Below are 279,830 nucleotides of genomic sequence, written 5' to 3' on the forward strand. Positions count from 1 at the left end.
CAGGAAGATCCCACACACCGCGGAGCAACTAAGCCCGTGTGCCACAACTACTGAGCCTGTGCTCTAGAGTCCGCGAGCCACAACTACTGAAGCCCGCGAGCCACAACTACTGAAGCCCGCGCGCCTAGAGCCCGTGCTCCGCAACAAGAGAAGCCACTGCAATGAGGAGCCTGTGCACAGCAATGAAGAGTGGCCCCACTTGCTGCAACTAGAGAAAGCCTGCATGCAGCAATGAAGACCCATTGCAGCCAAAAATAAATAAATTTAAAAAAAAAAGTCAATGTACCAATATTTTCTCCTTGACCATTTTTGTCATTTTTAGAAACACTCAGGTTTGTGTGACTATACGAGGTTGCACGTTTTCTTCCAGCACTCTTAAACTCCATGATTTAAATTTCAAAACTTGGATCTACTTTTAGATCTTGCATCTGGTGTAAGGACAAAACAAGCAATCTTTTACTTTTTCAGATTGTTACCCAGTTTTCTCCACAGTTTATTGAATAGTTATTTCCCCACTGATGTGAAAGGTACCTGGCCCCAGTCCAAACACACACAGGACACAAAGCACAGTCCTGTGCTTTGTGTCCTGTGGTGGTCCCAACTTCTCTTTTCCATTTTTAGCTTCTTTTTATATATATGAACTGTAGAGGCAATAAGAGAACAGAAGGGGGAAAATTTTTATCGGGACTGCAGATTTATAGACATCTTTATGATGTTATCTTTCTAGCCAAGAATAAGATAGTCTTACCATTATTAATTTGAATGCTTGGGAATTTAGTTTTTTTCAACATAGGAATGCATACTATTCCTTATTTTTGAAGGCAGTACCAGAAAAGGAACTAACTGCCGCAGGACTTGAGAATCAGGCAGGATGGATCAATCTCACCTGGTCCAGTGCTTTCAGTTCACAAACAAATTTAGGCGCAGAGAAGTGAGATGGCCCAGGTCACACAGTGACTGGGGAGTCAGGATGGGAGGGGATCCCTAGGTCCCATGCCTTCCCGAACCATCCCCTGAGGCTGCAGGCTGGTGAGGTACCCAAGCCATGGGGTTCCAAGCAGCTCCCCAGTTCCCTGCCCCCACGTGTCCCCGTCACACAAAGTCAGCGACCCACAATGAAGAGAAAAGGTATTTAATTATTTCTCCATCTAAACTCTTAAAGCGCTCAAAGTGTTTTCACAAGTGCAAGGGGAGGGACTGCTCTCAGCCAGCATTTTACCAGTGATTCCGACATTCGCAAAGAAACTCCAAATCACCGTGCTTTATACTTATTTTAATTTCTGCACTGGAAAAGAAAAGGAAAGTGTAAATGAGGACAGGTTAGTTTACAGTGACTCCATCTTTGCCTTTAAATTAATCTTTGCTCTTGGGAACAGAGGGGGACAGAAAGACAGGAAAACATCAAAGCACGAGAGTGAACCGGTGACCAGGATGCCTCCCCGTCCTGCTAACTAGGGATCTAAAAGCCTGGAGGCAGCGCCGTAAACACTGAGAGACATCAGTTAAGATACATAAAAAAAATAAAATAAAAAATCCCCACGATTCCATTCTCAAAATCAAGCACAGAAACTGACAGTGAAACACGGGTTCCATGTGCGCCCATTGGCCCAGAACGAGCGCCACCTGCTCTACAGCATCCGCCCTGCCAGCCAGGAAGGACCCGCAGGTGGGGAGTGGGAGGGGATGCAACCTCCCGGAGCCACAGGCGGGTCTGTGTGCTTTGGAGGCTCTGCCTCTGGAATGTTCTGCGCGGGCAGGCGGTGGGTTTGAGTCACGCGCCACACGTGGTTGAAGTGCTCACTTTATTTTCCATGTGCAAACTGTCACCGTCTAAAGCTTTCAGAAGGACTTGTACAGACAGGATCACCCTGCGAGCAGGCGGGCAGGCAGGCGGGGAGGAGGCAGGGTCCTCCCCGTGGGGCGGGGCCGAGGGCGGGCACGAGGTGAGGCCTCTCCCCCAGGGGCGGGGCGGGGTGGGGGGGAGACAGAGGGCGGGACACAGAGAGAAGTGACTGTGGAGCTGCGTTCAACCCAAGTCCCTGATTCGGTCGGTCCGAGGAGGGCTCCTCAGTAGGCGATTGTCCACTCTTTGACAGAGGCGTCATGGGAGGTCGTGACCAGCGTGTGCTCGTCCAGCCAGGCCAGGCTGCTCACGTGGTGGAGCCGGTGTGCATCTGGGGAGAAAGAACACGCTTTTTGAGCCAAACCCAGGAGCTCTGCTCCCACAGGTACCTCAGACCAGAAGATGGGAAGCCCGGGCCGAGATCACCCACAGGCCCACCGAGAAACCCAACAGGATCCTGGTCAACCAGACCCCTTTCCTCTTCTCAGTGGGGAGCGTCTGGGTAATGGGAGGGGAAGCAGGTATTCTCAGCCCCCCACCACTGACACTCCCTGATCAGCAGAGATCCTGGCTGCAGCTCCCAGGCGCCAGCACAGTCCTGACAACCACAAACGGCCCTTGGAGGCAAAACTGCCCCTCCCCCCAGGGGGGTGAACAAGTCTTTCTATGCATAAAGCAACAATATACAGACAATACACAAACAGCGCACAGTATATCTGTGGTGTTAAAATGGGGAGATGAGGAATAAAACGTTGAGAAACACAAGGCTGGGGTACCCGTGCACACAACAGCCTGACCTCAGGCCAATGCACGTCCAGTGACCTGTGACCCCACGGCCCAGACAAGGACTGGACTTTCCACCCTCTACCCTGCGAGCTCTTGCTGCCTCTTGAACTTGCTCGAGTCTTACTACAAAACTGCTGCTTTCTGTGGAGACCAGGATGGCCCATCTGAGTCTGCTCTGTCCCCGCCTCCATCCTGGACCAACCGCCTACCCACCCACTTGGGGTCAGCTTGCTGGTCCCCTCCCTCTCCCTGCTGGGCATGGTAAAAAGCTCTGCGGGGTTGACACAGAACAATTTTTGAGTAGGAAAGGATCCCACTTACATTCAAGACAAAAGGCTGCCTGCCAGGTAAAGAATGGATGGAAAGGGACCAGAGCCCATGTGAGGTGGTGACACGGGAACAGGAGATCTGAGATCCACCCTGGATGGGTAGGGTCCCCCCAGGGCCACGAGCCACATGTGACTACAGTGCCAATGAACTGAGCTACTGCCACATGTGGAAATATGTTGGGTTAAATAAAATTTACTATTAATAATTTCACCTGTTTCTGTTTTAAATGTGGCTGCTAGGAAAATGTCAAGTCCACGTGTGGTTCTTGTTATACTTCTATTGGACACGACTGTCCTAGAGTGAGAACCCAGTTATGAGTTTATATTGAAGGGGGGGTGGGGTGGGTGGGAGAAAGCAGGTATTACAGTCTGAATGTCTGTATCTCCCCAGAATTCCTAAATTAGAAATCTAACGTCCAAGGTGGTGGTGTAGGAGGTGGGGCCTTTGGGAGGAGCCTAGGTCACAAGTGGGATGAGCGCTCTTATACAAGAGGCCCCTTCCACCACGTGAGGACACTTGATGAGAAGTCTGTGACCTGGAAGAGGACCCTTTCCCGGCCGAGCTGACACCCAATCCTCGACTTCAGCCTCCGCAACTCTGAGCAGTAGACTTCTGTGCTTTAGGGGCTGCCTAGTCTGGGGTATTTTGTGACAGAGGCCCGAACAGACTAAGACAAAGGAGATGCCAGGAAAACCCTTTTACTCAGTGTGTGTCCCAGGTACTGAGACCACCTGCTTTCACGCTGGGCACATGGGCGTCCTCTGCCCAGACCACCAGAGCTGATGTTTGCTGGAGCGCCAGGCCTCCATGAGGCCACCTCCCTGAAGCACACAAGGGACCCTCGAGCCCTGGGGACACCTCTCCAGAGCTGCCTGGGGAGCCGAGGAGGGTGCGTGAATCACCTTGGATCTTGACCCTGGTCTCAGGGTCACTCAGGGTCCACACATACACCATCATGTCCATGCCGCCCGAGGCGAAGTGCTCGTTGTCTGGAGACCAGGCCAGGCAGACGATCTTTGCGTGGTGTCCATAGAAAACGTTGTTCTCCTGGATGCAGATTAAAAATAGGTGGCAGGTCAGGGTTCAGGCCAGAGTGAGTGGGCATCAATGTCACCTAACCTTCACGAGGGCCAGTGCTCATGAAACGCTTTCTCTATGCCTGGCTTCTGAAACTCTCACCAACTCACTGACTCTTTGTAACTACCCCAGGGTGCCCACTGCTTAAAGGCACAGAAAGGGGCGGCCCAAGATCAAACAGTAGCCACCGTGCCCCCCAGGACCCGGGACTCCAGGGCTGCCCTCATAGCATCTGTCACATGGGCCAGATGTGCCCGTTCGCCTGCACAGAGCTCTCAGCCTAGGGAGGGGACAGAGAGAAGTGCAAGAATGGGAGGCGCGCGAGGGTCTTGCCTGGCGTGGACAGAGCTCTGTGCGTGTGCGGATGGAGGAGGGGGCTGCCCAGACACGCGCCCTCACCCTGGAGCCTGCGTGGGGTGGGTGTGGCCTGCAGGCAGGCAGACGTGTCTACAGGAGCATGTGTCTACCACACGTCCCAGCCTCGAGCCACTGTCTTACCTGGGGGGGGGGGGGGCGACATGACCAAAAATAACGCTTTCTACTAAAGCTTTAGGAACGCTTTTACTTCAGAGCATTCCGTCTTGCTCTTAATCCCTATATGAACCATGATTTTCTTCTTCAAGGCTGCCTCTGCCACCTTTTGTTGGTTCTACTCTGCAGATGAGTTAGCATGCTGTGAACGAGGCTCGCTTTACGCAAATGAAATCGCTTCAAGTGTGATAAGTGCAGAACCTGATAAATGTGACACTGAGGTGGAAGGGAGCCTCCTGGGACGGGAAATGTTCTTTATGTTGATGGAGGTGTGGGCGTACGTGCAGGTGCAGGCATACGCACAGCGCTGGTGTATACTTAACGTTCCCACTCATCCTTCATTATATGTAAATTTTACAGCCGAAGATAAAACTACTAAACTCTAGTTAATAATACGTAGACTGATATACTATACAGATGCCTGTAATTTACTTTAAATGCACTAAAAAATTAGATTACTAGATGGATAACGTGACATAGTAAAATGGTAATGGTAGAATCTAGGTGGTAAATTCTTTTGACTCTGCTGTAGGTTTCAAAACTGTCCTCAGTGTTGGAGGTTGGGGGGAGGGGCCAGGCTGACTCCACGGGAGGGACTGGAGGACCCTCCATCTGCCCCGTGCCCTGTGGTCCAGTCACACCCAGCGGGTGACCGAATCCCTCCAGAGTGCAGTCTTGTTTGTGAAATGGGACTAACACTGCCCAGCAGGGTTGGCTGGTGACCCATGGGCACTCTCACACCTCACATGACAGTGCCCTTGGCTGTCCTGCTCAGAGCAGGATGAGCTTCCAGGGCCTTGGCAACCGGGTCCCCTCTCTCACCCATCCACCGCTAGGGAACCCCCCCGCCCCCGAGTGCAAGGCCACATCCGGACGACCAGCGCTTACACTTTATAAGACTTTAAGCAGCAATGAGATTCAAAGAAAAAAAAAAAAATCTGACCTAAGCCTTTTGACGGAGGAGAAAAATAAGGTTCCAGAAGTCACTGAACCAGGCCACCCAGGTGAACCAACCAGCCCGATTTCACAGCAGCCTTGCTGCCGCCCAGGCCCCTAACTTTTTGGTAGCTGTTCTGTCTCGGTCCCACAAACTGCTGGACAGCAGGGAAAGTCTCCTTTTCCCACGTCATTCACGCTCTAGGAGCAACGAAGCCCCGTGTCCTGTGCACCCGCCCGGTCGGTGACGACAGGGGAGAGAGGCCACGGCCCCCTCCAGCCGTCTGCGCTGCCCAGCATGGAGACAGGGAGGGGGCCTGCCCACTCACCGAGTAGCCGTCAGCGATGCTGAAGACCGTGACCACTTTGCTGGCGTCGCACACGGCAAGGAAGGCGCCGTCGTGGGAATACGCCAGGTCCGTCACAGGGCCCTTGGCCTCCAGGAGCTTGCCCTCGTCCTTCAGCGTGGTGCCCAGGATGGAGTATAGGCGGACGTTCCCATCCTGTGGGAGGACAGAGGGGCAGTGGGTCACTCCCCTGACACGTGGGTGCGTGCACGCATGCACACACACACACACACACACACACACACTCCCCCGACGCCCTTCTTTTTGGAGGGAGGCGCCAGGGCATCAGTAAGAAGCAGCGCCTTTCCTCCTAACCGCTGCCCTGGCTCGGCCACCTGCCCATGTGCTGGCTCCTGTGCCAGGAGAGCTGCTCCTTTGTCCCCCTGGCACCAGAGGGCAACTCCTACAACCCTGCAGCAGCTCTCGTGGTTGCACAAGCACAGTGGGCAGAGTTACATTAAAATAAGTTTAATTATTACACATTAAAATTACATTAAAACGCAGAACCCCCCAATTGTGATTCTGCGTGTTTGGGGGCTCACGAGTCTGCCTTTTCCACAAAAACTCCAGTAAGTTCCAGCGCAGGCGTCCACAGGCCAAGCTCTGAGAAGCACCTGTACACGAGTTAGCTCTCCAACAAGGGCCCCTCATCTGCCCTGACTGTCCTCGGCTGGAGCCATCTGCCCTGTGCCCTGTACCCCACACCCGGCAGGTGCCCTCAGGCACCAGGCTCCTCTCCCTGCTCTGTCGAGCCCAGCTCCTAGCAAACTCCCCATCCTCGTAGGGTCCAGGCACCTCTCCTCAGGGGCCAGGAATGAGGGGAAAGAGCAGGGGACAGAGGAGCCGCCAGGAGGCGGGCAACAGGAAGTCACACTCAAGGGGAACTGAAACCCTCAGGCTGGCACTCCACTTCACGGGGGTGAAGAATCTCCTGTCGCCTCCCCGAGCCCAGCGAGCCCGGCTCGGGACGCAACTCCTTTTCCACGTGCTGCATCCACGAGCTCCCCAGGCCGAGGCATCCCTGCCCTGCGCCCGCACCCCAGCAGAGCCCGCCTCACTGCCCGGGACCCTTGGTCTCCCGGGAGGCTGCTGTGTCACCAGGGGCTGGCAGCCTGGGGGGAGGGTGGCCTCGCAGGGCAGCCCAGGGAGGCTCTCACTTGGGCGGCAGGAGGCACCCCAGCTGGTTCCCGCCGCCATCCCTCCTGCCCTGAGCTAGCCCGGCAACCACACAGCTCACAGCGCCCCCAGCCCGGCCACACACCCCAGGGCGGAGGGCGTGGGGACAGGGCCTTACCGCACCCCCGATGGCCACCGTCTCACCACCCGGGTGCACAGCCACCACCTCGGGCTCATAGCCGGGGCTGTCGATGCTGAAGCACTTCCTCTGATCCTTCAGCAGGACGATCTGGGAAACACACAGGCAGCCGTTAGAAAGAGGCCCCGGGACACACGGCCCAGGCCCGGGCTGGGCTCCATCTTCAACCTTTTGGGGGCCAGGCCGGGGCTCCAGCCACACTAAGTGGGACCGGCCCCGGCCCTGTGGTGTTTCTCCCTCATCTGTCAATATGAATGGTGCTGTTATCGCCACCCGCACGGGCTTCGTCGAAAGCCATCTGACGCCTGAACTTTAGTTCCTCCAACTCTACATCGAGTGCAATAAACGATCTTTGCTGAGCCGAATTCTCACAGGTTCAAGAGGACGCAGCCCTCGGAAGTGGCGAAGCTATAAGCTGGCACTGGAAATGAACAGGACAGGCTAGACTTCCAAGTTCTGGCTTCTCAGGTCCAAAAAACACCCTTTGTGACCCTGACCCGTGGTGTGTGAAAAAACTGATGATGTCAGTGCGTGAGTCCCCGCAGCCTGGGGACACAGGGCTGGCGCCCCACCGGCTGGGAGGGAACTGGAACCCCAGGTGCTGACTACAGCAGGTAGGCAACAGCGCTGCGAGGCTCTCCGCTAGCCCTCAGCCCAGGCAGGGAAGGGAGGACAGGACAGACGGCTCACGATGAAGTGGCCTGGAGGCACCCAGTGCACCGCCCCCTCGCCCCATCCCAGCCAGCACCTGCCTTGGCTCCCTCCTACTTGACAGGGCAGCACACGGTCCGCGGACGGGGCTGAGCGCCCGGGTGTGCAGGCCCCACTGAGGCGCCCTGGTGGCCCGGCTCAGCCCCCTGCTGCTGGGGGTTGGCGGGGTGGCGGGGATGGGATGGGTCACACACACCGGCTCATGAACTGATCTGAGCCTTGGCCTCCCAGGGATAAGAACCCAGCAGTGCCTAGACGTCATGGAGACGGAATTCAGGGCTCAGAATAAACACCGTGCCTAGCAAAGGCAAACAAAAACAGCAGCTACAGCCCACCGTGTGGGAGCCACGTGCCTTGCTAAGCGCGGTGTGTCCCTGGGATGGCAGGGTCACCTCCCGGTGTATAGGAGCAAATGAGATGCAAGCCCCGCAGCTCTCAGGGCCATGGGGTCCCGAAGCCCCGCCCTGGCAGCCACAGTGTGCCTTCCGCTCTCTGGCGCACAGCCCAAGGCCGCCTGGCACGGTGACCCTCCACCGTCCTCACCCCCTCTACGCCCCTCGCTACCCCCTCCTGGTTCTAATTCACTGGACTGTCCCCAACAGGGTAGCCTCTCTGTGACAGCTCTGGCTTCACCCCATCGCATCCCTGCTCAAGCCACCAGCTGTCCCAAGGGCAAGCAGGCCCCTCCCCGCCCTCGGGGTGCGTTGTGGGCTGTGCTGTCGGGTAGGGGAGGCAAAGAAGCACCAGGTGGATGGGCAGCAGCACCCTCCCTAAAATTTGATACAGAAAACGCACCTTGAGAAACATTCACCTGCATCATCTGCCCGACTCCGGGAGCGCACTTACCCACCTACACCTGACAGGGAAAGGCTGAGGGCACTGGCCCAAATCTGCCTCAGAGGCAACACTTGAACGTGGCTGTCCCCTGACCTAAAATCGCGGGCCCCTCCAGGACATTCTGCGGACCCTATGGCCAGCCACGGGGAGTTCGGGTCAGGATGCCCTAGGGAACCAGGGCAGAGAGAGCACATCACAGGACAGTCGTCACACCGGATCCCGTGGGCCCTGGACTCCTTGGAACCTGGGGGTTGGACCCTGCACTCGCCAGCCCGTCCCAAGCAGAGCCCCAGGCGGCTCTTCCCTGAACTTCCCCACGTGAGCCCAGCGTGAGCCTCAGAGGACACAGCCTGTCCTGACCGCAGCTCCAGACAGGAATCTGAGGCCAGTGGGGGAGGCCGAGCCAGGCCCGCAGAGCCCAAGGTCTCACCTCTCACCTACAGGCCAGGTGCTCAGACACGAGGCTGGGGGAGCCCCCTCCACGGAGCGGCAGCCTTCCCGCCCGTCTTTCTAGAAGGTCCTCGTCCAGTCTTTCCCCCACTTGCTAAGGCGCTCACAGCCCTCGATTCCTCTTGCGCCCCTGCTGACTACCCAGGCTGTCTGCAATAACTGCTCGATAGGAGGTTCGTGTTGTCTAGGACACACAGGAATCCACTCTCCCCAAAGCACTGAAGCTCCCAGAACGGAGGAGGGGTGGTGGATCTGAATGACAGCTTTTGGCGGTGGGTTTGTCACTTGTGCCAGTGGGCAGGGGCTCCGTCACACCTGCCTCCTCTGATCTGCACGCTGGGATGCCCAGCCCGCTGACAGATGGCGTCTGCTGCAGAGCAGGATCCTGGATAAAGTGGGTCAGGCTTGGGTCTCAGTCAAGGGTGCTTCATTCCAGAAATTCCAGGAGACGGCGTGTAGAGACCTTACCGCCTTGAATGAGAACCCAGGCTGCGGGGCTGAACGCCAGACCCCACTGTGCTGAGGAGCCGCCCTCCATGCCACCCCCCATCACGTGGCCTCAGGGAGTCATGGTCACTATCAGCCTCTTTGCTCATGGAGATGGTACAAGGAGCCCGACACATACTTCCTCATAATCCTCCCTGTGAGCTGCGAGGGATGAGAAAACTAAACCTCAGAGAGGGTGAGGAAAATGCCTGAAGCCACACCACCCCAATGCTGCAGGGCTGGGATTCGAATGTGAATGGACAGAGCTGCCTGGGCCGTGCCTCTCATGGGCCTCACGGGTGAGGGATGTGCAGGGCGTGTGACCCTCGAGTGCAGGCTCTCACCAGGCTGCCCAGGTTCAAATCCCAGCTTGGCCTTTTGCCAGACGCAGACTTTGGGCAACTTACTCTCTGTGCCTCAGTTTTCTCACCTGTAAGGTGGGGATGATGCCATGCCTGATAGGACTCCCGAGGATTCAGTGAGCACGTGGGAAGCCCTCAGCACACGCAAACGGGGCTCAGTAGAAACGGGGTTGAACGCGTGTGAGAGGGGATGTGGGGACCAGACACTGCGCAGCGTCACTCTAAACCAAACCCGGGTGGGAGCCGTACCTGACCGATGCACACGACCACAGTGTAGCCCCCGGGGCCGACAGCCACGCACTTCGGCTGGATGTCCAGTTTCACGACTCCCTGTCCGCTGTGGAGAGGAGGAAGTCGTTATTTCAGTCTCCAGGGGCACAGGGCGGGTGTAAATACACTCACTGCAGGACCACAGCACTCGGGTGACTCAAGGAAATTCCACCTTGATCTCTACTGCACGAGCCTTTGCTAAAACACAGGAGGGGGTAAGGGAAGACTCAGCCTCTGGGAGAGAGATGAGGAGTCATGATGGGGGCTGGGACAAGGGGAAGGGGGTGGCGAGAGGAAGTGAAGGGATCACTTCCTGTTCCTACGCATCTGTGCCAAGTGCCGCCCCCATAGCTGCCCTGTCCTGGCTTCTGCCCACATCCACCAGTTAGAGACCCCGGCATTCCCCGGGTACAGACAAAACTGAGCTCTGACCCCACCCGCCCACAGTCATAACCAGTCTCCTCTGCAGGGCAATTAAAATAAAAAAAAACCTGGTACTTTTAATGGGTGAAAATTGTGTTACCTTTACTTTTGATTAAAACTATGAAAACACAAACTAGAAAAAGTTGCACACGCAAAAAACTTCTTGAAAACGGTAAATTGAGAAAAATTCCACGTAACTGGCAAGTGTGGCGTCCCCAAGGCTCAGTGAATGGGCCCCTGTGACCGGGTGAACGGGCCGTGGCTCTGCCCCGGGTCCTCTCATCAGCCGAGGCTCAGGGCAGCAGCCCGGCCCCGCGGAGGGCTTCACCAGGGACGTGCTCGGGAGGGGTGCGGACTGGCCCCGGGCAGCTCTCACCTGTAGTCCCGCAGCGTGAGGTTGGTGTACCGCACCGTGTCGTCCATGCTGCAGCTCACCAGCTGCCCGCACTCGTCCACGGTCATCCTGGACACCTGGTTCGTGTGGCCCTTCCCGGCAAAGGAGTCGTTCTCCCCCGTCTCTGAATCCCAGTAATGTGGAGCAGGGGTTAAGGAAGAGCCTGACGTCCAGGACGTGGCGCGTGCCCCCCGGGGCGGCTGCAGCCAGGCCCTCATCCCGGGCCTGAGGGGACTCCTTGTGCACGTCCAACTCCGAATTTCAGAGAGCAGACGTTCTGGGCAGAGGGCCCGTAGGCCATTTACAACCCCACACGCCCAGTAAGACACAGTCCGCCCGTCTTCAGAACAGGAACCCGGCAGATCACGGGACTGCGCGGCCCTGTAACAATGGGACGGCACAGCGCCTGCCTCCGAGAGCGGGCTCAGAAGGAAGCTACCTTTCCCTGGGACCCTGCGTAACTGGGCCAAAACACAGCCCCCCTCCCCTGGCTCTTTCTAGCCTGCTGTCCAGCCCACGGCCCTCAGCAGGAGGCTGGCTGTGCCCCGTGGCTCAGCCGATGGCCACCTAGGTGCCACCAGGTAAATGGCCCTGGGGCTGACCCACCTGGGCGGGGCCAGCGTGTGGACTCGCAGCTCGAGGGACTCAGGTGTGAGGTGTTTGAAGTTACGAGATTCTCTTTTTACATCAACAAATGAGTCTCGTTTGCACCGAAGACTGTTCCCTCAGGAAGCTGCGTGTATATTCCACGCCTGACATGGTCTTGTGAAGGGAGCGCCAGCCATCGATACCGCCGGAGGTTAAGGTCACGGTGCGTGGACATCGGGGCTGGGCATGAGTGGGGAGGAAGGAGCGGTTCCAGGAGGGGGGACGCTGGGCAAGACCCTCCGCTGTACCATCTCCTTACGTATGACGGGGTGGAGGGTGACTTCTCTGCCCTCCTCCCTCGGGGCTGAGGGAGACCTTCCCAGGGAGGGAACCCTACAGACCAGGCGGGTCTGCGGAGGTGGGAGAAGCAGGGGGTCTGGAACAGCCCCTCCAGGGGGCAGGGCAGCCGCGGACCAGGAGCCAGGCTGCACGAGGGCAGGCCTCGCTCGCGGCCACGACACACGCACTGGGGCGGGCCCCTCAGACGACGCCTCCCACGCTCGCCATCCTGGGAGGAGGAGGTTGGAAGGGCTGCCGGGAACGTCTCAGAGGGACTGCAAAGCCCCTCGCCGGGGAGCGGGGGTTCGGTTCCCGCCCAGCTCAGCCGTCGCCGAGCGGTGCAACGTTGGGGAAGGCACTTGAGGCATCCGAGCCACACTCTCCCCATTTTTAAAATAAGGGTGCTCTCCCCAGCGGCTCTGCGCCCGTTGGGATTCTAACACACGGTGCTTCTACGGCTGCTCGTGAGAGGGATGAGCCGGCACCAGGTCACAAACGGGGAGAAGCAGCTCAAGTTCAGGGAGGTTCAGCAACCATTCAAGGCCGCACAACGTGACCCATCAGGTCAAGGCCGCGGCCTGGAGCTGGAGGCCCCGAGTACGGACACGGCACCTCCCGGCAGCCAAGACGGGTCAGAGGAGCCCTGCGGCTGCCAGCCGGCTGGCCTCGCCTCTGGCACCGTGGGAACAGGAAACTCCCGACTCTCCTGCCAGGGGCCCCAGAGCCAGCGCTGTGACTCAAAGGATATTAATGTGTCCGTCGTGGCTCCCAGAGTAGATGTAAGACTTGCCGCCGTTTTTATGCACCGCCAGGCACTGGATAGATTTGCTGTGGCCCTGTGGAGGGACAGGCGGGGGGTGCTCAGGACTTGCCATCCTGCCTGGGCTTGTCAAATGCTCTCTGCCAGCTAAGCCCCTGCGAGGGGAGGCAGAGCCCTCAACGCCGCAGCCCCGGTGGGCCCGAAACAGCCCCAAGCCGAGCGACCACCTGACAAACCCTTCAAACCCTCGACATCCGGGCCTCCCCACCGAGGCACTTAACCCGACCTGGGTGGAGGACGGGGGTCTAGTGGAAGCCCAAACAGTGCACCTGGTCTGTGCAGACGGACCCAGCTACCCTCCCTCCCCACACAAGGAGGAAACGGCCACAGAGGGTGAGCCCCTACCCGGGGGGAAAGCACAGTACCGGGAGTAGTCTTGGGAGGGACCAGCACTTGCACAAGCAGGCAGGGGGACCCCCAGGCCACTCGGAGGCCCAGGGGGTCCCGGGTGCTGCTAACGGTTCATCCTCTACCCAGAAGCACAGCTTGCGGCTCCGGCTCCAGCCCCTGGCTCATGAGGTTTCTTCTTTCCCAGCTCTCCCCTTCCCCCCCAGGCTGTCCCAGGGCTGGGACCCCACAATTTCCCCGACCGGCAACATGGTGGGCCCAGATCACTCATCTACAACCAGTTGTCTGCTTCAAGAAAGGCACTTAACCTCCCCTGTAACTGCTCCTTGGATGGAAACAACCCGGAGGTTTGGTCTAATCATAGTTCTTTCCCCTCACCAGAGGCAAGCGGGTCCCTCTGAGCTTTGCTGACTGCTGCCACGGTGTGGTGTGTATCTTCAGAGAAAGGTACACACAGTTCTCAGAGACGGGAGAACCAGTGAACAGGCCCCTAGTCCTTTCCACAGGGTAGCAACCCACTGGCCCTGCTACTTAAAAGCATGGTCCTCAGACCAGTGCTGGCCTCACCGGGAGTGTCGCCCCACGCAGCCTGGAGACTGAGAACCTGCGCTCAACAAGACGCCTGGCGACTTGTGCACGCCCCCCACCTAGGGCAGCAGCCTCGCCGGGAACCTGTGAGAAATGGAGCTCTCCCGCGTCCCACAGATGAACCCTCGGAGCGCCGGGGTGCCGCCCACCTACCGTGTTCTAACAAGCTGACTGGCTCAGGTGACTGATGCACCTTCAAGCTTGAGCCGCAGGGTCACCTGGGTGCGTCTTAAAAGTACCGGCACCTAAGAGCCATCCCTACGGTCTTGATCTCTGACCGCACCCACTGGGCCCGTACAGAGGCATGAAGCCCTTTTTGGTGATCTGAACGTGCGCCGGGGCTGAGAACTGCTATTCTAACTAGGTTCTTCTAACTCCAGCTTGTTCTTGGGCTCACTCACAGCCCGACATTAGCACCAAACACTGCTCGGGACTCACATACGTGCGGCAGGAGGGCTGGGATGGTTTCTCTGACAACTGTAAATGCCCACGAGGTTCCTGAGCTGACCTGGGGCGGGGGACAGGAGCCTGGCTGGTAGCGCCTGAGTGACATCAGCGGGAGAAGTCAGGCCCAGGTCTCCATCACTCCCAGGGCGCCAGCAGACATTGGGCGATGCCTGGGACAGCCACCCGAGCCCAGCCTCAGGGTGGCTCACGGGAAGCTGCTCTTCTGGGCAGAGAAAGTAGGTGGACAGGAACGCCTGACTCTCTCCAGCAATTTCTCCCCATCGCATGGAGGCCCAGAGAAGTGACTGTGTCGGGGACCCCTCCCAGCTCCTCTGGGCTCTGTGCCAGGATGTACACACCTTCACTTTACACTCATCACACTGGGCTGGAAGCCTGTGGAGCAAGTGGCCCCAGCGGCCCCATCCTCAGGGCCAAGTCAGATAAACCTCTGTGGAAGCAGAGGGTGCAGGGCCAGCACTGAGGGCCGAAGCAGCTGTTGTTCTGGATCAGCCCTTCCCGTCAGCAACGCCCCACCTGAATGGGATGCAGCAGGCACCGAGCCCACCTGGGCCTCGCGAGCTAGTCACACAGGGTTAAGGGGGCAGACGGCCAGGCTCGGCCCCTTCCTTTGGGCAAGGTCATCTGTACACCGAGTCCACGAGGGCCGCGACCTCAGAGACTGTGGGATGGGATGTACAAAGCACTGCAGGGCCGGGCAGCTGGCCCTCACTGGGCCCGAGGGGAACAGCCCCAGGCTGGCCAACACCAACCCCACAGGGCCCAGCCGTCTCCCAGAGCCTGTCTGCACAGCCCTGAAGCAGCTGAGCGAGCAGGGTGTGAGGAAGCACTGGGGTTTGGCCCCAGGAGGCTCAGCTGCCAGGACGGGGTGCAGCGTGGAGCTGGGCTATGGAAACCCCTCCCTTGAGGGCACAGCTCATCCAGGGTGACAGAGCAGGTGAGGCCGACCCCGAGTTCCCACCGCAGCCCACCCTCCAGCAGAAGCAGGTCTGCAATGGGCAGTGCCCAAGCAGGGCCCCAGGACACAAGAGCTTCTAGTCTGGCTGCGATTTCCTGAGGCCAAACATTCCAGGGCTGACGGAGGGGCAAGGAACAGTCCCCACTGGAGGGGACACTCAGGGCAGACCCTGGTGATCAGCCAACCCTGAGTGATCCGTCCTGGGTGACGAGGACAGGAGGCAGGAACGGGGTCCTCCCAGCCTTCAATCACTCCCTGCTGCCCAAACCTCGGGCTTCTGCACCTCGGGCTCCACCGACTTGTCCAAGTCCATTTCCTCCCACTCCCCACCACTCCCTCATGCCTGCCCTGCTCCAACCACAGACGACAAGTGCCTGCCCACGCTCATTCCCACGTTCAAACCCCGCACACTGTCAAGGCCCAGCTCCAAGGCCTGTTGGCCACCCACGTCTGCGGTGATGCCCCACGACGTGCCCCGTCTTGGGTTTCAGCATCTTCCTGGTCCTGCCTCACGAGCGGACTCAGCCAGTGGCCTCCTAACCGGGGGAGGCTGATCCCTTCGAGACAAACAACCCTGACAGCAGGGGCGCAGGCTGCTGCCCTGAACCCCAGGCCCCGAGCATCCAGCTTTACAGTAGCTCAAGGGGAACGCGGCATCTGGCCTCCCACCTCTGCTAAACTCATCCCCAAAACAACCAGCATCCTGCCATTCTACTGGGCCTCACCTCACCGCAGTTTCCCTACCTCTGGCCGGACGCCCACCTCCCCTCCAGCCAGCCCCTGCACACACAGCAGCTCCACAGCCCGGCCGTACCTTGATGACCCGCAGAGGTTTGCTGGGGTTGTTTTTGTCCAGGTAATTGATGTAGCCGGATAGGGAGATGCTGAGGAGGTGGTCCTTCTGCCACAAGCAGCCCAGCTGCTGGTCCAGAACGTTGGAGCCCATGGTAAACGTGTTGACAACAGAGTTCACATTGATGTCCCAAATTTTAGAGGTTTTGTCTCCGGAAGCAGAAAGCAACTGGGTGCTATCGGGACTCCAGCTGATCTGCTCAAACAAACGGTGGTCATGGGTCAAGCATTCGAGGGGGAAGAGACTCAGACAGGAGCTTGTCCACAGCCCCCATTTCTGAGCAGGGAGGACGGCCCAGAAGGTGGTGGGACACACCAGGGCAAGGACAGGACGAGCATCCTGGCCACTGGCCTCTCCAGGCCACGTCACCGTGTCCCATGTGACCCTGAAGGTCTCTGCCACTGCCCCTACTTCTAACCCCTCATCTCAAGCTTCCAACTTTAACACGTGTGTACAGATGACGATAAACACAGACACGGCCCGACCACAACCACAGACCAAGTTGTGAACGCGGACCCATACTTACAGCATAAATGCCGCCGTCGTGAGCCTTGCTTCCTCCCAGTGCACACACTTTCTCTCCCGTCTTCCCATCATAGATGTAGATCTTGCAGGAAACACAAATAGATGAGGATCACGCGTGCGTGCGTGAAGGCCCAGCAGTTAGCACGCTAAATGAGCTCCGGCTACTCCTCCCTGCTCCACCGTCAAGAGGGTGGCATCCACCGCGATGAAGAGTGCCCCCCGCTTGCCGCAACTAGAGAAAGCCCTCGCACGAAACGAAGACCCAACACAGCCAAAAATAAATAAATAAAAAATCCTTCCCTCTACTTTAAAAAAAAAAAAAAAGAGGGTGGCATCAAGACAGTGGCTCTTACAAAAAAGAATCTAAAAAATAGATGAGCTTTGAGCTCCTTTAAAAGGAGACAGATGGAGAGACGGGTCTACGATGCTTTGAGGACAGAGCCCCTTAACTGAGCTGCATCCCAGGAGGGGGAAGGAGGGAGCTGTATGTACATCGAGACCAGCTTTACTAAGTCTGCCTGTTCTGAACCATCGCAGAGGACCGAGAGACGAACCCCTCCCTCCAGGACCCCCAGCCCTCACCTGACCGTCGGCCCCGGCTGTGGCAAATCTGTTCCCATCAGGAGAGAACCGCACACAGTTGACGAAGCGGCTGTGGTCCTGCAGGAAGTGGGACAGTTATCCGGTGACAGGCAGTTCAGGAAAGCTCTCTACGCACCCCGCGGTCCACAACCACCACGCGTGTGGATGCCGGTCCACGGAAGACTTTAGAGCTCAGCGTGAGTCCCAGCCCGCCCACCGTGGCCGGGTGCATCTCTGCCTGAAAGGCCTCCCTCCGCTGTGACGTGCTCCCTGAGCTCCGCAGACAGAAACGCCCCCCACCCGCCCTCCAGCCCTGGAAGGGGCTCAGGCCGGAACCCTTCTGCTTATGAGGCTGGGACCGTGAGGCCTCATCCCCGAGCCCCCAGGGTCTGGCCTGAGCCCGGCACACGGCAGGTGCTCAGTGGGCATTTGCTGAACGAACTGAGGTTTTAAAGAAATTAAACAGTGGTGATGACCTTTGTGGGAACAAGAGTCTGAGTGACTGAGGAGATGTGATCTCCAGGGGCGATTCCGTTACCTGAATAGATAAATGAACTCATTCTTTCCTCAGTCAAGAAGGGTCTGCATCAGAGAATGATCCTCTGAAAACCCCACCAGCCACCCACGCAAAGCCCGGCTGCTCTCCCACCCCACCTGCAAGCACGCAAGAAGCGTTAGCTATCAACTCTCCTAAAGGTACGCGGGGTTAACTGCCCCTGCAGCCATGGACGCCCAACCTGCAGGGAAAGCAGTTCAACTCAAGGTGCATCACCTGCACCCACCAAGGTAAACCACCAACAATTTTAAAACAGGAGCTGCTGGGGTGGTAGGAACTGCATGTGTTTGACTGTGTAACGTTATGGGTTGACTTGTGTCCTGAAAAGGTAGGTTGACATCCCAGTACCCGTCAATGTGACCTTATTTGAAACAGGGTCTTTATAGGTGTACTCAAGGTGAGATGAGGGCCTTAGCGTGAGCCCTGATCCAACACCACTGGTGTCCCTATGGGAAGAGGGAGATTTGGACTCGGTGCAGACACAGGGAGACCACGTGAAGATGGAGGCAGAGCCTGGGTCATCCCCCCACAGCCAAGGCCTGTTTTGCCTTCTTGGTTTCTTGGGTAAACCTATCCTGCTCCTATGGCCGAGCTTTCCTGCTCTAAGGCTTGTGTTCTGAGCTGGAGGATGGCCATTTCCCAGGAGGCACGCAACGCATCAAAAGGAATGATCTTTCCAAACTGGGATCTCTCAGGCCCTCTGACTGTTCTTCCCCCATGACTGTCACTCACCCATCATCCTACCACCTCGAGGGGCCCTGGGGAGCCTCGGGCACTTTTCCTTCCACAGGAGACAGCCCCGGCCTGGAGAGGCTGGGTTCTGAGAGCCCAGGTCTACAGTTTCTCGTCCAGAGCTCTCTACTCGAGCGAGCTGGCTCTGGGCCCTGGACAGGAGGCAGGCAGGCTGGGCGGGGAGCCACCCAGGTCAGATCCTTAACTCCTCAGGCCCACTGCCACCGTTCTGCCATCCCCACAGCTGCGAGGGAGCCAGCTGCACAGCGAGGGCCCGGGGCCCTCTGTCCCTGGGGTGGTTCGGAGCTAGTGGTGGGAGAGCTTCTCAATCCCCCCAGAACCACCCTGTGGGAAGGGGAGGACGGGCAGGCAGACACAGCTCCTCCTGGAGGACGTCAAAGGAAAAGCTCTTAAGTGACAAAACCTCCCACGCAACTGCGCCAACGTCTGGTCCTCTCGTCCTGACCTCCACTGGCTGACCCGGCCCTGTTGCTCCGGGGGAGGAGGCTGGGGCCGGCTCCCTGGGATGGACTGAGCCCCGGCCAGACCCCCCGAGAACCGGGATGCCGAGAGCTCCCCTGGGTACAGCAGACCACGGGGCCGAAGGGGGGCTGCGGTGGGGGGCGTGAGGAACACGCTGTGAACCACAGGGACCCTCGGCTACCCTGCAGTTCCGACTCGCCAAACTCCAGGTACAGTGGTTCCCTGAGAGAACAGGACCGGCCCCCCTACACACCCAGCTCAGGGGTCAGGGTGCCCCAGCGGGGCAGCACAGACATCAGGCCAGAGCCACCCGGCTTACGCCACTGCCCCCCCTTCCCTGCGCGCCTGCCCCCCTCTGCGCCCCTGATGCTACAGGGGACCTCACACGTGTGGACTTGTGTCTGTCGTCCGTCTCGCCACCGGGTGCAGGGTGCCCTTCCCCAGGCCCAGAACAACACGGGCCCCCGGGGTTCAGACTGGACAGGGCAGACGCCCACCCTGGGGACCGGGCGCTGCGGCTTTAGAAAGTTCTCCCTGTCAGGTTTTCTTGCAACTTGAGCCAAGAGCCCGAATGAGCAGGAGACTGATGTCTGCTCCTGAAACAGCCCATTTAAAGGGAGGAACAGCGAGCAGCCCATTAATCAAAAAAATGAGGGCTAAAAATAGCCCGGTCCACAGGGAGGGGAGGCCGGAGGACAGGAAGGAACGGGCTTGGGGAAATATCATGGGGGGGTTCAGACGACTGGGCTGGGCTCCTGGCCCCCGTCCCTGCTAACCGTCCTGCAGGCGCAGCGCCACTCCACGCGGCCACCTCCTGGGGTGGGGCTGTCCCGCCCAACCTCAGTCACAGCCAAGCGGAGCTCTGGCGGGAACCTCCCCACCATAATCACCCCCCAACCCTGTTATCACCTGTCCCCCCACCATTACCTCCCCCACCCTGTCATTACCCCTCCCCCTCACCACTGAGAAACCGGAGATGGGAGCAATTAGCAATCATTAGGTAATGCACCCAAGTCCACGTCACTGACAGGGACGCAGCACCACTGGGCGCCACGGCCTGACCAGCCCGTCAGCTCAGGTGTCCCTGGGAGCCCTCCCGGCTCCACCAGCCTCAGCTGTGCCCTGCAGCAGGACTCCTACCCTCACGCTGAAATGCCCTGTGCCCACCTGCCGCGCTCCCTCGACACAGGCTTGTGGAGGGACAAGCAGTTCAGACGCCCGTGCCCACCACCCGCTGCCTTACCGAGAGCAGCATGTGCCTCCACGGTCCGCACTCCAAAAGTGGGCGTCCACCCTGATCTGAACGCTGCCTCGCCCTCCTTCAGGCCACCGCGCCCTCCCAAACCGGGCTCCCTGTTCACTCTGTGAGGTCCTCCCCTAAAGTGCTGGGAAGGGCAGCACCGCATCCCTCGCCCTGCCTTTCCCGTCACCCAGCACAGATCTGCCTGCCCAGTTACCGCTTTCCCCTGGAGAAAGAGGACCCGATGAAGGGATGAAAGGCTCCTTCTAATCCTCTTTGGGCCACTGACCATCCACGGAGCTTTGCCGGGTCACTCCCTGCCATCGGCTCAGGAGTTCACCGGGAAGGAGACGACCCTGCTGACCTCCCGGCACAACCACCACAGACGCACACACAGCTTTTTGAAAAGCCGGCACGGGGGCCGGGTGAGGGGGGTGTGTTTGTGTGTGTGTTGGGGCCAGTGTAAGGTGGGCACCTGATACACACCTCAACTCAAACTTCTGTTTTCTGCCCTGTTGTAAGGACACAGGAAACAGGAAAAAAACAACCAGAAAACCTTGCATTTTAGAGTTCAAATTTTACTTGTCTAGGAAGGTGATACTTGTAATAACAGCAGAGACAGAGATTCCTAGAAGGAAGTGTAACTCCCCATTAGGTGACGTGTGAGACACACAGGTGACAGGTTGCGCAGCCCACCTGGACGGAGGAGGGAAGGCCAGGCGTCCCCTTCGCCGCCAGGTGCGGCTGGGTGACCTGCTCTCAGAGGCTTGGGCAGATGCGGCAGGTAGTTTCCAGTCCAGATCACATGGTCACAGACTGACAAGCAGGCCCAGGGCAAATAAGGGTCCTGACACTTGTTGCTCTGAGCAATCATTTCACCAGACACACACTATCCCATGTACTGTGGACACAGCCCTCAGAGGCGCCCGCTCCAGGAGTGTCTGCGGTCACCTGGGCAGCCAACCTGCTCACCTGACAGAGGAAGACGCAGAGGCTGGAGAGGCAGAAACTCGCCCAAGGCCATAGCGGGCCAGGTGCACAGACACACAGGTGAGCTAGAGACGCTTAGTGGGGCCTGTTACCACACATCCAGACGTGTCTATCAAAGGAATGCACTCAGCAGGAAGAAGGCTCCACGGGAGAGGCAAGGTCCACCTGCCCACTTCTTTTCAGGCCACCCTTAGGGCCTCAAAGGGGAACCTAAATCCCCATGCACAGGACACCAGAGGTGGACACCGTGCTGTCCATGGCCTCTGTCCCACAGCCGGTCCCCTGTGACCCTGGAGTCACTGCCCCAGGTGGGCTGGGGCAATTCCAGGGGAAAGCATCTTCCACCTGGTGTTCCTACAGCCTCTCAGCCCATTTCAGGTTCAGGTAAACAAGGACAGAAGACCAGGCGGGAACCAGGGCAGTCCAGCTAAAGTTGGGCCATGAATCAGTTTTGTCTACACTCTCACTCTGTCAACATGAGAAGCTGGTTTAAGCTAACGAACTCATGAACAAGAAGGAAAAGCAACTGGACCCCTGCACTCAGGCCAGCAGGGTGGACGGGTGGCCTGACTCGCTCCACATGGCTGCCCCATGTGTCTGCAATACTGCTTTCCTTCCATGCGGGGCTGAGCCTCCTTGGAGTTGTTCTGGCCTGTACTGAAATTTGGAACACCACTTATTCCTTTTTGAGGCAGCAATTTGAACTCGACCCCTCTGTGCTCCTCACATAACCACCCCTTACCCCATGGTCCTGAACAAGGTCAAGAGGAAGGTAGCAGGAGCTGGAATGGGACGGAAGGGCAGCCCCCATGCTACAGCTTTACTCTGCGGCCGTGAGGGCCTAGGGCGGGTACATGGAAAAGTCACAGGCTGATCTCAAGTTGTCAGCGCCTTACAGGGCTTTTCAGGTGGGTGTGGGGGACCCGAGTGTCCTCTGTCCTTCCTGCTTGAGCCAACTGAGCCTGTTAGTCTTTTCCAGCAGAAAGAAACCCAACAATTCCTCACAGACACTGAGACATCCACCAGCATCTCTCCTGTCGTCCCCACAGCTCTGCGGGGCCAGTGGAGGAGGGCCATCTTCACCCCGTTTCCCGGGGGGCCGGAGGCACAGCCAGCTGGAGGGCCGCAGAGCCACCACCTGCAGCACTGGGCTGCCACCCCATGTCCCCCATTCTTGGTCCACAGCCCCTTCTGATCTCTCGCTAGGTCCTTACACAGGAAGACCTGGGGACGAGCTGTATGCCCACCCTGGAGACAGGTGCCTGCCAGGGCCACAGGGTGAGGGCAGCGCTCTCAAGTTAGAAAGGAAAACGGAAAGAGGAAGAACCTTTGGCCAAGTCCCCAAGTGAGCACACGGGGAAGCCTGGCAGGGTGGTGAGGGGCACAGATTCGGGCCAACTCTGGACTCGAATCATGGCTCCACTCACCCGCCACCGAACCACTCTGTGCAGGGTTTAACCCACATCTGCAAAGAAGAAACGAATCCTTCTGGGGGGGTGGGGACAGGGAAAGGAGCCCTGCCCATCCACAGCCCAGATTATGGCCACGTGAAGCCAAACAGAACACGTGTGGCGGGCGTGGGGAGCAGGGCTACTTCACGGCTACAAGCTGGGACGGCCTCTCGCTGCCAAGGAAACCTCCCTTCCCTCCTCCCCGGGGCGCCGTGCAGGAAGCCCAGTTACTTGACTCAGCCTGACTCAGCGGTGTCCCAGGGAACTTTATCCCACTTAAGACACACCGACCTTGAACCATGGCCTCCAACACAGTGCCACCACCTCCCCATGAGCAGCAGCCCCGGAGCCAGCCTCTGGGAGATGCGGGGTGTCGGGAGGGACTCCAGGCTGCCCACCCTGCAGGGCCCAGAAGCCAGCCAGGCCCCACTCGGTGGCCCCAGGATGAATCCAACCCCATTTCACTACAAATAGGTAACCTGGAGAGCCCCTCTGCACCCGAGCCGAGACCCACCTGTGTCTGGACATGCTGCCCATGGCCCGAGTCTTGTCCCCAGGGACCCCCTGGGGACCCGCAGAGGACTGTCACCGCCTTCCCGGCCATGCCCTGCCTGCTCTTTGTGCTTCACTGCATTGTCATCAAAGTTAACAGGACTCCTCAGCCAGCCAGTAACATTCGAGACACGTCCCCAGACCTCGGCCAACCCCAGCTCAGCCGCCTCCAGAGGAAAGAGCTGGCCGTAAAGCACCGCGCATCCTCCGCGCTGCAGCTCAGCGCGGTCACTTCCACTTCCAACACCGGTGCTGGCTCCCTTTCCAGTGTTTTCACAAGACAAACTGGGAGGGCAGGTTCAGAACCACGGCTGCCCCGAGACCGGCCTGAGGGCCATCCCCTGCCAGGCGCCCTTCCTCGGTGCTCCAGCCTCAGACCCCAGGGCAGGAAACAAGCATCGTGGGCTGCTCTGGGCCTGCGGGCCCTATGCACAGATCAAATCCATGGTTAAAATGCTCTCACGTCCATGTCTCCATGCCCATCTTGCAGATGGGAAAGGTGAGGCTTCGAGGGCCTCAGTCAGGGAGCACGTGCAGAGCTGGGACTGAGGCCCCGCAGCCATTTATACCCAAAACCTGTGTCACTCCACTGGGGCGTTTAGAGCACACATCCACAGGCAAAGCACCTAACTCTGCTCACCCTGTGTCACTTTACAGGTGTGACCCTGCCCTCATCATCTCTCCTGGGGAGGTGCAGGAGGGAACAAAACCAGACATCCCTGGAAGCCCACCTCCTCTGCCACTCTGGTGGCTCAGTGGATCTCAAGCTGGTACAACTAGAGGGCAGGCTGCTGCTGGGCCTGGGCTCCCCTTTCTAACAAGGCACCTCTGGCAGGATGCTCGCCTGGTCTCACAGCATCAGTTGTGCCTACTCCCACCCAGAAATACACACATCATCCCAGGGCGACCCCCGCCCAATCCTGGCATTAATGCTGTGCGCCCGTGACCTTCTGCCATCAGCATCTAACAGGTCTAGACTCCACTAGCTTCACATACCATACAAACCATGAAGTTCACCGAGAAACCACCCTCCGGAGAAGCCCACTCACGCCAATTGTGAACTTGAACTTGAATGGTGGCCCCTCAAAGAATGCGGCGCAGTTGTCGTCGCTGCCGGTCACCAGGCGGTATGGCCGGCTCTGCTTGATGTCCACGCTGTTGATGACTTTGTTGTGTCCCGTGATCTCGCCCACAGAAGAGCCGCTGTCCCACAGGAAGACGGCTCCGAACCTTTACCCAGGAGAGAAAAGTCAGTCCTGGGAAGGTCACCACGGGCAGTTGTGTTCCCAGCAGTCAGAGGGCAGTGGTGCTGGCAGGGCGGCCCTGCTCACAACTGTGCTTCATACACTCTCCCCAAAACAGCCAACACTGACGGCACCCAGGATCTGTCTGAAGGATAGGAGAACAAGCAGGAGCAGTCCCAAGGGCCTCCGGGAAGGGACTGCATGTCCGTGTCTTATGGCCCAGACCCAAGGAGCCTCCCACATGAAGGTGCCTTAAAAGCACCTGCCAGGGAACAGCTCGAGGCTTCATCAGTTTCACAGCAGTTTTAATAAGGGGTGGGGGGGGGCGGCAGAGTGGATGGGGGTGGTTTGGGGTTGGGCTGCGGACCAGGAAACACATCGGTTACCATCCCCTGCTAGAAAGGAGATGCTGCCTTGCTGTCAGCCAGGAGTCAACAGTCAACGAAAATGTATTGTTCGGGTTACCATTTGTGACTGAATGAAAAAGGAATTAAGACCAACAGGAATGACTTGAAGAAAAGCTATGGAAGAATGAACACCTATCAGAACACACATTAAGAGGGGCCTCTAAGTAAGGGAAACAAAGATATGTGTCTGCCAAGTACAACTGATTGAGGGCGGCAGAGGTGCCGGGAAGGGAACCCTGACTGCACTCGGAATAAGACACCTGGGTTGCAGTACTGACCCTGCTGGTCACTGGCCCCGTGAGTGCAGCAGCCCCCCGGGGCCGCCCACCCAGCGTCCTGTCGCCCCCTCCTCCCTCCTCAGTAAGGTGGCCATGGGGTGTGCCCAACTAGGGAACACATCCGGCCTCACTCTCGGCAGGTGTGGTCGTGGCGTTGCTGCTGGGAGGGACCCCAATAACACTCTTAGGAGCTGCATCGCTTTCACCTGCTCCCTTTCCTGCTTCCTGCTGCCTGGAATGTGGGCAGGACAGCTGGGGTTCTGGGAGGTGAAGGGCCAAGGACATCAGATCAGAGAAGGTGCCTGGGCCCGGAGACAAACCCTGGGGGTTCCCCGTGGTTACGTGTGGTTTTCCGTTGTGTGTTGCCGAAGCCCACCCTGAAGGAAGCCCAGCACCCACAGGACTCAACGCACACCAGTCCAAGCTGCACCGACGTCACTGCACCCCTCCCATCGGGGGCGTGCGGGAAAGAAAGCAAAGCAAGGGACACAGGCAGGAGGGGCCGAGGCCAGACTCACTTCTCCCTTCCTTCCCCGACCACTGCGATCCTCTTACTGTCTTCCGTCCAAGCAATGTCCTTGACCTTCCCAGCGAAAGGCTGGTACTCATACTTCAGGAGGTGCTCCTTCTGCGTGGTGTCCCAGATCCTCAGCTTCCCAGATACATCTGCGGACGCAACGGGGCGGCGAGAGCCACGTTCACCACGGTGCCGGGGCCACGTGGGCACAAGGCATGGCCACCCAGCACCGCCCAGGGTTTTGGAGCTGGCCGGGCGTAGCTGGGAGAAGGCGTGGGTGTTCCTCAGATAAACAACACCCAGCCACCGTCAATCAGAGCCTGCTGCCTCCATGAGGACCGACAGGGAGTCTCCGCATTTCTCCAGGCACCACAGGGATCTCAAGCCCTGCATGGGTGTCAGGAAGCCCAGGGACGCACAGTGGCAACCCCCTTTCCTTGGAGGGTTATCTAACTGGCATACGGGCCCTGGGCAACTTCCTTAACACTCAGGAGCTAAAGATCTTCATCTGTAAAACACGACAGTACTAGTGACACTGCATCTCCCGTGCAGGGAGGAGCTAAAGATCTTCATTTGTAAAACACGACAGTACTAGTGACACTGCATCTCCCGTGCAGGGGCTGCAGTCGCCAGTACAAACGAGGGCACTGCTGTGTGTGCAGCTGGGCAGCCTGGGGCATGCTGGGTCCCGCACGGGGGCCCCACCTGGGTCTGCAGGCCCCATTCCCCTCCCATCTCCTTCCCCGCCTCAGGCAATCGGCAGCCCCTACTCGGTACAGCAAGGCACCATCCCGCCACTCGTGGCTGAGCCATGAGTGAGGCCCTCTTGTGAGACACGCAGGTGGGTGCTGGAAGGAGTCTCGCTACAGGCAGAACTTGACGCCAGGCCTGTTCTCACTGCAGCATTTGCAGCGGATCGGTGATAAAGTAACACCCCCTTCTCTCCCCACCGCCATCCCATCACCAAGTTCCCAGCACCAACCCCGACACATCCCCTTCCCAACTGAGCACTGACTTCCCAAATAAGAAGGAAAAGTGGAGCATTTTAAACTAACTCTTGAGGCTAAGACCTCAGCCCCGCGTAGGTCTGGGCCAATTTCCCCCAGCATGTAAGCTCGAGTTGTATCCAGGACCCTTGGCCACTTCAGCACTGAACGCAAGGTCTACAGACTGTTCCAGTGGGAACAGCTTTCAACTTCTGTTCGGGTCCAGTCGAGGGTGGGCGTCGGCTGCAGACATGGCCCCTGCCCCACGCGGCTCTGTAGGCCTAAAACACCACCTACAACCACACCCACAACAGGGGGGATAACGTGCCGCCAGAGGGCTGCTGTGATGATAAAATGAGTCAACACATATAAAGTCTTAGACTAGCCCCTAGGACACCGCAGACACTTGTAACGAGTTAGAGTTAGTTCTAACTGTCAGTGAATTAACTAAGGCTCTGCAGAAGCCACTGGAGACCCCTCCCCGTGGGCAAACACGCGGGGCTCACATCCACTGTGGCACAGACGAGAGACGCTAGCCTCCCTGTGAACAGCACTAATGAGGGGGTCCCGGGGGCCCTGGTCTCTGGACGAGGTCCAGCCAGACTGCCTGGCACGCTGCCTGAGGCGAGCTCCAAGGCTGACCCGAGCCAGTTAAGCCTCTTGGCTGAACAAATGGGCCCACGGGGAAAGAAAAGGAAGGGGCAGAGGCCGGAGCCAGAAAAGGAGCACTGTGCGTGTGTACAGGAAGGGAACACACACTCACGCGTGTGCTCACATTCATGCACACGCCAGGCTGTATGGTCCCCGTGCTCAGGTCAGCCCAGGGCGCTACACGGAGTCATGGAGGACACAGCGTCTGCAGGCACAAGGCCGAGCCCGTTCCCCTCCCCGCCCCTGGACAGCAGGGAGCCACTCTCCCCACCCCTTGAACGCAACGGGCAACCCGCTTGTACCTCCCTCAGCTCAGCCCCGCTCCAGGCCAGGCATCCTAATCAGTCTCCCACTGTCTCCCTGCCCAGACCATCAGCCTCTTCTGATGGGCCCAACTCATGCATTTGATTCTTTTCGGAAGCAGCTGGGGCCGCAAACAGACAGTGGGGTGTGGAGACCAGGCGCTCAGGCCCCATCCGATGAGGGCGGCCCTGACCAGGTGCACCTGGGTACCAGGCCCTGTGCCAGGTGCTGGGGGCGCAGCACAGACCAGGCATCTGCTGGCAGACAACACACACACACACACACACACACACACACACGTCCACGCACTTACAGGACAATGGAGAAAAGCACCGCAGTGCAAGGGGACAGACGGTGACAGTGGGGAAGGGGCTCCCTCCCTCCAACAAGGCCTCCTTGCACCACTGGGAACAGGTCTCCTCCAGGACAATAAGCTGCATCCAATGACCGTTCGTAGTGAGCCTGCCCCCCACCCTGCCTTGGTGTGGAAAGCATACCAGCATTGCTGGGGCAGCAGCGGCGGGGGCGGCCTCTGCTCACACCCGCTCTGGCTCTGCAGCCTGGTCTCTCCTCCCACGTGCCTCACCTGAGCAACCCTCACATCCTGCTCAGGGCACAGAGAACCCTATCCAGGAGAGCCTCTACTCCGCAGCCTGGGAAGATCCCCTAGAAAGGGAAATCGGGCCCACGAATGGCTCCGCCCTGAGAACCACCACACAGGACCCAGGGGCCCCCGGGGCACAGACCGCCGTCTCATTCAGAGCTGGGGGTCCAGGCCCTGGCGTGGGCTCCTCCCACGGGCCTTCCAGAAGGTTCGATCATTTTGCAGAACGTGGACCAGCCAGACTTACAGGGATCTAAAGACTCGCAGATCTGAGGCTGGAAACCGGTCTGGGAGTGACTGCAGGGTTCCCGAGGTACCAGGACCCCTGCCCTCAGGGACCCCAGCCCCACCCCGGGCACACCGGGTGCCAGGTAACCCACTTAGCCAGAGGGCACAGCACCTTCTCAGCTCCAAACCCTGCACACCACACTGTTTTTATTTTTAGCCCAGAGCCCTAATCTCTGCAGTAAATGTTTTGTGGCCTTTGTTCCATTCAAAGGGCCAGCTCGCTAGAAACATAAAATACACCGCCCACGCCTGCCTGCAGCCCAACCTCCCTCGCTTCCCCCACCAAGTCAGGGAGCTTGTACGAGAGGAAAACGTCAGATGGAGGCTTTACTTCCATGGACTGTCCTTTGCAACGGTCTCTGCGCCAGCATTTGAAGACCGTGATTCCTGTCTGGTTAAACTACCTGCCTGGGGACCGGAGGGCAGGCCTGGGCTCGTGAGTGATTCAGCAGCTGGGCCACGGCTCAAAGAGCAGCCAGGGAAGCTGTGCCAACCACACTTCTCTCCTGAGAAGACACAGTTTTAAAAGTCACCAGGCCCCAATCATGGCGCTTTAAATGAAGGGGAGTTTTGCTGGCAGGCAGGGCTGGGGGGCGGGGAAATCACAGGGCTAGAGTAAATCGTAGGATATAAATTAGAGCAAGTTTTACAGATGGAGTCAGAGTAGGTGTAAACATAAAAATCATTAAGTGACCACTTTGTGCCAGCTCCTGGCCGAACCTTTCACACACAACCCCAGGCGGCCAGCATTAGCCGTCAGCCAGCACGCCTGTCACCCTGGTGTGTCCGGGCATTCAGTGACAGACACCACGGTCCCCTGTGGTGCCCACCAGTGCCAGGGCTGCCCCAGGCATTGTACATGCATTGCTGCACTGGGTCCTCCCCAAACCGATCTGGTGGGAACTAACAGTCCCAGTTTACAGAAGAGAAAATTAAGGCCCAGGAAGGTAAGTTATTTAAGGAAAGCTGCACAGCTAGGAAGGGGCGACCCCTTCAGGGACAGGTCTGCACTGCCTGCCATGCAGGGAGTGAGGCACTGTAGACAAATGGCCCTCCCCCTCCCCCCGTTAGTTCTTTCAGCAATTTGCTCATTTCTGTCACTCTCCAGGGAGGCTGACGAGGCCCACATCAGCTCATCCACCTGGCTCTTCATGGGGCCTGAGACCAGGCTGGACACAGGCAAGGCAGCCAACATCTGCTGAGTGCATGAATGAACGAATGAACGAATGGGAGACTCGCGGTCTAACACACTCTAACTTGTGTGCCTCCCTTTCTCATCTGTAATAGTAAAAGACCAACCTCAAAAGAATTGGGTGAATAGAGCATCCTACAATGTGATGAGCTCATGTCCCTCCTCTTGCCCAGCCTCCCACTGAGCCACACAAAAGCCCGGCTGGATGGAGCCAAGGCCCTGACCACCAATGGAACAAGTGCTTGCCTGAGGCTGGCGGTGTGCTCGGTACAGGAAACGGAACAGCAAAAGGTGACACGAGACAAAGCTACAAGTCAGAAACACACACACACACACACACACACACACACACACACACACAAACAAAATGGGCTCCAATACATCACGGTACAGCTGCCCACAGAGGCCTCCAGCCAACCTCACATGAGCATCTCCCCTGACCTCTGAGTTGGAACCAGCTGGAACACGGCCAGCTAGAGTTCTGGAAAGGGGCTTTTTGCTGGCTTACACTTTCCTTGTCAGCCCCAACTGAAACTCATCACGTTCGCCCCACCTGCCATCCCCACGCTCCTTGAGGGTCTTCCCTCTTCCTCCCTGCCTCCTCCACCTCCCACCCTCCCAAGCCAGGCGCCCAGCTTGGCCCCAGGACTGGGGGCGGGGGGGGCACACCACATGGACCAAGGAGCCACGCGTGAGGACAGACAGGTACCTCCAGAGGCGATGTAGAATCCGCTGGGCGCGTACTTGGCCACCACCACCTGGTGGGCGTGCTCTGTGTAGATGTCAGCAATGGCCGGGTTCTGCAGGGAGGAGACCAGAATGAACACAGGGAACCAAGAAGCAGGCAAACTGCTTTCCGCTCTCCGGATTAATGGATTTGGGTGGGAAAATGACATACACACCCCGCCCTCACACACACAAATACTGAAGTCAAAACCTCCATAAAATAATCCCAGAGGTATACTTACCTGCCTGGTTGATAGAATTCTAGGTAGTTTTTAACTCTTGTATAAAATTCGAGGTGCTTTTCTTTCCTTTGTCTGCTTTTCCTTACTTGCCAGAGTACAAGCAAATATGTATTTGTGAAATATATACAGGAAATACAAGTTTCGTTAGAAACTTAGAAAAAATTAGAAAAAAATCTCTGACTCTCATTTTCTCCCACTTTGCGGAGCTGCCGGCTGCTGCTGCATTCTCTGAGTCCAGTTCCCCCAAAGCGGGTCTCCCCTGTTCAGAACCAACTCTATCACAGGCTTCCAGGCAGTGTCTGACCCGATCCAGAGTCTTTGGCCTGGAGGTGTGGCAACAGAGGGGGGCAGGCAGCCAGGAGCCTCTCCTCGTCCAAATCCCTCGTTTGGGAAACTGCCTTTTGTGGCACAAATCCAAGGCTGGCTGGACTCTGCAGCAAGAACAGGGCCAGCATCTGGGACCAGGAGCATCTTTGCTACTCAGCAGTTAGGTTTCAACATAGAATGTACTCTAAGTAGATCAGGCACTCCCTCCACCCCTGCACACACAACCAAGGGTTCTCAGCAAACCTGGAGCACGTGCTGAGATGCTCTCCATCTGTCTGCACAGCCGAGCCTTCTCCCAGGAGGGAAGAAAGACGGAGCCATCTAATCCCTGATACCCGTTCACAGCTTTCCGCGAGCCAAATGCCCGTGGAAAAGAGGCAGCTTCCCACAGGCTGTGGACACATCGGGTCCCAGGGAGGCTGCTGCAGGTACACCTAACCTGACCCCCAGCTGACCCCACCTCTTACGACCACCCCGTTGTCTCCCCCCTCCTGCCCTCCTTATGCCCCTCGACAAGGTCAGAGGCCTGGACTCTTCTCAGCCTCCCGGCCACGGGATCCCCCCCATCCCACCAGAGTAAGCCCGGAGAAGCGCCCCCTAAGTTCTAGCCCCGGCAACCACACTCCTGCCTTTCCTGTAAGCCCACTGTCTCCGTAAATGCCGTGCCCTCGCCAGCAACACCTCTCTCTGCCTGCTAACACCCACTTATCAGGCCTAAGTGAGGAGAAGTCTGCGCGAAGCCTCCTGTGCTTCTCTCTCCTGTGCTTCCAAAGCAGTTCACACGTCCCCAAGGCAGTTATGACACATACAAGTCCCTGGCCTTCTTGCCCCTCTCCTCCAGCTTTTCTTTGACCTGCTTCATGTGCATTTATCTCTTTAGCCATCACAGCAGTTGGCAAATAACAGATGCTCAATAAGTGTTTTTTTGGGGGAAAAAAGTTTACATAGTCCTTTTCCCCCTAGGACTTAACACTTAGCATCATAAGATATAGTATGTATGTGGTTCATAAATTAATCCATTGCAGAATAAACATTTGTTTAATGAAATTAGAAATATATCAGGCATCCAAAGATATTCTGAATGGCAAACAGGCACATGAAAAAGCGCTCAATGTCGTCAGCCTTTTGGGAAATGCAAGTCAGAACTACAATGAGAAACCATGACATACTCACTAAAGTCAATAAATTAAGACTGATGTCACCAATGTTGGCAAGTATGGGTGGGGTACAGTCTGGAATGCTTATCTATTGCTGGTGGGAATGGAAAATAATACAGCCAGAAAATAGTTCAGCGTGTTATTTATAAACATACACTTATTCAAAAACGCAGCAATCGCACTCCTAGGTATTTGTCCAAGAGAAAAGTGCATGTCCACAAAAAGACACACATGGTTGAAGGTTCGTGACAGCCCCCAAGTGGAAACAACCCAAACATCCACCCACAGGTGCCTGGAGAAGCAAACCGCACCGTTCATCCAGCAGAATACGACTTGGTCAACGGAGAGCAACAAACTGCTAAATCCCCTCAACCACAGGAAGGAGCCTCGAAAGCCTACACTCAGTGACAAAGCCAGACGCAAAAGAGAACACACTGCACGGTTCCTTTCTGATCAAAGTCTAGGAAAGGCAAGCCCACTGTGACAGGAAGCAGGTCGGGGCTGCCAGGGCCTGGGGGGAGGGTGGAGAGGCCGACAGAGTGCGAGGGGCAAGAGGGCACTTTTGGGAGTAACTGGAATGTTCTGTAGCATGATCAAGGCGGTGGTGATGGGACAGTATCAATTTGTCAAAACTCAAGTTGTGCACTTAAAACGGATGGATTTTATTGTACCTAAATTACACCTCAATAAAATGATGACCCCCCAAGATCCATTAAACGTCCGTCTAACCCAACCTGTCCCTGCCCAGGTTAGTCCTTTGTACCCGAACATTCTAACGGAGACAACTTCCCTCACAGAGACGCTGGCAAAAGCGGTCTGTGGCCAGGCGGCCACAAAGGCTCTTGTTCAGTTGTCCATTTCGAGGCTGACCGAGGACTCTCACACCCACACGTGGGCACTACGGATGGGAAAGCCATCCCTCCGAGGGCAATGCCCACGCTGGATGTACAGCCTGGCACTGCCCTTAGAGGGTGAGTGGGTGGCTGGTGGAAGATATGTAAGCAGCCGCTCTGGGAGGAAGTTCTGCCCCTAAAAATCCTCCCCCTAAATGGTCAGGGTGAGTGAAACCCCAGGGTCCTCCCTAGCAGGCTCGGCCTCCTAGCAGGCTCTGGGCTGGATGAGACGGCACCTCGTCCGTATTCCCAATACAACTGGGCCAAGTTCTCCAGGCTGAACGTAAAGAACATAATACATCCAATCAGCAGCAACCCCTCCCTGCTGCTCCGCACACAGGGAGGCCGGCTACTTGAGCCAAAGATGATGCCTCCCTGTGCCCAACGTGTCCAGGCTCATCGCAGACCAGCAGGGTCAGGGCTCAGACACTCAGAGCGGGCAGCAGTTCTTCCCCTCCCCCCTCCGCGGTCTCCAGGGAGAACAGGATTTGGGATGTGCAGTTTATCTGGGGAAGCACTCTGGAACGGGGAATGAGACAGGAAGGGGAGGAAGCCAACTCCAGGAGCCGCAGGGAGACCTTCAGAGCGGGGCTGGGTTTTCTGCCCTGCCAGAGGGTGCGAGGCTGGGGTGTCCCTCCCCTGGGACTTCCTTCCTGCCCTGCCCCCATCAGGGGACAAGGGACTTCAGGCAGAAACCAGGAGGAAGCCCTGGCATTTGAGGCCCGTGGGTGCCTAGCAGATGTGGGCGGAGGCAGGCAGAGCCCGTGAAAACCTCCTGTCATCTTACCGAGACCCCAGGCTCATCCCAGCCCTGTCCCTCACCCTCTACCCTGGGACTGTCCCTGCCCTGCCCCCCACCTGTGACCCCACCCCGCAGGCCTGCCCCAGCCCTGTCCCATCTTCTGCAGCACCTCTCAACCCCACCTGTCTTTCCACCCCAGCCAGACTCCATCCAGTTCTTCCTGCCCCTCCTGGGACCGGGACAGTATCCTGACAATGTCGTTCCAACTGACCCCTCTGCCTTCCATTGATCCGCCAGGCTCCACGTCCCAACTCCGATCGCATCATTGCAGAGGGCTGGTTCAGGGCCCAGCAGTGCAGGTGCCGTGGAGGAGGAGGCCACTCCCACCTCCCACCTGTGCCCCCGCCCAGCAGCAAGCTAAGCAATCTCCCCCCGCCACCTTTCCACCACACGGGGCGGGGGGGGGGGGGGGAATCACTAAAAGAGCCCCTCAAGGCTCTCACATTCCTTTGTCCTGAGGCTCAGGTGCTGAGGTCAGAGGTCATCACCGCACCTTACAGGTAAGGTTAAGGGGTGGCTCCGGCCACAGGGCATGGCGGCTTGCCACGGCACACCTGGCCCCCTGTGAACCCAATGGACATGTCAGAGATCGGGAAGGCCGCCCGACCACTGAAGCTGCGGGACACAGCGCTGCGGAGGCCTCCGCGCTCTTCTAGAGCAGCTGACGGTCCCTGGCGGCCTCCAGAGAAGGACCCAGGCCTCCTCCAAACCAGGCAAAGTGAGCACGACCTTCAGGAGGATTGTTTCCAGAGCACTGGCTTTCTAAACACACCCAGTTCCTAACAGCAGGCGCTGGTAGTGGAACCTGTGCAGCAAACACAACTTGCAGGGCCCTCTGCTCACCTGCGACGAGGGCTCAACTCGAATGACTACAGAGCGACCCGGCTGCCAGGCAGCTCCGCAGACCTCTGCGCTTCCAGACCTGCAGGTCTGAACCCAGAGGCTCAGCCTGATCACAGCGCCTCAGAGGGTGGTGAGAACACACCAAGTACTGTACATTCACTCCTCCAAAGAACTCCCCACGCCTGCACCTCCTCTGGGCTGGCCCAGGGTCCAGCAGTGAACCAGTGACTTCATACACACAGCGATTGGCCTGCCCTGCTCAACCTTCAAGGCTCCCTCTCACCCAGAGGAACGCAGCCATACGTTTGGACCTACGGTCCAAAGTCCATTTCCCATTCCGCCCTCGTCCCTCCTCTATCAGATCGCTAGCTGTGACACTCTTCCCTTTATCTGCCTCAGTCTGGAATATCTTCCCTACTTCCCGGTCCCAGATAACCTTCTCCTAATTATCTTTTAACCTCAGGTAAAGGTTACCTCCTCCAAGAAGCCTTCTCTGATGCTCCAAGCTGGAAATATTTCTCCCAGCCCAGAAAGCCCACACTACCTTCCCTAACCTCCCTCCCCACTGCCCTTATTACTTTCTACCTTGGACTACATGTCATTCTTATACCCACAAAGCTTCCCACAGAGGGCAGGGCCCAGGTCTGATTCACCACTTCTTCCAACCTCCATGCACTTGTATTCCCTGTCTAGACTCCCCCCATCTCTGCTGTCTCAATGCCCTTCCTGGAGAACACTTACCCTCCAAAACCCAACTCAAAAGTACCCGTTCTCCAGAAGCCTTCCCTGCAGCTCTGTGGCACAGCTGGTCCTTCCCTCTTGTTCCCAAAGCACTCAGGACACACTTCTTTAGAAGTGTGAATGTTACACTTAGAATGTTACCTACTGGGGTTCTTCCATCACCCCTGCTGACACTTTGGGCTGCAGGACAGCCCTGTGCATTGTGGGATGTTTGGCAACACCCCGGCCTCTACCCACTAGATACCAGTAGCACAAAAATGTCTTCAGACATTGCCAAGCATCCCTCAGCAGGGTGGGAGCGGGGGCGGAACCGCTTCACTGAGAACCACTGATTTAACCTTGGACACTGTGGCTGCGGGCAGGGCTCGGCAAGATGGAATGTGTGTGGGTAACACCAAGACCGAGGTCGGATGAACCAGCTGATGATGCCTTCATCTTTGAGCAGCCTCCTAATCGGTCTCCCTCCCACCTCACATCTTAGATACAGAACCAGTTCTCTACTGACTTGACCGCACTGCTTATCTGCTGACGCTTTTCATGGTCCTGGTGGCCTCCGGTCCAGGCCGGGCTGTCTCAGAGCCGTCCGGCCCCCAGCACCGGAGCCCCGCACCCTCTCCTGCCTGCCTGTCGCTCCCCCCCACCCCAGTGCTCCAGCCACAAAACTCCACAACCTGTGTGGGGCCCTCTCGCCACCCCCTCTCCACTGACTGGTCCCTTCCCGGGCCCCCAGCTGCTCAGAAGTCCTCATGGCACGTCTCCTCCTCTCAGTATCAGTCCTGTCTGAGTGTTGGTTTCCCTGGGAGACTGCAAGCTCTGTGAGGACAGGCGTTTGTTTGCTGGGCTGTCTCCAGAACTAGGCATGGGCTTCACTACAAAGCAGGTGCTTATAAATACTTGTAACAGGATTAACTCGGGCTCAAGTAAAGGAGGTGGAGGGGGAAGGGTGGAGGGGAGAGAAATGGAAGTGCCCACCCGGAGCCAGCTGAGACTTGGGGGGCCGCACCACGACTGGCAATGGGCGGGGGAGGGGGTGACACTGATGTCACATCCAAAGCACCTGAGGGTCACTGGCCTGGGAGCCAGTGAGGCACGTCCCCACCACTCGGGCTCCACTCGGCTCCGGGGCCTTCTCGGAGCCCCAGCTTCCTCAGTGCTCTCCTTGCCCTGGACCCCACACGTGTGCTGCCTGCTGGCTTTCCGTCCAGGCGGTAATCAAACACGCCACTTCCTCCTGTCACCCGGGGGCCCGTTTCACTCCCACCCAAGGCAGCGAGCTCCGTGCAGGCAGGGCTTCTGTGTCTGCGCTCCCCGCAGGGCCGGCGGCCAGCCCGGGCACACGGCAGGGACTTGGAGGCACGTGCAATGGGACAGAAGGGACGAGGTCAGTCCTTCTCCAGCCATCTGTCCCTTCACGTAGACTCCTCCCCCACCTGAAGGGGACGCACAAGTGGCCCTTCTGCGCATGACTGGCAGCAGATCATTTTGCGTGAAACTCAGCACTCAAGTTCAACATCCCCAATCTGGTCTATACTCTGTTCAAGGAGATGAGTCCACTGATCCTGTGCCTGGAAGCAAAGCAACGTCAAACTGCTACAAACATTGCACTCCCTGGAGTTTAACTTTATATAAACCATTTTTTCCAAATATACATATATACACACACACATATGTGTATGTATACACATATATATGTGTGTGTGTGTGTGTATGTGTATATATATATATATATATATATATATATATATATATATATAAAATATATATATTAGTTCTGGAATTTAGGGACTGGATATTTTAAAAAGCAAGCCCCAAACTTGCCCTTGTAGCAAATCTGCTGGCTGCTTCTGACAGTGGAGGGGTCTCTGCCGGGAGGCTCACGTGCCAAAGCTGTTTTACAGGGAAGTGATCCTGGGCAGTTCAGAATATGAAGAGGCTCCTTCATAGCCACTGGGAGGAACCTTTCCAGACTACATAGCGGGCAGTGGGCAGGGGTGATGCGGGTTAGTGTTAAGAGTGTATCAGGTTCCCTCCTTCTGGAATACTCCTTTCTGAATGGCCACATCACTGCATGCTTTTAACTGTGGAGAATTTCCTCTCCAAGGTGTGGCAGTCGGATGTGTTGAAAGAAAACAGATAAGAAACACTCTTTTCTACCAGCTTAAGAAGTGCCAGTTATGCTGGGTTCACAAAACAACTTTTAAGGCAACAAAGTGAATGACAGCCGTGGCTCCAAGTGGAAAGTCAGCAAGGGTCTGATACCTGCTTGGTGTTAATAAAGGCGGATGCCACACAATTTAGGTCCAGCAGCCTGAACCAGGCTAAGCCTTTCTTACTTCCATGCAGTAAAACCTTCAGTGGCTGCCTATTATCTCCACGACGCAGCCTGGCTTTCAAGGCCTTTCAATCAACAAATGACTTACAGAGCACCTAGTTCATGCCAGGTACTGTGCTAGGCCAGGACATAGCAGGTTAGGGTGGCTGCTCGCTGGCTGGCTCCCCACGCACCATTAGCACCAAAGGGCAGAGAAGGCCAGGATGGGAGCGCTATTTAGGAGGGGCCCCTGCCACATGGCAACATCTAAACAGAAACATAAAGCAAGACAGGGAGTGAGCCATGCAGCTATTTGAGGAAAGAATATCCAGACAAAGGGCACAGCGATGCCCGTGTCCTGAGACCCACATGGAGCGTGCTCCAGGGAGAGCACAGAAGCCGGGGTGTCTGGAGCCAGTGGGAGAAGGTGAGCAGTGAGGTGAGATCAAAGGTGCAAGGCTGGACAGCAAGGCCCTATCAGCCTTGGTGGGTCGGGGAGACCAAAGGAGCAACTTGATCTCATATTTTAATATAACTGGCCCAGCCGTGGTGCTGAGAGCAGACTAGAGGAGGGTCAGGGTGGAAGACCAGGTTGGCCTTTTGTTTTTGCAATCCAGGCGAGAGAGCATGGTAGCTTGGATGAGTAGTTCTGTCAGATTCTGAAGTCTTTGAAGGTAGGGTCAATAGGATTCACTGAAGAACTAAATATGGCATTGACGGGAGAACCAAGGAGAAGTCCAAGGTTGGGGCCTGACCAGCTGGGGAGTGGCATCGCTGTTCTGGGGACAGACACATGGGAAACCCAAATATGGTTTGGGCACATTAAGTATAAGCTGCCAATCAGACATCTGTTGGACATTCCACGATCTGGTCCCCTCCTCCCTTTCATGTCTCTTCTCTACTCTGAGCCTGTATTCCAACCAGATCACCTTCCTTCCTATTTCCTGAATGTTCATTAGATTCATGTCTTTTTCCCAGGGGTACTCTGCCCTAATTAAAAATGTACCCACCTTTACTCAAGTACCAATGGTCCACCCCCATTGAACAAAAGCCTAAATGCCTGATGTATGTCCAGAACAGAGAGGAAGGAACACATCAGCATCCCAATGCTGTCCTGGCCCTGTAGAAACTTACAAATAGATGGGAAAGGAAAGCAGATGCGCCCTCAAAAGAGAATGGTAAACTCTGGAGTACTGATAAGAATAAAAAGCTCAGAAGAACAAGCAGAATGGGTTCCACAAGTCAGGGAATGCCTCCTGCAAAGAGGGTGCTTGTCTGTGGCTGTAAACAGCTTCTCCATTGGAAGCAGCTCCCGTAACTGGCTACCTTCACCTCGCTGAGCCTGACCCCAGTTCTGAGCAATGGGTCTACTGCGGGGGGGGGGGGGGGGCGGCGGGGTTTAAAGGAGATACTGAAGGTTAAGAACCTTTCATGGTACCAGACACACAGTAGGTCTTCATGTGAGGTCTCCCATCTGGAAGTGAGTGTAGCCTGCCATGATGTCTGTGTGCCTTGTTAGGGACAAACCCAAGCATTCATTCCACTGTACTGTATCCCTGAGAATGCTTTCGCCCATTTTATTTGACAAACTACAAGTGAGTATCTATCTACTAAGGGCCATCTCAACTTTTATTTTCTCAATATCTCAGGACCTCTCTGGAGACCTCCAGATCTTTATGATCTAAGTCCTTGGTGATGTTTCCCCCAGTTCTGAGCAAGGCGGGATCCACTTTCTAGGAATCTGTATCTAGAAAAGGAGCTGTTAGCACCTTCAAGGCACATTCACACCCACCCACCCCCCTCCAGTGAGGTGCCCAGCCATCCTGCGCAGGGGAGAAACTGCCAAATGGAGCTCTGTCTTCCAGCAGACTGCTTGGCTTGACCAGAGAGACGGGGGCGGAGCCAGAAGCACCTCATTCCACACAGGGGCCTCTCCTCTCACAGACAAGGAAACCAAGGCTCACAGAGCCCCTTCATTCCCTCAGCCAGCCCTGAGGTTCCTGAGAACACGGGCATCTCAAAAGCGACAGTTCCAACCCCCCAAGGGTAATCATGCACAACACATGTGAATTTAAGTTGACATCCCTTGGGGGCATCACCAATCAAAATCACCCACCTACAAACTGTGCACAAGGTCCCACCCCAAGCTCAGAAGAAACCCCCCATACACCCCCAAATGGTCATGTTGGTACCTCTGGCTTCCATACCCCACCCTACCACTCAGCTGAGGCAGGCAGAAGAAAGATTTCAGCATGGCGTCCTAGCAGCCGGGAGACTGACCAGCAGACTGGGTCATTTCAATAATTACAGAGAAGCAATGGAAAATTTCCAGGATTTCCCAAGGAGTGGGCTCTAGAAGCATTCTCAGCCTGGGTACAGGATGTCTATGCAGATGCTTCATGGGAAAACACTGGTTCCTGATTTTGCACTGGGGCTCAGATTTGTAGGTGGAAGATCAGGCTGAAATGCAGAGGCCTGGCTGTGAGTCCGGGCTCTGCCACACTGGGGGACCCTGGATGTGAAATGATTAAACACAAGTGCCATTTACCCAGTGCTGGGTGTCTGCCAGGCATGCTGGGCTGGAGGGATGTAGCGTCTCACTCAGGGGGCCCAGGCAGCCGAGGGACGTGGAGGGGAGCCTCATCTCATCATCTCCATTTTACAGACGAGAAAACTGGGACTCAGAGAGGCCAAGTCACCAACCACTCCAAGGTCAAGGTCCGATCCCTCAAACCCAGAGCCCTTTTTCTCTTGAACTGAACTAATCTGAGCCTCAGCTTCCCCACGAAGAAAGAGAATTGGGCCTGTATAAATTTGAAGCTGTCTTCCTGGGCTTCCGAGTTGTCTTCCCAAAGCTAAGGGGGCGTGGCGTCCTCTCCCTAGGCCGCTGGGCGGCTGGTGAGGTGGTGGAAGGGGAAGAATTAACCCAAGAGCTGCGCTCAGGGAAGGAACTAGCGCCTGGTGGGGGGAAGGGTGTAGGTACTCACGTCGATGTTCCTTAGGATGACGCACTTTCCATTGGTGTAAAGAAAATTGTTGCCCCTGGGGTCGCCGCCGATGATTTTGGAGACACCCCTCTCCACTTGGGGGAGGCTAGCGAACACCTTCTCTGCAGAGACACAAACGCAGCAGGGCACATGAGGGGCAGCCCCTGCCTCGGCCCCCCGCCGGGCTGAGGACAGCGAGCAGGGGAGGGGAGGGGAGGGGGAAAAGGAGAGGGGCCCTGGGCCGGTCTCAGCCGGTCACCTGTTGCCTCCACCCGGAGGGGCGGTCGCCACTTTGAAGGAGCGCAGGGGACTGCGCGACTTCCTGGTTCGCGCTCCCCACCAGGCCCTTCAGGGATGCGGGGGCTCCGCGGGGCTCCGACCGCATCGCCAACTTTGGGGGACCCCCTGGCCGGGGATCGCCGCCCGGCGCCCCCGACGGCGGCGGGGCGCTCACCGGCTTGCGCCCGCACCCCTCCCCCGCGCCCCGGGGACCCCTCCAGGCCGCCCGCTCCTCGCGCCCCGCCGATGGCCGAGGGGGCCAGGCAGGGCCGGAGCCCATCCCGGGGGCACCGGGCCGCGGCACTTACTGATCTCGTATGGCATCCTTGCCCACTTGTTACCGCGCAGCGCTTGCCGAGAGCCTCCGGGGCCGCGCGCGCCGAGAATCAGACGGGGCCGAGGCCGAGCCGGGGACAGGGGCCGAAAGGCGGCGCCGGGCGTGCGGTGCGCGGAGGGGGCGGTCCGAGGCCGGGTCTCCGAGGCCGGCTCGCGCCCTGCCCTGCGCGCTGCCGCTGAGGACGCGCCGAACCCGGAAGCGCGGCCCCGCGCGCGGCTCGCCCCCAGCTTTGACCATATATAGTCAAGCGCTCAGCTCGGAGGCTGCGGCCCCGGCGAGCCTGCGCGGACCTGGCCGCGCCCCTCCCCCCGCGCGGGCCCCGCCCAGGGCACCCCGCCTCCGGAAGTGACATCACGCGCGGCCCCGTGAAAAGGCGGGGCCAGCCGCGCCGGGGGTCAGAATGCTGTTGGGAACTGGTGGGCGAGGCTTCCGCAGGTTAGGGTCGCCGGGGGAAGGGTGGGCGGAAGGTTGGGGTACTCGAGGTTGCTTCCTGCTGAAGTTTTGCGGGCGCTGAAAGCAGCGGAGCGCTCCGGGGAAGCCTTTTTCCTGCCTGTGTTTGCGTAGCGGGCGTTCCCGAGTCGCCAGCCTTCCGGCCGGGTGGGCGCCTGCTGTTTGCAGAAGCTGTGAGGCGCCAGCTTGGGTTTTGCAAACATAGGAGAGTGCTTTTTCTTGCTTTCTTTTTAAAGCGAGACTAACTGGGAGTCGCCCTTCCTCGAAAAAAGCAGCTGGCAGGAGGAACTTTAGGGATGTACCTTGCAGGGCCGAGCTCTCTCAAAACTTCCTTTTAGAAAGCTAGGAGCCATAGAGCAAAGGGGATGTAGGTTCGAAGAAAACTAGGGCTTATTTTCTAACTAAGACAGCAGAAGGGAAAGGGAGCTTCCACTTGTAAGATCGAGGCGGCGGCTCGTTGCGAGGGGAGAAGGGTTCTGAGGTGTTATTGATACTTTGAACCTCACCTTTCAGCGGGGGCTGGGGGCTACTGTCTTTCCATCGGAATTGGGGGGGAGGAGGGAGAATGTGAGAATATGTTAAAGGACCTGAAGCCCAAACTAGAAAACCTCGGGGTGATCCTTGACTTTCTCTAATCCACTGGAAAATCCTGTTCGCTCTGTTTTCAAACTGCATCCAGGTTCATTTTTTGCGTCCTCCACTTAATAGGCCTGCAGAGCCCTGAAATCGTACCTGGGTTAACGCAGGTGTTTCCTATCTGGTCTCTTGGCTTTTGCTCCCCGACCTTCACCTTAGTCTGCTCTCCCGACTGCAGCCTGTTGGTTTCAAAATTGAAGAGCAAAGCTGTTCCTCAGCTTAAAACTTGTAGGCGCTTGGAATCTCAAAGTTAAAGCCAAAGGGATTAACATGGCCTACTGGGCCCTGTGTGATGGGTTCCATCTTACTCTCCTTTGCCTTCAGCTCTGCTCCCCCTTGCTTGCTTTCTGCAGCACGCCAGCTTCCTTGGTACCCCAGGAATGCCCCAGGCTTGCTCTTGCACCTGTGGGGTCCCCCCTCACCTCTGTTCGCTACCTGGAATTACTCTGAAAAGTACTTAAATGCTCTGCTCGCGTCACTTTTTTCAGTGAAAGTCCCCTACCCTGACCACCTTATTTTGAACTGCAACCTTCCAGCCCTTGCAAGTGCATTCCTGATACTCTGTTCCCTATTCTTGTTGGGAGTGTGTCCCTGGCACAGGGTAGATGGGAAGGTAGTTTTGTGAATTGAAGGACCCTAGAAATGTTGTGTCTTTGTACATAAGGGTGAGATTTCTAAAGCAGAAATGAAAAACAAGTGTTCTACAGGTGGGGGCTGTAATTAATCTGAGAAACCAGGATTTAATTATTACCCTTATTGGGACTGGGTTAAGAGCAGGTGTGATAACTTAAGTTCATCCCTAGGGCATCTATGTAATGCAAGGACTGACTTGAAAGTAAAACTGAGGCCTCAGCCTCAAGCCCTTCTGCGTGTGGGTAAAGCCTCATTGGACTAGGTGAAAATGGCACTATAAAGCAAACTTACTTAGAATTAAGTTCCAAACCCCTGGCAGGATGCTAGGCTCTATGGCTCTTTTAGCTTACAAGTAAATTAGGTTGGTCTGGGGGCTTGAGAAAAGTTTGGGTGTGGTGGGGATGCTGGCCTTTATAAAACATAAGTCGCAGACAGTGTGACTTGGCAGGGAGTTGCGGCAGTTGGAAGGAAGAGGGATGCGGGGTGGTCTTCTCTGGGGTGATCCTGGTCTGGTGGTTTCAGCTGTAAGGGCTCAGTGATACTTGAGCTGTGGCTAGCTGTGTTTCCAGCTCTCCTCGGTTTCTCCTACTCCTCACCCACGCCTTTAATACAACCACCTAACAATGTGCGCTTGGCCTCCAGTGGGGACCCTGGAACGACTGTACTCCGGTGACTCACTGCTGTGTCAGTCCAGACACTTTTGAGACCCTCACTTCTGAAACTGCCTTCTGGCACCTCAGGAATGTCCCAGAGAAGCCGCCTAGGACCAAACCAAAGCGAATAAGACCAGACTTATTTGGGGGTCCCCTTCCTGCAGTGACCAGTGACCCCATCTCTCTAGCTGCACTGGTCAGAAACCTCACCCACCCATTCTCACCCTCACATTCAGTCCTTCACCAAATCTGATCTAGCCTGGCTCTCAAGCTGCTCTTTCACCGAGTCTTTCAGCTCTGCCACTGGCACAGCGCCTGCCTTGGGGCTACTGCACCTGTTTCCGGGCCTTTCCTGACACCCCAGTTTAAGGCCAGAGTCCATTCTACTGAATTCGTAAACTGTATGTAAGCAGCATTTAACATTTGTTGCTGTGCCTGCTGGATTAATCCAGCTTGCTTACCCCTGCCCCCACTGTAAACACCATGAGAACAGGGACCATGTTTTTCCAATACTTAGTGAAGGGCCTACCAGACAAGCTAAAGGAAGCTGCTGATTCTCATCCTGCAGAGAATGAGCTACACGAGCATCACCTGACCTTGCACTGAATTCCAAAGCATGTCAACTAGTGTCTCTTAAAAACATGCACTTTGGGGCAACTCCTTAAGTCTTTCTCCAGGAAAACTCCTAGGCTGGCTTCAGGGAAACTGGTTGCAGTTACCTGAACTGGGTAACTCGGAGGAAACCCTTAGTCTGGCTCTAGATGTGTGTATGAAGAGGCTTTACCTTTGCCCCCTTTGGTTCTGCCAACTGCTTTGCAGTGAAAACGAGGGCTCAGGATGTGCGGCCCTCCAGGAATGTGCCTCAGCCCGTGCTGCCTCCTCCATAAATCGGGAGTCCATACAGGGAGTCTAGAGAGAGCTTTAGGGAGAAACAAAGGAGCACCTGGACAGGTGTGCTGGACTTCTGCCTGCTCACTTTCAACGCTCGCGTTCTCACGTCAGGCTCTGAGGAAAGGGATCTCCTTCCTGTTCGAGTGCGCTGGGCTCCTGCAAACGGGCTCCATGCCAAGTGCTGGAATGAGGAACAGGGAGCCAGGGTGAGCACTGCTCCCTCCAGGAGCTCAGGGCTGGACTGGCCCACCTCTTGGAAGGGGACGTCGGGATGTGCTGTGCACTAGGGTAACCTCCCCATTACTAGCCCTGCTCCTCTAGGAATCTTACTTTTTCCTGGGTCCTTCTCTGTAACGTGTAAACAAGCTCAGGTAAGCCACACTCAAGAAGCATCTCTAGCAAGTGTCCCTGGAAGCAATCACCTCTGTCTCTCCTACCTTAAGCCAGTCTTACTGCCATCACCTTCAATCTGCTTCACGAGCAGACCCTCACTTCCAAACTCCCCGATAATTGAGCCCAGGTTGGATCAAGGGTCCCTCTGTTGCTGAACCAGTTTCATTCGCCTGATGAGTACAGCAAGCCAAATGCTGAGACGCTGAGGTCTGTAGCTGAGAAAAGGCTTATTTAGGAGGCCCCAAAGTGAGAGAAGACGGGAGAACGAACCTCAAATCTGGCTCCCTGAAGGTGAGGGGCTTGGCATACTTATGGGTGAAGAGTATAGGGTGGATGGAGACGCAGGGGAAGGTGATTGGAGGCAGGAAAAGAGGTAATCGCTCTGCACATTGTATCTGAGTTGCATGGTTCACGGGGCTCGTGTTCAGAAAATGGCAATGTTAACACGACCTGAGGGTGGTTTTGGCCCTGTAACGGCAAAAGGTCATCCATCAAACACTCACGCAGGCCCAATTGAATGGTCAGTGGTCTTGACTGGTTTGAGCTGGGCCAGAACTAGCTCCAAGTTCCTGAAAAACACTATTACTGACCCATGTATCAGGTGTTATCTATATGCCGCGGTTAAAGGAATCTCTTGATAAGTCTAGGCTCAGGTGAAGCTTGGAGGGGATGCAATTTGCAAGAACAATTACAGCAAGCTTGATGAGTAAAGGCAAGTTACAACTTATTCAAGCAAGTTACAGTTTAATGGCTCTAGTCTTCAGTTTCACAACCATAGTCCAATTAGCTATGAACTGGGGTGGTGAAGTTGCACGGGGCAAACTTAGCTACATGGTACCCATCTTGTGTCCTGGAAACCTGGGGCGGGGCATGGGGCTGCCCTCCTAGAAGGGAGAACTATTGAGGGCCATCACAGCAAAAGCTCTGCTTTTGTCCTCCACACCTTTGTCAGAGGATTAATAACACAAAGCTCTGACCCACCTATATAAACCTATGTTAACCTCTGTAAGTTCTTCCAAGGCAAGAACAAGAAGTGAATTCTTACCTCCAACCCTGTGTGTAAGCTTGTTACTGGGTCCCTCCTTGGACTGCTCAATTGAAAACAAGAAACAGTATTTCACAGGCTGGCAGGGCTCTGGGCTTTGCAAACAGGTGAGTATCTAACACCTCTAACTAGTTCTGTAAGAGTTTGCAATTCCTTGCGAGCCATGGAACCTTGCATATAAAAGACTTTCCCCTTTGAGGTTATGTCCAGTGGATGTACTTCTAAGAACTTAGTAACACTGCATAGCTTCGGCCTAGATTTAATAAACATAGCTCAGGGGATATATCCTCTTTACTCAAGTTACTGACCTATCCTCATTTCTTTAAGCCATCACCTCATAGACAACAACCTCCATTATCTGATCCTTCTAAGATCCGGGAGAGGAGCACACATACCTGGTTTCAGAGACTTGGGCCTAAGTACTTCACCCACTCCTCCCCGCAGGGCAGCAGTCACTCCATTCCCCTGCTCCCCTTTGCTTTTTGCACAAAGAACTCCCATGAGTCATACAACTAACACAGCCCCACTTGCCTTTCCGCTGCTGCCTGAGACTCAGCATGGTGGGTGAAGTGCCCTGAGGACAGGTGATGGAGTCCTGTCCTCACTCCAGCCTCCCTGGTTCCCTTTCTGGAACAACAGACTTCTGCCCTTACACTCACTTTCTGTGAGTCAGGTACTGGTTTTTTTGCATGCTCTTGGGTCAGGTTATGACTTGGCCCAAGTTCAAAAGCAAGGGGCACAACCAGGATTCAAACTTGGGTCTGCCTTCTCCAGAGCCCAAGCTGTTGTCCTAAGCACATGAGAAAGGGCTGAACTGGACAGACCAACACTTGTCAGCCTTAGTTGTGTTCTTGAATAGGTAACTTACTCGATCGCGTTCCAGGAAATGGTAGAATCCAGTAGCTCTTTCAGGCAAGTTCAAGGATGATGTCAATTACCCTTCATTTGAAAAGGTTTGCCCTTTTTGGGCAAATATTCAGAATCAAAGTGCTTCTGCCTATCAGTCCTGATGCCAGAAGATGACCTAACAGTCTCTGGCTGGCTGTGTGGTCGGTTGTGATGCTGGCCTCTGGGCACTGTTCTGTCCGGGTGGCACCCAGGAAGCAGGCACTTGGCTGCAGGATCTCTTGGCGTCCTGTGTTACTGTGGAGTGTCTGGTCTGAGAGTCATGCTGGTGCCCTTGGTGATGACATGGAGCCTTGGGTCAAGGAGGCTTTGCTTTCTGCAGAAAGCTTCCCAGGTGTGTCCTTGCACTCTAGTCTGGTCAGCACTTGGGTCATTCTCCCTGGCCACTGCAGGCGTGGAAAAATTCTCAGTCTCCATAACTGAGTGCACGGTGTCTTCAAGTCCCAATTCTGCAGAAGTGGCTCCAACCCCTGCCCCAAATAACTGAGGATCTCGGACTGCTGAAGCATTCTAGAAATTCATCCTGGCTTCTGCCAACACCTACTCCAGGCCAGTGCCTCTGACTCCTTGGGGCATCACTGTTGGCCATCTCCAAACCCGCTTCACATATATTGGTCGTTTCTCTAGTCCGCCTCTAAGATGTGAGGAGGCTGACCTCAGCCTGGCTGGCGTGGCCATGAAGTACTTCCGCTTCCAAGGGCAGAGGAAGGGTGGTGTCTGCGGCCCAAGACAGCTCTGCCTCGATGCCCCCAGCTTGAGTCTGGGCTTGGAGAAGGCCCACGCTCCTTGTCCCTGTTTGGGTGGGCTCCAGTCTCTACTGATGGCATTGTTGGGACTGGATAGTAAGGGCCTCTGTATGCAGACAACATGAACTTTAAAGTTTAAGTTGGTAGATCCAAAGGGAGATTGCAGAGAGTGAGGCTGGTGTCAGAGTCTCAGCTTATTTATCTCCAAAGTTAGTGCATTAGGCAGCACCACTAATGTACATCTGGGAGTTGTTGGCATCTGGTTTTAATTTCAAGAGGCTTGCAGTCTCCTCTGGCATGTCCGTACCATTGAAGCCCTGTGAATCTTTGGGCTGTAGTTGTCGTTTCTCAGGAGGTTGGTGCATCTGTGTCCCCTTGAAATTCCCAAGACTGGAGGATGCTGTGGTGTTGGCCACAGTTGGAGGCTTTAGACATGCTGGGGAGGATGACCGTGGGTCCTGGGGAGGCTTGCTCCTGCAGGATCGAGACTATGTAGGTCAGGCAGCATGACTTCTGCAAGTCAGCCACGCACCTGGTGTCTGCCTGGTGTGCTGTGGGTGTTGAAGTGATTCTCAATTACTGCACCCCTAGAAACCAACGGGAAAAGGTCGTTTAATTCCAGGAGTGGTGGAATCAAGAGAAATGTTCCCAGGAACACCACTGTGAACGTCTAAAACTTGGAAATTGTAAGTGCTTAATCCCAGGCAGAGTAAGTGTGGAGTCAGCCATTGGATGGATGTCAGTTTACTGTGTCAAGATAGTTCAGGATTGGTTCACAGGAAGTTTATTTCAACCCTCCCTTGGGTTCCCCACCCCCAACCACTCCACTATCTAGTGTCAAAATATTGAGTATCACCCTTGATCGTAGGTGGAATTAAGAAAACACACTTAAAGGATGTTTCAAAAAAATTTTGGCCTGTGTCAACTCATGGGATCATGTTTGTTAGTTGAAATATCCATTGCATTAATGATGGGCGTTGAAAAGTTAGACACAAATAGAAAACCTAGTGTGCACTAGGCCCTAGAATACTTTCTATCCCTTTGTAAAACTTGAGCTCCTCATGGGGAAGAAGCATAACCTTGCTCAGATACAGTTGTTAGAAATACATAACTTGGAAGAATAGCATCTTGGGTGTCATCTCTGTAGCTGGAGGTGCTACAGAGACATGCGGCATGAGGTTCCTCACTTTCCTAAGGTGTTGGAATATCTTCTGAGAGAAGTGACCTTAATTGAAACTTACAGTGTGTGGGGTGTGTGATGGGGACAGGGAGTACATAAAGACGTGAAGGCAATGGGATTTCAGGTTGAGGAAAGGAGCCCAGTGATGGCCAATTTCTGGCTTGGGCAATTGGGTGGTATGTGATCTAGTCACTTAAAAGATAGGCCACCAAGCAGATGATCTGACAACATACTTTGCAGTTGTAAGCTTGGGCTTCCAGGGGCCCTGCCATGTGAGGAGTAGAACAGCTTGGGGGTAGTCTGGTATCTTTTGGTAGTGCTTAAAACTAACTTCTAAAACACACTGCGTGTTAAACGTATAGTGACATTCTTAGAGTTGCGGTTGGACCGTAATTTTCCTGGAGTAGATGACGTCATGCAGCTAAATCTCCCATGACTGTTGAAAGATTTAGTTCCTCAGGTCCATGGAAGAGTCCCAGCTATGGAAGTGGGGGAGATGTACGTGTGGGTCCATGGTCATAACACTAATAGATGAAGACTTTTCAGGGTAAGAGCATTGCTGGGCAGTGGTCTTTGGCTGTGTCATGATAACTACCAGCAGCTAGAAGAACCAGTTCTCCTTGAGTGCCCTGAGGTGAGCCCTGGGACATGGTTCTGAGAAGAAATGTGTACCTTCTGTCTTGCATTGTCCCCACTTGATACAAACATCTAAATTTAGAAGGCACAGCTGTCTAACATCTCAACCTGGACAGAAAGAACTGTCTTTTACCTTAGAGGATGTAGAGTCCCAAAATTATTTCCCATAAAGCTACATCTGATTAGGTAGCAAATCAACCAATTCCTTCTATGGCTGACTCGTTAATGATGATGAGCTAAGTTATGCTCAGTGTAAAGGGAATTGGCTGAGTTAATAGTGCTGGGATAGCGCATAAGACTTTCAGTGTCGATAAGTGAGCTCCAGACTAAGGGAGAGTGGGTATCTTGGCTGTAAAAATACTTTCATTCCCATGGCAAATTAGATCACTAACATGACAGCAAGTAAGACATTTAAATGAGATAGCAATTCTTGATAATCAGCAGCTGTGCACACAACTCAGTTTAGGTAGGTTTGGTTTTGTTTATGTTCAATTCCAGGTTAGCTCAAAGGAATCAAGGTACCCAAGCTTGAATCTGGCCCTGTGGACAGGAAGCTAGACTGTTTCAGATGATCCTTTATTGGATGGAGCGTACAAATGAGTCTCGGCCTCACGGATGTACTGTGACACAGGATATTTCTAGCTTCTTGCCTGCCTTGCCTTGCCAACTGTCTATTCAACTTCTATAAGTGGTAGAATAGTATTTTGAGACTTCGAGCAGATAGTAGATAACGGTGCATTGTAAACTGTAGAATTACTCTCCAGGCATGTGGCAAAATCAACACTGACTATGCATCTATTAAGTTTTTACTATGTTCCAGACACTGTGCTGTGTGCCCAAGATAAATCAGCTAAATGGCTGATTCTGCTAGGCTGTGTAAGGACTGCTACGGTCTGGTGTTGGAGACAAACTGCACTGGCAAGGGTTTTATCCTGCAAATGAGACTGGATTACTCGTGGGGAGATAACAGGAAGGTAGTCTGTAACCAATGGAAGAGTCTGAATTCAGATGAGGGAGGGCAGCTCCCTACCTCATATGACCTGTGAAGACCTCTTAGGGGAAATGGCTTTGGAACACAGCATCACTTTAGGAGTTACAGTATGCAAATTGAGGCAAACCTTTTGAAGCTTTTTGGCAGGGAAACCTCACCAGACTCCTGCCTGAGTGCCTGTCACGGTCTTCCAGGCCCTGGCTTCTGGCTCTAGCTTTCTTGGTGCTGGATCCGTGACTGCACTGAGTCCTGCAGTACACTTCTCCTCCTGTAAACTCACCCAACCCAGGCTTCCTGTATGTGGGGTGGAGCTTTGGTGCCCAAATCCAACCTTCATTTCCTTGCCCTTGAGGTTTCTAGAAGGCAGTGCCCTGAAAGAACTAATGACACATAGATGAGCCCCTTTTGTAATGGTAAAGCTCTGTGGGGAGAACTTGACTCAGACTCTGGGCTGGTATGGCATTAACTTCTCACCAAGTGCCTTGTTTTAATGATCCAGTTGAAGCTGGAGGCCAGTCTATAAGAATGAGCTTCCTGGTGTGGCTGTGAGGAGCTGCTGGTTTTCGTTGCTCTGGATGCTCCTCGGTGTAGACGGGGGCTGCGTATGCCGGAGGACGGCTCTGTGCCTGTGTTGGCTGGAGTTTAGCAGCTCTTATGGCTGTGACTGGCTTTAACCTGCATGGGTGTGTGGACTCAGAACAGCTGGAGTATCAAATGTGGCCTTGACTAGTGTCCTGAGGTGCTAGGCTCCATCTGGGTTTAAAACAGAAAAGGAGTTTAATCTGACTCACTTGAGGCACACTTGTCTGCAACCTCAGTCTAAGCAGAGCTCAGGATATGAGCAGATTTTCCTGGTCGGGGTCTAAAGAGGCTTGAAAGCAGGTAGTGACAGGAGGACACAGCACCAGAGCTTGTGACCCAGAAGGGAGCCCAGCTGGCTGTCATGTACTGAATGAGTCTCCGTGATGCCTTTGGTTGGCCCCCTCTTGCTGGGCCCGTGCTCAGTAGGAAAACTCAGACTTATTAAGATGGTGTGGGATGGAAGGAGTGTGGCATAGTGAGCTCTACAGAGCCCTCCAGAGGGTGATCCTAGTGAAAGAGACTCCTGAGCTTAGAATTCATCTGGAAAAACCTGCTCAGGGATGCATCGCTGGCTAACTTTCAGAGCCTGCTCTCTGCGAGCCAGAACAGATGAGCAGATCGGGAGCATAGAGGCTCCACCCTTAAGTCTTGGCCTCCCTGGCCCAGGATTTGACTGTCCCCTGTCCTGAGTAGCTGGGGAGCTGACTCAGTTGTCTCAGGACCCCGCTGAAGCAAACTGTCAATCTCAGAGTAGCAGGTGTTTGTACCCTACATGTGCTAAGCTTCTTCAGACCCTGCCTGTCATGCAGGGGTTGCTAGGCTGGTGATAAGAACCAAAATGCTATGGGGGCCTGGCTGTGGAATTCAAAGAAAACAGAGCCTTGCTGGATCTTTTGTTAGCATACAGATGCCTGAGCTGGGGGATGGAGTCTTGGTCTGGGTATATGATTTCCCCTCCAGTTTCAATCCTATTTGGACGAAGACCCTATGAATTCACGCAGTAACTCGGATTCAGTGGTTCCTTATCCCATAGGAGATGGAGTAACTGTCATTGGAGAAATTCCCTGAAAGTCATCCATGTGAACAGCCTTAAGTGAGCACTCGTCCCAAAACACACCCCAGAAAACACCAGGACTACAGGGAATGTGGGGCTAGTGGTCCCACGGGAGTGACTCTCCAAATGCAGTAAATGTGGGAGCACCTTGGATGCTTATCCTTTAGGATACATGTGATTATCCACCTTGGAGAATAACCCTGTTGGTTCCTATCTTGCTACATCTTTTGGGGAAAAATTGGCTCACACTGGAGAAAAATCTCATCCACTCACTAAACATAATGAGTCCTCTCCTTTCATATGTGTCCAAAGCCTCACTGGAGGGCAAAGGGAATCAATGTGGAGGTACCTTCAGCCTTTCAGGTAGTGTGAATCTCGCTGCACAAACCTCACTGGGGTTTAACGTTTCGCTCTTGTTTGCTGTAGATAAGTTGGTCTGATTCAGCATGGAGATTTTTTTGCAAGACAATGATGAAAATCCTATTAAATTTTAATGGTCAGAAATGTCGATCCTCCACAACCCCAGGCATGGCCCATTTAGGTGGGCCACGAATCCTAACATTCAGGTCACAGCATCTATTCTTCAGTGGGTTATACTGAAGACATTGAGTTTAAGATAGAAAATAAAGATGGGTCCTATGTGAATTGGTCTGAGGTCTTCGTGGCCAGGAATCTGACTTTTGTGGGGACAGCACCTTGTGCTGGTGGCGCCTCGATGGGACTGCCTCATCCTGGTCTTTGCTGAAGTTGCACTTCTGTGTCTTGGTCAGTTCTCTGCCGGCCATCTGTCATGTTAATGCTCTAGTGCTGCTGCTGAAAAACCCTCCCTTCTGGGTGGAGATGGCCTGGGAGGGCTATGGAGACAGACACACGGCTGGCCTGGAAACTGGCAGATGCTGCTCCAACTTTCCTGTTGAATCATGATGTCTTGTTAGCTGGTCTGTTGGTGTCCTCTTTCCAAATATGACTTGATGTTGGCTACTGAATTGCACGCGCAATAAATTACGGGTAGGTGAGATAGTGAGAAAGGAGGCTGGCTGTGGGGATCTGGATGCTACCAGGTTGTGATGGGCTCAGATGAAGTTAAATCCAAAAGAACTATAAGAACAAATGCCTCCTTTTAAAAATCCTCCGTTGTGAGGGTAAAGCTGCAGAGGTTGGCTTTACCTCTTGTGGTCCCACATCATGGGGCCTCCCCCAGATGAGGTGGGCCCCCAGTCCCTGCCACTGGCAGTGCCTGAATCTGGACAATGGTGCGATGGGGTGGGGGGTGGGATCAGAGACCCAATCCTGAGAGAGTTGGGTCAACTGGCTAAGATGGGCAGCTGCTCCTCCCAGTAAGTCCCTTTGCAAGTGGCTTCCTCCAGATCCTGGACCCTGGAATCTGAGGGTCCAGGTAGGCCCTGGGCCAAGTCCTCCCTATGGGAATGACAACTCTGAGCTAAAACCAAGCTACGGCTTCACAGGCCCCACCCAGAAAACACGTCTGGAACTGCCAAGCAACATAATCTGATTTTAAAACCTTGACCACCTTGAAGAAGCAGAGAATGTCCTGACTTTTGAGGCAGGTGGGCACAGGGGCCCTGAAGGTGGTACAAACAGCTGGGAAAGGACACCACAGTGAGGGAGCTGTGAGCCCGTGCTGGGGTTTGCATGGCGGGTGGGTGTAGTTGAAGATTCGATAAACGGATGCTGAGTTTCCTTGGCTGTAATGGAATTGCCGTGTTTCCCCTTAAACAGAAGGAAGGGGATGTAGGTGAACATTGTAGGATGCTGCTGACTTCATGGTAACTGGCTGAAATGGGGGAGAAGACCTAGGAATGGCCTCTCCAGCCCTTCATTTTCTCATGTGCGTATGTTTGGGAACCTTATCCCAGGACAAAACGTCCAAGGTTCAGACTCCTGGAAAGAGGACGAGCTGTGTCCTCTGCTGGGTGCTCAGCACCCCCAATGGCACTCAGCTCAGCCTCTGAACACGCCAAGCAGGGCGGCCACACCTGCCGCCTGCAAGGTTCTGATGGCTGCACCCTGGGGCCCAGGACAGGCTACAGTCCGAATGGGCTTCCTGGACTGCCTAGAAAAAAAGATCGGGGGCAGGAAATTCAAGAGTTTTTTGGTAAAGTCTGATGCCCTGGCGCATGGCAGTCCAGACTTATGGGGGGCTTTGGGTATCTGCTTAGGGTGGTGGTGCTGGGGATGATTATGGCAGGTGGTTTGGGGGGCAGTCGCTCCAGTGGACGTGGAGTTCTTCCCACACATGTCTTCACGAGTGAGAGGCACCTTGGAGCTTGAGGTCAGAGCAAGACAAAGGACTTCCTAAACTGAAGAATCTCTTTTTAAACCTAGGAATTTTGCCCTGTGAGGACGTTGGGGGCCTCAAAATGGACATTCCTCGTGGTCCAGGCTGGGTTGGCCTCTTCCCGTGAGATGTGTGAGAAGCAGTTCGCTGTGCTGGGAGAGCTTCTGGGGCAGATGCGTGTGGGAGGTCTGGCTTCTCCTACCCACCGCAAAAGGCTACAAACACCAGGAGGCAGAGAACGCCTGCCTTGGGAGAGGGGACTTGGTGACAGGAGTCAAGGCCATAATCTGGAAGTCTGATAACATCACTGAATGCCTCTGCCTCTTAGTTGCCATTTGCATGGTACTTAATGATATATCTTAGTTTTAGTCTTTCAGAATTATTTCTACTTTCTTTTGCCAGACTTGTGTACTGAGCAAACCTGGAGGAGTGCTGAGGGTGGTATCCTGGAGCCGTGATGGGGAGAGAGGCTGGCAGACAGTGTGGACTGCAGCCAGGATCCAGGGGAGTGCTCCTGTAGGGGTCCCAGTGGAAGTGGGACCCTCCCTGCCTGGAGTCGGTGCCCCACTGTGCTCGGATGCCATGATGGTGAACTTGCAGGACTTGCTGCTGCTTGTCACCTGATGTCAAAGTTGTAGCTTCTCAGCTATAGTCTCTGCCAGACTGGAAGCTCCCTGAAGGCAGGGGTGATGTGCTGATAACAGCGGTGTTTCTGGTGCTCAGCATGAAGTTTCCTTGGAGCCTCCCAGGGGTGTTGAGTGCTTGGGTGTTGCCTCTTATGTGATCCGGCTCAGTTGTTCCGTAGGTTCTGTTGCTTCAGGATCACACTGGGCCTCATCTGCTGTCTCTCTTGTGAGCTCACTAAGGACAGGGAAGCAGGCTTTCCTTAGCTCCTTCCTCTCCCACCAAAAGTTGGGTGCAGCCTAACCCGAGGTGTTCAGGCAGGACTGAGCCCGTGCTGCCGCATGAGGAGCTGGGGGGTGGTTTCACTAAGTCCCTGGTCGGACAGGACTCACTGGCCCCACGGGGGCAGGTACCAGAAACGCCTGCCTCCTGTCTGTGTGGGGCGTGTTTCTCAAGGGTCCTGTTCCCTCAGCTTTCGCATGTCCAGGTGTTTTTGCGGCAGATGTTGCCCCTTTAAGTGGAGGTGGAGGAAAGGTTGTCTGGGTTACTGAGAATAAGGGGAAGAGTCTTCAAATGTGGACTCGGGCCTGATGCATGGGTGTTACCGAACTGGGATCCTTAGCCCAAAGCCCCGCAAGCCAAACGCTGAGATGCAGAGACTTTTAGCAGAGGAAGAGTTTGTCCATGAGGAAGCCCAGCAAGGAGACAGGATGAATCTCTAATCCACCTCCCCAATGGGGAGAGGCTCAGGGTACTTATGGGACAAAGAAGCAGGGTGGCCTGGGGAGCGTGGGGAATGGTGATTGGAAATAAGGAAAAGGTGAGGTAATCATTGTCCTGCGCAGGTGCAGCTAAGCTACAGGCTTCTTCATAGGATGCATGTTTGGAAAATGGCAGTAGGATCTGAGGGAGTGTTTGGCCCTTTGATGTCAAAAGACCATCCTTCGGACACTCGCACATGCCCATTTGGAGGGTCGATGTTCCTAACCAGTCTTAACTGCTGGGGCTGGAACTAGACAACAGCTGACTCCAAGTTCTTGGAAAACAACTTGGGCACTAACATCTTGAATCCTATGTCAGATACTATCTATAGGGGTGGTGAAGGGGTCTTCTAACTTTAGACTGCGTGATGCTCGGAGGATATGCACGTTTTGGTAAACAAAGTGAGTTGACCAGTGAGGGCAGCTTACAGATGATGAAGCACGTTACAGTTCAATGGCTCTAGCTGATGGCTACCCTCGGTTTTACACGGAGATGCCTTCTGAATTGTCACCAGATGGCACTTTCTAGGTGTCTGGGTCCTGGCTGCCTCCTCATGGGCTCCTGGGTTCATGTCCTCATGGTGAGATGTGTGGCTTCAAGGCATGCGAAACAGCCACACAGCTGGGGAAACTCCTCAGGGCGCTCTGGTACAAGTGGAATAAGGCCACATAGTGTCCTTGTGTCTGCTTCACTTAGAATCTTTGAGGTTTATCCACATTTGTTACATGTGTCAACGTTACCCCTTTTTAATGGCTGAAAGAGACCTGGCATACATGTATCACCCTTCGTTTCTATTCATCTGTTAAGGACACTTGGAGTTTCCTTTTGATTCTTTGATTCTTCACTCTGGTCTCTTCCTCGCAGTTAAAGGGCACTGGCCCCATCATGGGGCTCTACCTTTGTGACCCCACTTTAGGGGGGCATCACACTGAGGGTTAGGAGTTCAACATATGAACTTTAGGGGGCATAGAAACATTGTCTATAACAGCTGAGCTTTTAGCTATCTCATCCTGAAGTAGGTGAGCTGTTTTCTTCCCCAAAACATCTTTTGTGATAAAATACCTACAACATAAAATTTGCCACTTGAACTATACTAAGCGTACAGTATACAATCATTACAATCATTATGCAATCAGTGACAATCATTAGTAATTGTTGTACAATATTGTTAGGGTAATTTGAAAACTTGTTCAGCACTCTATGAAAACTCTGCAACTATTAAGCAATGACTCCCATTCCCCCGGTCTCCAGCCCTTGGCAACCTCTGATCTATTAATTAACTTGCTTATTCTCTATTTCATGTCATTTGATCGCAAAGCATTTGTCCTTTTGTCTGGCTTATTTATTCAAAATAACTTCAAATTTCATCCACGTTGTACAATATGTCAGAAATTCAATCCTTTCTTGGGTCTGAATAACAATCCATTGCCTGGATATACCAAGTTTTATTTCTCTTCACTTGTTGATGGATAATGGAGTTTCCACATCTTGGCTCTTGTGAATGTTGCAGTCAATACTGGTGTACAGGTAACTGCTGAAATCCATGTTTTCAGTTCTTTTGAGTGTTTAACAGGAATGACTAGGTCAAATGGTAATTCTGTGCTTAGCATTTTGAAGAACTGTCAAACAATGAACTGGTTCTGGAGGTGCTTCTATGTAGAAGACATAAGGTCCTAAGGTCCTTTTGGAATAAGACCCCCCACAGGTGACAAAATCAACTCCTTGTAGTTTCATACTTGAAACTGAACATCTAGGAAGGTCATATCTGCTACATTAACCTCTGGAAGAGGAAGCCCAGCCATCCATTCAGGGGGTCAAGATTCTTTCTTCAAGGACACTTGTGGATCATTGGTGGTTAAGAGTCAACAGAACTGAAAGCTCAGTCCTTTTCTCAATGAATTCTTATATGAAGATCTTCCCTGTTAAGTAGTTTCAGATTTTGAAGCCATTGACTCCTTATCCAATGGCAGAAAATAGAAACCACGTTGCAGCTCTTCAATAGCATCTTGTTTCTGCCTCACGAGATTTCCTGCTGTACTCTGCAACACTTAGGAACATGCCTGACTTCCCTTAGGCAGCCAGTGAGCCTTGAGTGGTTCACCATGATGCTTATCCTTTGATTTTGGGGGATGTTTCTAGGCCTTGTCCTCGATACCTGGGGGTAGAGGGTCTGTCTAGTGATGAGTAAAAATAGAAATATTAGTTTTAATCCCATCTTTCAGAATCAAGACTGGAGAGCTTTTATCACGCTTTTAGAAGTTCTTTGGACTGACTGGCCGTTAAAAGTTTACATCCTTACAGGAATCCTGGAAGAGGGCCAGTTCTATGCATTATAGGCATACCTGGAGATACTGCAGGTTCAGTTCCAGACCACCACAAAAAAGCGAATGTCAGTGTCACACGTTTTTTGGTTTCCCAATGCAGATAAAAGTTGTTTAGACTACACTGTAGTCTATTAAGCGTGCAATAGCGTGTACATTAAATTCCTTATTGCTAAAAATTGCTAACCACCACCTGGACCTTCAGTGAGTAATAACCTTCTTGCTGGTGGGGAGTCTCACCTCAATGTTGATGGCCATTGACTTATCAGGGTGGTGATTGCTGAAAGTTGGGGGGTAGCTGTGGCGATGTCTTAATAAGACGACAACGAAGCCTGCCACGTTGACTCTCTTTCACGATTTCTCTGTGGCATGAAATGCTGTTTGGCATTTTACCCGTAGAACTTTCAGAACTTGAGTCAATCCTCTGAAACTCTGCTGCTGCTGCTTTTATTGACTAAGTTGCTGTTACATTCTAAATCTTTTGCCATTTCAACAGTCTTCACAGCATTTTCACCAGGTAGATCCTTTCTCTTCTCTAAGAAGCAACTCCTCATCCGTTAAAGTGTTACAGACCGCAGCAATTTGGTCACATCTTCAGGCTCCACCTCACTCTAGTTCTCTTGCTAGTTCTATCACCTCCATAGTTACTTCCTCTGCTGAAGTCTTGAACCCCTCAGTCATCCATGAGTGTTGGAATCGACTTCTTCCAAATTCCTTTGAATGTTTATTTGACCTCTTCCCACGAATGACAAATGTTCTTCATGGCATCTAGAATGGCGAATCCTTTCCAGAAAGTTCATGTAGTTTGCCCAGATTCAGAGGAATCACTCCTCATGGCAGCTATAGCCTTATGAAATGTTTTTAAAATAATGAGACTTGAAAGTCAAAATGACTTCTTGATCCATGGCTGCAGAATGGATGTTGTTAGCAGGCATGAAAACGACATAAATCTCTTACATCTCCATCAGAGCTCTTGAGTGACCAGGTGTATTATCAATGGGCAATAATATTTTGAAAGGAATCTTTTTCTGAGCAGTAGGTCTCAACAGTTAAAATATTCAGGAAACCATGTTAACAAAATATGCTGTCATTCGGGCTTTGTGCCATTTACAGAGCACAGGCAGTGTCCATTTAGCATAATTAAGGGCCTAGGAATTTTGAAATCATAAATGAACATTGGCTTCAACTTATTCCCCAGCTGCATGAGTGCCGAACAAGAGTCAGCTTTTCTTAAAGCTTTGAAGCCAGACGTTGACTTCTCTTCAGCTATGAGATTCTCTAATATGAGGCTGTTTTTTCTACATTAAAAAAATCTGTTTAGTGTAGCCACCTTCATTAGTGATCTTAGCTAGATCTTTTGGATAACTTGCTGCAGCTTCTACATCATCAGTTGTTACTTCCTATTGCACTTCTAAGTTAGGGAAGATGGCCTCTTTCCTTAAACCTCCTGAACCAACCTCTGCCTGTTGGTTCAAACTTTTGCAGCTTCCTCACCTCCCTGACTTCATATTGAAGAGAGTTAGGGCCTTGCTCTGGATTAGGCTCTGGCTTAAGGGAATGTTGTGGCTGGTTTGCTCTTCTATCCAGAGCAGTAAAACTTTCTCCATGTCAGCAATAAGGCTGTTGAACTTTCTTCGTGCGTTTGCATTCACTGGAGAAGCACTTTCAATTTCCTTCAAAAACTTTTCCTTTGCATTCACAACTTGGCTAACTGTTTGGCACGAGAGACCTAGCTTTTGGCCTCTCGCAGCTTTTGACCTGCCTTCCTCACTAAGCTTAATCATTCTAGCTTTCGATTTCAGGTGAGACATGCGACTCTTCCTTTCATTTAACCCTACAATGGCCTCTAAGAGTTTATTCATTGGCCTAATTTCAATGCTGTTGTATCTCAGGAAATTCAGAGGCACAAAGAGAGGGGGAGATACAGTGGAATGGCCAGTTGTGGTAGAGCCGTCAGAACACAGTTATATGGGTGCAGTTCATGGTGCCCCCAAACAATTATAATAGCAACATCAAAGATCACTGATCAGAGATCACCATACCAAATACAATAATGAAGTTTGAAAGATTGTGAGAATCACATTGTGACAGACACGCAGTGAACACATGTTGTTGGAAAAATGGTGCTGATACTTGCTCGACGCAGGGTTGCCACAAACCTGCAATTTGTTTAAAAACAAAAAGGGAAATGCAATGAAGTGAAGCACATAGATGAGGTATACCTGTGATGCTATCCTGGTGTGTGGTTTCCTGCCCTCCACCACCTACCTGCCCTGGAGTGACTGAGTCTGGGGGTCCTGGATGGCCTTCTGTGGCTGGACCTGTCTTTCCTGGTGAGAGAAGTACCCAGAAAGGGCTGTGGGGGCCATGGAGGCATTTTTGATAACTTGGTACAACCGTCTGGGGCACCTGCTGGTAAGGAGAGGTTGGATGTCCCAAGCCCTTTCTTTGAAGGTCAGCCTCAAGTACAAGCTGTGTGTTCACCTGAAGGGGGCTAGTGTGCCCACCCGAGTGGCCGTGCAGAATGGGGAGGATGTGCACTGCCCGACGGCTTGCCCTCTCCACCCCAGCACTAAACATGGGGCATCCTTATAACCCCAGGGCTTGTGCCCCTCAGAGCCCAGAGAATCTCCAAGGAGTTACCATCCCTGCTAAGTCTGAGTTCACTCCCTAGAATAATTCCTGCTTCTGAGACGTAGTCTGTGGGCCTGCAGAGAAGGGGGTGCCGGTCCTTGTGCTGAAGGGCTCTGGCCAGAGGGAGCTGTTGGCCGAGAGACTGAAGAGAGGATTGAGCCCCTTGCTCTCACAGAGGGGAGGAGGCTGTCAGAGTGGCCAGAACTTGTCACATGTGTCCCCTACTGGTCTCCATTTGGTAGCCAAGTGCCGGCACTGCTGGGGGCTGGCCCATGAAGCAGCTTTGGGGAGATGTAGGTGGGTAGGGCTATAAAAGCAACCTGCAGGTTAACCAAGTTCTTCAGGGTCATCTGTGATATGTGGCCTGACTTTCTGAGCTTCCAATAGTGTAAATTGGTTTTTTTAAGTGAAAATGTTTATATATAGAGACGCACTCCATAGACAGCATGTGGGTCATTTCAGAAGGCGAGAGCGACCCCAATAGTGTAAATTGTGACTGAAGAGTAAACATTTACATGAAGCCCTTTGACTGTATATAACAAGATATACCTGTATATAACAAGAGCTTTATGTTAAGGATCATGATTTTTGTCTGTGAAACTTTGAAATGTATCACTTGTGCCAGATGGCAGTGAGTGGATTTGACAAAATCACCACCTTAACTGGCTCGTTAGGCAATTCACTTTTGCTGTTCTTGTACTGTGGGTATATTATAGTTTCAAAATATACACTGAAGCCATCCTTGGAAAATACTTGTCAGCTTTGTCAACTTGGGCAGGGTTATGGGCTTTCAAACTAGACTGTCCTCGTCCATGACTTGGAATGGAAAGTATAAATGCTGCTGTGCCCCATATTTCTGACCCTTTATTCTTCAAACATTACTGCTAAGGAAAGGAATGAACCATAGAAATTACTTTATTCCCTCTGGTTATTGCATGACAAAGTGAATTTTTAAAATAAATTTATTTATTTAATTTACTTTTGGCTGCATTGGGTCTTCGTTGCTGCATGTGGGCTTTCCCTAGTTGTGGCGAGTGGGGGCTACTCTTCGTTGCGGTGTGCGGGCTTCTCATTGCAGTGGCTTCTCTTGTTGCGGAGCACGGGCTCTAGGCGTGCGGGCTTCAGTAGTTGTGGCGTGGGGCTTCAGTAGTTGTGGCTCGTGGGCTCTAGAGCGCAAGCTCAGTAGTTGTGGCGCACAGGCTTAGTTGCTCCGTGGCATGTGGGCTATTCCCGGACCAGGGCTCGAACCCGTGTCCCCTGCATTGGCAGGCGGATTCTTAACCACTGCGCCACCAGGGAAGCCCGACAAAGTGAATTTTAAGATCTCTTATTAGGAACATACTTAGACATACACATACATAGTGAGCATAGCATAATATGTACGCAGAACCATCTCCTTGACTCCGTGCAATTTGTTCTTGATTAAATGCTCTCCAAGCCTCACCTGAGGCAGTTAAGATAGTCGGGTGTATTAGAGGTGGTCATGGGATGCTGGCTGTGACAAGCAGGTGATGCATGTCACTCATCGGTCTGATAAACAGCATAGAAACCACCTAAGCAGGGACGTTAACGTCAGGCACTGGTCACCAGGATCACTCCACCTGCAGGTTGGATCTGGGAGAGGACTTCTCCCAAGTCCTGCTTAGCTTGATGTGACTGGGTGCCTTCATGTTAAAGAGAATGCATTTCCAGCTTCTCCAGAGATGGGCTTGTCTCATCTTAGCACGTCTTGCTGCCTGTGAACAGCATCTCTGGCTCATCCAGCTGCTTCAAGTTGGACGTGGTTGGGAGCTCCTTAGGGGTCTGTGTTCTGGTGATCTCTGGCCAGGAGTTCATGTAGTGAGCCTAGCCAGGGCTAGCCCAGCCCTGAGCCTGATGCAGGGCCAGCAGAGAAGATGCAGCTGGAGAAAAGACGTGCCCAGGCCTACCCTGGTGCTGAGTAGGTTTTAGGGGTGTTCCAAGATTTCGGTTGTCTAGGTCAAGGTCTGATGTTCGTAGGGAGCATAGCATCTCCCAGGGTGGGCTTGGGAGACCAGAATGTCAAGCTTCCACAGGCTTCTGCTCTCCATGTCTGCTGTTGTGATGCCCTCGGGCCACCAGGTGGTGCCAAAGGACTCCCCTCAGCCAGCAGCCAGGCGGGAAACTCTGGGGACTCAAGAATGGGTTTTGAGGACATCAGTGGGGAATCTTTCCTCTGCCTAACCATCTTTGCTCTTGCCCTATTTTCCTTCTAGGTATCTTGATCCTGTGTGACTTGCCTCCCCCTATACCAAGCTCACCTACCTTTTGAAACGTAATTGATTCCATTCCTGCTGGACAGCCTGGGATCTGGCTCGCCCAGGGTGCTGCACTAAGCAGGTAAGCTAATTTCTTCAGAATCCTGTAGATTGTGAACACCATGTGATGTTACTCATGTGGCCTCAGGCATAAGTTTTCATCTGTAATGAGAAATTCTTATCTAAAATATTAATATAAAGCCTGAAACTTCCCTTTGAACCATGATTTTTAAAATTGAACTTGACGAAGGCACCAGAAATTGTTAAAGGATATAAGAAGCAGTTGGACTTTTTCTACAAATTCAAAAAGCCTAACATGACAAATCACAGTAATCTGAGGTAGCAGTTACCGTGTTTTACTTTGAATCTAAATCTTTGATTTTTGAGTATTCAAGGTACAGGGGTAAACCATAAAATTCTAACTTCATGACTCAAATATAGATATCCACCAACTATTTGTAGTGATTCTAGCAAAGTCTAAAGCGTTTATTGAAACATACTTTACATATATCGCACGTTGGTAACATACCCAGTGGTCTACAACTACATTTCAATCGCTAGGCTTTCAGGAAAATCTAAATCTATCCAGACTTCCTCTACTGTTGAGAGAAATTTCTTAACCTTATGGTTTAACTTGCCAGTAAAGTGCTTCCTCTAGAAAGAGGATTTCTGTTGACACTAGAACCAGGAGTGAGAGCCCAGCCCCAGGCTCCCAGGTCGAGATGCCATAGGCCAGGCCTGGCTAGAAATCAGACAGACAAAGAGCCTTCAGAACTATTCCAATAATCTGGCAAACAACTTCGATGTCTGTGTTTCATTAACAGCCTAAGGGCACTCCAAGTATATTACCAGCAGAGGTAAGGACAGAATAATTTGTCTTGACCTACTAAAGGGACATACAAGGGCAAGCAGAAAAAAGGGTTCAAACAGGATCTTTACAAAATGTTAAACTATTCCTGTGGCTAATGCTCCTTAGCTCTAAAAATGTTAGCTTTCTCCCCCTTTCACACTTGGCTTAGCTGCTGCTCTGATCTGCAAACATAGAATTTTTTCTTTTGAACATTGATTGTCTTTTTTTCGTGCACTGATTGGGAGATTGTCTGAGATGTTAACTTTGAGAGGGGAGCCTCCCGGATCAGACTCAGGGAGGAACAGGAAGGGCTTGGGGACAGGCACACACACACCTCTGCTCAGTGCCAGGGAGGGTGAGGCTGCATTCTCCATCAGTGCGATCTCCACCCTTGTTCAGTGGCCACCTTCACTGAGAGCCAGACTTCTTCCAGAGAAGCAGAGATGTGAATCTGGAAACAGTACTGGGGAGAGTGTAGCTGAAGCACTGCAGCCTTTTGGGATGGGGTGGAGGCAAGGGAAGATTGAAAAGCTAGAGACCTGCTGAGTCTAAAGGGATGAAAATGCTGGGAAGCCCAAGATTAAAGTGCCAGGAGATTGGCTTCCTGGTGAGAACTCTCCTCCTGGCTTGCAGATGACTCTCTTGTTTCATAAGGTAGAATGCAAAGGAACTCTAGTCTCCTCCCTCTTAGAAGGACACTAATCCCATCATGGGGGCCCCACCCATATCACCTCATCTAAACCTAATTACCTCCCAAGGCCCCACCTCCTAATGTCTTCACACTGGAATTAGTGTGACTTGCCTTCACACTGGAATTAGTGCTTCAATATGTGAATTGGGGTGGGGGGTGGGCACAAACCTTCATTCCTAACAGAGTGTCACTGAATTTTGGGCTCAATCTGACTGTAATCTCACGAACATCAGACTTTTTAGTTTGCCTTTCTCAGAGAGCAGACACTGAGACAAGGATACTGGTGGTAGGTGATCCCAGGAAGCATAAGTGAAAGTGAGGAAAGCAGTACTGGGGAAGGAGAATGTCAAAGGTTGTGTTAAAGTGGGTTTACTACTATGGGCATCTGGGGTTCAGTCCCTCTGGGGAGCCTCTGATATACGGTACTGTGTAATGCTCATCTGATAACAACCCCATGTGATGGGGTGGTTGACAGTCACTCAGTGACTATGTCTCCTTCATTAGCTGGGGAGTGGGCACCCTCAAGAACATTAACTCCCTTGTAGTTTCCACTTTGTGGCAGAGCGAGCTCCCGTGGTACTAAAGAAAGTAGTCAGGCAAACACATGCAGGCATTGAGGTGGGGAAGCCATGGATGTGCCGGAGAGGTCTCCCGAAGCTGCTGGTGAACTTGGGTGGCCTGAGGGAAAGCATCACATTCCTGATTCTTCCTACCCTTTGGACCATGTTGAGTAGACTGCCGCTGATGCTTTACAGTGGTTGTACTGTTATCCTCTGGGAAGCATATGCCAACAGAATTAGGACTGCTGAAGATTTACTGTGAAATCTTCCCCCTGTGAAAAAGGGGAAGAGGCAGGATTATGCAGAGGGGGCTGTCAGACCATAATATGTCCCTGACATTTTCTGCCAGTCCCATAGGGAGCTCTGGAGCAGAGGACCAGTTTGAGGAATCCCACACTGGATGGAAATGGCTATGCTCCCTCCGTTGCTGGCTTGGAGCCACTCCAAGAATGTGGGCTAACAGCTGGAGGCTACTGGGTAACCATGCTCCTCACAGATGGACAGCAAGCTCTTTCGAGAAGAGAGCTGTGTGGTATACCTCTATGTCTACCTGTGATGGGCAGCTATGAGCACCCAGATCTTCAATCACTGCTGCAGGTTGTCTATAAGGACCATCATTATAAGATGTAATATTTATCTCCTTCTACTCTCAACCCTAGATACCAACACTTCCATTGGTTTAAGTTGCTTATTTTGGTGAGTGCCCAAGACCTTCACTTCTAAGAGGTCTGAACCCCTGGTGACCTTATCAGGCCATGTTTGCTGCAATTGCTTATTTATGCTTAACACTGGGTGTGGAAGAACCAAGCAACATTCCAGTGAATCATTTTTCCCTTTCCTCTCATGTAGCAGAAAATCTTGATAGTCTACTGGCAAAAGAGCACTGTTTGTGTCCCTTGGTATAAGCATCTAGATCTAGGACCTCTAGACCTGCTGAATTTAACTTGTAGGAATGGAAAGCACAGATTTCCCAATTGGGTCACTGGGTGTTAAGACAAGGGAGAAACTTAATTCCACTCCTTGGTTCCCAGACCTATATTCTAGTTCTTGGAGACACAGCAGCATTTAATGGCCACTAGTTTGCTAGCAAAGTACACCAACACCATTGTGATGAGCATGATGCTTTCAAGTTGCAGTTCCCGTCTTGAACTGTTAGCAAACTCAGGTGGACTGTGAAAGCAGGAATCACCAGTATGATTCCTTATACCCATTGGACCACGTTGAGTCTACTGCTACTGATATTTCATGGTGGTTGTGCGGTTGAGTTTCCTGGAAAGGATACTCTGAGATGCTGACTTAGGAATGCAAGGGTTTGGAGTATATAATGTTGATCAGAGGCGCAAAGGAAGGTCTAGGCAGAAGTCAGACTGGGATGGAAGATGAACCAAGAACCAGGTGGAGAGTGCCATGGCAGGCATCTTCTGTTAGTCATCCCACACCAGACTGATACGGCTGGGACTTTTACTCCTGGCTCACTTGGCCCTTGGATGTGGGCTGCCCTTGGGGGACTGAGAGCTAGCTGGAGGCTCTTGCTGGCTGTGCTCCCTACCAAGCAGCACGTCCTTCCCTAAATGGAGATCTGTGTGGTGGGTTTCTTACAGAACACCCCATCTCTGCAGTTCATCATCAATCTGGTTCTTTACCTGGACATGTAAGAGGGCATTTCAATGACATGCTGGTCTGGCAGCTTCTTGTTAATATATGATAAAATCAAGGTTTCTGTGATCATGTGTCTCTGTAAGATGGATCGCTTGTTCCAGGTGACTTAATATGGGCTTTTCTGCAGTAAGTTAAGTATTCTGGAAGCCCCTAATGGTGCTAACACAGGCACTGTGCATGGAAGTGCCACAGCATGGAAGGTAAATTCAAATCCAGAATAATTATCACAGAAGGATGGATACTTCTCTCAGGAGGGGAGAGGTCAAATGTAATCACCTTGCCAACAAGAGCCTGGGTGGCACCATATGGAAGTTTAACATCTGTTTCTGTTGTTGACACGCCCGCTTTAAAACAATGGTAGTAGCTAGATTGGCTTTGAGAGGGAACCAGGATGTTGGACCCATGAAGTGGGTAGACTTTTTTGCAAGCAACTAGGGGGCTGAGCACAGAAACCGGCTGACTTCTGGACAAGTCATCCTGTCCACTTACTGAGCACATCTTCTGTGATGAATGATCTGGTAGGCACTGCCTTTTGATTAAAAAAAAACAACAAACAACTTAGGCCTTGTGCCTATTCCCGTAGATCCTTCTACATGCCTCTTCCCCAGACCTCCTTGTCTCTAATCTTCTAATCTCGCTGCTTCCAGGACACTGAGCAGCCAGCCAACCCATTTGCTAATGCATAGGATTCTGAATACCCACTTTAGACCCCCTCATTTCATAAGAAATGATCAAGTGTACTGATTGAACTTATGCCCACTGGGAGGATTCTCCCTCAAAGTTCTTTAGGGTATCCTCTAAGGAGTCATGAGATTGCAGCCATCAATGAACAATTCATTGTTACATATTGAATGAATCTGTCTACGAACCAGGGCTTTACTTTTCTCTCCTTGTCACAGGGATTTCTTCATGGGGCCACAGGTGTGAGCTGAGAGGTATAAGTGCAACAGAGATAGGGGATGATGGGGGTGTGGAGTCATTTGTTCTCGTAACTTAAATGTGACCTTTGATTTGCTTGGGACTTTCCACAAATACACTATTACCTGTGTAACACTGGTGCCCATTGGACCTTATGCTTCTAAGTCTTACAGTGTCCAGCTCATCATGGGAAGTTCTAAACCCACACTTGATGTTTCATGGCTAGGAATTCAGTCTCTATTAAGTCTCAGTGTTGTACTTGGAGCCGATTTCCAAGTTAAGTTTTCTATGGGCAAATGTATGAACTTACTCTGCAATCTTAGGGGTCTGCTGTTACCTCTCACATTCTGGCCATAGGTGTGTTCCAGAGTACTTGATACTTCTGATTTTCAGGTCTAACAATATAACACCAACAATAAGGTGGACCAGAAAGACCTTTTGTGGAAAGTCAATATAATCAAGATTCCTGTTGAGTTCTGCAGGAACTTGCATCTATTCCTACCATGGGTGTGGCTAACACTGAGATCTGTCAGGTTGTATTTTGAATGGCCAGACCACAGGTACTCAAAGCTGGCAGGCTTTGGAGCCCACTGAAAAATGGTTAGGGGCAGTATTCCCAAGTGTGACATATGCTGTCTCTACAATCCAAAGAGGCCTACCAATTTTGAAGTTACACTTCCTTCATGGTAGGAGATAAAAGGTACAGTAAATTGTCCTTTAATTTGGAAGTAGGAAGCGATGTCCTGCATGCTCTAGACACTTAAAAGCATCAGTGATGTGGCAGGCCCTGAATCTTTATAAGTTTACCTACCACATTCTGGCACATAGGTCTTCAAGTCTAACAAAACAATGCCAGTAATAAACTAGACCAGCAGGATCTTCTGTGGAACGCCAATATAGGTTCCAGTCTTTTTCATTGATGGTCTTCTTGCAGATGTCATTTTGGTGTGCTCGTGAGAAGAGGTGAGCTCAGGGTCTTCCTACTCGCCCATCTTGGCCGCTCTCGCCAACATAATCTGGAATGCCAATATAATCAAGATTTCTGTAGTTTTTATTGTAGAGAGTAGGAAAGTTGACATATCTCTAGGATGAGGCTATGAATGTATACTGCTGACTTTCCCATGAGAAAGCAAATTGATACTGTCTTCATTGAGGATTGAATAATGTATTCACTAGATCAGGAGATGCATGCTAAATGCCAGAAGTAGTGCTTTTTATTAATAAAGATCATACCTCCATGACAGCTGTGATAGTTCACTGTCATCTGTCTTGGGACTCCGAATGTCTCATTGAAACAAGGAATCACAAAGACCTCTGATCAAATGCAGGGTGACTTCTATTCTTACCTGTCAAGGGAGTAGAAACACAAAAGAAGTCTTCTGGTTGGTCATCTTGAACCAGTGGTCAAAGTTCTTCTGTGCTGGGAAGCCTTTCTGGTCTCATTACTGAAGTTCTCCAAAGCACCACTCTGTTCCATATTCCAGAACCTTTCTGATTATCTTCCAAACATAAGTCCTGGAGGACCAGTTCCAGTTCTTTTGAGGCAGGACACTAATTGTCACGGACGTGTTCTTAATCTAGAAATCCAGGTTTCTTTAGGAGAACTGGGGTTCCAGCCCAAGACGCTGGATGGATAGAAATGCAAAAAAGTGACCTGCTCACTGGGCCTTAACAATTGCCCCAGGTATGGGAGATCATAGTAAAAGGGATGCCCTAGGGACCACCATAGGGTGGGGTTGTCAGCAAGAGCTGCCTGACTCCTGTGGCGTCTTTAGGTGGTAATCAGCCCTACATCCAACCCCCTCTCAAGTTGTGAGAAAATTAACTTCAGAGAAGCAGATACTTCTGCCAGTGGGTACTCTAGGTGCAAACTGCCTTACTGTCAAGCCAGTGCGGGGGTGGGTGGAGTAGGGCCTGGACAGGAAAAGGTCCTAAGGCCTAGGTTCAGTGAGCTGCTCACTACGTATCAAGGTGTAATCACCTACTTTTCCAAGCCAAGAAGCTGTGCCTGACTCGAGGTCTTTACTCCTTGCTTGAATTTTTCTTTCTTTTTCTTTAACCATAAATGAAGTCGTTGCCAATGAAACCATTGACTATAGCTCTATTCACACATTTGTCCTCAGACTGTAGCAGATAGAATAAAGGTCACGTTCACAAAGATCTATCCTCTGTCTGGGGAGGTTTAGAATACAAGACACATTTTCTTTACATCAAAAGAACATCAGCCTTCACCCTTTTTGGAGACCTGATGTGGTGGTGAGGTTATTTGAAGAGTGACGATCAGTTTGCCATGAGGAGGGACCTGGAGTTGACACTATCCCTGGGTGGCGTGAATGGCTCCAGGCTGTGCTTTTCTGGATCTGCCTCTGGTTAGATTCTTGTGTTGTAATGCTCACTGACTATTTCTAATCCATTGGAAACTTGGAAACCTGGATGGTATCAGTATGGTTCACAAGTCAGATGTGGTGGCTCCATCTTCATAAGCTACTGGGTATCTCTTCAGTTTACCTGAGCATTAGTGTTGTCTGACATTTGGGTGAAGGGAGCTATGACGCCAGTAGAAAGACTCCTTTAGAGGAAAGGAGGGAAGGAAGGATTCTTTCATGGAAGGATTGCAGACTTATCTCTTCAGGAAAAGAGAGAATTTCTCTGCCTGCTTCATTTTTAACCATGAAGTACAGGTCCTGGCTGGGCTGGATGAGGAAAAGGGCTTGTGTTTGGGACAGCTGGTCATCAGCAATTCCTATACTTGGAGACATGGTATTACCTTTGAGTTGAACAAATGTCCTGGAATTTCCTAGACCAAGCCCAGGGCCCAGCGTGAGGTGGGTGTGTCTGGGCAAAGGATTGTAACCCTGAGTGCTGGCAGATCTGGGGTGCTGGGAGCTGGGCTTGAAAAGTCTGCTCAAGGGAGTTGAAACTTCAGACTCTCTGCAGAGCTGGGGGTGGAGGGGAGGAGATACCTTGGCTGGCCTCTATTTTGACAACAGGCCAGGCTATGCGTAAACAGATGTATCATTGGATAAAATGTCCCATGACCAAAATGAGTGTTGGCAAATACGTGATAATAATTGTTCTAATGAAGTTTGAGTATTAAGTACAGCCCAGTGGGCTTTTTTGGGGGTCTTAGAATGGCTTAAAGGGAGTGGCAACCGTTTTTGTTCTGTTCTCTAAATTTTATTTGTAGAGAATTGAAGATTAGAGGTTGTCACCTCTTGGGTGTCTTTGGCTATGGCTTCAATCTTAGAGAATCCTCGTGTTCAGTGTCTTTCTCCTTGAAAAGGCTAGGCCTCCTGTTTATGGGATGGCATCCAGGTAGCTCATCCCCAAGGAATGAGAATCTAGATAAGAAGTCTACACTGGGAAACACGTGGCTCTGTAAACCTTGCTTGAGTGATTGTGGTAATGAAGCACAAGGCCTGTCACTCCTATAGGCAGTTAGCCTGTTACTGACAACCAGGGGGTACTTCTGAGCCTGTGTGACACTTGCAGGGAACTAGTACACTTCAGGTGTCTTTAGTTTTCTTTATTCCTTCATGATCTGTCTCTTGATACAGGAAAATGTTGTACAAATTTCTCCATTAAAAACTGGCACCAAATCTTGCCACATTTGATGTCCTTCAGAGACTAAAATTCTCAATTTGGTTCCTGCTCAGTGACTGAGCTGCATCTAGAATCCAGCCCCTCTGAGCTGCAGCGCAATTAATATGGTAGCAGTGCCCTGGAGATGACACCCGATTACCAGGCAGCTGGGTACTGAAATCTGTTTGAAGTGTCTCTAAATGAAGCCTATGGGCTTCTGGAATTTTCTTGCTGGGGCAAGCATTGAAGCAGCTGTGAAGATAGTACCTGAGTTTCTCCATCTTCCTCTGTGCCTAAGTGGCCTAAAGATGACTTCATTCCATGTCAACGTCTTACCTTCCTAGACCATCACCTTGAATAATACAGTCTGTTATTTGTCAACTAAAAATTCTACTCCTTCCCTTTGGTTCAAGAAGCTTTCCAAATCATCTGTGAGGTCGCCTGCTATCATGAGGCTTAAAGACAATCATGTAGCCTCCAATAAGTTTTTAGGGGATAATGACATGCATAAATGTAAATAGCCCAGGGTGGAGCCTTTGAATGCTTGGAACTTGGTTAGCTGGGACCATTTTGTAGCCAGAGGTACATCTCATTCCAAACTGAATTCAAACATACATCCTTTACATAAAGCACTGCAACAGAGTCACGTGTCAGACTGTGTTTTCAGGATGGGATTTGCATTGTGAAAGCTGACATACGGCCTGGCAAATGTGAGGGAGATGGCTGGACTCAGCCTCTGCACTCACATCAAGCAGACCTTTGACGGCTGACCCTTTGTCTTATGAAATGACATCATTTCCTTCACTTGGGTGGATTCACACTGCCAGAAAAGTTCTGGGTTGTTATTTGGTTCCTAATTGACTTGTGTTCAGTGCAGACTTAAGGTGGAGGAAGGCATCCCTGTCCATGACTGAGATGAAGTACATTCCTTGGGCAGGTATCTGGACTGCCCTATGGAAGTGAAACATTCCTCACCCCAGTCCTATTGCTGAAAACCTTGTTTCCTGCCCACGTTGAAGAGCCTGAGAGGACCTCTCTGGGTTATGGGAAGAATGCCCATTTGTGCATCTGTTAGGTGCCTATGTTAATGAGTTATCCTCTTGTATTGATGCGTTTAACATTATGTAATGCCCTTCTTTGTCTTTTGTTATATACTTTAAAAGTCTATTTTGTCTGAGTATCGCTACCTCTGCTTTCTTGTCATTTCCATTTGCAGGAAATCTTTTTCCATCCCCTCACTTTCAATCTGTCTTTAGCTCTGAAGTGAGTCTCTTGTAAGCAGCATGTAGATGGGTCTTGTTTTTTATCCAAGCAGCCACCCTCTGCCTTTTGATTGGAGCATTTAGTCCATCGACATTTAAAGTGATTATTGATAGGTCTATACTTATTGCCATTCATACACAAAATATAATGGAGTGGCACATGCCATAATGACTGGAGTTTGTACAAGGAGACACTTGTGAGGTCTTGGATCACAGGATTTTGAACATTTCCCCTGCAATTTCTGAGCAGGGAGGTGCTTCGGAACTCTGTGGCTCCTCTCTCCTTTAAGTGCTCTAGGAAGTAACTTGGTGAAGGACCATAGCAAATTTATGGCTTGAAGGATCTTGAGAGATCCATTCCCAGTTGGTAATGCACATGCACTGGAGCTTTTATCATTCTAAAGAGCTTACTAGAGAACAGGAGAGGGATACTTCAGTCCTATAGGCTTTAGTGGTGGTTGCCAGCTGCCTTATTGTCTTCCTCAAAGGACCAAAGAAAGTTCTGGACCATCCTCTCCCCATCACTAGTATGATCCAGTAAATGATGGCTCTCTGCCTCCCTCCTTCATTTCTCCTCTACCTGTCAGAGTTGGAGAAGGAGAATGTCATGTCTACAGAGAACTTTTTCCCCAATTCCCCAAGCCTTCCTGGGTCCTCAGGAAAAACTACTTATCAACCTAGGCTAACAATGAATATCAAAGAACTGTCAAGTTTTGGAACATGCTTTAGACTTAGTGGACAGATTAAAAGAGCACCAATCCTGCAATATGAAAAGAGGCACACAGTGAGATTGGGTGTCTGCTAGGGAGGCTGTGGGTGGTCCTCAATTTTCTCAATTTGGTTTGTATATTATAAGCCAAGCAGAATCTTTAGTTCCAAATAACCGTATCATCACTGTGCAATAGTAAACCCAGGGGGCTGATGATGGTTTACTCATTAAGCAGCAAAAGTTTCATTTCCTATGTGACCTAAACATTTGAAGATTAAAAAACGGGCATGTGAAAAGTCAAGTGTCTGGGTTTGGCTTCCCTGGAAAAGACTCCTTGATGATGACTCATGCATTAGGTTTATAGGGAGTGCACTTGGGAACAGCACTGGAAAGGAAGTAAAGACAGCAAGATAAGACAGAGGGAGAATTTCAACTGTGTATCCTCAACAGAAGTTTCAACCAGCCCCATGAGGAGTTCTGGAGCAAGAATGGCCCTCCAGAGTTGCCCTGAACTGAGCAACATGGCTGGACCTCTGGATACCTCAGAGCAGCCAGGGAATGTGACTTCCCCCAGGGAAGGGGCAGAGTCTTGGGTGAGGCAGTTCTCATTGGAGTAAGGGCCATTCCCAGAGGGGGATGAGCATCTTGGCACTTCCAATGCAGGGATTATCAGTGGTGCAGCACTGCACACATCTCAGGAAGGATGTGTATCGTGTGCCCATCTGGAAATAAGCAGATCTTGACAGATCTTTTTGTCCTGGGGTTATCCTCATCTAGTGAAATTTCCTTTTACATTCTGATAGGTCTGTGAGTCTCAATTCCAGGGCCACAGGTCCTTCAAGGAAAGTTCAGGGGATGAACTGCAGGGTTGGAAGCAAATCTGGATGAATCCCTTCTGATTGGCATAAGAAGCAGCCAAAATCAATAGAAGTGGTTGTACTGAAAAGGTGATATCAAGGGCCTTTGAGTAGTTTTGGGTCCTTTATCTCATTTCTAGAGACACCCCCCAGTCTTCTTGCTAGGCTCCAGGTCTTTATTTGGGGACTCTCTGTGGCTCTGTGCGGCACCTCACCCATCACCACACACAAATTGATTATATCAGATGAACAGGGTGTATCAACCAAATCCCAGGAACACACCATCGCTCACCAGGAATGTCATTTCCTCCCTGGGGACTCTCCGATACTAGCTAGTGGTCAACTTTTGGTGAAAAGTTTACTCTGCCTACAGCATCTCTTCCAGAAGAATCACCCAGAACTCCTGTCTTAACCATAAGTAGTTTGAAAAGAAGCATAGTTTGTTTCTTGGCTACTTAACTACCTTCACTTAATGAGGAAAGTCTGGGTAATTTGGGAGACTGCTAACATAGCTGGAAATTCGGATCATGCCCTCACCCCAAAACCATCAGTGCTGAAGACCTGTCCATGCCCTTAACAGAGCTTAGTGGCCTTCAGTTGTGAATCTAGATATGAGAATGTACCCGTTTCTAATTAAGTGGTCTCTCTGTATAGACAGATGACTACAATTTGGTTCTCATTGTCCTTGTTAATGTCAGGGGTTTCTGTGCTTGGTGTCAAGAAGTATCTTAACAAGCCTCCTGGAGATGGCCCAGAGGTATACATCCATTCTGTGCTCTGGGTAGAAGCAGTAGGCCAGAGTGGCTGATGGGAGAGGGTAGAGTGGTGACTGGGCTTTATCAGTAGATGTTACTGCAAAAGCAGGTGATGGATCTGCTGGCATCCAGGCCACTTTACTAGGATGCATCTTCTCAGCGATAAAGCTTGGAGATGTCCTGGGATTGCTAGGAGGACTTTGCCAGGGTGAAGGGTGCCTTTAGATAATGTTATGGTTCCTTTTACATTTCTTGCTCAAATATTTGACTGAAAGTCATTTCTGTGTATGGCTCTGTTCTAGGTGTTTGTGGTACTCAAGGTAGAAGAAAGTTTTTCCTTGTTCTCCATGAGGGGGCTCTTGAAATCAGATCATGGGGGTCTATTCAGGTTTTTCCTTAGAGCACCCTCCTGCAGAGCTCAGAGGTTGTGTCCCCTCAGGATGGACTTTCTTTTTTTTTTTTTTTCACACACACACACTGTATTTTATTTTTACAAGAGATAAATAAACTGACACCAAGCATTGTAAATGGATGACCACAACAAAAGCAACAATGACTGCAATTACCAAACATGAAACACACTCATACTATGTCATAATATTGACATTCAGTCCAGTAATCCTCCACTGTAACAGCTCCTTTACTTTGCAGTGAAAATTGATTTGTATATTTTTTGCCTCTGAGTCCTTGTGGGATTTTTTTTTTTTTTATCAAACAGAAAGTCCCAAAATTATAATCATCCTCATCAGTTCACTCAGTCCCATGTAATTAATTTTGTTTTTCATCTTGATCTTTTGTTAGCACTTTTATGAATTCATCAGTTTTCCATTAGAGTTCTGAAAATGCTTATTCATTCAGTTCAGTATAGTCAGTTACCAGAAACCTGTACTTGTCAGAGTCTTTTCCATGAATTCCTTGAAGATGAAACCCTTTTATAGGAACATTTTTGCAAAAGCATCAGAGTACACCCAGAACTGTCTGTAAATGACAAAAGACTTAAAAATGACCACGGTTAAAGATTTGATGAAAGTTCATAATAATGCAGTTGACAAGAAAATTAGTTATTTCTGAGATATACATTTTAAAGTAATAACTAAAATTATGACTTATAACATTATACCAGAACATATAAGATTTTTAGAAATTTCATGTAATGTCTGAAACATTTATATTAACATATTTCCATACAAATAACCCAAAGAAAGTTTAGTATTAGTTGGTTTTTTGTTTGTTTGTTTGTTTGTTTTTTTATACTGCAGGTTCTTATTAGTCATCAGTCTTATACACATCAGTGTATACATGTCAATCCCAATCGCCCAATTCAGCACACCACCATCCCCACCCCACCACGGTTTTCCACCCTTGTTGTCCATACATTTGTTCTCTACATCTGTGTCTCAACTTCTGTCCTGAAAACCGGTTCATCTGTACCATTTTTCTAGGTTCCACATACATGCATTAATATACGATATTTGTTTTTCTCTTTCTGACTTACTTCACTCTGTATGACAGACTCTAGGTCCATCCACCTCACTACAAATAACTCAATTTCATTTCTTTTTATGTCTGAGTAATATTCCATTGTATATATGTGCCACATCTTCTTTATCCATTCATCTGTCGAAGGACACTTAGGTTGCTTCCATGTCCTGGGTATTGTAAATAGAGCTGTAATGAACCTTGTGGTACATGACTCTTTTTGAAGTATGGTTTTCTCTGGGTATATGACCAGTAGTGGAATTTCTGGGTCGTATGGTAGTTCTATTTTTAGTTTTTTAAGGAACCTCAGTATTGTTCTCCATAGTGACTGCATCAGTTTACAGTCCCACCAACAGTGCAAGAGGGTTCCCTTTTCTCCACACCCTCTCCAGCATTTACTGTTTGTAGATTTTTCGATGATGGCCATTCTGACCGGTGTGAGGTAATACCTCATTGTAGTTTTGATTTGCATTTCTCTAATGATTAGTAATGTTAAGCATCCTTTCATGTGTTTGTTGGCAATCTGTATATCTTCTTTGGAGAAATGTCTATTTAGGTCTTCTGCCCATTTTTGGGTTGGGTTGTTTGTTTCTTTGATATTGAGCTGCATGAAATGCTTGTATATTTTGGAGATTAATCCTTTGTGACTTGCTACGTTTGCAAATATTTTCTCCCATTCTGAGGGTTGTCTTTTCATCTTGTTTATGTTTTCCTTTGCTGTGCAAAAGCTTTTAAGTTTCATTAGGTCCCATTTGTATATTTTTGTTTTTATTTCCATTTCTCTAGGAGGTGGGTCAAAAAGGATCTTGCTGTGATTTATGCCAAAGACTCTTTTTTCTTTTTTTTTTTTTTTTTTAAGTTTTTGGCCGCACCCCACGGCATGTGGGATCTTAGTTCCCCAACCAGGGATTGAACCCACGCCTCCTGCATTGGAAGGCAGAGTCTTAACCACTGGACCACGGGGGAAGTCCCGACTCTTTTTTCTATGTTTTCCTCTAAGAGTTCTTATAGTGTTTGCCCTTACATTAAGGTCTTTAATCCATTTTAACTTTATTTTTGTGTATGGTGTTAGGAAGTGTTCTAATTTCATTCTTTTACATGTAGCTGTCCAGTTTTCCCAGCACCACTTATGGAACAGGCTCTCTTTTCTCCATTGTATATTCTTGCCTCCTTTATCAAAGATAAGGTGATCATACGTGTGTGGGTTTATCTCTGGGCTTTCTGTCCTGTTCCACTGATCTATATTTCTGTTTTTGTGCCAGTACCATACTGTCTTGATTACTGTAGCTTTATAGTATAGTCTGAAGTCTGGGAGCCTGATTCCCCCAGCTGCGTTTTTCTTTCTCAAGATAGCTTTGGCTATTCGGGGTCTTTTGTGTTTCCATACCAATTGTGAAATTTTTTGTTCTAGTTCTGTGAAAAATGCCAGTAGTAGTTTGATAGGGATTGCATTGAATCTGTAGATTGCTTTGAGTAGTATAGTCATTTTCATAATGTTGATTCTTCCAACCCAAGAACATGGTATATCTCTCCATCTGTTTGTATCATTTTTAATTTCTTTCATCAGTTTCTTATAGTTTTCTGCATACAGGTCTTTTGTCTTCTTAGGAAGGTTTATTCCTATGTATTTTATTCTTTTTGTTGCAATGGTAAATGGGAGTGTTTCCTTAATTTCTTTTCAGATTTTTCATCATTAGTGTATAGGAATGCAAGAGATTTCTGTGCATTAATTTTGTATCCTGCTACTTTACCAAATTCATTGATTAGCTCTAGTAGTTTTCTGGTAGCATCTTTAGGATTCTCTATGTATAGTATCATGTCATCTGCAAACAGTGACAGCTTTACTTCTTTTCCAATTTGGATTCCTTTTGTTTCTTTTTCTTCTGATTGCTGTGGCTAAATCTTCCAAAACTATGTTGAATAATAGTGGTGAGAGTGGGCATCCTTGTCTTTTCCTGATTTTAGAGGAAATGGTTTCAGTTTTTCACCATTGAGAATGATGTTGGCTGTGGGTTTGTCATATATGGCCTCTATTATGTTGAGGTAATTTTCCTCTATGCCTGCTTTCTGGAGAGTTTTTATCATAAATGGGTGTTCAATTTTGTAGAAAGCTTTTTCTGCATCTATTGAGATGATCATATGGTTTTTATCCTTCAGTTTGTTAATATGGTGTATCACATTGATTTGCATATATTGAAGAATCCTTGCATCCCTGGGATAAATCCCACTTGATCATGGTGTATGATCCTTTTAATGTGCTATTGGATTCCGTTTGCTAGTATTTTGTTGAGGATTTTTGCATCTATATTCATCAGTGATATTGGTCTGTAGTTTTCTTTTTCTGTGACACCTTTGTCTGGTTTTGATATCAGGGTGATGGTGGCCTCATAGAATGAGTTTGGGAGTGTTCCTCCCTCTGCTATATTTTGGAAGAGTTTGAGAAGGATAGGTGTTAACTCTTCTCTAAATGTTTGATAGAATTCTCCTGTGAAGGTATCTGGTCCTGGACTTTTGTTTGTTGGAAGATTTTTAATCACAGTTTCAATTTCAGTGCTTGTGATTGGTCTGTTTGAACCAGGACGAAATAGAAAACCATCTTGGAAGGTTGTGCTTTTCTAAGAATTTGTCCATATCTTCCAGGTTGTCCATTTTATTCGCATATAGTTGCTTGTAGTAATTTCTCATGAGTCTTTGTATTTCTGCACTGTCAGCTGTTACGTCTCCTTATTCATCTCTAATTCTGTTGATCTTAATCTTCTCTCATTTTTTCTTGATGAGTCTGGCTAATGGTTTATCAATTTTGTTTATCTTCTCAAAGAACCCGCTTTTAGTTTTATTGATCTTTGCTATTGCTTCCTTCATTTCTTTTTCATTTATTTCTGATCTGATCTTTATGATATCCTTCCTTCTGCTAACCTGGGGTTTTTCTTGTTTTTGTTTTTCTGTCTTTAATTGCTTTAGGTATAAGTTTAGGTTGTTTATTTGAGATGTTTCTTGTTTCTTGAGGTAGGATTGTATTGCTGTAAATTTCCCTCTTAGAACTGCTTTTGCTACATCCCATAGGTTTTGGGTCATTGTGTTTTCATTGTCATTTGTTTCTAGGTATTTTTTCATTTTGATTTCTTCAGTGTTCTCTTGGTTATTTAGTAGCATATTGTTTAGCCTCCATCTGTTTGTATTTTTTACAGTTTTTTTTCCTGTAATTGATATCTAGTCTCATAGCGTTGTGGTTGGAAAAGATACTTGATACGATTTCAATTTTCTTAAATTTACCAAGGCTTGATTTGTGACCCAAGATATGATCTATCCTGGAGAATGTTCCATGAGCACTTGAGAAGAAAGTGTATTCTGTTGTTTTTGGATGGAATGTCCTATAAATATCAATTAAGTCCATCTTGTTTAATGTGTCATTTAATGCTTGTGTTTCCTTATTTTCATTTTGGATGATCTGTCCATTGGTGAAAGTGGGGTGTTAAAGTCCCCTACTATGATTGTGTTACTGTCGATTTCCCCTTTTATGGCTGTTAGCATTTGTTTTATGTATTGAGGTGCTCCTATGTTGAGTGCATAAATATTTACAATTGTTATATCTTCTTGGATTGATCCTTTGATCATTATGTAGTGTCCTTCTGTGTCTCTTGTAATAGTCTTTATTTTAAAGTCTATTTTGTTTGTTATGAGAATTGCTACTCCAGCTTTCTTTTGATTTCCATTTGCATGGAATATCTTTTTCCATCCCCTAAGTTTCAGTCTGTATATGTCCCTAGGTCTGAAGTGGGTCTCCTGTAGACAGCATATATAAAGATCTTGTTTTTGTATCCTTTCAGCCAGTCTATGTCTTTTGGTTGGAGCATTTAATCCATTTACATTTAAGGTAATTATTGATATGTATTTCCTGTTACCATTTTCTTAGTTGTTTTGGGTTTGCCTTTGTAGGTCTTTTCCTTCTCTTGTGTTTCCTGCCTAGAGAAGTTCCTTTAGCATTTGTTGTAAAGCTGGTTTGGTGGTGCTGAATTCTCTTACCTTTTGCTTGGCTGTAAAGGTTTTAATTTCTCCATCGAGTCTGAATGAGATCCTTGCTGGTAGAGTAATCTTGGTTTTAGGTTTTCCCCTTTCATCCCTTTAAATATGTCCTGCCAGTTCCCTCTGGCTTGCAAAGTTTCTGCTGAAAGATCAGCTGTTAACCTTATGGGGATTCCCTTGTATGTTATTTGTTGCTTTTCCCTTGCTGCTTTTAATATTTTTTCTTTGTATTTAATTTTTGATACTTTGATTAATATATGTCTTGGCATGTTTCTCCTTGGATTTATCCTTTATGGGACTCTCTGCACTTCCTGGACTTGATTGGCTATTTCTTTTTTCATGTTAGGGAAGTTTTCATCTGTAATATCTTCAAATATTTTCTCAGACCCTTTCTTTTTCTCTTCTTCTTCTGGGACCCCTATAATTCAAATGTTGGTGCATTTAGTGTTGTCCCAGAGGTCTCTGAGACTGTCCTTCATTCTTTTCATTCTTTTTTCTTTATTCTGCTCTGAGGTAGTTATTTCCACTATTTTCTCTTCCAGGTCACTTATCCGTTCTTCTGCCTCAGTTATTCTGCTCTTGATTCCTTGTAGAGAGTTTTAAATTTCATTTATTGTGTTGTTCATCGTTGTTTGCTCTTTAGTTTTTCTAGGTCCTTGTTAAATGTTTCTTGTATTTTCTCCATTCTATTTCCAAGATTTTGGATCATCTTTACTATCATTACGCTGAATTTTTTTTCAGGTAGACTGCTTATTTCCTCTTCATTTGTTTGGTCTGGTGGGTTTTTACCTTGCTCCTTCATCTGCTGCATATTTCTGTCTTCTCATTTTCTTAACTTACTGTGTTTGGTGTCTCCTTTTCACAGGCTTCAGGTTTGTAGTCCCCGTTGTTCTTGGTGTCTGCCCCCATTGGGTAAGGTTGGTTCAGTGAGTTGTGGAGGGTACTGGTGCCTGTGTTCTGGTGGGTGGGGCTGGATCTGGTCTTTCTGGTGGGCAGGGCTGCGTCTGGTGGTGTGTTTCGGGCTGTCTGTGAACCTAGTATGATTTTAGGCAGCCTCTCTGCTAATGGGTGGGGTTGTGTTCCTGTCTTGCTAGTTGTTTAGCATGGGGCTTCTAGCACTGGAGCTTGCTGGCTGTTGGGTGGAGCTGGGTCTTAGTGTTGAGATGGAGATCTCTTGGAGAGCTCTCACCGATTGGTATTGCATGGACCTGGGAGGTCTCTGGTGGTCCAGTGTCCTGAACTCAGCTCTCCCACCTCAGAGGCTCAGGCCTGACACCAGGCCAGAGTGCCAAGACCCTGTCAGCCACATGGCTCAGAAGAAAAGGGAGAAAAAAAGAAAGAAATAAAAATAAAAATAAAAAAATAGATAAATATAAAGAAAAGAAAGAGAAAAGAATTAAAGTAAAAAATAAAAAAATAATTAAAATAAAAAAATTAAAAAGTAGTAAAAAAAAAAAAAAGCACCCAAACCAATTAACAAATCCACCAATGATAACAAATGCCAAAAACTATACTAATATAAACAAAAATCAGAAACAAATCAGTCACAGACAGCAAACCCCAAGTCTACAGTTGGTGCCAAAGTCCACCACCTCAATTTTGGGTTGATTCACTGTCTATTCAGGTATTCCACAGATTCAGGGTACATCAAGTTCATTGTGGGGATTTAATCTGCTGCTCCTGGGGCTACACAGAGAAACTTCCCTTTCTCTTCTTTGTTCGCAAAGCTCCTGGGGTTCAGCATTGGTTTTGGCCTGACCTCTGCATGTTGGTTGCCCTCAGGCTTCTATTCCCACCCAGACAGGATGGGTTTAAAGCAGTGGTTGATTTGGGGGCTCAGGCTCACTCATGCCGTGGGGAGGGAGAGTTATGGTAGTTACAATTGGAATGCAGGACGAGCCTGTGGCAGCAGAGGCTGGCGTACGTTGCAAGAGCCTGAGGTGTGCCGTGTGTTTTCCCGGGGAAGTTGTCCCTGGATCACGGGACCCTGGCAGTGGTGGGCTGCACAGGCTCCCAGGGTGGGTATGGGTAGTGACCTGTGCTTGCACACAGGATTCTTGCAGGCTGCAGCAGCAGCATTAGGGTTTCATGCCCATCTCTGGTGTCTGAGCTGATAGCCATGACTCGTGCCCATCTCTGGAGCTCATTTAGGCTCTGTGGGTAGACAGGGAAGGAATCCCCTCTCCTTTTGCACCCTGAAACAATGGTCTCTTGCCTCTTAGGTAGGTCCAGAGATTTTTCCGGACTCCCTCCCGGCTAACTGTTGTGTACTAGCCCCCTTCAGGCTATGTTCACGCAGCCAACCCCAGTCCTCTCCCTGGGATCTGACCTCCGAAGCCCGAGCCTCAGCTCCCAGCCCCCACCCATCCCGGTGGGTGAGCAGACAAGCCTCTCGGGCTTGTGAGTGCTGGTCGGCACTGATCCTCTGTGCGGGAGTCTCTCCGCTTTGCCCTCTGCACCCCTGTTGCTGCACTCTCCTCTGTGGCTCTGAAGCTTCCCCCCCGCCAACCCCCATCTCTGCCAGTGAAGGGGCTTCCTAGTGTGTGGAAGCTTTTCCTCCTTCACAGTTCCCTCCCAGAGGTGTAAGTCCTGTCCCTATTCTTTTGTCTCTGTTGTTTCTTTTTTCTTTTGCCCTACCCAGGTATGTGGGGATTTTCTTGCCTTTTGGGACGTCTGAGGTCTTCTGCCAGCATTCAGTAGGTGTTCTGTAGGAGTTGTTCCACATGTAGGTGTAATTTTGATGTATTTGTGGGGAGGAAGGTGATGTCCATGTCTTATTCCTCCCCCGTCTTGAAGTCCCCCCCCCATGCTAATTCTTCTATCAGATGAAGGCTGTCTTAAAGTGTCCTGGTTTCTTGCAATAATGGCATACATCCTTAGGAGTACCAAGAAAGCCTTCAAATTTTGGTTTGGTGGACAATTATTTCAGCTGAAAGTTTGAGTTGAGCCACTTGGATCTGAGAATCCATGGCTCTGGTAGCTTTCTCTTTAGATTTTTGGGCAAGAGCCTGAGAAAGCTGTGCAACTAGAGTAGCACATTCACGAAGTCTCAGAATAATCCATGTTAAGGAATGTTGTTTAACTAAGGTACTTAAAGTATCTTTTAATCCTGCTGTAAAGGTAGAGTTAAGTAGACTGATATTAAGGACCTGACAGACGAAACCGCCAGAGTTTTGAATTTTTCAAAATGGCCGTAACCAGACAGTTTCATCAGGCTCATGCATTGTTGAATAACACACCAGTCAACAGACTTAGAAAATAGTTGAGAATTTGTGGAGACCTTTAGCCAACTTTTAAACATCTGCTTGTCCCCTTGTGCCCACTCTAAAAAAATCATCAGTAGGATCTTTCCAGTCAATAGCTTCCATCCCTACTTTAGACATAAGCTCTCCCACAAGCAGGTGTATTAGTTGATATAAATCCGAGTAGGCAGGCTGATATGTTTCAGTGAAGAGATCAGATTGTCTTGGACACTCAATGGAATCCTCTTAATATTGGGAAGTCCTTAGCTATGCAAGTAATCCTGCCTTAGTCCAAGGGGTATATGATTGTTTTGGTGCCATCCTCACTGGGCCTGGCTTTAAATGGGGCTGTCATTACTGGAGGGCAATGTGGCTAGCCTTCTGTGTGGGATCAATTTCGGTGTTATCAAAGGAAGTTCAGGAAGACGGATAACAAGGAGAGCCTTGTGGTGGAGACTGAGAGGAACAGGGAGCGGCAGAGGGAGCCAGGGAGAGGGGGCTCTCCGAAGCCTTAGAGGATGTTTCTAATTTGCAAATCCTTTGAGATAATTGAGTTAGTTTCTCTGAGGGAAGCAATAGTAGATTCACTATTTTGTTTGGAGGCCTCAAAATTCCTACTGAAATATACCTTGCATTCTTCTTGGGGTGTCCTGTAGCTTTTATTTCCAAATGAGCATGCAAATAAACTCTCTTAGGAATCTCAAATGAGCAGCAAGTGGGCCAACAGTTTCAAGTTGTCATGGGTGATCTTAGCCCAAAGCAACAAATTGAGAAGAGGAGGGCCTGTAAGTTGTAAACATAAGATGAACCAGAGTCCTGGACGGCAGATGCCCATAAGCAGTGCCCTTAGAACCAAACTCCCTGTAACTGAGTACTGTCCAGGATGAAGGATTCCCTTTCCAGATAAACTCAGCAACAGAGGTCACCCAAATAAAGGCTTAGAACCTTAACCAAAATGGGAGACTTGGACCAAGATGACCTACCCCCATGACCCAAAGCCACCAAGGAAATGATGGAGCACAAGGGACTGTTCTAGGCACCTCACTTGTGTCTGGGGCAGCCCTTGGAGGTAGAGGTGAGTCACTTAGACTTGGTGGTGTCAGAAGCAGGAGCCAAACAGTCAGAATCGAGGCACTCAACAAATGTGCCTTGATAAGCAGGATCAAGTCTTCGAAAAACAAAGATTTATTTGGAGCCTTAGGAACTACAGTTTGGGAGACACAAATACCAGATGATCTCATTATATGTGGAATCTTAAAAAAAAAAAAAGTTTATAGCTAGAGAACAGATGGGTGTTTTGCCAGCAGTGGGGGGCAGGGGTAAGGGTAGGCAAAACAGCTGAAGAAAGTCGAGGTACAAACTTGGAGTTATAAGTCATGAGGATGCAATGTACAGCATGACAACTGTACTTAATACTGTATTGCATACTTGAAAGTTACTAAAAGAATAAACCTTAGTCACCATCACAAGAAAATTTTGTAACTATGTATAGTGACTAGATGAATTGTAATGATCATTTCACAACACTCATATTGAATCATTATGCTGTACATCTGAAACCATAGCATTATACATTATTAACACCACAGTACAAAGGAAAGAAAGACAAGAAGAAAGGTGAAATCTTGACCACAGGGGGAGCTTTTCAAGGATGGAGTGACTGATGATACACATAGGAACCTTCTAGGGACAATAGAGAAACACATTTGCCAGAAGGAGGGTTTTCTCTTGAAGGCAGAAATGGTCCACTCTACCTTTCTCGATCATTTGGCTGACACTTGGAGGGTGGCTTAATTACTGCATCCCAGGGTGGTTTTTGTTCTACTCTGGAATGTCTCTCACTCTGTCTTGCCCAAAGGTAAAACCGAAGTTCACAACCTAACGTTGAGTGGTGTTAACACGCTATGGTCTGCACTGCACTGTTTACTGCGGAACTTAAACCAGTCTTTCCCGGGAGAAACTACTACTTGAGGAGGAACCACAACTCCATGAGGCAGTGCTGGATGACAAGATTCTCTCATGGACAGCTTCTGAGCCAGTTAGCAAACAATACCCAAACCTCAGGGCTCTACAACAGACTGTTTGTTCTCGTCCTCACAGGTCTGGAGGTTGGTGGGAGCAGTTCTGTGCGTGTGCGCTCCTCTGAGACCCAAGTATGTTTAATGGTCAAGTTCCACTGAGGATTTCCAAACAGGGAGGTGCTTTGCTGGGTTTGCCCTGTTATTTCTTCATCTGCTCTATGGGAGTGAGCAGTCCAACTACACGAAGCAGCCAGACTTTGAGCAAGGAGGAACTTGATGGCACCATACAAGAGAGGAGCCACATCCAAAAGAACTGTGTAGTTATGAACCTTTTCTAGAAATAATGCTCGATCTTGCTCACTGAAATGCTGTTTTTGCAATTTGCCTGGACAGGAAAACATTCCCTCTTTTCCACTTTCGGTTGCATCAGGACCAGGTCAGGTACTCTATTTAGAGTGAACTGAAATCCAATCTCTTCTTGTATATTAACCCAGGGACAGATGCCTGGCAACTTAAAGCAAGTGCCAATGTGTTTAAGTGGTTCCCTCTTACTGAAGAGATCATAAGGAAGGGCCTTGCCAGTGAAACAGTTTCCACACCACCTCATCTACCACAACTTGCTCCTACCTTGAGAGAATAACTATGCCTCCTCTCCTGCAGGAATGGTCAGCTGAGCCATTCCAGCCTGCTCGACTTCATGTTTATTCCTTTCAGTTTCTCTGACATTCCTTTCTGTGAAGGAATAAACTAGAGATTGATTGAAGGGACCATCAATTCAAGGGCCAAGTTATCCCATGCTGTGAGTCTGGGATAACTTGGCCCTTACTGGTGGGATTGTCACCTCAGTTATCTGTTTTTGTTTATCTGGAAGTGGTAATCCGTTTCTGAAGGATAGTTTCATTGTGTAAAGAATCTTTGTTTGAAAATCTTTTTCAGCATTTTGGATATGTGGTTCTAGTGCCCTCTTGTATCTATGATCTCTGAGAAATAGGTTGTTAATCTTATAGAGGCTCCCTTGTAGGAGAAGCACTGCTCTTCTCTTGCTCTTTTCAAGGTTCTGTCTTTAAACAGTTGGACTATGATGAGTCTACCTGTAGATCGAGTTTATCCAGTTTTGGAGGTGATTGAGCTTCTTGGTTCTGTCAAATGTTTGGTCATCTTGGGAAGTTTACAGCCATTTCTTCAAATATTCTTCTCTCCTTCTTGGACTACCATTATGTATATGCTGGAATACTCGATGCTGATATTCATAGGTGTCTGAGGCTCTGTTAATTTCTTATTTTCCCAGACTATAACCTCGATCAACCTATCTACAAGTTTGCTGATACATTCTTCTACCAGCTCATGCCTGCTATTGAGTCCCTCAAGTGAATTTGTTATACTTTTCAACACCAGAATTTATATAGTTCATTAAAAATCATTTCTACTGACTTTCTCTAATTGATATGACATTTGTTCTCATGTTCCTTTACACATGATTTCTTTTACCTCTTTGAAGGTATTTAAAATAATTCAAGTTTTTTTTATGGTAAGTACAAACCTGGATTTCCTCAGGACAGTGTCTACTGACTAAATTTTCCCCTGTGTATGAGAATGTTTATTTGTATGCCTCAATTTTGTTAAATTGGATATTTTAACTGATGGACAGGTCTGGAGATCAGATTCCTTTACCCCCAGGGTTTGTTTTCCTGGCTTTGCTGACTAATTATGCGTGATCTTAATTCTGCATGTGCAGCCATTTAACTGTTATCTTAATCACCTAACGATTAGACAGCTGTTTCCTTAAATGCTTTGGACCAAAAAGTCTTCCAGTCGTGGATGAAGTGCTGTGTATGTGGGGCACACCTTTAATTATCTGGCAGTTGTAACTCTGCCTTAGCCTTTACTTTCCACTGTGAGAGCCTCAAGGTCAGCAAGAAGTAAGAGATTAGGGCTTTCTTGGATCTTTTTTTGGTGTGTGCACAGCTATGCACCTATATGTGGCTTTCTGAAGTCCCAGAAATAATGCTGGAGCTTTTTTCAAAGCCCATATGAACATCTCCTTCCTTTCTTTCCAAGTTTTTTTTTCTTCTTTTTTTTCCCCATCATCCTCTTGTCTCTTAACACAGACGTAGCATTACCAGATGGGTCAAAAAAATTTTTTTTTTTGGATAAGAACATTGGGAATAGTACTGTTTTCAGTGATCCACCTCTAAGTAAGGTCAACTAAAGTCAATCCCAGAATAGGGCTTATACTGGGTAGTGCTAGACAGGTCAAATTGTCCTAATTTCAGGGGCAAGGGATTTTTATGAAGATCCAGACTCAATTTGCCCCTACAAAGGCTGATAAGCTGACATTTTTTGCAGCTACAATGGTTGTGAGGCTGTTGGTTTTCAAGTCTACTGTGGAATTGGGGAGAAGACTGGAATAAGACAAGTTAGAATGCCAAAAAGCTCACTGTTCTTAGTAATTATTAGGTACATTTTTTTCTGGAATAAACACTCTTTGGATTGTTGCAAGCATCTGGTTAACTTCCAGAGTACTGGAAAAATTAACTGACAGTTTTGTCATTTTGCTCACTGCTTTTATGTAGGAAGATCTTTAGAGATCCTTACTCTACCATTCTGGAAGTGCTTATTCCACTGTGCTCACATTATTGGGGAAAATTCTTACAAAACTATTTTGCTTTGACTTCTGATCGCAGGTCTCTGTGTGTAGGGGATGTGTGATGCACATCATGAGACCATACTGGATAGAGCCTTGTTGATGTTTTGCTCTTGTCTACTTGACATCCCTATTCCTTTGTCTCAATAAGGGGTTCTTTCCCATCCTAGAGTACTTGGGATGGTCAAGGTGATGTTTCTCATTATACAGTTGCCACCTGGAAGAGGTTAGCTCTTCAACTTACCCCAGACAATTATCACTGGAACTAGATTACATGGGGAATATTGACTGTTGCCTCGGGGCACTGTCTTCTCCTCGGGGTTCTGAAACACTTGGCTCTCTGCTCTGAGGAGGCTGTGATGTCTCAAGGGGTAGCATCGTACATTCACATGGAGGAAGCAAAGGACTGAATGCAGAAAGTTTGTAACTAGGTATCCTCTGCAATTCTTTAAATGGATGCTTTTGGCAGAAATAGGGTTGTTCCAGACAGGCTGGGGACAGTGCCTCAGATAGTCAACATCAACACCTTCTCTGAGAAGGCGGGGGACCAATCCAAGATTTACGGGGCAGATGGCTCTGAAACTGTTCCTGCCACCATGGTACCATGTGCTGGGCTTAACTTAAGTGAGGCACAATTATGAGCCAGAAATGCTTCCATTGAGAATGTAACCAGTGGACGTAGTACTTGCTCTTGGTCCTCAGTGATAAGATCGCTGTGCTTCTGAGGTGCTCTGTGCCCTGGCTAACCCACAGAGGGAGGCAGATCAGAGCTTGGCCAGTTGGCATCACAAGGAGTTGAGGTTGCTCTTCAGCACCATGAGATGAGATGTCTGAGGTTGGAAGTGGCTCCTCATTTTGATTCTGAATTTCATTCTTCCTCAGAAATCAGAGCCGCAAGCCGAGTCTTACTCAATTGGGAGCTGTCTCAGTGATGACTTTTTGCAGCTCCTATCAATGGAGCTCCCATCAGGGCTGCTTGAAATGGGGAATGTGCAGTATGCCTGACGCTGAGCATCACTCCGAGTCTTTGAAATCCCAAGGGCTGAAAAACAGATTGAATCAGGAGCTCGCAGCGGGATGCAGGCAGCAGACATGTTGCTGTCCTCCAGGCTGTGCCCCAAACAAGTGGGCACAAAGAATGTGGCATGGATCAGGCCTAGCCTCTGCCGCTCATTCATCCCAGAAGAATGTCAAACCTCCTGGGCTCTCCTTTCAGAGAAAGAGGGATGGGCTCAGTACCTATGGAGTAAGGCTATGATGATTCCATAGCTGAAATCCCAACATCCATCTTCTTATGATGGTGGCTTTTCCTCTCCTACAAATAGATTCTTCAGATTAAGTACTGCCTCCATTTCTACTTCCCAGTAGTACCTGACAAACAAATGTCTCAGAACTCTGATAATGGGATAATATTTTACTTTCACTGGATTCTAAGGATTGTTTTACTTAAGTCTCATGTGTTTTAAATCTGCTATAAGATGCATGTGCATTGTTTAATGATCTCTAATTAGATCTGCCTTAGATGATGAGATTTTGTAAGTCATATGTCGGAAGAAATCTACAACTCATTTTTTTTTTCCATTGGGATAAAATGGCTGCTCATGTATTAGGTTTCTAGACCTGCATGATTAGTTTAATGTCAACTGGTGGTACACACCTCACTTTCTTAGTTCATGGGGAGAAATATAATCTGAGAATTTAACTTTTTTCCATTTATTATTTGAACAATATCCTTCTCTCTGGGTTCTAGAACAGTATTTATTTGATTTGAGCCATTTGTGCTTTTTTTGGTGGGAAGAGTGTAATTCTTCTAACATTCTTCCAACTCTTTCAGCTCTCATCCTCTATAGTGAAACCTGGTTTCTTGTGTGCTTTCTTCCCACTGAAAACAGGGTTGAATCAGGGAGAAAAGAACATGTTCTTAAAACCCTCTTTTGCTTGCAGTCCTTGGCAGAATCTAATCTGGGAGTGTGGTTGAACCTGATTCTCTCCTGACTCTCTAACGGTAATGTTTCAAAAGTGATTTTAATTGGACTTTTGCCTACAGGGATGTATGCATATGGGTGAGGGAGGGGCAGCTTGGGACCCTCATCATCCAAGCCCCTACTGGGTAAGCCTAGGTCCTCCTTTCATTCTTACCTTCCTGACAATCCTGATCCTTTGATCTCAAAGTTCCTTCTCATCCCAGAGTACTTGAGATCATCCAGGTGAGGTTTTTGACCTTCTTGCTTCTCTGGAAGAGTGTTTTTGTATCTCTTGGCCCAGGCAAGACCCAATGGATGTTGATTACATGCACAATATTTATGTTGGCCTGGGTCATCAGGGTCACCTCCCACACCTCTGGCTCTCAGACTCAGGGTGTTTTCTTCCCTTTGGTGTGGTGAAGGGCTGAAGTCAGGAACCCATTGATGTGAGTCTGAGTTTTCTCCCAATGGGTCAGGCTGGTCTCCAGACTCTCAGCTGATCTCAGGTGGAGCTGCAACCCAGGTTGCCTGGAGAACTTGTCATGGCTTGTCCTCTTTATGGAACCCGGGCTCTGACATTCCTTAGTGTGGTCAGTGGCTTGAGGGAAAACTGAGTGGAAATCAAGATAGGAATTCACCTTGTAATCCTGCTGTAATGTTAGAGTTAAATAAACTGGCAGTGTTAAATAAACTGGCAGAGCTATCTGTCAGGTCCTTAATGGCAGAAATTTGAAAATTTTTTCAAAATCGCCCTAATGATCATAGACACTTTCATCAGGCTGTTGATGAATTTTTGAATAACATGCCAGTCATTGTAACTAAGAAATAGAATGGGAATTTGTGGAGATCATTAGCCAACATTTGAACATCTGCTTGTCCCCTTGTGCCTACTCTGGAAATATCACCAGTAGGAGCTTTCCAATCAACATCTTCCATCCATTCTTTAATATATCTGCTTGTGTGTGAGGTTCTGTCTAATGATATAAATCTGAGTAGCCAGGCTGATATGTTTCAGGGAGGAGGGCAAATTGTCTGGCAAACTCAATGGAATCCTCTTCAACATTGGGAAGTCCTTAGCATGTAATTCTGCCTTAGTCCAAGGGGTGTATGTGATTGTTCTGGGGCCATCCTCACTGGACCTGGCTTTAAAAGGGGCTGTCATTACAGGAGGGCAATATGACTAGCCTTCTGTAGGGGGGTCAATCTCAGTGTTATAAAAGTTCAGAGACAGATGGACAGCAAGGAGGAGAGCCTTGTGATGGACACTGAGAGGAAAAGGAAGGAGCAGAGGAAGCCAAGGAGAGAGAGCTCTCAGAAGCCTCAGAGGATTTCTCCAATTTGGAAATCCTCTGAGATCATTGTGAGTTGGTTTCTCTGAGGGAAGCAATAGTGGATTCACTATTATGTTCGGAGGCCTGAAAATACCAGGCCTTGAAATATGATTTGCATTCTTTTTGTCCTGTTCTAAACCTTTTCTCCAATTGAGCATGCAAATAAACTCATTTAAAAGTCTCAAATGAGCCAAAAGTGGGCAAACAGTTTCAAGTTGTCGTAGGTGATTTAAATCCAAAACAACAAATTTACAAGAGGAGGACCTGTAGGTTTTAAACCTAAGATGAGTGAGTTCTGCACAGCAGCTGCCCTTTGGCAGTGCCCTTAAGAAACCAAACTCCCCATAAGGGAGTACTTACCACAATGAAGGATTCCCTTTCCAGATAAAGCCTGCAAAAGAGGATACCCAAGTAAAGGCATTTAGTACCTCTGCCAAAATGGGAGTCTGGGACCATGAGTAAGTCATGACCCAAATCACAAGGAAATGACAGAGTCCAAGAGACTCTTTTTTTTTTTTTTTTAATTTTTATTTATTTATTTATTTATTTATGGCTGTGTTGGGTCTTCGTTTCTGTGTGAGGGCTTTCTCTAGTTGTGGCAAGCGGGGGCCACTCTTCATCGCGGTGCGCGGGCCTCTCACTATCGCGGCCTCTCTTGTTGCGGAGCACAGGCTCCAGACGTGCAGGCTCAGTAACTGTGGCTCACGGGCCCAGCTGCTCCGCGGCATGTGGGATCTTCCCAGACCAGGGCTCGAACCCGTGTCCCCTGCATTGGCAGGCAGATTCTCAACCACTGCGCCACCAGGGAAGCCCCCAAGGGACTCTTATAGGGGAATTACTCCCATCTGGAGCTGCGCTGGAGGTAGCAGTGAGTCACTTTGGTTCCTGCTTCTAACAATCAGATTCAAGTCTGCAAAAAACAAAGAGCTTTATTTGGAGCCTTGGGAACTACAATTTGGGCAACAAAAATACCATATGATCTCACTTATATCTGAGGTCTTAAAAAGGTTTATAAAAACAGATGGGTGTTTTGCTAAAGGCGAGGTATGGTATAGGCAAAATGGCTGAAGAAAGACAAAAGGTACAAACTTCCAGTTATAAAATAAGATGTGAGGATGTAATGTACAGCAAGGCAACTATACTTCATACTTTATTACATATTTGAAAGTTGCTAAGAGTAAACTGTAAAGTTATCACAAGAAAAAAAATTCTGTAACTATATATAGTGACTGGTGTTAACTAGACTTACTGTGATCATTTCACAATACATACGAATATTGAATCATTATGCTGTACATCTGAAACTAATATTGCATGTTAATTATACCAAATACTTGGGAGGAAAGGAGGGAAAACCTTGATAACAAGGTGGGGCCCTTCAAGGATAGGGTGACCCGTAATACACACAGGAATCTTCTAGGAACAATAGGGAAAGACATTTACCAGGAGGGTTTTCTCTTGAAGTCAGATATGGTCAACTCCACCTTTCTCAATCATTTGGCTGACACTGGAGGGTGGCCTAGTTACTGCATCCCAGGGTGTTCTTTGTTCTACTCTGGAATGTGTCTTACTCTCTTGTCTTGGCCAAAGGTAAAAACTAAGTTCACAACCAAATGTTGTGTGGTATTAACAAAATTAACAGAATCAGCTGCACTGCACTATTTACTATGGAAATTTTATTACCTTATGCTGAGAGTTTTGCTATCTCTTCCTACCTCTCATGGGAAGTTGCAGCTGGTCATAATCTGCTGGTAGAATCTCAAAACTTGAGGGTGCATCTACAGACACTTCTCAGCCTACCACGGCTCCAGGTTGCGTATGTTTGTGGGGAGGGAAGAGTTATCTCATCTGCCGTTGTATTCCAGGACCGTGCTCATGACTTCAACCCTGGCTGTAGAGCCCCTGAGGAGGGTCAAGTTAGACAGCTCACTTGTATTCAAGTGTAATCCTTTGTTTCTACAAAGTGATGCATTTTTCAGCAAGTTTATTTCTTTTTTTCTCTCATAGAAAGAAAACCAGCGAAAATGCCTAGTGGAACCTATCACTTATCCAATAGTAGATCCTCAGAGTAGCATTTTCAAGTGAAAGGCTCCTACTTTATTGAGGAAAAACCTTACCAGCCTAGATGTCATCTTGGGAAATCCACCAGTCCTCTAAGTAACTAAAACAACAGGGAACTATTTACATGAAAAACAAAGCTTGATAGTCAGTGTTATATGACCAATAATCCTCGTTTATTCCCAGAATCAGTACTTTAAGTGGATGTACAAAATGAAGAACTAAAATGGTCATGTTTTTCAGAAGAATCTATTTCTGTATAAAACTTGTCTGTTTAGCTGCCAATTCCATCCTGGATACATAGGTGAAAGAATGCTGTAGGCTCCCACCTGGTTTCTAGAGAATATGAAGTTTGGCAGTAAAGTCCAGAGGGCTTTTGTGCCAGGCTATCTTGTCCAGGAGTTGTTTGTATTGGGTGCCCACCTGACTTCCTTTAAACCCATCCTTCCAGGGAGAAACTAGTACTTGAGGATGAACCACAACTCCGTGCAGCAGTGCTGAATGGCTCAAAAGCTGTCTGTGAGAGAATCTTGTCAGCCAGCACCCAAACCTCAGGGCTCTACAACGGGAACTGTTCGTTCTCGTCCTCACAGGTCTGGGGGTCGGTGGGAGCAGCTCTGTGCGTGTGCGCTCCTCTGAGACCCAAATATGTTTAATGACCAAATTCCATTGAGGATTTCCAAACAGGGAGGTGCTTTGTTGGGTTTGCCCTGTTATTTCTTCAGCCTGCTCTGGTGGAGTGAGCAGTCCAACTACACAAAGCAGCCAGACTTTGAGCAAGGAGGAACTTGATGGTCCCATACAAGAGAGGAGCCACATCCCAAAGAACTTTTTAGTTATGAATCTTTTCTACAAATGACCCTCAGTCTTGCTCACTGTAATCCTGATTTTTCAATTTGCCTGCACAGAAAAACATCCCCTTTTTTTCACTTCGATTGCATCAGGACCAAGTGCAGGCACTCTAAATAGAGTCAACTAAAATCCAATCTCTTCTTGTGTATTGACTCAGATGCCTGACTACTTAGAGCAAGTGCCAAAGTGCTTAAGTGGCTCCCTCTTACTTGAAAGGATCGTAAGGAAGGGGCAAGCAAATGGAACAGTTTTCCACACCACGTCATCTACCACAATTAGCACCTCTCTTGAGAGGACAATATGCCTCCTCTCCTGCAGGAATGGTCAGCAGAGACAGTCCAGCCTGCTTGAGTTCATGTTCATTCCTCTCAGTTTCTCTGGCATTCCTTTCTGTGAAAGAATAAACTAGAGATTGACTGAGGGGATCATCCATTCGAGGGCCGAGTTATCCCATGCTGTGAGTCTGAAAAGAAGCCATTATTGGGAAAATGTGGGCTCTAGAATTACCCTGTTTTGTAACACAACTGGTCTAGTCAAGGAAGGGAAAGTGGGACAAGAGAAGGGATTGTCACCTCAGCTTTTGTTCATCTGGAAGTGTATTAATTCATGTTTGAAGGATGGTGTCATTGGGTAAGGAATTCATGAAGGTCATTTTCCTTCAACATTTTCAATGAGCTTTCTAATGCCTTCTGGTCTCCATGGTGTCTGAGAAATCAGCCATTAATCTTACTGAGGCTCCTTTGTATGTGATGAGCTGCATTTCTCTTGATGCTTTCAATGTTCTTTCAGCAGTTGGACTGGGATGTGTCTAGTTGTGAGTTTATCCTACTTTGGAGTTCATTGAGCTTCTTGGATGTGTCAAAGGTTTGATCAGTTTGGGAGGTTTACAGCCATTTCTTCAAATATTTTTTCTGCTCTTTTCTCTCTATCCTCTCCTTCTTGGACTACCATTATGTACATGCTGGTATGCTTGATGCTGATATTCACAGATGTCTGAGGCTCTGTTAATTTCTTTCTGTTCAGACTATAATCTCAATCAACTCATCTCCAAGTTAGTAGATATGGGCTGGTGGAAGAATGAATCTGCAATTGAGCTTTTCAAGTGAACTTGTTTTTGCATCTTTCAACTCCAGAATTTCCATATGATTCTTTAAAAACTTCTATTGATATTTTCTACTTGATGAGACATTGTTCTCATACTTCAGTTTTATACATGATTTCCTTTACCTTTTGAATGTCTTTAAAATAGCTGATTTAAGTTTCTTTCACAGTAAGTAGAACATCTAGGTTTCCTCAGGGACAGTATCTACTGATTTGAATTTTTCCCAGTGTATGGGCCTGTTTTTTTGTTTTCTGGCATGCCTCAATTTGTTGTTAAATTGGGTATTTAAAATGGGCAACTATGGACATTACTGGCAACTCTGGAGATTAGATTCCTCTAATCCAGGCTTTGTTGTTGCTGATTGTTTAGTGACTTTTCTGAGTAATTCTGCAAGGTCATAATTCAGTGGCTTAATTGGTAAGCCACTGAACTCTCTGCTCAGTTACCTTAATCACCTAACAATTAAAACAGCTATTTCCTTAAACGTTTTGGACCAATAAGTCTTCCAGTTGTGGATGAAGTGCTATGTATGTGAGACACACCTTTAATTATCTGGCAGTTGTAACTCTACCTTAACCTTTACTCTCCACCGTGAGAGTCTCAAGGTTGGCAAGAAGTAAGAGATTAGGGCTTTCTTAGATCTTTCCTGGGTATGTGCACAGCCACGTACCTGTGTGTGGCCTTCTGAGGTCCCAGAAATACGCTGGAGCTTTTCAAAGTACCCTATGAATATCTCCTTCCATTCTTTCAAGTTTGTGATTAGCCTCTGAAAACACTCATGGCTGAATCAGGGAAGAGAAAAACACGTTCTTAAGCCCCTTCTCTTGCTTGCAATCCTTGGCAGAACCTAACCTGGGTGTGTAGTTGGGTCATCAGTGTTAACTCCCACACCTCTGGCTCTCACACTCAGGGTGTTTGGTTTTCTTCCCTTTGTGGTGAAGGGCTGAAGTCAGGAACCCATTGATTTGAGTCTGAGTTTTCTCCCAATGGATCAGGCTGTTCTCCAGCCCCTCAGCTAATCTCAGGTGAAGCTGCAACCCAATCGCCTGGAGGACTTGACACAGGTGTGTGTCCCCTATGGAACCCCGGCTCTGACATTCCTTAATCCAGTGAGTGGGTTGAGGGACTACTGAGTGAATGTCAAGCTAGGAATGCTCATTGCTTGATGTTCTTGTGCAGAAACAGATTCTGTAGCCTATTGGCCACCAGAAGTTACGTGCCATGTGATGGTGCAAGGTGCCCACGCAACTTAGTGAGCAGGCATTTTCGTCTTGTGCTGTTTTCTGGCTGAGCAGACGGGTTCCTTATTAAAGTGCCTCCATCTGAAAATCAATCGTGCCTCTCTTGAGTAGTAGCAGCTTGCATTATTTCAGAAGAGATTTTTTTAAAAAGGTTTTCTGATCCTGGAGGCATCCGGTATGCTTCAGGAGTGACTAGATCAGAAACACAGAAATGAAAGATATTTCATTTCTTTCCCTTTTTTTGTTCTCACAGTAGCCAAGAACCTGACATGTATTCCTAGGTCCAGTGAGGATACATCAGCCGTGACTTATAAGTGAATTTGGAAAATCTGCAAACTAATAAGGATGATACTTTATGCTGATAGTTATAAATTACTTTCCAAGCAACTGACCACCTGCAACTCTCATGAAGTTCTCTCTAACCCAGAGGATCAGACGAGCTGCCCAGTGCGCAGCAGGCCCCCTGCCCAGTGCCATGGAGGGGACCCTACAACTCAAATGTGAGAAGCTCCTGAGCATTTTTCTTAAATCTTGGCAGGGAATTTGAGGGTTCAAAATGAAAGCACTGTCATATTAACTTGTTTCTGCTTTCCTTATACAATCATTCAGGGCAGCGACAACCCCAGGGATTATTAAAATGCTGTATCCCTCAAATCCAGACTCAAGTCTTTCCTCTCTTGATGCTCAGAAATGTGTGAGACTTTCGGGTCTGACTGATGGGTCTTCTGGGGTAATTGCCTCCCCGCCCTTATCTGCACAGTGTAGTTGAGCTCATTGAACTTGGTCCCCTGGACTCTCCTGACCCAGAGCACGAGTGCAACCCCTGTGTGTGGCTCTCGGAATTGCATACCTTGGTGCACTGAGGATGACCTTCTTATGGGCATGGCACATGGGGCTCTGATTCCTGGGCTGAGCGCTAAATCTGACCTGATATTCCCGGCTCAGTGTCCAGTCTTGATATCTTTCCTGATGGGGCTCAAATGCTGCTCTTATGGCCACAAGAATTGCCAATCTCATCCAATGTGTAAGAAGTTTATACAGAACTAGGCTTTGCCAAAGTATGGGGCCTTGAGCATCTTTCACTGTGCACTTCACCTTAAGTCCAATCAAATGCCCTTCTCTTGCATATAGTGAAGAGAAATATTGAGTTTCCACCTGACTTGCATGGAGGATGCTGAGTTGTATATTCGGGGTTCTATTTGCAGAAGGTCCTGCGGTGTGGGCTCTATGCAGGGAAATGATGGGTCAGCAGCAGGGGGTCAGCACCACCAAAAGCACCCCAGCTTCCTCAACAATAGCCCTCAGAGAACCCAGCTCCAGAGCATAAGCCGCTACCCAGGGAGGAATTGCATGGTAACCAGATGCTGTCAAAGAAGATTCATGAGTCCTGCTTTACCTGGTGAAAGAGGCAGCAACTCCAGGTGAGAGGCATAAATCTGTCCCATCATCATCCAAGTACATTCTCCTCTGAGAGTTTTTCTAGCTTGGACATTAATCATTTCCAGACAGTTCTTTGAAGGCCCCAGTGGTCAGCAGTCTTTTAAACTGCTTAAAAGCAAGGATCTCCCTTCAGCAGAGTTGAGATATTACAGCTCCAATACCATGCTACATATAAGTCATGACGGTCCTGTGGATCTGAAGTATGCCCTCATTCACTAAGCCATGGCAACACATGCTAGAACCTCCCAAGGGGTGGGTGAACGCTTGGAGCCACGTGATGGGAGCATTCTTTGGAATCCTGAAAGTCACTGCCCAGCCCAGTGAGCAGCTCTGCAGTGAGAGGCACTTCAAGTTTCACTTTAGTATTTTCATCAAGGTGCTACACTTGTGCAGGATCATTGCTTACCCTGGACCTTGCAAACTGCTCGGCAGCCTAGTTCCAGAGACTGAACTGTGAAGTCCACTTGTCACAGGCTGCCTGCACTGTCATCCTGCCCCCAGCCCACCTTTGACCTTCATTCTCTCTGGTCTGGGGAAGCAACTGCATGTGGACAGTCCTGGAGCCAAACTCTTCTATGTTTGGTCAAGGAACAGCTGTCTTGTCAGTTTTAGCAGGGTGGTCCATGACCCCCATCCTTATGTGACCCCTGGATTGCAGAGCAGATCATGGACTCTCCTAGGCACAGCTCACCTTGTGAGGAGCAGAGGTCATTCTTGGAGGTGACAGACTTAAATCAGCTCTGGCATTTTCTGAGAGTGGTCACTAGTGGGTGCTGCATTTGGGGAATTCACCCAGAGGAAGTGAAGATCTAAATACAGGAAGCACAGAGTGGAAACTTCTGCCTTTCTTTGATGCCTTTGGTACCAACTGAAATGTGTCCCCAAAAGTCTTGGACAGTACTGATCTTGGTTAACACTAGCACCTTCTCTGGGCAGGAAGGGTTCAGTGTTCCAAGGAGCAGGTTTCGGAGTCGATCCCATCACCCCAGTGTTTGCCCCACAGCCTGACAGCCCAGGATTCTAAGTGTGAGCTGGTGGTACCTTCCATGATGGGCAAACAGCTGCCGGTCTTGCTTTCCGGGGCTTCCATTTTTTGGTTGTGATTTCAAGGTGTCTTTGGGGAGGTAGTTAGGGAGCCTGGACCATGGCTGCCCTAGGATTGGACAGCGAAGACTCAGGGCTGTTTGTCAGGGCACAGTAAGAAACTTATCACCTCTTCTGGAAGCTCTGATGATTCATAGCTCCTGTGAAGCAGGTACCTTGCGGTTCACTCGAAAGGCAAGGCCTCTCATAGCATCTCGTTCTCTTTGGGGGAGAAGTCGAGAAAGAGACCAGAAGTATTAGACAATCCACTTAGTTGCCAGGAAAGAGAGCCCTCTAGAGAAATTTGTCTTTTTCTATTCTTGTGAATAATTTGTTACATGAGTGGTGTGTTTCTAGATGAACTGGTAGTAGAATCCTACAATGAAGTTATCTGGGCCCACATAATTCTTTTGGGGAGGGTTTCAATTGTGTATTTAGTTCCTTTCATAGAAATACTGAATATTCGATATTTATTGTATGTAAGTTTTAATAATTTAAATTTCAAATGCATAGGTATAAATGCCTTGAAAGACTCAAATTGAACAGTCTTCATACCTTCATTTGTAGGTTGAGATGCTAAGAAGATATGTTGCTATGAGGCTCTCAAATATTACTTGAAACAAACTTTAGTGAGCTAGTATGGATTCCTTTGAACGTAGAACCTGAAATACCAATTTTGGACAGGCACTGTATTAACTTCCTATTGCTTGTGTAACTAAATGACCACCGGGTTAGGAGCCTAAGTGAAGACAAATTTTATCTTAGAATTCTGGAGATCAGGAGTTTGACATGGGCCTCTCTTGGGTAAAGTCAAGGTGTTGGCAGGTTTGCATCTTTTTTGGTGGTGCCAGGGGACAGTTTGTTTCCCTGCCTTATCCACCTTCTAGAGGCCTGCAGAAGTTGCTGGCTTGTGGCCTGTTCTTTCATCTTCAGATTCTTGACCCTCTTTCAACTTCAGAGTTGGCAGTGAATATTGAAATCTGACTCTCACTCACCTTATTTCGCTCTTGTGAATACATTGGGCCCATGTTGCATAATCCAGGATAATTTCCTTGGTCTAAGGTCGGCTGATTAGCAAACTTAATTTCCTCTTCTGATTAACTCCCCCTTGCCATGTAACATAATGTGTTTCCAGGTTCCCAGGATTAGGATGTTAACAACGTTGGGGCGTGCTGTTATCAACTTTATGGTAGTTTATTAGGAAGTGATCCCCAGGAATCCCAGAGGAGGGGGAAACCTGAGACCAGTTGAAGGGAGTAGGCTCTGAAGGGGTTGTTATTAAGTTGGTCACCTATACAGGTGACTGATACTCAATTCCACTTGGAACCTGTGAGGTGCCATGTAGAATGCATCTCATAATTGTGCCTCCTGGGGTCAGGAGTCTGGTCATTTACCCACTATCTGCTGTGTTCTTTGCAGTTACTCCCTTCCCCGAGCCATCTCTTCCCCTGCACTTCTGAGATGTGATTCTGTATGAAAACAAGGGGACAGAGAGGGTCAGGTGTGACACTGGGCAGCCCAATCCTTCCAGTGGATGCCAGCCTCCTGGATTTCCCTTTTAGCAGAAGAGGAACTAGTTCAGGGCTGCTTACAACAAGGTGCTCCCTGTTCTATCTTCCTGCGATGGAGACTTTTCCCTCTTCTGGGAAATCTTTTTTATACCTCCTTAGATCCCATTTAGCCTTGTTCCCATCTCAGCCTCCCACAAGGTCTGCCTGTATTGAATATCTTAGGATGCCCCAAATTAACAAAATTTCATTGTATTCAAGGGTGACTCATTCTCTTCCACAAACAGATGAGAGTATACTAAGGATGTAAAACTAAATCTACCTCATTGCAGATCTCCCTTACAAGTCATGAATCATTCTAAGATACATATTGTAAAAATTCGAGAACTGATTTCCTTGTTGGCATGTGATGGAGATCAGCAGGTTTCGATTTTCACATTCATGTAAATACTATCATATGTTAACTCTTGCATTTCATTGCTATATACCTCTACCGTTTAGGGGGGAATGTAATCTAAAAATCTTTATTTTGTTAATATTTAGTTTTCTTAAGTATTTTCAGTTTTGAGATTCTAAGAAATGTCTACATCTCATTCGAATTGGAACAATTGATGCTTTTTTAATGAGGAGAATTTCTTCTCTCCTGACAGTCTACCTTCCTCAGCTCCCATTAATTCTAGTGAACCTGGTCTGGTCACGTTGCCTTCCCCCACTCCCCCACTTAAAACTCCTAAGATTGCGTGAGAAGGAAAAAGGGGATGTGTTGAACTCCTTCTCCTGCTGGCACTCCCTGGCAGGCCTAGGCCTGGATGGACCAGACCCTGTGCTGCTTCTAGAGGAAGCTTCGGCCGAGTGTGCTGGGCTCTGGCTTCTCCCTCAGCTGTGTGGTGTTTGCCCAGCAGGGGCTGGGATGATGGGGGTCAAAGCCTAGGTCCTTCATTGACCCATGTCTTCCAGAAACTCCTAGTCTTTGGTGCCTATACGAGAGTCATCTCCAAGCCAGAGTATTTAGATGGTTCAGATGGTCCAGGTGGGGTTTCTTACCACCTGTCTGTTCTGGGGGAGAGAGCACTCCATTTTGCCCCCAGTGATGCTGATGGCAAGGACAGGATTTACTGTGAGCCTGGGTCACTCAGGTGACCTCCCTCTACCACACGTGTGAGTCCAGATCGCGGTCTTACTCTGTGCCGTGGGCTCTCTGCAGGGTGGTGAAGGGCTGAGGCTCAGCGGTCGGCAGTGTCCACACTGTGTGTAGGGCTGAGGCCCTGGTAGATCATATCTCTGAAAAGATAGCATTTCCCCCTCTGCCCTGATCATCTTAGGTTGCCAGGCAGTTGTGACACACCTGTGTCCTCTTAATGGAACCAGCCCTGACTTTTCTTATCAGGGTGAATTGATTGAAGATGAATTGAAGGATTTATCCAATTAGGGAAAATGCTTGCCTGACCCTTTCCTGTGAGGCAAGAACAATGCAGCCTCATGGCCCCCAGACAAGTCATGTGGCAGGTGCCTGCCTTCCCCAGGGCCCACAGAACACTGCTCATTTTTCTTGATGGGGCAATTTCCCCTTGTACTGCCTTCTCAAGAATGGGTGTTTTCCATCAGAAATTGTTCCATCAGTAAGCCCAGTCCTGTGGTTCTTCTTGATTAATGTTTTAGAAGAGAAAATAGTTTTCAGGTTTTTGTGATTCTGAGTGGTCCAGTGTGAATCAAGATTGACTAGATGAGGAATCCAACACCGGATATTTTCCTTTTCAGCTATCACAAAAGTTAATTATTAATGTGCTATAGTTCTTCTAAATGGAGTCAGGATCAAAATCTGCATTCCCATTATTCAGATGATATTTTATACTGATGGAAATGATGACTTTGTAAACATGACACTGAGAACTTGTCCGTTACTTCCTGCTACTCCTGATACATCTTCTATAACTCAGCCAGATGAGCTGCCTGAGCATAGCAGTCACCATGGGTGAATTACATGTCCAGCACGGATGGGACCATGAACGTCTGTACTATCCTCTACTTTGCACCCTGGGGGCCCCTAAGAGAGGGGAGTTTGAGTGATTGCAATGAAACCATACTGTCTTCCACACTTTTGCCTTTCCTTTTCCTCCTGCTTCTGGGAGTGTTCTTAAACTGAATCTTCCGCCACATTTATTGTATCATTTATCCCATGTTTTTACAGAGTATTTTGATGATAATAACTCTATATCTCAATTTCTTGATCATACCTTAATCTCTTCTTCAGGGAGGAGTATAATTTGTCTCTTTAAATCTCATGCTCTTTCTACTGCAAAAAATAGATGAGAATGTGGTGTTTAAGGATCTAAAATTAGATCTACCTCATATGTCAGATCTCTTACCTGTTACAAGTTGCTGTAGATAAATATTTTCAAAGAAATCGACAACCCTTTCCTCATTGAAACGTGATGGAGGTTAGGGGTGTTTAGATTTCCACACTAGTTTATTATGTCAATTATTGCATTTAATTGCTACATACCTGTATATATTGTTGAGGGTCAAGTATGATCTAAAATCTTAACATTTAGTGCTTGTTTAAGTATCTTTTTCTCCATTCTTTGAGCTCCTAGAACTGCCTACATGTCACATGAATTTCAATGATTGATGTGCTTTTTGTGTGCGTGTGTGAGAACTTATTCTCTCCTCCAAAATTTCCCTTCCTTTAGCTTCCACGAGTTTTAAGGAGCCAAGCAATATACCTGTCCAACCATTTAAAACTCTTAGAATGAATGAGGAAGAAGGATTTGTTTGAAACCCTTCTGCCTGCAGTTGCTGACAGGCTAACCCAGGATCGAGCAGACCCTGTATTGACCTCAAATGGAAGCTGCTGCCAAGGCGTGTTTGGCTTTGACATTCTCTTCAGCTGTGCCAGAAGCTGATTCCCCACCATCCTACCCATGTTCCACATGGTCCTATCATCCTCTGATACCTGTCTGCTGACCATTCCTGTACCTTAGGCATCCATATGGGGGTCATTCCCAAGCCAGAGTATCTGGGATGGTCCTGGTGAGGTTTCACACCACCTAACTTCAATTCATTATACCCTCATCGAAGTTCCACCGAATGTTGGTGTACTTATTGTGTGCCCGGATCACCCTGGTCTTCTCCTCTACACTCCAATATCTGTAGTTCTCAAAGACATGTGTTCAGCCTTCTGTGCCTTGAGCTCCTTGTAGGTGTGAGGAAGACTGAAGTTCAGGACCCAGGATGTCTGGGCTGTGTGCAGGGCTAAGCCTGTTATAGTTCCCTTCTGTGACAGACAAGGAAAGCACTTTCCCCTCTGCCCCGATCTTATATTGAGATCCAAAGATCTCCAAATGTGGTTGCCTGGAGATCTTGACAGAGGTGTGCCTTTATGGAACCAGCCCTGAGTTTCCTCACTGGGGTGAGTTGGTTGAAGGTGAATTGAGGGATTTGTCCAACTAGGAGAACTCCTGGCTTGATGCTTTCCTGTGAACCCAAATCAAGGTCTCTAGCCTCATGGCCTCCAGACCAATCACCTGGCAGGTGCTCATGACAGATGTCACTCATCATTATCTTTCCTGACTGGGTGGTTTTCCCTTGTTCTGCCTCCTGTCAAAGTTGATGGGTTCCATGTTAAAAATGGTTCCATCTGAAAGGCTTAATCCCACAATCCTTCCGGATTAAGGGTTTTCCAGGAAGAGAGAATAAGCTAGATTTTAGTGATGGCCCATCCTGTGAGTGGTCCAGCATGCTTTAGGAGTGAATAGATCAGGAATTCAACAGTGGATCTTCCAGGTCTCTTTTTAGTCCTCACAAATGCCAATTATTTTGATGTCCGGAGTTCTCCATTAAATCTGGATCAAAACCTGCCTTCCAGTTAACATGGATCTTATATTGAAGGAAGTAAATTTTCTAAATATATAATGTAGAAAAGAACTGTTGTCTTACCTACTACCATTTCTTCGCATGTTTTCATTCACCCAGACAGTTGGATGAGCTGTCCAAGCACAGCAGGGTCCATAGGTATTCGAACCACACGTTCAGGGCCATGAAGGGGACCCTGAACCCAAATGCCTGAAAGTCCTATACTTCCCTCTATAGTGCACTGGGAGGGACCCCTGAGATGTAGGATGTCTGAGTGACTGAAACGAATAAATTCTGGCCCTTTGTCTTCTACATTCTAGTATTTGTAGTTTCTTGATGCCTCTGGGAAAGTTTCATCTGATCTACAGCCATGTTGATTGTCTTTATCCCATCTACTTTTGCACCAGTACTATATTTCATGCTAAATCTTTCCATGTTTTATGACTTCATATTCATACTTTATTTGACTAATCAGCTTCTACATCTTTGAGGAAATGAACTTGATGTTAAGTCTCTTGATATTTGTTTAATTCTCTTCATTTGCAATAACAGGTTCAGATTTCTTAAAGACGGCATCTTTTAGGTGACTTTTTTTGTCCTGTGAATTCTTGTGGTGACTCTTCTGCCTGAACATATATATTGGCTAAGAGGCTTGAGAAATACTTGTTGGAGGTCCACCTGGGTTGAATGTCAAACTATATGGGGTCTGGATGTCCTCAGAAGATGTGATGTCTAAGGAGCTGCTCCTTCAATTTTCCCCACAGGAAACAGAGACCTAAATGCCAGAAGCTTGGCCCCGGATGCCCTCTGTAGTTTTTCTGAGTGCCTCTGGCATTTCCAGTAGTAACATGAATGTCCCAGGCAGGTGGGAGACAGTGCTCATCATAGGCAACATTATGCCTTCTCCTCTGGGAAGCCAGGTCCTGTCTCTGAGACAGGGAACAGTTCTGAAGCGGTCATAGTTTCATGGTGTCAAACTGCTGGGAATATCTGACTCTTTGCCCCAAACTGATCAGATGTTTTCTGCTTGGGAGACACAGCTGTTGGTCATGCTTTCTGAGCATTAGCTCATTTCTGGCTTATTCCTGGTGATGTTTTCTGTGGTGATTGAATCGGAGCTCATGGGGGATGCTATACCTAATAAGAGGAAAATAATGCTAAAGCTTTTCCCCAATTTTGCTGCTGTCAATGTACAGGGTGAAGGGTTTTGTTTGTCCTGGCAGCTCTGCTGACCGACAAGTGCCTGTGAAGCCGGAACCTCACTGGGCAGCTTGTGAAGGCTGAGGAGTTCCGTATCTTATTCTAGTAGTAAAGCAGGTGAGAATTCAACCATTGGACTTAGTGAGTCTACTTGGTCCTCAGGGATGAAGCCATTGTGAGTCTGGGATGCTCTGTGTCATGACTACCCTGAAAGATCAATTCAGCCTTGACGATTTTGTAAGGGAGAATGGAAGTTGCTCATCATTATTGTTGGAACAGACTTCTGAGTGTGTAATTGCATTCTGTGTGTATTCCAAACTTTTCCTCCTTCCTTAGCAGAGTTCTGTGTCTGTCTTCAATGGTTGGGCTGTTGTGATGAATGGAGTCCACTTTGGCTCAAAATAAGATGCTCCAGTTTTGTTTGTCATATTGACTTTGCTGGCAGCTCACCATTGCCCATCCAAGGATGGGAGCACATTCAGACTACTTTTATTCTGGCTCTTTTATCTTCATCATCACTTGTCTCTTGTTCCTTGGTCCTCCTGCTTGTGACTGGTCACCTTGATGTTGTATCACATTGAGAATAGAAAGTTAGTCTTGTATAGGTAGAAGAAAGTCTTAAAGTCATAACTAACTGGAAGGTTGTAACCAGACCCATCTTGTTCTCTGAAATTTATCAGAAGGAAGAGTTCCTGTGTCTCTGTCCAAAGCGGAGATGGGTATGAAAGACCATGGGTCTTTCAGGAAGATGTGGGAGCAGAGAGTTCATTCCCAGTCACCTACCCCCAACATTACCACTAACCCACAGCCCCAGGAGGGTTTCTGAAATGCTCGTGTTCCTGTGACTGTTAAGTACCTGACCAAAAGGAGGTCTGTAAGTTATTGTGGGGAAGACCTAGGCTTAGAGGACATCCAACAGATTGTGTGTCACCCAAAGATGGAAAATGTTAGACAGGATTTTCAGGGTTGTTCTTCCCAAACGGTCTCATCTCAGTCAGGGAGGAGTTCATTGTGGGAAAATCCCTGCTGGCTTCTGAGAGAACTGAGCTTTTCTTCATTGCATCCTCTAGTCACCAAGCATCTGGAGACTGCTCGGTAGACATGGGTCTGTTCTGAGCAGTAAGATGATGCCATTCGGTTTTGTTTAATACCATGGACCCATAGGTAGGGTGATAATTTAAGCTCTGTGCATTTGCTGGCATGTTCCACTGGCTATTGGGCACCAGATAATTACGTAGACCACCCAGAAGGGTGTTATATTCTGCTCTAGCCTTTCTCAAGGTATAACCTCTCCTGAGACTTAAGAGCTTTCTTTTTCTCTGCCAACTTAGATTGTTGGACAGGTCATCGGAACCTCAACCACCCATACAATGGCAAGTTAGCACGACTGATAAGTCATCTTTTTCTTTGTCATTTTAATGTAGTCGCTCTTAACTGTTTTCTCCCTACCTGCTCTTTGTTGTTGAAGGTTCCTTGGCGACATCACCATTGTCTCATTAGGGTCCTCCATGAAACAGGGTATGAAGATATTTACACTTTTAGATTCTGGTTGGTAGTTTGTTCTTGTAATTCTTCCTTGGCCAGAGATAGTTCATGATGACATTCCTTCTCTCACCATTTTGCAAAAATATAATGTAGATGAGGAGAGGATAAATTCTTTTTGTAGAAGAGCGTGTCTGTGAAGAGACCGATTTTGTCCTCTCCATAAGAACAACAATCCTCCGCTGAAGTAAAAATGAGGGATGTGTGCCTCCACCCTTAAATCTGATGACAGATCTGTGGTGTCTTGTTTCCCAGTTGGATTTCTGCTTTGGCCCCCTTTAGTTAATATACCCTGTGATGCCCGATCCAGGAGAAGACTGTGGAGGCATCTGGACTGATGAAGGGTCCACAGAGAGGAGCCTGTATTCCCAAACTTCTCTTACAGGGGCCTATGTACCCCTGGGGTCACTTGATATAAAGCTGGTTTATTCAAGTTGGTTACATCAGTAAGTTCTGCCTACTCTGGGGTTCTTGTATGTAAACAGTAGTGACATCTGACCTTCAGAATCTTGTTTCTTGATTCTACTGAGACTAGTCATCTTTATTTTGAAACACTCAGGATGGAAAGTTAATTCTCCCTTGGCTTAGGAAAGCAAGATGATAGCAGCTGGTCCTGGATAATCTCAGGGGTCCACAGGTGGGCTCTCCGTACTTAATTGTGCATTACCTGATATGGGTCATCAGGTAGAGGTGACCCTCTATTTTGAGAAATTACACATGTGGTTAGTTTCCACTGCAAATATTTTCAGAGAATTACACTCCAATGGGATTTCAAAGTTTTCTTGTCCTCTCCTTCTCATCATAGGTGGTTGAAGACTTCACATTGACCTGAGCACTTGTACAGCAAGACATTAGAACTAGGGATACATGATATGTTTTACTGTCCTCTTTGACATTGCTGTTCCCTCACACCTGGTTACACCTTACCTGTGCTGTTATTGGTATGACCTTGGCATTGTTACTGCCATCTCATGAGGATCTCCCCCACAAATAGGATACGGGAATTTTTATGTGTGTAGTCTAAATTGATGCCCACGAATTGCTGTATGTTCCTGAGATTATTCTTTGGAGAGACCACTTATGATTGTGGACCACCACTTCCACCACCCAAATTTGAATGAAGCTAATGTAGAGTAGGAGAGAGGAAATTATCTCTTTGCAGAGGGCAGAGTTTGGGGGGAGACCTATTTCCCTCTTCTACTTTCGTTTCTACTTCAGTGGGTGATTGTTGTGAGAAAGAGACATACTCCTTAACTGAAATCGCAGCACACTAGCCTAGAGTGACACCTTTAAAAAAAAAAAAAAAGAAAAGACATGTCTGCAAGAAAGAATGAGCGGGCTATGTTGGTTTATTCCCCAGTGGCTTTCTGTGGGGGCCACCTTTTCTCTAAGCTTCCCTGTGATGCCTGATCCAGATTCAGATCTAAAGAGAGGGTCATGGTCAGGGAGGAGTATTACTATACCTTGGTTTGTCCTGTTCTATTTCCTGTGATTCTCGAGTTTTAGTCACAATGCCTCCTTTTAACTAAAATAGCATCTCACTGCTCTGCTGTGCTAAAAAAAAAAAAAAAAATGGAGTCTAGAGAATGTGTCATATGGGAATCCAACCTCTGCTAGAAATGCCCACCAATTCCCAAAGAATGCCATGCTCCTGGGTTTTCCTTTCGAGAGGAAGGGTACAGATCAGCCCTACTGCTGCAAGGCTATTCTGATTCCATAGCTGAGGTTTGACATCCATTTTCTTGTAATGGTGTCTTTTTCCCTCTCCTGAGAAGATAGTCCTTATAGACCTCTAATCCCATTAGCCTCAATCCTATTTCTACCTCTGTAATCTACCAGCGACAAGTACCTTAGGATTCCAATAACTGGGGATTAATCTGCTTTCTTTCCAAATATCATTTTTTCCCATTCAGGAATAGAACACTGATGTATTACCTAAAATTCAATCTGACTTAGCTATTGTAGATTTCTCCCACAATAGTTTTATTGAGAAATTCATTACATTTGTTTCTTACATCAGAGTGAAATGGATGCTGAGGTTTTGGGTTTCCATTCCTGTGTGAATGCCTTAACATGTCAATTACTGCATTTCTAATAGCTCACACTTTACTATATTCTTGTCGTTTAGAGGAGAATATGATCTAAAGTTACCTTTTAAGTTTTGGAAATGGTTCCTCTTCCTTGAGCTTCTAAGAACTATCTACTTCTCTCAAACATGATCCACTTATGTTTTTTAGAGACAAGAACCTAAATTCTATTAAATTCTCAATGTCTATTACACAGGAAGTATTTATTATTGGCCTGAGTCATCTAGATCTTCTCCCCCAGAAACCCACACTCATGGTTCTTAGGTCACAGGTGTTCAGCCGTCTGTGCCATGGGCTCCCTTTTGGCGGGTGGTGGTGAAGGGCTGGGCTTCAGGGCCCAGGATGCCCATGCTGTGTGTAGGGCTGGCCCACTGGTAGATCCCACCTCTGACAAAGCATCTTCCCTTCTACCCTGATGGTCTTAGGTTGAGCTGCTGCTGATTGCCTGGAGGTATTATCATATGTGTGTCCTCTTAATGGAATGAGCCTTGATTTTTCCTTGTTAGTATGAAGGCATAAATGAGAAATGAGAGTGTAAAGCATGAATATTCTCTACAAATGTTCTTCTTGTGATACTTAGACAGTTCTGTAGGCTCCTGGCCTCCAGGAAGAACTCAGGGTAGATACTACTCACCACTTCTCATCTTTCCTGATTGGGCAGTGTCCCACAAGCTGATTTTTTTCTAGAAGTAAATGGGCTGCATCATGAAGTTACTCTACCCAAAAGCCTTATCCTGGGCTTCTCTTTGAGTAACGGCTTTCCTTAGGTGAGAGACTGAGATGTTTCAGGTTTCCTGATCCTCTCAGGGTGAGCCATGTCTCGGGAGTGATTAGGTCAGGAACTCAACACTGCATATTTTATTTTTTAGTTCTTAAAATAGTCTAGCCATTGATCCTGAATATATTTGATAAATTGGCCCTGATTTCTCCTTTATATTGTCTGAATATATAAGATGCTAACATTCTCAATTAGCTTGGAGATGCTTATCCACATACATATTTCCTACAGCATAATTATACATGGGTCTTCTCACTTGCACCTTGCTCCTCCTCATGAAGTCTTCTGTCATAACCTCAGAATGTACAAATGAGCTGCCAAGAATAGCAAGGTCCATAGGTGCTTGTCACCTGCCTAGTGCCCTGGAGGGGACACTAGGCAGAAATGCCAGAGGGTCCTGAACCACCCTCTAAGGGCCTCTTTGGAGAACAGGGAGATGAGTGAAAATGGAAACATTCTGTCTCTAGAGAGAACTGCCTCTGTTTCTTCAGTCGTTCAGGGCAGTGACAACCTAAAGTGTTACAGAAGGGCTGCTCTCCACACAGTCTGTTCAAGGCTTCCCTCTCTTGATGCTCGGTTACCTGCAGAACTTCAGATCTGTCTCAGGAAACCTTGGTGGAGAAAGGCATTTCAAAAGTCCATTTTCCTTGTTACTGCTTTGAGTAAAGAATCATTTACCATTGCCAGCACCTCAGTGGATATGTTTTTTACATGCTCAATGTTCTTTAGAGGGTAAAAATCTCAGGGGGTTATTTTTTTAGGATATAGCCTTAGAGTCTTTTTGGCACGGTCCTAGCCATCTTTCTATACCATTGTCTCAAGATTGAAAGTATGTTTCATGTGGTCTTTTCCCTTATTTTGGCATTAACTTTTCTCTTATTCTTGGTATTCTAAAATTTCACAGCAACACAAATCTGAAGTATTTTTTTCCCTTGGTGTTGAATACTCATGCCCTTTATTTTTCAGAGTATTCTTGAAATATTTCTTTTAATTTTCTCTGCTTCTTTCTTAACATCTGAATTTCCTTCATCTAATTGTTGACCTCCATTATGAAGATTTTATTCCTTTAATGGTCTCACCTCTCTCGTCCAATGTCCTCCTTACTGACCAGGCAATATGTGTGATCCCTTATAGCAATGGTGGAGCAAAAGTAGAGGAATGTGTCTTGAACATTCCTGCTGGTGGGTTTTCTAAGAGATGTCCATTTGACTAAGACATCCCAGCAAAGATCTACTCTCCCATAAACTACATTCTAAGGGAGAAGACGGCTCCAGACGTAGAAGATTGTCCTTAATAGCAGATCAGGGATCATTGAATATATCTGTCTGTCCCTACAGAACACTCATTCTCATAGGACCCAGGATGGATCGTCGTCAGCCACTGGCCACAAGGTGGAGTGGATAGTGGCTCTGAGTTAGCCTGAGAATAGCCACATCAGGAGAGAAGGCTCTAGGTGTGCCGAGAAAGGTAGGGAGATTTGCCCTGCTTCTTTCCTGTAAATCTTAAATTTTAGACATAATGTCTCCTTTAAAGTAAAATATCTCACTGCTCTATTGTGTTAAACAAAAATTCTATAGGATGTCGCAGTACTCCAGCCTCTGCAGACATCTCCCCCTATTCCAGAAGACTGACAATATTCCTAGGTTTTCCACTAAGCAGGAAAAGTACAGACTAATCCTAGTACAGCAAGTCTATTCCAATTCCATTGCTTATATCTGACATTCATTTTCTTTTTCCTCTCCTGAGAAGAGACTCCTTATAGATTCCTCTTCTCATTCAGAATTGTCCCCATCTTGCCTCTCAGTTGTCTGCCAGAATCAAATACCTTAGAATTCTGATTACTGGTGATTCATTTGCTTTCATTCTACTTCTATGGGTAATTTTGTTTTCTTTCCAAATATATTTCTTTTCCCTCCAAGAATGTAATACTGTTATCTAAAATTCAATCTGACTTGAATGTAATGTTTTCCAAAAATTGATACTGTAGATTTCTTCCATAGATTTCCTTTCTACATTACAGTAGATTGATTGCTGAAGTTTAAGGTTTCCATTCATGTGTGAATATTTTAATGTCAGTTACTACTTTTCTAATAGTATAAAATTCATTATATTCTTCTTTTTTTTTAGGAAACAAAAGAATTTTTATTTATTTTTTTAAGTTTTTTATGAAGTATAGTTGATTTACAATGTTGTGTTAATTTCTGCTGTACAGCAAAGTGATTCAGTTATACATATGTATATACATTCTTTTTTTTAAACATCTTTATTGGAGTATAATTGCTTTACAATGGTGTGTTAGTTTCTGCTTTATAACAAAGTGAATCAGCTATATGTATACATATATCCCCATATCTCCTCCCTCTTGTGTCTCCCTCCCACCCTCCCTATCCCACCCCTCTAGGTGGTAACAAAGCACGGAGCTGATCTCCCTGTGCTATGCGACTCCTTCCCACTAGCTATCTGTTTTACATTTGGTAGTGTATATATGTCCATACCACTCTCTCACTTCGTCCCAGCTTACCCTTCCCCCTCCCCGTGTCCTCAAGTGCATTATCTACGTCTGCGTCTTTATTCCTTTCCTGCCCCTAGGTTCTTCAGAACTTTTTTTTTTTTTTTTTCAGATTCCATATATATGTGTTAGCATACGGTATTTGTTTTTCTCTTTCTGACTTACTTCACTCTGTATGACAGACTCTAGGTCCATCCACCTCACTACAAATATCTCAATTTCGTTTCTTTTTATGGCTGAGTAATATTCCATTGTATATATGTGCCACGTCTTCTTTATCCATTCATCTGTCGATGGACACTTAGGTTGCCTCCATGTCCTGGCTATTGTAAATAGAGCTGCAGTGAACATTGTGGTACACGACTCTTTTTGAATTATGGTTTTCTCAGGGTATATGCCCAGTAGTGGGATTGCTGGGTTGTATGGTAGTTCTATTTTTAGTTTTTTAAGGAACCTCCATACTATTCTCCATAGTGGCTGTATCAATTTACATTCCCAACAACAGTGCAAGAGGGTTCCCTTTTCTCCACACCCTCTCCAGCATTTTTGTTTGTAGATTTTTTGATGATGGCCATTCTGACTGGTGTGAGATGATATCTCATTGTAGTTTTGATTTGCATTTCTCTAATGATTAATGATGTTGAGCATCCTTTCATGTGTTTGTTGGCAATCTGTATATCTTCTTTGGAGAAATGTCTGTTTAGGTCTTCTGCCCATTTTTGGATTGGGTTGTTTGTTTTTTTTTGATATTGAGCTGCATGAGCTGCTTATAAATTTTGGAGATTAATCCTTTGTCAGTTGTTTCATTTGCAAATATTTTCTCCCATTCTGAGGGTTGTCTTTTCATATATCAGTGACTACATTTCTAATGGTGTACACTTAGCTCTATGGACATTCTCTTCTTCCAGGAATACATTTCATTATATTCCTATTCACTTAGGAGTATTAGTTTATGATCAATGATATCCTTTTTGTAAGTGAATCTTGTCCACACTCCTTGAGCTTCTAAGAAATGTCAGTCCCTTGAATATGAGCAAATATTGCTCGCCTGTGGAGGGAAGAGTTTATTCCACACTGTGACATTGCACCTCCTCCTGCAGCCCCAAGCATTCTAGTGAAGCCTGTACTAGGAGGTGCTGCTTTCCATTTAACCTCCTAGGATTGAATCAGAAGGATGTGTGAGATGGGTTTGAAACCCTTCTGCTGTTGCACTGCCTGCATTGTCTCACCTGAGGGCAGACTTGGACTAGTGACTGTGCTGACTGACCAAGATGAAGCCTCCTATAACTATTTTGCTTTGACTGCTCACCCAGGTTTTATTTTGGGGTGTGGTTGTCATCCTGCCAGCCCTGCTGGACACAGTCTAGGCCATCCTTTAACACTTGTCTGCCTGAACCTCTTGTTCTTGATGTGTCAGAAGGGCTCCTTTCCATCCAAGAGCATTTGTGAAGGTCCAGGTGAGGTTTTTCATTTTTTTGATGCCCTGGAAGAGAGTTTAGCTCCAATATATTTCTAGACATGGCCACTGGTTGTTGATTACAGGGTAGTATTTATCATGGGCCTGGACCACACAGGTCTGTCCCCAAGGTTCATAACCCCTGAGCTCTAAGAGTTGGCTTTTCAGTAATTGAAAGTTGATTCCCTGGCAGTGCGCTGTCTTCCTTGGTATAGGACTAGTATCCTAATGTAGTAGTACGTTCATGTGACAACCTTCCTTGGTCTGTGGGTTTCATTTCTGCATTGGTTTTGTTACTGTGACTGAAAACATTTAGAGGAAAGAGATCACCTAGAATGTCTACCAGACTGCCATCCTGTTGAAGGATGGTCCACCTGGGTTGAGTGTAAAACTAGGAAAATTTTTGTTTGGTGGTATTCTTTGATACTCAAACAGTTCTCCTGGCCTCTGGACAACCATCTCATGCCAATTCTCACCTTTTGTGATTGGACAGTTCCTCCTGTGCTGCCTTCTCTGGAAGAAGTATAGCTGTGTTTTGATAATTCTACCCCAAAACTTTACCCTATAGTTTTCTTTGAGTAATGCCTTATCTTAGATGAGAAAGTGAGATGTTTTAGGGTTTCCTGATCCTCCCCAGAGTCAGCTGTGTTTCAGGAGTGACTCAATCAGTAAACCTAACACTGGATATTCCTGCTTTTCTTTAGTCCTCACTATAGCCATTAATCTCACCATATATTTTGGTTCTACATCATTTGATAAATCAGCCCTGATTTCTCAGTCATATATAGATCAGCATCTGCAATTCAACTGAGAAAGATGATAAGCATTCAGACAATGTATTTCCTACAGCATAACATACAGTTGGAACTTTTCACTAGCATCTGGCTACACTTTTGTAGTCTGTCATAACCTCAGAAAGTGCAAGTGAGCTGCCCAAGAGTAGCAAGGGCCATAGGTGCTTGAATCACTTGCCTGGTGCCCTGGAGGGGGACCCAGGACACAAATTTCTAAGGAACTGAACCACCCTCTAATTTGCATTATGAGGGCCTCTTTGGAGAAAGGGGAGGTGAGTGAAAATGAAGACATTCTGCCTCAAGACAGAATTACCTCTGCATTTCTTCATTTAGGGCAGTGACAACCCAAGCGGTGATGAGGGTGCTGCTTCCAAAAATTTCAGCTTCAAAGATTCCCTCTCCTCTTGATGCTACAACACTTGTAGGATTTCAGATCTGACTCAACAATCCTTGATGGGAGAAGGCATTTCAAAAGTCCATTTTCCAGCTTCCTTGTGTGAACTATAATTCACCATTGCTGACACCTCCATGGACATATTCTTTAAATGCTCAGCCTTATTCTTTAGAGGGTCAAAATCTCAAGTGGTTACAATTTTAGGAGGATATGGCCTTAGAGTCTTCCTTGTATGGTCCTAGCGTTCTTTCTCTCTATACCATCTGAGTGAAGATTGAAAGTATGTTTCATGTGGCCTTTTAAAAAAATCATTTTAGGAAAATCATTTTAGGATTAACTATTTTATTGGTATTACAGCAATACAAATTTGAAGTATTTTTTCCTTGGTGTTGAATATTCATGTTCCTCACTTTTCACCCCTGGTTCCCAGGACACAGGTGTGTCCTCTTAATGGAACCAGCCCTGACTTTCCGTGTTGGTGGTGGGGGGTGAGTTGGTTCAGGTGAATTGATGGACTTGACCAATTAGGAAAACTCCTTGCCTGATGCTTTCCTCTGATGCAGGGACAATGTCTGTGGCTTGCTGGCCTTCCGACACATCATTTGACAGGTACCTTCCTTCATTAGGGACCATAGAACCCTCCTCACTGTTGAGATTGGGTGTGTTTCCCTTTTACCTTCTTCCCTAAAAATGGATGGGTTCCATCTGTAAACCCAGTCCCTTGGCTCTTCTGCATTAATGACTTTAGAAGAAAAGAGCTATTCTCGGGTTTCCGTAATAGTGTGTGTGATCCTCCATGCTCCAAGATGGACTCCATCATGAATTCAACCCTGGATATTCAAAGTCTCCTTTTTAGTTTTTAGAAATGCTAATATTTAAGCATGGTTTCGTTCCACACTTTGTCCTGACTTCTCATTAGAATCTAGATCTAAATATGCATTCCCATTAATAAGGATGACATTTTATAAAGATAGAAATATATTTTCTAAATCTATGATATAGAGGACTGTCCGTCACCTCCCGCTGCTCCTAAGGAAGTTTGCTATGACTTGCTCAGATGAGCTGTCTGAGCACAACAGGTGCTCAGGTGATCTAGGTGCATTAAGCCACAGTTTATGGCCATGGATGGGGTCCTGAACACAAACACGTGAATGTCCTGTCCCATTGCACTCTGGCAGCCCCTGGAGAGAGGGTGTTTGAGCGAGTGATATGAAAACACTTTGTCTCTTTGTCTTCCGCACTTTAGCTGTTTCTTCTGATGCCTTTTCCAAGTTCCTTCATTTGATCATCAACCACATACATTCTACTATTGATCCCATTTCTTTACACAGTGCTATATTTATGCTGAATATTTCCATCTGTATTTTGTCTATATACTCTTTGGCTAATATCCATCCCTGTGTCTTTGAGGATATTGACTCTATACATCCATTTTTTGATCTATTGATCTTTTAATGGAATATAGGTGCAGTATTCTTTAGAATACAGTGTCCTTTAGGTACTTTCTTGGATCTTTGAGTTCTTGTGATGACTCTTCTTCCTGAGCACTTGTTTTCTGACTTACGTATGTCCACCTGGGTTGACTGCTATTTTGTACTGTACCTGGTTGTCCTCTGAAGCTGGAATGTCTCGGGTGCTGCTCCTTGAAATTTCCCCAGAGGAAGCAAAAACCTAAATGCTAGCAGGTTGGAGTTAGATGCCCTCTAACTTTTTTTTTCTGAAAGGCTTTGGCACCAACAGTAATAAGAATGTCCCAGGGAGATGGGAGACAGTGCTCATCAAGGACAACACTGTTCTGTTGTGTGCAACTAAGACTCGTCCGGGAGACATGGGCAGGATGCTGAAACCATCACAGTCCCACAGTCTCACACTGGCTGGGAATAACTAACCTTTGTCCCCAAACCATAAGCCAGAGACATTGTTTTGGGTGGGAGAAGCAGCTGTTGGTCATAACTTCTGGGCATTTGCCCCTTTCTGATTTATCTTGGTGATGCTTTTCTGAGTTCCTAAGGAATGACTATGATAAAAGGAAAATGAACAATGCTGAGACTCTTTTTCGTAAAGAACATGCTGTCTGTCAATAGGTAGGGTGAAGGGTTTGCCTCTCCTGGTAGCTCTGTTCACCAACAAGCCTGTATGATGCAAGAAACTCACTGGCCCCCTGAAATACAAAGAATCCTGCATCTTAGTTCCTCTGGCACTAAAGCTGCTGAGAAATAAACCAGTGAACTGAGAGTCTACTTGATCCTCAGGGATGAGACCACTGTGAGTCTAAAGTGCTGTGTCACGACTCCCCTTACAGAAGGGGCCAGATCAGTTCAGCCTAGAAGTTTAGCTGGATGGGAGTTCTAGTTAATGATTCCACGGGAACAGATTTGAGTTTGTAATATACCCTCGGTGTGTATTCTGAAATTTTCCTCATGTCTTAGATGACAGAGTTATAAGCCTGTTTGAGAATTCTTCAATGCTGGGCCTTGTGACATAGTCTGGACATGTGATAACTCTGTTCAGTGAACATCAGACTGACTCCTAGTAAGATGCTTCAGTTCTGTTGTACTGGCCTTTGCTGTCAGCTTATCATTACTTGATATGGACGGGGCATGCTGAGACTTTCACTGTAGCATCATGTGTTCTACTTTATCTTTGTCATCATTTGTCTAACGTTCCTGGATCCTACTGCTGGTGACTGGTCACCTTGATGTTGTGTCACATACAGGATGGAAAGTTAGTCCTCTCTTGTGTAAGGTGAAGATGGCCTTAGAGTCAAAATGGACTGGAATTTTTAACACCCACACTTGCACTCTGAAACATGTGTCAGTGGAAGATAAGAGCTCCTGAGTCTCTGTCCAAAGCTGAGGTGAAAGGCTGAAAGTCTTTCATCAGGAAGATGAGGGAGCAGAAATCTCATTCCCAGTTCCTATATTTCATCACTAACTCACATCCCTAGGAGGGTCTCTGGAAACACTCATACCCAGCTGACTGACTTTTCAGCAAAATCTTCTTTTGCTGAAGAAAGATAGTCTGTCAATTATAGTGGCAAAAATCCAGGTTTAGAAAGCACTCACAGATATGTGACATTACCGTGGTATAATCAGACTGAGTATCTAGAGATTGACGAGCTCAGTATATATGGGTATGTTTGGAGAAGTGAGATGATAGCTGCTTTCCTAGATAATCCCATGGGACCAAAGCTGGGACCTCAATATTACACTGCACACTTTCTGGCACCTGCCATTGGATGTTGATTATCAAGCCCTTTGATGAATCAGCCCAGGTGTGATTATTTCCCAGCACATCACAAAGCATTAATCTGTCATGTGACTTAGTTTCTTTTTCCTAAGTCCTCATAGATTATTGAAGGGAGGTCCTCACTGGGATCTCAACCACCAAAGTTAGCACCAGTGATAACATACATTTTTTGTTGTTGTTGTTGGCCTCATGGCATGTGGGATCTTAGTTCCCTGACCAGGGATTGAACCCATGCCCCCTGCAGTGTAAGCACGGAGCCTTAGCCACTGGACACCAGGGAAGTCCCCATACATTGTTTTCTTGTCCTTTTGATGTAGCTGCTTTAATTTTTCTGTTATTTTTATTTGAGGTATCTTTGTGACTTTTCTCCTTTCTCATTATGATCCTGCACTAATAGAATATGAAAAATTTAGGTCTGATAATGTCCATGAGGAAGTGTTTGGTGTTAAGGTCTTATAGTTCCATGAGAATGTTTCTTCTTAGAATTCTTCCTTGATCAGAGATATAAACACCACTGTCCTTCCCCTGAACTTGCACGAGTATGATGTAGGTGAGCTGAGAATGAATTGTCTCTTTACAAAAGGCTGTTTCTCTGAGGTAACCATATTCCTCTTTTATAAAGGACACATCTTCCTCTGATGTGGAAATGAGGGTACATTCCTTCCCTAAATCTGACAGATACATGGAGTCTTTTATCAGTCGAATTTCTGCTTTGGCCACCTTTATTAATCTGTCCTATGTTGCCTGATCTAGGAGAAGACTGGAGAGAACTGTCCTGAGGAGGGGATCTTAGAAGAGTCCATATCCCCATAACTCATCTTGCAGTATCATGTTTGTTCCTCTGGGGTCAACCAGAGTGACCATGCTTTCCCTGCTGTACCTCCTTAGCTGGGATCAGGTAATTAATCCATACTACATGACCAGGACTTATGCCTGACCTTCAACATCCTACCTTTTAAAAGGTGGTGGTCCTGCCTCCCTCTTGAATGTCTTCAATACTGAGGCCTGAGTGACCACCACTAGAATTAGCAGAGAGAAATGAGAGGGGTGTGCCTGGAGTGTTCTTGCTGCTGTATTTTCTAAGAGGTATCAGTGTGCTGGGACGTCCCCAGAAAGACTAATTTTGCATTTGTGGTCCTAAGCTGCATTTGAAGGGGGAAGAGTTTCCTGGAAGTCAGTGACTGAAACCTCCAGATCAAGGGCCAGACAGTGGGTATGTCTGTTGGCCCCTCCAGTGCCTGCAATTCCCATTTGCTCCAAGTTCTACAGGCTTCAACACCAGTCACACCGATGGAGTGTAAAGTGGCTCAGAGTTAGAGTGATAATGTCAGGTCTGGCTGAGAGATGCTTCCAGGTAGTTTCAGACAGGTAGGGGAGGTTAAAGTTAGTCTTGCTCTTTCCTGTGATTCCAAGTTCATGTGATGTCTTCTTTCTTCACTTGCCTTGAACTTTATTTCTATCATTTTTCTTCCTCCTGACTCTCTACCACCATCACTCATGTCGATGAAAGAATAGGTAACAGTTCTCATTTTTGAAATAGAAAGGGAGAACTGAATGTCTTAGTTTGGATCTCTTAATTCTGAATAGACATAGACTTGGGCCAGATACTTTATTTGAACATTTTCCCAGGTAGCGCACAGGTCGGAGAAGTGAATGTGAGACTGGATGGGGAGATCAGCCACTAATGGGCATGGCATTGAGCTGTTACCTCTTCCTGTGTCACATTTGCAATGGGGACCCTCTGCAGAACCACGTAAAATGCATCACAGGACGTCCTCCCTGGAAGGACAGGAGTCCAAGGATTCACCCACCAACTCCATCCACCCCATTGGTTGAGGTAATTCCATCCCTGCACATTTGTCAAGGACTTTGTGCCTTGAGCTGAGCTATCTCAGAAGACTTTGGGGAAAGCTTTAGGACAGAACCTGACACATATCACAACAGGGTCACCTGGTAGACTCTGGGCACCCATGTGGTGCTGTCCTCCACAGATGTGCTGAAAACAAGGTCACGGAGCACCCTGTCCTGTCGCACACCCACCGCTCCTGAAGAATGCTGGTAGAAGACAGGAGTTCTGTTCGTCCATGCAAAGCTGTCCGTGATGTGGGGCAGTGTCTAGAGCAGGAAGGTAAGGGAGCAGGGGCTCATTTCCAATCCCTCAAGTCATCATGAACCCACATCCCTAGCAGTGGTCTCCTGAAATGCTTATGCTGGGTGACTGAGGCTCTTACCTGCAACAAGACTGTCAATTACTGTGGGAAACACCCAGAAAAATAGAAAAAATGACTACATCATTTAAAGATGAAAAAATCTTTAAAAGAGTTCTGAGGCATCTCTCAAACACACAATCCTCATCTCTCAATCAGCACAATCAGGAATTCAGCATGGGAGAGCCTCTTCCTGTTAACTGTTGGGATGACAGCACTGTCTTTGTTTCTCCAGACACTGAGCACCTGCGGACCCTGTGGCCAGGAGGAGTGGGTCTGTGGGAGCAGTAAGATGACACCACTTGTGCTGGAGGAACCCCTGGGCCCACCCAGGATCTTAGCCGTTTACCCTTCTTGGGATGTGCCGTCAGGTGGAGGCACATTCTCTACCGTAGAATGACAAGGATGTCCTTGTGTCCTCTGTACCAGCATCTCGAACAGCATCTTTCAGGGAGTAAGAATTTCCTCTTCCATTCATTCTGTAGTTCAGGAAGTCTCATCTCCACCTTAATTCCTCATGCAAGGAGTAGTTTGCACTAGTGCTCAACCACATTATCCTTTGTTTTGATTTGGTGCCCTCCTCACGTGTTCTTTATTTTTGCATCCTTCCTGCTCTTTATTAAGAAAGGGACTTTGATGTTCCTCCTGTCCTTGATAGGAAGCTTCACTGAATAGGATCTGGAAATTTTAAGCCTTGAGATTTTCACTGTTTGCTGAAAGTTGTTCAGAATTTCCCCTTGGTCATATATTTTTTGACATCCCACCCCCATCCCACCGACTAACTTTCATGAAAATATATTAACTTAGGAAGAAGAAACTGGCTTTGGGCGAGGGGCAGCATCGGTGAAGAGACTTGCTTTCCTCCTCTCTCAAGCACTATTCTCCTCCACTGAAGAGGGAGTGGGGCTTACTCTCTTTCCCCCCAATTATAGGAGACTACTTTTGAGTGAAACCTTTAAAAATGGGGTGTGTCTGGAAGGTGGGATGGTCAGAGTGTGCTTTGTTATCAGTTGGATTTCTATGTTGGAAGCCTCTTTTTCTAATCTGTTCTGTGCTGCCTGATCCAGGAGAAGACTTTACAAGTAGCTGTCCTGGAGAGGGACCACTGAGAAAGAGCTTATATTCCTGTAGCTTACCTTACACAGGCACATGTGTTCCTTCATAGTCAAATAAGATGATTTACCTGGTTTATTTCGATTAGCTAGAGTCACATAACTACATACTGACCGTTGGGTGAGAGGGGAAGTGATGTCTGACCTTTGGGATCATGCCCTTTAAAAGGGTATGGCTTCCTCTGCTCCATTAGTCTTGCTACTGACTGAGGCCAAGAGTGAATCCTCTGGGAATAACAAAGCAAAGGCAGCGGAGTGTCCCCTGAGTGTTCTTCCTGGTGCATTTTTCTAAGTGATGTGCACTGGGTTAGAAAGTCCCAGCAAAGAGCTGCTTCCTATCATGGCCCTAACCTACATTTGATGGAAGGTGTTTCTGAGGTGGAGTAGGGTGCTTGTAATATGCAGATCAGGAAAACATACAGTGTCCATGTTCGTCCCTCCAAATACCCACTGCCTTTGTTTCCTGAGATACATGGTTTTCCGACACCAGCAGCAAGATAATATTGAAGGTGACTCAGCATTAATTGCAAAATAGCCACCTCTGGGAGAAAGGATTTTGTCTGCCCACACAGGAAATGGAGTTGGCATTGCCTTGTTTTCTTTTTTTAAAAAATTAATTTAATTAATTTATTTATTTTTGGCTGCATTGGGTCTTCGTTGCTGCGGGCGGGCTTTCTCTAGTTGCGGCAAGCAGGGGCTACTCTTCGTTGCAGTGTGCGGGCTTCTCATTGCAGTGGCTTCTCTTGTTGCGGAGCATGGGCTCTAGGCACGCGGGCTTCAGTAGTTGTGGTTCATGGGCTCAGTAGTTGTGCCTCATGGGTTCTAGAGTGCAGGCTCAGTAGTTGTGGCACATGGGCTTAGTTGCTCCACAACATGTGGGATCTTGCCAGACCAGGGCTCAAACCCGTGTCCCCTGTATTGGCAGGCGGATTCTTAACCACTGCGCCACCAGGGAAGCCCTTGCCTTGTTTTCTTGCTAACACTAAGTAAATGGTATCTGAACAACTTATGCTAGTTTGAAAGAATGTAACTTGTCCTATGACATTCCACCTTCTCTGGTGGCTCCCATTATGTCTAATGAAACTTTACTATCTTCCCATTTGAAGCTCCTATGGTTCAGTCAGAAGGAAGACCATGATTTGGGGCCTGGCCTGACTAGACCCTGTGCTTACATGCTATGGGGAGTTCTTGTAGCTGTTATTGCTTTGACCTCTATACCGAGGTCAGTCTGAGGAGGCAGGGTGAGGGAAACTTTTTTTTCTTATGGCAAAAGGGTAATCCTTGAGCTCTGGTCTGCTTCGTCTCAAGTCTACCCATTTAAGATGTTTGGAAGTGTCGTTCTGTTGAGCACAGATCTTTGTCAGGATGCACATAGCTAGATCAGAAGCTAAACTGAAGATTGGTACCACCTATCAGGGGGGACACTGGGGGAGAGGGACTACCTAGGATGCTGGGATCATCTTCCCTGGGGAAGGTGTAGGTTGACTTGTGCAACCCTATGTCTCAGGAAATGGAGACCCATCAAGGTACAGAGAGCCCCAGGCATGTCCACTGGCTATCCCATGATGAATTCCAAATAGAGGCACCGTTCCCTTTAGGTACCAGTATACTCAGGTATATCGGGGTCCTAAGGCATCGGGAATTCAAGAACACATGGGGCAAATGTTGGTGGCCTTTTGGGCAAGGGAATCTTTCCTCCCCCACTGAAATAGTCTGCTTCTGATGACAGCCATTGCTGAATTTTGTGCTGTTGCTTTCTCCATTTGATGCAACAGTGCTTGAACACTTGCTCATCAAGGTTAAATTGAAGCAGTTTCTTCAGGTAACGTATCTGGGTGTGTGGGCTTGTTGAACATAGCTTTCAACACCCTTCAGCTGTAAAGACTGTATAGCCCAGATGGGCACACTTTGGCTTTGCCGACGTGATTCCTTTGGGAGTGCAATAGTTAATTCAGCTGGGTCACTTCTAAGTTTCTGTCTGCCTCAATTTTCTGTCCTGTGGACTGAGTCACAACATTCTTACATCACATATCCTGTGCCTTTTTTTTTTCCCTTGGGTAGCAGAAAATGTGATTTTCACCACTGTCACTGGCTAAGTAAAGATCTTCTTAGCAGGGAAAATGACCATAATTAGATTATCTTGTATGGCATGGTTGATGGAATTTTGCGAATGTAACTGGGGTCTAAAATCAGTAGTATTGCATTTGCTGTCAAAAGGGAGATTATACTTAGTGGACCTGACCTAATTAAGTTCTTTAGAGAGATCCTAAGTCTTCCCTGAGGGAAGAGGTTCCAGTGTGAGCAGACTCTCCCCCTTGTGGCTTTGATCAATGTGACAGTCACAAGGAAATGATTCTGCCAATAACTGAGGGATCTGGAAGTAGACTCTTGCCTAATCAAGCTTCCATATGGGAATGCAGTCCAGCTATGACCTTTGTTTGCCTCTTGTGAGACCCTGAGGAAATCCCAGTTAAGCTGTGCCCAGATGTCTGCGCTCCAGAAACAGTGATATAATGAATGAGTGTTGGTTTTAGCCACTAAGTAGGTGGTACTTTGCTATAGAGCAACAGAACCTAGCACCCTTCCCTAAAACCTTGCTCTGTCTAACCTACCCCAGGAGCCCAGAGCTGTTGATGTGCGGAGTGAGCTGGGTGGAGCTGCCCTCGTCTTTGTGATTATAACTGCACAAGGAGAACTTCACTGGGACTCAACCCCTCATAAAATGACAAGTAAGTGCTAGTGATTTTTCCTTCTCATGTTGATACAGCTGCTTCTCCTCATCTGTCTTCACTCTTTAATGTTGAATGTACTTTGGCGACATCAACATTGTTTCATTAGGATCCTCCATGAATTATATGGAGAATTTTTTTGCTTTTAGTTCCTGGTTGGTTGGTTGGTTGGTCTTAGAATTCCTTTGTCAAAGAGCTTATGATGACCACTCCACCTCCTATCTTTTTTTTTTTTCTTACATCTTTATTGGAGTATAATTGCTTTACAATGTTGTGTTAGTTTCTGCTTTATAACAAAGTGAATCAACTATACATATACATATATCCCCATATCTCCTCCCTCTGGCATCTCCTTCCCATCCTCCCTATCCCACCCCTCTAGTGGTCACAAAGCACCAAACTGATCTCCCTGTGCTATGCGGCTGCCTCCCACTAGCTATCTATTTTACATTTGGTAGTGTATGTATGTCCGTGCCACTCTCTCACTTCATCCCACCTCCTATCTTGCATGAATATAAGGTAGATGAAGAGAAAGGTAAACATCTCTCTGGTCTCCTTACAAATACCGTCTTCTGCAATTCCTGCTCTAGGTGAGTGTAATAACCACGCAGTGAAAAATGGGGCTATGTCCTTCCCCGTACATCTGATGGCCACTATGTGGGTTTTTTGTTCCCTGGGTGGACTTCTGCTCAAGCATCCTTTTTAACTAACCTGCCCTGTACTGCCTGATCCAGATGAAGGATATGTAGGTAGTTGATGTGAGGAGGGGGTTGTAGAGAGGATCCTGTGTTCCCATGACTTGTCTTGAAGGGTCCCATGAGTTCCCAGAGTCAACCTGAAAAAATCTAATTTTCCTGCTGTCTCTCAGGCAGCTGAGTCCATAACCACATTCTGTTTGCTCTGATGTAATATAATGACTTCTGGCCTTTAAGACCTTGGTCCTTATTTCTACTGGTTGAGACAGAAGACTGATCAACTTTATATTTTGAAACACTATAGAAAGTTAATTTCTCCTTGGCTTAGATAAACAAGATGACATCAACTCATGCTGGGTAATCTCACGGGCTCACATGTGGAATTCCAGAACTTAGACCCTGTTCTTTTTTTGGGATATGTCATCAGTTAGAGGTGATCCACTATTTTGAAAAATTACTCATGATGTAGTTAATTTCCGTTACAACCATTTCAGAACATTAATCTCCAGTGGGACTTGAGTTTTTTCCATTTCTTCCCATCATCTAGAATAAGGAGGACATCATGCTGACTTCAACCATTCATAAAGCAAGAGTTTAGCACCAATGATAAACGATACATTTTCCCTTCCATTTTGATGTGGCCGTTCTATTATAGGTATGACTTGGCATTGTTCCCTGTGTCCAACAAGGATCCCCATAAATAAAATATGGAGAATTTTATGTGTGTAGTCTAGGTTGTTTACCATGAAGAGCTGAATTCTTTCTCGGATTCTTTCCTGAATAAGACACCTTATGATGATCACCACCCACCCCCACCACGTCCAAATTTGAGTGAAAGTAATGTAGAGTTGGAGAGTAAATTGTATCTTTAGAAGACAGTATCAAAGAGAAGTACTTCCTATTTTATGTATCCAGAGCAATCTTCCACCAAACTGGAAGATAGAGATATATTCCTTACCCCCAAATCCTAGCAGACTAGCTTAGAATGAAACTTTTTGTTTTTTATTTATTTTTTTAAATTGTATTCGCATAGTACATATTGTTTTTTTAAATAAATTTATTTATTTATTTTATTTTATTTTGGCTGCGTTGGGTCTTTGTTGCTGGGCGTGGGCTTTCTCTAGTTGTGGCAAGCTGGGGCTACTCTTCGTTGCAGTGAGCAGGCTTCTCATTGCGGTGGCTTCTGCTGTGGAGCACGGGCTCTAGGCGTGCAGGCTTCAGTAGTTGTGGCATGTGGGCTCAGTAGTTGTGGCTCGCGGGGTCTAGAGCGCAGGCTCAGTAGTTGTGGCACACAGGCTTAGTTGCTCCGTGGCATGTGGGATCTTCCCGGACCAGGGATTGAACCCATGTCCCCTGCATTGGCAGGCGGATTCTTAACCACTGCACCGCCAAGGAAGTCCCAGAATGAAACTTTTTAAAAAGGCATGTTTCAGTGGAAAGACGACAGTGGAGTGGTGGTTTATCCTCAGCGGATTTGTGTTGAGCCTCTTTTTTCTAAGCTTCCCTATGCTACCTAATTGAGAAGACAGCTGTACATCAAGCTGTCCTAGACAGAGGGTCACAGTAAAGCAGGACTACTTCTATAACTTAGAGGGTCATCATGTACGTTCCTCATGAGTCACCTTGTATGAAGTTTAAGTCCCTGTTGTCCTCAGTTAGCTGGGGTCATGTAAAGAGTGTCTGGTCATGGGATTGAGCAAACTTCTCTGATCTTCAGGATTCTTTCAAAAGGATGTTGTATTTTCTCCTCCTTCCAGTGTCCTCCTTACTGACTAGCTAGAAGTGACTCTGTCTAGGAATGGCAGAAGCATAGGAACGTGCTGTGACCATTCTCGCTGATGGGTTTTCTAAGAGATGTCCATTTGACTAAGACATCCCAGCAAAGATCTATTCTCCCATTCATAGCCCTGAGCTACATTTGAAGGGAGAAGAGGATGCCAGAGGTTGAAGATGATGTTCTTAACTCCCAGATCAGGGACCTATCATTGTGTGTATGGTCCCCACAAAGCACTTTTTCTCATGTGACCCAGGATATATTGTCTTTCAGCCACTGGTCACACACGTGAAATAAATGGTGGCTCAAAGTTGGTCTAAGAAGAGCCACATTCAGGAGAAAGAGCTCCCAGCTTGCCAGGAAAGGTGGGAGAGATTTTTGTTTGTGTATCTCCAAAATATAATGTCTCCTTGCATCTAAAATATCATCTCACTGCTGTGCTGTGCTCAAAGAAGGGGTCTAGAGGATGTCACCAGTCTCTGCCACGCTTACCACTCAAGAAGAATGCCAAACCTCAGTCCACATGAAGCAAGGCTATTCTGATTCCATAGCTCATGTCTGACATTCATACTCTTATGATGGTGTCTTTTTCCCTCTCCTGAGAAGAGATTCTTTATAGACCTCTAATCTCATTTATGCCTTGTACCATCATTGACTCTCAGTGATGTCTACCAGAATCAAATACCTCAGAATTCTGATTACTGGAGATTCATTTACTTTCATTGGATCCTGTAAGTGGTTTTGTTTGTCTTTATAAATATTCTTTTCGGTCCATGACATAACACAGTGTTCTTGTTTTATCTAAAATTCAATCTGGCTTGGATATAATGAATTTTCTAAGAAACATTCCATGGCAAACATCTATAATATCTCTTTCCTGTATCACAATGAAGTGGATACTGAGATTTTAGGTTTCCATTCCTGTATGAATATTTTAATATGTCAATTACTGCATTTCTAATGGTACATAATTTGTTATATTCCTATCACTTAGGGGACAGTACTATCTAACTGATCTATTACCCTTAAGTTTGGTAAATGACCCTTTTCAGAACTTGAGCTTCTAAGAAATGTCTACTTCTCTCTTAAATATGATCCATCTTGGTTTTTTTTTTTGAAAATTATATAAATTTTATTGGTAGAATTTCTTTTTTTTCTTTTTTTTGGTGGAGGGAAGTACTTAAACTCCAACTCTGGCAATTATATTTAGTACTATGAATTCTAATCAAGCCTGGCCTGAGAAGCTCTGCCTTTTCTTTTGAAACTCCAGGATTGAATCAGAAACAAGAGTGAGGTGTGTTTGACACTCTTGTCCTGCTGCCTTCTCTGCAGTGTCTAACCCAGTGTCACAGTGGTTTAGACACTGTGCTGATGGACCAAGGTGAAGGCTGCTAAGGCTTTGACTTTCCCACAGGTGTCTATGAAGGTTTTGTTTGACCCTCATCCTGCCAATCCTCCCATGTCACAGCCTAGGACATCTTCAACTTTTCTGCCTGATTCTCTTCTTCTGTACGTCTCAGAAATAAGGTTCTTCCCTTCCAGAGTACTTGAGATCGACCAGGCGAGGGTCTTACTTTCTGGATGCTGAAAAAGAGAGTTTAGTTTTAATTTCTTCCCAGACAAGTCCATGCTAATTACATTGGCAGTGTGTACTGGGAGCCTGGGATTATCCAGTCTTGCCCCCAAAGCTGACATACCTGGACTGTCAGTACCAAGATGATAAACGTTGGAAGGAGGACCCCATGGCAGTGCGATGAAGACTAACGCTCTAAGTTCAGCATCTTAAAGTGGTGGAACCCTCAGATGATAGACTCTTTCATCTGTGCATTTCTTTTCTATTGGTTGTAGTGACTCTGACAGAGAATGTAGGTTCATAGGTTTTCAAATCGCATGCCAAGACCATGGAGGAAATCCTGAACCCAAAAGCCTGAAAATATATACTTCCACCCTGCATGTGGAGGCCCCTGTGAAGGGAGAGGTTTTTTTCTTCTTCATTTCAGTCCACATAGGTTTTATTTGTTGATGTTTCTTTGAGATAACCAGAGGGCCTTAGGATGACTCTCCAAAGGGAAGGTAGAGAAGGTGCAAAGCTGGTTTTCAGAAACAACTTGCTAGAGAAGTTGAGAATGGGACCAGCATATTCATCAACCCACTTGCTTGTCAGGGAAAAGAGCTGTTTGGAGAAATTGACTTTTTTCTTTTACCTGGTGTAATTTTCATGTGATTGGTATATTTCTGTCTGATCTCATGGAGAATACAGGAAGGGAGTTATCTGGGCGCAGAGAATACTTTGTGGGAAGGTTTTAAATGTATACTTAATTTTTTCATAGGAGATCTGGATATTCCATATTTACTTTTTCTTGGATAAGCTTTAATAATTGAAGTCTTCAAAGGCATTTCTGCTTCTACATTAGGAGTTTAAATTAAATGAACATTGTTCATAATCTTTTCAGTACCAAAGGAGGGATAAGTTGCTATTTTTATAACTATTGTCGGCTTGATCAGTGCTGCCAAGGAAAGAATAGTTATAAGTCCTATTATTTGAAATATAAAGTAAATCCCAGTGAGTTAGCACTGCATTTCCCTGAATACAAAAACTGAAGTAAGAATTTCGAACAGTACTATATTAACTTCTAATTGCTCCTGTAACAAACGACCAAGTTTTGGCTTAAATCAAAACCAGTTCTATTTAACAGTTTTGGAGATCGGAAGTCTGAAATAGATGTTACCTGGATAAAATCGGGTGTTTGTACAGTTGCCTTTTTTGGTTGTGTGCAGGGACCATGGTGATATTTCTTCTGTCTTCTTAGGAGCTTCCACAGAATAGAATTTGAGGAATGGTGTGCTGTTTAGACATTTGCTGAAAGTTGTTCCTGGAATTCTCCCTTGTCCATAGCTATCTTGCCTCCCCCCAAACTAACATGCATGAAAATGTCATAGTTTAGAAGAAGGAAACTGGCTTTTGGGGAGAGGTAGGATTGGTGAGGACACCTGTTCTCTTCTTCCCTCAAGCAGTCCTCTCCCCTATTGAGGAGGGTGTGGGGCTCACACCCCTCCCCCTGAATCTTAGAGTATCTTTTGAATGAAACCTTTAAAAATTGGGCATGACTGGAAGATGGGACAGGCATTGTGTGCTTTGTTGCCAGTTGGGTTTGTACTTGGGAGGTAACCTGACCTGTGCTGCCTGATCCAAGAGCAGACCTTACAGGTCACTGTCCTGAGGAGGGGCCATAGAGAAGGAGCTTGTATTCTTCCTGTAGCTTATCTGACAGGCCCACCTGAGTTCCTTGTGACTCAGTCTGAACAAAGATGATTTCCATGTCTCATTTCAGTTAGCTGCTGTCACTTAGCTATGTACTGGACCTTGGATGTAAGTGGAAGTGATGACTGACCTTCAGGTCATGCTCTTTAATGGATGTGGAATCACCTTGTCCTCCATTATCCTTGTTATTGACTGAGGCTAAGATTGAACCCTTCTAGGGTTGGCAGAGCTAAAGCAGAAGAGTGTCCCTTGCGCATTCTTGCTGAAGCATTTTCTAAAAGGTGTCCACTGGGCTAGTCCATCCCAGCAAAGAGCTGCTTCCTATACATAAACCTGAGCTACGTTTGATGGGAGAAGATGGTCCTAGAGGTGGAGTTAGGGTGTTGTCATCTCCAAATCAGGGGAACATACTATAGTCTGTGTTGGTGCCTCCACAGCACCCACTCACTACCCTGTACCCCAAGATGTTGGTTTTCAGACATCATTTGCAAGCTGGAATTGAATGCATCACAGCGTTAGGAAGAGAAACAGCCCCATCTAGGAGGGGCTTCCTGCTGCCCAGGCAGCAAGTGGAGGTTCATTGCCTTGTTTTCTTGCTGGAATTAAATGGCATTGCAACCATGTGTGCTATTTGGAAAGGAAAGATTGGAATCTGTCCTCTAAACTTCCACTTTCTCCTTCACCTCCCATTATTTTTAATGAGGCCATTCTCTCTTTCACTTGAATCTCCCATGGTTAAGACAAAAGAGACTGAGATATTTTTCTTCTACCACTTCTTATTGACAGAATCTAACCCAGGGTGTGTGCTCTGATGCTCTAAAGAGTCTTTTGCAAACTATGTTGTTTTGACTTCTGTATACAGGTCTTTTGGGGCAGGTGGGGTAATGCCCACCATCTGAGCCCTTGATAGACACAATCTTGGTCTTTAACTTTATCTGCCTGATATTCTTGTTCCTACATTTCTAAAAAGGGTCCTATCTTTTTGCATATTTGGAGTGGTCCTGGTTAGTTGTCTTATTATACAGCTGCCTTAGAGGAGATGACTGCTCCAATTTATATGTATTCAGTTCTCAGTGAATGTCGATTACATGGGCAGTGTTTATCATGGGCCCGGGTCAACTAGATCTTCTCCCCTAGTCACCCACACCCATGGCTCTTAAGTGGCAGGCGTTCAGCTCTCTGTGGCATGGGGTTCCTTGGGTGGGGGAGGGGGTGAAGGACTGAGGTTCAGCCCCAGAATGCCCATGCTGTGTGCAGGACTGGCCTACTGATAGACCTTACCTCTGAGAAAGCATTTTCTCTCCGCCCTGATGGTCTTAGGTTGAACTCCTAAAATAATTTCCTGGAGGTATTGATACAGGTGTGTATTGTTAATGGAACCAGCCCTGATTATCTTGCTGGGGTGTGAGGGTAAAGGAGGAATAAGAGTATAAAGCAGGAAAATTCTGTGGTTACAAAAGTGTTGCTCTCCACACATTCTGTTCAAGGCTTCCCTGTCCTCTTGATGCTCAGACACCTGCAGAACTTCAGATCTGACTCAGGAATCTTTGGCGGGGAAAGGCATTTCAAATGTCCATTTTCCATCTTCTTGCTTTGAGTAAACTATTCACCATTGCTGGCTACTCCATGGATATATTTTTAAAATGCTCAACATTATTTAGGTGTTCAAAATCTCAAGTGGTTACAATTTTGGGAGGCTATGGCCTTAGTCTTCCTTGTGGGGCCCCAGCCCTCTTTCTCCATATACCATTCTGAGTGAAGATAGGAAGAATGTTTCATGTGGCCTCTTTTTCGCATTTTAGGATTAACTGTTCTCTTCCTGGTATTCTGAAATTTTACAGCAGTTCAAATTTGAAGTATTTTTTCCCTTGGTGTTGAATACTCATGCCTGTCATTTTTCACACCTGGTTCTCAGACTCTCTTGACACAAGTGTGTCCTTTTAATGGAAGCAGCCCTGAATTTCCCTCTAGGGGTGAGTTGGTTGAAGGTGAACTGAAGGACTTGAACAGTTTGCCTGATGCTGTCTTCTGATGAAGAGACAGAGTCTGTAGCTTGCTGGCCTCCAGACAAGTCATGTTGCAGGTGCTTGCCTTCATCAGGGGCCACGGAACCTTACTTATCTTCCATGACTGGTTATTTTCTCCTTGGTCCAATTTCTCTAAATAGGTGATTTTTCATCTGAAATTGTTTCCTCTGTAAACCCAGTCCCATGGTTCTTCTGGATTAATACATTTAGAAGAGGGGAAAAAAAAGGGCTAATTCCAGGATTTTTGATCCTTTGTATGATCCATAATGTTCCAGGATTGACTACATGAGGAATTCAACCCTGAATGTTCCAGGTTTCTTTAGTTTTTAGAAAAGCCAATTTGTCTAATTTAATACCACACTCAGTCCTGACTTCTCTATAGAATCTAGATCTAACTGTGTGCTCCCATTAATAAGGATGCCATTTTATAATGATAGAAATATATTTTGTAAACATATAAAGAACAACTGTCTGTTACTTCCTGCTGTTCCTAAGGAAGTTTTCTGTAACTCAGTTAGATGAGCTGTCTGAGCACAACAGCGGCTCTAGGTGCATTAACAACAATTTATGGCCATGGATGGGATCCTGAACACGAATGCATGAATGTCCTGTCCCATTCTTTACCCTGTACTCTGGCAGCCCCTGGAGAGAGGGTGTTTGAGTGAGTGACATGAAAACATTTTGTCCCCTTGTCTTCCATACTTTAGACTTCGTCTTTTCCTGATGCCTTTTCAGAGTTCCTTCATTTGATCGTCAACCACATTCATTCTACTCTTGATCCCATGTATTTTTACACAGTACAATATTTATGCTGAATATTTCTATCTGTATTATGTGCATGTATTCTTTGGGAAATATCCACCCCTGTGTCTTTGACAATGTTGATTCGATCTTAATTTCTTGACCTATTAATCTCTTGATAAAGTATAGTGTTCTTTAGAATATGGTGCCATTAAAGTACTTTCTTGGATCTTTGAGTTCCTATGGTGACTCTTCTTCCTGAACATATATATTCACCGGGATGCTAGATTTAAAATATTTCGGTTTTCTGACTGACTATGGTGACGTCCACCTGGATTGAATGCATTTTGTTCTCTACCTGGAAGTCCTCCAAAGCTGTGGTGTCTCAGCTCTCAAAGCTGTTCCTTGAAATTTTCCCAGAGGAAGTAAAGACATAAGTGCTAGAAGGTTGACACCTGATGCCCACTAACATTTTTCCTGAAAGCCTTTGGCACCAAGAGTAGTAAGAATGTTCCAGAGAGATGGGAGACAGTGCTCATCATGGACAAGACTGTACCTTCTTTTGTGTGCAGCTAAGGCTTGTCTGGGAGACATGGGCAGAATTCTGAAACCATCAGTCCCACACTGTTGGAAATAACTGTCCTTTGTCACAAAAATAAGACAGACTTTTTTGGGTGGGAGAAGCAGCTGTTGGTCATACCTTCTGAACATTAGCCTTTTTGGTTTATTCTTGGTGATGCTTTCCTTGGGAAAATATCTGAGGTCCTGAGTTCCAGCTGTTAATGAGTCCTTGGGAACAGATTTCTGAACTTGTAATGGCCTCTTGGTGTATATTCCAAAATTTTACTCATGACATAGAGAGCAGAGTTATAAGCCTGTTTGAGTCTTCTACAGTGTTGGGTTTTGTGACATGGTCTGGGCATGGTCTGGTCCAATTAATGCATTTCACCTTGACTCCTAGTACTATGCATCCATTTTCTGTTGTTTACTGACCTTTGCTGGCAGCTCATCCTTAATTGATTCAGATAGGGCTGTTCAGACTACCTTCACTTCAGCTACTCATCTTTGTCATCATTTGTCTCTTGTTCCTTGATCCTACTGCTGGTGACTGGTCACTTTCATGTTTGTCACTTTCAGGATGGAAAGTTAGTCCTCCATTATGTAGGATGAAGAAAGCCTTAGAAACAAAATGAACTGGAAGGTTGTAACCACCCACACTTGCTCTCAAAATTCTTGGTCAGTAGAAGATAAGAGCTCCCGTGTCTGTCCAAAGTTGAGGTGACCATGACAGGCTGTGGGTCCTTCAGCAGGAAGATGAGGGAGCAGGAAGTTCATTTTCAATTTCTATCTTTCATCTCTAACCCACATCTCTACGAGCATCTCTTGAAACTATCTTGCTTGTGTGTCTGATTCTCTTTGGCTGAACAAAGATAGTCTTAATTATAGTGGCAAAACTTAAAGATGGCAAATATCAGATAGGAGCTTGTGAGCAGTCTTCCACAAAACACACAGCCCTCACCTTTATAGTTGAAGAAGCATTTTATGTGGAGGTTGTTTCCTATTAACTGCTGAGAGAACTGGTCTGGTCCTTCCTGGGTTCTCCAGCCACTGAGCATCTGGGGATTCATGGTCTCAGTAGCCATGGGTCTGTTTGGAGCAGTGAGATAATAGCTGCTTGCCTGCATAGTCCTATGGGGCCATAGGTGGGACCTAGGATGTAAACTGTCTGATGCCTGGCACAAGTCATTGGCTGTGGTCACCAAGTGGTTAGGCAAATCACACGAAGTGTGGTTATTTCCCACTACAGCCCTTTTCAGAGCTTTTTAAATCTCTCATGTGACTTAAAACTTCGACAATGTAAGATGCCAGTGAGTTAAAGAGGACCTCACTGAGATCTCTACAACTCCTTCAAAACAGTTAGCACCAGTGATAATGCACATTTTGTCGTTTTGATGTAGCTACTTTTCCTTATCTTACATAATAAATAGGAGGTATCTTGGTGACTTTACTCCTGTCCTGTGGGGGTCCCTCACTCATAGGTGTGAATTTAGGTCTGATAATGGCCATAAGGTAGTTTTTTGGGTTTAGATCTGATAGTGGCCGTGAAGATGTATTTCTTAGCATTCTTCTGGTCAGAGAAGCACTGCTCTCCAACTATTGCCGATAAAATGTAGATGAGCAGAGAGTGAATTGTCTCCTTGTGAAAAAGCAGTTTTTATGAAGATACAAAATTCCTCTTTCATAAAGCACAGCAATTCTCCTGTGAAGTAGAAATGAAGGTATGTCCCTTCCTTCTAAATCTGGGGACAGGTTTATGGTGTCTTTTATAAATTGGATTTCTGCTTTGACTACCTTTAGTAACTAATCTACCCTGTGTTGCCCAAACTAGGGGAAGACTGTGGAGGTAGCTGACCTGAGGAGGGGACCTCAGAGGAGCCTTTATCCCCATAAGTTGTCTTGCTGGATCACATTAGCTCCTCTGGGGTCAACTAGGATAAAGATAGTTCCCTGATCCCAGCTAAAGAATCACAGCAGGGAAATCAAGTTCTGGTCATGTGGTATGAGTTATATCTGACCTTCAAGATCCTGCCTATAAAAGCTAGTGGTTTCCTTTGCCTCTTTCAATGTCCTGAAGACTGAGGCCATGAGTGGCTACTTTAAGAATGACAGAGAAAAATGGGAGAGGCGTGCTCGGAGCATTTTTGCTGTTGTATTTTCTAAGAGGTATCCAGTGGGCTAGACATTCTCGCTAAGAGATATTTTGGCATTATGGTCCTGATCTGCATTTGAGGGGATAAGTGGGTCCTGGAGAGTTGAAAAGGAAGTCTGAGATGTCCAAATCAGGTACCTATCATCAGTAGGTATATCTGTTGGTTCCTGCAGAGCGCACATTCCGATGTGCCCCAAGTTTTATAGGTCAACACAGATGGAATGGGAAGATCAGAGTTCAATTAATAACAGCCAGGTCTGAGAGAGGATGGTAGCATGGCCCAGACAGTAGGGGAGATTAAAATTAGTCGTCTTCTTTCCTGCGATGCCAAGTTCTTGTCATGTCTTCCTTGTTTTCCTCCAACTTTCCATCATTTTGCCCCCCTCTTCGCATCACTCTGTTCTCATCATTCATTTCAACAAAACGAAAGAGTGTTCGTTTTAGAAATAAGAAGTGGAATCTTAATGTCTTAGTTCAAATCCTTGAATTCAGAATCTGACACCCGCACTTGGGCCAGATATCTTATTTGGAAGTGATCCCAGGTCGCACACAAGTCAGTGAGGTGAATGTGGGACTGGATGGGGAGAAGTACCAGCAACAAACATAGCATTGGGCTGTCACTTCTCCCTGTGTCTCATTCCTAATGGGACCCCATGAAGAACCATGTAGAGTGTATCACAGGATGTCCTCGCTGGAAGGACAGGAATCCAAGGATTCACCACCAATTCCATCCACCCCACTGTATGAGGTAATTTCCTTCCTGCACATCTAACAATGACCTTGTGCCTGCACTGAGCTCTCTTCGAAGACTTTGGGGAAAGCTTTAGGACAGAACCTGACCCATCACAGCAAGGTCATCTGGTGAAATGTGGGCAACAGGCATGGTGCTGTCCTCCACAGATGTGCTGAAAACAAGGTGTGGAAGATGTATCGTGGAGCACCCTGTCCTCTGACACACACCCCACCCACACTTTCCAGAAGAATGACAAACTTCCTGGGTTCTCCTTTCAGTAGAAAAGGGACATGTTAGTCTACTCTAGCAAGGCTATTCATACACCACAGCTGAGGTCTCCATCATGCATCTCCTTGTGATGGCATCTATTTTCCTCTCCTGAGATGAGATTCTTTATAGACCTCGAATCCCATTCCCTTGTTATCTCTGTCTCTCAACAATGTCAGCCAGGATCAAGTACCTTAGAACGCTGATAAATGAGATTTATTTTCTTACCCTGATTCCTAAGGGTAAGCTTTTGCTTTCTTTTCAGACATTATTTTCCATCCAGGAATATAAAATCATGTTGGTGTATTATCTAAAATTTGATATGAGTTTGCCAAGAAAAAATATTGTGAAGGAAATCTACAATATCTCATTCCTGTATTGCAGCAGAATGGATATTGAGGTGTTATACTGAAATATTCTCACAGGGATGGAATCTATCAGTGACTCATTTCTAATGGTATACACTTTACTACATAGACATCCTCTTCTAGGAATACACTTTGCCATGTTCCTATTCATTTAGGATTAGTTTATTATAAAAAATGGTATTACCTTCAGTCTGTGTAAGGGAGTTTCATCCACATTCTTTGAACTTCTCAAAACTGTCCCTCACTTGAATATGAGCAAATGATGCTCGTCTGTGGAGAGGAGTTTGTTTATTCCACACTATGACATTTGCATCTTCTTCTGCAGCCCCATGGATTCTGGTGAAGCCTCGACTGGAAAGTGCTGCCTTCCCATTGAACCTCCTAGGACTGAGTCAGGAGGACGTGTGAGATGGGTTTGCAACCCTTTTGCAGCTGCACTGCCTGCAGGGTCTACTTTTGTTAATCAGCACTGTCACTAGTCCAACCCTTTCCTCAGCTTAAAGACTTCCACAGCTGCCTGAGGAATCTCATTTTAGAGTGTGATTCTCATCCTGTCAGCCCTGCTGGATGCATCCTGGGTCGTACTCTAACATTTGTGTGACTGACGTTCTTGTTCTTTATGTATCAGAAGGCTTCTGTGCATTCATGAGTATTTGTGGAGCTCTGGGTGAAGTCATTAACCTTTTGGATGTCCTGTAAAGGAGTTCAGCTCCAATTTACTCCCAGGCACATTCACTGGTTGTTGATTACATGGCAGCATTTATGACAGGCCTGGGCCACTCAGCTCATACCCCCGAGCTCTCAGCTGGCTCTTTAATCATGTGAACTTGACCCCATGGCAGTGCACTGTCTTAATCAGTATAGGTTCCATATGTTAATGTGGTGGGGCCTTCATCTGCCATCTTCCTTGATCTGTGGTTCCTTTTTGCATTGGTTTTGGTTTCTGTGTCTGAAAATGTATTTGAGGGGAAGAGCTCAATCATGAACATGTATCAGATCCCCATCCTGTTGAAGGATGGTCCACCTGGGTTAACGGAAATCTATTTGTAAGCTGATGGAATGCTGTTAGACCTTGAGGTGTCAGACATGCTTTCTGAAAAGTGCACATAGGAAGTAAAGGCTTGAATGCAGGAAGGTTGCACCCAGATGCCCCTGAAGTTTTCTTTCCATGCCTTGGGCACCACCAGAACGTTGTCCCAGCCAAAATGAGGACATTGCTTATGATGGTCAGCAGCAACACCTGCTCTGGGTAGCTGGGTTCTGTCTGAAGACATGGAACAGAATTCTGTAACTGTTTCAGTCACCATAGTGTTACCCTCTTTGGACTTCAGTGTATCCTCTGAGATAGAAATGAGTCCAGCATATTTTCTGGGCAGGGATATATGCTACGTTTGTGCCTTCCCAGACATAACCCTTTACTGGTTGTGCATGGTGACATTTTTTTCTGGGGAATATGTTTCTGAGGTCCTGAAGGATGGATGCTATGAGAGAAAAGAACTTTCAGAACGTGTGTCAGATTTGCTGTTTGTGGATGCATGGTGGCAGGGGTTCCACCTCTCTGGGCTACTTGCTGACCATTGGCAGATGTGAGGGGAAGACCTCACAGGCCAGCTCTGAGCAGAACTACTCCCACCACATCTTAGATTCTCTGGCAGTAAAATCCAAGGAGCCCTGAGTGGAACTGAGGGTCCACTTAGTCTCCAGTAGTGAAGCCAGTGTGAAGCCAGTGTGCTCTGTGTTCAGACCACACCTGGAAATGGAGTGTAATCCTTTTAGCCTGGGCTGAGTTCCTCTGGGAAAGAGTGATTCCCATCACGAAAATGTCTGGATTTGAAATTGGGTCCTCGTGTCTCTTCTGAATGTTCTTCCTGAGAACATTTTTTTTTTTTTTTTTTTTTTACATCCTTTGCTTTACTGGATCCTCCTAACAGCCCCAAGAATTTAAAACATTACACCGGTGACAAAAAAATCTTAATAGTGTTTCAGTCTTTTTCATTGTGGGCTGCTATAATAATGTTCCATCGAGTTACAACTTGTGTCAGTGCTGTCAGCTGAATCTGTGGGGTTTTTCCCCTTTATTTTCCTGGCCTTTCCTTTACCAGCTCAAAATTAAATGTCCAAGGATGGATGTTAAAAGTCTAGGTTTGCTCAGGCTATTTCATCATCGTCATTACTGGTCCCTGGTTTTGATTTCTATGGCTGGTGACTGGTCATCATGATATTTAGACCAGTGCACTGTCAGAATGGAAATTGAATTTTTCCTTAGCGTAGGCTGAATGATGTCTGTGAGTCAAAATTAACTGTGAGGTATGACCACACCGATCTTTGTGAAATCTCTGGCAGTAGAAGACAGGAGCCCTGTTCCTCTGTGCAGAGCTGGCAGTGGTATGGGGGCTGCAGGTGTGTTGAAAGGAAGGTAAGAGAGCAGAGGGGCTCATTTCCAGCCCCTCAAGTCATCACGAACCCACATCCCTAGGAGTGGTCTCCTGAAATGCTTGTGCTGAGGATCTCTTCGCTGACACAGAGAAGTCTGTTCATTATCATAGGAAACACCAGAGAAAAATGGAAAAGTTACTTTATCATTTAAAGATGAAAAAGCTCAGGGAATTCCCTGACGGTCCAGTGGTTAGGACTCAGTGCTTTCACTGCCGGGGCCCGGGTTCGATCCCCGGTCAGGGAACTAAGATCTGACAAGCTGCGCAGCCAAAAAAAAAAAAGAACCAAAATTCTAAAATAATAATAATAATAATGAAAAATCTCTAATTTATTAGTTTTGAGACATCTCTCCAAAATACACAATCCTGATCGTCACAATGAAGGAGGAATTCAGCATGGGGGAGCCTTTTCCTGTTAGCTGTTGGGATGATAGCACTGTCCTTACTGTTTTTCCAACACTGAGAATCTGGGGACCACGTGGCCAGAAGGAGTAGGTCTGTTCGAGCAGTAAGAGGATATCACGTGTGCTGGACAAACCCCTGGGTCCAACCATTAGCCCTCTGGATTTTAACCCTTTACATTTCCTGGGATGTGCCATCAGATAGAGGTCTCCCTCTAGTATTGAATATGACATCATGTCACTATTTCCCAAACTACCAACTCTAAACCATATCTTTCAGGAGGTAAGTTTCCTCTCTCCCACTCATTGGATGGTTGCAGGAAGACCATCTCCACCTGAACTGCTCATACAAGGAGCAGTTTGCACCAGTGCTCAGCCATATTATCCTTGTCTTCATCTAGCAGCCCTTCCTCATACCTGCCTACTCTTTATTTGTACATCCTTCCTGCCATTGATTATGGAAGGGACCTTGATAATGTTCCGCCTGTCTTTTTAAAAATATTTATTTATTATGTATTTGGTTTCACTGGGTTTTAGTTGCAGCTCATAGGCTCCTTAGTTGTGGCATGCGAACTCTTAGATGCCGCATGCATGTGGGATCTAGTTCCCTGACCAGGGATAGAACCTGGGCCCCCTGCATTGGGAGCATGGAGTCTTAACCACTGTGCCACCAGGGAAGTCCCTGTTCTGCCAGTTTTTGTTTTGTTTTGTTTTGTTTTATTATTTATTTACTTATTTTTGGCTGCGTTGGGTCTTCGTTGCTGCGAACGGGCTTTCTCTAGTTATGGTGAGCGGGGGCTACTCTTTGTTGCGGTGCGCGGCCTTCTCACTGCGGTGGCTTCTCTTGTTGTGGAGCACCAGCTCCAGGCACACGGGCTTCAGTAGTTGTGGCACACGGGCTTCAGTAGTTGTGGCACACGGGCTCAATAGTTGTGGCTCACGGGCTTTAGAGCGCAGGCTCAGTAGCTGTGGAGCACGGGCTTAGTTGCTCCGCGGCATGTGGGATCTTCCCGGACCAGGGCTCGAACTCGTGTGCCCTGCATTGGCAGGCGGATTCTTAACCACTGTGCCACCAGAGAAGTCCCCGCCAGTCTTGATAGGAACCTCCACTGAATAGAATCTGAGGAATTTTACGCCTAGAGATCTTGGTGGTTTGGTGAAAGTTGTTGGTTGTTCCTAGAATTCTCCCTTGGTCGCAGATATTTTTGACATCCTCTCTCCTCCTTCCAAACTATGACGAAAATATTATAGTTTAGGAGAAGGAAATTGGCTTTGGGCTAGGGGCAGTATTGGTGAAGAGACCTGTTTTCCTCTTCTCTCAAGTACTATTCTCCACTGAAGAGGGCGTGGGACTTACTCTTCTTTCCCCAAATCATGGGAGACTACATTTGAGTGAAATTGAGCATGTCTTGAAGATGGGAAGGCCAGTGTGTGGTGTGTTGCCAGTTGACTTTCTACTTTGGAAGCTTCTTTGCTAATCTCTGTGTGCTGCCTAATCCAGGAGAAGACGTTACAGGTAGCTGTCCTGAGGAGGGAACACCGAGAGAAAGCTTGTATTCCTGTAGCTTATCTTACATGGACACATGTGTTCCTCATAGTCAACTTAAATAAGATGACTTACCTGGTTTATCTCAATTAGCTGTCACATAGCTCCACACTGACCATTGGGTGAGAAGGGAAGTGACGTCTGACCTTTGCATTATGCCCTTTCAAAGAAGTGGCTTTCTCTCCTCTTTGCATTATCCTTGTTACTGACTGAGGCTAAGAGTGAACCCCTTAGCAGTAGGGGAACAAGAGCAAAGGAGTGTCCCTTGAGCATTCTTGCTGGTTCATTTCCTTGAACGTTATTGGTGGTACATTTTCTCAGAGGTGTCGTCTGGGTTAGAACACCCCAGCAAAGAGCTACTTCCTATTCATGGCCCTGAGCCACATCTGATGGAAGATGATGGTTCTGGAGGGTGGGGCAGGGTGGCTTGTAACATCCACATCAGGGAAACATCACTGTCCACGTTGGTCCCTCCAAATATCCATTCATTACTAAGATGCAACCGGTGTCTGAAAACCATGCAAGATGTTATTGAAGGCAGCTCAGTGTTGAAAAAAATACAGCTACGGTTCGGGGAGAGGCTTCCGGCATGCCACACAGGTAGTTGAGATTGTACTGCCTTGTTTTCTTGCGGGAACTAATGTGAATTTGAACGATGTATGCTATTTCAAAAGGAAAGCGTTTTTTCTTTCTTTCTTTTTTTTTTTTTTTGACTTTTAAAAAATATTCTTTTCTGTTATGGTTTATCAGAGGATATTGAATTTAGTTTTCCTGTGCTATACAGTAGGACTTTGTTGTTTACCCATCCTATATCTAATAGTTTATATCTGCTAACCCCAAACTCCCAGTCCTTCCCTCCCCCATCCCCTCGCCCTTGGAAAGGTTTTAACCTGTCCTGAACTTCCACCTTCTCCTCCAGCTCCCATTATTTTTAATGAGGCCATCCCGTCCTCCCATTTGACACTCCATGGTTGAGTCAGAAGGGAGACTGAGACTTTTCTTATATGGGAATCTTGGCAGAGCCTAACCCAGGGGCATGGCCTGACTTGACCCTGCGCTGATGTTCTAAAGGGAGTCTTTCCAAAGCACTGTTGACTTGATTTCTGTCCAGAGGTCTGTGTGTGGAAGAAGGGATGAGGTGGGAAATTTTTTTTTCTTAAACTGAAATAATTTCTTGAGCTCTGTTTTGTTTAGACTCAGAAGTACACATTAAAGATTTTGGAAATGTCATTCTATTGATCAGTCCTTTGTCAGGATTTGCATAGCTGGATCATAAGCCATACTGAAGATTGGTGGCACCTCCTATCAGGTGGGACAATGGAAAGAGATATTATCTAGGATGCTGGGATCATCTTCCCTGAGAGGGTAGGGTTGCGCAAGTTGATCTGTCTCAGAAAATGGAGATCCATCAAGGTCCTGTGATCCCCAGACATGTCCGCTGGTCATCCTGGGGTAGAGAATCCCATGATGAATTCCAAATAGAGGCATCAGCCCACCCAGGTGCCAGAAGTGTGGACATATCAGGGTCATAAGCATCAGAAATTCCAGGACTCACAGGGCAAATATTTGCAGTTGTGTAAGGAAACCTCTTCTTTCTGCTCTGAAACTGTTTGGTTGGTGCTTTCGATGATCATTGCTCAATTTTGTGCTACTCTTTTCTCCATTTGATGCAGCCGTGCTTGAATTAGCAGCCTATCAGTGTTGAGAGTTAGTAGCCAATCTGGGTGAAGACATCCTTCAATTCTCTGTCAGTAAAGCCACAGTGAGCCCATAGGGGCTGCATGGTCCTTTCAGCTGGGAAGACTTCTTGGGGTGTACAGTAGTTCAATCAGTGGGTTCACTTCTAAGTTTCTCTGTCTGCCTCAATTTCCTTTGTCACGTGGCCTCTGAAGTCACTACCTTCCTACACTTCACATCTTGCCTCAATTGGTGTCCCTTGGAGAGCAGAAAGTGTGGTTTTCACTGCTGTCAGTGGCTTAAGTAAAATGGTACTAGCAGGGAACGCTTGCTGTTGTGGGCAGAATTCTCAGATGGCCCCAGGCTCTCTGCCCCCTGGTGTTAGGACCATAATTAGATTACCTTGTATGGCACGCATGATGGATTTTTCAGATGTAATTGGGGTCCCAAATCAGTTGACTTTAAGCTGTCAAAAGGGCGATTATTCTGGGTGGTCCTGATTCAGTTAGAAGTCCTTTTTTTAAAATTAATTTTTATTGGGGTATAGTTGCTTTACAATGTTATGTTAGTTTCTGCTGTACAGCAAAGTGAATCAGTTATACATATACCCCTTCTTTTTTTAGATTTCCTTCCCATTTAGGTCACCACAGAGCACTGAGTAGAGTTCTCTGTGCTATACAGTAGTTTCTCATTAGTTGTCTATTTTATACATAGTAGTGTATATATGTCAATCCCAATCTCCCAATTCATCCCACAGTTAGAAGTCCTTTAAAGAGATCTTAGGTCTTCCTGAGGTTGGAGACTCCAGTATCTACCAAGACTCTTCTCCTTTCTGGCAGCCTCTTTGGTATATGGATTCCTTTTTCTATTAGCAGTGATGAATTCGAGAATGTGGGTTCATAAGTGTTTGGATACTAGTCAAGACCGTGGAGGAAACCCTGAATCTAAAAGTCTGAAAGTCTGTACCTCCTCCACCCTATACTGTGGGTGCCCCTGAGATGGGGTGTTTGAGTGATTGAAATGAAAACCTTCTGTTCCTTTGCCTTACCACTCTCTAATTTTTCCACCAGCAATTACAGAGTGGACACATAAGAAGCTATGAAAACAGTGTTCTTAATAATCTGGAGTATAGGCATTCTTTTCTTCCGATGTTCAAGGGGTAACGTCCTCATTTCAGACTCAGAGTTCCTCCCAGATTGACTCACAGTCAAGCACCTCATGGAGCCTGGCAGACTGGGGCCTCCCCTATCCGAGAGGATTTGTGTAGCCAGATCTACATTTCTCCCACACATGCTACATTCAGGGCATAAGGTGAGGTCCCAGAGAGGGGCCCTTCCAGCTGTGATTCTGGTTCCTATGGTGATTCATCTGCTTAAGGTAAGCACTGAGACTGAACGGACAATAGCCCTCTGGTAATGTCTGTAGTTCATGACTGTCTAGTTGGGCTGAGGGCTTTATTGTCCAGGCCATGTAAACTGTAAAACTGGATCCGATATACTAAGGGTTTCCTAACAGAATCAGATACATCTTTGTAGATATAAAAGGTGCTTCAGTAATAGGGGCCAAAATACACTGTTTTGGCAACTGCTGGTAACACAGGCTCAATTTCATGGGGCCAGGTGAATGCTTGCCCCTGAGAGGTGGATGGAGCCTCCTGTGTGGTCCTGATACAATCACTGCCTGGCTTCCACAGAGCATCTCTGTCCTGAGAGGTGTCTCTTCAAGTTTCACCTTCGTTGCTTCCGGTTGTTCCAACATGCAGGGTCATTCCACAGCCTAGAACCAGGAGAGTTCTCAGTCCAGTGGCAGAGACTGAGTCCCCTGTAAACTGAGGTCCACTTCTTACAGGCAGGGTCATCCTGTCCCCCATCCCACCCTCTGGCCTTCCCTTCCATTAGGACTTGGAAGTGGCTGCATATGGAGACCTCAAGCCCAATCCTTTTTTTTTATCATTAAACAAGGAACAGCTGCCTTGTCAGTGGTGGCAGGGCTGGTGCACGACCCCCAATCCCCATGTGACCCCTGCTTACTGGGCATCCAAGACTAAGGGAGCACTAAGAAGTGTGTTTCCTATTTCTAGGCTGTAGACTCCAGACAGGAGGAGACACTGCTCCCTGATGCCTGGGAGCTGATGTGTCATCAGTGTCAGACCACCTACAAAGGCACTGGGGCTCTGTCTCTGCTGTTTAATTCCCTCCAGACTGCTGAGCGGAATAGACTCCCCCGAGTCACAGCACCCCCTTGTGAGCAGCAGGTGTTCCTTGATGTGCCAGATTTAAATCTGTTCTGGTCATTTCTCGGAACAGTCACTGTCAAGTGCTGCATCTCGGAAATATGCCCAAAGGAAACAAAGGCTTGAATGCAAGGAGCTCACAGTGGAAGCCCTGCCTTTTTTTTTTGATGCCTTTGGTACCAACTGAAACACGTCCCAGAAAGTCTGGGGACAGTGCTGATCCCTCAACACCAGCACCTTCTCCTGGGGGCAGGGAGGCTCATGTTCTCCAAGCGGGTGGGCAGGATTCTGAGTCAATCCCATCACCTCGGTGTTGAGATCCTGAGCCTGCCAGGCCAGTGGAGCAAAATGTGAGCCAGCTCTGCCTTGTGTGATGAGCCAACAGCAGGTGGTCTTGCTTTCCAAGAGCTCAGCACCTTCAGGTGTGTGTTTGGTGATGTTTCTTTGGCCAGGTGATCCAGAGGGCCTTTAGGATGGCTGTCCTAGGGGAGGATAGAGATGGTGCAGAGCCATGTGTCAGAAAGAACTTGCAGGAAAACTTGAGGATGACCAGCATCTTAGTCCCCTTGGTCATCAGGGAAAAGCACCCTTTTGAAAACTCTTCAGGCTTTTCCCCTTCAAAAGAATAATTTGCTTATGATTAGTATATTTCTTCAACCTATGGCAGAATCCAAGAAGGTAGTTAAGTAGACCCAGAGAACACTTTGTGTGAAGGTTTCTAATATTTAGTTCCTTTCATAGAAAACCTGGATAATATCTATTTTTTCATGGGTAAACTTTAGTAATTTAAGTCTTTGAATTTAAACTTCAAGTGCTGTAGAAGCATAAATGCCTTCAATGAACACTGTTAATACCCTTTCCATACTGTAGGTTGGGCTGCTAAGAAAGTATGTTGCACTTTCTATGACTGTATTCTTCTTGATCAGTGCTGCCAGGGAAACGATATTTATGAATCCTATTCTTTGAAATGTAAAATAAACCTCAGTGAGTTAGTATGGATTCCACTGAATGTAGAATCTGAAATAAGATACTTGGATAGGTACTGCATTTTCTATTGCTTCTGTAACAAATAACCAAGTTTCCACTGAAATCAAAATCTATTTTATCTTTCAGTTTTGGAGATCAGAGTTTGAAATGGGTGTGACTCAGATAAAATCAAGTTTGCTGGGGCTGTGCTCCTTTCTGGTTTTCTAGAAGATGTTTTGTTTCCTTTTCCACCTTCTAAGGCTTTCCTGCTTTTCATACCTTGGACCCCATCTTTGAAGAAAAAGAAGTCCTGACTCTGAAGATCAAAGTTTACCTTGCAGCTCTCAGTTCTACTTCCAAATCCTGCTTCTACTTTATCCTCTTTGTCACCCTTGTGATTACATGGTGCCCAGGATAATCTCCTTAATTTGAGGTCAGCTGATTAGCAGCCTTAATTCCATCTGTGCCTTAATTCTCCCTTGTCATATAACATGTTCAAGAGTCTGAGGATTTGGGGGTGAACTTCTTCAGCAGTCTACTTCACTGTCTATTTTGTTTGGTACTTGAAGTGATCCCAGGAAGCCCAGGGAAGGGAGGAGTGAGCCGGAGATGGAGAACGGTAGGAGCAGCCACTGGATTGGGTATTATTGAGCTGGTCACCATAGAAGTGACTGGGCTCAATCCAGGGGACTTTCTGAGGAACCATTATAATACCTCTCAGAACTGACTCACCTGAGGGACAAGCATCCAGTCATTTACACACCCTCTGTCTGCCGCCTTGTTTGTGGTTACCTCCTAACGTATTTATCCCCTGTGCAGCCGAGATCTGACTGTATGAAAACGAGGGCCTGAGAAGGCAGGGTGTTGGGAGAGGCAACCCATCTCTCCAGGAGCACCTGGGTTTCCCTTTGAGCAGAAAGGACAGGTGCGGTGCCTACAGAAGCCAGGCTTTCCTTCTCCATCCTCCTAGGAGAGGGGAAAAGCCTCCACCACAGGAAGAGTTTTACAGAGTCCCCAGATCCCATCCAGACTTACCCCTACCTCTGTCTTCTGCAAAGCCTGCCTATATACCTTTGGTTGCCAAAAATGAACAATAATTAACCTCGTTGTATTCAAAGGATGATTTCCATTTTAAAAACTCATTCTCTTCTAACCCCCCAAAATAATAGATGAGAATGGATTGTTTCAGGATGTAAAATTAGATGTACCTCATGTGACACATTTTCTATACTACAACCTGGGTCACTCAGGTTCTCCCCCAAGGCGCACACCTTGATCTCAGGTCTCTGGCACTTCACGCTGCCATGAGATCATCTTCCAATGGGTTCATACCTTAATGTGGTGGCACCTTCAGGTGACAGCCTTCCTTAATCTGTGGGATCCTTTTTCCACAGGTTTTGATTACTCTGTCCAAAAATATATTTGGGGGGAACAGATCGTCCCAGAACATGTATCAGATCTCCATCCTATTGAAGGGTGGTCCACCCAAGTGGATGTAAATCTATTCGCTAAGCTGATGGTTGCTTTTAGGCCACAAGGTATAGGGTATTCCTGCTGGAAAGTGCACGTGGACATGCAGATCGAATACAGGAAGGTTGCAGCTAGATGTCCCTTAACCTTCTTGCTTTTCACACCACCAGCAACATGACTGACCCAGACAAGCTGAGGGGAGAGTGCTCATGACGGTCAGTAGCACACTTTCTGCTCTGCCTAGCCGGGGCCCAGTCTGGAAACGTGGAGCAGAATTCTGTACCTGTTGCAGCCACCACAATGACACCTTGCTTGAGCTTCAATGTATCTTTTGAGGTAAAAACGTAAGTCTAGTGTATTTTCTGGCTTGAGATTTGTGCTATGCTTGTCTTCCCAGACTTAACGCTTGTCTGGTTGTGCCCGGTGATATGTTTCTGGGGAATAGGTTTCTGAGATCCTGGAGGATGGATGCCATGGGAGAAAATGACTTTCAGAATGTATGTCAGATAGACTTGTGTTGCTGGTGCATGGTGAGAAGGGCTCCATTTCTCTGGGCCTGCCCTGCTGACCCATAAGCTACTGTGAAGTGGGGAGCTCACAGGCCAACTCTGAACAGAAGCACTTCCATTCCTTCTTGGCTTCTCTGACAGTAGTTTGAGGAGCCCGCAGTGGAGCTGAGAGTCTACTTGCTCTGCAGCGATGAGCCCAGGGTACTCTGTGTCCAGACTACAACCAGACAGGCTTTTTTTTTTTTTTTTTCCTAGCCTGGAGTCTCTTCTGGGAGAGTGTGATTTGCATCAGCAAAATAAATGTCTGGATGTGAAATTGGGTCCTCATGTCTAATCTGACTTTCTCTTCCTTCCTGGGAGTTTAGACTTAATAGAATAATGTCTCATCTGGCTATACTCCTATCCATGCTGTCAACTAGTTCCAAGTGATATTTTTGTCATTTATTTTGCTGACCTTAACTTCTTACATCTCAGAATTAAACGTTCAAGGATGGAGGCTGCGAAGTCTAGGTTTACTCAGGCTATTTCATTTTCATTATTACTGGTCCCTGCATTATATTATTAGTAACTGGTCACCATGATATTTAAACCAGTGCACCATCAGAATGAAAACTGAATTCTTCCTTAGCATAGGCTGAAAGATGTCTTCAAATAAAACTGCCCCCTATATTGCTTTCTGAAATCTCTGGCAGTAGAAGACAGGAGCCCTGTTCCTCTGTGCAAAGCTGGCAATAGCATGCAATCGGCAGCTGTCTTTAGCAACAAAATAAGAGAGCAGGGGCTCATTTCCAGTCCCTAAAGTCATCATGAACCCACGTCCCTAGGAGTGGTCTCCTGAAATGTTTATTCTCTCTTCCCTGATACAAACGAGTCTGTCAATTACCATGAGAGACACCCAGAAAATTTTTTTAAATGACTGTATCTCTTATTGATGAAAAATTACTCATAAGAGCAGTTCTGAGGCATCTCTCCAAAACATACAATCCTTTTATAAAATATATTTTAACCCAAAACATATACATTATTTCAGCATATAATCAATATTTTAAATAATAAGATATCTGAATAGAGATAGTTTTACTTCTTTCTTTCCAATCTGGAGGCCTTTTTCTTCATTTTTTTTTTTTTGCCTTATTGCACTGGCTAGAGACCCCAGAATGGACTTCCTTGCTTTTTTTCCTGATCTTAAGAGGAAAGTATTTATACTGCTAAGTATATGTTAGCTGTGTGTTTTTCACCGATGCCCTTTATTAGGTTGGAGAAGTTCCCTTCCCTTCCAAGTTTGCTGACAGTTTTAAAAATCAAGAATGGATGCTGAATTTTGTTGAATGCTTTTTCTGCATATACTGAAATGATCATGTAGTTTTTCTTTAGTACTATGATGAACTATGTTGAGTTTTGAATCACAACACACAATTCTGATCATCACCATGGGGGAGGAGTTCAGTATGGGGAGCCTCTTCCTGTTAGATGATGCCAGCACTGTCATTACTGTTTTCTCCAAACGCTGAGCATCTGGGGACCATGTTCCCAGGAGGAATGCTTCTGTTGGAACAGTAAGATGGTATCCTGGACCATCTGTTTTACGTCAGGATTTTAACCCTTTACATTTCCTGGGATGTGCTAGCAAATGGAGGTCTCCTCTAGTGTTGAATATGACACATCATGTCTCTGGATATTTCCCAAACCACCAACTCAAAGCAGTATCTTTCAGGAGGTAAGAGTTTCCTCTCTTCCACTCATCTCCACCTCAAGTACTCATACAGGGAACAGTTTGCACCAGTGCTCAACCATATCATCCCTATCTTGATTTAGCTGTCCTTCCTCACCTCTGCCTGCTCTTTATTTTTAGATCCTTCTTGTTCTTTATTATGGAAGGGACCTTAGGGATGTTCCTCCTGTCTCAGTAGGGACCGCTACTGAATAAGATCTGGGGAATTTTATGCCTTTAAATCTTGGTGGTATGCTGAAAGTTGTTGTGTGTTTCTAGAATTCTCCCTTGGCCGTAGATTTTTTTTTTTTTTTTTTTAAAGAGCCTTTTTTTTTTTAAATTTATTTTTTTATTTATTTATGGCTGTGTTGGGTCTTCGTTTCTGTGCGAGGGCTTTCTCTAGTTGCGGCAAGCGGGGGCCACTCTTCATCGCGGTGCGCGGGCCTCTCACTGTCGCGGCCTCTCTTGTTGCGGAGCACAGGTTCCAGACGCGCAGGCTCAGTAATTGTGGCTCACGGGCCCAGTTGCTCCGTGGCATGTGGGATCTTCCCAGACCAGGGCTCGAACCCGTGTCCCCTGCATTGGCAGGCAGATTCTCAACCACTGCGCCACCAGGGAAGCCCAACCGTAGATATTTTTGATACCCCCTCTCCCACCACGCCACCTAACTTTCATGAAAATATCATAGTTTAGGAAGAGAAAATTGGCTTTTGTGGAGAGGAAGTGTTGGTGAAGAGACCTGCTTTCCTCGTCCAATAAGCACTACTCTCTTCTACTGATGGGGCTTGGAGGGTTATACCCCTTCCCCCAAATCTTAGACTATCAATGAATTATTTAAAAATTGGGCATGTCTGGAAGATGGGATGATTGGTGTGTCATTTGTTGCCAGTTTCACTTGTGCTTTGGATGACTTTTTTCCTAATCTCTGTGCTGCCTGATCCAGGAGAAGCTCTCAGAGGTAGCTGCCCTGAGGAAGGGGCCACAGAGAAGGAACTTGTATGCCTGTAACTTACACGGGCACACGTGTTCCTCATGAGTCAACTTGAATAAAGGTGATATACCTGTTTTATTTCTATTAGCTGTTATCATATAATTATGTGCTGGCCATTGAATGTGAGCAAAAGAGATGACTGACCTTCAGGATCATGCCTTTGTGGAGGAAGTGACCTCCCCTCATCCTCCATTATCCTTGTTATTGACCAAGGCTAAGATGGAACCCCTCTAGGGATGGAAGAGCTAAAGCTGAAGAGGGTCCCTTGAGCATTCTTGCTCGTACATTTTCTAAGAGGTGTCCGCCGGGCTAGTCCATCCCAGCAAAGAGCTACTTCCTATACATGAACTTGAGCTACATTTGATGGGAGAAGATGGTCCTGGCAGTGAGTGGGGTGCTTGTAATCTACAGAGCAAAGAAACATACCATATTATGTATATTTTGTTTCCTTCAGAACACCCACCCTTTATCATGTACCCCCAAATGTATGTTTCTCAGACACCATTTGCCAGCTGAGTTGAAGGCATCACAGTATCAGGAAGAGAAACAGTCACATCCAGAGGAGAGATTTCATCTTGCTTATACAGGGAATGGAGGTTGTGTTGTCATGCTTGTTTGCTGGGAAAAATTGTATTTGAACCATTTCTAAGCTTTCCTTTCAAAATAGTATAATCTGTCCTCTGACATTCCACCTTCTCCAGCTGTTGTTATTTCAAATGAAGCCATTCTGTCTTCCCATTTGAAACTCCCATGGTTGCCTCCAAAGGGAGACTGAGATGTTTTTTCCACCACTTTCCTTATTTGCAAATCTTGGCAGAGCCTAACCCCAGAGCATGGCCTCATTAGATCCTGCACTGATGTTCAAAGGGGAATCCTTCCAAAGATATGTTGCTTTGACTTCTGTCCAGAAGTCTGTGGGTGGCTAAGAAGGTAGGCAGTGATGCCCACCACCTGGGCCCTTTCTGGGTAAGACCTTGGTCTTCTACCTTTGTCTACCCAATATTCTTATTTCTACATCTGAAGGGGGAACTTCCTTCCCTGCATACCTGGGATGTCCAGGTGAGTTGTCATACTCTACAGCTTCCCTGGAAGAGATGAGTGATCCAACTTATACACAGACAATTCTGTCTGTGATGATGCTGCCTTAGCTTCAAGATCCTTCCCTTTGAAAAGAGATGATCCTCCTGGTTAGGACTCTGCGCTCTCACTGCCAAGGTCCTGGGTTCAATCCCTGGATGGGGAACTAAGGTCACACAAGCTGTGTGGTGTGGCAAAAAAAAAAAAAAAAAAAAGGTATGTCTGCACAGAGGGAACACAGGGCTGTGTTTTATTCTCCAGTGGATTTCTGCTTGGGCCTAAGCTTCCCTATGCTCCCTGGGCTAGAAGATGATGACTAGAAATCGAGCTGACCTAAACAGGGAGCTATGGTAAAGGAAGACTAGCCCCTTAACTCATGGGGACATGTAGATTCCTCGAATTAACTTGTATATAGTTGATGTCTGTATTACCCTCAGTTAGCTGGGGTCAGGTAAATAAGGAGTCATCATGGGGTGTGAGCTAAGTGCTGTCTTAGCTTCAAGATCCTTCCCTTTGAAAAGAGATGGTCTCTCTTCACACTTCCAGCGTCTTTTTGACTCAGCCAGGTGTGACCTCTCTAAGCATGTCAGTGCAAAAGCAGAGGAGTGTGCCTCACTGCTGTGCTGTGTTGAAACAAGGTTTAGAAATTGTCATGGATCATCGTACACGCTGGAGAAATGCCTACCCATTTCAAAAAAAAAACCGCCAATACGCCTGGGTTTTCCTCTCAGTAGGAAAAGTATAGATCAGTCGTACTACAGTGAGGTTTAACCGATCCCATAGCTGAAGTCTCTGACATACGTCTATTGATGGTGTCTTATTTTCCTAAGAAAGATTCCTTATACCTCTCATTCCTTGTCCCCGTCTATGCTTCTCAGTAATTCCTGCCAGAATCAAATATCTTAGTATTCCGATTACTGGAGATTAATTTGCTTTTGTTGGATTCTATCGGTGGTTTTGCTTTGTCTTTCCAAATACTGTTTTTGATCCAGGAATATAATACTGTGTTATTATCTGTAATCAAGCCAGATAGAATGTTAATCTTCAAAGTGAGCCCAAGAAGCCCAGTGACAGGGTGGGTGAATCAGAAATGGGGTGGAGGAAATGGATACCAAAGGAGGCATCAACTGGACACCTACTGTGGACTGGGGCTTAATCCCCTAGGGAACACTCTGAAGCTCCCTATAGGATACATCTGAGAATTGTCGCTCCTGGGGACAAGAGTCTAGTCATTTAATCACCAACACTGCCAAGCTCTTTGTGTTCAACTTACTAGCCTGTGTTGTCTCCTGTGCACCTGAGATGTGGCTCTGTATGAATAAAAGTGGATGGAGAAGGTAAAGATGTGGCAGGAGGCCAACCAGTCTTACCAAAGAATGCCTGACTTCCTGGATTTCCCTTTAGCAGAAGAGGGATTGGTACAGTGCCCACTGCAACAAGCAGCTCCCTATCTGTCTTTCTGTAATGAAGACTTCACCTCTCCTGGGAAGAAACCCTTCACACACACACCCTAGACCCCATTCAGGCTTATCTCCACCTCTTCCATCTGCAGGGTTTGCTTCTTGTATGACATACCTTAGATTGCCAGAAATTAACAATGAACTCTCATTGTGTTCAAAGGATAATTTGTCTTTTTAAAACTCATTCTTTTGACTACAAAACAGATGAAAATGTATTGTTTAAGGATGAAAAATTAGATCTACCTATATGTCAGATCTCCCTTAAATGTCATAAATTGCTCCCAGATAAATATTTTAGAGGAAAGCACTTCCCATCTGCCATGGTCATCTTATGTTGAGCTCCAAACCTGGTTACCTGAATGTCTTGTTACAGGTGTCTTCTTAATGGAACCAGCTCTGACTTTCTCTGTTGGGGTGAGTTGACAGTGAAAGACTTGACCAATTAGGAAACCCCTTACCTGATGATTTCCTGTGATGCAGGAACGAGGTCTGTAGGTTCCTGGTCTCCAGACAAGTCATAGAGCAGGTGCCTTCCTTTGTCAGGGGCCATAGACACTCCTCATTTTTCATGATGGGGTGTTTTCCCCTCATACTGCCTTCTGTAAAAATGGGCGGTTCCATCGGAAATTGTTCTATCCGTAAGCCCAGTTCTTCTGCAGTGGATTTAGAAGCGACGTGGAGCTATTTTTTAGGGTTTCTTGATCCTCTGTGAGATCCTCCATGCTCCAAGATTGACTACATCAGGTACTGAACCCTGCATATTCCAGGTCTCCTTATTTTTAGAAAAGCCAGTGTTTGTGTGGTTTACTTTGATACTCACTCCCGACTTCTCAATAGAAACAAGATAAAAAACTTACACTCTGGGGCCCCTGAAGAGATGTTCAAGTGACATGAAAATGTTCTGTCCCTTTGTCTTTCACACTATAGCCTTTGCCTTTCCTGATGCCTTGCCAAGAGTTCCTCCAACTGATCCACCGTCATGTTCATTCAATTATTAATTCCATGTGTTTTTACACAGTACTATATTTATGCTGAATATTTCCATCTACCTTTTGTCTATATTCTTGCTTTGTTGGGCTAATATCCATCTCAGTGTCTTTGAGAACACTGACTTTATACCTGAATTTCTTGATCTATTAATCTCTTTATGGAGTATAGGTTCAACTTTCTAAGAAATGATGCCCTTAAGATGACTTTCTCGGACCTGCAAATTCTTGTAGTGACTCTTCTGCCTGAGCAAATACGTAAGAGGAGAGGCTCAATTTAAAATGCTAGTTTTTTTTTAACAATCTTTTATTTATTTATTTTATTATTTATGTATGTATGTATGTATGTATGTATGTGTTGGGTCTTCGTTTCTGTGCGATGGCTTTCTCCAGTTGCGGCAAGCGGGGGCCACTCCTCATTGCGGTGCGCGGGCCTCTCACTGTCGTGGCCTCTCTTGTTGGCGGAGCACAGGCTCCAGATGTGCAGGCTCAGCAATTGTGGCTCACGGGTCTAGTCGCTCCGCGGCATGTGGGATCTTCCCAGACCAGGGCTCGAACCCATGTCTCCTGCATTGGCAGGCAGACTCTCAACCACTGTGCCACCAGGGAAGCCCAAAAATGCTAGTTTTTTTGATTGAGGTGATGTTCACCCATGTTGAATACATTTTGTACTGTACCTGGTTGTCCTCTGACCCTGGAATGTCTCAGGTGCTGCTCCTTGAAAGTTTCCCAGAAGAAGCAAAGACATAAATGCTAGAAACTTGGACACCCAAGCTTTTTTTCTGAAATCCTTTGGCACCAATAGTAATAAGAATGTCCCAGACAGGAGGGGAACAGTGTTTATCAAGGACAACACTGTACCTTCTTTTGTGTGCAGCTAAGGTTCATCTGGGAGACATGGGAAGAAACCATCACAATCCCAAGTGTCACACAGCTGGGAATAACTGACCTTTAACCCAAAACTGTGAGCCAGAGACAGGCATTTTCTGGGTGGGAGAAGCAGCTGTTGGCTATACGATCTGGGCATTAGTCACTTTCTGGTTTATTTTTGATAATGATTTTCTGGGGGAAATGACTCAGAGGTCCTGAGAAATGGCTATAATAAAATGAACAATGCTAGGACTCTTTTTCACGAAGAACATGCTGTCTGTCAACAGAGAGGGTGAAGGATTTGCCTCTCCTGGCCGCTCCGCTCACCAACAAGCCTGTGGGAAGCAAGGACATCATTAGTCTGAAGTACAAAGAATCATGAATCTTTGTTCCTCTAGCAGTAAATCTGGTGAGAATTCAGCCAGTGGACTCAGTATACTTGGTTGTCAGGGACAAACCCACTGAGTCTGGAGCACCCTGTGTTCTGACACCCCCTACAGAAGGTACCAGATCAATTCAGCCTAGACAGTTGTGCCGAGGTGGAATTCCAGTTGCTAATGATTTCATGGGAATAGATTTCTGAGCTTGTTATTACTTCCTGGTATGTATTTGGAATTCCTCCTCATGCCTGAGAGAGCAGAGTTGTCAGCCTATTTGAGTCTTCAGTAGTGGGCTGTCTTAGCATGTTATGGCTTCATTCAATGGACTCCCCATTGGCTCCCAGTAAAGTGCTTCAGTTTTCTTTTTGTATACTGACCAGTGCTGGCAGCTTATCATTATTTGATACAGATGGGGCATGTTCATACTACTTCCACTCCAGCTATTCATCTTTGTCATAATTTGTCTCTTGTTCCTTGATCCTACTGCTGGTGACTGATCACTTTGTGTCACTTTCAGGATGGAAAGTTAGTTTTCCTTATGTAGGGTGAAGAAAGCCTTAGACAAAATGAACTAGAAGATTGTAACCTCTCACGCTTGCTCTCAAAAACCTTGATCAGTGGAAGATAAGAGCTCCTATGTCTTTGTCCAAAGCTGAGATGACCATGAAAGACTGTGGGTCCTTCAGCAGGAAGATGAGGGAGCAGGAAGCACATTCCCAGTTTCTATCTTTCTTCACTAACCCACATCCCCGAGAGGGTCTCCTGAAAACTCATTCGTGGGTATCTGGTTCTCTTTTCTGAACAAAGGTGGTCTGTCAATTATAGTGGCAAATACCCAGGTTTAGAAAAACTTAACAGGTTGTATGACAATTAAAGATGGCAAACATCAGACAGGAGGCTGTGTGGGAAGTTCTTCCCAGAACACATAGCCCCCATCTTCACAGTAGGAGAAGCATTTTATGTGGAACTTATTCCATGTTAACTCTTGAGAGAATTGGGCTTGTCCTTGCTGTGTTCTCCAGCCACTGAGCATCTGGGGATTCATGTGCTCCGTAGCTGTGAGTCTGTCTGGAGCAGTGAGATGACAGCTGCGTTCCTGGATAATTCCACGGGGCCATAAGTGGGACCTAGGATGTAAACTCTCCATTTCCTGGTGTGAGTCATTGACTGTGGTCACCAAGTGGTTAGGTGAATCACCCAAGATGTGGTTATTTTCCACTCAGCTCTTTTCAGAGCTGTAACCTCAATGTATCTTAAAAGATTTCTCCAACTCTCACTGCCATCTTAGATTGTTGAAGGAGGCTCACTTTTGGCTCTCAGCCACTCCTTCAGAGAGAAGTAGCACTAGTGATAATGTACATTTTAATTTGTCATTTTGATGTAGCTGATTATGCCATTTTTTAAAGTATCTGACTTTACTCCTGTCTCATTAGGGTACTCCGCTAATAGGATATGAAGAATTGTGAATATGGGATATGAAGAATTTAGGTCTGATAATTGCCGTGAGGAATTGTTTGGTGTTTGGGGCTGATGTTGATTTCCCTGCTGTTTCTCATCAGCTGGGGTCACGTATTTAAGTTCCAGTCATGTGGTATGCATTATATCTGACCTTCAAGATCCTGCCCTTTAAAAGACAGTGGTCTCCCCTGCCCCTTCCAGTGTCCTCAAAGCTGAGGTTATGCGTGACTGCCTTAGGAATGGCTGAGAAAAATGAGAGGGGTGTTCCTGAAGCATCATTGCCATTGTATTTTCTAAGAAGTAGCCAGTGTGCTGGGAAATCTGTAAAAGAGCTACTTTTTCATTTATGGTACTGATCTGCATTGGAGGGTTGGAGGGGAGAAGGTCGTGGAAGTCAGGAAGTCTGAAACCTTCAGGTCAGGAACCTGTCAGAGAGTGTCTGTTGATCCCTCCAGAGCACCCATTCCTATGTGCCCAGTTTTATAGGCTTAAGACACCAGTCATGCAGATGGAATGGAAAGTGGTTTAGACTTAGTGATAATAACCAGGTCTGGGAAAGAAAGTTCCAGATTGTCCCAGACAAGTAAGGGAGATTAAAATCAGTCTTATTCTCCTTACTCTGATTCCCAAGTTTTTGTCATGTCTGTTTTCATCATTTTTCTTAAACTTTCCTAATATTTCTTTGGCCCCCTTATTAGGCCCTTCTGGCTGCTTCATTCATGATGATGAAAGAATAGTTAAGAGCTCTCACTTTTTAAATAGAAAGTGAAACCTGAATGTCTTAGTATGAATCTTGCAGTCCTGAATCTGAGACCTGGACTTGAGCCAGTTACTTTATTTGGAAGTGATCCCAGGTGACACATGGGGTTTGAAGGTGTGAATGTGAGACTGGATGGGGATAATGGCCAGTAACAGGCAGAGCACTGAGCTGTCACCTCCCCTGGTGGGTGTCGCATTCCCAAGGGGACCCTGTGAAGAACTGTGAAGAACCATGTAGAATGTATCACAGGCTGTCCTCCCCGGAAGGACAGGAATCCAAGGATTCATCCACCAACTCCATCCACCCCATTGGTTGAGGTAAGTTCCGTCCTGCACATCTAACAAGGACCTTGTGCCTGTGCTGAGCTCTCCTGGAAGACTTTGGGGAAAGCTTTAGGACAGAACCTGACCCATCACAACAAGCTCTCCTGGTGAAATGCGGGCAACAGGCGTGGTGCTGTCCTCCACAGATGTGCTGAAAACAGGATCTAGAGGATGTGTCACGGAGCACCCTCTCCTCTGACACACACCCCACCCAATTTCAAGAAATGCCAACCTCCTGAGGTTTTCTTTAGTAGAAGAGGGACACATAAGTCTCCTCAGGCAAGGCTATTCTTATGCCATAGCTGAGGTCTCTGACATCCAATCCCTAATCCCATTCTCTTGTCATCTCTGTCTCTCAGTAATGTCATCCAGAATCAAGTACCCTGGAATGCTAATAAATTAGATTTTCTTACCCTGATCTCTATGAGAAATATTGCTTTGTCTTTTTTAACATCACTTTCCATGCAATAAGCTAAGGCCATGTTGGCATATTAGCTAAAATTTCATATAATTTTGCCAAGAAAAATATTGTGGAAGAAATCTACAACGTCTCATTCCTGTATTGCAGTGAAATGGATAGTGAGGTGTCAGGTTCCATTCCTATGAGTGACAGATATATTAAAATATTCACATTTCTAATGGTGTATGGACATCCTCTTCCCCTTCTAAAAGTACGATTCATTATATTCCTATTTATTTAATATTAGTTTATGACTAAAAAGGACACTACCTTTAAGTCTTTGTAAGTGAATCTTGGACACCCTCCTCGAGCTTCTAAGAAATGTCAGTCCCTTGAATATGAACAAATATTGCTCGCCTGTGGAGGGAAGAGTTTATTCCACACTGTGACATTGCACCTCCTCCTGCAGCCCCAAGCATTCTAGTGAAGCCTGTACTAGGAGGTGCTGCTTTCCATTTAACCTCCTAGGATTGAATCAGAAGGACGTGTGAGATGGGTTTGAAACCCTTCTGCCGCTGCACTGCCTGCAGTGTCTCACCTGAGGGCAGGCTTGGACTAGTGACTGTGCTGACTGACCACGGTAAAGGTTTCCATAACTATTTTGCTTTGGCTCCACACATCCAGGTTTTATTTTGGGGTGTGGTTGTCATCCTGCCAGCCCTGCTGGACACAGCCTAGGTCATCCTTTAACACTTATCTGCCTGAACCTCTTGTTTCTTATGTGTCAGAGTGATCTTCTTCATCCATGAGTATTAGTGAAGCTCTGGGTGAAGCCATTGACCTTTTGCATGTCCTGAAAGGAAGTTCAGCTTTAATTTATTCCTGGACATGTCCACTGGATGCTGATTACATGGCAGTATTTATGTTGGGCCTGGGCCACTCAGGTCTTTCCCCAAGACTCATATCCTTGAGCTCTCATCGTTGGCTCTTCAATCATTGGCCCTTGATCCCATGGCAGTGCACTGTCTTCATTGGTGTGGGTTCCATGTCTTAATGTGGTGGTACCTACACGTGACAGCCTTCCTTGATCTCTGGGTTCCATTTTCCATTATTTTTGGTTATTGTGTCTGAAAATATATTTGGGGGAAAGAGATCAACTTGAACATGTATCAGATCTCAGTCCTGTTGAAGGATGGTCCACCTTGGTTGAATGAGCTTCTGATTTCCACTACAACTATTCTCAGAGCATTACTTCCCTATGAAACTTCAGAGTTTCTTTCTGTATCATCTAATTAAAGGGGCCAACATTATGAGCTCAAACACTCGTATAAGACGTTAGCACAAATGATACTATATATTTACCTTTCCAATTCGATGTAGCTGCTCTCAAGTCTGGTTACATACTACTACGTGCTTTCTATTGACATGATCTTTGCATTGCCCCCTCTGTTCCGTGAGGGTACCTGTAAATAGGATACATAGGATTTTATGTATAGCCTAGGTTGTGACCATGAACTGCATGTTCTTAGGAGTCCTCCCTGTAAGAGCGAGCTTATGATGATCAATGCCCACCTCCACCTCCAAATTTGAATGAAAATAATGTAGATAAAGAGAAGAAATTATTTCTTTGTGGAAGACATTATTAGTGAAGAGATTCATTTTCTTTTAATTATGCAAAGCACTTCCCCACCAAACTACAAATAAGAAGTATATTCCTTCCCTGAATTTCTAGCCGACTAGCTTAGAGTGAAATCTATAAAAAATAGAGATGCCAGCAAGGAGGGATAACAGGGGTGTGGTGATCATTCTCCAGTGGATTTCTTTTTGGTTTCATTTTTTCTAAGCTTCCCTACGTGGCATGATTTAGAAGAAAACAGCTGTACTTCAAGCTGAACAAAAGAGGGGGACTATTCCTCTAACTTCCAGGGTCCTGATGTTCCTCATGAATGAACTTGTATGAAGTTGGTGTCCCTGTTGTCTTTAGTCAGCTCGGGTCTGGTAGATAAGGTCTGGTCCTGTCACGTGAGTGAAGGGATGATGTCCCATCTTCATGACTGTTCCCTCTAAAAGGAGATAGTCTCTCCTCCCTCTTCCAATGTCCTCCTTACTGACTAGGTTGGGTGTGATGCCCTCTGTGAATGTCAGTGCAAACAGAGTAGTGCCCACTGAGGGTCTTACTGATGCATTTTCCAGGTGATGTGACTGAACTAAGATCCCAGAATGGTCTACTCTGCCGCTGGTGACCATGAGCTACATTTGAAGGGAGAAGATGGTCCCAGAGGCGGTAGATTATCTCCTAAACACCCAGATTATGGACCTGTCATTGGGTGTGTCTGTCTGTCCCTACAGAGCACCCATTCTCATGTGACCCAGGCTGTATTGTCTTCGGTCACTGAGTCACCTTCCATTGCACTGTGTGGCCAGAGTTAGCCTGAGAAGAGCCACATTCAGGAGAGGGCTCTAGGCTTGCAAAGACAGGTATGGAGTTTGCTTTCTTTCCTGTGATTCTCAACTTTTATTCACAAGGTCTCCTTTTGACTAAAATATCTCACTGCTGTGCTGTGTTAAAAACAAGGGTCCCATAGGATATATCACAGAGCATCCCAGCCTCTGTAGAAATGCTCAGAGAAAAATTTGTGGGAAGGCTTCAAATGTGTACTGTCTATCATAACAAACCTGGATATTCAAAATCTACTTTTTCTTGGGTATGTTTTAATAATTTAAGTCTTCCATGGCATTTATGCTCTACATTTGAAGTTTAAATGAACACTGTTTATAATATACTCTCAATACTGTAGGTTGGGATACTAAGGAAATGTTGGTATACTTATGATTTTTTTGTCAATGCTGCCTGGGAAAGAATAGTTAATCTTAAAATTTGAAGTATGAAGCAAACCCCAGTGACTTAGTATGCATTACCCTCAATAAAGAATGTGAAGTAAGAATTTTGGACAGATACTATATTAATTTCCATTTGTTGCGATTAAAAAAACCCTACCAAGTTTCCACTTACACCAAAACCAATATTATCTTTCAGTTTTGTGGAGGATAAGTCGGAAATGGGCATCACTGGATAAAATCAGATGTTTGCAGGCTTGTGTTCCTTTCTTGTTTTCTAGAAGATAAGCTGTTTCCTTGCCTTAGCCTCTTTCTAGAGGCCTTCGGTATTCCTTGTCTTGGGCCCCTCTGTTACATCTTCAGAGTCAGGATTTTCTTTATCTTCATTATCTCTTGCCACATAACAAAACAACGTCACAGTTTCTGAGGACTGGAATATGAAAATCTTTGGGAGTCCTTTAAACTCTTGCATCTGGAACTTTATTTGGAAGTGATCCCAGGAAACCCAGGGGAGGGAGTAGTGAATCAGAAATAGGATGGAACAGTCACTGGTGTGTATCGTATTCAGCTGGTCGCCTGTAGTGGTGACTGGGGCCCAATGCCACAGGGGGCCCTCCGAGGATCCACGCAGCGCGAATCTGAGAACTGTCCCCCCTATGCATCAACTCTACCCACCAAGTTCTTTGTGGTCACCTCAGCAGCCTGAGATGTCAATTTTCCTGTGCAACTGAGATGTGGCTCCGTGTGAAAACAAGTGGACAGAGGTTGAGGGTGTGGCACACACTAGCCCAATCTTTCCAGAAGAATGCCCGACCTCCTGGATGTCCCCTTTAGCAGAAGAGCAGATTCAGTGCGTACTGAAACAAGAAGCCCTCCATCCATCTTTCTGTGGAGAAGGCTTTTTCCCTCTCATGGCAAGAGATCTTTCACATACCCTCTGGATCCCATCCAGTCTTACCCCGCCTGTGCCCCCTGCAGGGCATGCCTGAATTACATAGCTGAAAGTGCCAAATTTAATAATTAACTTTTATTATGTTCACAGGATGGTGTCTTTTTTTGTTGCTTTTTTACATTTTATTGGAGTATAGTTGATTTGCAATGTTGTGTTAGTTTCAGGTGTACAGCAAAGTGATTCAATTATACATACATATATGCATTCTCTTTTGGATTCTTTTCTCATATAGGTTATCACAGAATATTGAGTAGAGTTTCCTGTGCTATATAGTAGGTCCTTGTTGGTTATCTGTCTTATATATAGTCGTCTGTATATGTTAATCCCAAGCTCTTGATTTATCCCTCCCCACCACGTTCCCCCTTTGGTAACCTTAAGTTTGTTTTTGATGTCTAAAGATTATCATACGAAGTGAGGTGAGTCAGAGAAAGACAAATATATGATATCACTCATATGTGGAATCTAATTCTTAAAAATGATATAAATGAATTTATTTACAAAACAGACTTACAGATATTGAAAGGATGATGTCTTTTTAAAATTTATTCTCTGTCAACCACAAAAAACAGATGAGAATGTACTATTTAAGGATGAAAAATTACATCCTCCTATATGTCAAATCTCCCTTACATATCATGAATTGGTCTAAAATATTATAGAGGATATTATAGTTCCCCCTCTGCCCTGATCACCTCATGTTGAGCTCTGACCCTGGTTGCCTGTCTGTCTTGACACAGGTGTGTCCCCTTAATGGAACCAGCCCTGACTTTCTGTGTTGGGGTGAGTTGGTTGAAGGTGAATTGAAGGACTTAAACCATTAGAAAAACTCCTGCCTGATGCTTTCTTGTGATGCAGAGACAAGGTCTATATCTTTCTGCTCTCTAGGCAAATTCTGTGGAAGGTGCCTGCCTTTGTCAGGGGACCCTCCTCATCTTCAGTGATAGGGTGTTTTCCCCTTGTACCGCCTTCTCAAAAAATGGTTTCCATCTGTAAAGCCATTCCTGTGGTTCTTCAGCATTGATGGTTTTAGGAGAGACAGGGAGCTATTTCTCAAGGTTTTATGATCTTCTCTGCAATTCTCCATGCTACATCAGGAATCGAGCCCTGAATATTCCAGGTCGTCTTTTTAGTTCTCAGAAATGCCTATGTTTAACTGTGGTTTGGTTCCACACTCAGTCCTGACTTCTCAGTAGAATCTGGATCTAAATCTGCATTCTCATTAATAAGAATGACATCTTATGCTGATGGAAATAGTTCTTCTGTATATTATATATTTAGAAAATAATCTGTTACCTCTTTCTACTCCTAATGAGGTCTGGTATAATTCAGAGTCAGATCAGCTGTCTGAGCCCAACATGGGCCATAGTGAATTAACCACAATCCATGGCCATGGATGGGACCCTGAACCCAAATGCATGAATGTCTTCTATTACCCTCTCCCTTGCACTGTGGGGCCCCTGAGGAAGGGAATGTTTGAGTGAGAGAGATGAAAACATTCTGTCCCTTTGACTTCTATGCTTTAGCCTTTGTCTTTTCCTGACGCTTTTTGAGAGTTCTTCGTCTGATCTTCAGCCATGTTCATTCTATTACTGATCCCACATAGCTTTACACAATACTGTATTCATGCTGAATATTTCCTTTTATATTTTATGTCTGAATTCTTTGGGCTAATATCCACCCCTGTGTCTTTGAGAATATTGAATATCTTAACTTCTTGATCTATTAATCTCTTTATAGAGTATGGGTTGTTTTCTTTAGAATCTGGTGCCCTTTAGGTAGTTTATTGGAACTTTGTGCTCTTGTGGTGACTCTGCTTCCTCTGGGAAAATTTCAAGGAGCAGAACGTGAGGGCTCCCGGCTTTGGAGGACGTCCAGGTTCAGTACAAAAGCTCTTCAACCCAGGTGGACATCGTCTCAATCAGTTAGAAAATCGAAATAGTTTAAATCTAGCATGTTGGTGAATATATATGCTCAGGAAGAGAAGACCTGAATGCTAGAAGGTAGCAACTGGGCGTTCTTTTTTTTCTTCTGAAAGTCTTTGGCACCAATAGTAACGAGAATGTCCCAGACCGATGGGACATCATGTGCTTCTCGTGGACAGCATTGTACCTTCTGTTGTGTGCAGCTAAGGCTCATCCAGGAGACATGGGCAGGATGCTGAAACCATCACAGTCCCACGGTCCCATGTGGCTGAAAATACTTATATTGGTCTGCAAACCATGAGCCAGAGACACTTTCTGGGTGGGAGAAACAGCTGTTGGCCATACCTTCTGGGTATTAGCCCCTTTCTGGTTTATTCTTGGTGATGATTTTCTGGGGAGAATGGCCCAGAGGTCCCGAGGGAATGGCTGTTACAGGAGGAAAATGAACAATGCGAGGACTGTTGTTTATAAAGAACATGCTGTCCATCAGGAGGTAGGGTGATGGGTTTGCCTCTCCTGGCAGCTCTGTACTTCAGAAGGCCAGTGAGGTTCCTGCTTCACACAGGCTTGTTTGGTCAGCAAAGAATCACGCATAGCCATGTGTCCGATTGGACCCTTCAATAGTGTTTGGATGGGACAGTACCAGGGACACCCCTTGTTCCAGCCTATGACCCCTCCCTCCAACCTCTTTTCCAGCCACAAACTTGAAAACCATCTTCTCTGCTATCCTCTGCCTTTAGGACCAGCCAACACCAATTTTTGAGCTTAGTTCCTTATTGCCAATCAACTATGACTCCCAGATTCATCAGAATTCCACAGAAGTGGAGGCTGGGGTCCACCTCCTGGTCCTACATCTGCTAACCTGCTGGACCTGCTCTTCTCTGGGCTTCTATTTTGACTGCGATGATGAGGCACTAGAGGCATTGGGCCACTTCTTCCAGGAGGTGGCCAAGAAGTGCGAGGGTACCAAGAGTCCCTTCAAGGTGCAAAACCAACTCTTAAACTAGCAAAATCCAGGTTTAGAAAAACTTAACAGATTGTAATACTTAAACATGGCAAATATCAGACACACAGGAGCCTGTGTGGGCCGTCTCCCCAAAACACACAGTATTCATCTTCCCAGCAGAAAAAGTGCTTAGTGTGGGAGCTGCCCCCTGTTAATTCCTGACAGAAGTGGGCTGGTCCTTCCTGTGTTTCTCCAGCCACTGAGCCTCTGGGGATTCACGTGCTCTGTAGCTGTGGGTCTGTCTGGAGCAGTGAGGTGATAGCTGCCTTCCTGGTTTAACCCACGGGGCCATAGGTGGGACCTAGGATGTAAACTCTCCATTTCCTGGTGTGAGTCATTGACTGTGGTCACCAAGCGGTTAGGTGAGTCACCAAAGGTGTGATTATTTCCCACTCAGCTCTTTTCAAAGCAGTAACTTCTCATGTGACTTAAAAGGTTTCTCTTTATTTCCTACTGCCATCTTAGATGAAGGCAGCTCTCTTTGGGATCTCAAGCACTGTTGCAAAGTGTTCTTAGAATTCTTTCTTGGTCGGAGATGGTTTATGAGTGCCACTGCCTCTCCCCCAGCATTTATGTAATAAAGATGAGCAGAGTGTGAACTGTCTTTTTGCTAAAAGCAGTTTTGATGAGGTGACTCGATTCTTCTTTTTTAAAAGCACGGCAGTCCCACACTGAAGTGGAAATGAGGGTATGTCCCTCCCGCTTAATCTGATGGCTCGTGTGTGGTGTCCTTTCCCAGCTGGATTTCTGCTTTGGCTGCCCTTAGGTAATTAATCTGCCCTGTACTATCTGGTCCAGGGGAAGATTGTAGAGGCCAGAGGAGGGGATCTTAGAGAGGAGCATATATCCCTATAACTTGTCTTGCCCAATGACGTTAGTGCCTCATGGGTCAAGGAGAATAAAGCTGATTTCCTTACTGTTTCATTGGCTGAGGTTAGATAGTTAATTCTGGCCGTGGAGTATGAGTTATGTTTGACCTTCAGGACACGGCCCTATGAAGGTAGTGGTCTCCCCTCCCTCTTTCAATGTCCTCCTTCAGTTGAGGCCAAGAGGAACCACCTCTAGGAATGGGAGAGAAAGAAGAGGAGTGTCCCTCCTCTTGTTGATGCATTTTCTAAGAGGTGTCCAGTGAACTGGAATTTGTTGATGCATTCTCTAAGAGGTTTATGGTGGGCTGGGACATTCCAGCAAAGGGCTGCTTGTACTTTCATGTGCTCCAGCTCTTTTTGAGGGGGAAAGTTGGTCCTAGAAGTCAAAGAAGATGTTTAAATTTTTATTTTATATTGGAGTATAGTTGATTTACAATGTTGTGTTAGTTTCAGGTGTACAGCAAAGTGATTCAGTTATACATATATATTCTTTTCCAGATTCTTTTCCCTTATAGATTATTACAAGATATTGAGTACAGTTCCCTGTGCTATATAGTAGGTCCTTGTTGGTTACCTATTTTGTATATAGTAGTGTGTATATGTTAATCCCAAACTCCCAATTCATCCCTCCCCACCACCTTTCCCCTTTGGTAGCCATAATTTTTCTTCTATGTCTGTGAGTCTATTTCTGTTTCATAAATAAGTTCATTTGTATCATTTTTTAGATTCCATACATAAATGATATCATATGATATTAAGACAGTTGTTTTAAAACCTTTGATAGATCTGCCATCATATTTTTTTCCAGGGTAGTTTCTGTTGGCTTAATTTTCCCCCCTTTGGGCCATATTGCCTTTTTTTTTTTTTTGGCATGCTTTATGATTTTTTGTTGTTGTTGTTAAACTGAGCATTTCAATCTAATAATGTAAGTTTGTATTCTCTGTACTCTGATTCTCCCCCTTCCACAGGGTTTGCTGTTTTTGTTATTCTTGTGTGTTCATTTTTTTTTTTTATCATTATAGACTGTCTCTGTGCCAAGGATCCACTTAAGGTTTAAATTAAGGTCTTTTCTGAGCCTGTGGCTTTCCCTAGGCTTGCATGGTCACTTTCTAATTTTCCTCAAATATGTAATTGCTTCTGAATGTGCTAGTTTTTAATGTCTGGTTCCCAAAACAGAAAAAGGAAAAATGAAGGTTCTCCGCATGCAATGCTATCAATTGCCACAAGAGGGCGAAGATGTAATCCAAAGTCTATACTGCGTCCAACACTGAGTCCGGTTTCTGGTTAGAGCCATAGGGAGGGAAGCTGTGGGATTACCCACTAATTAGTGAATAGCCTTGGATACCATTCCTGCTTTAAGTCAAGCCACCTTGTCCTCTGATAGCTAATATCTAAACCATTATATTTTATATAACATTAATTCATGCAAACATAATTAAGGAAAGTTTGTTAGAAATAGGTTGAGTTGATGTAATTATTTGTATATGTTAGCATTTATGATCAAAAATAGAGCCACTGTCCGTATCATAGGAATACTATAGGAACTAAAATTTACATGAGTATAGGAGGAACTAGAAGAATGAATGAATGGAAGGCTGTGGCTAGGGGGAAAATTCACTAATTGTTTTAGCCAGAAGTGATGGTAAGGGTGAAGAAATCGGAACTCAGAATTTTTGAGGTGCTGCCACATCTGGCCGCCATAATGACAGATAGAAGTTTACAAAGAGATCTTAGAAGCTGGAGCTCATGGAGAAGTTTGCAAAACCACGGGACCTAGTACCACACCTCTTGCATTCCGTATCTTTTCATTGGCAAACTTCAACTCCAAACCATACGGGCATGTGTATTCATTGTCTCTTGCTGTGTAGCAAATTACCATAGTATAAGCAGCTTAAAACAACACACTGTCTCACAATTTCTCTGAATTAGGAATATGAGTCCTCTGCTTTGGAATTTCACAAAGTTGCAGTCGAGGGGTTGGCAGGGGCTGCAATCTCATCTCAAGTTATGTCTGGAGAAGGATCCATTTCTAAGTTCATGTGCCTGTGGGTGAAGTTCAGTTCCTTGTGGCCTGTTGGACTGAGGGTCTCAGTTTCTTGCTCACTGTTGGCCAGAAGTTCCCTAGTTGTTTGTCCTTTGGGATTCTCTGTAGAGTAGTTCACAACCTAGCTGCTTGCTTCATGAAAGCCTTTTTGATGGGAGAGGTTGTTCTAGCAAGAAGGTTGTTACCATCTTAAGTACAACCTCTCACCTTTGCTGTGTTCTATTAGAAGCAAGTCACAGGCCCCACTCACATTCACAGGGACTGGAGTTCACAAAGGTGTGAATATCAGAAGGAAGAGATGCTTGGGGGTTATCTTGGAGTCTGTCTGCCATATAAGGAGGTTTGGGAAAAGGTCGTTCTGAGAATATCTTTGCTGTACACATGGCTTCTACTCTGCAATGCAGAGTTGACAACTAACATACAGCACTCAAGGTCCTGCATGATATCTCATGGAATGTCAAGCAATCAAGGTTTCTGCAGGATCACATTGTGATTGAGATCAGAAGTGTTAACAGAAATCTGGGCAAGATGGTATGTTTGCTTTTTAGCTTTTCTACTGATGAGGATTGGAATAAAATCACACTTACCATATTAATACTCAAATTAAGCTGCCATTAAGTCTACAACTAGATTAGATTTATGGTAATCCACCACCATTCACCATAATCTATACAATTTTTTTTCAAGGGACATGTAGGTGAATTGAAAAGGATATATGATGGGAACTATAACCTCTGAATCATTTAAGCAGTTGATGGGGCATTAATTTTGCACATACTCTTGGGATGCAATATTGCTTCTGAATTATCATCTTGGCTTGGGGGATGGAGGAAGTGTCAAAGGCTTCCACTTGGCCTTTACTGCAACGATGGCTCTTATTCTACTAGTTAGGTAAACAAAGGGTTATACAACTTAATTAAGAATATCCATCTTAATTATCCGTTTGGGACTATATAAATAACTACATGGTGGCTTTGCTTTGCATTCCAATTGAAATCACCATGAGAACGAGTACTACCATGACTCATTTTTTGTGCTGGGCTTCAGAAACCTATTCTAACCTGAGAACCTTAATGGTACTTAGGATCCCTGGTATCATTGCCAGTTCAGAGCCTTTACCCAACAGTCCTCGAAGGTCTGCATACTCCCTTTCTTTAGTGTTGATTTATTCTGGATAAAAAGCCTATCAAAGGAAGATGCTACCACTCAATATTTGAATGAAAATGCTGAATTTATTGCTTGCTAAACAAGGGAGAGCTATACTTCGAAGGTATAGTGTCTCCATAAATAAGCAGAGAGAGAACCTTACACAACGGTTGAAAAAAGTTGAGGGATTGACAGACTTTCAGAAGGAGGTTCATGGACTGACTTTCAGGGGACTATTTTTCAGTTGACTGGCTTGTAGGTGTGTAGCTCCTGATGCAAAACTGTCATGAATCTATTGGGCTAGATTTAAAAATTGTTCTGGTGGTTACTGTTGCTATGACCAATAAATAATAAATCCTTTCCTAGGAAGATAGGAAATATTTTGTTAGGTCTGTTTGGGGAAGGATTTGGAGACTTTATTGGATATATTTGCTGTGGCTTTGCAGAGCCCTGTTTTCTAAAGGACTGACCCTCTTTAGCTAGAGATTGGATCAGGGATTATAACTATCCATGCAATGGCTGCCATTAGGCTTCCTCTCACCAGCTCTTGATTTAGCATGGTTATACAGGTCAATTGTGACCTGAGTCAGCTGCCCATCCGTTTCATGCTTAGGTTCACTGTGGAATGGAAGCTATTGACACAGATCCCTGTGGGTCAATGATCTCTATTTCTTTTCCCATTATGGTGATTTACATCTATTTTTCCTCTAACGATTACATGCCACCACCTGCTTCTACCAATGCCTGCATGCTATCATCTTCATAAACACTCAGGAACCCAGTTCCATTGTGGCATGTCCTTCAGAGGACAGTCACCATGAGCTGCTCAATGGTATCACTTTCCCCATCACCAGTGTATTTCTTATTTAATAAGAGGAATGTTCTTTGGTCCCTCCTGGAAACATATCTGGTAGGTCTTCTCCTTTCATATGAAAAGCCTGTTCAAAAATTTCTACGCATTTGAGCCTCTTGACTCTTTCTTCAGTCTTCCACCAAGGCAGTTTTGGCATCTCTAGCTTTTTTGACTTTAGGCAACTGTGATGGACACCAAGATGCACTGGCCAGATCCCGCATCAAGGACAGATTTGTCCCAGATGCTAGGAGTGCTGCCCCCAGATATCCTTCACCTGTCAGCCCTTTGGGGCTCTCCTTAACTGCGGATGATGTTGGCACAATTTCCACCATCCCCCCACTCTTGCCCTGGAATACAATATTATATTTAATATGATAAGATCTAAAAGATGCTGGTATGGTGGTGGTCCTTGTCATGTTTCCATATAACTTATTCTGGCTCCTGAACAAAAACAAAAACAAAACAAAACATGGATCTGGAGGATGACAGTAAACCACCACAAGCACAATCAAATAGAAATCTCAATAGCAACCACTATGCCAGATGTGCCCTCTTTACTAGAGTAGATTAACATGGCTTCTGATTTGGCAAATTCATATTTTTCCCCTATCAGAAAAATGTATTCTATTCCCACAAAATGGACAATATCAGGGGCTGGCCAACTTCCTGTAAAAGTCCAGATAGTACATGTTAGGTTTTTCCAGCTGTACAGTCTGTCACAACTACTTAACTACATTGTAGTGCAAAAGCAGCCACAGATAATACATTTTTAAAAATGAGTATGGCCACGTCTCAATAAAACTTTATAAAAACACATGCCAAGATTGGTTCAATATGGTGGAGTAGAAGGACGTGCGCTCACTCCCTCTTGCGAGAGCACCAGAATCAGAACTAACTGCTGAACAGTCATCAACAGGAAGACACTGGAACTCACCAAAAAAGATACCTCACATCCAAAGACAAAGGAGATGCCACAATGAGATGATAGGAGGGGCACAATCACAATAAAATCAAATCCCATAATTGCCAGGTGGGTGACTCACAAACTGGAGAACACTTATACTAAAGAAGTCCATCCACTGGAGTGAAGGTTCTGAGCCCCATGTCAGGCTTCCCAACCTGGGGGTTCGGCAACAGGAGGAGGAATTCCTAGAGAATCAGACTTTGAAGTCTAGTGGGATTTGATTGCAGGATTTTGACAGGACTGGGGGAAATGGTGACTCCACTCTTGGAGGGCACACACAAAGTAGTGTGTGCATCGGGACCCAGGGCAAGGAGCAGTGATCCCATAGGAGACTGAACCAGACTTACCTGCTAGTATTGGAGGGTCTCCTGCAGAGGCAGGGGGTGGCTGTGGCTTACCACGGAGACAAGGACACTGGCAGCAGAAGTTCTGGGAAGTACTCCTTGGCATGAGCCCTCCCAGAGTCTGCCATTAGCCCCACCAAAGAGCCGGGTAGGCTCCAGTGCTGCATTGGCTCAGGCCAAACAACCAACAGGGAGGGAACCCAGCCCCACCCATCAGCAGAAAAATGGATTAAAGTTTTACTGAGCTCTGCCTACCATCAGTCCCTCCCCTCAGGAAGCTTGCACAAGCCTCTTAGATAACCCATCTACCAGAGGGCAGACAGCAGAAGCAAGAAGAACTACAATTCTGCAGCCTGTGGAACAAAAACCACATTCACAGAAAGATAGACAAGATGAAAAGGCAGAGGGCTATGTACCAGATGAAGGAACAAGATAAAACCCCAGAAAAACAACTAAATGAAGTGGAGATAGGCAACCTTCCAGAAAAAGAATTCAGAATAATGATAGTGAAGATGATCCAGGACCTCGGAAAAAGAATGGAGGCAAAGAACGAGAACATGCAAGAAATACAATAACTGAAATGAAAAATACACTAGAAGGAATCAATAGCAGAATAACTGAGGCAGAAGAATGGATAAGTGACCTGGAAGACAGAATGGTGGAATTCACTGCCACGGAACAGAATAAAGAAAAAAGAATGAAAAGAAATGAAGACAGCCTAAGAGAACTCTGGAATAACATTAAACGCAACAACATTTACATTATAGGGGTCCCAGAAGGAGAAGAGAGAGAGAAAAGACCTGAGAAAATATTTGAAGAGATTGTAGTCGAAAACTTCCCTAACATGGGAAAGGAAATAGACACCCAAGTCCAGGAAACGCAGATGGTCCCGGGCAGGATAAACCCAAGAAGAAACACGCCGAGACACATAGTAATCAAATTGACAAAAATTAAAGACAAAGAAAAATTATTGAAAGCAATGAGGGAGAAACAACAAATATCATACAAGGGAACTCCCATAAAGTTAACAGCTGATTTCTCAGCGGAAACTCTACAAGCCAGAAGGGAGTGGCATGATATATTTAAAGTGATGAAAGGGAAGAACCTACAACCAAGATTACTCTACCCAGCAAGGATCTCATTCAGATTCGATGGAGAAATCAAAAGCTTTACAGACAAGCAAAAGCTAAGAGAATTCAGCACCACCAAACCAGCTCTACGACGAATGCTAAAGGAACTTCTCTAAGTGGGAAACACAAGAGAAGAAAAGGACCTACAAAAACAAACCCATAACAATTAAGAAAATGGTAATAAGAACATACATGTCAATAATTACCTTAAATGTGAATGGACTAAATGCTCCAACCAAAAGACACAGGCTCACTGAATGGATACAATAACAAAACCCATATATATGCTGTCTACAAGAGACCCACTTCAGACCTAGGGACATATACAGACTGAAAGTGAGGAGATGGAAAAAGATATTCCATGCAAATGGTAATCAAAAGAAAGCTGGAGTAGCAATACTCATATCAGATAAAATAGACTTTAAAGTAAAGAATGTTACAAGAGACAAGCAAGGACACTACATAATGATCAAGGGATCAATCCAAGAAGAAGATATAACAATTATAAATATATATGCACCCAACATAGGAGCACCTCAATACATAAGGCAACTGCTAACAGCTATAAAAGAGGAAATCGACAGTAACACAATAACAGTGGGGGACTTTAACACCTCACGTACTCCAATGGACAATCGTCCAGACAGAAAATTAATAAGGAAACACAAGCTTTAAATGACACAATAGACCAGATAGATTTAAGTGATATTTATAGGACATTCCATCCAAAAGCAGCAGATTACACTTTCTTCTCAAGTGCACATGGAACATTCTCCAGGATAGATCACATCTTGGGTCACAAATCAAGCTTCGGTAAATTTAAGAAAACTGAAATCATGTCAAGCATCTTTTCCGACCACAATGCTATGAGATTAGAAATCAATTACAGGGAAAAAAGTGTAAAAAACACAAACACATGGAAGCTAAACAATACGTTACTAAATAACCAAGAGATCACTGAAGAAATCAAAGAGGAAATCAAAAAATACCTAGAGACAAATGACAACAAAAACACGATGATCCAAAACCTATGGGATGCAGCAAAAGAAGTTCTAAGAGGAAAGGTTATAGCAATACAATCCTACCTCAAGAAACAAGAAAAATCTCAAATAAAGAATCTAACCCCACACCTAAAGGAACTAGAGAAAGAAGAACTAACAAAATCCAAAGTTAGTAGAAGGAAAGAAATCATAAAGATCAGAGCAGAAATAAATGAAATACAAACAAAGAAAACAATAGCAAAGATCAATAAAACTAAAGGCTGGTTCTTTGAGAAGATAAACAAAATTGATAAACCTTTAGTCAGACTCATCAAGAAAAAGAGGGAGAGGACTCAAATCAATAAAATTAGAAATGAAAAAGGAGAAGTTACAATGGACACCTTAGAAATACAAAGCATCATAAGAGACTACTACAAGCAACTCTATGCCAATAAGATGGACAACCTGGAAGAAATGGACAAATTCTTTGAAAGGTATAAAATTCTAAGACGGAACCAGGAAGAAATAGAAAATATGAACAGACCAATCACAAGTAATGAAATTGAAACTGTGCTTAAAAATCTTCCAACAAACAAAAGTCCAGGACCAGATGGCTTCACAGGTGAATTCTATCAAACATTTAGAGAAGAGCTAACACCCATCCTTCTCAAACTCTTCCAAAAAATTGCAGAGGAAGGAACACTCCCAAACTCATTCCATGAGGCCACCATCACCCTGATACCAAAACCAGGCAAAGATACTACAAAAAAAATTACAGACCAATATCACTGATGAATACAGATGCAAAAATCCTCAACAAAATACTAGCAAACAGAATCCAACAACACATTAAAAGGATCATACACCATGATCAAGTGGGATTTATCCCAGGGATGCAAGGATTCTTCAATATATGCAAATCAAACAATGTGATACACCATATGAACAAATTGAAGAATAAAAACCATATGATCATCTCAATAGATGCAGAAAAAGCTTTTGACAAAATTCAACACCCATTTATGATAAAAACTCTCCAGAATGTGGGCATAGAGGGAACCTACCTCAACATAATAAAGGCCATATATGACAAACCCACAGCCAACATCGTTCTCAGTGGTGAAAAACTGAAACCATTTCCTCTAAGATCAGGTACAAGACAAGGATGTCCACTCTCACCACTATTATTCAACATAGTTTTGGAAGTCCTAGCCATGGCAGTCAGAGAAGAAAAAAAAAATAAGAGGAATCCAAATTGGAAAAAAAGAAGTAAAACTGTCACTGTTTGCAGATGACATGATACTATACATAGAGAATCCTAAAGATGCCACCAGAAAACGTAATCAATGAATTTGGTAAAGTTGCAGGATACAAAATTAATGCACAGAAATCTCTTGCATTCCTATGCACTAACAATGAAAGATCAGAAAGAGAAATTAAGGAAACAATCCCATTCACCACTGCAACAAAAAGAATAAAATACCTAGGAATAAACCTACCTAAGGAGGTAAAAGATCTGTACTCAGAAAACTATAAGACACTGATGAAAGAAATCAAAGATGACACAAACAGATGGAGAGATATACCATGTTCTTAGATTGGAAGAATCAATATTTTGAAAATGACTCTACTACCCAAAGCAATCTACAGATTCAATGCAATCCCTATCAAATTACCAATGGCATTTTTCACAGAATTAGAACAAAAAATTTCACAATTTGTATGGAAACACAAAAGACCCCGAATAGCCAAAGCAATCTTGAGAAAGAAAAATGGAGCTGGAGGAATCAGGCTCCCTGGCTTCAGAGTATACTACAAAGCTACAGTAATCAAGACAGTATGGTACTGGCACAAAAACAGAAATATAGATCAATGGAACAGGATAGAAAGCCCAGAGATAAACCCATGCACATATGGTCACCTAATTTATGACAAAGGAGGCAAGAGTATACAGTGGAGAAAAGACAGCATCTTCAATAAATGGTGCTGGGAAAACTGGACAGCTACATGTAAAAGAGTGAAATTAGAACACTCCCTAACAGCATACACAAAAATAAACTCAAAATAGATTAAACACCTAAATGTAAGACCAGACACTATAAAACTCTTAGAGGAAAACATAGGCAGAACACTCTTTGACATAAATCACAGCAAGATCTTTTTTGATCCACCTCCTAGAGTAATGGAAATAAAAACAAAAATAAACAAATGGGACCTAATGAAACTTAAAAGCTTTTGCAAAGCAAAGGAAACTTCAAACAAGACGAAAGACAACCCTCAGAATGGGATAAAATATTTGCAAACGAATCAACGGTCGAAGGATTAATCTCCAAAATATACAAGCAGCTTATGCAGCTCAATATTAAAAAAACAACAATCCAATCCAAAAATGGGCAGAAGACCTAAATAGACATTTCTCAAAGAAGACATACAGATGGCCAAGAAGCACAAGAAAAGCTGCTCAACATCACTAATTATTAGAGAAATGCAAATCAAAACTACAATGAGGTATCACCTCACACCAGTTAGAATGGGCATCATCAGAAAATCTACAAACAACAAATGCTGGAGAGGGTGTGGAGAAAAGGGAACCCTCTTGCACTGTTGGTGGGAATGTAAATTGACACAGACACTATGGAGAACAGTATGGAGGTTCCTTAAAAAACTAAAAATAGAACTACCATATGACCCAGCCATCCCATTACTGGGCATATACCCAGAGAAAACCATAATTCAAAAAGACACATGCATGCCAATGTTCATTGCAGCACCATTTACAATAGCCAGGTCATGGAAGCAACCTAAATGCCCATCAACAGACGAATGGATAAATAAGATGTGGTACATATATACAATGGAATATTACTGAGCCATAAAAAGGAACAAAATTGGGTCATTTGTAGAGACGTGGATGTATCTAGAGACTGTCATACAGTCTAAAGTAAGTCAGAAAGAGAAAAACAAATATCATATATTAACGCATATATGTGGAACCTAGAAAAATGGTACAGATGAACCGGTTTGCAAGGCAGAAATAGAGACACAGATGTAGACAACAAACATATGGACACCAAGGGGGGAACGTGGCAGGGGGGGTGGTGGTGGTGGTGGTATGAATTGGGAGATTGGGATTGACATATATACACTAATATGTATAAAATAACTAATAAGAACCTGCTGTATAAAAATAAATAAAATAAAATTCAAAAATTAAAAAAAAAACAACACATGCCAAGCCAGATGTGGCCTGTGGGCTGAAGTTTACCAACACTTGGACAACAGTATATGTTTACAGTTTCATCTCAAGGCCATCTCATTTCATTTCTCTGTCATAATCAGAAGGGATCTGGGCTGTCCAGATGTCCTGCAGAGCATCACACTGACCTACTATGAGCTAGAAGTGGCCAGTGCCTTGGTGGCCTGGATGATACAAGTGCACTCAGAGGATAGAACATAATCACTGCAAAGATTCTCCACTATTTCAGTTGTGACAATTTGTGTTCTCTGAGAAGCAGACGCCAAAATGGGTTTATATGTACAAGAGACTTAGTGGGAGAAATGCCTGTGAAAGATGGAGAAAGAGGAGCATCTTCAGTCCTCAATGCAGGTATGATACCTATGAAAGGAGAGAGGGGAGGAGAGAGGATGGGGTGGGAAGAGCCTAAGACTGCAGGCTAGGCCCATGGGGGAATCTCCAAGCAGGTGTGTCCCAGCTGGGGACTCTCCTATTGGGCAGGAATAGGGGCGGGGGGGACGCTAGTATCTCACTGAGCTCTGTTGCTGGCTGGGAGCAGCTGGTGGAAAGCATGGCCTGAACGTGGTACTTGGGGCCCAAATAGGCAGTATCTGGGGCTTTCAGTCATGTTTCCTGCAGTGGGTCCTCTTCCATGGGCATCACACCATCTAAAATAAGAAATTGTTGCATCTTTCACATCCCATCGCAAAGAAGGAAGTATAATGATTCGTCGATCTCTTCGGGCTCTGGAGAGAGCGTATTACACCCATGGGAATATGGTCCCAGTACAGATATTGGGTGACATGAGAAGTTGCCCATTTTGAGTGGAGCCCAGAGCAGGAATGAGTTCTGTAGAAGATCCAGGCTAGGGTCCAAGCAGCTCTATCTCTTGGGCTATATACATTGGTTCACTTAGTCATTCACTTTGTGAAGAAGTGGTCTGAAGTTAGAATATATACGGACTCCTGAGCCGTGGTATATGGCCTGGTCATCTGGGCAGAGGCCTAAAAAGGGAAAGATTGGAAAATCGAGGACAAGCAGGTCTGGGGTTGCGGTATGTTGGTGGACATAAAGGAGTTTTAACTCCATGTTAAATCTTCAGAAAGTATCTGTCACTTAACAATGAAGTAGAAAAAATGATTCAGGTCCCCCATGGTGTTGGCCACTCCAGTGCAGGCAAGATGAGCACGTGATCAAAGTGGCTGCAGTGACAGAGGTAGAATCTATGAATGGATTCAACAACACAGGCTCCACTTCCCAAGGCTGGTCTAGCAATCGCTGCCACTGACTGTCCAACCTGCCAACAATGGAGACTGACACTGACCACCGCCGCCCCTCCCCCCCCCAGTATGGCACCGTTTCTCAAGGAAACCAACTATCTAGGTGGTGGTAAGCTGGTAAGCTTGTTACATTGGGCCCTCCCAACCCTAGAAGGTCTGGTGGTATATACTCACAAATGACACCTATTCTAGGTGTGGCTTTGCATTTTTTTTTTTTTTTTTTTTTTTTTACTGTGAGAACCCCAGGGAGCATCTCTAGCTTATGGTATGCTGGTCTAAGGGCTTACGGTATGTTGGATCCACTGGGACCAGACTCCATACAGCCTCATCATAGCACGAGACCAACCTACAGTAAATGAGATGCAGGAGAGAGATTGTGATCATGGCATCCTCTGATTAAATCAATAGTGTCGGTTTCACACCGCTTTTCTAAACTGTGAGTTTAGATCCTTGAGCTTTTAGAGCCTGGTCTTTTGCAAATCCTCATGACAAAAGAGAAAATTTATTAGAAAATCTGTCTTTGTACTGAGGCCTCCCTGGACCCTTGTTAGGACATGGTGGGGGACACCTTTTCTTCTCGCCTCCTTAGCATGCATTGCCCTCTTTCTGGTACCAGCACCCTGCTTTTTCTCATTCCATGTGTTTAGGTTGAGCTGATTCAGTTCAAGTCAAGAATCTAGTCCTCATCAATCAGGTCATCTTAGCTCCTGGTCATACCAATGGGCTCAGTTACATGTTAGTGGGAAGGAAGTGGTTATAAGCAGGTCTGCAAAGCATTCTCTTTATTTCATGGGGAGACACCTCTGGGGAAAAAGGGTAGTGATCTGGTCAAATCTTTGTAAACCTCCTGGCAAACCACTAATTTTTTTTTCTAGGAGATTCCTTATCCATGGAATATTTTTATCTGGACTCTCAATCTATCTAGAATTGCTTATTCTAAAACTGGCAATCTGTGAGTCTATGGGGCATATAAACATGTCATGGAGGCTGCATAAATATTGGAATATAAAATAGACATTTCATAATGAAACCCCCTTTCCGTGTAAGTTGTGTGAGTGTAGGCATCATTTAGAGACCTCGCCTGCTAAATCTTGGTCAGAGAATGTCCTAAAGTGGCAAGAAGGGACATGGGTGAGACGTTGGTGCTCCTGAATCTCTCCCTGCTTTGCTTTTGCCTCATGGTTATCCTTATCCTTGAAATTGTTAATGCAGCTTGATCTTGGATAAGAGCTTTGATTCTTGTGAGGCTGTTTTGGTAATCCCATCCTATGAGATGCAAATTACCACAAGCAACAAAACTCAATTCCTACGAGACTTCTGGGAAGAATGACACCCAATCGGCTGGGATTGAAGGGAGAACAAGATGTAAACCTGATAATGTTGAAAGTCCCCCTGAATGCCATGATTCTGGTTGACAATGCAGCCTCAGAAAGAGGAAACATAATATGGGGCCAGTACAAGTTACTTCTGACATGTTTGAGATTTTGGATCCAACTGCATTGGAGACTTTATCTTGGACTCTTCAGTTAAGTGAGGAACTTAATGATTTTCTTTTATTTAAGCCAGTTAGATTTTTCCTTCCCAGTCATCTGGAAGAACCTGAAAGAATGCACACACTTTTCCAGCTTTGTTGTTAGAAAACAGATTTTCCCACACAAGTACTATACGTTCACATGGATTATAATGAGGTATAAAATATACATAAAAACATATACCCTACTGATGTGCTGGTGCCAAATTGAATCTCGGAGACAGAGTTTTGGGCGAAATAGAAAAGGATGGCTTTATTGCTTTGCCCGGCAAAGGGGGCCACAGCAGGCTCATGCCCTGAAAAACTGTGTCCCCCAACCTGGGGGAATTTGGCAGGGAGTTTTAGAGCAATGGCTCAAGGGTGGGTTTGCTGATAAGGATCGGAGTGTGTACGGGGCCTGCATTCTTTTAATCTGTCCTCAGGTGATCTGATGAGCTCTGTGATTCCTTTAATCTGTCTTGGGTGGTCTCCTGATCTTCTCTGAGGAATGCGTCATTAAGTAGTTAGCATCTTCCACTTGTTGGGGGTTTTCGTTCTGCAGAAGAGCTCAAGATATTGTTATATATATCCCTTGACCTACAAATAAGAAACGGAAGGCTTCTGTTCCCAGGAGCCCCACAGGGTCCTGCTGGGTTTCACTATTAAATTAAGTGAAACCACACCCTCAAACTCTTTGTTAAACCAACTTATCTCGCAATATAATTAAATAGGCTTCTGGCAGAAATATTTAATAGTACCGGAGTTGTGCATTCAGTTTTTGTAAGATAAGCAGATACAAGGTGCCCTGCGATGTGGCGCAGGAGGAAGCACGTAGCACTCTCTTATACGTAGTCTTACTAAAGATAGAACCTGATCTGGATCAAGCACCTAGGTTTAAGTACAGTTTACAGGAAGTTGGAGACACATTGTTGCAAATATTATTGGTGTCCTTCCCAGATCCTATAAACCTGCTTGCTGCTGGGAGCCTTGGCTGCTAAAGGTTCACTGAAGCCCCCTCCTCCGGAGAACTGCCTTTGGGCAAAAGCAAGTCCTTGCCTTAAGAGGTTAGCAAGCCCAACCACTCAGAGAACCAGTAGCCAGTGATTTTTTTTTTAATTGAAGTATAATTGATTTACAATACTGTGTTAGTTTCAGGTGTACAGCAAAGTGATTCAGTTATTTTTTTTATTATAGTCCATTATAGGTTAATATAAAATGTTGAATATAATTTCCTATGCTATACAGTAAATCCTTGTTGCTTATCTATTTTATATATAGTAGTTTGTATCTATTAATCCCATACTCCTAATTTGTCCCTCCCTCCCTCTCCCCTTTGGTAACCCTAAGTTTGTTTTCTATGTCTGTGACTCTGTTTCTGTTTTGTATACAGAGTTATTTGTATTATTTTTAGATTCCACATATAAGTGATATCATACAGTATTTGTCTTTCTCCGTCTGACTTACTTCACTAAGTATAATATTCTCTAGGTCCATCCATAATGCTTCAAATGGCACATTTCACTCTTTTTTATGGCTTAGTAATATTCTGTTGTATATATATATATATATATATATATACATACCACATCTTAAGCCAATTATCTGTTGATGGGCACTTGGGTTGCTTCTGTGTCTTGGCTATTGTAAACAATGCTGCTATGAACATTGGGTTCATGTGTCTTTTCAAATTAGTGTTTTTGTTTTTTCTGGATGGATACCCAGGAATGGAATTTCTGGATCATATGGTAGCTCTATTTTTAGTTTTTTGAGGAACCTCCATACTGTTTTCCACAGTGGCTGCACCAATTTACATTCCTACCAACACTGTACAAGGGTTCCCTTTTCTCCACACCCTCTCCAACATTTGTTATTTGCAGACTTAGCCATTCTGACGGGTGTAAGGTGGTACCTCATTGTAGTTTTGATTTGCATTTCTCTAATAATTAGCAATTTAATCATCTTTTCATATGCCTGTTAGACATCTGTATGTCTTCTTTGGAGAAATATCTATTTAGGTCTTCTGCCCATTTTTTTGATTTGGTTGTTTTTTTGATATTGAGTTGTATGAGACGTTTGTATATTTTGGATATTAACACCTTGTTGGTTGCATTATTTGCAAATATTTTCTCCCATTCCATAGTTTGTCTTTTCATTTTGTTGATGGTTTCCTTTGCTGTGCAAAAGCTTTTAAGTTTGATGCAGCTCTCTAGGGAAAAAGAGTTCTAATTTGTAGTGTTTGCCAGTTTGCATGGTGTAAATGCTCCTACCCTGGTTGACTGAAAGCTCCCAGTGTGATAGCACTGAATGTTGAGTTAGAGAGAGATACACACAATTGGCCATTGGCTGGCTGAGCAACCACAGCCAGCTCCATCCCAGTCTTTGTTAGAATAATGTTATTAAAAAATGTTTCCCCACACTAGCATCCCAGAGTATATTTTGCTTGGGTTCTTATAATCATATTTTGGGTGTTTGCTACATGCTCCTTTAGCAGATCAGGCAAGTAGTATCCTACCACCATTTTTATTCCTAAGATTCTATGGCCTATACCTCCCCCTCCAACCAACTCTACCAGGTCCTTTGATATTTTTGTCACACAGTTGTGTGTATTAATTCTGCCTCTGACCATTCCAGGCCTTGGGGAGCATCTATTTCCACCACACTTTCCCAGCAGTGGTGATATACATGCCTAAAGGCTTGTTCTCAACCCCTCCTGTACTCCTTTCAGAAATGGTTCATTTGAGTGTGTTACCAGTTTAACTAAATTCCTTTCCTCCTTCAGTGTGTGGGAGCCTAGCACTGCCTGCTGAATCCAAGTGCCTTTGTTCCTTTTGGTACCTCTTTGATTTCTTTGTTCATTATACTGGGCCCCAGAAGAAAAAAGTCAGGAGTATGCGAGAGAAAAACACAATGCCCAAGGCACCCACTATTTAAACAAATAGAAATTCCAGGGAAAGTATATTTATCCAACTTAATTTCTTTTCTCTGATTTACCCATCCTCTCTTCTCCATTGAACATAATTATTTTTTTTGTTAACTTTATTAAGTGTAACTTGATATAGATGTAAATACACATACACGCACACACATAGTCTTAAGTCAGTGTTTATAGCACACTGATATTTATCCTCTTGAGTGCTTTGAAGAAAGGATACATTTATATGTGGATAAGAATGCATCAAAACACACATGGAAATAGGGTGATGGCTATGAACGTTATTTCCTCTTACTCTGAATTATTTCTTTAGAAATCTCCAGAAAACAAATTTAACTGATAATTCCAGTATTGTAGTAGCCTGAGTTACCAAAGTCAACTAGGAATTTTAGAAAATAAATGTAATTTAAAGAACAATATAATCTCTGATGTTAAGAATTTGTCAGAAGTATAAGACAGTATCCTAGTTAAGTTGTAAGGTAAATGGAATAATTCTTAGAGCTACATAATTTGCAGTATAGTATGAGTTTCCAAGAGGTTTTTATTTCATGAAGATAATAGTTTTAATTACACTCAATTTAAACACCTCTTTGCATATATAATCTTAAAGGTTAATGTAAGTGATAATAGTTATCTGACTTATGAGGCAAGTGTTAAGAATTAATGTAACATTTTTTTGTTTAAAAAAAAAGTCTTGCATGAAATAAACTAAAACTGTTTCCATTTTCACTTCACACTGTGATAGAATCAAGGAGAACACATTTAACTATGTTTTAAACCCAAATTCACAGAGCAATTTAAATTATCAAATGCTTTAATTGGATTCCATGTTATTATGTGAAGTTGAATTAAAATGTAATTATTTTGATTCCCTTCACCTAAAAATCTTAAAGCCTGCTAAATCATGGGTAGAAGAGTTCCATACAGCCTTTCAGGATCATGAATACTGGGTCTGATGGTCATTTGCATATCTGTGTTCCTTATCCAGTAGCTGAGCCAGGTGCTAAGGGGTTTAAGCTAAGTCTCTCCCTTTTCTCTTGCAGAAACTCAAGAAAGAGAGTTAGGGAGTTTCAAAGCAATACGATTAACTTGCACCAAGAGGGGAAAAAAGAGATATTTGAAATAATATTATTACCTAGTGGAACACAAATCATGTAAATTTTATACTTAAAATAAACTTGAGTTAGTGTTTAATGGTGGTTCTGGTGGGGCAGACAGGTGAGGGAAGGGAACATCTTACAAATAGAAATTATTTTATATGTTAAATATTTAAATAAAGATAGCAAAATGATTTAAATATGAACACAGTAGTACATTATATTAATTTCTTCTACTTTCCTGTGTTTTGAAACAATAATTAAAAAAATTTGAAGTTTGTAATCACCATGGTTTTCCCACAGGTGGATGGACCCCTAAGCCTCTGGAAGGCCTGTTTAGTAGCTGAAAATAGAAATGGTTATAATAGCCCCTCAGGTACCCAGAGTACCTCTGTTCCCCAAACAACTTCCTCTTTTTTTTTTTTTTAATTTAACAGAATTGCAAATGTGGCCCCCTCCTGGCCTTCGGTACTAATGTAGTAAAGCCTATTGCGTCTGGAGGCAGATGTAATTCCTTCCTAAAAGTCTTGGACTCTAATTAGGGCAGAGCAAGTGCCCATGTTGGAGAAGGACCATCTCCAGTGCCATGTGGGTGAATAAAACCATATTTTCTGATAGCTAATCAGAGCTACTGACATATCACTTCCACCTGGGCTGCTGCAGTTCCTGGAATACCAGGGCTATTTCTTCCCTTTCACCTAGTCCTTGACTAGGAACTCTCCAGAAGCCATAGCAGTGTCCTTTCCTTGAGGCCTGAATTGCCAGGCCTGTCACTCGTACCACACAGAGGACCCCGGGATCTGACTATTCTGGCAACCAAGTGCCTGGCTCTTCCCTTGCGCCTCATGCCCCTCTTTGCCCTGGTCACCGCCAGAAAACGTAGGCCTGGAAAGTACCATGGACTGGGTTCCCTCCCCCCAAGTCTAGTAATCTTAGCTTAACTGGAGATTTTACTCCATTCATATTTGTTGTGATTAATGATACATTTATACTTATTTTGTGCTCCATTCTTGTCTCAATTCTTTTTAGTTTTCCCTCCTCTTGCCACCTTTTTGAATTTTTTTCTTCAGTCTATTGTTTTCTTTCTACCAGAAGCATGATATTCTATTTCAATTTTGGGGGGGTTAGCCTAGAAATGCTTTAACTGAACATGCTTAAAATCAGCCATTATCTTTATCTTCCTCTGGAGCATAGAAGGTATGGAGAGCATTTTTAACTCCAATCACTCCCTCCTGATTTATGTGATACTATGTCCTATTTTAGTTATCTCACTTTTTTAAACATCACAGATTAAACATTATTACTATTTTACATAGTCAATGTTTGTTTAAATTTACCAGTACAATTGCCATTTTCCTCATTTGTATTGTAAACCATTCTTCTGTCACCTTCCTTCTGAGATGCATCCTCCAGAATTTGTGTTAGGTTAGGTTTGTGGTAAATTTTTATCTGAACATGTCTTTTCAGATGATTTTAGTGAGCATATATTTTAAATTGACAGTTATTTTCCCTTGTCACTTTAAAGGTGTAACTCACTGTTTTCTAGCTTTCCATATTGCTGCTTAAAAATAGCAATTTATATGTCTTCAGTAAATAATAATGGTTTACTCTTTGGCTGTTTTTTTAAGATTATTCCTTTGTCTTCAGTTTCATTAGGATCTGTCTAGGTGATAAATTTCTATTTCCTTTATCTGTTTGGGATTGGTTGAGCTTCACAAATCTATGGATTGGTGTTTTTCATTAGCTTTGAAAATTCTTGGTCATTAACCCTTCAGTGTCAAGTAGTATTTCCTTTGCCCTGTGTTTTAAGTTATAACTTTCTGTAACTCCAAAGAGACGTTGTAGAACTTTCTTACTTAAACATCCAAGTCTCCTGATGGCTCTGTCATATTTCCACTTCTCTGTGTCTTTACACTGTAATCTCTTCAGCTTCATTTTCTAGCTCACTGTTTCTCTCAGCCTTATCTTATCTGTTAATTTAACACAATCCCTGATGTCCAACTTCTATAATTCTGTGAACTAGAAACTTTTTAGCCACTTCAGATCCCCTCTACCTCACCTGTATTTTGTTCCAGCTGTTGCTGTGGGGAGTTTCCTTAGAATTCACACATGGTGCAAACTCATAATACCTGGCCCCCATCCTCAGTGTTTTCCTGTTATGGCAAAGCATGAGAGGCTCTGGGCTCATGCCCTGATAGCAACTGAGCGTGATACATGGCCCCGTGGGACACGAGGTGACTATGTAACCTGCCACGTCCACCAGAGGGTCTTGATGAGCTCTACTAAATGTTCAGACTCACACACTTTTGTTGACTCAGAAGGACACAGGACAGAAACCACACCTTGCCAGGGTAGCAGCATCAGGCATTCCTTTTCCAGTGCAGTTCCTTCTAATATCCCACAGAGCAGCCCATGTAGCCGCCTGGAATAACCCAGGTTCGCACACTCAGATCCACACTGAGCAAGAACAGGAACTGCTCGGGCTCAAAAGCTTCATTCTACACAGGATCCCAGATCTTTTGCAATAAAACCACTGGTATAGTTTCCAGGTTCCCATGTGCTGGTTACAAGAGTCCCTGCATGCAGGGAAACCCAAAATATGGTATCCCCGTCAAGAATTGATAGTTCCTCAAAGTCCAGATTTGGTTCACCAATCAAAGTCATGTTTACCATAAACAATGTTGCTGAGTAATATCATTGATATACCACCTTATCAGGTTATCGGAGCTAGGAATTTAACCAAAATCCCATGAAGAGCAAGAGTCTTGTGAATCCCAATCACGTGGTCAGAAATGCCCACGATGGGCACTGTCAAACACTAAGTCATAAGGTTGGGCAGGCCTAGTAGAAACCAACAACAAATAAAATGGTACGTGGGATTGGGATCAAGCAGGTCCAGAGGGCATGAATAAGCTCTCTCAGCTTACATCTTTGACCTGATTTGAGGGAGTTCTCCCAGACTTGCTAATGCAAGAAGAAAAGCTCAGGCTTGATTAAATCGGCATGGAATGTTGGTGCAAGTGGAAAATAAACTGCTGGGCACCACAGCCTCACTCAGAGGTGGCCTTTGAAAGTGGACAGATTAGGCTGTGCAGCTGGTCAATGACTTGATGTAGAGAGAAGTGGCCTGAAGTAAGGCTATACATGGACTCGTGAGCAGTGGGGAATGACTGGCCTGGGTTGATCAGGGACCTGCAAGGCAAACTGTTGCAAGTGACTCACTTCTGTGAGTTCTATGAAGGCTATAAACCCTAGAGGAAGCACCTCATGCAGCCAGTTCCAGTATAATCATGAATAGTGGTTGGACAGAGGCAGCAAATTGATGAACTTAGCAGCTTGTAGTCATGGAAAGAGCATCTTCTATGATGGGGCACCGAAGAGCTGGCAGGGAAAGCAGACTGATCGAGGCTTGATATAAAGCGGTTGTTCCTAGTAAGAGGGGCCTTCAACAAAAGGAGAATTCCTGGAACCACACATTCTAGCATCAAGTCCACCAAAAATCCAGACAGGACCAGTGTGATGGTTAATATTTGTGTCAACTGGGCAAAGCAATGCCCACAGATATGGTGAAATGTTGTTTCTTGGTATGTCTGTGAGGGTGTTTCTGGATGAGATTAACATTTGAATCAGTAAACTGAGTTTAAAAAAGTCACCCTCACCAACGCAGGTGGATATGATCCAATCCACTGAGGCCCTGAATAGAACAAAAAGGAAAAGGAAGGGCAATTTTGCTTTTTGCTTGAATTGGCATCCATCTATTCCTGCCCTTGGACACCAATACACCTGGTTCTCAGGCCTCTGGACTCAGACTGGGACTTACACCATCAGCTCCCCTGTTCTCAGGCCTTCAGACTTGGACTGAATTACACCACTGGCTTTCTTCATTCTGCAGCTTGCTGGTGGCAGACTGTGGAACTTCTTGGCCTCCATAATCATGAGCCAATTCCTATAATAAATCTCCTGTATATATCCATATATATTCTATTGGTTCTTTCTCTGGGGAACCCTGATCAATACGACCAATCATTCCTCTGAGGTCATCAGTCCAGAGAGCAGCCCAGATCCATCACTCTGATGTTAAGAGAGAATCCAGAGGATACCATGAAGAGTACGGAGAACGTGTATCTCCTACCTCCATCACCAGGACTTTGTGGAAGTTATATTCTACCCTTTGTCGACTGAAAAAAAAAAAAAAGTACAACCTAAAAGTTGAGAATTACATTTTATTTGGTGGACTTGCTGAGGACTTAAGCCCTGAAGGCAGCCTCTCAGATGTCTCTGAGGGACTGCTCCAATGAGGAAAAGGAGGAGCTAGGATATATAGAAGTTTTTGCTATAAAAAACAGGTAGGGCTTCCCTGGTGGCGCAGTGGTTGAGAATCTGCCTGCCAATGCAGAGGACACGGGTTCGAGCCCTGGTCTGGGAAGATCCCACATGCCACGGAGCAACTAGCCCCGTGAGCCACAACTACTGAGCCTGCGCGTCTGGAGCCTGTGCTCCGCAACAAGAGAGGCCGCGACAGTGAGAGGCCCGTGCACCACGATGAAGAGTGGCCCCCGCTTGCCACAACTAGAGAAAGCCCTCGCACAGAAATGAAGACCCAACATAGCCAAAAATAAATAAATAAATAAATTAATTAAAAAACAGGTAGTCGGAACATCAAAAGATTACTGTTAAAGAAAAACAGATATCATGTTAATGAATTTGGCACTTTTCTATGTTTGGGAAGATGCAAGAGTCTGGGCTCAATGAAATCATGCCTTTGATACGCACCTTAACTATCTAGGGCCAGTATCCTGCCTTTCTTCATCCTGAATCCCTTCAGGGTGCACAGTCTGGGCGGGTGCAGTGGCCGAGGGCTTGATGGCTGCAACGTCCTTTGTTTACTGATACGGTGGTGACATTCTTTGTCCACACCTTCTAATTCTCTTTTGAAGAGTTGCAGGAAGAGGACAAACTTTAAAATTTCACCTGGGTTATCAAAGTAGAAACTGGTTTAGTTAAAGAGACAATTGAAAGTAAGAGAAGGTGAGTATGCTAGATTTTTTTTTTTTTTAATCCAAATTTCTCACTTACCTACACAGTGGAGAGGGGAATATTTGAGGGGATCAGTAATCTGGAAACTGCTGCAATCATGATTGTGGCCTCCCTGAGAATGAATCTGAAGTTGATCTGTGAGTTTGTGAATAGCTGTTGGCATGTATTGATTTTGTTTTGGTTGGTTTAGTTTGGTTTTCTTCTGGGATTAGTCACTGAGGTCTGTGGAAATGGCTCAATGCAGAATAATGAGCTAGGGTCAAGGGGTCAAGGTTTTTTACTTTCAACCAAATCCATTGAAAAGCCTCCAGAGAAAAGAAAACTCAGTAAAAGCGACTAGAGTGAATAACTTAGATTCTAAGAAAGAGCAATAGAAGTTATACAACTTGACAAATATTGAAGATTCTTAGGAACTTGTGGGACAATATCAAAAGAGCAATTATATACAAGTAATTGTAATCCTAGAAGCAAAGGAGAGAGAAGTGGACAAATATTTGAAGAAATGATGGTCAAACTTTTTCAAATTTGGGTAAAGATATAAATGTACAGATCTAAGAAGCTCAGCAAATCCTAAATAGAAAGAACATATGAAAACCTGGGCTAGGCACATCTTAGACTACTGACCCCCAAAGATAAAAAGAATTTTGTAAGCATACAGAGAAAAATGTATAATACATATAGGGAACGATGGTTTAAATGACCACTGACTTATCAGAAACTACAGAAACCAGAAGACAAGGGAACAACATCTGAAAGTACTGAAAGAAACAGCTATCAACCTAGAATTCCATATCAAGCAAAAGTGTCCCTCAAGGATGAAATGAAATAAAAGACATTTGCAAATGAAAGAAAATTAAGAGAATTTGTTGTCAGCATTTCCACACTCCCACGCTACAGGAAATGCTAAAGTGAATTCTTCAGGTTGAAGAGAAAAAACACTAAGGTGAACCTGACTCTTCAGGAAGGAATAAAGCACATCATTGCAAATGATGGTAAATACTTAGTGTTGGGCTGCACCCTGCAGGCCTACTAGCCCTGTGCTTGCCCACCTACAAGACCGAAGAAAGAGCCTGAACTCAGCAACAGAGACATCAATGGTTTAATGGACGGGGGAGCTTACACGTCTGAATCAAGGTCCTGTAGCAACACTCCACCATATGTGTAGAAGGCGGGCAGGATATGGTGGCAGTCTTCACTCCAGGGGGAAGGGGAGATTACAGGTTATAGGGGAATTGATGTCAGGTGGGCTCGTTAGTTACCAGGGAAACCAGCAGAGGGGCCCGCCCCTCACCACCCCTTTGATAAGAACAGTCACTGGCTGGGGCCTGGGGCAAGTATGTAGGAAGGTCAGTCATGTGCTTAGGGTGTAGGTGAAACAGGCACTGGTCGGGCAGGGGATGTACAGAGAGCAAGAGAACAGCCACCTTGAGTGGCCTCACCCTACATTTAGATAAATACTTAAGGCTATTTTTCCTCTCAATTTTTGGTTTAAACAGTTCTATGTATTTTAAGCTATTTCACTTTCTTATGAGGTTAATAATGTATGTTTATGTAATACATATGATTAGTATAGAAAAAAAGGATGGTGGTGGATGAATCACAGGACTTGACTTCTCCCTGGTTTTTCTGGGTTTGTTCTATTTATGTCCACCTACTGTCATCAGACTGCCTTCAGAACAGGTATTTCGAGATACTTTGACCACACAGAACACATAGTTTTTTATTTTTGTTTCTCCCTACTTTTACTATCTTTAATATCTTTACTATCTTTACTTCAGTTTGTGAGCAGATAAGGTAGGGGGCCCCCCCAGAGGAAAAGAACCAGTTATAACTTTTTGCCACAAGAGAAGCCATTTCTGGCCTAAGCCATTTTGTGATCGAAGTTGAGCCACAATGCTTGTCCTTGAACAGGTCTCAGTAATAAAGATCTTAAGGGAACAAAAGAACAAACGATTGTTAACAGGCAAGAGAAGTAACAGTAGCAAAGATAATGAATCATTTGTAAAGACCCCCAGTTCCGCTCTGCTGGTTGAAATTAGCCTGAAGCATTTTCTTGAGCTGTTTTCCAGAATTTAACCACCACCCCTACCCCTCACCTCCCAACCACCAGACCAACTGGAGCCTCAGAGATGATGATATTGACCTTTTCTGACCTTCGAGACTTCAACTAAAGTTTGCCCAATTTTATGCTGAATTTTCCTCTGCTCAAGCCCCTTCATGCATATACATGTACCCTTGGCTTAAAGCTTCCCCAATTTTGCTGTTGGGGAGACACTGCTCTGGGAAAGATCGCCAGTGTTCTCCTTACTTGCTGCAAGTAATAAATCCTTCCTTTTCCCGATCTTTGACTTGGTTGTGTCTTTTGGCTCAACCCCACCAAGAGGCTAACCCAGTTTTCAGGTTACAAGTTTACATAAGTGAACATGAAACTATGAGCTAGAAGACCTGGGTTCTGGTCCTAGGCCAGCCGCTTACAGATCATGACTTTCCCATTGAACTTGCCCTGCATGAATTTCCTTGTCACTCCTGTGAAGCTAATCCACATTTCCATTAGCTCTCAGGAATACTGTCAGAATATAGTGGCACCACTTGAAATTGTTGATTTTTTTTTTTTTTAATTAATTTATTTGGATCTTCGTAGCAGCATGCGGGCTGGGCTCTTAGTTGCCGCATGTGGGATCTAGTTCCCTGACCAGGGATCAAACCCAGGATCCCTGCATTGGGAGCGCGGAGTCTTAACCACTGGACCACCAAGGAAGTCCCACAATTGTCGACAAAGTACCTCCAAGGAGCTCTGAGGGGTCTGAGAGCAATTTAGAATTGGTTAAATGCCTTTTTCTATACTGCCGTATCCAGAGCCTAGGATTTTTCTTTTGACTAATTGAACACTGCCATCTTGTGTGTAATTGTAGGAAATAGCAGGGATTAAATTAAATTGTGTGTGTAGGGATTAAATTAAATTGTAGGAAATAGCAGGGATTAAATTAAATTGTGTGTGTAGGGATTAAATTAAATTAAATTAAATTAAAAGGAAGGTCCTTTAAAATAACAAAACCATTGTCTTTTCATTCTTGTCTCCTTAACCTCATTTTCCAAAAGACGAGACTCAGATTATCAAAGAAGAGGTCAAAATAGCCTTTTGTAGGCCACTAAGACGAACTTGAAAGGGTAGAACTAAACTTTAGAGGTCAAGTAGCATTTGAATAGGCCTTTTGGTGAAAGGGAGGGATGACCTGATGAGGGGTGCGGGGAAACCAATGGAGTCCTGGAAGGCAGGATGGTAGTTAGGAGCTCAGCCTCAGTGGATGGGCTGGGGCACTCCTGAGCTTGGCCACTTCCCAGCTGGGTGTTGAGGTTGGGTCCCTTCCTGTGTAAAACTGGGATAATAATGGTACCAGCCTCTAATCCTCCCAACAACCCATGTACCGTTTGTAGTGCAACATCTGTCACAGTAAGTATATAATGAATATTAGCTGTTATTACGATTTTGCCCTTTAGACTAGGGAGAAATAAAGGAAGTTAATTAAATTCACCAGCACCTTTGGAATCAATTCCATGTCCACCCCATTCTTCTAAAGAGATTTGAGGCAAGGAAGTGAAAAAAGTGACAGGATTCCTCCAGACATGGCAGAGTATAAACACAGAGAACAATAGTAATAGCTACCACTTACTGAGAATTTACTATGCACCAGGCATTGATCTATGTGTGTTACATGTATTAATTCATTTGATCTTTTAAATTTTTTCCCAGCTTTATTGGGGTATGATTAACAAATAAAAATGACATATACTTAGGTTGTATAATGTAATATTTTTAAGGTGTACATGATTTAATATATATACATTGTGAGACGATCACTACAATCAAGCTAATGAACACATCCATCACCTCACATAGTTACCTTTTTTTCTGTGTGGTGAGAACACGTAAGATTTACTTTCTTAGCAAATCTTAAGTATACAGTATTTTCATACAGTATTCTGTCTTATTTCACTTAAAATAATATTCTCCAGCTTTATCCATGTTGTTGTAAATAGCAAGATATCCTTTTTCATGGCTGAATAGTATTCTATTACATGTATGTTTATGTGTGTGTGTGTGTGTGTGTGTGTATATATATATATATATATACACACCCTTACACACTACTATATACACATACACCCTCACACACTACATTTTTTTATCCATTCATGTATCGATGGACACTTGGGTTGTTTCCATATCTTGGCTGTCGACTAAAAAATTATTCACAACCTAAAAGTTGAGAGTTATGTTTTACTCGGCAGGAATTTTTAGGACTTCAAGCCCGGAAGGCAGCATCTCAAGTAACCCTGAGAGAACTGCTCAGAGGAGGAAGGGGTGGGGAGCCAGGTTATATAGAAGTTTTGTAACAAAGGGCAGGTAGTCTGAACGTCAAAAGATGATTGTTAATTAAAGAAAACCAGATATCCCAAGTTAAGGAATTTAGCGCTTTTATGTGTATGGGAAGAGGCAAGGGTCTGGGCTCTCTGAAATCATTCCTTTGATATGCACCTCAGCTATCTGGGGCCAGTATCCTGTATTTTCACATCCTGAGTTTCCTCAGGGCTCACCGTGGGGAGTGGCTGCAGCCTGGCTGCTAGAGGGCAGGTATTCTTTGTTTCCTTCCTGAGTTCCCTCAGGGCTCACCAGCTCACCATCCACTGTGGCTACAATTGCTGATGACTGTGACATCCTTTGTTTACTGATATGGCAGGCAACATTCCATTTATCAGCCATCTGTATATTTTCTTTGAAAAAAGTCTATTCAGTTCCTCTGCCATTTTTCATTGGATTTAATTTTTTTGTTGGTGAGCCATATGAGTTTCTTATATATTTTGGATATTAGCCCCTTATCAGGTATATGGCCGTGTTCAGTAGGAAAAAGCATGGAGTAACTTTTAGTGATGTACCTACTAGATGTAGCTAAGGTAGGGTTCCCAGATAAATTACAGGATATCCAATTAAATTTGAATTTCAGATAAAAAGCTACTTTTCATAGCATGTTCCAGAGAGTGTGTAGAACATATTTATACTAAAAAAATTAACTGGGCATCTGTATTTTTACTTACTAAATCTAGAAATCCTAAGGAGTTCATTCCATGAGCACAGTTTTGATACAAGGAAGCCAAAGACATCAAGTCACTGTGTGTTGATAGATTTCCTCCATATTTGCATAGAGTTTAACATGGAGAGGACTCCAGTAATCATAGTATTGGCTCCCCCTCCGCAGGAGGTTGTTTAGTTTCCAATAGTTCATATGGCACTTGAAATCTGGGGCAAGATCCCATGGATTTATATCCTAGTCTTGTCATTCTTTAGCCACATAACCTTGAATATACCTAGCCTCTGTGCTCATTTTCTCATATATAAAATGGGAATGCTAATAGTTCCCACCTCATGGAATTTCTATAAAGATCAAATGAAAATCTCTAGTGAATACGCAAAAGATAAAGAGAAAGGAAGGGAAGCATGGGGTGGGGGCGGGACAGGGGGTCAGGGGGCGGTAATCAACAAATCACAAGGGAAGACAAAGAGAGGAAGAAAGGAACAAAGGAACTACAAAACAAAGGAACTAGAAATTAACAAAAGTAAGTCCTAATTTATCAATAGTTACTGGAAATGTAAATCAAAAGACACAGAGTGGCTGAATGAACAAAAAAACAAGATTCAATGCTGTCTACAAGAGACTCACTTTAAGGACACACACTGGCTGAAAATGAGGGGATAGAAAAAGATATTTTCATACAAATGGTAACCAAAAGAGAGCAGGGGTGGCTGTTGTTATATCAGATAAGAGATAAAGAAGGTCATTATATAAAGATAAACAGGATGAAATGCTTGTGAATATTTATGCACCAATAGTGGAGCACCTAAATGTATTAAGCAAATATTAACAGATATTTAGACAGAAATATAATAATAGTAGGGGGTTTCAAGAGTCCACTTTCAACAATGGATAGATCATCCAGACAGAAAGTCAATAAGGAAAGAGCAGACTTGAATAACACTCCAGACCAAATGCACCTAACATTCTGTTTACAGTACATTCCATTCAACAGCAGCAGAATACATGTTCTTCTCAAGTGCACATGGAACATTCCCCAGGATAGATCATATGTTGGGTCACAGACCAGTTTTATCAATTTTAATAAAGTTGAAACCATATCAAGTATCTTTTCTGACCACAATGATAGGAAATTAGAAATCAATAACAGAAAGAAAATTGAAAATGTCAAATATGTGGAAATTAAATGACACACTTCCAAAAAACAAATGGGTCAAAGAATAAATTCCTTGAGACACATGAAAATGGAAACACAATTTACCAAAACTTTTGGGATAGAGCAAAAGCAGCTCTAAGAGAGAAATTTTAGTGATAAATGTCTACATTAAGGAAAATGAAATATCTCAAACAGCCCAACTTTACATCTCAAGGAACTAGAAAAAGAACAACAAACTAAGCCCAGAGTGAGCATAAGGCAGGAAATAATAAAGATTAAAGCACGCCGATCCACCATATTAATGGCATCATGATAACCTAGGAAGGAGGAAACAGCCAGAACTCTGGAAGCCCTGATAAGGTATCTTTGCACCAGCGAGTGGGAGAAGAAACGGAATTCAAAAATCAGCATTGGAGACTAGAACTAATGGATGAAAGTTTGATGCGATATTTACATAGTCCCAAAGTGTCTCCCGTCAAATTACCTATTAATTACAAAGGGGAAAATGGTAATTTTAATGTTGAGAAATCTAACAGGCACCTCCTAACCAATTGATCAGAACTAACATTACCAATATTGGGACAAAGCAATGTCATGTGCCTTCTGACGAGAGGCACTGAGAAAGACACCACATCACTCTTACGGTATTCCTGCTGTGCATAACTTGAATCATGAATAAGCCTCAGACCTAAGTTGTGTTTTTTGACTTTGACAGATTCTCTACCCCCCCAAAAATGACCCTCACTCTTCAAAACTATGAAAGAATAAGACAAGAAGAGCACATATAACATGTGATCCTGTATTGGATCCTGATAGACATTAAGGCAACTGATGAAAATTTAAGTATGGGCTACAAATTAGATAAATCCATATTAAATTTCCTGAGTTTGATCATTGTACTGTGGTTATGTAAGAAAATGTTTCTGTTCTTAGGAAATACACATGGGCATACTTAGGGGTAAAGGATTTTGATGTCTTCAACTTACACATCTTTTTCTAAACTATTTCAGAGTAGGTGTGTATCCACATATATGTTTACATATGTGTGTATCCACATATGTTTACATTTATGTGCATCTAAATACACATACTTACACATACAGAGAAAATAAACAAATGGGGGAAATGTAAAGAATAGGTGACTAGGGTAATAGGGTAAAAGCTCTTTGGAATCCTTATTTTTGCAACTTTCTGCAATTTTGAAATTATATCAAAATAAGTTTAAAAAATTGCAAAAAGAAAGATGAGATCTGCAAGGATGCAAGGCCATGACACAGGGGTCTGGTGGGTTACGCTCAGGAGCCAGGACTTGGCCCAATGGGAGCCAGTAGTGGGTGAAGGGAAGGGGAACTTGTGAGAGATGACTTTGGCATAATGCAGAGGAGGAGGAGGAAGACTAGAACCAGGGAACCAGTTTAAAAACAAGAATGGCATCAACAATAGACTTCGGAGACATCCCAGGGACCAAGTGATGAAATCTAAGCCAAGCAAGCATCAGCATTCCTCATCGTGGATCCTCATAGTGTGCCTCTACTGCGAAAGGCTGGGGTGAGGAAATGCACACCGGTGCTCTTTGACTAATCCATAATCACCTATTTACCTACATCAAGAGACTAATGATGTGGTTTATTCAGAGCCAGGTGGTGAGCAAACTTTTCTCTAAGACGTAAGGTTTATGGCAGTGACTTGAAATGAATACAAGTCAGATGAAGGCATAAAAGTCCCTTAAACAAAGCCATTATTCCAAAACCTGTTAAATATTTATCCAGAGCATTTCAGAACCTAAACCAAATTTACTTCACTTAGGTCTATATGGAAACTATCAACTTTACTATGTTAATAAAGTTATGTTTTACAACCTAGTAAATTTTGCTTAAAGGGATGAGTGCTCCACTTCCAAAGGCGCCTTCCTTTGCCAACAAAAGAATCTGAGGCAACAGATGATGTTAAACATGAAAAAGGAGACCATTTTCCCCAAGAGATGTACAGAAAGTGGTTTGGATGTCGTTGTCCTCAAAACACACTGATATGTGACTTGAATGCATTATGCATTTTTTCCCCAGGGATAGTGAAAATTAGGAAAAAATAATCCATTGTGGTGATGTTCTGGTAGCCTCATCTTCACACAGGAAAGACAGGTCTGTCTGCACCTGGATACTTGAACACTCGAGTCCTCAAAAGAGAGTGATGGTAACTTACTTGTATTTTCAATTTGTGCAAAAGTTACCTACTCAAAGTCATACAATAAATGAACAGTTGGTCTTGGAGCACAAATCAAGGTCTTTCACTCCCGGTCCGTAATATTCCAATACACAGTGCAGAGGTGAAGAGCATGCATGGGCTCCAGAGATAGGCTGTCTGAATTTGAGGACTAGGACAACCTCTTGCTAGGGACATGCCCTTGTACAAGATATTTATCCTCCCTATGTTCAGTTTTCTCCTCTGTAAAGTGGGTATACGATTGGTACCTACTTCAGAGGTTTGATGGAAAGAGTTGTCGACTGAAAAAAAAATGCACCACCTAAAAATTGAGAATTATATATTATTCAGTGGACTTTCTAAGGACTTAAGCCAAGAAGGCAGCCTCTCAGATGTCTCTGAGGGACTGCTCTGAAGAGGTAAGGGAGGACCCAGGTAAGGGATACATAGATGTTTTTGCTATAAAAAACAGGTAGTTGGAGCATCAAAGCCAGATACCTCAAGTTAACCAGGTTAGTGCTTTTTGCAGTGGGCTCATTGAAATCATTCCCTTGCTACGTGCTTTAGCTATCTGGGGCCAGTATCCTGTGCTTTCCCATCCTGAGTCCCTTCAGGGTGTACTCTCAGAGGCGGGGGCGGGGGTGGGGAGGGTGGGGTGAGGTGGCTACAGTAGCTGAGGGCTTGGTGGCAGGGAGCCCATTTGTTTCCATCCTGAGTTCCCTCTGGCTCACCATCAGGCCGATGGTAGTGGCTGATGGCTGCAGCATTCTTGTTTGCTGATATGGCAGGCACCATTTCCATCCACAGTCAGTAGGTAAATTCACATTAGATCTGCTCCTGGAACATGGTAAATGCACAGAAAATGTTTGCTATTAAATGATCAGATCAGGGACTTCCCTGGTGGTGCAGTGGTTAAGAATCTGCCTGCCAATGCAGGGGACACAGGTTCGAGCCCTGGTCCGGGAAGATCCCACATGCCGTGGAGCAACTAAGCCTGTGCACCACAACTACTGCACCTGTGCTCTAGAGCCCGTGACCCACAACTACTGAGCCCACGTGCCACAACTACTGAAGCCCGCGCGCCTAGAGCCCGTGCTCCGCAACAAGAGAAGCCACCGCAATGAGAAGCCCGCGCACCACAGCGAAGAGTAGCCCCCGCTCGCCACAACTAGAGAAAGCCCACATGCAGCAATGACCCAATGCAGCCAAAAATAAATAAATATATCTGCCAAATTAGGGTTTTGGGGCTCATATACTCCTTTGAGAATCCAAAGAAAGTTATGAAACCTCTTCGCAGAAGAGAAGCCCATCATGCACAAACGTAATTTTGTATTAAATTCCACGGGTTTCTAGAGCCCACTGAAATCCATCGCTGGATCCCTTACAAGAGGATTTCTAATGATCTTTTTTTTTTTCTTATGGAGCAAAGACATTACTTACTGCCAAGAAGAAAGTGTGCATTTGAAAGTGAAATCCTCCCACTTTTCAAGGAGAAATCATCTGGGAACAGTGTACATCCTTGGAACTCTGGACCTCTGTAAGGAATCTCTGTACTCTTTTGGGTAGAATGGATTTTGGAGCCTCATAACTGAAAGTTCCAATCCCAACTCCACAACTTGTCAGATTTGTGTTTGGCCACAGACAAGACAAATAGCTCAGATTTAAATTCTTCCTTCTCTTTCAGAAGGCCTTCCAACACCCCTGGTCTTGGAGGTGGGGCTGCTTCTGAGTTACCTCGGAGCATATGTTATATTATCAGACTCACCTTCTCATTTGAGCTCCTTGAGGGCTGAGATGGTGTCTTTATCTTTGCATCTCCAGTCCCTAAAAATTTTTGAATTGAGTTGAATAGAAATGTTAGTTATTTTCCTCCTCAGCCTCTGACAGGGAGCATTAGAATTGAACAACAACCATATTAATTTCCTTGGATCCTTTTGCTTGCTATTTTTCAGTTGTTTTCCCAATACACATAATTTAGAGCTATTATACCTGTCTGCTTCTATCCTATTAGGCTCGACAGGTGACATATGGGAAGAGATAGGGCTTGTGAATATGGAGGAATGGAATTAACTTGATAGACAGTCCCTTTCCTTCCAATAAAAGCAGCTCTTTTCTCATTGTTCATTGACCTTGGAATAATGGATTGTGAACAGGGAATCAACATCTTTTATTACAGCGCGTTTACGAGGCCCAACCAAAGAGTCTAAAGCTTTCTGCAAAAATGTGCATCTAGGGGAATGTTCGCAACTGGCTCCTGCCAACTTCTCTGCCTTTCAACCCCTCTCTAACCCTCAGTGAATGGAGGGTCGATGCACGGTTCCTAGGTGAGAACAACATATAGAATTACTGAGTTGGAACTAGAATGCCCAGGGAAGAAGTCTTACGAGCTCAGTATGTTTCATGCATCAAACTTCTGAAAGCTGCTTGGCTTTTGTAAAGAGAAAAGCAGCGAATTTGGAAATGAGTTTGAATGCCTGTCTATCTTGTTTATAAATGAATAAACCAGGACTCAGGCAGGTTAAATAACCTTCCCAGGGTCACCCGCCTAGTAAATGTTAATATTTATTTCCTGTAAAGGCTGTTGGGAGGAGAAAAGTATATAAGGTATATACAACATCTAACAGAGTGCTGGCTCCCAGGAGCGCCTAACACCTTTTTGAACACCTAGGAACTGGAAAGATTGGTCCTACAATGTCCCTGATAGTTAGTTCCCTTTTCAGATTTTATGTGTTTCCCCTAACATGGATGTCTTGCCACTCTTACCCGCATTTCTCACATTTCCACACATAGAAGGGATTTTCTGCTCTGTTCCCCAGAAATGTATGAGGAACACCTCCAGCTCTTCCCCTTGACCTTCATCCTTGCCCAGAGGAGGAAGAGAGCCAGTCCTGTCATGTTTAGGGTGAGAACTGCGTGTGCTTGGTCACCATCCTGATGCACATTGTTTTCTGATTCACCTTGCCCACAGACGCATGCCTTCTGCTTCCTCTTGCCGGGCCCTTCCAGGGTCAGACTCATGCTGGATGAGAAGACCATATTCATCCAGGAGAGTCAGGGACTGGGGGTCAGGTCCCTATATCATGTCAAACATCAGGAGGCCCATTGTGACCACACATATGAACTACAGTCTCCCATCTAGTGGTGTCAGTGGTGAAGCTGACGTGTTTCACACCATCTGTCTGACTTCTGTGTTGTCTCTCAGTTGGTTTCAAATTTGGGAGTGGATAAAAGGGGTTTAGGAAGGCCAATTAATAACACTAGTATCTTGATTCAAAGTCCCCTCAAAGCCAGGGACTTTGAGAGATGAAAATTCTGGTGGCTGGGAATATAGTGAGTAAGGAGCGAGGTCAAGGCTTTGGGCTTAGCCAGGGTGTAAGACCTTAGATTTTAATACAATAGCAGCTGGTGGGACAGAGAGCTTATTTCTCCATGGCTCACAAGTGAGCAGCTGTTTTTATTTGATCAACTCATTGCACAGGGTTTTTTTTTTTTTTTGTAATTCAACTCACTACAATACACATTTTTTTAAAATTTATTTTTGGCTGCATTGGGTTTTCGTTGCTGCGTGTGGGCTTTCCCTACTTGTGGCGAGCGGGGGCTACTCTTCGCTGCGGTGCGTGGGCTTCTCATTGTGGTGGCTTCTCTTGTTGCGGAGCACGGGCTCTAGGCGCGTGGGCTTCAGTAGTTGTAGCTCGCAGGCTCTAGAGCGCAGGCTCAGTAGTTGTGACGCACGGGCTTAGTTGCTCCACGGCATGTGGGATCTTCCCGGACCAGGGCTCGAACCCGTGTCCCCTGCATTGGCAGGTGGGCCAACAGGGAAGCCCTGCCCAGGGTTTTGATCAGGGATGGTGTTTGAGTCAATAGTGAGCTTCCCTGTGTGTGGTCACAACTCATTGCTGGAGGCATTAAACGTGTCCCGTGTGACTCCACTGTGAGCAGGAGACTCTTGGGAGCTTCTGCCTGGTGTTCTCTGGAATTTGCCCCACGTGCCTGCTCCTTTTGCTGATTTTGTTTTGTATCTCTTCACTGCATTACATCTTGGCCATGTTACAACTATTGTCAAACTGCATATCTATACATCTACATATATAGATATAGAGATATATAATCATATATATATATATATATATATAGAGAGAGAGAGAGAGAGAGAGAGAGAGAGAGAGAGAGATACAACTGTATATCACTGAACCTGTGGTCTTGGAGAACCTGACATGGAGACTTGAAGGACAACTTGGAAGAGAAAAGGAAAATCAGGAAAAAAACACTGATTTGGAAAAGCTAGGGAAAAGGAGGATTTTAATAAAATTGAAATGATTAATTTTCAAATGCTGCCGAGCAGCACTAAACTTAAAATGCATCTCTTAATGTCGTTTACACAAAGCTAAATAAGACAACCTGGCCAGAAGGCGAGGTGGGGAACATTCCCAAACTGAGGCAAGGGAATACATACTGTCTGTTTATTTTAAAAGCCAGGTTGTAGACTAAAAGTTTCAAGGATACCAGAGGAACTACACACGTTTTGCATGTATGCATTGTGGATTGAATTGTGTTCCCCCTGTGCTGGATTAGGGTGGGCCCGAAATCCGTCATGACTGGTGTCCTTAAGAGAAGAAGGAAATGTGGACACAGAGACAAAGACACTAAGACCATGCGAAGACTGAAGCATAGATTGTAGTCACAAATCTACAAGCCAAGGAACCCCAGAGATTGCCGGCAGCCACCAGAAGCTGGAAGAGACAGGAAGGTTCTTCTCTGGGGCCCTTAGAGAGAGAATGGCCCTTCCAGCCTGCTGATTTTGGATTTTTAGCTTCCAGCACTGTGAAAGAATGTATATTTCTGTTGTTCTAAGCCACTCAGTTTGTGGCACTGTTATGGCAGCCCTGGGAAACTAATGCATGCACAAATACACACTCACATGTAGTCATCATATGAAGTACCTGATAGGAATTTTATCTTTAATTTTTTAAATGCCTGATTTTTTTTTTTTTTAAAGGAATGTCACCGTTATTTATTTATTTATTTATTTATGGCTGTGTTGGGTCTTCGTTTCTGTGTGAGGGCTTTCTCTAGTTGCGGCAAGTGGGGGCCACTCTTCATCACGGTGCGCGGGCCTCTCACTATCGCGGCCTCTCTTGCTGAGGAGCACAGGCTCCAGATGCGCAGGCTCAGCAGTTGTGGCTCAGGGGCCCAGCCACTCCGCGGCATGTGGGATCTTCCCAGACCAGGGCTCGAACCCGTGTCCCCTGCATTGGCAGGCGGATTCTCAACCACTGCGCCACCAGGGAAGCCCAATGCCTGATTATTTTTATTTTGTTTTGCCATCTATGAAAGAGCAGTAAGTCAAATAGATGCAAAAACACTCAAAGAAGGATTACAGTTCAAGCAAAAGAATCATTAGGCAAAGAACTTGACCACTGAGTGAACCAGCTATAGGTTGATCTCTCCACTACAGCCCAAGGAGGCTCCAGGTCAGATTGGGGGAAACTGGTCTGCCCCAGTTTTAGCCAGTCCCCATACAAAAGAAAAATAGGGGTTCAGATACACATGTGCAAGTGTTTAAAAGTTATTTACTTAATAATTTGTTAGCTCGATTGGTGTGTTCTATCCTGCTATTTTGACAAGTATACCTTCATAACAAGAAAATAAAAAAATATGTGAAAAGTTATGGCTTTATATGACTGCCAGCAAAATATCAAAGATAACGAAATTTAATTATGCACATACATCTACGTTTCTGCTGGCAGTGTTCAGATGTGTAATAAACATAAACATGACTTATAGATGATTAAGTAGCATTCCATACTATCTGTCACCCTTTCAACTCAAGTTAAATTGCTAGTTATGCTTTCATAATCATGATTTTCTCATACTTTGTATTCTGTTGACTAAAATGACCTAACCATATTAAAATAAATGTAAAAAAAAAAGAATTTTCACATATTTTCAAATAAAGTTTAAAAATATTAATCATTGGCAATAGAAATGACAGCAAAAATAAACAAATGGGACCTAATCAAACTTACAACTTTTGTACAGCAAGGGAAACCATAAACAAAACAAAAAGACAACCTACGGAACAGGAGAAAATATTTGCAAATGATGCGACCAACAAGGGCTTAATTTCCAAAACTCAACTCAATAACAAAAAACAAACAACCCAATCAAATAAAGGGCAGAAGACCTAAATAGACATTTCTCCAAAGAAGACATACAGATGGCCAATAGGCACATGAAAATATGCTCATTATGACTAATTATTAGAGAAATGCAAATCAAAACTACAATAAGGTACCACCTCACACTGGTCAGAATGGACATCATTTAAAAGTCTACAAATAATAAATGTCAGAGAGGGTGTGGAGAAAAGGGAACCCTCTTACACTGTTGGTGGGAATGTAAATTGGTACATCACTATGGAAAACAGTATAGAGGCTTCCTAAAGAACTAAAACTAGAGCTACCATATGATCTAGTAATCCCACCCCTGAGCATATATCTGGAGAAAACTATAATTTGAAGAGATACATGCACCCAAATGTTCATTGCAGCACTATTTACAATAGCCAGGACATGGAAGCAACCTAAATGTCCATCGACAGATGAATGGATAAAGAAGATATGGTATATATACACCGTGGAATATTACTCAGCCATAAAAAAGAATGAAATAATGTCATTTGCAGCAACATGGATGGACCTAGAGATTATCATACTAAGCAAAGTAAGTCAGAAAGAGAAAGACAAATATCATATGATATCACTTATGTGTGGACTCTAAAATATGACACAAATGAACTTATCTACGAAACAGAAACAGACTCACAGACATAGAGAACAGACTTGTGGTTGCCCGGGGGCAGGGAGTGGTGGGAAGCGAAGGATTAGGAGTTTGGGATTAGCAGATGCAAACTAGTATATATAGGATGGATAAACAACAAAGTCCTTCTGTACAGCACAGGGAACTATATTTGATATCTTGTGATAAACCATAATGGAAACAAATATGAAAAAGAATATATATATGTATAACTGAGCACTTTGTTGTACAGCAGAAATTAACACATTGTAAATCAATTGTAAATCAACTGTAAATCATTGTAAATCAACTGTACTTCAATAAAATTTTTTAAAAATATTAATTATAAAAGTAAATGAGGGCTTCCTTGGTAGCACAGTGGTTGAGAATCTGCCTGTCAATGCAGGGGACACGGGTTCGAGCACTGGTCTGGGAAGATCCCACATGTCGCGGAGCAACTGGGCCCATGAGCCACAACTACTGAGCCTGCGCGTCTGGAGCCTGTGCTCCACAACAAGAGAGGCCACGATAGTGAGAGGCTTGTGCACCGCGATGAAGAGTGGCCCCCGCTTGCCGCAGCTAGAGGAAGCCCTCGCACAGAAACGAAGACCCAACACAGCCAAAAATAAATAATTAATTAATTTTAAAAAAAAGTAAATGAAAAATTAAAATATGAATATAAAATTTTAAGTTATTTAAATGCAGGAAAATATTTAATTTAAAAATATAATTGAATCTTTTTTTTATGAAAATAAAACTAACTGCAAATCTAATATTCAACATCCATTTAGTCACCAAAGCATAGCATGTGTACCATGCTTCACACACATCACGTTTAGATCCATATATACAAAAATATAGGAGCAAAATGAATTGTTTAATGTTGGGAAATGTTTCTCAGGCACCATGTTTAACTATAAGTGCCATGGTAATTTGTGAGTACCTCTGGGACCACATGCATAATGAGAAGCAATAAAATGGATGTTCTACAATCCTAGGAACTGGTTGGTTGTTATGAAAGAATTGGTCGTGAGAATGGACATTGAGAGTTACGGGTTACACTTTGCCAGCTTGGGTCCCAAGTGACTGAGGTTCCCACTTGTTCTTTGAATAAATTCATGAACATTTTGTGTTTGTGATATTTGAGGCTCCCCGAAATCCAGGTCCTAGTGAAAGGGCCCTCTTGTCTGGTTCTGAAGGTGGTCCTGGTGGGGTCAGAAAGACGTGTGGGCCTGCAGGAGAGGAACCAGGTGGGTGGGTGTTGCTTGCAGTCGCCCAGATGTCCTGACATAGGGTAGGAAGGAAGGGGATGGAGAAAAGGTCTTCCTTGTGGTTCACTCCAGGCACTGGTCATGAGTGAGAGGTGGTTTCATGTCAATTCATGTCTCTCCAGAACCACAGGCAGCCCGGTCAACACACCTTACCCGGGTTTGAGACCTCTTGTGTTTAGGATCCAGGATGATTCTTTATCCCAGCTGAGATCAGCTGGTAATTTAGCCCATGCTGGAAGGGTAAAAAATAATTCCTTGTCCTTATGGGAAGACACCTTTGGCCTTACTGTTTCTTTAAAGCAAAACTCAGCGCTTCAATGCCTCACAAGGACCCCCTCAACTCCATGCTGCTTCAGTAAGAACTGATATTTTACCGACATTTTGGTGGTAAGAAGGAAAGAGGTTTATAATCTAAGTAACATGACAGGGACTTCCCTGGTGGTCCAGTGGTTAAGAATCCGCCTTCCAATGTAGGTGACGACGGTTCGATCCCTGGTCAGGGAACTAAGATCCCACATGCTGCGGGGCAACTAAGCCTGCGCGCCACAACTAGAGAGAAGCCTGCGTGCGTGCTGCAACTAAGACCCGACGCAGCCACAAATAAATAAATAAATAAATAAATAAATACTAAAAAAAAAAAAAGCTGATCTCTGAAGTAGTGAAACTTAAAAAAAAAATAACATGACAAACTTCACACAAACACCCTTTTAAGTCTTTCTATTCTTTCTCCCCAAATTCTCTCCCAAACCAGCCATCCTATCTCTTCCTTAACACCAAGCCCTCCTCCCCTCCCCTCTCCTCCCCTCCTCCAATCCCCTCTTCTTCCCTTGCTCTCACCATAACCTCTTCTAAGTAAAGCAGTTCGTATCCCCTTAGCTCTGGTTTGCATCTTCCCAGCCATCACCCTGCCCAGCACACACAGGAATTTCCCTGGGGTTCACTGTCTCTAGAAAATAGGGATTGGGGTAAATAAAGAAGGGGCTCTGAGACAGGCTTCCAGGACATGCGGATTCTAGTTGAGGTGAATTCTCAATCCCTCCATCTTTCACCTGATGCAGATTATGAACCACGAAGCCAGAGCAGGAGACATAGGACACCCTGTCTCCAGTTTGGGAGTGGGCTCTCACCCAGAGGAGAATGAAGTTAAAATAATGGCGTTCGTGTACCCAGCCCACTTTCTAAAACTCCTCTTTCTCCTCGCGTTCACATGTGTTCTGGAGTCCGTGGCTCACAGGGGTAGCTGAGAAGGGATGCTTGGATCACCCTAAGAGGTTAGACCGCCCTAACTGAACTCTATCACCCAAGAACTTTCTCCAAGAGCTTAACTATTTGGTTTGGTTTTTGAGCTGATTCTCCCCTAATCTGCATTTCTTGTCTTCATGGAGAAGAACAAGCAAGGAAAAGTGTTTTGTGGGCTACAGGTGAAGGAAGGAGGTTTATTTATGGAATGTTAGCATCTCTCCAGCCACACTGCAGTGAAAGCTCCATCTAGAGCTGGACGACTCCGGAGAAGATTCTAATTCCTTCCTGGCAGCTGAGATAGCTGCTAGTGTGAAATATACTTCAAATCAATGTCTTTATTGCATCAGGTATTTTTATCTCAAATAAGCCGACATTAAGATCTGGAAATAAACACGTGCTTTGAGACAATGTTTATCTACAGAAAATCTCTAGAGAATAAATCCACCCTCTAGCAGCCGAGTAGAATACTGTCTGTTTTTCAAACATGTAATCACTTTTCCACCACTGGGCATTTTTCATGCTGTTTCTGCTGTCTAGAACATTCTTCACAAACTGTACCTTTTGTTAAAATTCATTTCAGCCCTTGAAATATCTTCTCAGCCCTTCCTTCTCATTTCTGGGGAAAACTGTTTCCACATTCCTCCACTCATCCAGAGATAAGAAGAGGGTGGTTTCTCTCTCTCTTTTATTTTTGGCTGTGCCACTCAGCTTGCAGGATCTTAGTTCCCCAACTAGGGATAGAACCCAGGCCCAGGGCAGTGAAAGCACGGAGTCATAACCACTGGACCTCCAGGGAATTCTCAAGGGTGTTTTCTCTTTCTCCGTGTCTTTTGGTCAGTCTCCTTTCTGCAGCTGACCTAAATGTTGGTGATCTGCTCTCAAATTGCCTTCTCTTGAAACTTGCACGGGTGTGCACATCAGTATCTGCCCCTAAGGACTCAAAAATTGGTAAAAAAAAATAAATGATGGCAAAGGAGTCCCCTTTGGGGAAACACTGGATAAATACTGTTTGTTGAATGAATAAGTGAATCACCAACTCTCTGCCATCACAGTTTTGCAGTAGCCACTGGCCCTCCCGCAGAGCCCTCTGCCCACCAACCCACAGGCCTGAACCAGGTGCGAAGTGCCGAGCCTCAGTACTCAGTCCTCGTGTGGCCGGAGACTCACAGTATAAGTCTGGGCCTGGATAGTGAAGAAAAGTGAAAGAGTAACAACAAATTTTAATTTAATGTGTTAGAAATGTCTAATGAGCTGTTAGAGGGATTAACACAAAGAGCGGTTTTATTTAGCATTGCTCTTCATACTCTGAGAATAATATCTACAAAATCCTTGAGTGCCTCCAAATGCACTTTCCCCTGTAAATTTAAACAAGGACAAAAACAGGATACTAAGAGAATTGACAAACGGCCCCCAAATCACACAGTGGAACCACATTTGGAAAATACAAGCCAATGGAATTATGAAGTATAAAAATAGGCTAAAAGAGGAATTAAACTGTGTCAAGAATCTTGGGGACAAACATATCCAGCCCCTAATATTACAGATGAAATATTAAAGAACGAGAATGAGGAAGGGACTCGTGAAAGTTGTACAGCTGTTGGTATGAGAGCTGGGAAAAAACCCATCACAGTGGATAGACCAAAAGGAGGACATAATTGCCTCAGATTTTGTTCCCCGTGGGCACACATGCAGTCCGACTAATAAGCCCAAGTAATGATAGCGACTCATCCAATTAATACAGCACAGAAGTTTGAAATGAAAACCTTCAAGTGGATCCTTAGTCGCCTGGTCCTGCATCCATAGTTAGCTCACTTGGACCACGTTAATTAGAACTCTGTAGAGTGTGGTATTACAGAGCTGATGTCCGGAGCAAGGTTTACTCTCATGGTGAAATTTTTTCTTCTTGTCAAAAGGAAAAACCCAGAAGGCAAGTTCCTCTGTTCCTTCTCTGGAACCAGAGGAGGTGGAGGAGGAAGAAAACTGGGGACCCTTGGAGAGAGGTGACGGTACCAGAAAGGAGACAGGGAGCCATCCTTTATATCCCAGCTAAGCCACTTAGGTCATGCAGTTCATAAGCCACTAATCTTTCTGAAACACATAATATATCTATTTTACAGCTAACAAAAGAGTGGCTGGTAGAGTTTTGCCAAGTGCCCAGGAAATGATGGAGGGAGTGGCCAAAAGAACACTCTCTCCTGTGTATCGAGCTATTGATGGGATCAGGGCCCTGCCTGGGTTTCTTGGCTCCTGGTGCAGTGCTCTTTCTTCTAGAAGGTATGCGGCAATGAAAAAAAATGTGATTCATGAACAAAACACCAAAGGATACTTTCAGGGAAAAGGCTAAAGAGAGTTGGAGAAGACCCTCCCTATAAGTTTATTCATTGTGTGTCGACAACCAACAGGATGCAAAGGAAGCAGCCTTAGGAGTCTGGCCCTTGCTGTTCCTGTATTGGGAATGGTGGTCTCGTTCTAGGTATCTGTGTACCTCATTTGCTTGCTTTTTTTCAGATCTCTGCTCAAATGTCACCTCCTCAGAGAGGCTTTCCCTGAACACCGTATATAAAATAATTCACTCTCTTCTCCCTGATCCCTCTGCAAACATTACTCTGTTCTAATTTCAGGTGGAGAGCTGCTAGGAAGAAGGACAGATTAAGTAAACAAATCGATGCATGTATTGCCCATATCCGCCCACAGGATGTGAGCACCCTGAGGGTGTGAACTTCTCCCGTTTCCTTCACCACTGGATCCTCAGCTTAGCAATGTTTGGGACTTAGTAGGCGCTCAATAAGTAGCCTTGAATACATGAATGAATGAATGAAAATTGAAATCGGTTCATGGGATTTAGAGACTTCCACTGTGCTCTCTCGGAGGAGAGAGCTCCCCATACTCTTATTCTTGTCTCTTTGTCCATGACATTATTTCTCTCCTGGTTTCCTTTTCATACATTAGCTGCTGTTCCTCAACCTCCTTCACTGGATCTATTTCCTCACCCACCTCTACTATGTGTGATAAGTGCTTTACATTCTTACCCCCATTTAATATTAGCCAAACTCATAGAGTTATGTAACAGATTATCCTGATTTTACCTGCAAGGGACCTGGTCAAGTTGTTTGAACGGTCTAAGCCTCAGAGTCACAAAACTCCTCAGTGGCAGGCTAGGCTTACGTCTTGACAGTGTTTGTAGCACGTTCTTGGGTTGGTATCGATACAGGTCACGTTCTCAGCACAGTGACTGGGACGTTGGAGACTTGATAAGTGTTGACTCTTTAGTTACCGCTGTTGGGCAGGGTTGGGGGTCTGCATCAGGACAGATCCTGGCAGGAAACAGGTGGCATATTTAAGAGTATGACCGAGGAGACTTGAATAAAGGAGCAGGGAGGCAGTGACTACCAGAACTCAGAGGGAGGTGCAGTTGTAGGCAGGGCCTCCAACAGACTTGAACTTTAAGACCTCAGTCCCTTCTAAGGCCTTGGAGAGTGAGGCTAACAATGTATTCCACGTGGTCATATGCTTTTGTAAACATTTCAAAAGTGGGATATTTAAACCACAGTTGGCTAAGATCTCTGTCTCTTTCCACTTGGACTTTGCCTTCATCACATTTCCCTTCCTGTTGGGTGGAGTATTTTAAATCTAGCTAAGGAGATGTTGAGTCTAGTGTATGTTTAATTGGTGAATGGCATACCTATATCTCACCAAACCCAGTCACTTCCACGGACAGTTATTATAAACATTGTCATATAGAAATGGCCTCCAGAAGAACTCCTGGCACCTTCGGTGATAACTCACCCAGCTATTGTGACACAAAGTTGCAAGACCATGGCTATATTGCCATAAGAATGCATCCTATGGATGGACCCTCACCACCAGAAGCATGTGGTTGGTGAAAGGGACAGAGGGAATTTGAAATGTACAAAGCCAGACGCTAGTTTGTGAAAATTCTTCCAGCCAACAGACATGTAAAATGATAAGCGAGGGTTCAGTTTGCATTGACCCGCCCCCCCCCCCCCGGTCTAAACAGAAATATTCTCCTATCAGAAATAAATTCTATTTCACTCTAGTCCCATTAAAAAAAAAAAAAAAAAGTTTGGCATGTTAATAATGCTTTGATGACAGTATTCAAACAGCTAAAAAAAAGATCAAATTATTTTTCTGGCTTTTTCTATTGAAAATACTATGAAGGTAATGAAACTTCATGATAATAAAGAGAAGGCAGATGAAAACTTACAGAAGAGGTATTGTGGAGGTATGTATGTGTCGACTGAAAAAAATACGCAACCTAAAAGTTGAGAATTATGTTTTATTTGGTGGGCAAAACCGAGGACTTCGGCCAGGAATACAGTCTCTCAAATGTCTCTGAGGGACTGCTCCAAAGAGGCAAGAGGGGAGCCAGGATATAGAGGAGTTTGTAACAAAAACCAGGTAATCAGAACATCAACAGATTACTGTTAATTTGAGAAAAACCAGACATCTCAAGTTAATGAATCTATCACTTTTCTACATATGGGAAGATGCAAGAGTCTGGGCTTTCTGAAATCATGTCTTTGACCTGCACCTCAGCTATCTTGGGCCAGTATCCTGCTTTTCTCCATCCTGAATCCCCTCAGGGTGCACAGTTGGGGGTGGCTACAGTGGGCTGCGGGCTTGTTGGCTGCAACATCCTTTGTTTACTGGATGGCTGGCAATGTTTTTCATCCATATAGACTTTTTGAAATTTGTGTTACCTTTAAGATTTTTTTAAGATTTGAAAGTTGTAATTTCTCTTCTCATTCTAAAAAGATAATCATCTTACACCTAATTTCGTACTCTTTTCTTAAGGAGTGTCCAAAATTTGCGTAAACTTCTACCCTACAAAACTAGTTCTGCCCCTGGCTGTGGCTTTGGGTAGAAAATCATAGGCACTTCTAAAGGGGAACTTGGCAGTGAGGGAGTTGGAGGAGTATATACTCTGACCTCTTTATCCCGTAACCCAAATGCAAGCCAGAGGGTAAGGGAGGCCAGTTATTTCCATCCATAGAGCTCAGCCCCTCTGGACACAAAGCAGGGTAGTGGAGGGGCAAACCGGAATATTTCTAGCACAATGGGAAACCTCGCATTGTCTTTGAGCGCTATTTTAGTGGAAGACCCTTCCTGGCAGTCTTCCTCCGCGCCTGCTCCCCACTCACTCCTCCCTGCTGGAAAAGAAATGATTTATGCAGTGAGTGAGTTTGGGAGCAGGAATAAAGCGGAGGGAGGGGCATCAGCACCTCTGGGTTCTCTTTCACTGGTACCCGCCTGCCTACAGAGGGGCATGTCCTGTGTGCTCTCAGGCAAAGCCGCCAGCAGTTACCCAGCTGTGCCAGCGAATGGCAGGTGTCTGCCTAATCCGGGGCGACACAGCAGAAAGCTCATCGAGAAACGGGTTTTGACGTACAGAAATAAGGTCCCTTCCAGCTCTACCCGATGATGATAATAATAATAGTAATAATAAATAGCATTATTATGATGATCTAGACACCCCCCGACATTTTACAGGTGAAAAATGTATCTTGCTCTTAAAATAAATGTCCCATTTAAATATTTACTATGGCTAAGCTTTTTAGTATTTTTAGCTTTCCTTCAAATCTCAATTTTAATTGTATTTGAACATACAGATAACTTCCAGTTTTAGGGATCGCTGGTGTGAACTACCAGCAAATATAACTGCCAACAATGGTCTTCTTTCGTTTAATTTGAGAAACCTCTGAGTTCTAAATCATAATTTCCGGGGAGTTCCCTGGCCGTCCAGTGGTTAGGACTCCGTGCTTTCACTGCTGAGAGCTCGGGTTCAATCCCTGGTCGGGAAACTAACATCCCAGAGGCCTCATGGCGCAGCCAAAAAAAAAAAAATCATAATTTCCTTTCATGGATTTCTTAGTGAAATGTCTACCAAAAGGAATAAAGAGTGGAAAGAATCATTCCCTTTTCCTTCTAAATATAATATGCATCCCCTTCAAAGACAGGGATTTGTATGATATTGAGACGGGAAAAAATGAAGGGACTTGCCAGGTTTATGATTTCTAAGACAAAGGGTAAAAGCGAAATTAGTTTTTCATAAGGGTCGAATTCCTTCTGTTCCTCAAAAAAGTTCAGAGACAAATTAAGAACAACAACAACAGCGACAAGGAGGGCAGGTCCTGGCTGGAGTGTGGGTAGGGGATGGTGACTCTAGTGCCTTCTCTTTGGCCCTGAAGCACCTGCCAGACTCCCTAGGGATTTTTAAAAAAAATAAATTTATTTATTATTTATTTTCGGCTGCGTTGGGTCTTCATTGCGCCCGGGCTTTCTCTAGTTGCAGCGAGAGGGGGCTACTCTTCGTTGTGGTGCGTGGGCTTCTCCTGGCAGTGGCTTCTCTTGTTGCAGAGCATGGGCTCTAGGCATGCAGGCTTCAGTAGTTGCGGCGCGCAGGCTCAGTAGTTGTGGCTCACGGGCTCAGTTGCTCCGTGGCATGTGGGATCTGCCGGGACAAGGGCTCAAACCCCTGTCCCTTGCGTTGGCAGGCGGATTCTTAACAACTGCACCACCAGGGAAGTCTGACTCCCTAGGGATTTTTAAAACCATGAGATGAGCTTGGGGATCTCCAGGAGCAGCCCAGCCACACAATGCTGGTTCTAGGAGTTCATTATAAAGTATTATTCAAAACCCCTAGGTGAGACAGGTCTGTGCTTCAAATTACCTTAGTAGGAGCCTCCAGGACCAAAATCCTTAGGGATGACAATAGGGCGGGGGTGATTGGGAGGCATGAAGCACAGATATCTTAGGATCAGCCTTGTCTGCGTTGCTATGTCAGGGAGCTGGCTACTCCACAATCAGATTCACTATTCATCCTTTAATGTTTGAGACAAAATCGAGGAATTTATGGTTGGATATATTGTGCTTAAAAAGTGGTAAATTGCAACATTAAGCATACAATTGCTTTCTGTATCATTTCATAGAATAAATAAGAATGTCTGACCAGCAAGGCTCTAAACTGCTTGAACCGACAGCTGTTGCTTGTTCTGTTTTTATAAAAGAGAACTTTAGGCTTTCAAAGCGTGGTCCCTGGAACAGCAGCACTGGCTCGGGTAGACAGACTGTGTAAGATTCTGTATTTTAGTGAGATCCTTTTTGATTTGTATGAACAGTATACCAAACTATAGAGTTTAAGTCACAAGCTTACTTTTCACCAGGCCCTGAGAAGTCTTGCCCTCAGTCACAGCTAGCGTGTAAACCAGCCACAAGATGATGGCACAGTGAGTAGGCGGTCAGCTTTCAGGAGGTGAGTCCTGAGCAAGCTCTTAACCAGTTGGACCACAACAGCATCGTGGGTCACCTCTTTGCAACCTGAATTTCTCTCTGTGACTCAGGGCCCAGCTTGTCCAGCCTAAGGACACTCTCCTTTAACTTCCCACTGTCTTCCTCCCTGCTGGCTCCTCCCTCCCCTTCACCCCTGGTTCATATTACCATTAATTATAACCCTGCATATGCTGCCTTCTCTGATAATGTAGAAGAAGTCTCTCCCACGCTGGACCGTGAGCACTTTCCCCTCTTGCGTATTCTAAGAGCAATAGCAATGCCATGGCAACGCCTAATCCCTAACCTCGGATGGGGGTGTGATTGATGAGAGAATCAGAGCAGGTGTTCTTGAAAAAGGAAACAAAGAATGAGCTGGGTGAAAGGAGAAATGAAGGGGCAGTGTTCTAGACCAGTGCTTCTCAGACTGTCATATGCGTAAGTCACCCAGGGACTTGCAGACTCTGATTCAGGAGGTCAGGGATGGTACCAGAGATTCCGTAGCCCTCACAAGATATCAAGTGAAGCGGATGCTACTGGTCCAAGGACCAGAGTTTGAGTAGTAAGTTTTAGGCAATGTGAGGGCAAGAATCTTGCTCTGATAGTCACTGTGATATCAGGATCATGTGTGTCTTCCCCAGAAAAGATGTTTAACAGATTAGTACATAAATACTTACTGAATTAAACACTTGTATCTGAGACACCACGCTGGGTGCTTGAATTCTCATAATAATCCTGCAAGATATAAAATACGTTAGTTTAGGCTGTAAAATTGGGGCTAATGCTATATGCATTGATGCACAGAGAGGTTGAGTTACTTGCTCAAAGTCACACAGTTATCGTGGTAAATTGTTGCTTACCAAATATTCCAGGCGCTCCCCGATATTTCCTAATCTCCTTTGCAGTTAGGTGAAGCTGTTGAACTAATTCCACCCAATGGACCTCTGGGGACATGGCATGTGTCACCTCCTAGCTGAGGCAATTGAGAGCCAGCCCTCTCTGCTCTACCCCTCTCTCCTCTATTTTGTACTCTGCCATCTGAAACATATGGTCCCCGAGGTAAGGTGAGCAGGAGTGCTGCCCAACCTGCAGTGGACTTCACATGAGGATACATATATCTTTGCTGAATTTAAACCACTACAAATTTGAGTTTGTTATCCAATTATTCCACCTAGTATAGGCTTGGTATTGCTATCAGCCAACTCTTTTGTATAATAGGTTTTTTGTCTGGGACCCTAGGTCCCCTAAAGGTGAGCATATTCCAAATACAGTCTAGATTAGGCAAGCCACAGTACTGCCAGTGGGTTGAGCCTGGATAATATCAGGCACTGGGACTGTGAGAAATGAATGACCACTGCCATGAGAAACAGCTGAAGACATGAACACTTTAACGATAGCAGCACAGTGACTGTCTCCTACAACTTGGTGAAGTTCATTCCCTGAAAAGCACCATTTCCTTTCTAGCTCTGTTCTTAACCCATATAAAGACATGTCCTCAAGCATGGCCAGGATGAATAAAACCTTGCTTTTTGAGGTTTTATGGGCTCCATTCATGAACTGAATGAAATCTTTTTAGAACAATTTAATGCACACCTTCTCAAGTGATTGACTTTACCACCTCTGTTAAATCATTCAGTAAATGGGGAATGTACTTTTTGTACACAATGGCACATGGATTTGTGTGTCCCACGTGATAATATAAGATGCATCATTCCACTTGCATTTAAACATCAAAAGGACATGACTACTGTTTACGTTTTTCTAGGAATATGGAATTAAACAGAAAGGAGTAGCACAGTCAACTTAATAAGAAATGGAAAACCTGAAAAAGTATATAATCGTCACAGAAATCAAGTCAGTATTGAGACTTTCCAAACTTCTCCTCTCCCATCCATGTTTTCCTTCTCTGCTAAAGATGCCTGTCCAAGATGTTTTTACTGGTGAGATGGCTTAACACTTCAAGGACCAACGGATCTCTCTCCTCTGAAACAATCTGCATCAAATGGAGAAATAGGGAAAGTGACACAACCCATTCTATAATAGTAAAAATGGTATAAAGACAGTAATTATAGAGGAAATTACAGACCAATATCACTCATATAATGCTTCTAATATTAAATCTGTAAACTCAGCAGTATGTACATGTAAATAGAATCCCAGGGATACGAGGAAGATTTAACATGAGAAAAATGCCATAATACACGACATTAGGATTTTAAAGAAAAAATTAACTCAAACCTGTTATATAAATTTAGTTTTGGAAAAAAACCCTGTGGTTAGAAGGGAATTGCCCTAAGCTGATAAAATGTACCTGCCAAAAACCTAAGGCAAAAATTATGTTTTAAATGGAATGTTGAAACTCTAAAGAACTTTTGTCTCTTCCCACATGTCTTTCTTTTAAGCTTTAATCTATTGTTTATGTAGAAAATACAAGGATCTCAATCTTAATTTTTAGTTTCTTATTACGTTGGTTAGGACTTTTCTTAGACTGTTGAATAGAAGAGGTGAGAGGAGCATTCCTATTAGAGCTACTTCCATGGCTGATGTATAGGAACCCAATTGATTTTTAAAATATTGAATTTGCACTTGGCAATTTTGCTAAACTCTTAGAATTCTCTTTCTTTCTTCCTCGTTCATGGCTGATTATGCAAACTATAGTTCTTATTGTTACTGTGACTGAGAACTTTTCTCCAAAAGAAAGGGAATAAATGATAAAACATTATTGTCCGGCACAACTTTATTTCTATGACATTTTCAAACCAATTATCAGACTAAATGGTAGTCACATGTTACCACTGATGCCAATTTTCCTCAAATGCGTCTATAAGATCCATGCTTTTCCAATCAAAATCTCGACAGGGATTGGTGGGCTGATTTTAAAATGCACATGAAATAGCAAAGAGCCAAGAATAGCCTTAGAATATCTTCTAGGAAGAGTCTTCTCATTTTGTATATACCTCTGTCAATGGTAAACCGTCTCATTAGAATTAACTTTGAAGATCACAAGAAACAGTGTAATGCAGCAGCACAGAGACCCAGCCATAGAAACACACAGATATGGAACCTGCATATATGGAGGGAGTGTTACACACAGGGAGACAAGCATAGACTCCCAATAATGGGTGTTAGGACGACTGAGTTAGTAATTCACCTGGAACTGACTTTTCTGAGTATATGAATCTAATATGATTCAGGTATTGTTTCATATAAAAAAAATTGGACCTAGATCCTTTTGAAAAAGATTTTTACAAACTCTCTGACAGCTTGTATTTTATTATTATGTCCACTACTGTATGGAAGTTTATTTTTAATATTAAATTTATTATCTTTTTGACCTCAAGGTAGGGAAGACTATCTTTTTGACTTCAAGGTAAGGAAGGATTTCTAAAATAAAGCACGAGAAGCACCAAACCTAAAGGAAACCATTTTTTTTTCTTTACGGATTTTTAGGAGTGTCTATATTTTGTTTTGAAAGTTTAAAATAAATAGTTCAATGGTAAGGAATACCAGCAGTTCATACATGGAAAATGAAAATGTCCAATACACATTTGCAAAAGTATACTATCTCACTAGGAATCAGGGAAATGCAAACAAAAGCATATACTGCTTTTTCAAGTTTAGATATTGCCAAATAGTATGTTGAGGTTCCTGTTTCTCCATACCTTCACCAACTCTTAGCAGACTGTTACCATTTCACAACCATCAGATTGGCAGGTTGCTTTCCACATAAGCAGCTGCCCTTCACACGCCTCCAGCACTCACCCTACAATCCGGCGGGTCAGAAATCATCAGTGGTTTATAGGCTATTCTTTTCTTCTGTGCACAGTGGGGCTGCATAGCCCCTTTGGAGGGTTGTGTGACCACTTCTGGGCAGTGGGTTATGAGGGGAAGTGTTGTGCCTTGTTTTCCACCCATGCAAGACCCTCTCCTGTTTTTTCCCTGTCATGGTGATGGAGAAGCCCAAGTGGTTCAGATGGTGCAGCTACAAGAGAGGCCCCTCCAGCAGACTGGGTCCCCGACAGACTGTGGATACAGTGTGAATGAGAAATAAACATTTGTTTGGTTGACCAACTAAGGTTGCAAAGTAAATAATAACCTCAAAAAGTCACATGTGCAACCGTTTCTTTAAGGTATAGATAGATCTAGAAATCAAACTGCTTGCTGGGCGTTAATACAGAACCTGGCACAGAACTGGCATTCCCTAAATGTGAGTGAGTGAAACCTAGCCTAGCCTACCCTAGTTTTATTTATTTTATAGATTGATTGATTGATTGCTGCATTTGGTCTTTGTTGCTGTGCACGGGCTTTCTGTAGTTACAGTGTGTGCGCTTCTCATTGCAGTGGCTTCTCTTGTTGCCGAGCACAGGCTCTAGGCGTGTGGGCTTCAGTAGTTGTGGCACGTGGGCTCAGTAGTTGTGGCTCACGGGCTCTAGAGCGCAGGCTCAGTAGTTGTGACACACGGGCTTAGTTGCTCTGTGGCATGTGGGATCTTCCCAGACCAGGGATGGAACCTGTGTCCCCTGCATTGGCAGGCGGATTCTTAACCACTGCGCCACCAGGGAAGTCCTACCCTAGTTTTAGAGACACATAAATGAAATCCGATCCTTCTGATCAAGAAAACCAGACAAGTAGGCTAATATTTACAATACAGTATGTTTTCCCTTGTCCTGTCCTGTTCAATGAACACTAGGCACATGTGGGTAATGAACACTCGAAATGTGGCTAGGGTGACTGAAGAACTGAAGTTTTAATTTATTAAAAAAAATTTTTTTTTTGGCCTCGCCACGCAGCTTGCGGGATCTTAGTTCCCCGACCTGGGATTGAACCCATTCCCCCCTGCAGCAGAAGCACAGAATCCTAACCACTGGACCGCCAGGGAATTCCCTGAATTTCTAATTTAATTTAAAAAACTGAGGCAGTGTAAATTCTTTCCACCGAACACAACTTAAGTGTTTTGGTAGGACTACATCTCATTTTAACTGAAAATTTAGCATCAGAATTGAAACAGGCTTTAAGTTTAAAATATATACCGGATTTCTGAAGACTTTAAAAAAGTATGTGTGTATATATATATATAAAATATATATACACACACTCACTTTGTTTTTAGAGAAAATATCAATAGATTTTATGTTGAGATTGAAAAATGCTTAAATAATATTTTAGATGTATTGGGTCAAATAAAACATTTGATCTCATCTGCTCTTTTTACTCTTTTAAATGTGGCTAGTACGAAGTCAAGATTACATATATGGATATTATTTCCATTGGACAGCACTGCTCTAAGACTAACTCCAAATACGGTATCTCATCCCAACGAATATGCCTGATACACGTTGGAACCTTAGGAAAGCAATGCATGCTGAGCCTCACCTGTGGCAAGAAAAGGCTCTACATATTGTAAAGCAAAGAGCTTTACAGACACAAAGGGTATCAGTGTTTCCTGCCAAAACACGGTCCTATCCATTACTTTACTCATCTTCATGCAAACCTGGTGAATCAGGTGTTGTTAACCTTTCCGAGCTTAAGTTTTCTTAACGATAAAAGGTGGGTTAGTGACTGCCATTTCCCAACTCTTTGGCCTTGAAGTCAGCTCCTGCCCGTCCCCTATTCTAGTCACACTATAGCCAGCCCTGAAGTCCAGGCCGATACAAATCCCCCTTCAGGCTCCTGCTGCCTTCTCTGATTGCTACTCCCCTAAATAACCAGCCAAAGGTGACAAGTTGTTAGACTAGATCTATAGGATTAGAGGATGACTCATTTCAGATACTAAATAAGCCAAACTGGTGAATTTCGGCAATTCCTATCATCTCCTCTTTCTCTTTTCCTTAGGGTTTTGCCAATATTCAACTTAAGTCTAAGTCTCTTCTTTTTTGGACTCCTTGGGTGCTGGGAATGAGATGAGGGACTGAATGCCCCTCTCCAAATATCCTCATACTCTTTCTTCCGAAGTAGGTGTAGAATCAGATTTAAATAATCAATGGTATTTGGATAGATGGCATCAGCCATGCAATTACACTCAAATGGCCCAGCAGGCTCACTGACTACTTGGGAACTCTTCCACCCAAGCCCCACTTAGTTGAGAGGCTACACATGAAGGGCAGGACCCACACACATTCTCTGATGTGGACACTGACCATGGCATGAAAATTGCCACTGCTGCCCAAACCAGCATCTCTTGTGAATGTAAGCCAAAGCAAAACAAAGTTACCTGGCCTCATTTCAGGGTATGCTTAGTTAACCAGCAGTGCATCAAATTCAAAATATACCTTTATGGAATTCAAAGCACCTGTATTATGTAGAATGATGCCTTTATGTGGTTCAGAAATATATCACCCAAGACAGGCTGTGTCATTAATAGCCAACTTGCTTAACATTTGAAATGAAAGAACAGAGAAAATGTTAGAGTTGCTTTATTTAACAAAATTTATGCCAACTTCTCTATCTATATACATACGTGTTTCAAAATCAGAGCAGCAGACACACAAACTGTTAATGCAGGACTTTTTAATAATGCTTAAAACATGTTATGCAATGTTTTGTTTTCTGCTCATACTGACGTTAACAGATTCAAAAATTATTCCAAAGGCTGAGTGGCATCACGTCTTCATTTTCTGGAGTGGCTTAAGAAAGAGGGATGGAACTTTTGAGGGTTAATACACTGTGTTCAGTTTAGCTCAACCAAGAGCACTTGGCCCATGAGAGGGGCCCACAAAGTGTTTTGGACTGGGGATAAAAATTTGAGTAAAATAGAATCTGAGTATACTTTTAAAAAAAATTTTCACTGTCATATCATAAATATAACAAGGTTGTCTCATTTCTGATCCCCCAAAGAAAACCTATTTTAAAAAATAAGTTAGAAATGATTTTAGTGGTAAGTACTATGAGTAACATTTACTGAGTAGAGACCCTTCAAAATCAAGGTGAGAAAGAGTAGACACTCAACACAGTTCTGCCCCACCTTCTCCAATTTTGTTCGTTTCATGACATTAAGCTACACGTTAACAAGCTATTTTCTAAAGTTCTTTATATAGGGAAGACAGCCATTTTTTGCTTTCTCATTTTTTTGACTTCCAGGAGCCCTCTGAATTCCTTACAAAGTACTGCAGTTCTGGAAATCTCAAAAAGCCTAGCTACATATTCTACTCACAAAATTTTGCTCTGTACAAGTACATAAGCTGAGTTTTAGGTAATACTTGAAAAACAGTTGATGCTGAAAAGTGTAAATGTTTCATGTTGACACTTAACACTCTGACCTGATTCATGGTTATCTTTCCTGAAAGGTCATGGTCTAGCCTTTCAGGAAAGATGCTACTAAGCAGTGAGGTATAGAAGGAGAAAAATAATAAAGCACAGCCTTTTCTTCGCCTCTCAACACCTTAAGAGCCTTCTTTCATGATGGGGGCTGGGGTGGGGAGGGAATAACAGATCTATGCATGGATAAAACTTAAGAATGCTCTCCTTTATGTACAGAAGTGGTACACACAATCCATTTCCCAAAAAGTACCAACTAGAAATGCACCGGGACTAAATACTGTACTGCAGTGATCCACCGGGGTTTCTACTCCCATTTGTTCATATAAATCAGACCCATCACTTACTGTGCTTTCATTTTCTAAAAATGAGATCAGACCATTATAAAAATGTACTTCCAAAATAAATTATTTCTAGAATATAAAATGTTTTATATTTTTCCAGCCCACATAACTTCACTATAAAATAGGAAATCAGAAAATTAGCTACTGCAAGTTTTCATATGGTAAAAAATATGTGTACACACATATATACACATATAAAAAAACCCAAGTTTTAAATTTCAATAAAAACTAACCAATCAACTTAATGATTATGTATTAAACTATACACAAGCCATGTTGAATATCTGTAATGAGAACCAACTACAAAGAATTACAATCTGATGTATCAGAGGATAATCTAAGACTTTCCCACGTGGAAAGAAAAATCAGGAAGTCTCTTAACTGACTACCCAACACAACAGAAATCTCACTCATGCCTTTCTCAGATGTAACAGCCCCCAGTTTCATTCGCTGCCCTCAATTCCCTAAGGAAGGAGTCTTTAAAAGGGAGGAAAACACGTGAGTTGGGGCTGCCTTGTGGCTGTGCTGTGTGTGCTCTGCATTATGGTCGGTTCACTGCTGCGTGGGCAAGTGAGGACTAGAATCCAGCCTGAGCTGCTTTTGTAAAGCCATCCATCTGCCCAAGCAGCCGCAATGGTGCAGAGGGTGGGCTTTTTTCTAGTGCACACAAAGGTGCTGTGGAGACCAGCCCCAGTCCTGACTCCTGCTGGTGGAGGGGTTGCTGGAGTGTTCTCGGAGCTGCTTCCCAGGCAAGGTGAGCAACGGGGAAAGCCTGACTGCGGCTGAGATAAATTAGAAGCAGGTTGTTACCACTGATGAAAACCAGGGACAGTGTTCCTGTAAGCTTAACAGAGGTGGTGGGAGGTGTTCATTTTGTTGATTCTTGCCTGTTTTTAGTATTTTCATCAGGGAAAACCTTAAGGGGCCTCAAGCAAGGGAAAGGGACAGGTGAGCAGGGAAGCTATCTCATTTCACAGGAGGGCCTGTTCAGAAAACCCACCAAGGGAGAGCAGGGTAAGACCTGGCAGGGGTGGGGGACAGTGTCTGTGATCCACTGGTGATGGAGGAAGAAAGAAAACAGTGTGCAGGTTCCACCCGTGGTCTGCGATGAGTTCCCAAATGAAAACTGATAGTCTCATTAAAGCTACAACTTCCGTCACAATCCTATCTATCTTGATTTGTCTCCCCAAACTTTCTCTCTGTTGAAAGAAGCCTGTTCATTCACATTTTAAATTGAAGACTTACTTGACTTTTGTGAGAGTGGTAAGGGCAAACAGGAGATAATTTTAGATATTCTCCCTCTGTGACCCTTTCTTCTCCTTCCCCCCCCGCCCCCCGCAAAAGGCACATTCCCTCCCCAACTGTCATAAACCAAGGTATTTAAAAAGAAAGCAAAAGCCTGAAAATGTTCCTTTCTTCCCCTAACAACACCTGCTGTTGTAGTAAATTCAGGCCAACCTGTGGAATTATTCTTTAAAAGGGTCAACAAAAGCCCAACTCTCCGTGCTATACAGAACACTTAGCAACACTGCAGAGTGGGTAAGGGATTTAAAAGAAGGGCCACTTTTCTATAACCAAACTTAAGATAACTAACAAAGTAGAAAATATACTTTCCATTATGTACCAAATATTCAGGAGATGAGTTAATGCAAAAAAAAAAAAGTGGATGTGTACACCAAGCCCTGGGTTTAATTCTTCAGTAGCATTTTGTTATATAAAGAGCATGTGTACAACACTCTAAACTTGCCCCTCTGAATGGATTAGAAATGATTTTTATCTATGCAGAAAAAGGTTGCTGACCAAAGGGAAGTCTCAGATCCCACTGAAAATCTGTTCGAAGTTTCCCTTCGCCCCAGACAAATGCATACACGTGAATCTGTGTGCACTTCCTCGGGGGCCACAGACACCTTCTGACGTCCAGTCACCAGGCTCAGACGCCAGGCTCTCCACATTCCCAGGAAGATCTGAAGATTGAACCAACCTCCCATCCCTGCAGTCTGTATTATCCTACAGAGTCAGGGAGGGACACAAGACCAAACAAACCAAACCACAATCCATTAAAAGTAAGAAAAACAATTTGCTTCCAAGACCAATTTTTCACTTATTTGCCCTTGGAAGAAAGAACATCCCAATCTCTAGTTGCTTCTATTAAATGCCGTTGGCCATGACTCATCCACTCTTCCTGGTCTTCGTAGAGCCGTCCACAAAACCAGCACTTAAATATACACTGTGATGAGTCATCAGGCAAGGAATCCACCACCTGGTAGTTGTTTTTATGAACTTTTTTAAGTTTCATTTTCAACATCATTTGCCTTTTTATCTGATTGGCTTCCTCCACATTCTGGTAGGTCAGCCGGACATGATGCCGCCTGATGCCTAACTGACACCTAGTCCTCTCTGATAGGACCACTTTGAGGACGTTGCCTTTGTACTTGTTTATTACCTTCATCACATTGGATACTTCTGGCGAGTCGACATCAGGATGGTTTAACACGATGACAGGCTGGTTCCGACGGGGGCATTTGATCAACTGGTCTGGTTTAGCTGCTATCAGTCGAAGTTGTCTTGCAACCTGAAAAATGGAAGGATCCTTGAAACAGCGGCTGGGATCAGCCTGAATTTTGCTTTTCTTCTTGGATGAGTTGACTTGTTTGGTTTTATTTTTACTTACAGGAAGACTTCTGGAAAACAGTTTCCCTTGCTTACTCATTTCACTGCTTCCTTGCTGTCCATGCAGGAGTCCAGTTTTTTTAAGCATGGTGCTACAATTAGCACTCTCTTTTCTTGATTTAGTCCAAAGAGATAGATCATGATTCTGGGACATGTCTATTGGCCCACTTTCACTTGTCGAAGACTGTAAGTCCAAGTCTGTCTGTTTCACTGGGCAGAATGGAATGGGTTTTATTAACTGTGTCTCACTGCAGGGGATGCTGACAGGTGCTTCACATGTAGCCTCTATAATGTGGGAATTCTCAGAGGAATTAAGAACCCTCAACACAGCCCCCTTCGGGATCAATACTGGAGGAGCCAAATGTGGCTTCCTGGTTACTCCGCTTTCAGTTTTCCCACTGCTGCCTTCTACAAGATGCGGATATATCTGCTGATGAGTAAGCTGTCCATTAATACTAACGTCATCCTGAGGTTTCGGGAGAGTACCCGTGGAATAGCCAGTGCTGGTAAATGACACGTTAATTTCCTGAATACCTTCAGAGGTAGTTTTCGAAGTGACCTTAGATGCCTTCCCTACAGAATGACGATGTGCATTACTTGCAGCCAAAGATGAAGGCTTGCCACAGGATTCAATTAACTGGGCTATCTTTCTGCGCAAGAGTTCAATTGACTTTATTTTGGACGTTGAACTATTCCACTTAACGCCCTCAGGGACGTTTTCAGATCCAGAGCTCAGAGAAAACACTGATGAGATGACTGGGCCTTCGAAGGAGTCATTAGTCTTTTCAGAATTCTTTAATTCCAAAGGTTTATCCCCAGACTGTTGAGATCTGATTCCACCTTCTCCCGTTATGTTTATGTGTAAATACTCACTTTTAGGTTGAGAGGAAATCTGGCCTGTATTTGAAACTGCCTTGTGTTCCTGTGTCTGGTTATGTTTCAGCTTCTTATTAGGGGGAGCCATTTTTACAGGAAAACTGATCTCATTTCTAGATTCCATGTCCTTTTTACTTAGGGGCAGTGAGTCCTTTTCTCCAGAGAAGGAAATGGTTGCAGGCGATGCAGCAAGAGGAAATAACTGCTGTGAGTCACTGTGTAAATTTCTTCCATCATCAGTAAAAGAAACGGCAGCTTTATATGGAAAAGAGTTTGACGTAGTTCCAAGACCACTTAAAATACCATTTTTTATTAGAGATGATGGAGAATGACCTTTTAAGGCAATGGAAGGAAGAGCAGTTCTTTGTGGATATGTATAACCTTTTTTCTGCAAACCCTCAACTCTATCAGGGTTGAGAAAGGATTCTCCACCACTGTGCACGCTAGAATTTGACGTGAAAAAGTCATAAGACCTTACCCATTTCACGTTTTTAAGTTGTTTCTGAACGGATGACTGAAGATTATGGATGCCTGCAAGTTTTCCAACATTCCCTTCGATCCTTAGTGACTTCGTTTGTTCTGCAGAAGCCATTTTTTCCTGTTCGCTTGAATCTTTCTCTTTAGTCACATGTTCAGAATTACCTCCATCACCCCCACCAGCAGCAAGGCAATTATTTTCTTCCAGAGGAAACAGTTTCAGCACAAGCTGCTGTGTTCCATTGACAACCTTCACATCTATCAACTGGGCTAAACAGTTTGCAGGGACGATTAGTTCCGCTGGTGCCACAACCGTTAATGGCATTCCCGGCTGAACAGGCTCTTTTGCAGGGGATAACACTTCCACCTCCACACTTTTGTTCTCAAACAGGTTGACTTCATTGGGCTCTGACAGCGTCACTTTATTTGGAATGCACACGACGTCTTTTTGGTACTCCTTTGATTCAGGTAATAACATTATGTTGTGCATTCTGTCTTTATTTGAATGGAGGGAGAACCTTGAAAGTTGATCTGACAACTTATTTTGAAACGCAGTCCTTGGACTGGAAGCTTTTAAAAGCTCTGGGTTTTGCTTGGATGCACTGATTCTTTTTGGCTCCAGCTTGGCAACGGTTTTGGGCAGCCGTTTTCCACCAGCCTTCTCGTGGACTCTCTTCCTGTGTTTGACAATGTAGTCATTTCTAATAGCACCATAGTCACAGTACTCACATTGATAAGGGAAAATGCCTGTGTGTTTCACCAAGTGCCTCTGAAACTCCCCTTTAGTGTAAGAAATGTAGCTGCAGTGAGAACAAATGAATTTAATCTCTTCATGCTGAAGGGTGTGCTTTTTGTACTGCAGAGGGTCCTTCGTGGAAAATCGACATTTATCACAATAGTATTTGCCTGGCTTAAAGTTCCTTACCTTAAATTTGTTATTGACAGAACTTGAGATGGTTTCCGGTTTATTCCCTATGTGAGTAGCACTGTGATTATTGTTCACAAAATGGAAATGGGGAGGGGCCACACCTAGGCTGCATTTGAAGCAAACATATTTGTCCTCCTTTTGGCTTTGCCCAGTATCCTTTTTCAGATCCTGAAGTGGGATCTTGTACACACTTTTACACTTCACACATGTGGCAACGGTCATCGTGGCAGCCTCTGCCTCGGAGACTTGATACAGAAGAGTCTGAGCTTCTTGTCTATCTGGGCGAGTCGCTCGATTAGCATTAGGCTGTTTGAGCGACATGGTCAAGGAATTGTGTCTGTCATCCACTTGTGTAGTCCACAACTGCTGTCCACTATCCTTCATCTTCTTCATTTGCATTTCTAAAAAGAGGCCACTGAAATCCGGAGAGACATGATAAAACTCTTAGGAAGCATCCTTCAGTATACTTCGTAGCTGGCTTCCCAGGAACATATTATCTTTTTTCATAAACCACCACAGTAGGTCATGATCCCAAAATATGACTGTTTCCAATTCTCTGATATTCCAGGCAACACTAAAGGGGAAAAAAGATATCACAAAGCATCATTAATAGATGAACTTAAGGTTTAGCTAACGTATTTCCAAATTTACCCTATATTTCAATGACCTTGGGGATTTTATGCTAAATCTTGACCTACTATCTTGAAACACATGTCGACAGTGATACACACTACAACAGAAATGGCAAATAACTAGCCTAAACTGAAAACATTTTCAAACTCCGCCCCCCTAAAAGTCATCACTTTAGGCCAACCATAAACATAGATATACTGGGGTAATCATGGCAGTCATTCAGAAAAGCCTTTGCTGAGTGAGTTATTTTTAAGTGTCACTGAGAGCATTCTAGCAATTTCACAGGTATAATTTCATAACAGCCTCACTAAAACCTTAGGAGGCTGGCATTTTAGTTTCTAAACACACAAGTTAACCAGTGGTAGAGCCAGGACTCTGGCTCAGGTGTCTATTTGTTTCTATGTTACGGCGTGGATCCCAACTCTCTCTCTCATGTGCCCCATTTGCTTTCACAAGTGGTAAGAAGACAATACTATCCTGACAATACTAGGTAGACAAATACTTATTCCTTCAACATCTTACTGAGCATCTATCAGGTGTCAGGCACTGTTCTAGGCGCTACAAGGCAGTGACCAGAAGCAAATCCATCCCTCCCCTCACAATGGTACAGAGAGGGGAGACAAACTGTATATTTATTTGGCAGATGGTGGCAAGTGACTGGGGAAAACAAACCATAAAGCCAGGCAAGGGGGACAGGGTGTAATTATGTGATGAAGTTGTAGGGCTGGGGTATGGAGAGTCAGGAAAGGCCTCAAGAGAAGCTGACGCTGGAGCAGAGACCTCAGGGCAGCCTGGGAGGAGGGCGTTTCAAGCTGAGGGAGGGGGAAGCTCTGTGGGAAGTGGGCCTGGAGCACTGGAGCACCAGCAAGGAGGCTGAGGCTGGGGGGCAATGAGCAAGAAAGGCCGGAGGGTACTGGGCAGGGGAAGATCTATGGTGCAGCATCATAAGGATGTGGCTTCTCCCCATGTGAGGAGGAGACCCGGGGAGAGACTGGAGCAGCAAGAGAACATGACATGATCTGCTCTATATTCCAGCCACTGCCTCCGGCTGCTACAGGGACCGGAGTCTCAGAGGGCGAAACCATGGCAGCAAGGACACAGGGGAGAGAGGAGGGCGGCCTGGAATGCAGCTCCTGTTTTCTAGAGCCAATACCACAATATGTGTAATGCAGTGATTTTTACATAAAAATAGGTAATTATCTGTAACTACGCATTCTTTTTTCAGAATACACAGAACTAAACAAAAACCACTCCAGTTTGGGACCTGCTAAAAGCCTTTCTGTTATGACCTTAAAAAAACCACTTTCAACCTGTTGAACCTCAATTTTTTCATCTGGCAATCAGAATTACGGATATTTATCCAGCCTCTTCCACAGTCCTGCCATGATGACTAAAACGCTAAACAATACAAGACAACGCTTTTAAAATTTTAAAGCACTTCCCTGAATGTCAAGAGGCGCACAGAGGCCTCAGTAAGTGCTTGTTCAATGATGGGCAGTGATACGAATGGGAATTAGCAGCTTCCTTCTGGCACCCTGCTAATAGGCCAAGAGCTGTACAAAGTAAGTCTGGAAGGCCGACCTGGGGGAGCAGAAGGTCTTGCTGTGGGGTGGAGAGAAACAATTATTGCGTATCCAGATCTAGCATACAACCTGCCTTTAAAAACATTTTTGGAAAGCACCATAAGAACGTACCACATTGATGACAATCTTTATTTCCTTTTGCAGTAGTATCTTTTCCTATTTTGCTTTTGCGAAAGACAGTTGCCTCCTTTCAAAAACAACTCCCAGCATGCAATCAAGCATCTAGGGACGCAATCAGACTTGCCCCACCCCAAGTGTGTATGTAATACACACCAAGCGGGCAGAGGCCTGTGGGGTTGCAAGATGCAAACCTATCCCCTCAGTGTTCAAACACACACCTATGCAAGGGGACTGTGCACAGGACAGGACACGTGGATGCCTCAAACTGCAAACTGACAGGCATGGGCAAAGACAAGGACGGTCATTTTCCTCTGCACTCCTGGTACACATACAGCAGGCAGAGCTTTCAAAGGAGTCACTGGGAGAAGCTGACGCACTTCACTTTCTGGATTTGTAAACTGGCTTTAGTGAAAGGAGACAGAAGTGATACCCAGAACTTCTGCACTAATGAAGTGACCTCAAGCCAGCCACCCATTTGTATCTGCTCGCTCTTCCATGCTCACAGAGATGAATGCTTAGCCCTGAAGTTGCAGACTTTTTATCTTCTAAAAATGCTACTATTGTCAACATGTTCAAGTTGGCATCTCCATCCTGCTAAAATAGAGGAAGCAATGGCTGCAACCAGAGCCTAAGAAAACCACTGGCCCAAGGAATGCAGAGGCTGAAAAGAGGCTTTAAGGGGATCTGGTCCAGTGGTTCCTGAATCTGGAGGAGCTGCAGAATCAGAGCTAAAATAGACATTCTTGGGCTTCACCCCAAAGCTCATCAATCTAAATCTCAGTGGGAGAGGGAAGGAGAAGAGACATTTATGGTTTGTAAAAGCACTCCATATAATTCTGATGAAAAGCCAGCATCAGAAATCACTGGTTGAAACTTCCAGCAACATTTCAATCCTTTAAAACATCTTCACCAGTTGGTCATGCAGTTGATGCTCTAATACTACCATGAGCCAAACTCCCTCTCTCTTCGCGCAGCTAATTTTATTTTCACATAGTTACCACTGTCCAGAATTTACCCCTAAATAAAACTGAAACCAACCTTCTTGTAACTTCCTCATATCCTGACCTTGGAGCTACAAACAACTTAATCCCTGACAGACCCGTCATTAATCTGCTCCTTTCCTGTCTCAATTCTGTTCACAAGAGGTGCGTATCAGTCAATATGTACATATCTGATCTACCAGCCTCATAATCCTGAGCGAGAAGAAGAGAAAAGAAAGAAGAAGAAGAGGAAAAGAAGGAAGAGAAGAAGAGGTAAGAAGGGAAAGAGGGAGGGAGGGAAAAAGAAAGAGGGGGAGGAAAGAAAAGAAGGTAACTTACTTGCCTGGTACAACCTGCTTACCAACTCTTTTAAAAAAAATCACAAAAGGCAGTTTTGCCATTTTCTCTCCAAATCCTTTTAAAACTTGGAGGTGTCATTCCTCCTGGAACTGAAGACTTGAAATCTCAGACTGAACGGTAAAATCACATACCTTAGCAAGAAGAGGAGAGCATCCTGCTGGAGGAGAGTTCTCTCTAGAGAACTAACCAAGCCCGCTTGGTGCCTCAGTAATGCAGAAGCCTCCTGGTGGTGCTTCTGCAAGACCATCTCAGCAGTTATTCTGAATTAGGAATCCACAGAAGCAAGTGTCAATATGAAGCATGAGGCTGTGATTAGCAAATGCAGTTTAATGGGGAGGCAAGACACTAGGCCATGACCCAATTACGTCACCTGTTTGAAAGTGCCTTCTTGGCTTTTAAACCATTCTCAAAATAACGCATGTTTCTACCTTGATACTTCCCTCCGTCCAGGTGACAAAGATGTCAGGCTTCTTCAAAACAAGCAGACAAAGTTCTCTTTGGCCACTGCAACATGTGGAGCTAGTTGTGGGTGAAAAAGATCTCAGATGTAGCACCCCAAGACAGAGATAAATGGACGCAGTGGCACAGAAGAACTCAGATGGCTTTGATGTTGGCATTTATACTTGGACACTCCTGAGGCTACACTAAGCACACCTGAGTAAATGGGATCCCAAGACCTTGTTCCCTCCATACACCTTTCTCTACCTGGTTCACATTCAGGTACAACCACCTGTGAAGCTGGGTCCTCTTGGATTACTGTCCAGTGGACTGACGACCAAGGATTACATGAAACACTGTAGATAAAGGGCCGTGTGTGTGCCAGGTGCTGGGGGCACTAATCAATCACGATTAACACCAGTGTCAGTGATCACCTACCTTCCACACTCACAACACCTGTTACAAAAACTCTGCATCTGACCTCCTAGAACTAGAGACGTACATTTTTTAAAGTTCATTTAGGAAGGTTCTCGAAAACAAAGGAAATACTTAGTATTATTAACTCTGGACACAATAATAAAATAGCTACTTAATGTTAAGTTGTCTGCTTTTAAACAGCAAAAAGTGAGCTTTTTAACGCAGAATTATCTCCAGCATCAGACAAAGGCGGCTTCCACACACAAAGAGGAGGGGCACAATGTGTGACAAATGTGCTTCCTCTAGACTGAGTCTTGTCTTTTCTGGGGAAAAAGCCTAAGGGCAGCATCCACTACTGGTGGGTTTTCCTTCTGACTCTGAGCTCACCTGACCTGGTTTCTTAAAAATTTATCATGGGGACAGATGGAGAAAAACAGAGTTTGTTAGAAACCAGTGACATTGAGGGCTATAAAAATCATGAAGGTTGTGTAAGTTTTTATTAAAAAGGAAGCATTTGACTTCTAAATACCGGAAACATCAAGTGCTCAACAGAATTAGAAGAGCAATAAGCAGTAAAATAGTGTTTAAAGCTACAGATCGCGGAATCAGATTACAGGGTTTCAAATCCCAGTCCCATTGCTTTCTAGATGTCTGACCTGGAGCAAACTGTCTGAATCCTCACCTGTAAAATAGACAATAACAGTACCTACCTCACAAGGTTGTCGTGAGGATTAAATGTGACAGTGTTACTATAAGTGCTTATGTAAGTTACTTACACATAAAACTATTAAGAGTATTATTCTCCCTTTTTTATGAAGAAAATGGAAAAAATGATGCCTATAACATAAATAGTCCAAGGGGCTAAAATACAGGCTTCTTTGCTGCCTGGAAATTGCTTTTTCTGGAATACACAGTGAATCTCATTTTATAATTTTAATTATAGTTGCTTGGCTGTACAGTCTAAAAGATAATTTACCTCTGGGGCCAAACCATCCACCTTGCCTTAGTGGCAAAGGGGCCAACAGGTGATAATAATCACCATGGAAAAGATGCTTTAACTACAAGAGTGCTCATTACAATTTAGGTTTACATATAATCTATTGATAGTTACCGAACGACCTTTTCCTCTCCAAGCCCAGTTGAACTGTGAATTGTCCCTGTAGCATATGAATGTGTCCCCACACCAGATGGTAATGAGAAAAGTTTAAAAAAAGTGGCTACACAATTAAATCATGTGCATGCTACATGGATCATCACATACATCTTTTGTTCATGAGAGATGCCCGGCAAACTCAGCAAATTTTAGTTGACTGACTGTATCCTTTTTGGACATTGAAGCAAATTTAGGAAGCTCTTCCAGAAACCTTTTCATTGCGGCTTCTACCATATCCACGGCTAGGGCAGGAATGCAGCTGCTCCGCCCATGAGGAGCAGAGGGAATGGCGTTGGCAGGTTTGTAGTTCAAACTCTGATTCTGTCCCTTATTTGCCGGGTCCTTAGGCAAGTGATTTCTCTCTACTTATTGTCAGGCAAGGACACAGGCTTTAATATCATCAAACTTAAAGGGTGATCAGGAGAAGCAAACTAGGATCGTGCAGGCAAAGCACTCAGTCTGGTGGCACACGCACTCCAAAATCCTCTCTGCTCCTTTTGTCTATTTAGCCATAGACAGCAAAGGCTAGTCTAACTAACGTTTCCTAGTAACCAAAATTTTAAAACATTCTACCCCTAAATGACCATTAGCATGTAAACCAGTGATACCTGATCAGTGAAACAATGCAACATTAGGTATGTAAACTGCCAACATATCTCCAGTTAAGTTAGTATTTAAGAAGAAACTGTTGCCTCACTCAGCAAGAACTTTTCCAGACAATTACAAAGAATCAGAATTGAATTGAATGGTAAATAGACCTAAACAATGAAAAACATCAGTGAAGTATTTTTGCTGATCTATCGTGCACTTGAAATGACTGAACTGAAAACTGATGGCCATCTTGATGGCAAAAAATACTTCCAAATGTTGCTGACAAACGTACACCTTTGAGACCTTAGATTTCCTTCTGAAACCAAGTGTATTACTTGCAGCACACAATGAGGCAAGAAGGCTGAACAAGAGCCCCTGTTCTGATTCCTCAGCTTTCCAGATGAAAAGTGCAATAGAGTGAAAAGGGCAATCACCTTGGGGTCTCAGGAGCAAGGTTTGAAACCTAGGTTTTTGACTTAGAAGCCGTGGGATTCTGGACTCAACCTCTTTGAGCCTGAGTTTCCTCACTTGTAAGATGGGAATAATGCCTGATTTACATGGCTGATGTGAGGAAATGGTATAATGCAGCTAGCAGGCAGCCTTATGCTCGGCAGGCAAACTACATGTTTTGACAACAAATAAATCAACATATTTCTGTTTAAGATTCCTTCCAATGTAGAAGAGTCCAGTAATCCCAGAGAAGCAGAATCTGAGTTTAACAAACGAGCCTAATGAGATAAAGGTCTCTGGCTGAGTGCTCTGGCTGGAGGTGAGGATCTTCTCTCCCACCCTCCAGTCTACACAGGGAGTTACCTTGGGACTGAATGACACTGCTGAGCACGTGAACTGAAACTACACCAGAGAACAAAGGAAGTTATTATTATAGTTTTTTTTTTAATAGTTTAAATAAGAGACAACATTTCTAAAGAAAGAATATGACTAGTGCTAGAGTTTTTAAAGTCTAAAACTTACAGTTCTATACATGGAAAAAAATTTAAGAGGCAAATATGCTCTTGTTAGCATTTTTAAAAAAAGGTAAAAACAAGGTAGTACTACAAGCAATATTACAAAATTCTATGTTATTAAACACACCTAGTAACTTCAGGTCTCTAAAGGTGATAAAAATGAAGGACAAATGTGTCTTTGTACTCCGCCCCCCACTTTTGCCTTAAAGTCAAAATTTTGTAGAAGAAATGGAGCAAGAGTTTAATAAAAAGTATAATTAAACAAAGAAGAATTATCTCCCACTAAATCAATGATTCTTAACCTTGGCTGAATTAAGGTAATCAACTTGTCATAATATGTTTAGGATGTTAAACTTATTTAAAGAGGTCCCTATGATGCTTAGTCGCCCTCCTGCACAGAGAATTTACCGGGGAGCTTTAAAAATAATGATGCCTGGGCTCCACTGTGTTGGGTGGAAGGCTTTGGGAATTTTAAAAGCTTCCCAGGTGGTTCTAATGTGCAGCCAAGGTTGAGAATCACCACCGGACATTACAGGTAGAGAGGAGCATATGGGGGAATGGCCAGAGTCATTATCAGCACTCCTGTGCAATCTTTTATATACCAATCCAATCCACCCTTGGGTGCCTGTAGGTGAGGCAAGGCCACTGCCTTGAACTGTAATGGTGTGAGCAGGCAGGGAGACTCTGGCTCCTATCCTTGCTTATCTGGCCATCTGACCTTGGAAACATCCTCACTGATGCTGTCTGTGGAGTGTGTAAGCACAGTAACCACTGCAGATTCTCGGAAACTGAAATGTGCCTGGCATGGTGTGAGTACGACGAGCGGGAGCCAGGGCTGTGTACCCGACACCCGCCGCAGGCTGCTGTCTTAAAGGAGTGGGATCAGGAGATGGAGAGAGGGAAACGGGTGGTTTCAGTAAAGTGGTAAATGCTACACTAGTGACCTGACCGGGATGCTCTCAGCGGCTGGCTGTGTTGCCAATCCTGGAGCACCATGGCCCAAGTCAGGTGGAAGGGGTGTGTGAGAAGGCAGATTCATACGTTACATCCATTACTCCTCGAAGTACCAATTACCTCCAATTACCTGCTTCTTCTAAGATCTGGAGATACTGTGGCTTTTCTAAGGTCACGGAGTTGGTCAGCTGGCATCTAGTCTAAATTCTGTCTTTTCTGCTACCCTGCTGTGTGAGGCTGTGAACTGCAGTCATAGTTGGGCACTGTTCTTACTGCCTGCCCGGAGCCATTGAGCTGCTGATTGAGTCAAAAGCACGGAGAGTCCCATGGGCTCTTCCTTCTCTTCTCAGGCACCGAGTCCCAGCCGGTGTCAACCTCAGGCCCTGGCATAGGCGTCTACGCTCAGAACCCTGGGAGGCAGCAAGGCAGCGCACAAAGGGCCCTGCAACAGAAGCCAGACACTTGGGTCTAAGTGCTGGGCCCATGTAGCCTTGGTTTCTTCATGCACTTTTCTAGAAAATAAGGGGAATGAGCCCCCAGAGTGCTTCTCAAGCAAGGGAGCTTAAAAGAAAAGGGAAGAAAGGCTTCCCAGGACTCAGGTGAATGAATGAATCAGATTGTCCTTTTCCTGGGGTGGGCTCAGGGCCTGTGGCTTAAATTCTTCCCAGGTGATTCTGATGCCTCCCCACTCCCCACCCTATGATGAGAATGTCTCCATCTGGGGGGCTCTAGCCACTTTCACTCCCAGGATGGATCCTGGAGATTGTAGCTGGCCAAGTCTGAATATGTGAACAAAGAAAATGCAGTCTATGCCCGGCAGCTTGAGAACAATCAAGACTGAGAAACATCACCGGTGAGGACGACCCTGTTTATCACAGTCAACAGCACAGGGCTTGGTCACACAAGGCACTCAACGAGCACTGGCTGAATGGAGTCAATGAATGAAAGAAACATCAGCCTTCCTGGCGACAATAACAAGGTTCTTTGTTATTTTTTTTCTCTTAAACTGGTCCAGATCCCCTTACTTTAAAGCAAACAGACCAGTAGACAGATGTGTGTGTGTTTTCATTGCTATTACTGGATTTTTAAAAATCAGGGAGGAGGCCCAATAAATAAAATAATGCCCTCCTTTGTCTGTTCTCACAACGCACCTTACAATGACTGTTTAACAGCACAACAAAACTGGATACCTACAAAAGTGTTATTTTTCAAGGCTATGTTAGATCCCAGAAATAAAAACAAATTTAAAAAATGCATCCTAGGTTAAAGATAACATCGCTATAACTTAAAAAAGCCAAACATTTGTATTCTACCTAAATAGACTATATTGGGATATTGGTTTTTAAATCACCAATTGCTGGGCCAGTATCTCCTGCTGTGCACACACATCAGGGGTTGGAATGAACTTTGCATACCTGACTCAGAGAGAGATAAAGAAATACATTCCGATTCTCTCTGCTCTTTTATAGGAAGTCCTGCCTGCTCCTGGAGACCACGGTTTTCTCACTCTTGGTGACTTCAATTCTAAGCTTAAGGGATAATGTTTAAGGGTTCTAACCCAACAGTTTAGCTGTGTAGACGTTTGTTTTTAATCAGGACACAGTGCTCAGTATTTCACTTCCTAATTTTTCATGTTAGGTTGATCAACTGTTCATTATCCCAGTTTTTAAAATCAAGGGTATTTTCACGGGATACACAGAATAACCAACATATATAGAGGAATTTAAGTGTTTTCTTTCATTCTCTCCTTTGGTTTTCCCTTTCCGATTTAGGCATTTTCATTCTTTTGCACCCTGCGTGGTTTCCTGGCCTCAAACTGCCCAAGGACCCCAAGGCAACAAGATAAAAGGGCAGCTGAGACGGGGGAGAGCCCACAAAGAGTGACATCAGCATTTAGAACCGAGTCACGCCTTCATCTTTATCCTCCCTTTACACCCTCACCAGCAAAAGATGGACAAGCCCATCCCCGGGCACATGCCCCAAAACTCCCAAGGAAAGACAATGCCAGTCTGGTTTTCAAGTTTATTGTTGGCACACACACCGACGGTACACGTTATCCAAGGCCCGTCCACGTCTCACAGCGCGGCTGCTAGGAAGGGAAGGCGCGGATACAGTGGGTTTACAGCCTCGTCCCCAGGGGTCGTCTGGGCCCCTTCCAGGGGTCGCAGGGGTTTCTTCTAACCACTGAAAACCCGACCACGTCAACGCTGACCTCCGAGGCCCGCAGGAGGCTTTAAAAATGGCCTCCTGACGACACTTCCTGCTCGGAGCCGACCGGTAGGAACTCTCCCAGGAGATGCATCATTTAAAACGCTGGGGGCGGGCGGAGGAGGCCGGGCTCGGCGGCTACACACCGGCCGTCCCGCAGCCCGGACGCCGCCGCCAAGGGTCGCGACCCGGGGCATTCGGGGCGAGCCTACAGGGTCGCGGCCGCGGCACAAAGGCGGTCGAGTGGGGGGCGCCGGCTGCGCACCCGCCGCCACCCCCGGCCCCCGAGGTCCGTGCTCCCTGTCCCCGGCCCGGCGAGAGCCCCCTGCCGGGCGCCCCTCCCCCCACCCCCGCCCGGCGCCCCCTCCCCTCCCCTCCAGGCCGCCGCCCTCTCCTCCGCACCCAGCCCGGGGTCCGCTGCCGCGACCCGTCTGCCCCGGGGCCTCCTGCCAAGACGCCGGCCGGCGGCTCGGGCACGCGGGGCCGAGCCCCGCACCACCCGGCCCCGGCTGCCTGCCCCGCGCGGCCTCGTCCTGTCCCTGCCCCGCACGGCCCCGCGCCACCCCTCCGCACCCCGGCCCCGCGCGCCCCGCGCACGCGGACCCGGCGCCCTAGCCCTCCCGCTCAGCCACTCACCGAGCCGCCGGGTCGGGGTCCCGGGAAGGAGCGTCTACACCGCCGGCCGCAGGCCACCGCTGCCGCCTCCGCGGCCGCCCGCTGTAGGTCCCTACTCGGGGGGCGGAGCCCGGCGGCGCCGCGCGTGCGCAGTGTGCGTGCAGAGGCTCGGCTGGAGCGCAGCTGGCGCCCGAGGTCCCTAAAGCTGCGCCCGCCCTCACCAGGTTTCAGCGCGGCGCGGAGCCCAAGACCTAACCGAGCCCCGGTCCTGGACTCAGAGCTCGCCCGAACGCGTCCACATCCACTGCGCGCAATGTCCATGCTTGGCCTGGATGTCCGCAAGCTCCGGAGCCTCCCTGCAAAAGAACTGATTCCGCTTCCATTGTTGGCCCAGCAGAGCGGTGGTGGGCCCCTGCTGTGTGCCCGCGCTGGGTCCAAGCGGAGGGCGTCTTTGCTCCCTGCCCTTGTGGAGCTTAAAGTCCAGGAGCAGAAAAGGAGCTCAGATCTGCAGCGTCCAAATTCTTTCTCTTTTGAAAGCAGCAGTGAACGAAATGACCTTGAAGACTCAGGTTCGAATCCCAATTCTCCTGACTCCTTTACCTAGCTGCGCGACCTTGGGCGAGGAAGTCCTCTGACCCTCGGAGTCTCAATCTTTTCATTTTTAAAGGTGGGGGAAGATCAGACCTGAAGCCCAGAGCCTTATTTATCACGTAGGTTGTTTCGAGGGTCAGACGAGACAGTGACTGTGGGAGAACCTGGAGATGGAGTGAGCTTATGTAATGCCACCATTTTCTCCTGTTTCTTGGACTCCAGTACTGTATGGGGGGGGAACCACTCCCCCCTGCTCACTTTTGACCTTCCAGAAGGAAGATATACCTAGAATAGACCCCTCCCTAAGGAAAGAAGTGGACCGCATTGCTAGAGTCCCCCTACTCAGTGACTCTGATGCTACTCCCTACAAAATGCAATTTCTTCCTATTAAGAACAGATTATGGCAGGGGAGCGAAGTTTCTTCAGGAAAAACAGCCGAAAGTTTATTTCAAGGTTCCGGAAGGAGCAAGGCTGGTTTCCAACACCTTCCTGTCGGAGGCCAGAGGTCAGGGTGCATGGACATGGGCCAGATGCAGGAAGGAGATGCAGGGCTGGGACAGTTTTTCAACACGGAGAAGTGGAGTTCAGGATGACAGTGCCAGCCACAGGACCAGCAGTGGACAAAAATGCCCACCACTGAAATAACAAGAGCTGGGCAGAGAGAATGACAACCCAGGGATGGAACACCGACAGCAGGTCTAACCCCTGTGCTATGCTGCCGTAGTCATTGCTGATAAGGGCGCTTCCTGGTCCTCTATCTCCTAGGGCTCAGAGAAGCTAGTGGACCTCTTCTCGGAAAAATACATTTAATTCCAGTTCATATCAGAGAGAATGGGGCAGAGAGTTCAAAGTCACCCTCAAGAGTGCGGTGGGTTTGGAAAGGGCATTGAGAATCTAAAATGGCCACTGCCTGGAAATCTCTGGTGGCAAAATGAGCCACATCAGAAAAACTGTTAATTTTAAGCATTAGAAAAATTTTTCCTGAAATTTAGCCCAAATCATTGCCTCTCCGTGTAACATACACTCATGCATTACAGTTCTGCCCTCTTGAGTCACATAGAACTGACAAAAGAGTACCTCTGGGTCTCCTGGAAATTCCTCTGGAGTTAGAGCTGGTCATACATTTCGAGCACACACAAGTTGTGAGCCTGCCCCCTAACCTGGCTGAACCTCAGTTTCTCCCGTAAAATTCAGTGAAGAATAGGACCTACCTCACAAGCAATTGTCAACATTAAACAACAGAAAGCAGGTCAAGGCTTAGCATAGTTCTGACAGATTTATATTTCTCAGGAGCCCAATCAGTGAGATACAATGCTTTGTGGAGGGTCTGGAAATGGGGTGTTTACAGCCTGGAAAAGGGCCAAGCAGGGAGGGATAGAAGCCACTCCTGTAGAAACCCTTGAAGTTGTAGTGTTTTCCCCTAAAAGTCTTTTGATGCAGGAGAGTTCACCCAGAAATGTTATTTCTGGACGGTCAGCCAGTGCACATTTCCTATACTTAGGGCTTCCCTTCCTGTCTTCTTCCCAATCCTCCAGCTTAGTTTGCCTAAATCCCTTTTCAGTGTTCCATGGATCACCCTCTGTTATAGGTTGGGTTATATCCCCTCAAAAGATATTAAAGCCCAGTGAATGGAAATGGGAATTCACACCTGTGAATGCAACCTGATTTGGAAATAGGGTCTTTGCAGAGATAGTTAAGGTGACATCATTAGGTGGGCCCTAATCCTATATGATTGGTATCCTTAAAAGAAGAGAAGAGATTCAGAGGAGAAGGTCATATGAAAACAGAGACACACAGGGAGAAAAGGGCCAGGTGAAGACAAGCCAAGATTGGGGTTATACTGCCACAAGCCAACGAATGCCTAGGGCTATCAGAGCTGAAAAAAAAAACAAGAAAGGATCCTCCGTATAGATTGCGGAGGGACCATGGCCCTGCAGACTGCTAGCCTCCAGAACTGTGATACAATAAATTTGTTTGTTATAGCAGCCCTAAGAAACTAATACAAGCTCCCAGATAGGAGAGAGGAGGGAAGACACGTGAACAAGACCAGGCATTGAGTGTAAGGGCTGGGAGCTTACTTATTCATTCAGCAAACATTTGTTGAGTGCCTATTTAGTGCAGGTGCAGGCTACATCTGAGAATAGAGTAAGGAAAAAGATAAGGCTCTGCTTTCCGGGAGCATTCATTTTGTTGGGGGTTGTAGATCTCAAACAGTTAATGGAATATATAATTAATATTAGGGAGTGCTAGAGGCCGGGGGGAAAATGAAACCGGGTGGGGTGATGTGGAAGGGAGTGCAAAGCAAGAGAGAGGATGGTATGAAAGGCTCAATGAAAGACGCTCTGAAATTGAGCTCTAAGCCATGAGTAGGGCCCAGCATAGGAGGATGGAAAAGAGCTTTACGCATAGGGAAGAGCATGGGCAAAGACCCTGAGATGGGCACAGGCTGGGGGTGTTTGAGGAAGAAGGAAGGGCAGTGTAGATTTAGATCATCCTAGGCGCTTACAAACCCTGGGATCTCAGGGAGCCATTAACTTAGATTCTGCCAGTGTCTCAGAGGAAGGTACCTGACCCCACTGTGCCTTGGGAAAGGGCCAGGTCTCTAACAGCCAGGTCAGGAACTTCGTGCTAGTGTTTGGGGAGGAGTGGTGAGGACAAAGACATGTAAATTCCAGGCACATAAAGGCCATGCATAAACAGGAGACCCAAGGAAGCAGCTTTTTTGTTTTTGAACATTTTGAAATATTTCAAAAATGCCTAGTAAGTTTGAGCCTTAGTTTTAGTTTGTTCATCTGTTAAAGTGGGACAAAGGCCTCCTTGCCCAAGGTCTCCAAGCACTAATACTCAAATTCAGCTATCCTCCCAGTCCTGGGGCGCAGGGAGTGGAGGCTGCAGAGTCGAATCCCGGTCCCATTACTCATCTGTATCGGCTGTGTGGCCTTGGGCAACTTACTGCCGGTCTCTGACACGCTTTTCTCAACTGTAAGGGAGTAACTGGGGCAACCTTTGCTGGAGGTTATCGGGGCGGAGGGCGCCAGGGGTTAGGCTCAGATCCCAGCCGCCTCGTGCCTCCCTGTGGCGCTGCCTCCTTCCCCAACGCTGCGGGCTTCAACGCCCTTCGCCGCCGCCTCCGGAGCCGCGGAACACCGCGGTGGGCCAGGCCGGGAGCCGCAAGCAGCGCAACAGGCATGCGCGGCCGGTAGAGCCTCGGGAGGCCGACTGGAAGTCGCCCCCGCCCCGCCCAGCCCGCGAGCGCCCCGTGCTGCAGTACTGCCGGCGGCCTGTGGCGTCGCTGCTCTGCGGCTCCGCGTGTGTAGAGCTCTACCCCGCGCCGGCGCACGGGCGGCCCCGCGCTCTGCAGGCCGTCGGGGAAGTACCCCGGGCGCCTCTGGACCGCGGCCCGCCCTCCCCCGCGACCCCGCTCCTGCGAGAATCGCGCTGTGCTGCTTTGCTTTTGTTTCTTTAGTGTCGCGGGAGTGGGAGCGTCAGCGTCGGGGGCTGGACGAGATCTCCGAGGACTCGATGTAGCGCTAGGCGCCGGCTTTAGTGAGGCCTCCCTTGAGTTCTCCCGACAGAGGATTGCAGCAATCGCAACGTTTGCATTTAAACAAATGCAAATGTCGCCCTGGAAGATCCAGAAGGCTCGGGGTTAAAGGCATTCCTGATGAGCCCTCCACCCCCCCACATTTTGTTAGACTTACAAATAAATAAGTGTGCGCCGCCGCCTCTGGGCCGTAAGTCTCACCAGGACACGCGTCCCGGGTGTTTTGCAGGTTGTTGCAGGCACCGGGATAAAGCACAGTGCCAGGCACAAAACAGGCCCGCCTTCCAACACTCAAGCTGGGTGGAGTCGCCAGCGTCCCCGGCCTAGATCAGCCCTAGGCAAGGCAAGCTGCAGAGGCGGGCCGGTCCCTAGGGGAGGGGATGGGTACAGAAAGGGAGGGGGGGCAGGTTAGAAACGTTCAGAGCAATCGGACAGGGCTGCAGTGTCCGAGCGGGTGACCCGCGGAACAGGGTAAAGGAATTCTGGTGGGCTGTACTCTCAGACTCAGCGCATGGTCGCTCGTGGCTCAGGCTGCGTTCTAGCCGGGCGCAGTAGACGCCCGGAGTTTCAAAAAGGATAGGGGTGGAGGATGAGCCGTCCTTCACCGTGAATAGCCCTAGTCTGATGCGGGAGTCTCCCGTCTCCCCTCCTGCTTCTACTCACCATACTGCAGCATCCATAGTGCTGCTTCCACAAAGCAGATGGGGTCGAGTCACTCCCCAGCTGCAGAGTTCTTGCGGGACCCTCCAGTCCTGCACAGCCTCCAGCAGCATCTCCTACCCGCTCCTCAGCCTCTTCTGTCTGCCACACTGGCTCCCTCCCTCTGCACAGCTGATGCACCTGCCTCTCCTGTCTCAAGACCCTTGCCCCGTTCCCTCTGCCTGGCACGTCTCTCATCTCTCTCGTTTCAACTCAAAAACCACCTTCTTTCTAACAATTTCATCTCACAGGACTGTCATTTCCCCTCACTCTGCAATATCTCTGTGTTTTTTTTTTTTCTCTGTGTTTTATGTCCTTCATAATGAACTGAAATTATTCTTTATTCGTTTGAATCTTTTCATTCTCCTCCACTACAAAATAAGTTATTGTCTGTCTCGTTCACTCTTGTATTCCCAGTGCCCAAGGTGGAGACCCTGGCATTTAACAGGCACCCATGATAGTTGAGTGATTATTTATTAATTCAAGAGGAAAAAACTGTGGTCTGAGTGACCAGAGCATGAAAGCAGACTTAGAATCCTCAGGTCCGAGAGTACTGACACTTAATTACGAATCCACTCTTTCATCTCTACATTTTCTCATCTGGGAAAATTATGGGGATAATAATAGCATCTGCTTCATATGAGAATGAAATGAGTTAGTTAACCTCTGTAAAAAACTTTAAACGATGCTCATATTGAGAGGCATAGATAATTTGGCTATTGCATCAAGTAGGATAAGCTAGGTTACATTCTAGTAATGACCCCCAAATCTCAGTGGCTTAAAAAGACGAAGGTTTATTTTTCACTTATACTATGTGTCCATCTTCAATTAGCTGAGGACTCGGCTCCCTGACATCTTCAGTCCACAAACCAGGCTGACAAAGCAGCCGCCAGCTGATGTGTTGTCAGCTGTCAAAACAGGAGAAGGAGAGCTTGGCTTACCTGAGCACTGACTCTTAACAAACAAGTTAAATTGGGTGGAAACATTACTTCAATGATGACTGGAACTAGAAATCCTCTTGGGGAAAAACTGCCTTTGTTAGGGAAAATAAAATTCTAGATCTTGACTTTGGGACCTCACTTCCCACACCTAAAGCTGAGAGTTGATTTCTTATGCAGAATGATGTCGCTCCCAGGAATTCGAGGTTCTGAAGACTTGAGAGAAAAGATCAGAGAAGTGAGAAGGGGTGAAGACTGGAGAATTTACCCTAAGGTGCCTTGTGACCTGTGATCAATTCCCAGGAGTTGGATGGTCACAGACTTTAAGATTACAATCAGTGTTTTTCACTGTTTTATGTAAACATCCTCTGTTGCCCTGACTCTTTAGGAAAAGTCTGATACACACAACTCAGCATTCATGGTTATGTTGGAAGCTGCCAGGTTTCTCCCAATGTCTGCTTCCTTCTTCTTCCTTACAAGAAGCCTACTTTTAGCTGGGCATGTAAACCTGTAGCCTTTTACAAGCTCCTTTCCTTAGGAGTACTCTGTAAAGCATTCATAGGCAGCCCACTGGCACTTGCCATCAGTTTAAGATCACAATGGTAGCAGAGTCTTCTAGTTGTTTCCTTTTTTTTTTCTCTTAGTAATAAGCCTCTTCCAATTTCTTTCTGCTCAAAAGAAAGATTAAATTTCCAAGTCTTGCTTGTAGGTAGGTATGATCATGTCACTAGGTTCTAGTCAAGGAAAAGCAAGTAGAACTAGAGTATACATGACATCTAGCAGTGTTCTTAAAGGAAGGCAAGTTCAATTCTTTGCCCCTTTTTATATTCTGTTGGCTTGAATAAAGGGATGAAGAGGCAATGGCTGGAGCTTTAACAGCTATTATGGACCATAAAAGTAAATATAACTTGTTGAGGATGGTGGAGCAACAAGGTAGAAGGAGCCTGGGTTCCTGACAATCATGGAGCTACCATACCTACCATTCAGTGATTACCCCGATTTAATTTACTTAAGAGGGAAATACATTGCTGTTTTGGATTTCCTGTCACTCACAGCAAAACCCAATCTGAACCCATCCACTGTTGCTGGGAAAAGTAAATGGTGGGAATGGGCAAAGCATGAGCCAACATGATATGAAGAATGAACAGTATGTGTTGGATGATCTACAATTTCAAATAATTCAGCAGAAGCAACAACTCAGAGGGAAAAGTCTGCAGAAGAAATAGAAGTGATCTTTGTCTTCCCACTCCAACCCCTTCAAAAATTCCCAGCTATAAATGGAGCACCGTTGCATCTCCTACCATTGGGATGCTCTCACCATTTTTATTGGAATCTTAGAGTAAAGGATGATATATCTTCTCTTCTTGCTGCCTTTAAAACAGACAACTTTGAGAGCTCTACTTGCGTATCGTGGTTTCTGATGGTCAGATGAGCACAGTCAGAATCAAGCTGTCAGCTGGCAGTTCATTCACTCAGCTAGATATTGCTCCCCAGCGGGATGGTGAACAGTATGAAGTTTTGAACCATTTCTTCATAATTGCAGATTATTTAATGAATATCCAAAATAACTAACAGACAAAATAAGGAGGCCAAGAGAATGCTGATGTTGAAATGCAAGAAAATGGGAGTAAAAAATTATAATTTTTCAGCATATTCAAGCCTCAAGATGAGATTTCCTAGTGACTTGAGTTGCAGGTATGTGATCCAAATTCATAGGTATTATACCAAGATTCCTCAAGTAACTAAAAATAATAAAAAGAGAAAATTATATCCAATATTATAATTTTATCCACTTTGGCTTTACATTAATTGGAAATAAAGACTCCCCACACCAGGGATGTGTTATTTGCAGAGAAGTACTTGCAAATACTAGTTGGAAATTCTTTCTTATCATTTTATAAATAAAACTGTGAAAATTATAGATAAGAAGCCAGTTAATTTTAAGTGAAAAATGCAAGAATTCCAAATATCCATTCATGAAAACTGTATTTTCAGTACTGCAGAATGTACTTTGTATTTTGATCTGTATTTTATACAAACTGTTCTCAAACCAAAACATGATATCTGTTTTTTAAAACAGTGAATTTATTTTTCTTTGGGAGAGGTTCATGTTCAAATCCTTAATGCTTAAAATTTTGATAACTTTTTTTTGTTTCATAGAAATTTTAGCGTGTAGTGTGATAATATTAGAGTTTTTTTTATTGAGGTATAGTTGATTTACAATATTATATTAGTTTCAGGTGTAGTAATTCAAAATTTTTATAGATTACTACATTTACAGGTATGATAAAATATTGGCCATATTCTCTGTGCTGTACAATATATCCTTGCAGCTTATTTATTTTATGCATAGTAGTTTGTACCTCTTAATCCCCAACCCCTACCGTGCCCCTCCCCCTTCCCTCTCCCCACTGGTAACCATTAGTTTGTTCTCTATATCTGTGAGTCTGCCTTTTTTGTTATATTCACTAGTTTGTTTTATTTTTTAGATTCCACATATAAGTGATAACATACAGTGTTTGTCTTTCTCTGTGAGTATTTTTTTAAAGTCATGCATGCTTATGGCTAAAAAATCCAATGCAATGGAAAGACAAAAATACAACGGTCCACACTACTCCATCCCTTCTCAACTGTTCATTTATTAAATCAATATTGACTGAGGATGGCTACATGCCAGGCAGATATTATTCTAGGGACTTCTAATTAACTCCACTTTTAATTCTTTAGGCTATCACATAAGATTAGTTCCATATGGCTAAATAACAGGAGTATAAAGTTCTTTTTTGATTTATCAATTTTAGGAATTCTCTATTCTGCAACGATAGAAGAGGAATTACTTCTTTTACAGGAATCATCACTTCACCTCCCTGGAATTATCATATACAATCATTTCTCTCTTTGTTTTTCTCTTTTGGTTGTCCTTGCAATTTGCAATAATGTGCTTACACTTTAATTTCTTTTTCCACTATAGAGACAGAACTTTTGCTCCTAGTTTTATATGATGGAGATAACCGCCTCCCACCCCCACCCAGTGCCTTTCCTCAGTCCTCCTCTCCGTGCCCCCCTCTGGCTTCTACATCCTCAACTTTTACATTTTTACATTTTCAAGGCTGAACATTTACATTCTGTTCTGTAGCCATAATTGTCCTTGTCCCTTTCTTTTAGGTGGACTATACAAGTGGAAAGTCAAAGTAGTTACACAATTGTAATTACATGATTGTGAGTTTCTGATTTTCATGGAATATCTTTGCAGGTTTTCTTTCATTACTGAAAAGAAGTATACTTTAAATCTTTTCCAACCACTGTATCCAATAGGATGTTCTAAAAAGTTCCCTCCGGCTCTCCCAACTCCCAAATCTCCTTCCTGAGACCTTTTGACCTCAGTTCTAATCTGCACTTGTATCTATACCTGCTTCCCACTGGGTCATCCTCTGATTTTAGTTCATTTCTTTCCTTTTTTCTTTGTTAAAACCCTGGATACTGGAATCCCTTAGTTTTCTGTTTGTTGCTTGCTTGTTTGCTTGCTTACTCTTTTTCTTGCCAAAGATTATCTCTAATAACCTACTAGAAAGAGTTTTAGATGTAAGTTTTCAGAAGCCTTGAATGTCTAAAGCTATCTTTTTCATCCCTTATATGATGCCAATGGGTTATTCTAGGTTGAAAATAAAATTTCATCAAAGCTTTGGATGATCAGCTCTATTGTTTTCTTGGCTTCAGTGTGGATGAGAACTTTGATACCTACTTCTATTTCCTTTATAGGTAAACTGTTACCCTTCCTTCTCTCTGGAACCTTTACATTTTTCTCTTTATCATTTGTGATGATATCTATCTATCTATCAATTGTTCTGTGCAATTAATATAGCTTTTCAATCTAGAGACTTATGTCCTTCAATTCTAAAATTTGCTTTTTTTTAAAAAAATTCTTGTTTTCCTTATAGTATCTATTTCTGTCATCATCTTAATTATTATATTATTATTCAGATAATGAAACTTCAGGATTGATCTGCTATGCCTCTCAATCTCTTATATTTTCTACCTTTTCCCTTTCTATTTACTTTCTGGAAGATTTCTTAGATTTTTATCTTCCGATATATATATATATATATATATATAAATATATAAAATTTTTATCTTCCGATATATATGTGTATATATATATATATATATATATATATATATATAATTTTTTTCTATAGAATGTTATGAATGCAGTATATTCTTTATTCTCTCTGAGGATTATACTACTGAGAATTTTTGAAAGAGTTTCTTTTGTTGGGGATCATTTTATTCTCTTGTTTTCAATGAGAAGTTTTCCTCAAATGTCTAGTGATCTTTGATTGTCTTCCATTTATTATAATGAGGTGTGAAGATTAGGGAACGTGGCAGGGCCTGATGACTCTGGGTTGATTGGGTAGGAGCTGTTATTTATGCTGGGAGACTCATGAAAGCCAGAATGTGGATTTCTTTCTTCTTGGGGCTTTCAACCTCCTTTTAGATTATGGGATATTTCAAGGTATTGTCAGCATATTTAACAAGCATCCACATATTTTTCACCCAGCTTTAGACACTCCTAATGTCTGTACTATATTTAGTTCAGATATCCTCCTCCTACAAGACAAAACATAAACATTGCAGATATTCCTGAAGCCACCTCTGTCCTTCCCCTATACACATTGTCCCCATCCTTCCCTCGAGAAAATATCATCCTGAATTTTGGATTTCTCACAAACAGAACTGGTCTATATGATGTGTCTATTGGAGGAAAGAGGGTCTAGAGCTTTCTCTTCCACCATTTTGCTACTGTCACCCCCATCCTGAATTTTGCGTTCATCATTTTGATGAATGTTTATGTACCTTTACTATTTATGTATTATCCCTAAATAATACAGAGTACTGTTTTACATGTGTTTAACTTTATATACACATATGTATATGTATATGTGTTACATATATATATCTGTGTGTATATATTCATAATGTACATATTCTGCTACGTGTCTTTGGCTCAGTATCATATTTTTATTATCTGTTTTGATGCACATAACTCTAATTTATCCATTTCAGTGCCATCTGGGATTCCATTCTATGACTATATCATATGCTCTCTAATTTCATAAATTTAGGATATTTCCAATTTTTTGGTGCTTTTAACAGTGCTGTAGTAAATACTCTTTTACAGATCTTTAGAAGATGTATTGGAATGGAGAGAAAATAGAGGCAGGGACAGCAGTTAGAGGAGATAATGAGGAACTAAGCTTGACAATGGCAGGGATGAAACAGATTCTAGAAAATTTTTGAGGCTATATATTAGCAGGACTTGGGGATTAGCTGGAAATGAGGGTGGGAATAGGGCATGAGGCAGAGGAAAGAATCCAGGATGACTCTTATGTTTCTGCCTTACACAACTGTATACATTTTTGAACCATTTGCTGAGATAGCACATACCAAAGTGGCAACAGGACCATTGATGCGTAGAAAAAAGGGCAAGTTCCATTTTGGAAATAGTTTGTGTGCCCATGAGATATTTAGTTGGGAATTCCCAGCAGTTAGAGAACTCAAAATCCTTTCCAGCTCAATGATTTCATGATACTACCTGTCTTGGCTGCTTTAGAAGCACACTAGACATTTAAAAAGAAGATTATATTGGTATGGTAGACTGAATATGGCCCTCCAAAGGGGTCCTGTTCTAATTCCTGGAACTTTACGTAGCAGAAGAGACTTTGCAGATGTGACCAAGTTAAGGATTTTGAGACGGGGGTATTATCCTTTATTACCCAGGTAGGGATGGGGTAATCACAAGGGTTTCTATGAGAGGGGTGCAGGAGGAGTCAGGAGTCAGAGAGAAGGCAATGTGATGAAGGAAACAGAGGAAAAGGGCTATGTGATGTGGGGCTATGGGTCAAAGAATACCAGCAGCCTTCGGAAACTGGGAGGCACAAGGAATAGATTTTCCTGGAACCTTCAGAAGGAACCAGCCCTGCTGATACCTTGACTTTAGCTCATTTTGGACTTCTGGTCTCCAGACCATAGGATAATAAATGTGTGTTGTTTTAAGTGGCCAAGTGTGTGGTAATTTGTTACAGCAGCCATAGGAAACTAATACAATTGGCTTTTCAATGAAAAGAATTAACCGAAGGCAGGGCTGGCTTCAGGGGTGTGTGACCTGAACAGTCAAAGGAGTCCCTGCACTTAGGAGGGCCCCATGTTTGGCTTAATACTCTGCTGTCACTGTCTTAAAATGATTAATGTTTTGAACAAGGGGCCCCGCAGTTTCATTTTGCTTGGGATTCTGTAACTTATGGAGCCAGTCCTAATGGAAGATATATTATGTTTTGGGCGTATCTTTCTTTTTCTTATATTTTCAGTCATTAAGAATTTTTCTATCAACAGGGAAAGTTTCAAAAGAAGTCTAGGGGATCACACAACTGAATAAATTACTTTGCTTTGCTTCTAGTATTGAACATGGCCTCTGCCTTTATAAGGGGAAAATGTTGGAAGTTGAAAAGCGGCCATCTTTAGAGCAGGGCTGCTGTATAGCGCAAGTCCAGTGACACTATTCACATGAAATTAGGTGTACAAAGCAGAGCTGGGACTAAATCCTAGCTCTATCATGTATCTGCTTTAGGACATAGAGCAGAGTGGCCTCTCTGGCTTTTTGTTTTCACATCTCTAAAATGAGAAATAATAGTAGCTACTTTGGGATGCCTTTGATTCAGTTGAGAAGGATGGTTTCACTTCCAGTGAACAGAAAACTCCAATTCAAGTTGGTTTAATCACTAAGGAAATGGATGATCTCATCTATCACGGGGTCCAGTGGAAGGGGAACTGCAGGGTTGGTTGATCAGATTTTAGACCACGATCAAGGGCATGGTTCTCGCCATCTTTACTTGCTCCCATCATTGGTTTGGCAGTGTCATCCTTAGGCTACTAGCAACAGCCCAGCCACCTCTTCCAGACAGCACAAAGATTGAAGGGAAAAGAGCATGACTCTGGCCATGTGTATAGCTCTTGGTAGTGAGAAAAAAAAAACTTCCTAGAAGCTTCTTGGAAGATTTCTCCTCATGACTTGGAAAGGTCTGGCATCCCTAATTGTAGTTAGATCAGGACCAGAGCTGGCTTCATGTGCTGGTGACTTGTTGCAGTCACATAGGATCCTGTGTTTACAAGGGTCTTGCACTTGGTTTAATGCTCTGCCGTCACCATTTCAAAATTTTTCATAAATTTTGAATAACGAGATCCCATTTTTATTTTGCATTGGACTCTGAAAATTCTGTAGTTGGTCCTCATTAGGACCCACCTTTTGAACCTGAGGATGGAACCACCCCTTGAAGGACGTGACTGTAGCCAAAATTCGGCCTCTGTACCCTGGTACCGAACTGAATCTTGGAGACAGAGTTTTGGGTGAAGTAGAAAAGAATAGGTTTATTGCTTAGCCAGGCAAAGGGGGCCACAGCAGGCTAAATGCCCTTAAAACTGTGTGTCCCAACCTGGAGGGTGTAGTGAGGAGTCCTATAGTAATGGTTCAAAGAGGAGGGTGTGATCAGCTTGTGGACATTCTTCTGACTGGTTGGTGGTGAGGTAAGCGGGAGTCAGCATCATCAACCTTCTGGTTCCAACCTTCTGTCTGGGGTCTACGGGCTTGTGGGCAGCACACAGTTAACTCCTCCCACCTGGTGGGGGTCTCAGTATCTGCAAAACAGCTCAAAGGTATTGTTATATATACGCCTTGAGGGGGAACCAGGACCCTTCCCCAAGGCTGCACTCTTTTTTCTCTTGACTGTTCCTCCCTTGTCTCCACATCCTCTCCCTTTCATGTTTAGCAACTGTTTGAACCCGCCCTTTGGAACTCAGGGAAAGGCATGGAGGCTGAATGAAGTCTATTTCCTTTTGTGCCCAGGAGTCCCACAGGGTCCTGCTCGGTTTCATTCCTAACCACTATGACAACCATTTTCCAGTAACTGTGTGAGAATGGGGCATGGTTGGTTTCCACACAAGTTAGTTGAGTGAAAGCTCAGTTTTCAGTGTGAGTCATGGTGCAGCGGTGTTGGATAACTGAAAGGACTCACAAGGCCCCACAGAGTATACTCACGTAGAGCTTTAATAAAGGTTAAGGATGTGGTGGGGCAGGAGAAAGCAAACACAGATAGTCTGGGGACTTCCAGAAGCAGCTGCCAGGGCTCTTCTTTAGTCACATAGAAAGGGCTTCATCTTCAGATTGTGAACCATCTAAATATATGCTGTATACGCTCGTCTCAGGGTCAGTAACATTTCCATTCAACATTTTACCCATCAGTCTGGGGCCTCTAATTATAGGGTGACAGTATTTCTAAGGACAGAGATTTCCTAGTTGTTCACACTTGGGCCATAAGCATGGAAGGAGCCATAATCATAAGATCTGAGTCAGGAATTATAAAATCTACCTCACGGATACCGCCCCAGGTTATCTGCGGAGAGTAAATAAGATGATATTGCATCTTACTTGTTGATTAAATAAGGTGATAAAACCATTGATAAATAACAGATGCTCACTATATGTTATTTTAGTTTATTATTAAAGATGAATCCTATTTATTTTTCTACATGCAGACTTCAATTTTAGCTATCATTTTAAATGTGGTTGTTTTAAGGAATTTGGATAATGTTTTTAAACTTCAGTTTCAAACAGAAGCTGAGTTTCTCCAAATTAATAAAAATTAGTCTTTAAAAATGCTAGGGAATTCGCTGGCTGTCCAGTGGTTAGGACTCGGCAGTTTCACTCACGGGACAGGGTTCCATCGGGGAACTGAGATGCCACAAGATGCGTGGTGGGGCCAAAAAATAAATAAATAAATAAAGCTAAAGAGCTAGCAGTTTAGGTTTCAGATTATTTTTATTTTTATTTTTTTTAAGGGAAGAAAAGATGGGGGATTTACACTGTGTGTAGATTTGAAAAGAGATTCAGGAAGTGAAGAATGGCGATTGCTTGCAAGTATCATGAGACATTGCAGAGAGGTGTTGCTCTTAGTAAGTTGAGGAAATAACACCATTTTGAGGGATGCGTTATGAGGTTTGGTATCAAAGGATGACTCTTTTTTTTTTTTGTAGCCAATCAAGATAGTGTTCCCATTTTTCCATGTTACCTACTATCCTTGTCAACATTCATATTTAGTTTTACACATTTGCTCTTCTAGTAATAGAATTTTCTAGTTTACTCTTTCTCTTGCACAATGCCAGGGTATTTTTTATGTTGTAGTCTCTTCCTCTCTCATCTGTCTCAAACCCATCTCTCCTTTCTCAAACATGTTCCTCTACCACCTCTATCAGATTTTAATAACCTCTAGTGCATTCTTATATAACCATAATATAAAAAGATAGTCCGATACATGTTGTGGGATGTAGTTGTTTTTTATAGACATAGAATAATTCTATTCGTGTTTCTCTGCAAGGTGCTTTGATCGCTTACAACCCATAATGAATATTCAAATAGGAAAATTGATGCAGTGCTAAAGCATTCTTTTAAATAGTTGCATAGTACTCCACAGGCTGGATACAATCCAGTTACTTTAACCATCCTTTTATTAATGAATTTTAATTTCTTTTTGCTTTGTTGCTTGGCAGACAGTGCTTCAATAAATACCCTTTATACTTCCTACTTTGGTAAATATACTTTCAATTCTATACAATTTAATTCTGCAGGATAAATTTCCAGAACTAGAACTGGTGAGTAGAAGGATGCATATATTTTTAATTTTAACAGAGTTTGCCAAATTAATTTTCAAAAAGTGGCAGTAATTCCAGTGCCCATTTTTATTAACAATTTATAGAATTTCTGGCTTGCCCTCCCCTCACCCCCTCAACTAGCACTGGATGTAACATTCTTCTAAACTTTTTGCCACCTGTTGGCAAAATGTTAACTCATTGTTACTTTAATTGTAATGTCCCTGCTAATTGTAAAGTTGAACTTCTTTTTAATGTATCTATGAGCATCAGAATTTTCCCTTTTATAAAACTTTTATCCTTTGGCAATTTTTTAGTTGGCCTTTTTCTCTTTATATTGCCAATTTACGGGAGCTATTTATATAGTATATGCTGGAATTATTTATCTGATAGATGTGCTTTAAAGAGTTTTCAGTCTATTCTTTGTTTTCTGACTTTGCTTATTGTCTTTTTGTTGTATTTAAAATATTTACATAGTCAAATGTTTCTTCATTTCCTTTTTTTTTTTGTTTCCTGTCTTGCTTAAGAAACCCACCCCCCAACACATACCACTGCCACAAATGCCAAGGGCATGCAAATATTTTCATAGGTTTTCTTCTAAGTAGTTATTGTTATACATTTTTATCTTTAAGTATTTCAATCCTCATGGAAATTATTTTCTTATGTAGGTGAAAGGAAGGATCTAACTTTCCCTCCCTGTTTGACTGGCAATTGTTCCAGCAATCTTTATTTAATAAACAAACCACCCTTTTCCCATTGACTTGTAATACCATCCTTATCACAGCATGAGTTCCCTATTTGTGAACTTCTAATATGTTTTAGTTACAGTGGCTTTATGTTTTTTAGAAAATCTAGTAAAACAAAATTGCCTCCTTACCCTCTCCCCACTATTATATTTTCCACTAAAGTTTTCTTAACTATTTTTTGACATTTATCCTCCATATGAAATGTAGTGGGGTTTTTTTTGGGTTTTTTTTCCTTTTTTGCTGGTCCCCAGGGGTATAGAGCTGGACCAATTTGATCAAGCGTCCTCTTTAATGACTGGTGCATCATCATCATAGTGGCTCGCTCTTCCCAGCACTGCCAGGAAGTAACCATCAGGATGTGCTTGATGCAGGGTTGAGACAAAGGAACTGCTGAGGCAGGAGGGAGGGCATGGGGGTGAAATCCAGCAGTGTTCTGATCTCTAATGGGTGCATTTCATGAAGGAATCCACTCTGAAGGGTGCCTCCCAATTCACACAAAAATTCCCTATCAGCAGCAGTGGCCAGAACTGCCAGAGAACAGAGCTCACTCTTCAGTTTAAGCTACAAGGCCAGGTGTGTTGCCCTCAGCTCTTTTATTTCTCAGCAAACTGCTTGGTTTAAGCAGCTGGGTTGGCTCTGGACACAGACTCCCTGAATTGAATCCAAGTTCCATCTTTCAGAACGTCTTTCTGAGCTCCTCCCTTACTGGATATCTTCACCTTCAAAACTGAGACCACGTCTCCCCTCCATAGCTGCATCCTGGCCTGAGAGAACAGCATCACTTGCTTGGGTTATTTCAATGGCCTCCTAACTGCTTTCCTTACTTCTGCCCTCATCCTTCTTCAGTCTATTCTCAGCTCAGCAGCCAGAGTGATCCTTTTAAAACTGAAGTTTGGTTGTGTTCAAATCTCTCCAGGGACTGCCCATTCCACTCAAAGTCAAAGCCAGCCTTTACAATGGCTCCAAGTTCTGCACAGTCCAGCTCTTATGCCTTCTCTGTCTTTACTCCTACTATTCTCCCTCTCAGCTAGTCATTCATTCATTCATCAAATATCTATCGAGTGCCTACTACATGCCAGGCACTGTTATAGACACCTGGGACACTTTGGTGAAATGTGTGTGTGTGTGAGAGACAGACAGACAGACAGACAGACAGGCTGGTCCCTGGGCTGTTCCATGAACTTCCTAGGCACGTGCCTCCCTCAGGCCTTAACACCAGCTGTTCCCTCTGCCTGGACTGCCCTTGCCACATAATCCACATGTGTTATGTCATCTTCTTCATGTTTCTATTTAATGTCACCTTCTAGCAGAGCCTTCCCTGATGGCCCGATTTAAAATTGCCAACAGTCCAGCACTGTTGGACTCTCGCAATCCGCTAATTCATTTCTCCATGACACAATTTCCTCTAACAGACTTTATAATTTATAATTTCTAGACTTTATCATTTGTGTCTATTGTCTTTCTCCCACCCTGGAAGGTGAGCTGGAGGAGGGAATAATTTTGTCCCTGCTGTCACCTTACTGTCTGGGACAGTGGCTGACGCCGCATGAAACTTACTATTTTCTGAATTAAGGAAAGGATGAGTGAGGGACCTTGGAAGGCAGTTGGCCTTTTCTGTGCTTCACTTTTATCTTCTAAAAATTAGGGATTATAATGGCCACTTACTGACAGGCTTGCTGGAAAGATTTAATAAAACAGTACATCTAAAGTGCTTAAAAGAGAATTTGACACATATTAGGATTCTTTTTTCTTTTTTTTTAGACCTGAACTATTCAGAGGATTTTATTTATTAATTTTCTCCTATGAAATAAAGACAAAATACCCTTAAACCAGACCAGACTGAAAGTGCTTGTTTTTTTAGTGTTTCATTTTATTTTATTTATTTTTTTATATAACAGGTTTTTATTAGTTATCCATTTTATACATATTAGTGTATATATGTAAATCCCAATCTCCCAATTCATCACACCACCACCCCCCAGCCACTTTCCCCCCTTGGTGGCCAGACGTTTGTTCTCTACATCTGTGTCTCTATTTCTGCCCTGCAAACCGGTTCGTCTGTACCATTTTTCTAGGTTGCACATATATGCGTTAATATACAATATTTGTTTTTCTCTTTCTTACTTACATCACTCTGTATGACAGTCTCTAGATCCATCCATGTCTCTACAAATGACCCAATTTTGTTCCTTTTCTGGCTGAGTAATATTCCATTGTATATATGTACCACATCTTATTTATCCATTCATCTGTTGATGGGCATTTAGGTTGCTTCCATGTCCTGGCTATTGTAAACAGTGCTGCAATGAACATTGGGGTGCATGTGTCCTTTTGAATTATGGTTTTCTCTGGGCATATGCCCAGTAGTGGGATTGCTGGGTCGTATGGTAACTCTCTTTTTACTTTTTAAGGAACCTCCATACTGTTCTCCATAGTGGCTGTTATCAATTTACATTCCCACCAACAGTGCAAGAGGGTTCCCTTTTCTCCACACCCTCTCCAGCATTTGTTGTTTGTAGATTTTCTGATGATGCCCATTCTAACTGGTGTGAGGTGATACCTCATTGCACTTTTGATTTGCATTTCTCTAATAATTAGTGATGTTGAGCAGCTTTTCATGTGCTTCTTGGCCATCTGTATGTCTTCTTTAGAGAAATGTCTATTTAGGTCTTCTGCCCATTTTTTGATTGGGTTGTTTGTTTTTTTTAATATTGAGCTGCATGAGCTGTTTATATATTTTGGAGATTAATCCTTTGTCCGTTGATTCATTTGCAAATATTTCCTCCCATTCTGAGGGTTGTCTTTTCGTCTTGTTTATGGTTTCCTTTGCTGTGCAAAAGCATTTAAGTTTCATTAGGTCCCATTTGTTTATTTTTGTTTTTATTTCCATTACTCTAGGAGGTGGATCAAAAAAGATGTTGCTGCGATTTATGTCAAAGAGTGTTCTTCCTATGTTTTCCTCTAAGAGTTTTACAGCGTCCGGTCTTACATTTAGGTGTCTAATCCATTTTGAGTTTATTTTTGTGTATGGTGTTAGAGAGTGTTCTAATTTCATTATTTTACATGTAGCTGTCCAGTTTTCCCAGCACCACTTATTGAAGAGACTGTCTTTTCTCCATTGTATATCTTTGTCTCCTTTGTCATAGATTAGTTGACCATATGTGCATGGGTTTATCTCTGGGCTTTCTATCTTGTTCCATTGATCTATGTTTCTGTTTTTGTGCCAGTACCATATTGTCTTGATTACTGTAGCTTTGTAGTATAGTCTGAAGTCAGGGAGTCTGATTCCTCCAGCTCCGTTTTTTTCCCTCAAGGCTGCATTGGCTATTTGGGGTCTTTTGTGTCTCCATACAAATTTTAAGCTTTTTTGTTTTAGTTCTGTAAAAAATGCCATTGGTAATTTGATAGGGATTGCATTGAATCTGTAGATTGCTTTGGGTAATATAGTCATTTTCACAATGTTGATTCTTCCAATCCAATAACATGATATATCTCTCCATATGTTTGTATCATCTTTAATTTCTTTCATCAGTGTCTTATAGTTTTCTGCATACAGGTCTTTTGTCTCCCTAGGTAGGTTTATTCCTAGGTATTTTGTTCTTTTTGTTGCAGTGGTAAATGGGAGTGTTTCCTTAATTTCTCTTTCAGATTTTTCATCATTAGTGTATAGGAATGCAAGAGATTTCTGTGCATTAATTTTGTATACTGCAATTTACCAAATTCATTGATTAGCTCTAGTAGTTTTCTGGTGGCATCTTTAAGATTCTCTATGTATAGTATCATGTCATCTGCAGACAGTGACAGTTTTACTTTTTCTTTTCCAATTTGGATTCCTTTTATTTCTTTTTCTTCTCTGATTGCTGTGGCTAGGACTTCCAAAACTATGTTGAATAATAGTGGCGAGAGTGGACATCCTTGTCTTGTTCCTGATCTTAGAGGAAATGCTTACAGTTTTTCACCATTGAGAATGATGTTTGCTGTGGGTTTGTCGTATATGGCCTTTATTATGTTGAGGTAGGATCCCTCTATGCCAACTTTCTGGAGAGTTTTTATCGTAAATCGGTGTTGAATTTTGTTGAAAGCTTTTTCTGCATCTATTGAGATGATCATATGGGTTTTCTTCTTCAATTTGTTAATATGGTGTATCACATTGACTGATTTGTATATATTGAAGAAGCCTTGCATCCCTGGGATAAATCCCACTTGATCATGGTGTATGATCCTTTTAATGTGTTGTTGGATTCTGTTTACTAGTATTTTTTTGAGGATTTTTGCATCTATATTCATCAGTGATATTGGTCTGTAATTTTCTTTTCTTGTAGTATCTTTGTCTGGTTTTGGTATCAGGGTGATGGTGGCCTCATAGAATGAGTTTGGGAGTGTTCCTTCCTCTGCAATTTTTTGGAAGAGTTTGAGAAGGATGGGTGTTAGCTCTTCTCTAAATGTTTGATAGAATTCACCTGTGAAGCCATCTGGTCCTGGACTTTTGTTTGTTGCAAGATTTTTAATCACAGTTTCAATTTCATTGCCTGTGATTGATCTGCTCATATTTTCTAATTCTTCACGGTTCAGTCTTGGAAGTTTATACCTTTCTAAGAATTTGTCCATATCTTCCAGGTTTTCCATTTTATTGGGAGAGAGTTGCTTGTAGTAGTCTCTTAGGATGCTTTGTATATCTGCGGTGTCTGTTGTAACTTCTCCTTTTTCATTTCTAATTTTATTGAGCCCTGTCCCTCTTTTTCTTGGTGAGTCTGGCTAATGGTTTATCAATTTTGTTTATCTTCTCAAAGAACCAGCTTTTAGTTTTGTTGATGTTTGCTATTGTTTTCTTTGTTTCTAGTTCATTTATTTCTGCTCTGATCTTTATGATTTCTTTCCTTCTACTAACTTTGTGTTTTGTTTGTTCTTCTTTCTCTAGTTCCTTTAGGTGTAAGTTTAGATTGTTTACTTGAAATTTTTCTTGTTTCTTGAGATAGGCTTGTATTGCTATAAACTTCCCTCTTAAAACTGCTTTTGGTGCATCCCATAGGTTTTGGATCATCGTGGTTTTGTTGTCACTTGTCTCTAGGTATTTTTTGATTTCCTCTTTGATTTCTTCAGTGATCTCTTGGTTATTTAGTAACATATTGTTTAGCCTCCATGTGTTTGTGTTTTTTACAGATTTTTTTCCTGTAATTGATATCTAGTCTCATAGCATTTTGGTCGGAAAAGGTACTTTATATGATTTCAACTTTCTTAAGTTTACCGAGGCTTGATTTGTGACCTAAGATATGATCTATCCTGAAAAATGTTCCATGAGCACTTGAGAAGAAAGTGTAATCTGCTGTTTTTGGATGGAATGTCCTATATATATCAGTTAAATCTATCTGGTCTATTGTGTCATTTAAAGCTGTGTTTCCTTATTAATTTTCTGTTTGGACGATCTGTCCATTGGTGTAAGTGAGGTGTTAAAGTCCCCCACTATTATTGTGTTACTGTCAATTTCCTCTTTTATAGCTGTTAGCAGTTGCCTTATGTATTGAGGTGCTCCTATGTTGGGTGCATATATATTTATAATTGTTATATCTTCTTGGATTGATCCCTTGGTCATTATGTAGTGTCCTTCCTTGTCTCTTGTAACATTCTTTATTTTAAAGTCAATTTTATCTGATATGAGTATTGCTACTCCAGCTTTCTTTTGATTTCCATTTGCATGGAATAACTTTTTCCATCCCCTCAATTTCAGTCTGTATGTGTCCCTAGGTCTGAAGTGGGTCCTTTGTAGACAGCAAATATATGGGTCTTGTTTTTGTGTCCATTCAGCGAGCCTGTGTCTTTTGGTTGGAGCATTTAATCCATTCACATTTAAGGTAATTATCGATATGTATGTTCCTATTACCATTTTCTTAATTGTTATGGGTTTGTTTTTGTAGGTCCTTTTCTTCTCTTGTGTTTCCCAATTAGAAAAGTTCCTTTAGCATTTGTTGTAGAGCTGGTTTGGTGGTGCTGAATTCTCTTAGCTTTTGCTTGTCTATAAAGCTTTTGATTTGTCTGTCGAATCTGAATGAGATCCTTGCCTGGTAGAGTAATCTTGGTTGTAGGTTCTCCCCTTTCATCACTTTAAATATATCATGCCACTCCCTTCTGGCTTGTAGAGTTTCTGCTGAGAAATCAGCTGTTAACCTTATTGGAGTTTCCTTGTATGTTATTTGTCGTTTTTCCCTTGTTGCTTTCAATAATTTTTCTTTGTCTTTAATTTTTGTCAATTTGATTACTGTGTGTCTTGGCATGTTTCTCCTTGGGTTTTTCCTGCCTGGGACTCTGCCCTTCCTGGACTTGGGTGTCTATTTCCTTTCCCATGTTAGGGAAGTTTTCGACTATAATCTCTTCAGATATTTTCTTGGGTCCTTTCTTTCTCTCTTCTCTTTCTGAGACCCCTATAATGCAAATGTTGTTATGTTTAATATTGTCCCAGAGGTCTCTTATGCTGTCTTTATTTCTTTTCATTCTTTTTTCTTTACTCTGTTCTGTGGCAGTGAATTACACCATTCTGTCTTCCAGGTCACTTATCCATTCTTCTGCCTCAGTTATTCTGCTATTGATTCCTTCTAGTGTATTTTTCATTTCAGTTATTGTATTGTTCATCTCTGTTTGTTTGTTCTTCAATTCTTCTAGGTGTTTGTTTTTTAATACTTCTAGGTCTTTGTTAAACATTTCTTGCTTCTTCTCGATCTTTGCCTTCATTCTTTTTCCGAGGTCCTGGATCATCTTCACTATCATTATTCTGAATTCTTTTTCTAGAAGGTTGCCTATCTTCACTTCATTAAGTTGTTTTTCTGGGGTTTTATCTTGTTCCTTCATCTGGTACATAGCCCTCTGCCTTTTCATTTTGTCTATCTTTCTGTGAATGTGTTTTTTGTTCCACAGGCTGCAGGATTGTAGTTCTTCTTGCTTCTGCTCATATATTAGGATTCTTGAAATGTAGTTTACTATCATTTGATCTTCCCAGTCTCATTCCCTTGTATCCATATCATATATGTAATGTGTCCACACACAATCCATGAGTCATACTTTTTACTTTTTACATGTACCCATGAACAATATATGGTATTGTTTTATGTAGTCTCAAAATTTACTGAGAGAATATTATATATTTGTTCTTGAGACCCATTTAGTTTGAAAGATAGCATCTAGCTCTTTCCTCTTCATGGGTGTATAGTTTTCTTCCAAGGGAACATAACGTTTTGCTAATATAGACAATACTAAAGAAAACATCTTTATGCATGTCTTTTTGTGCACATCTCATCACAAATGTGCAAGAATTTCTCAAGGGGGTATCTAAAATGTGGAATTGCTGGTTTGCTGGTTGTTCTCCAACCCATTCTCCATCCTTATTTGACTGCTCTGTTCTGGGATGCTGATACCTGTGGACTATACTATCTACTGCCTTTAAACTGGGTTTGGCCAGTGGGCATCCCTGGCAGGAGATTTGAGGGATCTGGATATTTTCCCATTTGTTACAGTGCCATATGTCTGGCAGTAGCCCCGTCCTTCCATGACTGCAGCTCCATCTGGGCCACTCCCCCTCCCCTATTCCAGCTCTGATGGCTCCAGCACCTCTGTTTCCTCTCCTCTTCCAATCAGCCCAAAGCAAGGTAACAGGTTCCCACTATTTCTGGTTTATGGGTATTTTGCCATCCATTATTTCCTTCACCCTGCCTATTCTTAAGTATTCTCTTCATGAAGAGCTCTTGGTTTGAACATTTGGGATAAGTTCTGTTTCCTGTAAGGACCAGACTAACACATTGGGTTCATAAGATGTGCTCATTTAAAAAAATTAATGTTTGCTTTAAAAAGTTCCCTAGTTTTGGAAAGTCAAATAGTACTAAAAATTTACAATGGAAAACAAGAGTCATCTTCCTTCTTCCTTATCTCCTTTCTCTAATTTGGCTCTCCAGAGGCAACCATACTCAACTGTTCTCATTTCTCTAATAACTAATAATGTGGAGCATCTTTTCATATATTTATTGGCCAGTTATATATTTCTTATTTTGTGAAGTGTTTATTCAAGTCTTTTCATAATTGATTTGTACAACTTCTTTATATTTTTTAGATCTGAAATATATATCTAATATATGTACAATATTTTCTCCCCACCTGAGATTTGCCTCTTCTTTTCTATTTTGTTATTCTGATAATTTTAATAAGTCAAGGAAAAATACATTTGCTTTCATTATGTGACAGTTTCAAGCCTAAGTATCTCTTTTTAAAAATTTTTTAAAATTTTCAATTTTAATTTTTTAAAAAATTTTTATTAAAGTGATGATTTACAATGTTGTGTTAGTTTCAGGTATACAGCAAAGTGATTCAGTCATACATAAATATATATATTCTTTTTTTACATTCTCTTCCATTATAGGTTATTACAAGATATTGAGTCGAGTTCCCTGTGCTATACAGTAGGTCCTTGTTGGTTATCTATTTTATATATAGTAGTGTGTATATATATATATATATTTTAATTTAAAGGGGGAAGCTTTTTTTTTTAACAATTTTTTTTAAATTAATTAATTTATTTTTGGCTGTGTTGGGTCTTCGTTTCTGTGCAAGGGCTTTCTCTAGTTGTGGCAAGCGGGGGCCACTCTTCATCGCGGTGCATGGGCCTCTCACTATCGCGGCCTCTCTTGTTGGGAGCACAGGCTCCAGACGCGCAGGCTCAGTAGTTGTGGCTCACGGGACTAGTTGCTCCGCAGCATGTGGGATCTTCCCAGACCAGGGCTCGAACCCATGTCCCCTGCATTGGCAGGCTGATTCTCAACCACTGTGCCAACAGGGAAGCCCTAGTGTGTATATTTTAATCCCAAACTCTTAATTTATCCCTCCCTACCTCCCCTATGGTGATGATAAGTTTGTTTTCTATGTCTGTGAGTCTATTTCTGTTTTGTAAATAAGTTCATTTGTATCATTTTTTTTTTTTTAGATTCCACATATAAGCAATATCATATGATATTTGTGTTTCTCTGCCTGGCTCACTTCACTTAGTGTGATAATCTCTAGGTCCATCAATGTTGCTGCATATGGCATTATTTCATTCTTTTTTATGGCTGAGTAATATTCCATTGTATATGTATACCACATCTTCTCCATTCATTCCTCTGTCGATGGACACTTAGGTTGCTTCCATGTCTTGGCTATTGTAAATAGTGCTGCAATGAACATTGGGGTGCACATATCTTTTCAAATTATGTTTTTCTCCAGATATACACCAAGAGTGGGATTGCAGGATCATACGGTAGCTCTATTTTTAGTTTTTTAAGGAACTCCGGACTCTTATTTTCTTAACAGTCTTTTTTGAAGAGCAGAAAGTTTTAACTTTGATGAAATCCAACTTATTTTTTAAAAATAGAATCCAGTTTATCAAGTTTTTTCCTTTATGGCTATTTGCTTTTGGTGTCATAACAAAGAATCATTGCCTACCCAAGGTCAAAAGTATATTCCTGTTTTCTTCTAGCAGTTTTATAGTTTTAGCTTTTACATTTATATCTATGATCCATTCCTATGTTTTTGTTTTGTTTTATATGGTTCGAGATTGAGGGTTTTGTTTTGTTTTGTTTTTTGTGGATATAGATATCTAGTATTTCCAGCACAATTTATGGAAAGAACTATCCTTTTCCATTGAATAACTTTGGTGCTTTTGCCAAAAATAATTGACCATACATATGAGACTATTTATGGACTTTGGGCTTTGTTTAATTGATTTATTTATCTTCATGTTAATACCACACTGCTCTAGTTACTGTAGCTTTAATATAATGCCTTGAAATCAAGTAGTGTAAGTCCTTCAGCTTTGTTCTTCGTTTTCAAGATTATTTTAGCTAGACTTAATTCTTTGCAATTTCATATGAATTTTAGAATCACCTTTTCAATTTCTATAGAAGTCTGCTAGGATTTTTAGATAAATATAGGGAGAAGTGACATTTTAACAGTATAGAGTCTTCTAATTCATGAATGTGACAACTCTCTCCATTTATTTAGGTCTTCTTTAATTTCTCTCAGCAATTATTTTAGTTTTTAGTGGAGAAATACTGTATATTTTTTATTTAGTTTATTCCTAGATATATTAATGTTATTCAAAATGGAATTAAACATTATTTTCCAATCAATAGTTTCTAAGATATAGATATACAATTACTTTTGGTATATTGACATTCTATCTTTTGGCATTGCTAAATTTATTATTCTAATAGTTTGTATTATAGATCTTTTAGGGTTATTTAACATACAGAAGCATGTCATCTATGAATAAAGACAGATTTACCTCCCCCTTTCTTATCTTTATGCCTTATATTTGTTACTTTTTCTTGTCTTATTGTGCTAGCTAGAACCACTAGTACAATGATGAATAGAAGTGGTGAAAGCACACATATTTGCCTGTTTCTGATTTTAGTGTGAACATATTTGAGATAACACAAAGATCAGATTATCAAAGCAGACACACCAAATCAGAAATGTTAAGCAGTATTAAGCTTTACTAATAATTTAAAGGCTAGAAGTAGTCAAATTACATGAATGAAGCAAGAACAGATTCAGAAACATTGACAGAATTTTCTAGGTACTTTTTGCCATATCAGATTTTCTCTTGTGCTTTTTAAAGTAATGAGTGCCGTTCACATTACTTACACATCAGTGAGCCATTTAAGTCATGAAATGTGTGCAAATATTTTCTCCCATTCTGTGGGTTGTTTTTCATTTTGTTTATAGTTTCCTTTGCTGTGCAAAAGCTTTTAAGTTAAATAGGCTTCATTTGTTTATTTTGGTTTTTATTTTCATTACTCTAGGAGGGGGATCCAAAAAGATATTGCTGTGAGAAACATCTCTATTTTATACTCAGATAGTTATATGACATTTTCCAGAGAGCAATGCTCCATAAATCCATAGGCTCTAGGCTGTTTACTACAACCTAGTAGTAAACTACTATCCATCCTTCAAAATGTATTCTATAGGTAAGGATTTCCCTGTCAGCAAATACCATTAGATTCTTTGTCAGGAGTTTTGTTATTTTATGTTTACAAGGAAATTGAATTAGGTCACCTGTCTTCTGTCTTTTCCAGGGGCTTCTCCCAGGTAACAGGGAAGAATGGATTAAAGATGCCACTTAATCCTTTCCTTTTCAGTGTTCTATATCTCATGATTAAGTATCATGTTAGCTGAGGGTTGTTTTTTTTTTTTTTGGTAGATCCCTTTAATCAAACTGAGTAAATTTTCTATTTCTAGCTTGTCAGTAGTTTTATTATGAATTATTTTCAAATGCTTTTTCTGCAATTGTTCATATGATCAAATAATTTTCTCATTTAATTTGTTAATGTGGAAAATTACATTGATTTTCAAATGTTATCTCAACATTGCATTCCTAAGGTAAATCCTATTTGGTCATGAGATACTCACCATTTTATACACACACACACACATGTATATGTATATACACACACATTTTGTCAATACACATAACGTAAAATTTACCATCTTAACCACTTTTTAGTATATAATACAATGATGTTAACTATTTGCACATTTTTGTGCAACAGATCTCTAGAATTTTTCATCTTGAAAAATTGAAACTCTGTACTCACTAAACAATAGCTCCCCATTTCCTCCTTCCTCTCAGCTCCTGGTAACCACATTCTACTTTCTGTTTCTACAAGTTTGACTACTTTAGATACCTCATACAAGTGGAATCATGCATCATTTGTGTTTTTATGACTGGCTTATTTCACTTAGCATAAGTTGTCAAGGTTCATCCATGTCATATAGTATGATAGAATTTCATTCCTTTTTAAAGCTGAATAATATTCCATTGTATGGATATACCATATTTTCTTTATTTATTCATTCATTGATTGACATTTAGGTTGCTTCCACCTCTTGACTATTGTAAATAATGCTGCAATCAATATGGATGTGCAGATATCTCTTCAAGATCCTGTTTTCAATTATTTTGTGTCTATACCAAGAAATGGGATTGCTAGGTCATATGGTAATTCTATTTTTAATTTTTGGAGCAACCTCCATACTGTTTTCCATACCATCCAAACCTTTTCACATTCCCACAAACAGTGCACAGGGTTCCAATTTCTTCGCATCCTCGCCCAAACTTGATATTTCTATTTTTTAGATAGTGAGCATACTAATGGGTGTGAAATTTTGATTTGCATCTCCCTGATGATTAGTGATGTTTTCATATGCTTGTTGACCATTTGTATATATACTTTGTAGAAATGTCTATTCTAGTCCTATACCCATTTTTAAATCAGGTTATTTGTTTGTTGTTATTGTTGAGTTGTAGGAGTTTTGGTATAATCTGGATATTTACTCCTTATCAGGTACACATGGTTTGCAAATACTTTTTCCCATTCTGCAGGTTGCCCTTTCACTCTGTTGATTCTTTCCTTTGCTGCACAGAAATTTTTAAGTTTGATGTAGTCATATTTGTCTATTTTTGCTTTTCTTGCTGCTTATGGTGTCATATCTAAGAATTCATTGCCAAATCCAGTGTCCTGAAGCTTTTCTCCTATATTTTCTTCAAGGAATTTTATAGTTTTAGATCTAACGTTTAGTTCTATAACCTATTTTGAGTTAATTTTTGTATATAGTCTAAGGTGAGGATCCAACTTCTTTTTTTGCATGTGAATATCCAATTTTCCGAACACAATTTGTTGAAAGAACTGTCCTTTCCCCAGTGTATAGTCTTGGTTCTCTTGTCAAAGATCATTTGGTTATCTATGCAAGGCTTTATTGGTGGGCTCTCAATTCTGTTCCATTGGTCTATATGTCTGTCTTTATGCCAATACCACACTGTCTTAATTACTGTTGCTTTGTATTATGTTTTGAAATCAGGAAGTGTGGGTCCTCCAACTTTGTTCTGTTTTTTTCAAGATTGTTTTGATAATTTGGGATCCCCTGAGATTTCTTTTTTTTTTTTTTTTGGCTGTGCTGCACAGCATGTGGGATCTTAGTCCCCCGACCAGGAATTGAACCTGTGCCCCCTGTATTGGAAGTGTGGAGTCTTAATCGCTGGACTGCCAGGGAAGACCCCCCTTGAGATTTCTTATGAATTTTAGGATTTTTTTCTACCTCTGCAAAAAATGCCATTTGAATTTTGATAGGGATTGCATTGAATCTGTAGATTGTTGTAGGTAGTATGGACATTTTAACAATATTAAGTCATCCAATCCATAAGTACAAGATGTCTTTTCATTTATTTATATCTTCTTTGATTTCTTTTAGCGATATTTTGTTGTTTTCAGTGTACAAATCTTTCACATCTTTGGTTAAGTTTTTTCCTAAGTATTTTATTCTTTTTGATACTATTGTAAATGAGATTGTTTTCCTACTTTCCTTTTCAAAATTTTCATTGTTAGTGTATAGAAACACAACTGATTTTTGTATGTTGATTTTGTATCCTGAAACTTTGCTGAAACCTTTTATTAGTTTTAACTTTGTGTGTGTGTGTGGAATCTTTAGGGTTATTTACATATAAGAGCAGGTCATCTGAGAACAGAGATAATATGCTTCTTCCTTTCCAGTTTGAAAGATACTCTGATTAGGACTTCTAGTATTATGTTGAATATTAGTGGCAAGAGCGGGCATACTTGCCATGTTCCTGATCTTAGAGGAAAGCTTTCAGTCTTTCACAATTGAGTGTGATGTTAGCTGTGGACTTTTATATATGGCTTTTAATATGTTGAGCCAGTTTCCTTCTATTCCTAGTATGTTGAGTGTTTTTATCATAAAAGGGTGTTGAATTTTATCGAAAGCTGTTTCTGTATCAACTGAGATGATTGTGTGGGTTTTGTCCTTCATTTTGTTAATGTGATCTATTACATTTAATTATTTTCATATGTTGAATAATCTTTGCATTCCAAGAGTAAATCCCACTTGCTCAATAGTCTATAGTGCTTCTAAAGTGATGTTGAATTCAATTTGCTAGTATTTTGTTATAGATTATTGAATCAGTATTCATCAGGGATATTGGTCTATAGTGTTGTTTTTTTTTTTTTCCCTTGTGTCTTTGGTTTTGATAACAGAACAATGCAGGCCTCATAGGTGAGCTTGGAAGTGTGCTTGCCTCTTCAATTCTTTGGAAGAGTTTGAGGAGGATTGGAATTAATTCTTCTTTAAATGTTTGGTAGAATTCTCCAGTGAAGACATCTGGTCCTGGGCTTTTCTTTGTTGAGAGGTTTTTGATTACCGCTCAGTTTTCTTAGTAGTTATAAGTTTGTTCAGATTTTTTTGTTTCTTCATGATTCAGTCTTGGTGAGTTGTATGTTTCTAGGAATTTATCCATCTGTTCTAGGTTATCTAATTTCTTCGTGTATAATTGTTCATGGTAGTCTCCTACCATGAAATAATCCTTTTATTTCTGTGACATCGGTTGTAATATCCCCTCTTTCATTTCTAATTTTAGTTATTTGAAACTTCTCTCTATTTTTCTTAGTTAGATTTGCTAATAGTTTGTCAATTTTTCATTAATTTTTTTCCTTTTGTATCTCTATTCTCTATTTTGTTTATCTCTCCTTTAATCTTTATTACTTGCTTTCTTGTATCTGTTTTGCCAGTTAAAAAAGACTTTAATTTTTAAGAACAGTTTTAAGTTTTCAATAAAATGGAGAGGAAGATAGAGATTTCCTTAAACCCCCTGTCCTCGCACATTCATAGCCTCCCTTGTTATTAGCATCACTCACTAGAATGGTACATTTTTACCAAGGATGAACCTACATCAACACACCACAATCACCCAAAGTCCAGTTTACCTTAGTGTTCACTCCTGATGTTGTACATTCTAAGGGTTTAGAGAAATGTATAATTACATATATCCATCATTATAATATCATACAGAATATTTTAATTGCCATAAAAATCTTCTGTTCTCTGCCTATTCATCTCCCTCCCCACCTCCTCCCACTCCCAACCACTGATTTTTTTCTTTGTCTCTACAGTTTTGCTTTTTCCAAAATGTCAGACAGTTGGAATCATATGATACATAGCCTTTTCAACTTGGCTCCCTTCACTTAGAAAATTCCTTTAAGGTTCCTCCATGTCTTTTCATGGCTTGATAGCTCATTTCTTTTTAGTGCTGAATAATATTCCATTGTCTGGATGGACCACAGTTCATTTATCCATTTACCTACTGATGGACGTCTTGGCTGATTACAAGTTTTGGAAACAATGTTTAAAGCTACTATAAACATTTGTGTGCAGGTTTTGTGTGGAGATAAGTTTTCAACTCCTTTGAACAAATACCAAGGAGTGTGATTGCTGGATCATATGGTAAGAGTAGGTTTAGTTTGTAAGAAACTGCCAATCTGTCTTCCAAAGTGGCTGTACTATTTTGCATTCCCACCAGCAGTGTTTGAGGTTTCCTATTGCTATACATCTTCACCAGCATTTGGTGTTATCAGTGTTCCAGAGTTTGGCAATTCTACCAGGTGTATAGTGGTATCTCATTGTTGTTTTAATTTTCATTTTTCTGATGATATATGATGTGGAACATCTTTTCATATGCTTATTTGTCCTACAAATATCTTCTTTGGTGAGGTGTTTGTTAAGATCTTTGGTCCATTTTTTAACAGGTTGTTTGTTTTCTTATTGTTGAATTTTAAGAGTCCTTTGTATATTTTGGATAATAATTCTTCATCAGATGTGTCTTTTACAAATATTTTCTCCCAGTCTGTGGCTTATCTTCTAATTCTCTTGATATTTTCTTCTTCTGCTGATTTTTGGTTTAGTTTGCTCTCTTTCTAGTTCCTTGAGGTGTAAAGTTAGATCATTGGTTTGGGATCTTTCTTCTTTTGTAATGTAATTATTTATTGCTATAAACTTCCCTCTTAGTACTGCTTCTGCTTCATCACATATATTTTGGTATGTTGTGTTTTTGTTTTCATTTGTCTACAGATATCTTCTAAATTTCCTTGTGATTTCTTCTTTGACTATTGTTTGTTTAAGAGTGAGATGTTTAATTTCCATTATTTGTGGATTTTTCTGTTTTCCCTCTGTTACTGATTTCTAGTTTCAACCATTGTGGTTGGAAAAGATACTTTGTATGATTTTAATCTTCTTAAATTTGTTTTGTGGCCTAACGTATGGTTTATCTTAGAGAATGCTTTATGTGCCTCAAGAAGAATGTGTAGTGTGTTGATGTTGGGTGGAGTATTCTGTGTATGTCTTTTGGGTCCAGTTAGTCTATAGTGTTGTTTCATTCTGTTTTCTTATTGATCTTCTGTCTGGTTGTTCTATATATAGCTAAAAATTGAGTATTGATATCTTCTACTATTATTATTATTGCTCTCTGTTTCTTCAGTTCTGTCAATGTTTGCTTCATATATTTGGGAGATCTATTAGATGTATACATACTTATAATTGTTATGTCTTCCTGGTGAATTGACTTTTTCATCATTATATAATGACCTCCTTTGTCTGTTGTGACAGTTTTTATCTTAAACTCTATTTTGTCTGGTATAAGAATAGCCATCCCCATCTCTTTAGATTCTCATTTACATGAAATATCTTTTCCCTACCTTTTACTTTTGGCCTGTGTGTGTCCTTGGATCTAAAATGAGTCTCTTATAGCTTGGAGAAGAAGAAATAAAAATTATTATTTGCAAATCATGATTATGTACTGTGGAAAAAGGAACTTCAGAATGTAGTCAGTATTGCTAAAAGAGCTATTTAAAATGGAACTGGAAGGCCATTAAGGAAGCAGGGCCTATGCACATTGTCACCAGCTGGAACCATGAGCTTTTGAATTGGGCCAAATCACAAATATTACATGGACTCTACAAGAAAATCTACAACCTGCCACAGTAACAAACTTTTACCTTCCTCTAGTGACAGCCTTTAGCAACCAATCATGTAAAGATAAAAATAGCTTCAGCTTGCCAGCACCAATCATAATTCTTTTGAAACAACTTTTGCAACCTTGTGGGGGTTTTTGCCTTTATAAACCCCTGCCTTTTATCTCCTCCTTGGAACACATTTTCAACTCTCACTCAAATCAGTGTCTCCCAAACTGGAATTCTCAGACCCCAAATAAAACCTTTATTTCTTTGTAGTAAATAAATAAATAAATAAATAAATAAATAAATAAGTGAGTCTCTTATAGAAAGCATAGAGTTGGATCTTGTATCTTAATCCATTCAGCCAATCTATGTACTAATTGCTTTTTTAAAATTAAACTTTTTGTTTTAAAATAGCTTTTGGCTTACAGAAAAGATGCAAAGATAGTACAGAGAATTCCTCTGTACTCCACTCTCAATTACTCCCGTTGCTAAGAACTTATGTTAGTAAGATTTATATATTTCAAATATATTTGTACAATTAATGAACAAATATCGATATATTTTATTATTAATTAAAGTTCATATCCATTTAAATTTCTTTAGTTTTTACCTTTTGTAGTTTTTCTGTTCTAGTATGCCATCCAGGATTCCTCATCCCTCATGTGTTCTTAAGCTCTTATAGGTTGTGACAGTTTCTCAGACTTTCCTTGTTTTGGATGACCTTGACAGTTTTGAGTACTGATCAGGTATTTTGTGGGACGTTACTCACTTTGGGTTTGTCTGATATTTTTCTCATGATTAGACAGTGGTTATGGGTTTTTGGAAAGAATATCATAGAGGTAAAATGCCATTCTCATCACATGATATCAAGGATACATGCATGATAACAGGACTTATCACGGATGGTATTAAGCTTGATCACCTGGCTAAGGTAGTGTTTGTTAGATTTCTCCATTGTAAAGCTACTAATTTTTTCCCCTCTTTCCATAAAGTACTCTTTGGAAGGAAGTTACTATGTGCAGTCCAAACTTAAGTAGTGGGGAGTTGTGGTCCAGCTCCTTGAGGGTGGAGTATCTACATAAATTATTTGGAACTCTTCTGTATGTGAAATTTGTTTATTGTTTATCATTTATTTATATCAGTGTGTACTCATAGATATTTATTTTATACTTTTGAATATAATCCCATACTATGTTATTTATTTTATTGCTCAAATTGTTACATCCAGTTGGCTTCTGTGTCCCTTTGACATACCTCCATCATTGTACAGTTGTTCTTGTGTACTTTCTTCCTTTCGGGCACTGCAAGATGCTACAGGCTCATCCTGTATGCTCCTTGCCCCAGCCCCAGAATCAGCCATTTCTCCAGGGAGCTCTGGTTCTGCTTATTGGAGAACAGGAGTAGAAATCAAGATCTGAGCACTGGGTGTGCTAATTTGTACTGGGGTGTTATTGTTTCTAGGCTTTCTCAATGAGCAGAGCTTGGAACTACATGTGTGTATGCTAACATGTGTACATACATATATCTAATTATTTCTGTATTTATCCATATGTATCTATAGAAAGCAAAATATGAATTCATACTGGTATCTCCAACTCTAATGAAGTGTTACAGGGCTCATTCTGGCCTTGTCCTTTTGCTTATCTGTAATCTCCCACTTTAATTGTGAGACACCTGGCTCCCACCACCTACCATCCATATACTTATTCGTTCAGTCCCAGTATGTATGTATACATGTAACTACATAAGAAATAATTTTGACAATTGGAGTACAGTGCTTATGTACAATTCTTCTTGTCTTTAATTATAGTCTCAACGCAGTTCTAAAATTACTTAGGTCAACAAGTTTTCTCCCCACTGATTTGCTAATATTCTGCTAAGGAGTTTTGTATCTATGCTTGTGAGGCATATTAATATGTAATTTTCTTTCTTTATATTATCAGAGTCAGGCTTATTTTCTTATTTGTTCATTTATTTATGATTGGGTTTATGCCTTATAAAAATAGTTGGGAAGTATTTCTTCTTTCTCTATTTTCTGAAAAAGTTAATAAGTTTGATATTATTACTTTTAAAAATTTTTGATAGAATCTACCATAGTCCAGAGCTTTTTTTGTCTGGGAAAGTTTCTAATTTCCTTTAAAGATGAAGTGCTGTTCAGATTTTAAATTTCTTTTTGTATTAGTCTTGTATCTGTGGAGTTAATTTTTCAATTTCACTGTAATAAAGGTGCTTCTGCTATTTCTTTAATAGCCTTTCAATGTCTGTAGGATCTGTTGTGTTGTCTCTTCTTTTATGTCTTGTGTTTGTAATTTGTGTTTTGTTTTACCTTTTTAAAAATTATTTTAGCTAGTTATTTATTAATTTTCTTAAACTTTATAGAAAGCCAGGTTTTGGCTTTGTTGGTTTTCTGTTTGTGTTTTTGTTTCCTTGACTTCTGCTCTTATCTTTATTATTTCCATCTCCCTACTTACTTTGGGCTTAATTTATACTTTCTTTATAGCTTAAAGTGAAAATTAAATGCTTGATTATCTACCTTTCTCTTCTAATATAAACATTTAAGGCTTTTAAGCTATGAATGCTTATATTAAATCATTATATTTAAAGGGTGGTTATATTCCTCAAATTTTGGAATGTTGTGTTTCATTACCATTCATTTTGAAATATTTCTAGATTTTTGTTGTGTTTTCTTTTTTGACCATGGATAATTTAGAAATGTGTTGCTTAATTTCCAAATATTTGGAGATTTTTCCAGATATATTAGTGTTATTTATTTCTAATTTAACTCTTTTTCTTTTCTTTCTTTCTTTCTTTTTTTTCTAGTTCTTTAAAGATTATTAAACTCATTTTAGGTCCTAGAAGATGATCTTTCTTGGTGAGAAAGTTCTATGTGAACTAGAAAAAAATAAATGTGTATTCTATATGTGTTTTGTGAACTACTCTGTAAATGACAGTTAGGTCTAGTTGGCTGTTGGTGTTGTTAAATTTTTCTATAGTTTTATTCATTTTTGCTTGCTTACTTTATCAGTTCCTGAGAAATGTATATTAAAATTTCCAACTATCACTGGGATTTTGTCTGTTTTTTTCTTTTAGTACTCTCAATTTTTACTTCTGCATATTTTTTTATTTAAATAGCATTCTATTCATGTTTTGTGGACTCAGTGTCTTACCTCTCTGTTCATATCAACTGTATTTCTCTTTTAGTTTTCTTCAGCATCCCACATTATATCTTTCCCTGTAATTTTTTTTCCAGTTTGTAGGTTTTGTTTAATGTCTTTCATATCTTCTCCAAGGTCTTGACTTAAGAGTGAGGTACAAAAATGCTAGTTGGAACATGTATGTTTATGGGTGGGACCTCACTGTAGCATGATAGAGTGGGGATCAGGCTGTTTTGTTGGGGACCAGCACATGCTAGTATTTGTGGCAGAATTAATCTGTTCTCTTGGTTTAGGGTTATGATTCTCCTTCTCCTGGGAACCAAGTATTTCAAATGGGTTGGAGTTCTAAAACTTTGGAATGAAACGTTCACTTAAACCCTATTTTTCAGCACAGCACACGCTTAGCATTTTCAGCAGTATCTTGCATGTATTTTTTGTATTCTAAATATTTTCTGAACATTTTCTGAAGATGTATTCTCTGGATGGCCACCAGGGTGAGTGAGGAATAGTAGCCTGGCTGAGGAAGCCTCTGATTTCTAGGGGAGGGATGTTGATTACAACTTATAATGACCATCAGTGAATCTCCTTTTCACTCAAGTCCCTTTACCAGCATTTAAGAGTAACTAGTGACTCCAATATCTGAGCCTTTCCAGATTTTTGTAATGGAAATGTGGACTAAGAATGCTGCCTACCATATCAATAAACAAAGGATGCTGCAGTCATCAGCAATTGCAGCCATCCCCAACAGTGAGCCCTGAGGGAGTTCAGGATGGAAACCAGGAATGCCTGCCATTTGGCAGTCAAGTGCTGCAGCACCCCACCCCACCCACACCCCTCTCCCCGCAGTGTACCCTGAGGAGACTCAGGATGAGAAAACACAGGATACTGGCCCCAGACAGCTGAGGTGCATATCAAAGGGATGGTTTTAGTGAGCCTGGACTCTTTGTATCTTCCCATACACAGAAAAGCGCTAAGTTCCTTAACTTGACGTCTGGTTTTCTTTTATTAACCGTAATCCTTTGCTCCGACTACCTGGTGTTGTTACAGAAACTCCTGTATATCCTGGCATTACCCCCTTCCTCCTCAGAACAGTTTTCTCAGCATTATCTGAGAGGCTGTCTCCCGGACTCGAAGTCCTAAGAATGTCTGCCGAACAGGTTGTGCATTTTTTTCAGTCGATAGAAACCAGTTTGTTTCTTGTTGAATTGCCTCCTAGCAGGCTTACATTTTAGCTTTTTTAAGTTTTGTTAACTCAGTTACTATCCATTGTCCATTTAATTTCTCTCATCTGAAATTTTGTTGACGTCTTTCTTCTTCTGTCATACTTTTTTCTATTCTTTTTATCCTATGTTCTTGCCTTTTCAATTTATTTATTGTCATTTTAGTGGTGTTCCCAGAGGGATGAAAGTTCATATATAGTCATGTTTTAACTGGAAGTCTTATTGCAGTGGGTACATATTTTATATTTTACTGAATACTGTGAAATTGCTTTTCAAAGTGCTGCATTGATTTATGTTTGTTTTGGGTTGGTCTCAACCTATCCATACTGATGCTATTTTCTAGAAATGGCAGAGGGCACTCCTCTGGGCTACTTGTGGCAAGCCTCACAGACATTTCCCCAGCTGAAGCCAATGCTGAGGCTGGACCAGCCCTTTTGGTTCTTATGATTGCAAGACACACCTCAGCAACTACTATCAGGGAACTTAGAAGAAACAAGGTTTATTACTCACATGTCCTGGAGGGTACAAGCCATGTCCTGGACCACTTAGCAATGTCCAGGGGGCAGGGGGGGAGGTGGGAGAGAGAGAGAGAGAGAGAGAGAATGAATGTGTGGGCCTGGTGTTGCTGGTGAATTTAAGTTTCTTTCTTTGTAGCGAAAGAATTCGGAGATGATGTGATAGGTAAGAATCAGATTTATTTAGAGAGAAACACACTCCACAGACAGAGTGTGGGCCATCTCGGAAGGCAAGAGGCAAGAGGCCTCGAAAGATGGCATGGTTAATTTTTATGGGGTGGGTAATTTCATAGGCTAACGAGTGGGATTATTCCAACTATTTTGGGGAAGAGGCGGGGATTTCCAGGAATTGGGCCACCACCCACTTTTTGACCTTTTATGGTTGGCCTCAGTCAGAACTGTCATGGCACTGGTGGGTGTGTCATTTAGCTAATGTATTACAATAAGAGTATAATGAGGCTCAAGATCCACTGGAAGTTGAATCTTCCACCATCTTGGACCCAGTTGGTTCTAACCAGTCTTTGTCATGTACTATGGCTATGTCATTCTTTTAAAGATTGTGCCTGCCCCCTTCCCTCCTGTTTCACTGGTGCTCTCTCTGCCTTTATTGGGGTTGATGGTGGGGTGCTGGGGTTTTGAGGGTTCACTCTTTGTTGGTGAAATTAAAACATAAGAGCAGGAATTAAAGCACAGGAAGGGAAAAGCAAGCAGTGGGTCAGTCAGTTATCTAGGTCCACCAGAGCTTTCCAATAAGGGGGACTCATGGATGGGGCAGCCTGGCTCTTTATCTAGTTGGGTAGATGGCAATGTGTTCTTTCCAAGATAGATGTCTTTGAAATGGATGCCTCAGCAATCAAAAGCTTAATGTCAGGCACTTACATTACAATCAAAAAAGCTAATTGTCAGGTACCTACACTACAGGGTTCCAACTAATAGCTGAAATTTCCCCAGAGCCACTTAATAAGTCATCTGTCCTTTCCCCAGGGAAGCTGCCTCTATTTCTATTGTGTTCACTTACCCATTCAACAGGTAGTCACTGCTTCAGTAGTATAAGAATGACCTAGAATAGTGCCCTAAAGATAAGAGTGCTCAAAAACAGACTGACAAGGTTTTTGTAATTCTAAAGCTTGCAGTCTAGGGCCATCCTTTAGCTCTCTACTTGGACACCTCCCCTGGGCAGTCTTCCCTGATTACACCCTCCCCCACACATCCAGGCCTACCAATGCGATGGTGGTACAAGGGAGAGAATTACCAAATCTATTATTCTGCACTGCATGATTTTAATTATATGTGTATCGTGCCTGCCAGGCTCTTAGCTCTCTAGCACAGGGATTAGGTCTTTTTGGCCTTTATCTCCCAAATCCAGCATATGCTTGTATGTCAAAAATTGTTCAAGAAACTTTGTCATAAATTAACCCTAAATTTGATTTCAAAAGGGCTTTAGAGGTAATAGAGCATGAATCAAACAAAATTAAACTGTATTTTGAATTTATTTTAATACTCAGTTTCAGATATATTATGACATTTAATTACTAATTTGCTTTCATTTAAGTTAGAGCCGTAATGTGCAAAAAAAGAAAGGAAATGTGCTTAGCTAGAACAAATATTCAGGATAAAAAAGTAGATAGAGAAATATAGTGCTAATCATATACTGCATAGACTATCTTGTAAAAAAATGCATGTATGTGTACACACACACACACACACACACACACACACACACGGCAATGAACTAAATTTGACAATGGGGTAAAATTTGATTCCTCTATAGTAATTTGAAGAGAAGATTTAATTGATTTCAGCTATGACATGGTTATTCACACACACATACCCCCCAAGAGAGGCAGTTTTCCAAGTAACTTTGGGAAAATTTAAAATTTTCTGGTTCAAAACTTTTTAAAGCCAATTCAATGAGCTTCATCAAAATATCTAATATTGGCCCTACTCACAAGCACTTAGTGATAAGTGTTAAGGAAATACAACAAAGTAATGGGAAACCAACTCAAGATTGTCTTATTCATTGTATACTTATTTGTTGTCTGTTTCTCCCACTTAATTCACTGCTATTATTCTAATATCTACAAGAATGCATAGTAATGAATACATATGCAGTACACAAATAAGTGCTTATAACAAGATATTATGAAATATGAGGAAAATATAAACTGATCCAGAATGGAAATTATTTAGTCAAATGAACTATCTTGAATGAATAGATGCTATAATCAGATAAAGCTAAAATTCCACTACGATATTGAGCCTAGGCAGGTGACACTTTACAAATGAAAATGAAATAATGGTTGAAAAGGGATTAAAACTCTTTGGAATTTAGGCATGCCAAGCCCAAATCCCTGAACTTTCAATTACAGATTCAATGACCATCTAGACACTAAACAGAAAAATTGTGTATGAAGACCTTGGTTCCAGCCACAAGTATGTCACTCTAAGATTTTGGCCAAGGAGACATAGTTTCCTCAATTATAAAATGGGTTATGAATACCTGCCCTGCCTTCTTTACAGAACTGTTGTAAAAATCAAGTACAATTGACATTTATATATTCTTATTCTTTAGTAATCAATTACAAGCAAAATGTCCTTATTACAATCAACACTGAAAATCAGAATGTCACTGTGGCAGGCATGGAGGTGGGCCCCTTGAATCTCTCTTGAAAGAAGAACATGCTGATCAAAAAGTTATTTGTCCGCCTGCAGCTGTAGCACCTTCTGGGTCTCCCAGAACATGTGAAGGTCATGTTTTCCTGGGCAGCCTCTGGCAATGACTTAGCATGGTGGTGACTAAGACCTGGCCATTTCTGCACAACACGGGGCACTCTCCTCTGTGGGCAGTCTTTGCTCTGTATCTCACCAATGGGCTGGCCAAGCCTCTCCCAGAGCTGCATCTCAGTCTGATGCTTTTCCTGCCCATTCCTCTCTCCTTCCCTGTTCCTCTCACAGGTGTCAGACTTACGTCATAGCCTGAAGGCTCTCCTGTCTATTCCTATTCCTTCTTCCCTTGATCTTTCTTAGGCATTGCCTCCAATAAATATTAGCACTTGTAACTCTTGTCTTGGCATCTGAGTTCCAGAAGACTCAACTAACGTGGCCCCCCAAATCCCAATCCTCTGAAGCAACCTCTGTCACTATTATGAATGTTATATTTCTTTCCAGAGATTTTCATATGTATAAGCATTGTGAGCATTTTAAGATGGCTCTACTTCTTTTTCCTTTTAGCATCATCTCATGCACTTATGAATAATAGGTGATAAAGCATTTTTTTAAATGTAAGCCTCATACAATGCTAACCACCACCTGACGTTCATGGACTTTAACAACAACAGTGCCTGAGGAAACTCTGAAACATTTCTTGAGAACACAGCATTGAGTGGCACGGCCCCGGTGAGAAGTGCATCAGAGTTATCTGTAATCTTTCAATAACTTTTTAGGGTGAGGGTCATATTCTTTCTGCCCTCAAGCCCGTGTCCTCTCTGCAGAGTCTGTTTCTATGCTGGTCCTGGGCTTCATTTTTATTGTTTTCATTGATATCTCTTGCCTTCTCATTCTTTCTGGCTTTACTTCTGCATTAAAGCTACAATTACATAAATACTCCATGTATTTCACATGTAGGCCTTGGAAACATTTGAAATCATTGTGTACTATTAATTTCAATCAGCACTTTTTTTTTTTAAACTTTACACCACTACAAGAGTTTGTTTATTTATATATTTTAACGTGGGTAAATCTGCATTTTCAAATTGTTTCTCTCTGTCTCTTTTAAATTTAACTTTTCAACTTGATTATAAAATTCCCTAGGGCAGAGAATGTACCTGGGAAGATATGCTTGGATGAAACTAGGCGCATGGATAAAAATCTGGGATCTCTTCTTATATTGAGTAAGATCAATGTCGTCTTTGAGCCTGTTTCCTCATCTGTGTTGTGAAACAGGAATAAAATATAATCCTCTTAGCTTTGAGTGGGGACAATATCATGATGTGTAAAGTTCCTGCAAGATACTAGCACTAATTCGAGGACAGTTCTTTTCCTTTGAATGGAAGTCCACAAATGGAATTAAAAAAATTATACTTTCACTCAGACTTAAGCTTACTCCCTTTCTATGAATTTGCTAATTCCACTGGGCTTAAAGCTACTCTAAACAGAGTAGGCTGGAGATGGTCCTATGGCCATTTCGCACCATACTAAAA

The 279,830-nt window shown here is 44.6% G+C and overlaps 2 protein-coding genes and 1 long non-coding RNA gene across 4 annotated transcripts; 1 reads left to right on the forward strand and 2 right to left on the reverse strand.

The window, feature by feature from the left end:
* Positions 1 to 1,788: 1,788 nt before the first annotated feature.
* On the reverse strand, positions 1,789 to 41,463 carry WDR1 (WD repeat domain 1). The gene is made up of 15 exons (XM_061192096.1): positions 41,255 to 41,463; positions 40,668 to 40,789; positions 30,348 to 30,438; positions 25,616 to 25,763; positions 24,218 to 24,398; positions 17,165 to 17,242; positions 16,584 to 16,664; positions 16,019 to 16,252; positions 12,772 to 12,861; positions 11,081 to 11,235; positions 10,261 to 10,348; positions 7,145 to 7,255; positions 5,833 to 6,006; positions 3,862 to 4,006; positions 1,789 to 2,174 (listed from the first exon to the last, which is right to left on the reverse strand). The coding sequence occupies exons 1-15, from the start codon at positions 41,268 to 41,270 to the stop codon at positions 2,068 to 2,070; spliced, it is 1,821 nt and encodes a 606-aa protein (XP_061048079.1). The 5' UTR covers positions 41,271 to 41,463; the 3' UTR covers positions 1,789 to 2,067.
* Positions 41,464 to 41,632: 169 nt separating this feature from the next.
* LOC133092024 (uncharacterized) lies at positions 41,633 to 215,972 on the forward strand. The gene is made up of 4 exons (XR_009701010.1): positions 41,633 to 41,718; positions 62,954 to 63,077; positions 124,624 to 124,735; positions 215,913 to 215,972. It is a non-coding gene; the product is annotated as an uncharacterized LOC133092024 (long non-coding RNA).
* Positions 215,973 to 222,029: 6,057 nt separating this feature from the next.
* On the reverse strand, positions 222,030 to 237,841 carry ZNF518B (zinc finger protein 518B). 2 transcript variants are annotated; one of them, XM_061191243.1, is made up of 3 exons: positions 237,735 to 237,841; positions 224,417 to 227,270; positions 222,030 to 224,317 (listed from the first exon to the last, which is right to left on the reverse strand). In XM_061191243.1, exons 2-3 carry the CDS (start codon positions 227,093 to 227,095, stop codon positions 223,847 to 223,849), a joined length of 3,150 nt encoding a protein of 1,049 aa, XP_061047226.1. In that variant the 5' UTR covers positions 227,096 to 227,270; positions 237,735 to 237,841; the 3' UTR covers positions 222,030 to 223,846. The 2 variants fall into 2 exon arrangements, with proteins under 2 accessions (XP_061047226.1, XP_061047225.1); XM_061191242.1 differs by having other exon boundaries at positions 222,030 to 227,270.
* Between the last annotated feature and the right edge of the window lie 41,989 nt (positions 237,842 to 279,830).

The sequence above is a fragment of the Eubalaena glacialis genome, chromosome 5 (genome assembly GCF_028564815.1).
Source record: "Eubalaena glacialis isolate mEubGla1 chromosome 5, mEubGla1.1.hap2.+ XY, whole genome shotgun sequence".
NCBI lineage: Eukaryota > Metazoa > Chordata > Mammalia > Artiodactyla > Balaenidae > Eubalaena > Eubalaena glacialis.

Excerpts from the sequence above, each read along its gene's own strand:
- WDR1 (XM_061192096.1), bottom strand. Across the intron at positions 10,349-11,080 it reads CTCACGCTGCGGGACTACAG|CGGACAGGGAGTCGTGAAAC; the intron begins GTGAGAGCTGCC and ends TCCTCTCCACAG. Across the intron at positions 7,256-10,260 it reads TGGTCGTGTGCATCGGTCAG|ATCGTCCTGCTGAAGGATCA; the intron begins GTACGGCTCCCA and ends TGTGTTTCCCAG.
- ZNF518B (XM_061191242.1), bottom strand. The coding sequence starts at position 227,095 with ATGCAAATGAAGAAGATGAAGGATAGTGGACAGCAGTTGTGGACTACA.